The sequence below is a fragment of the Macrotis lagotis genome, chromosome 1, assembly GCF_037893015.1.
Source record: "Macrotis lagotis isolate mMagLag1 chromosome 1, bilby.v1.9.chrom.fasta, whole genome shotgun sequence".
Taxonomy (NCBI): domain Eukaryota; kingdom Metazoa; phylum Chordata; class Mammalia; order Peramelemorphia; family Peramelidae; genus Macrotis; species Macrotis lagotis.
The window spans coordinates 787,959,128-788,247,485 of record NC_133658.1 but is presented as its reverse complement, the minus strand read 5'-3'; the positions used below and the strand labels follow the sequence as shown (position 1 = coordinate 788,247,485).

Below are 288,358 nucleotides of genomic sequence, written 5' to 3'. Positions count from 1 at the left end.
TGGATCTGAGTTCAAATCTGGTCTCAGTCACATAATAATTATCTAGCTGTGTGACCTTGGGCAAGTCACTTAACCCCACTGCCTTGCAAAAAGAAAAGATCCTATTATCAGCTGGAGTGATACTCCTTACCTTCTCAGTCAGACTCTTAGTAAAATCTTTATACCTTAGATGCCTCCATTTCTTCTTCTTCCTTCTTGAGATAAAATGGAAAGGCCCATGGGTCCTTAAAATACAAGTTGAACAAATTCCATTGATACGGTAAATAAGCAAGCCCAGTTGAAGCAATATGGCACTTTGAGAGAGAAATAGGAGGTGACATGTGCCAGGCAGATCATCCCACTGCCATTGCCTCAACTATTGAGTCCTCTTAGAATCAGTTGAGATAGCCCAGATCCCTGAGTCCAAAGGAAATAGGAATAGTAATGCTTATCATACTACAGATACTACATCCAAGTCAGCCTCCTCAGTCATCATCAAGGGGAGTAGCACTTGTTAGAGAAGGGATTCATCATGCCTACCACCACTACTACTATCAACTGTCAACCAATTCCTATCAATAGATAAGTGCAAGAACCTGAGCATTAGCAGTTGCCTCTAGGACCCTGTCCCCAATCCTCCTTTCAGCTAGATATCTGATACTATAACCAAAAAAAACAAACTTTTTGCCCACATCTCCCCAATAACAACAGCCCCAGCTACTAAAAACTCAGATAAAAAAATTCTTACCAGCACTGTCAATCAAAAATGATTCAATATCAGAAACAGAAAAATTTCATCAATGGAAATAGCATGAGAAGATGCATTTATCATTTGCTTCGCCACTGCACCCTATAGAGCCTACTGCCTTTTCATCTGACTTCCATGTAGATTTTCTATTTTTGTGCTGTCTCCCTCATGAGAATAGGTGCTCCCCGAAAGTAGGGGCCAGTTTCCTTTTCTATTTGTATCCCCATGCTTTTCTCACAGTAAGTGCTTCATAAATGCCTTTTCGTTCATTTCTTTATTCTAAACCCTTCACAAACTGCTTCCAACCTCATTACTCAACTGAAATGACTCTAACCAGTTAACTAGTCAGATCTAAAAATATTTTCTCAGTTCCTAGCCTTCTTAACCTCTCTGTAGCACCTGACACGATTGATCATTCTCTCCTTCTGACCCACTCTCTCTTTTCTGTGATTTGGGAATACTACTTTTCCCCTGGCTCTCCTCTTACTTCTCTGACCATTCTTTCTCAATCTCTTTTGCTGGCCCATCCACATCAAGTCCCCTAACTAAAGGTGTGGCCCAAAGCTCTATCCTGGGTCCTCTTCTCTTTTCTCTCTACATTATCAGTATTCTCCAAGGTTTGTCTTCTTCCTCTATACAACTGTTTTTATTTACCCCATCAATTCCCATGGGTTAAATTATCAACTATATCCAGATGACTTAGATTTATTTATGCAGTCTCAGTCTTTCTCTCTCTCTCTCTCTCTCTCTCTCTCTCTCTCTCTCTCTCTCTCTCTCTCTCTCTCTCTCTTTCTCATTACCAACTATCTATTGAACACTTCAAAGTGGATGTCCCAAAGACATCTCAAATTCAACCTATCCAAAAGAGAACTCATTATCTTTCTCCAAAAGGCCACAACTCTTCGGAACTACCCTATTACTTTTGAGGACACCACCATTCTTCCAGTTTTCCAGATTTATAATTCCATCATTAATGTCAACATTTCATTCTCTCTCACCCTAAGTAGCCCCCAAATATTGCCATTTCTATCTCCATAGCTTCTCTCACCACTCCCCTTCTCTCTACTCCCACAGCTTCAGTTACTCTTCACCTCTATTATATAATAGGTAAACACATATGCAGATATGTATATATACATATATGGCATTATAATACAATGGACTAGTCTCTCTGATCCATCCTTAGTTCAACTGCCAAAATGATTTTCCTAAAAGGTTCATCACTTCTCTAATCAGCAGGGTGCTTGCCATATAGTAAGCACAACAAATAATTTCCAATCATTCAGTAAACTCCAGTGACTCCTTGTCTCTAGGATAAAATATTAACTCCCCTGTTTGGGTTTAAATACCCTTTACATTTCCAAACTATCTTTCCAGATATACCTGTTGACCTATTTTTCCTTGCATGCCTCCTTCTTACAACATCCCATCCTCCCAACTTTGTGCCTTTTAGTTGACTATCCTTGATGCCTACAATGTTCTCCCTTCTCACCTCCCTCTCCTGCTCAAATTCCATCTTATGCAGGAAACCTATCCAGCGCCCCCCCCAGTTGCTAGTGCCTTTCTTCTAAGATCTTCCTCCATTTTCAGAATATGTTTATCTTGTATAATTTAATGGGGGAGGATGCAGAAACAACTGGTACACCTGCAGACCACCTGGGTCGATGTCTCTCCATGTAGAAAAGTTGAGGATCCTGTTTCTCAAAGTCATGATGACAATAAGACAGAAGTGTCTTAGAAATAATTTGGAGCATTTATAAACATTCTGTATCTAGTTCTGATTCTGGATTACTGAATACATAGTTAGATAAGTCTTTTTTTAGCTGCATAACCAGAATTGGTAGTGTTTTCAAGAAATCAAAGTCAGCATCAGACTACTCTCTTTACCTCAACACTCTTCATAGAGCATTGGTGACTGTTCATACTGTCCATTGATAAAAAAAAAAATACCGCAAGGAAAGATTCATTGAAATCTTTTTCCACTTGCCTCTCAAGTCGAATAGCCTTGTGAAATCAGTTGCTGATCTCTGCGTTAGTTCATTTCCACTTTAAATGAAAGAGTTTCTGCTCTAGGAAATTTTAAAAGGACAAGATAGTACCCCAGCATCCTAGACTTTCAGAGATGAAATTTGCAATCAGCACAGCATCCATGTCCCAAGCAGCTATAAGTGACTTTTAGGAGTGCTTTTCTGGACCTGGACCAAGCAGTAGCTGAGATGAATATACATGCATCTGCTCATGAATTTGTCAGGACAAATTTTATGTAAGGAACTAAGCTAAGAGTATTTCCTTAACATGTTGAGAGGAAATGTTTGTGCATTTGTTCTTGCTATGACTTTGAAGTAAGTATTCTTTTATAAAAGCTAACTGATATTAAGTGGTTAAGTGAACTGTAGTCACAGGGTGTTCAAGAAGAGGGTTTTAGAGAAAGAAGATAATCCAAACCCCTCAGAGTATTATAGAACCAGACTAGAGACTTGATCTTGGAGAATAAGCCAGAGTATATACACTACATATGTAGTTATTCACATGTTGTCTCCTTTTATTGCAAAGTAAGTTTATTGAAGTCAGGACCCACGTTTTTGTCTTTCTTGATCTCTGCTGCTTGGTGTCTGGAATGTAGTAGTCCCTAATAACTACTTCTTGACTAACTTTTTAACATATATATATATATATATAATATACATACACACACACACACACACACACACACACACTTGCACACACATATGTTATAATGTAAGCTCATTGAAAGCAGGAGCTTTCATTTTTTAATCTTTGTATCCCCAGTGCCTAGAATAGAAATGCTTTTTGATTAATTGAATAGTGTGCCTTTTATGTCTTAACAAACTCATGAATCAAAACATTTAAGAGAAAAGGGCTGAGGACAGATTGTGAGTAACCCTAGAGCTGCTTTTCCCTTTAATTTGATAAATACTTTTTTGGATACCATGATTTAACAGACTACAAAACCAATTGGGTCATAATTGTGTCCAATCATCTTATCCACAATGGTATAAGAGACTTGTCAAGTAGAATAGGAATATACCACAGCATTCTTCTAGTGTAATAATTTAAGAAAGAAGCAAAGGATGGAAAGGAAAGCCAAATTTGTTAAACATCAGGCACTGAGCAAAGCACCTTACAAATATTAGCTCCTCTGATCCCTGTAACAGCTCTGAGAGACAGGTGGTGTTATTATCCCCAATTTACAGTTGAGGAAACTGAAACAGATAGGGCTTAAGTTACTCACCTAGGAAAGTATCTGAGGCTGGATATGAACTTAGGTATTCCTGACCCCAAGAGGAACTCTATTTGCTGCCTCACCTAAGCTAACCAAAAAGGACATAAATTCAGTTGAGTATGACTTGTAGATAATGTAAATAATTTTCTGGATATCACTGCTCTCTTTGTAAAAGCTTAAAAGCCTTCTGATTAATCACTCATTCTACAATTTTCTTGGGAATAGATGTCAAGCTTTCCATCTTGTGAGCAACTAGATGATGTGATGCTAGACATGGAGTCAAGAAAATGAGTTCAAATCCAGCCTCAGACATTGATAATGTGACCCTGAGTCTGTAAAAATCTGCAACATCAAAAGCAATTCTTTCAAATAGGCCCCTAATTTTATAAATATTTTTCCCCAGACATTACATGCAAGACTAAGTTTATGATACAGCATTATAAAGACACTGATCCCACATGTTTTTTAGTCACCATCTCTGTGAAGACTCCAGAAAAGACTTATACCTTATCCTGAGAAGGCAAAACCATTCTTTTAAAGGTAAGACTGATCTTTCATTCATTCTTAGTTTCATCTTGAGGACAACCTTTGAATTTCTTGTTCTCCTCCAGAGAAAGAGGAGCAAGATGAAGAGACAGATCACCCAAAGACAAAGAGCAGCATCAGCACCCAGAGCTATCATACAATACATGTCCACAAAGTTTCTATGTTATTTTAAGTAGATAATAATATACAACAATGGTTTCAGAAATGAATTTTGCTTCTTATCATTAATTTTTATTTGGAGGCTCATTTACACATTAGTCTAAGTTATGAATAATTAGCAAACTAAATGATTTGGAGAAGAATGGCAAGAAGGCCAACAAAGCCAACAGGATGAGATTTTTGAAGGGTCTCCTGTTTTAGATTGGTAGCAACAGCAAGCCTGAGGCCATGGGTTGAAAGGCCCTGGGTAATTCCTAATAGATGATTCTCCTTTCTTTCCCCTCAACCTTTTGATGCAGAGGAAATTGCAATGAGGTGAACATCAAGGTCAAACTTGAAGGGGGAAAGCATGACATCAATGTAGGTCTGAGAGTTAAAAGGCATTTTCTACCAATTATCTTACATGTTTCTCTCATTGATATAAGAAAACACAGACCTTTAGAACCAGAATAGAACTTAAAACTGACCTTTCACAATTCCCCATTTTGCAAATGACATAAGAATAATGAAAGCTGATCTTTATAATAGGTTTATAATAAGGTTTCCTAAGAACTTGAAATACATTATCTCATTTGAATTCACAATAACCTTGTTGTGAGGTTATTAGGCATTAATGATAAATAGTTTACAACTATTTCATTTGATTCTCAGAACAACTCTGGAATTGCTATTATTAACCCATTTGACAGTTGAGAAGGCAAAATGACTTGTTCAGAGTTAATAGAGCTAGTAAATATCTGAGACTGGATTTAAACTCATGTCTTCCTCACTTGTTCTTTAACTCTATTCATTACCCACTAGGTATTTTACATTTTACAGATGAGGATCCTAAGAGTCAGACAGTTCCTAAATATGAAAGGCAAAACTTGGACCCATATTCAGCACTCTACTACATCACATTGCCTCTTGGTGACAAAATTAATAGTTTAGAGGTTTGCCTAAGTCTCTAAGGTCCCACCCAAAGCAACTGGGAGTTAAGACTCCTGAGATCTCCTGACTAGTCCCATAACTTGATACTTACACTATACTGCCTATTGCTACGACCCTCAAAAAAAGTCCAGCTAAGGGGAGACTAGGTGGTGCAGTGGATAGAGCACCAGCTCTGGAGTCAGGAGGACCTGAGTTCAAATCCGACCTCAGACACTTAATAATTGCCTAACTGTGTGGCCTTGGGCAAGCCACTTAACCCCATTGCCTTGCAAACCCCCCCCCCAAAAAGTCCAGCTAAAGGGAGATTCTTGGAAGAATGCTGGAATAAGTAATGCCTTTGCTGGGTGAATGGTATGTATTGATTGTAAGTGTAATTGGGAACTTGTCACTACATATTAAGGAAATTGATTTCAAAAAGTAACGCAAAAAGCAGTCTCTTTACCCTATTAAAAAAACCTTTGCAGGTAGATGGCAGAGCCACCCTCCTCTCCCCTTCACAGGTTGTCCCACAAAGTCAGCTCTAATCAGTAGGAAATAAAGCCCCGCCTAGACTAGCTATCCCATTCTATTGATTTCTATTTGGTTTCTAAGAAGACCACTATTCTTCAACAACAGGATGGAAGGAAACAACTGTTTTGTGGGTTGCCCAGGAAAATATTTCTTCTCCCAATCCTTTTATTTTTTTGTATTAGAAAACATTATCTAGGGCAGCTAGGTGGCGCAGTACCTTTAGTCTGGAAGACCTGAGTTCAAATTCAGCCTCAGACACTTAATAATTACCTAGTTGTGTTACTTTGGGCAAGTCACTTAACCCCACTGCCTTGGGGGGGAAAAAACAACATTATTCTGAAAATAGGTCCAGAGGCTTTTGCACTGGACTGCCAAAAAGTTCAAAGACACCATAAAGGATAATAATCCCTTCTCTAGATAGGGGAGAGTATTAGAAGATAAAGAACTCACTTGATCAACCTTGATGGATACAGTTCCTCTCAGCAGTTCAGAGCTCTAAGATAACCCTGGGAGATCTGTTATAGACAATGCTATCCACATCCAGAGGAAGAAAAAAAATCAAAAACAAAACCAAAATTACAGAATTGGAATAAACACTTCATTCACTTTTTCAAAATTTTTCTTATGTTTTTCCTTCCTCTCTCATAGTTTTCTTTCTTTTCCCTTAGTCCTTCCTAATTCTTCATACAGAAAAGGACTAATCTGTAAATATATTAAACAGTAATATATGTGTACAATGTTCACCACTGAGGGGAGGGGATGGGAAAGGAAAGTAGAAGGAAATTATGTCACTTATAAAGATGTATAAGCATGTGGATGAATGCTGAAAAGCTTTCATAACATGTACTAGAAAAATAAAATAAAATATCAATTGGGGTAAAAAGAAGATAAAGCACTCACATAAAAGATCAAGACAGCCCCATTCTAATTTCTTCATCTTATTGATGAACTGAAGAATGAAGAAAATGAAATGGCCAATATGATACCAAAAGTCAGGGCTAAAGAATTAGGCTATAGAATCTTCCATGTTGTATGGGGCAGGAAGCCCTCAGGTCACAGAGGGTTGATTACTGTCTCTAAGCACAGGAACATATCAAGTTCCTAGAGAATTTCCCAGTGATGTGGTATGAACTTTTTATTTACCTGGTGAGTTAGTTACCAGAGATAACTAGATAGGGAGCTCTCTAGTGAGTAGCAAGTTGCTATTTGGACATTTGGCCCCTGCTAATGAAGGAGCCTTGTCTGAAAGGACTATTGCGTTATTGGAGTACTGTCTACCTGGGAACAGTGAAGGCATCAGGCAGGTGGGAAAGGGGAGGTTAGATATGCCCCAGAAACATAACCAGGGTCAAGAATGGACAGGAGACTCTGCAAGGGGATGGAATCATACATGGTTATCCCAGCACTCATTCATATGAAGAATTTTTTTCCCTAGAGGAGATCTCTGGGATTTTTAACCTCTTTAGTGGCATGTCTTTTGACAGTCTGAAGATGCATAAAATAAAATGCATAGGATTGCAAAAGAAATCAATTATATTAAAATTAAAATGCAATTTTTTATTATTCATATTACTCTTTTGGCTCAGTGTGATAACTATACATAACACTCAGTTCTTCTATGGATCCAATTAACATTTTTTTGATATTTTCTGTTTATTCCTCTAGGAGGAGGCTGCTCCAGATGATATCACTGATGAAGAAAAAAAGTATCTTATTCTGTGAAGAGAAAGTAACTGGCTATAGAAACAAGAAGCGTTTTAAGTCTTCATTATATCCACAATACTATCTGGCATGTGAAAAGGAAAGGAACACCTTAATTTTAAAGGCAAGGGATGAAAATGAGAAAGACTCTACAGTGTTTGTGGTCCAATATTTGTGAGGAAATTGGCTTGTAGAATAATAGAGATTTAGGCCTGACAAGAATGTTTACCCAATTGCACATATATAATCTGTATCTGACTTCTTACCATGTGAGGAGGGGGGTAGTGGGAGGAAAGGGAAGGAGGGATAGAATTTGGAACTCAAAACTTTAACTAAAAATGTTTAGCGGGGCAGCTAGGTGGCGTAGTGGATAAAGCACCGGCCTTGGAGTCAGGAGTACCTGGGTTCAAATCCGGTCTCAGACACTTAATAATTACCTAGCTGTGTGGCCTTGGGCAAGCCACTTAACCCCATTTGCCTTGCAAAAACCTAAAAAAAATGTTTAGCAAATTGGGATAATAAAATTATATAGTCAATACCTCTGGGAAAATTGGATAACAATATAGAGAAAAAATATATATTTAGATCTTTATATGTGACACTAGAAATGACAAATTTAGTTTCAACTCTATGGAAAGAGGAAAATTGAAGCTAAGGAACTTATCCATGCTCACAGAATTAGTAAATGTCAGAATAGGATAGTTCTGACTACAATTCCCAGTCTTCTTTCCTCTGAAATATCCTATTTCCTCCAAAGTTGACATTGTCCATCTTCTCTCTAGAACCCATAATTGTGCAAAGCCTGAAGAAACTGAGACCTCTAGCACTAAGAGAATGAGCCTGTCCCTCTCATCACTTCTGCCTTACTTCCCACAGGCACACAGCATTCATCTCCACCAATAAAAAAAAAAGTCCCACAGCCAATTTACTTTAGACTCATATTACATTCAAAAGTGTTTCTATGGTGGAAAAGTAATAGGCCACCAAGTTAGAAGGAAAGACATAATAGGTTCCAGAGAGAGATCACAAAGCTAGCATGAAACATATATTAAAGATGGGATTTAAGTAATCTAGTTAGCTTCTAGAGCTCTCCCTGAAAATCAATCACTAATAATTTTTTTATTTGACTTAATGATTATTTAGTTTTTTAAAAATTTGAGGAAGAAGCAAGAAGAGAGATGTTATTCTGGACAGAATTATAACTAATAATATGAACTAGTTGCAATGGTGGGAGTATGAGCAAGATTATAACCAATAGTAAAGAACCAATTGCCAAAGTAGAAATGATAGAAGTCTTGGAAAGGAGAGACCAGTATACTTCAGAATGTGTGACAGATAAGCTAAGGAACAAAATTGTTCCTTGACAAAACAACAACAAAACAGATTAAAATGTAAATGGGGAATGTTCAACAAAATAAATAAAAATACCCTAAGACATAATGTTAATTTGTATTTTCCTATTCAAAATATCAACTATAAAGATGTTTCTAATCAAGTTAGACACTACTAGTCTACCACACTTTTTGTTTCTTTTTTCTTTTCTCATATCCCAGCCCCAATTTCTGTCTACTGAATCTTCATAACAAAAAAGTATAGTCAAGCAAAGTAAATTTCCTCACTATGTCCAAAAATGTATGTCTCATACTGCATTTTGAGTCTATCACCTCTCTGTTGGGATGTGGGCAGGCAAAGAGCTTTATCTTCCATCTCTGGTACCTTAGTTTTGAATCCATCAAGAGGTCTCAAGTGTTTCAAAGTTATTTTCCTTCACAATATTGTTACTCTATAAATTGTCTATAAATTTGAGAGATAGCCTCAAATCTTATCCAAGGGGAAAATTCCCATCTAATATAGCAAGCTGAGGACAGAGACATGGCAGAGACTGTCAATTTCTTTCTAGAATTTTTCTTTTCCTCCCATGGAAAAACCCAGAGAGCAACACCCATCTTCTTTATCAAAGCTGGAAGTTAGAACCCAGCAACTCCCTCCCCTATTGCTCTCATCATTGCTCTCATCTCTACCCCTCATGCAAGTGTGGTCCTTGATTTCCAATACTGAAGAGAATATTCCATAACAAGGGGCTTTAGAGCCTGGGTTATATTCTATTATATTCAGTCTTTCATCCTAGTGTTCTGAAGAGTCTTTAAGATCCTGTCAATAGATGAATTGGAAATTCCAGGTTTGTGTCACCTATAAATTTAATAAGCATGCCATATATGACTTAATGCAGAGCACTGATAAAAATGCTGAACAGGGAAACAGAAGAGAATTCTATTGTACAGGAGTAGATACCGCTCTCCATGCTGATATCAATTCATTCATCAACTGGTTATTCAAACAATTCTGAATCTACCCAATTATACTATATAATTCAGCCTTCATTTCTCCATCTGATCCTAACCACACAAATATTTTTAGTAACTTTGCCTAATGGTTAGCTAAAATCCAAGTATGCTATATTTATGGAATTTCTCTGATCTATCAATCTTAAAATGTCAAAAAAAAAAAAGGAACCAAAGTCAGTCTATCAGAACTGACAGTTCTTGATGAACATATCTCATCTCTAAGCAATCACTGCTTTCCTTTCTAAGTGTTCACAAATCAATTTTTTAAAAATTTGTACTAGAATTTTGCCAGAGACTGAAGTCAACTTCATTGACCTAGATTTTTATGGATCTATAATACAGACCCCAAATTAGAAGAAGAAAATTGATGATGTAAGAGTGTCTCTTTGTAGAAAGTTTAGGGAATATTTGCATATTTTCAGTCCTAAAATACTTCTCATTTTCCTTGTGATTCCTTAAGGAATAATGTTATTCCTTAGTCATTCAGTAGTTTGCATGGCATTATGAATGCAGTACTGGACGTGGGTTCAAATCCTAACACTTCCTAATTGAATGTCTTTGGCCAGGTCATTTAATCTCATTTCCTCATCTAAAGAGTGAAGTGAATACCATCTGTCTAACCTACCTCATAGGATGGATCTGAGGCTCAATGAGATTATGCATAGAAAGTATTTACAAGCCTTAATATATTAAATAAATGTTAGTTATCATCATCATCCTTGTTATCCCTCCCTTTATTGATCTTTAGTCAAATGCTCTTTGTCATGCTTCCCTATTCTGAGTTCTTGGACTTCATCACATGAATATCTACTTTTAATATACAGTGTTACTCTTAATTTCTCTTGCTTATTTCCTTTTATTATAATTGCTATTAGACTACTACTATAATTAATTCTAACTTAAGAGCTTCTGTGCTCTGACTCACATATATTATTACTCAATTTTCTGTAGTTAAGATAAAAATACAATTACTTTCTCTCTTACTGTCCACTTCCTTTTTGACTTTTAAAAAATATCAATAGGGGTGGCTAGGTAGAGCAGTGGATAGAGCACTGGTCCTGGAGTCAGGAGTACCTGAGTTCAAATCTGACCTCAGACACTTAATAATTACCTAGCTATGTGGCCTTGGGCGAGCCATTTAACCCCATTGCCTTGCAAAATCCTAAAAAAAAAAATCAGTTTGATAGGTGCAGCTAAGTGGCACAGTGGATGATAGAGCTCTGGCCCTGGAATCAGGAGGACCTAAGTTCAAATCCAGCCTCAGACACTTAATAATTACCTAGCTATGTGGCCTTGGGCAAACCACTTAACCTTACAGCCTTGCAAAACAACAACAACAAATCAGTTTGATATGGAAATATGTTTTGTAAAATTTTACATGTGGAATTGCTGACATGTTGCTTGCTTTCTCAATGGGTAGAAGAGAAGTTAGAGAATTTCCAGAACTTGGAGCTCAATTTTATTTTTTCAAAGGAATGTCAAAAATAATATGGTTCTAAACAAGCAGACAAACAAAACCATGTTTAAGTACAGGCCAGAAGGACAATCAGAACTTAGAAAAATTGTGCTAGAGTCCCATGATTAAAAACTTGTTCAGCTGTTTTTCAGTTGTGTCTGACTCTTTGTGACCCCATTTGGGGTTTTCTTGGCAGAGATACTGGAATTATTTGCTGAAAACCATGTGATTAAAAATACCTCCTTTCAAACTAAAACTCACATGACTGACCCTTCAAAAAGTAATGCCAGGAGCCCAAATAAATGCCAGGTTGAGTAACCAGTGGGTGGGTAAGCGAATGTGGGTGGGAGGAAGATGGGGAAAGTAAAGGAAGTATGAAATAAATTGAAAACACCATTTTCATCTTGGAATTTCTAAAGACAGAGTAGAGTTGATGAGACTGCATATTTATATTAATAGAATGACCCAGGAATAATCAGGCACATCTTTGAATAAAAAGCATTATGACAGAAATGTCATATTTTCCCGAGGGGACAATGGGGAGTGATTGAAAAACATGAGTTCTCAACCCTCCCACATAAGGTTTCAGCTCTGGACTCGGGATCTGTTTTCTACCCATGGAGATAAATAAGAGCTTTTCCCTGCTCTGACCTGTATAATTACAATAAGCGCTGAAAAAAACAGATATGGAAAATGGGGTAGTTCCTAATTCCTATGTGTAGGACAGAGAGCACCAAAATTCAATTCAACTCAATCCAACAAACATTTATAAAATGCCTATTTTTTTGTGAGAGGGCAGTTGGGTCTGGAGTCAGGAAAAGTCATCTCTGAGTTCATCTAACCTCAGTCATTTCTTAGCTGTGTGGCTCTAGTAAATCACTTAACCAGTTTGCCTCAACTGCAAAATGAGCTGAAAATTGCCTAGAAAATTCCAAATAGGGTCATACAGTCAAATTGACTGAACAAATTATGCATGAGAGATAGACAGGGAAGAAGAAAAGAAGAGTTAATCTTGAAGTCAAGAATATTTAGGTTCAGGTTCAACTACTGCCACATCCTGTGGTGACTGAGCAACCACTTAACCATTAGTGTTTTAGGTAACCCTTAAATGCTAAATTGCACCAAAATTGCCAATATGCATTGATAGAGAATTTACTCCCCTGGGAATTTCCCAATGAAATCACAGTTCCCAACCCAATCCCTACAATACTATAGTCAAAGTATTGTGCTAGAGGCTGAAACTGATGCTGCGCTATTTTGTATAAGCTCTCTTGCATCTGTGTTCCTTCCCTATCCCATTCTTGTACTAGCTATATGTAAGAAGGGTAGAAGAAAGGCAGCCTCAGGACCAGCATGTAGTCATCCTCAGCAGATATAGCCAACATCCAGACAGCATACATTTGAATTATCTGAGAAAGGGGAGACAGTTTTTAGACAATTTTAAATCACATTGTCTCATTTGCATCTCTAATGCAGAAATAAACAAGAGATTATGGTATTATGAGTTCCAACTAATGAATAATATTATTCTTTGAGGAACAACTAGGAAGAATTCAAAGATAACTATGTGGAAAAACACATACTGAGATGCAGAATTAAAAAACACAGATCCCAAAGAAAAATGGACATTGAACTTATAAATACAATGAAAACGAACAATTATACACTGAATATAATTATACACAGAAATAATTTTTTTTAAAATCACAAAGTAGAAGATATCAGCACACAACAAGTGTGACTGAGTATGGGGAATTTTCTGCTCTACTGTTGTACCTATCCCCATTGTGAGGACCTAGAAGCCTTGGAAGAGGAGACATAAGTGGCTGAGCACGAAGACCCTGGAGTCCATCTGAACTCAAGCTGCCTAGCATCTTGGCTTTCTTCTAGTTGAACAATCCAGGGTTTAAAAGCTTCTATTTCCCACTGATTCTTTTTTTAAAGCATTTACTGAACCCCTACTATATGCCAGACACTGTGTTATTGATAACAGCTGACACAACATGCCAACTAATAGAAGTGAATGACAGCTCATAACAATGCAATTGCCACTTGAAGGAAAATCCACATCATCATCATCATCATCATCATCATCATCATCATCAATGCCTATGCTATCACTAAAAGGAACCCTGAAGAAGTCAAAGAAATATTCTATGAAGACCTGGAGACCCTTATCATTGATGTACCAATAAAGGACAAGCTTATAATTCTGGGCAACTTTAATCCTAGAGTCTATTCAGACTACCAAACAAGACAAGGAGTCCTAAGAAGGAATGGAGTTGTCAACAGCAATGATTACATACTACTGAAGATTTGTGTATCTCCTGACCTTCTCATCATAAATTCTTATTTACCTAAACACAATAAAACTTCCTAGATGCACCTTCTCAACTATCACTGACATCTAACAGACTATGTGATTATAATAAGTAGAGACAGACAGGATGTGAGAGTGAAAAGGGCAATGTGTGGTGCAGAGTGCTGGACTGACCACAGACTCATTTTCTCTAAGCTAAATATTCACATTCCACAAAAGCAGCAACCCCAAGGCAAGATGATTACTAGAATTGATGTCACCAGAATAAAGTGATTTCCTGAGTGTTTTTATGATGCACTGAAGGTGATTTGTGGGCCAAAGACATATATGATATATCTCAACTACTCGGTGCTGATAGTGCCACATTTATTAGTGACATGATCCTAGAGAGATGGGCTGAACACTACCATACCATCATCAACCAACAAAAAAAGCTATTAAATGCTAACCTCAAGTTGAGGACAATCTGTCCCTAGCTGAAGTTCCAACTGAAGAAGAGGTTTTGAACATCATTAGGTTCCTTTTAAGTGGCAAAGCACTGGTACTGATTCTATCTCAAATGAGATTTACAAGTTTGTATAAGTGCGGGGGCAGGGGGGAGAGTATTTCCACTGCTCATACAAAATCTGACTGAAATGATCAGGTTATATGGCATGAGGACATTATCCCCCAGGAATTCAAGGATGCCTCCATTGTCCATCTCTCTAACAGTAAAAGGAATAAATTGTGTCCTGAGATAATTACAGTGGTGCTTTTTTTTCTCTTAATCATTATTGGCAAGATTCTGCTACTAAGGCTAATTCTTCACCTGAAAAATGGTCACCCTCTGAGAGCTTGTATGGCTTCAGAAAGGGAGAAGGAACACTTGATATGGTGTTTACCATCCAACAACTTCAGGAAAAATTTGAGGAGTACAACAGAGGTTTATATACAATGTTTGTAGTCCTGACCAAGGGTTTTGATCAGTCATGGGAGCTTATGAAAAATTATGTCAAAATTTTGTTGCCTGGAGAAGTTCATCATTTTGTACTTCAATTTCATGTTGACTTGCTTCCTGGGCTCTAGATAGTGGACAATGCTCTCATGATTTCCTAGTCACCAATGGAACGTAACAAGGCTATGTGCTTTCTCCTGCTCTTTTAATATGATGTTTTCAGTCATGTGATCAAATGCCTTCACTGAGGATGAACATGGCATCAAAGTCAGCTACCACACTGTTAGTAAATTCTTTAATTTGAAAAGACTACAAATCAAGACCAAAGTGTGGGGGGGGGGAGTGTTGGTGCATGATTTTCTCTGCAGATGACCCTGTATTCAATGCAGCCTCTGAAGCTGAGATGCAACAAAGTACGAATCAGTTCTCTACTATTTGTGCTAATTTTGGCCTAACATCAACACCAAGAAAGCACAGGTGCTCCATCAGCCAGCACCACACCATCCATATGAACCATTGATTACAGCAAATGGAGAAACTTTGAGTTCTTTGGCCAAATTCATTTACTTTGGTACTATATTATTCAGGAAGGTACAAGCTGATAAAGAGGTTGGCACATGCACTGCCAGAGTTAACTCAGTGTTTGGGAGACTTGGAAAGAAAGTGTGGGAGAGAAGAGGTATTTGACTACCAAACTGAAGGTCTACAGAGCTGTTGTGCTGATTTCATTGTTGTATGCTTGTGAAACCTGGACTATCTACCAGCACCATGCCAGAAAATTGAATTGCCTCCATTTAAATTGTCTAAGGAAGTTTCTGAAGATCACCTAGCAGGATAAGATATCAGACAGTGAGGTCCTTTCGAGAACTAAACTGCCAAGCATTCAAACATTGCCACAGAGAGCACAACTACAATTGCTGGCCATGTTGTTCGAATGCCAATCATATGCCTGCCAAAAAGAATAGTTTATGGAGAACTGACAAAGGGCAAGTGCTCACAGGACTGGGTGGAAGGGGAGGAGGCAAAGTCAGAAGAAACGATACAGGGACCACCCTGAAGATCTCTCTCTGAAGAACTTTGGAGTTGATAGTGCAGCATGGAGGACACTGGCACAGGACCACTCAGCATGGCATGCCCTCATCAGAGAGGGTCCTGTGCTCTATGAGCAAGGCAGAATGGAAGCAGTCCAAAGGAAATATTAGATGAGCAAGTTTAGAGTTAACATCCCTGGTGTTTACATGGACTCTTTGTACCTGACCTGTGGTAGAGCATTCCAAGTTCATATTGGTCTGATGGTAAGGAAATTGAGTCAAACAGAGGTTAAGTGACTTACCCAGAGTCACACAGCTGAGGTCATATTTCAACTAAAGTATTTTTTCTGACTATAAGTCCAGGATTCTATTCATTGTACCATCTAGCATCTTATTCTTTCCCAAAATCAGTGACCTGAAAGGAAAATACATTGTTGACTAGAATATAATTATTAAATGAAATTGGAATTTAAAAGATAGTGTTCTGATGCTTGGTTATTCCAAATTCCATTAAAAATGTGAAAATTTACATTCTTGGGGCAGCACTGGCCCTAGAGTCAGGAAGACCTGAGTTCAAATTCAGCCTCAGACACTTACTAATTACCTGGCTGTGTGACCTTGGGCAAGTCACTTAACCCCATTGCCTTAGAAAGAAAGAAAGAAAGAAAGAAAGAAAGAAAGAAAGAAAGAAAGAAAGAAAAAATGTCTACTCTCCCTGTTTCCAATTTTCAACCAAGTATTCCCAGAACATTCAAGTGATCCTTCTGGAAAGCTTATTCTCATGTTCCACTGTCATGATCAGCAGGGAAAAGGAAAGAGTCTTACCAATATCAATGCAAGTTCCCAGTGGCATGGGAAGCAGTCCTTAGAGAATTCAGGGTTTGAAGCTATCTTGGTCTTCCAGGATTATTGCCTCCTGTGTTCCCCAGTTCAATTTCTGTTCAGCTCCCTAGCCTCCCAGTTCATCACCTTCCTAAGCCATCATGATAAGGGCAGCAGAGGGTGCAGTGAATAGAGCATTGGCCTTGGAGTCAGGAGGATGGGAGTTTGAATCCCACTTCAGGCACTTAACATTTACTAGCTGTGTGACTTTGGCCAAGTCACTTAGCCCTAATTGCCTCACATTCAAAGCCATCTCCAGACATCCTGATTCAAATTTGGTCACTGGATTCAGATGACTGGAGGAGAAAGTGAGGCTGGTCACTTAGCACATCCCTACCCCACCCCCACTCAAATCCAATTCATGTGCTTGTCATAGTATCACCTCTCTGATGTTGTAGTATTCTTTGAGAATGAAGGACAACTATTATTAAATCCTCATGACATCCATCTACCTTCCAACTCAACCACCACATAATACCCTTAAATTGATCTCCACTCATAACTGTTTCATCTCCATGATCTAGAACTCCAAAATTCCTCTCTGATCACAGCTTCCTATACTTCTCAGTGTCCTTTTGTTTCATTCTCCTTAAGGCTGTTTTTACTGACTATGCCCATTAGTCTTTCCATCTTTTCCTCTTTTTCCAGTTCACGACCCATGTTCTGACCTCATTCCCCTTTCTTTAGTGTTGAACCTATGGTTGATTTGTTCAACCAAACACTTATAACTTACCCTTGAATCTCTTACTGCCTTTTTCTATGTAAATTAGTAAATGGGCTCCCAGTGCATATAAATTAGTCTCTTTCCCTTGGAAGTGTCAGAAGAGTGTCATAAGTACGTCACTCTTGAAAGTTTCCTATATAATTTTAGCCCACAGAATCCTACTCATCCCTTCTTTGATTTTGATAGTCATTCTCCTAAAGTCTAGGGCATATTTCACATTCTGTTCAATTGTCCCCAGCATTATAAATTCTAAGGGAAAGTGGTTAGATCCCTCCAAGATTGTCATCATTTACACTTCAGCAACCAATTTCTCCTTGTTACTCAAAGTGAAGTGCAAAATAGCATTTCCCATTTTCACTTCCTCCATCTTTTGAAGAACTAAATAGTAATTTTAACAAGTCAAGAATTTAGCAAAGCTCTTTTTGCAGAAGAGTTGGAGATGCCTAGATAATTGAAGTCCTTCAATACTATTATATCATGAGTTAAACTAGGTTTATCATGTTTCTTCAATTCCTTATCTATTTTCTCCCCCTGCCCAAGTGGTCTGTACTTGGTCCTCATGGAAGTGCTATTTTTATTACTTACAGAATGATAGAAGGTGAGAGTTGGGAATTCAATGGCAATCTAGTTCAATCTTCATACAAAAGGAGTATTTTATACACCCCTTTATTGAATCTTACCCAAATATTTTCCACCATGCTTCACTCTTAACCAGGTTCTGGTTTCCTCACAGAAGTAAATCTTAATAAGTAATATTGTCACAAGTATCAACAGTTCATGGATACACCAGGCTAATATAATAAAAATGACATTTTTACCTAAATTAAATTAGTTATTTAGGGCCTACCAATCAAACTTACAAAAATTTTCTTTGGTGAGCTAGAAAAAAATGGTAACTAAATTCATTTTGAGGAACAAAAGGTCAAGAATGAATTAATGAAAAGAAAATATAAAATAAGGTAGCCTAGTCATAACAGATCTAAAACCATATTATCAAAAAATCATCAAAACTGTTTGGCTAGGAAATAGAGTGGCGGATCAGCGGAATATATTAGGTGCAAAAGAGATGGCAGTAAATAACTATAGTAATCTACTGTTTGGTAAACCCAAAGATTCCAGTTTCTGGGATAAAAACCCACTCCAATAAAAATCTCTGGGAAAATTGGAAGATGGTATGGCAGAAATTAGGGATAGACCAACATCTCACACCCTATACCAAGAAAAAGTGGAAATGGGTGCAGAATTTAGACATAAAAGGTGATATCATAAGCCAGTTAGGAGAACAAGGAATAGTTTACCTGTCAGGTCTATAGTTTATGACCAAAGAAGAAACATAGAACATTATATAAGTCAAATTGAATAATTTTGATTAGATTAAATTAAAAAGTTTTTGAACAAACAAAATCACTGCAACTAAGATTTAAAGGAATGTAGTAAGTTGGGAAACAATTTTTACAGTGTTTCTGACAAAGGACTCATTTCTAAAATATATAGTCAAATTTATTTTTTAAAAAGTCATTCCCCAATTGACAAAAGATATAAAGGCAATTCTCAGACAAAGAAATCAAAGCTATCTATAATCATATGAAAAATTGCTCTAAATCATTATTGAGAAATGCAAATTAAAACCTCTCTGAGGTACCACCTCACACCTCTCAGATTGGCCAATATAACTATAAAAGAAAGTTATCAATGTTGGAGGGAATGTGGAAAAATTGGAACACTAATGCATTGCTGGTGGAGTTGTGAACTAATCCAATCTTTCTGGAGAGCAATTTGGAATTATTCCCAAAGGGTATTAGAGATGTGTTTACCCTTTGAACCTTTGAACCAGCAATACCACTATTGGAACTACATCCTGAAGAGATCATGAAAAAAGGTAAAAAATCCCACATGTACAAAAATAGTTATGGCAAATCTTTTTCTAGGGACAAAGAATTAGAAATTGAGGGGATGCTCATCAATGAGGGGAATGGCTGAAGAAATTGTGGTATATGTATGTGATGGAAAACTATTGAACTTTAAGAAACAAGGAGGGACAGAATTTCCAAAAAACCTGGAAAGACTTGAATAAATTGATGCTGATGAAATAAGCAGAACCAGAAGACCATTATACATACTAACAACAAAGGGTATTGATCAACCATGATTGACTTGTTCATTTCAGTAGTACAATAATCAAAGATAATTTTAAAAGGCTTGTGATGGAGAATACTATTTATATCCAGAGAAGGAACTGTATAGTTTAAATGAAAACCAAAGTTTATTATCTTCAATTTTTAAAACTTTTCTTATGTATTGTATCATTTTTTCTGTTTTCTTCCATTTGGATCTGATTCTTCTCTTACAACACGTTCAATATCAATATATGTTTAGCATGGTTATAAATATAGAGCTTATATATCAGATTGCTTTCTGTCAGGGAGAAGGGGGGGCAAAGGAGGAAGAAAAATTGTAAAACTCAAAACCCTGCAAAAAAGTGATTGGTAAAAACAAAGAAATAAAATATTTAAATTTTTTTAAAATAAGTAATATTGTCCCTACCATACTATAGATAAAATTCTATTTTATTTCAACTAACTTAGGTACATCCTTATCGGGGGTCCATCCTACACCAAGTATCACTCACATCTATGAGATCAAATATGCTTCCTTGAATATCCTGTGTCCCTCCTTGAATATCCTGTCTCCCTCCCTCCCCCACACTAGAAAAAGACATTGACAGAGATCGCAATATGCAAAACTATGTATACTTTTATTTTTGTTCTTTCTGTGAAGTTGTATTACATCTTCCTTCAGAGGAACTTTATAGCTGATTTGAGTATATATTATACACAAAATAACTTAGTTGTTCATTGTTGTTCTAGAAATATTATTGTTACTAACTTCCACAGTCTCTTCCTTTTATTCTTCATTATTTCATGCAAGTCTTCACATGATTTTCTTAAAATCAACCACCTCATCATTTCTTACAGCACAATTGTATTCCATCACAATCATACCACCTCAACTTGTTGAGCCATTTCTCAATTGATGGGCATCCTCTCAATGTCCAGTTCTTGCCACCACAAAAAAGAGCTGCTATGAATAGTTTAGAGGATATAGATTCTTTTTCTTTTCCCCTGATCACCTTGAGAAACAGACCTAAAAGTAATATTACTGAGTCAAAGAGTATAATACAGTTTTATAACTCTTTGGGTATAATACCTGATTGCTCTCCAAAATGATTGAATCAGTTCACAGTTCCATCAACAATGTATTGGCTTCCCAATTTTCCCACATACCCTCCAATACTTGCCATTTTCACCTTGGATCATTTTTGCCAATTTGATAAGTGTGAGATGATAATTCGAAGTTACTTCAGTTTGTATTTCTATAATCAATAATTCTTTAGAACATTTTTATATGACCATATACAGTCTTGATTTCTTCATCAAAAGCCTATCTATTCAAATCCTTTAACTATTTGCCAATTGGGAAATGACTCATATTCTTATAAACTTGATAAAGTTCTCCATATATTTGAGATATGAGACCTTTATCCAAAAAATTATCTAGGGGCAGCTAGGTTGCACAGTGGATAGAGCACCAGACCTGGAGTCTGGAGTACCTGAATTCAAATCTGGCCTCAGACACTTAATAATTACCTAGCTGTGTGGCCTTGGGCAAGTCACTTGACCCCATTTGCCTTGCAAAAAAAAATTATCTATAAAATTTCCCCCAATTTTCTTTCCTTCCAATCTTAGCCTCATTTGTTTCATTTAGACAAAATCCTTTTAATATAATGTAAACAAAATTATCCATTTTACTTCTCACAATGCTATCTCTTGTTTAGTCATAAATTCTCTTTTCATAAATCTGATAGGTAAAAATACTTCATATTCTTTTAATTTTCTTATGACATCTCTATATCTATGGCACATATCCAATTTGACTTCATTTTGTTAAAAGTATAAGACATTGGCCTTAAATAAAAATTTTTTAAAAATAAAAAATAATGCCTTAAAAGGGGGCATCTAGGTAGCACAATGGATAGAGCACTGGCACTGGAGTCAGGAGGCCCTGAGTCCCAATCTGACCTCAGACACTTAATAATTGCCTAGCTGTGTGACCTTAGGCAGGTCACTTAAATCCATTGCCTTAAATAAAAATTTTAAAAAGTTTTAAAATAATAATAAAAGTATAAGACACTGGTCTATACTCAATTTCTGTCAGACTATTTTCCAGTTTTCCCAACAATTTTTACCAGATAGTAAATTCTTATTCAAAAAGCTTCAATCTTTATATTTTTCAGACGCTAAAATAATTTAGTAGTACATATATGCCTATTCTGTTCCATTGATCTTTCTTCTATTTCATAGCCAGTACCAGAGATTTTGATAATCTTGACCTTTTGTTCTTCCAAATGAATTTTGATATTTTTCCTAGTTCAATAAAAAACTGTTTTGGAAATTTTGTTAGGATAGCATTGAATAAGATTAATTTAGGGAGCAAACAATATTTCTCCAATTACCTAAATCTGGCTTTACTGTATAAATATATACATGTAGTTCCTGGATTTCTCTTGGCAGATATATGCTCAGGTACTTTATATAGTTCAGAGATATTTTAAATGAGGTATCTCTTACTATCTCTTCATTTAGGATTATGTTGGTGAGATAAAGAAATGCTGCTGATTTTTGTGGCTTTATTTTTATATCCTGCCACCTTGCTCAAATTGTTTCAATGAACTTTTAAGTTGATTCTCTAGGACTTTCCAAGTATGTCACCTACTTCAAAATTAATGTTTTATCTAATAGACAGTTTTTGACACCAAATGTTATGAATTCTTTATAATTTAGAAACCTAAAGAAAACTGTTTCTTCTGATCCAACCATTCTGGAAAGCAATTTGGAACTATGTCCAAAGGCAATAAAAGTGTACATACCCCGTTTGATCCAGCAATGCTACTACTACATCTAAATCCCAAAGAGGTCATTAAAAGATGGGGAAAGTCTCATATTTTCAAATATATTTGTAGCAACTCTTTTAATTGTGACAAAGAATTGGAAATTGAGGGGATGCCCATCTATTGGGGAATGACTGAACAAGTTATGAGTATTGTTGCTCTATAAGAAATCATGAGCAGCTAGACTCGAGAAGCATAAAAAGACTTTCATGAATTGAGGTTGAGTGAACAGAATCAAGAGAACATTGTTCACATTAACAACATTGTGTGATGATCAACTATTATGGATGAATCTTCTTTCAGCAGTTCATTGAATAAGGGCAATCCTGAGAGACCTGTTATGGAAAATGCCATTCATATCCAGAGAAAAAACTATGGAGTCTGAATGCAGACCAAAGCAAATTATGTTCACTTTTCAAAACTTCTTTTATATTTTTTCTTTCTCATTTGTATTTCCCCCTTAGTTCTTAATTCCCTTTTCATAACAAGACTAATAATAACTTTTGTCAGATTGTTTGCTGCCATGGGGAAGGGGGAGGGAAGGGAGGGTGATAGAAAACTATGGAACTCATAAATTTGCAAATGGATCAGTGTTGAAAATTACCTACCTTTGCATGTAATTGGAAAAAATTAAATAAAATTTTTAAAAAAGAAAATCTCAATTCTTGAATAAAAATTATGAAATAAATTTAAATTGTTTTTAAAGAAATATAACTTGTACCGAAGGTGGTGACATGCATTAGAAGAGAACCTCTGACTTCATAACACTTACGCGATGAAATCACTCATCTGGTTTAAATTTTCTGTAGTATATCACTTGGCAGAGATAGATAATTGCTAGATAGTGAGAGAGAGAGAGAGAGAGAGAGAGAGAGAGAGAGAGAGAGAGAGAGAGAGAAATGTCCTTTTCTCTCTACCTCCCATTTTAAGCGCCTTTTTTCCATATTCATGGGTGTCTTGCATCCCTGGCAAAGTATCTAGATTTTTAAACTGTGTTCCAGAAGAAATCTTGGTCTGAGAACCAAATCTTGTCCTCAGATGCCATCTCATAACCATTGACAGATGACTCCAGATAGCCTTCTTTTCACTCTGTGTCATAACTAACCCTGTAAGTTCTTAGCTTCAGTATACTAGTTAGATAAAATTCCCTGCTGCTGAATCTCTGCAATCTATTCCACAAATTGTTTGCATGTTGTCTCAACCTTGAGAGCAAGGTCTGATTTTTGCCCTTCTTTGTATCCCCAGAGCTTAGCACATATAGTAGAAGATTTAATAAGTTCTGTTGACTTAAATTCTATTTGTCAATATTTATCTGATATATTAATTTTTTGGAGACAGTCATTTTGGAACCAAAACAGTCCCCTCAGCTGAAACTTGCTTCAATTCTGTCATCTAAGTCACTGTATACTGAATCTTTTTTTACAAAATCTCTTCTGATGAGAGCTGAATAGGAATAGCTTCTCTTTCAAACATCTAGCAAGCAACAAGGCATCAACCAATAATGATAATATTGGTAGAGGGAAAAGAAAAACTTTTATTAAACAAGAGAACTAGAGAATCAGCTAATCTAAATACAATAGTATTTTGATATGACTAGTAGCATCAAAACAGTATGTGTATTGGTATGAAGTATCCCATTTACTTCTGGGAAAACTCATCTTCAAACACCAAGAATCAAAATAAAATCTGTTTTGAATAAGAGCCTACCCAGTGTTCACTGCAATACAAGATGGACATTTCCCCAAAAGATAACTGCTGAAAGAAACTGTTGCAACTCAAAGTACCAGCATACATTTCAATTAAGCAGAACATACCTCAGATTATTTGTTAAATAGAACACTCATTTTCCCAAAATGTTGAAGTTCTGCTTGACCCTTGATTATATCTCATTAGCTTCTCAATCTGCATTGCTATTCTGTTGCTGACTCATGTTTCTGGTCCAAATCCTACCTCCTTATAGTTCTTTTCTTTGTCAGTCTGTGCCAAAACTTACCTCTGGTACAATGATTCACTTGCCTTCTGGTCTTTGCCTAAGCAAAAATATGCAAACTATGGCCCTACCCTGTTCCTAGCTTAAGAAACCTCATCATCCTGGTTCTGTGAGGAATACTATATCCAATCCCAAAAACCCAGGTTAGAAATAAGAACTTTTTAGCTTTTAACAGTACTAGAATGTTCTGGAAATATAAAGAAGTAAATAAGAATTAGGTAAATATTTCTCTTTTAAAAAAGAAAATTTTATACATTATAATATTTTGTTAGTAAAACCTAATTTAGCTGGTCTCAGCTAAGATTTCAACTTCTGCAAGAAGCTTTTCCCAGTTCTTCTTAATGTTAGTGCCTTCCCTCTGAAATTATCTTCAATCTATCCTGCATTTATCTTGATTGCAAACAGTTGTTTACATGATGCTTCCAGATTAAATTGTAAACACCATAAGAGCAGGGACTGTTTTTGTTTTTCTTAGTATTCCCAGAGTTTGATACAATACCTGGCACAGAGAAGACAAATACTGATGACTTAAATTTTGTTTGCCAATTATCAGTTATAACAATTTATTCACTATGTCTACTTTAGTTGCATGTTTTTAACATCATAACTAAAATTTTAATGAAACATCATAACATCATAAACCAAAATTGGGTACTACTTTTTCTTAAAACTGTTCTGTCATTTTATAACTATGAAGTTACTAGTGTGGCAAAGTATTTAGTAAAACATCTCATGTGATACTGATTCAGAAAAGTTGGAAACATGTGGTAAATGATCGATAATTGAAATGACCAAAAATTTGGGGTAAATAAAAGTTATTTGAATGATTAAATATCATTAACAGTTTGGTATCAACTTGGAAGATATTTATCTGATATCCCTCCCAGTGGAGGGAAATCCTAAGTGGAGAGTTCCGGTTGACTGTATTTGAAAAATTACCTTGTTGTAGGACCTTGGGCAAGTCACTTAACCCACTGCCTTGCAAAAACAACAAAACACAAAACAAAACAATGTTTAAAATATTTTTCAGTTACTTGGATAATTATCTAGATCAGGGTTGTCCAAAATGCAGCTCGAAGGGCAATTTTATGTGGCCTGCCTGTGGGTTTACTAAATGCTTTAGTAAAAGGAAGCTAAGCTACCAGAGTTCTCACTAAAATGGCAATCAAAATATATTGTCTAGTGTTTCAATAAAAACCTTTAAAAGTAAGGTTGGACAGCCCTGGTCTAGTTGGTATGCTTATCAAATCTGCAAATGACACAAAGCTGAAAAGCTAACACTGGGTAGCAGTCAGAGTCGATCCTGACTGGCTAGAACATTAGTGCAAACTGAGGAAAAGAAAATTCAAAAGGGCAAATATTTAGTTTTAAAAATGGAGGCAGAATGATTAGATAAGAGTATGTTTGAAAAAGACCTGAGAGTTTCAATGCACTTAATATGAGTCAACAAAATGATATGACAGCCAAAGAAGCTAATTAGGTCTTGAGCTAAATTATGAGAATCATAACTTACAGTAATAAGAAGTTGATGTCACTATATTCTATCCTGATAGGACAACATATCAGTTCTGGATATCACACTTAGTGTGATAGCATAGGCCAGCAGAGAAGGGTCCCAATAACCAATGACAGACCTAGAGAAGCCATTAAATCAACAACTGCTTCTGAAGTTCTCAGTCTATAAGAGATAAGGGGGTTGAACAATTGATAAGGAGATTACAGGGGTCTCTCTGTTGGCACTAGGGACACTTCAGGAAGAGCATTGATAAGGTGAACTGTAACCTCCAGCCTATATCATATATAGATCAAATACAGGAACTGGTGGTGTTTGGCCAAAAGGAAAAAAAATGGTTAAATGGTACATGGTAGCTGTGTTGAAGTTTTTGGAAGGCTGTCATATGGAATATAAATTAGACTTGTTTTATTTGGCCTGAGAAGTCAAACAAGAGCAACTGAGGTAAAAACTGCAGAAAACAACTTGGGCTTGATGGCCAGAAACAATTCTTGACTATCCCAGCTGTACAGCATAAGATGGCCTGTTGCAGGAGGTCCTGAATTTCCAAACCTTTAAACTAAATGGCCACTTCTTGTGGATGTTATGAGATTTTTTTCAGGTATTGATTAGAGTAGATGGTCATTTAGGTCCTTTCTAACTCTAAAATTCTATGATTCTCAGGAAACTTTTTAAAAGGCATGGTAGAAAATAAAATTCTCCCAAAAAAGTACTGTTAGAGTGAATGTCCATCAATTGGGGAATGGCTGAACAAATTGCAGTATATATGTATGTTATGGAACACTATTATTCTATTAGAAACCAGAAGGGATGGGAGTTTAGGGAAGCCTGGAAGGATTTACATGAACTGATGCTGAGAGAGATAAGCAGAGCCACAAGAACATTGCACACCCTAACAGAAACATGGGGGTGATGATCAACCTTGATGGACTTACTCATTCCATCAGTGCAACAATCAGGCACAAATTTTGGGCTGTCTGTGATGGAGAATACCACCTATATCCAGAGAAAGAATTGTGGAGTTTGAACAAAGACCAAAAGCTATTACCTTTAATTTAAAAAAAAGTTATTATGTAATTTTGCTATCTCTTATACTGTTTTTTCCCCTTAAGGATATGATTTCTCTCTCATCACATTCAACTGAGATCAGTGTACACTAGGGAAACAATGTAAAGACTAACAGATGGCCTTCTGTGGGGGGGTGGGGGGAGGGAAGCAAGATTAGGGGGAAAGTTATAAAATTTAAAATAAATTAATTAAGTCAAAAAAGAGAAAAGTGGCATATGCTGTCAAATATATCTATGGTGATAGTTTGCTTAACTTTAAAAAAAGAAAAATTAAAAATTGTATAACAAATTAAAGTTTCAAAAATCAAGCAATGATGTTTATTAACAAATCTGAGCAAGGACTGAAGCAATGGGGCATATAATTACTTTTGTGCTCCATTGCTGGTAAAAATGGAAAATAGAAAAATTTATGCAGAATACAGAAAATTTATATGAAGCAATGTAAAAACAGAAAAAGCAGGTGTGCTATGCACATCTTGATTATAATTATGTAAAATATTATTGTCCAGTCATAAGGATCAGAAAGTTAGAACCTGTCATTTCTTTTCACTTCTCCTCCAGTATTTGTGCTTAGTTTTCATAATAAAGTGGATCAACTAATAGCATGTAATTACAAATGATAGGCAACAAATAATTTTTCTATAATCAGTCAGTACCTTTGAAAAATTTATGATAACTTTTTTGTGATCAAGCAAACAGAAAGATACACAAAGAAGGGGGAAATATCAAGCCATGAAAAGACTGAAAAAATGCATTGTCTCCAGAAGACTGCTTATTAAAATGAATATTGGGAGGCTGAGCTAAGATGACCAAAGAGACACAGATATTTACCTGAGTTCTCCCTGAAAACCCTCTAAATACCTTTAAATAATGCCATAAGGGGTGGCTAGGTTGCACAGTGGATAGAGCACCAGCCCTGGAGTCAGGAGTTCAAATCCAGCCTCAGACACTTAAGACACTAGCTGTGTGGCCTTGGGGAAGCCACTTAACCCCATTGCCTTGCAAAAACTAAAATAATAATAATAATAATAATAATAATAATAATAATAATAATAATAATAATGCCATAAAACAATTCCTGAAGCAACAGAACCCACAAAGGACAGGGTAAAATAAATTTTCCAACCAAAGGTAACTTAGAAAATCAGCAGGAGAGATCTGTTGTCCCTGAGAGAAAGCAGAGCATAGTCCAGCAGAGAAGGGCCCCAACAAACCCAAGACAGATCTTGGGAAACCACTAAATCTGCAACAACTGCTTCTGAAGTTCTCAGACTATAAGAGATAAGGGGGTTGAACAACTGATAAGGAGATTACAGGGAGTCTCTTTGCTGCCTCTAGGGGCAAGACTGTAATCTCAGACCCATAGTGAGGAGGAGCACCAGGACAAGAAGTGCAACCACAGTCGAACAGGGACCCTCATCACAGTTCAGAGCAGAAAAGAGTGCTTGTGGTCACTCATAGAGAACAAGCCAGGAGAAAATAAACACACCTCTCTTTAGATCATCCCCCCCTTAGAAGAACTGAAAACTTCGGTCCCTAGAAGTATCTCTGAAAACAGCTGCACAAAATTCCTGAAGCTTGGGACAGTGTGCTCTCTACTATGGAAGCAGAACTAAAAGTCAAAAAATAGACTGGAAAATGAGCAAACAACAGAAAAAATTATGACATAGAAAGTTACTATGTGACAAGAAAGATCAAAACACACATTCAGAAGAAGATAATGTTAAGTCAAAATTCCAACATCCAAAGCCTCCAACAAAAATATGACCTGGTCTCAGGCTATGGAAGAGCTCAAAAAGGATTTTAAAAATCAAGTAAGAAAGGTAGAGAAAAAATTGGAAGAGAGTAATGAAAGAAAATCATGAAAAATGATTCATGAAAGAAAATGTAGACCAAAAAAAAAAAACTCAAGAAAAAAAAGGAAAGTAAAAAAATTACACCTTAATCTGTATTCAGACATCATCAGTCCTTTGTTCACGGAGAGCACTTTTCATCATAAATCCTTCTGAGTTGCCTTGGATAATTGTATTGCTGGGAATAGTTAAGTGGTTCATAACTGATCATCTTACAATATTATTGTTACTTTGTATAAAATAGATTTCTCTTTACATCAGCTCTTGTAAATATTTCCAGGTTTTACTGAGAGCATCCCGTTCATCATTTCTTATAGGCACAATAGTGTTCCATCACAATCACATAGCACAATATGTTCATCCATTCCCCAATTTCCAACTTCCTGCCACCAAAGAGCCATTATAAATATTTCCATACATTCTCTTTTTGAATACAGACCCAGGAATTGCACTCACTGCTAGATCAAAGAGTAAGCAGGGTTTCATAGCCCTTTGGGCATAGTTCCAAATTGCTCTAAAGAATGGTTAAATCAGGTCACAACTGCACCAGTAGTATATCAGTATCCCAATTTTCCCACATCCCGTCAGTCTACTTTTCTGTCCTTTTAATCAATTTTATAGGTATGAGTGAGTACCTCAGAATTGTTTCAATTTGCATGCCTCCAATTAATAACAATTTAGAACACACTCTCATATGGCTATGGCTTTGATTACTTCATCTGAAAACCTTTTTCCATCATTTATCAATTAGGGAATGACTATTTTTAGAAATTTGATTCAGTCCTCTATATATTTGTGAAACAAGGTCTTTTTCAAAGAAACTTGCTTCAAATTTTTTTTCAGATAAGATTGCTAAAGGTATTTTCCGCAATCCTATTGCCCCACCCCCACTGTTTATTCTCTATCCTTTCATCTTGTCCCTCCTCAAAAAGCACTCTACTTCCTTACTACCTCCCCCTCCTTCCACTCCCTACCTTTCTTCATCCCCTTCCCCTCCTTTTTTTTTTTTTTGTTTTTGCAAGGCAATGGGGTTAAGTGGCTTGCCCAAGGCCACACGGCTAGGTAATTAGTAAGTGTCTGAGGTCACATTTGAACCCAGGTACTCCTGACTCCAAGGTCGGTGCTCTATTCACTGCTCCACCTAGCCGCCCCCTACCCCCTTCTACTTTCTGATAGATTATTTTAATTGACTGTGTATGTTGTTCCCTCTTTGATCCAATTCTGATGAAAGTAACACTCACTCAGTCCCCATCTCTTCTATCTTCTCCTCCATTGTAAAAAACTTTTTCTTGACTTATGAGAGAATTTGCCTCATTCTACCCTCCCTCTTTTTCCCAGTGCATTTTTTTCACCTTTTTAATTTTTTTAGATATTATCCCTTTATATTCAACTCACCCAGTGCCCTGTCTATATATATATTCTCCTAACTGCCCTAATGAGTTTTCATAAATTACATGTATCACTTTCCCATGTAGAAATGTAAACAGATTAATTTTATTAAACCCTTTATGATGTTGCTTTCCTGTTTATCTTTTTATACTTCTCTTAAGTCATGTACTTGAAAAGTCAAATTTTATATTCAGCTCTGGTCTTTTCAAAAAGAATGCTTGAAAGTTCACTATTTCATTGAATGTTTATCTTTTCCCCTAAAGGATTATATTCAGTTTTGCTGAGTACATGATTCTTGATTGTAATCCTAACTCCTTTGCTCTCCATAATATCATATTCCAAGCTCTCTTGTCATTTACTATAGAAGCTGCTAAATCTTGTGTTATCCTAACTGCAGTTCCACAATACTTGAATTGTTTCTTTCTGGCTGTTTGCAATATTTTCTCCTTGACCTGGAATTTGGCTATAATATTCCTGTGAGTTTTTCATTTGGGGAATCTCAGATGATTGAAGAATTCTTTCAATTTCTATTTTTATTTCCTGGTTCTAGAATATCAAGGCAGTTTTCCTTAATAATTTCTTGAATGATGATGTCTAGGCTCTTTTTTCTGAGCATACTTTGCAAGTAGTTCAATAATTTTTTTAAATTAACTCTCTTGGATCTCTTTTCCAGGTCAGTTGCTTTTCCAATGAGGTATTTCACATTGACTTCTGTTTTTTAATTCTTTTGGTTTTATTTTATTGTTTCTTGATTTCTCAGAAACTTATTGGCTTCCATTAGCTCAATTCTAATTTTTAAGGAATTATTTTCTTCAGTGAATTTTTGAACTTCCTTTTCCATTTGGCCAATTCTACTTTTTAAGGAGTTCTTTTCCTTCAGTGAAATTTTGTGCCTCTTTTTCTATTTGGTCAATTCTGCTTTTTTGAAGGCATTTTTCTCCTTATTGACTATTTTTACCCCTTTTACCATTTGGTCTATTCTATTTTGTAAGCTGTTATTTCCTTCAATTTTTTAATGTCTCCTTTAATAAGAGTACCTACCTCCTAGATTTGTTAATGGGAAACAGTTATAATATTTGAGGAGAATGGAAAAGGAACTGGCCAATTGGGGCGCAAGTTATGGGAGTTCATAGATGTTTGATGAGTCAGACACTTTTCTTTTAGCATTTGCCCAGCACTGTGACAAGGTTCTGAGCCTGCATACCAAAGTTCCAGTCCAACTGGTCTAGTTTGTCTCCCTCAAAAAGCCTTTTAAGCAGGGTTTGTTTGTTTTTGCCTTTTGCTTTAGGCAAGACTAGGGATGGAATAGATTAAGTAGAGAGCATCAATTATAAGATTTGTACCCAAGTTTTCTGATTTTAGAAACATTCTCTTTCCACAGTACCCTGCTACTTCCAAAGATTCAGTACCTATTATTGAACTCTTGCTGTCTAGTTTGTCTCCCTCAAAAAGCCTTTTAAGCAGGGTTTCTTTGTTTGTTTTTGCCTTTCTTTAAATCCCCAGCGCTTACCATAGGTCTGGGACATAAAATGATAAATGCTTATTGACTTGACTTCAAGTTCAATCCCCCTCTATGAAATTAACTCCTAAAATGTAGATCTCTGAATCTGATCACTCTCATTTTCAGCCCCACATTTCCATCTGCCTGCTAGTCTTTTCTATTTCACTTTTCCATTGTCATGTCTAACTCAGCATATCTAAAACTGAACTCACTTTTCAGAAAAGTTTACTCCTTTTCTTTTTCATTTTTTGTTTTTACAAGGCAATGTGGTTAAGTGATTGTCCAAGGTCACCCAGCTAGGTAATTATTAAGTGTCTTTGGCCTGATTTGAACTCAAGTCCTCCTGACTCCAGGGCTAATGTGCCACATAGCTGCTCCTGTTTTCTTATTTCTATTCACAATTTTATCAAATTTTTATCATATCATTACTCTACCCAAAATTTCCTCTGGCAAATTGAAGGAATGCCCATCAATTGGCAAATGGATGATCAAGTTGCAGTATATGAAGTAACGAAATATCATTCTATAAGAAACGATGAGCAGGTAGATTTCAGAAAAACTAAAATTTACATGAACTGATGCTGAATGAAGTGAGCAGAATCAGAACAGTGTATACAATAACAACAATGTGTGATGATCAACAAAGATAGATTCAGCTCTTCTCACCTGTAAAGTAGGGATAATAGAAGTCCCTGCCTCACAGGGTTGTTGTCAAGACCAAATGATATATTTTCAAAAAGTATTTGACCCATTGCCTGCCCAGGCCAGTTTTCATTACCCTCCTGAGCCTGGCTTCTTACTCCCAGGCTTCAAAAACATGCTTCTACTGAAATTTTCCTTAAAGCCTAGGGCCTCTTCACTCAGGAACATCCAACCACCCCTCAAGTCTTCTCAACCTGCAATACCCCTCCCAAAAGCCAGCTCCCCTTCTCCTACTGGTGAATTATTTCTGGAGCATCCAAACCTCTTCCCGGCTACTCACTTCCAAACTTCAAAAACATATCTCTGCACCAAGTACCTTTATCTTCCTACTCTTCCATCAACCAACTTTTTCAGTTCCCCTTTGGATGTCCCCCTTCCCATCAGAATGTAAGTTCCTTGATGGTGGGGTCTTTCTTTTTGTTTATATTTGAATCCCCAGAGTTTAACACAATATATGAAACATGGTATTTAATAAATGTTTGTTTCCTTCCTTCCTACTCAGGGAAGCTGCAGACAGTGAGGTGCAAGAGAGAAACTATACCACACTACTAGAACCACTACATTATCAAAAAGCCTTAATAATTCATCAGTTTAGTGAAATACTTCCAAATTTACTCCTCTGACTGCATCTCTCAATGACCTCTTGGGGCACTGTAAATTAAATGAACTCAACTTAAATACCCAGTTTATATCAACGAATAAACAGTGAATAACAAAAGCCTATGCAGCCAATGTCACCATTCAGACTGAAGTCTCGGAAGTCTACACAGCCCTTCCCACAACACCCTAGTCCTTGATGTACCCCTCCCACAAGCTGTTCCATACTGATGTGTGGAAAAGGCTCATCAGAGAGGAAACTGGAATAGGTTACTTACAGAAAAGCTTAATTTAAGATGAAGAATTCTTGAAGAATCATGCAACCTGTTACTTATACACTAGTCATAAAAACTTGGAACAGCTCCAAAACAATACCTATAGAAATAATGCTTAAACTAACAGGCATTATTTTTTAATAGGTTCAATTTCAACATTCCCTACATTCCAAGATACCAAAATCAGAAGGTTGATTCCCTCAAGATCAACCCATTCACCTAATGAGTCACTCAGTCTTAACTAGATCTATTAGTTCTGATATACCAGCAAAAGATTTTTTAAAATGCCTATATACAGTAGTCCACACTCTATGAAGGCATACTTGAAGGAGAGTCCATGTCTGATGAGTTCCTTTATACCTTTATTCTTGCCTGCATGTTTTTTTCAGTAAATTTTAATGAGAAATATCAAAACTTCATCATGATAGCCCAACAGCAGGTCCTTACAGGCCTATTCAAGACCTTTGTTTTGGACTACTGGTGGTACATCCAGGGATAATTATCTCATGAACAAGTAAGATTGCTGCAACCCCTACCACTTTGCAAGGCAAGAATCCTGCAATGACATAATTCCACCCTAAGTGACTAATATATATATATTTCTTCAAAGCCTTGGAAAAGCATGCTGAAAGTCATAAGAGTATGGGGCTCAGGGTTCTTTGGTTATCTCCTGCAGTTGAGTTCTTATAATTAATCATGTCTGAAAGTACAACTATAACTGTCTCACATTTGCTTCTGACACCTCTAAAATCTAAGTAGTCATCTGGAACAGTATTAGAACATCAGTGTAACAGTATATTGCCCATAGTTTAAGGAATAAAAACAAGGATATCTTCATAACCAGCTACCACCCTTTGAGTCTTACAGCTCTTGAAACAAAGTTCATGAATGTCTAAAAATCTGCAAGGATATTGTACAAACTCAAGACAAAGGACATATAAAGTCTAAGAGGTCATTTTCTATTCATCACCTTACATACAGAGCAAAATTATGCTTCTACATCAATGTCCAGAAGTCCAACATGGTGAAAATAAGTGTGCCAGAAGTTTGTCAAGTTGGTAAGCTATCAAGGGTAGGGTTACTGGTCTAGTTCATTATTGCATTAAAGGTTCTGTAATAATGACAGTTTTAACTTCCTACCCTTCTTCTCTGCAAACAGTTTCAAGTCTCTGGCAGAAGACATAGAGGACTAAATAAATTCCATCTACCATCCTTTTTCTAAAATTCTTTGAAAGCCAAAGTTTCTGGCATAGTCAATGAATAGATTTAGCTAGATGACATTGATGTTTCTTGACAATTATGTTGTTTGTATAGGAATATGTTAAAAATATGTTTCTTTCATTCTTTCTTTCTTCTGGACTCATCTATACTCAAGAGGCCAAAAGTATGGCACAGCAAACAGTTGTTAAGAAAATTTGGGTTCAAATCCAAAGTGATGTGCCAAGGATCACACAGCTTGTATCAGAACCAGAACTTAAACAAGTTCTCTTCCCACTATGAAAGATATCTCCAAAGATTGAATGAATTTCCTCAGAAGTATTAAATTTACTTTTCAAAAAGAAACTGGATAGTCAAACACATCAGGAATACTCTAGAGGAAATTGTATTACATGATCTCTAAGGTTCCTTCCATCTCTATAGACTATGATTTTATGAGAACTATTTCAGTAAAACACATTAACTTAAAAGTATCTTGCTAAGATGCATACTAACATGTCTTATGATTTTTCTTTTATTTTTTTCAATTTTGAGATTGTTTTTACATTTTTCCTCCAACTACATGCAAAAGCAAGTTTCAACATTTTCTTCCAAAACTTTGAGTTCTAAATTCTCTCCCTTCCTCCCATACCACTCCCCACCCACTGAGAAATCAAGTTATTTGGTGAAGGTTAAAAATGTGTGGCCATGAAAAACATTACTGCAATAGTTATGTTGTAAAAAATAGGGGTGGCTAGGTGGCACCATGGATAGAGTGCTGGTCTTGAAGTCAGGAGTAACTGAGTTCAAATCCAGCCTCGACATTTAATAATTACCTATCTGTGTGGCCTTGGGCAAGCCACTTAACCCCACTGCCTTATAAAAAAAAAATCAAAAAACAAAAAAAATCTAAAAATTAAACATACTCCCCCCTCACAAAAAAAAAGAGAAACTTAAAAGAAGAAACAAAATAAAAAAAAGTATGCTTCAATCTGTGTTCAGATAGCATCAGCTCTGTCTTTGGGATCGATAGCATTCTTTATCTTAAGTCCATCAGAGAAATTGCTTCAATATTTTTCCCACAGTTGCTATTGCTAGCTGTTTTTCCCTCCATCCTATTTCCCCTACCCCCATTTATTCTATTTTCTCTCTTCTTTTACCCTGTCCCTCCCCAAAAGTGTTGCATCTGACTACCCTCTCCCATGATCTTCCCTCTCTTCTATCACCTATACCCCCTCTCTCTATCCCTTGTCCCCTTTCTCCCATCCATTTCCTCTCCTTTTCTCTTAAGGTAAAAAAAGATTTCTATATCCAACTGAGTGTGTATGTTATTCCCTCTCTGAGTCACTTCCAATGAGAGTAAGGCCCACTCACTCCCCCTCACCTTCCCCCTCTTCTACTCCACTGCAAAAGTTTTTTCTTGCCTCTTTGATAATATGTCTTATGTTAATGAAAGCAAAGAATGATCATAAATAGCATATGGAACTCAATTTAATGTATGCTTTAGATCAACTTTCAAATCAAGTAGTGATACAAAAATGAACCATGAAACAATCCTTAAAACTGTCCCAAGAAAATTTTATATATATATATAAATCATATGATAATATAATATAATATATATATATATATAAACAACACTAATAGAATGAAATATTATGAGATCCACTTTCAAATTAGTTTGCGTTTATTGATTCTGGGAAGTTCTCTTTAAAAAGCTAGGAAAGTTTTAAGAAAACAGAAAATTACTCACATGTGATTAGGCTAACCAAATTTTATATTTATATGAAACATGTCAGTTATTAAAACTTCAAAAACTAATAACTAGCTTAAAAATTCTATGAAATCTAACAAAAATTCTTGAATATCCTTTTCTATAAATAAATTGTAAACATTTTCTATAACTACTAAATACAACAGAAAAATGTTATATTTTCAAAGCATATTAATTTAGTATTCTTTAAATACATAACAGAAATAGTACACAAAAACTTGGTATCTCATTTTTTGCATATATACTTCATTTTAACTTTGCAGAGTATTTGCAATCATTGTGAATCTTTGCTTCAGACTCTCTCTTTTTTGTTTCAGAAGGTTTTCTAAAGTACTGGCTTCTTTGAAGATTGCATCAAACTCTTCAATGTAAGAAGCATCCACTGCTGCTCTCTCACTATTAAGGAAAACAAACCTAAATTAAATTAAATTAAATTAAAATGTTGTAGAATTCAATCATAATCAAATTTGTTGGATAGTGTTTACTTTAATATGTTACTTATACATTTCTTTCAAATACCTTTTTGTGATAAAGCTAATAAAAGTTAAATTACTTTAATAAGATTTGAGATACTTCAATAAATAAATATTCTGTAACTATGACAATATTTTGTTTACACATTCACAGAGAGTTAAATGGGTTATCTGATATGACTGTTCTATACTTTGATACCAGGTTATTAAGTTATCCCTGAATTTTTCTGAATACATTTGCAAGGATTTAAAATTCAAAAGCTGTAAATGTTCCATCAAAATTAAGTATTTTCTTAAAAATCTATTTTTAAAAAACCAAAAAGAATTATATTTAGCACTAAACTAGGCCAAAATGGATCAAAATTCAAGTTCCACCAATATTAGCTACATTTATTTCTGAACTATGGTTCCTCGATTGTAAAATTATGGGGCCTGATCTAAAGCTCTATAATTACATGAATCAAAAGTCCATCTAGTTGAGTAGAATTGCTGACAATGGCACAGAATGATGAATGGTCCAAAGGCATTCAAATCTGAATCTACATGGAGTACTAGTTTCAGATTGGTAGTATTTTAAATACCATCAATTTTAGATGGCTCAATTACTACTATCCACAAGCCCAGTTTAGCTGAAAACCTCTGATCTGTAATCTAAATTCAATCTTTACTATAGCAATAGCCTAGACAAGAATATGTGAGTTTTTAAAGAACACATGGGTTTTAAAAACCATTCAATTGGCATTAAAACAATTAGTAAAAGAATAGAGAAAACAAAGTCAGTACACACACTTGGGGGAATTAGGACGTCATACCCAAATAAACAATGAAGAAAGCAATCTCCTCAACGTCATTCTCTGGCATGGTTGTACTAAGGGTTGAAAAAAATCTACTCATAAAGTAGCTGAATCTCAAAACATCAACAGCTCTCCACATTCCCAGATGTATCAAGGAATTCTCTTACTCATTAGTACTCTTCAACTTCATGGAAGTTAGTAAAGAAGTTGTACCCTAGTTGTTTGTTCCCCTTCCTGAACCAGTAAATAATGACAATTTCTTCCCAAAGAGACATGACTGCTGTCCTATTACAAGCCCCAGATACAGTCTTTTGGAAACTGAAGTCCTGGGAATTTATCAGGATATTACTTGAGTCCCAAAAGGTTCAATCAATCATTTATTAAGTGGTTATATGTGCTTCAGTGCTAGGCAGGGGTCATATTTTTGCCTTAGCAATTAACATAGTGACTGATATTGTTTACTAACTATACATACAAAAACAAAAAGGAGACAGATGCTGTCTTCAAGAACTTACATTCTGGGAGGCTAGATGGCACAGTGGATAGAGCACTGGCCCTGGGGTCAGGAGTACCTGAGTTCAAATCCAGCCTCAGACACTTAATAATTACCTAGCTGTGTGGCCTTGGGCAAGCCACTTAAACCCCATTGCCTTGTAAAAACTAAAAAAAAAAAAAAAAAAAAAAAAAAAAAAAAAAAAAAAAAGACATAGGCAGCTAGTGAATAGAGTACCAGCTCTAGTGTCAAGAGGAGCTGAGTTCAAATGTGACCTCAGACACTTCATAATGACCTAGCTGTGTGGCCCTTGGGCAAGCCACTTAACCCCATTTGCCTTGCAAAAAAAATTACATTCTAATAAATAAAAATAAATGTATAACAAATAAAATAAAAAGGCTATTGGATAGAAAGGCATTAGCTGAAGAGAACAGGACAATCCTCTTTATAAAGCACTGCACTTGAGCTAAATTTTGATGCAAGCCTGGGACTCCAAAGGACAAAGGAGAGGAGGGAAAGCATGCCAGATATGATGCACGTGAAGATAGAAAATGGAGAGGCAGCTAGGTGGTGCAGTGGATAGAGCACTGGCCCTGGGGTCAGGAGTACCTGAATTCAAATCTGGCCTCAGACACTTAATAATTACCTAGCTGTGTGGCCTTGGGCAAGCCACTTAACCCCATTGCCTTGCAAAAACCTAAAGAATAAAAATAAAACATAAAAAATAAAGGAGAGGAGGAGTAATGGGGAAGGAAAGATGAAGAAGTAGAAAGATGTCAAGTTGTGAAAAGTTTTAATGTTAAAAAAATATGTATTTGAAGCTAGAAGTAATAAGTCACTGAAGTTTACTGAATACAGTAGACACAAGACCTACAGGTTCTATAGATCTACAATTTAGGACAATCACTTTGACAGCTGTGAGGAAAATGGATTACAATAGAGAGAGGCTAGGAGTTCAATTAAGGGCTATTAAAACAGTGCAGACAAAAAGGGATGTGGGCCCAGCGGGGTGGGGGGGGGGAATGTGAGATGGGGATCTATGCAAAATATATCTGGATATAGAAGCAAGATTCAGCAACTTCCTGCTGTATATAGGGAAAGAGTGAGGAATCAAGGATGACACTAAGAATGTGAACCTGATTTACTGGAAAGACAGTGGAGCTCTCAACAATAACTGGAAAGTTTAGAAGACTTATAGATTTGGGGGGGAAAGAGGAGTTCTATTTTGGTCATGAGATCAAATGCCTATTGAATATCATTCAAAATGTCCAATAGGCATTAATCAATGCAAGACTGAAATTCAGGAGAGTAGCTAATACTGGATAGAAATCTAGGAGTTATCTGTATAGAGATTATAACGTAATCCATGGGAGCTGATAAGATCTACAAACAAGAAAGTATATAAAGGAAAGGGGGGCCCAGGAGAGGTTGGGATACAACCTCTAGGATATAATATGGATGATGAACCAGCAAAGGAATTTGAAAAGGAACAATAAGATAGAGAGGAGATTTATAATATGAAAACCCAGAAAGGAAAGACCATCCAGGAAGATAAAGATGGTCACCAGTGTCAAATGCTACAGAAAAGACAAAAAAGATGAGGAGGAGGAGGTTTGAGAAAAAGTCTTGTGAAATTTAATCCTTGCCCCTAAGATGTGTCTCTATCACTGCAATGATGTTGGAATTTTCCTACAACAGCCAAGATGGAACTTATGCAAGATAAGTTCTTCTTGCTCCTACACTGCATTTTTCATCCTAGTGCTCCCACAAATCAAACCAACACCCTGCACAAGGCTATTCAGATCACTAAGAAAAAAAGGGTGGTCATGTCAATTCACTAGCTGAAAAGGAGGTTTTCTTTCAGCAAGCATTTTACATTACCCACAATCCATCCATGCCCTAAAAACAATATAGTCTCTGAACTAACTTCTCCACAAAGAAATGCCAAGGTAGATCTAAAATTGCCAAATCTTTTTTTTTAGTTTGTTTTTTTTGCAAGGCAATGGGGTTAAGTGGCTTGCCAAAGGCCACACAGCTAGGCAATTAAGTGTCTGAGGCCAGATTTGAACTCAAGTACTCCTGACTCTAAGGTCGGTGCTCCATCCACTGTGCCACCTAGCCACCCCCGCCAAATCTTTATTGATGAAAATAAATCCCTAGTCAAAGTACCAAAGTTCTTTCTATTAATTTTCCAAAATAAAGCTTCAATTTAATTATTAAATCAATATCACTCTAAGATTTTTCCAATCTATGAATTAAGGAAATATTAAATGTACTTGCCTTAAAATCTGTGCATATTTGATCAACAGTAGATTAATCTCCTTGCTCATATCTGTTAATTAAAAAGGCAGAGTTTTGAAATGACATCTTTGTCCATTATAAAATAAATTATCTTCATTCTATTTTTGAGAAATATGCATATTTGTACATCACCATTTAAAACTTTCTCCAAGACTTCAATTTTATAAAATGATGACATTGCACCTTCAGATACAGTAGAATCTGATTTTGCAAGAGAAGGCAATTGTAGAGTCAACAAAGTTTCATTCTATTAAAAGAAATAAGAGAAAAATAGGGATATAATTAAGATTCCTACAACTACTACCTATACACATAAAACAAGCTATGGAAAAATAACTGAGGACAGTATTTTTTCCTGTACTTCAATACTACTCTATTAGATTCAGAGAATTAGAGCTGGAACAGACCTTAATCTAACCTTATTAATTCTAGTAGTAAGAAAATTCCCTAATTTACAACCAAGGAAAGGTTTAGACAACAGGAAGATTAAAGTTCTACATATTAATATTCATTTTAGTTTTGGTATCTGACAAGAATAGCTTTACTATACTTCCCAACTTTACAGTATCTGATTAAAAATCTATGGTTAGTCCATAGCATTGCAATTCCAATTGTCATTTGTAAACATTACTGTAATTCAAGATATCTATTGTAATAGATAGCCTATGATTTTTACAATGGCAGAAAGTTCCCTCAAAATCCTTTTGGATATTGATATTATTGTCAATATATTTTTAAATTACTATCCATATAACTATCCCATAATTCAAATCCTAAAAGGCCTTCAGACACTGACTGTGCTCTCAGTCTAGATCACAAATGTCATTAGGTTATTTAAATGTTTCAGACTTATTTGCAGATGAAATTGTTGAATGTGTCAACACCCAGATCATTACAGAGCCAAACAGAATAAATACAGAATCACTTTAAAGTGTTCAATCTAACAAAACCACCGAGAAAACAAATGAGAAAAGCCTTTGACTATGATGTAGTTTATTATAAATGTCCATCAGCACATATCTGGTACAGGAATTGCAAACAGGATGTGAGGCAAACCCAAAACTGATTAAGTGAAAGAATGAAGTTTGGATTGCATCAGTTAAATTCTGTGGTACTTAAAATGATGCTAAATTGCTCCTTGACACATAGAGTCAAATTTTTCGTATATTTTCCCATAGTTGTGTATAACTGTGAAATATGGAATACTACAATAAAAACTACAGACAATACAAAGGGCAATGAAAAGGTATATTTTGGATTTAAGTAGGCTGTATCAAATTACCAAAAATGATTTTTTTAGAAGAATATAATTAATGTAAGTAGAAAAGAATGTGGGCAAGTAATGTTGTAGAAGTGAGGGACATTATATCCTCTATGGCAAATTTATTGATTTATAATTATGGATGACAACATGGACAAAAATTGTAGAGGATACAGATGGGTTATAAATAGATTGGAGGAGTTCCCACAAAAATGAGCTCACTGCTCTACGAAAAAAAGTGAACTTTGGATCAGAAACATATTAGTGCTTAGGTAAAAGCAAAATTTACAAAAGAAATTAGTGTTCATGAGACTAAAGATTTAAGAGTTAAAAGGGACCTAAAAGGCCACAGGGTTTAACACTCTAATTTTACAGATGAGGAAACTATGGCTCAGAGATTTGGTTAAGTGGCTTAACTGAGGTAATATAGCTAGTGTCTGGAGCAGGATTTGAAACAAGGTCTTCCTGACTTCAAGTCCAGCTCTTTAACCACTAAAACATGCTGCCTATTTGAAAATGTAAAGTTATCAGGATCTAGCTATTGATTTAAATTTCTTTACAGAATGAAACCTAAATAAATGAAATGTGAAAAATAGTGCCCCTAAAAAACATCTGAGAGGCAAAGAACTCACCTCCATCTTTCTTGGTCGTTTACAATTTCTATTCTCTGCAGATTGCATTAGATGACTTGCCATAATATTCTCTTACACAATTTCTGTAAAGTCAAAAGTAATGTCTAATTTAGGTACAAATTATATCAAAGCTTAGGTTTTTGATATATGAAGATCTTTACTGAAAAAACATGAAAATAGAAAGAGTTTCAAGTCTTGGTATGTGTTAGTCTCAATTCACATGGAATTATACACTTTTTAAAAGCTATATCCCTATTTTCTCTTATTTCTTTTAATGGAAACTTTAGTGAATCTACAATTGTCTAAGAAATCTGTAATCACAATACTGATGTTTAAAAATATTTTTGTCTTGTTTCAACAGAGCCTTATACAAATTTCTTATCTTCTGAGAATCATAGAATCTTAAAAAAGTGAAAGGACTCAGAAATGATTTCAACCATCTACTTCAACCATGAAGAAACTAAAGTTAAACGATCTGGCCAAGGTTACAAAGCTCTTTAGTTCAGTGATATGGGTAAAATTAAAAAATAAGTCTTCTTAACTCCTAATCCAATTCTATTTCCACAACTAATTTCAAAAAGGTAGTTAAGTTTATTTTTAATTTAGTTTTTCAAATAAAAATGATTTTTCTCCTGTCATTCTGAAGGTTCTTCTGCATACAAAGGTGCTAATTTGTTTTTTTGGTAATTTATTTAAAATATAGTCAAGTCCTCAATTTATGTATTTACTTATTGGGAGATCAAAGGAATTTAGCCTTAGAGCGAAGAATAATCTTAGACAACAACTAATCTACCTTATGTTACCAGTGAGAAAACTGAAGTATAAAGATTAAATGAACTGCCCACGGGCACAAAAGAAAATAAGTAGTAAGAGTCAAGTTCTCATACTTCAGATCCTATGAACTGTATAGCATACCACATCTCAGATCTAAGACACCCTAAAAATCTATAGTTTCTCTATTGTTCTTCTTCTTAAACAGACTGAACAAAGCTGTTTATTTATATCTAATATTCTTAAATATAAAAATAGGTACAATTCTTAATACATTCAGCTATAGTCAATTACTGTTTGTACCTTAAGACTTATTTCCTTGCTCTAGAAATCCTAAAAGAAAAAGAAGCAGAGAGCTGGAAGGCAGACCAAGATGCAGGTGACATCTGTCTACAGGATAACAGTGGCATTTGGTGTCAGGAAACATTAAGTCACTGAGTCTAAAATAATTTGAGGTTTATTTTTTTCTTTCTTTAGACAATGTCTTCTCTCAGTTCCTGTATTTGTCCTCTCTTCCCCTTCCTAGATAGGAAAAGCAGTGCAATAGAAAGCTCACCGCCTTCAAAAATGGGAAAAGAAATGATTTATTTAAAAAAATACAGTTGCTACAGTTATAGTAGCAAGAAAAGCTCCAAACTCATATGGCTGAATAAATGATGATACTTTAGCACAATACTGTGGTACTCAAAAATATTAACTATTACACATACAAAGAAATAATAAAAAAAAAAATCTATGGTGTCCGCTGGGTGGCTCCATGGATGGATAGAGCCCGGTGCTTGGAGTCAGGAAGACCTGAGCGCGAATCTGGCCTCGGAAGCCGCTGACCTTGAGTGATCTTGGGCAAGTCACAACTTCTCTTTTGCACCCGGAGAGAAGTCGTGGTGATAATCGTCCGGTCTGTTGGCCCTGGCAAAGGGCCTGGGGTCACTAAGCGTTTGCGCACTGAAACAACTAACAAATGGCCTCAGGAAGCCCCGGGCTCGCAGCCCGCCGCGACAATGAAAACCTGCGTCCGACCAAGCCCGTCTACCCCGACGACCCCCGCCCCGGCGAGCGCCCCGGATTCGGCCCCACTTGGGCACGGAGGGCCGGCCTTGGGGGCGCTCACCTCCTGCCATGCCTCTCCGAACCTCCCCTTTACCTCTTCCTTGCCCCACCGGTCTGAAACATTTAACCCTTCAGGCTTGGCTTCGGACGGGGCCGGGGAGTGTCCCTGCCGCCCCGTTAGGCCTCTTCTCCGGCTCCCGCCCTCCAGGCTGCCTCTATTCTGGCGCCACGTTTAAAACTACCACAAACCGCTCCTCCTTCGCTCTCCGTGTGTCCCTCGTGCCCGCCCCATCGCCGGGTGGTCCCGGTCCCCGCTTCCCGCGCCCCCCTTTACCCTCGGGCTCCAGAGCCGCCGGACCTCGCCCTCCCCGCGGTTCCAGCTTTGCCCGGCACGTGGAAGGGCGGGGCCAGGCGGGGGGCGGGGCGCTGCCTTGACACGTGACGGGGCGCTGGGGCATCTGGGAGGTGGGCCTTAAGGGCCACAACACTAAGCCCCTTCGTGACCACGTGACCGGAAGACGCTCGCCGACCCGCTTCCTCTTACTCTTTCCCCCCGCCCCACCCTCAGCCCACCCCGGAGCTCAGGAGGTTAGATTTCCCAACACCACACCGAGTATTTTCGGTTGTTGTTGAGATATTTCAGCCCCCTCCCATTTGGGGTTTGGGGGTTTTCTTGGCAGAGTTCCTGGGGAGGGGGTTATCATTCCTCCTCCAACTCATTTTACAGATAGGGAAACTGAGGCAAACTGGGTGAAAACGACTTGCCCGGGGTCACAGTTTGGAATTCAGGTCTTGCTCTGTCCACCTCGACAATTAACTGCCTGCCCCACAGTGTGCTTTGTTTGGAAGAGGATCCTCGATGTCATGGGTGCTGCCTTGGCTCCCACCTGGCTTGTACTTAAATAAGACAGAGTTGTCCCAAGTCGTGGGAATAACTGCCTCTTCCAGAATCAGCAAAATCCGGGGGCAAGACAAAAGACAGGATGACTGCCCGGCCTCCAGGATGTCTGACCATGCTCTAAGCATCCCACCACAACTCCTGCTTCAGCCACCTTCCTGGCCGTTGGAACAAATTGTTCCCTTTCCCCCATTCCTCCTGGGGAAGCTTCCCCTGGTTGGGGTAGACATCCCCCTTGCTCACCAACAGATTTGAAGTCTATTAGTTACTCTCAACCTGGTTTGACCCATCTGCATAAACGGCTTCTTGGAGTCACAGGTGAAAGCTGGATCCACCAAAGGGGACAAATGACCCTGAAAAGGGCCTTGGCAGCCCTCACACCAGAGTTGTATTCATCCCTGCACAACCTGTACAACTAGTGTAATTTAAAATGCCATAATCATTCATTGAGATTGCCCCATCTGTAGTTTCAATAGCAAATGGATTTCTGGATGAGATTGCTCTCTTTAATAAGGAAGGTCTGCAATTAGTTCTGTACTTAAAGTAGGATTATAGAGCTTGGAAGGGAAGAAATCTCTACCAGTTTGCCCGATCCACTGGGCCATTAAGTAGTTAAATAATTTGCCCCTGACCCCTAAGGTGTAAGAGACAAGGCTTGAACCCAAGACCTTTCTGGCTCCCAGGCAAATCCTATTTATTATCCCACTTTGCCTCTTTAAACACTTCTAAATGCTTGCTAAAGGAACAATCGAATGAATGAAGGAATGATTCAAAATTCTGTAAATGGTCATTTCAGTATTTCAAAATGATGGAAGTATTATTTTTGAAAGAAGATCCCCATTTTAAGATTAATACACTCTAGTTAGTATTTTTAAAAATGCTTTTAACCCTCGAGGACTTTTTTAAAGTGCATTCTCAGCCTATGCTGCCTTATTGCTAAAAAGTTTTAGACTATTGGCAGAGTTTCCAACTTAGGTATTTAAAACAGTTTCTCTTTACACCATCAAAAAAAAATTTCTCCTTCAAACTTCCAAAGATGCATGAATATAGCAGCAAGCTATTCCATGAGAAGTGAGTCCTAGGGGTATATACAAATGAGAAATTCCAACAAAATTACCTAGTTAACTAACTGTACAAAAGAGTAGAGATTACAGTGCTGCAGAAGCATACAGCAAGTAAACAATCTTTCCTGCTCTAAAGAAAGTCAACATAATATATAGAGTAAGCTCTTCAGTTTAGCCCCCAAGGACTTTTGAGAGCTGTTGGATCTTCTCATTTAACAGATAAGGAATCTGAGAACCACAAATTCTTAAATTTTAATTAACATGTGTTTAACATATATACATATATATAAAATTTAAGAACTTGGGGTCACTGCCTGCCACAATGAGGCATCTGAGTAATAAAAAAATGGGATAATAATGTTTGGAGAAGACCATGGCATCAGGGGAGGTGATGTCATGACAAGCACATGAACTGAATTTTAGTGAGGGGGGTATGGTGCTAAGTCACCAGTCTCACTTTCTTCTCCAGAGTCATCTGGGTCCAGTGGCCGGATATGGATCAGGAAGACTGGAAATGGTCTTAGATGTAAGGCAATCAGGGTTAAGTGACTTGCCCAAGGTCACACAGCTAGTAAGAGTCAAGTGTCTGAGGTCAAATTTGAACTTCTGTCCTCCCAACTCCAAGACCACCGCACTTACCATCAGCTACCCTGATGGGATGCATGTTCAGGAAAAATTATACAAAAGGTATTTCAGCAAAGTTTAAGAACAAAAGCAGGAGTTCTTAACCTTTTGTATGTCATAGATCCCTTTAGGTCTGTTCACTCCTCAGAATTATGATCTAAATGAGTAAAATAAAACTACAAGAACTACAAAGGAATTCAATTACATTGAAATGTACTTATCAAAAAAAATTTAAATAAATTCATGGACCCTACTGGCTGCTTCCTTTACTACCTAAAAGTATGCCCATGTGTTCCCTAGCAGAGAAAAACCATTGCTTGATTTCTCTATTCCCACAATTGTCCTAGGACTTTCCTCCTTTTTTGGAGGTTAAACTCCTTGAGAAGGCTGTCTGCAGTACATGCCTCCACTTTCTTTCCTTCTTAAATTTTTGCAGTCTGTCTTCCAACCACCTCGTGCATTTGAAACTATCCAAATTACCAATGATATTTTAATAAACAAGTCTAATGATCTTACAATTGTCAACCTCCACCTCTTTGCAGCCTTTGATTCTATGATCCTCTTCTATTTGATATTCACTTCTTTCTAGATTTTTAAGACATGACAGTCTCTTTGGAGTTCTCCTGCCTATCTCCTTCTCAGGTTCCTTTGCTGGATCTTCATCCATATCACATCAGCTAACAGTGAAGGCCTCCATGGCTCCATCTGAGTCTTTCCTTTGACTGTAAACCATTTCATTTGTTGTTCTCATCAACAGGATTCAATTATCAGTTATTTTGCAGGTGACTTCGAGCTACTTTTCTTATATTCTCCAACTACATATTAGATATTTGGAACTAAATGTTCCATAAAAATCTTAAATTCAACCTGTTTAAAATCGAACTCATCTTTCTTCCCCAAACCTTCCCCTCTTCCTAAATTCTCTGTTATTATCAAGGGTAATACCATCCTCCCAGTTACTCTAACAATCTAGGTATTGTCTTCTAATACTCATTCTCTAACACTCCCCATGACTAATCAGTTTCTACCTTCACATCTCTCATTTGCCCCTCTTCTGATACATTGACACCAGCCTGGTGCAGGTCCTTATTCCCTCATGCTGAGACTATTGCAATAGTCTGCTGATGGATCTGCCTGTTACAAGTCTCTCCCCTCTTCAGTACATTCTCCATTCAGCTGTGATGTGTAGGGTATGTTCAGGAAAGATTAGTACCTTTGATGTGAGGGCTGCTTTCTACTTTTAGTGTCTACCTGATCCACCTAACTCTCACCTATGGCTCCAAGAAGCTATAGAACATACAGAGGCCACACCCTGGTAAAATATTTCAGCAAACAGGCCAAACCAGATTGAGAGTAACTGAGGGATCTCAAACTTGTTAGTGAGTTGGGGGGGGGGTTCCACCCCAAGCATGTGAAGACTTCCCTTGGTGGAATGGACAGAAGAGAACAATCTGTTCCAACAGCAATTCACCTCAAGCAGGTAATTTGGAGCACTTAGAGAGTGAAACATAGGAGACATGAAGATCCATCCACTGCATTCTGAGCCATCACCAGTCACCTTAACTCTGGTCCTTCCTAGAGCTATCACTGAACTGTGACAACTCTGGAAGATAGAATTCTTCTTTACTTAAATGCTAATTACATATGAATCAAAAGACATCCCCCCAAAATTTCTATTGTTGTTTCTGCAAGGCAATGGGATTAAATGACTTGCCCAAGGTCAATGTCAAGTGTCTGAAGCTAGATTTGAACTCAATTCCTCCTGACTCCAGGACTGGTGCTCTATCCACTTTGCCACCTAACTGCCCCCATAACATTTTATCCGTTTTATTTATCTCTATGCTGTGGCAACAGGCAAGTGATGAAGCTTCAGGTGAAAAAACACTGGAAACTGAAGTTATACCCCTCCACAAAGGCAGCCTAGACCACAGGGTTGTCTTTTCACTGGAAGCACCAGTAGTGTGAGGAAGGGGCTAGAAAAGGTACCCTTAAAACTGACTGCTTACCCAATCAAGACCTGTTTACTGAAGTAGGTGGAGATCCCACTCTAAGGTCAAGACACAAAAAAAGTGTACAAAAGTATACAAAAAGTGTGCAAAAACTTATGCAAAAATGATTCCACTCATCATCAATACATTGAATGTAAGCACACTTACAGACAGCACAACATCCAGTAGACCTAAAAGACACAGCTCTTGTTGAAAGAGAACTCAGTCCTGAGTATCCAAATAGCAGCCCTGAGTGTAACAAGGCTGGTAAATTAAGACCAGAAGTCAGAACTGGAGTGGCCACAATGAAGGAGATCACTGTGAAGCTGGTGTAGGTTTTGCAATCAAAACTAATCAAGTCAACAAACTTGTATGCCTACCAAAAAGAGTGAATGATAAGCTCAGACAATTCAATTGCCACTTGAAGGAAAATGCCACATCACCATCATCAGTGCCTATGCTCCCAGCATACAAACTCTGAGGACATAAAAGAAAAATGTTATGAAGACATGGAGACCCTTATCACCAATGTACTAAAAGAGGCCAAGTTTAAAATTCTGGGTGACTATATTACTAGAGTAGACTCAGACTACTAAATATGACAGAGTCCTTGGGAAGAATGGAATTGGAAACAACAACCACAATTGTCACTTACTACTGAAGATGTGTGCATCTCATGACCTCATCACCAACTATCTTCCCTTTATGCAATAAATGCAATAAAACACTCTTGCAACAAACATTGGCATTTAATAGACTATGTAATTGTAAGAAGAGGCAGGATGTGGCAGTGATGAAGGCAATGTGTGGTACAGAGTGCTGGACCAAGGATGGACTTGTGCTCTCTAAGCTAAATATTCATATTTGGCAAAAGCAGCAGCTCCAAGGCAAGATGACTACCAGAAGAATTAATGTCAACAGAGTAGAGTACTTCCTGAGCAGAAATAGTTCTTTGCTAACCTAGAAATTGAGCCAACACACAGTTGACAACAATGGCATAACAAAGAAATGGACAACTTTCAAAGATTTGGTATATAGCACTGTATTTGCTCATCTGGGTCAGAATACTCATAAACAACAAAACTGGTTTGATGCAAATGATGAGGAAATTCAGAAGTTACTGAATGAAAAATGAGAAATCCATAGGGTTTTCCAACAGGATAGTATATCCATCTCTAAGAAGGTAACATTTAACTTGAGCAAAAGTGAAGTATAGGGGCAGCTAGGTGGTGCAGTGGATACAGCACCAGCCTGGAGTCAAGAGGACCTGAGTTCAAATCCAGCCTCAGATACTTAATAATTGCTTAGGTGTATGACCTTGAGCAAGTCACTTAACCTCATTGCCTTGCCAAAATAAAAATGTAAAGTACAAGTTTAGAGAGATGCACTATTCTTGGTTCAATAAGAAGGCAGCTGAAATTCAGTTTTATGCTGATAGTAACAAGCCAAAGCACTTTTATGATGCCCTGAAGACTATTTTTGAGCCAAAGATATATGGTGCATCTCCACTACTCAGTGCTGATGGAGCCATCGTGTTTAGTGATAGGGACATGATCTTATCAACCAATGATGAAGTCAATGACCATTTTCCTCAGATGGAAGTCAATCCCTCACCAAATTCCCAACTGAAGAAGCTTTAAATGTCATGTGATTTTATTCCAGCTGAAATTTACAAGATTGGGGGGGGGCGGGAAAGAGGAAGGGTCCATTGCTCTTTAAAAGCTAAGTGAAATTTTCCAGATTATATGGCAAGAAAAGGTTATCCCCTAGGAATTCCAGGATTCCTCCATTGTCCATTTCTTTAAAGGTAAAGGAAATAGATGTCCTGTGACAATACAGGGGAGTTTTCTCTTAGGAAATGATGGAAAATTTTTTTCCAGAGTCATCTTTAATAAACTGAACCTTCACCCGGAAGATGGTTATCTACCTGAGAGCCAGTTTAGCTTCTGAAAGGGCTGAGGAATGGTTAACTGGTGTTTGGTGCTCAACAAATCCAGGAGAAATGCCAGGAGCAGAACTGTTGTCTGTATACAACGTTCATCAATCTGATCAAGCCAATATGAGCTTGGAATGCTCTACCACAGTTCAGGTCCCAGGCCATGTGAATATTTGGGGTGGATTCTCTAAATTTTCACATCTTTCATTTCTTTTGAGTTACTTCAATTCTGCTTTGCTCATAGAGCCTAGCACCTTCTCTAATGAGGGTATTCCATGCTAAGCTGTCCTATGCCAGAGTCTCTCATGTTTCACAAGCAATTCTAAAGTTCTTAAGAGAGACCTTGAGAGCATTCTTATATTGCTTCTTCTGACAACTGTGAGCACTTGTTCTGTGTGAGCTCTCCATAAACTTTTAAGTCTGTTTAGCATGTGTATATTAAGCATTCAAACAACATGGTCCTCCCATAAGAATTGCACTCTCTTTAGTCAAGTTTGAATGCTTGGTGGTTTAGCTCAAGAAAGGATCTCAGTGCTTGGTATCTTATCCTGCTAGATGATCTTCTGAATCTTCCTAAGTCAATTTAAGTGGAAGTGATTCAGTTTCCTGGCATGGCACTGGGAGACTGTCCAGGTTTCACAGGCAAACAGCAATGAGGTCAATACAACAGCTCTGTAGACTTCAGTTTGGTACCCCAGATTAAGAAACCTTTATTTAAATACTGACACAAAGCAGATGCTTAACAATATTTGTTAAATTGAAATTTATCTGTAACTGAAGACGTAACTGGCTTTTCCACTACTGGAAAACATGCAACTTGTAGAGTTTCAAGAAAATTCTTCTTTAAGTAATGTTTAAGAAAGCAAAAGAAAAAAAAATAAAGATGGCAGTGTGAAGGCAGGAATTCCCAGCTCTTTCCCCAAAAAACTCCAAAAGATGTAAAATTATGACTCCAAACAAAATCTAAGGGGCAGAATCCATACAATGACTAAGTGAAGCAATCTTCCAGCCTAAGGTGGGGACAACTTGGAGAGTCAACTAGAGAACTCTGCCATACCAGAGTAAGCTGGCCTCAGGGCAGCCACGAGAACTTATAGAGTCAGCCAGAAGCTGCTTCCTGAGCAGTCAGTCTACAGATAGTAAAGGGATTGGAAGAGACTACAGAGGTTTCTCTGCTATTCCTTAAGCAGGACCCTGCTGCTTCAATCTAAGTTGCAGTCTGGTCCCCATACCACATAGAGGAGCAGGGACTCTCCTCAAAACTCCAGGGCAGAGGGGAGTACTTATGGTCATCCACAGACCAGAACATGGGCCAGTAGAGCAGTCAGAGCCTCTCATGAGACTTTGAAGGAATTAAGGTCCCTGAAGGAGGGTGTCCCAAAAAAAACCTAAAGCTCTGGAAATGTGGTAAATCAGTCAATAGACTAAGGGAATGAGCAAACAACAGAAAAAGAAGAATCTGATCATAGAAAATTATTTTGGTCCCATGAAGGATCAAAATATGCACTCAGAAGATGACAAGATTAAAGCTTCTAAACCCAAGTCTCCAAGAAAAATAGGAAATGATCTCAGGCTATAAGAGAGCTCAGAAAAGACTTTGAAAAGCAAGTAAGGGAAGTAGAGGGGAAATTGGGAAGAGAAATGAGAGCAATGCAGGAAAATCATGAAAACAAAATCAGTAACTTGGTAAAGGAGATACAAAGAAACACTGAAGAAAATAGCATGTTAGAAACTAATTTGGGTCAAATGGAAAAAGCAGTTCAAAAGGTGAATGAGGAGAAAAATGCCTTAACAAGCAGAAGTAGCCAGTTGGAAAAGGAGATTAAAAAAAGTTCTCTGAAGAAAATAATTCCTTCAAATGTAGAATGGAACTAAAGGAATTTGTTGACTTTGAGAGAAATCAAGAAGCAATAACACAAAACCAAAAGGATGAAAAACCTAGAAGAAAATATGAAATATCTCATTGGAAAAACAATTGACCTGGAAAAATATATCTAGAAGAGAAAATTTTAAAATTATTGGGCTACCTGAAGTCTAGACTTCATTTTTCAAGAAATAATACAGCAAAATTGCCCTGAGATCCTAGAAGCAGAGAGTAAAATAGAAATTGAGGAAATTCACCAATCACCTTCTGAAAGAGATCCCTCCAAAAAATTTCCAGGAATATTATAGCCAAATTCCAGAACTCCCAAGTCAAAGAAAAAATACTATAAGCAGCCAGAAAGAAACAATTGAACTACCATGGCATACAGTCAAGATTACATAGGATTTAGCAGCATCTACATTAAGGGCTCATAGGGCTTGAAATATGATATTCTAAGAGGCAAAAGAACTTATATTACAACTGAGAATTAACTACCCAGCAAAACTGAATATTCTGTTTCAGGGGAAAAGATGAACATTCAGTGAAACAGGGGACTTTCCTGTTGAAAAGACCAGAAAGTTTGATCTTCAAGCACAGGACCCAGGTGAAGCATAGAGAGGGCGGATGGGAAGGATTAATTACGAGGGATTTAATGATGCTAAACTTCATGTATTCCTGAATGGGAAGAAGATACTGATTATTCATATGAACCTTCTCATTTATAGGAACAGTTAGAAGGAGTATATATAGACAAGGCACAAGGGGAGAGTTGAATATTATGATATAATATAGTATAAAGATGGAGTCAATAGATGAAAAAGGAATGTACTGCGAAAAAGGGAAAGGACAGATAGAATGGGATCAGATATTTTGCATAAAAGAGTCAAGAAAAAGCTTTTGCAATGGAGTGAAAAAGGGGGAAGGTAAGGGAGAATGAGTGAGTCATCAATCTAATCAGAAGTGGGGACGGAGCCAAGATGGCGACAAGAAGGGATCCAGTCTTAGGAGCTCTCTGATAAAAACTCATAAACTAAGGACTCTAACTAAACTTTCAAGAGACAGAACCCACAAAGGGACCCAATGAGGCAGTTCTCCTACTCAAGGTAACCTGGAAAAGAGCAGAAAGGTTCTGCTCCCCGGGATCGGAGAGGCAGCCTGCCAGAGGGGTGGCCCGCCAGAGCCAAAGAACTTCAGCCTCCCAGAGGCAGCTCCAGGGCGCTGGGAGCCGAGGCTCACAGCAGCAAGGGAGTCTCCAGAGCTACACCCCGAGGAGCACTGGCACAAAGTGGAGGAACAGTGGGGGACCTCCGCTAGAGTGAGCATGTGGAGCCCAGCCCTCGGGGCACACAGGGAGCAGCTTGGTCTTTCTGCAGGCCAGAGCAGGAAACAGAAGCAGGCGGAGCCAGTAAGCAGGAGCCCCCAGGGCATGAGCCCACTGAGCTGAGGGAGGGGAGTGAAGAGAAACTGCGAGCTCAGTCCTCTGCCCCTGGAACAGGACTCTGGGGCTCTGACCACATTCAGATCCTGATCACAGTCTAGGCCCCCCAATAGAACAGCAGGGCCCCCCCACCTCAGCCCCGTCCAGGAGAGAGGACAGAGCCTCACACACTGAGACCCTTGTGGGAGTGTCCCAAAAGCTCAGGAAACACCCCAAACCAGAACCAGGCTGGGAAAATGAGCAAGCAGAGAAACAAAAAGAAGAGTATTGAGAAATATTTTGCAAATGAGCACAAGAAGGATCAAAATACTTAGTCTGAAGATGAGGAAGCACAAGCTCCTGCATCTAAAGACTCCAAGAAAAACAGAAATTGGGCTCAGGCTATGACAGAGCTCAGAAAAGACTTTGAAAAATCAAATGAGGGAGTTGGAAGAAAAACTGAGAAAAGAAAGGAGAGAGATGCAGGAAAAACATGAAAATGAAGTCAGCAGCTTAGTCAAGGAAATCCAAAAAAATGCTGAAGAAAATAGCATGCTAAAAACCAGCTTAGGTCAAATGGATAAAACAGTTCAAAAAGTTATTGAGGAGAAGAATGCTTTAAAAAGCAAAATTGGCCAGATGGAAAAAGGGATAAGAAAACTCTCTGAGGAGAACAAATCCTTCAGACAAAGAATAGAATTCAGGGAGATTGATGAATTTACCAGAAATCAGGAATCAATACTTCAAAACAAAAAAAAATGAAAAATTAGAAGAAAATGTGAAATATCTCATTGAAAAAACAACTGATATGGAAAACAGACTTAGGAAAGATAATTTTAAAATTATTGGAACACCTAGAAGTCATGATCAGGAAAAGAGCCTTGACATCATTTTCAAAGAATTACTACAGGAAAATTGCCCTGATATTCTAGAAGCAGAGGGCAAAATAGAAATGGAGAGAATCCACCGATCCCCCAGAGAAAGAGATCCCAAAAAAACAACCCCTAGGAATATTATAGCCAAGTTCCAAAACTCCCAAGTCAAAGAGAAAATATTACAAGCAGCCAGAAGGACACAGTTCAAATATCATGGAGCTGCAGCCAGGATCACACAGGACTTAGCAGCAACTACATTGGAAGCTCGTAGGGCTTGGAATACAATATACCGGAAGGCAAAAGAGCTTAGAATGCAGCCAAGAATGAACTACCCAGCAAGGCTGAATGTCCTCTTCCAGGGAAAAAGATGGACTTTCAATGAACCAGGGGAATTTCAAATGTTCCTTTTGGAATGGCCAGAGCTGAACAGAAGGTTCGATCTTCAGATACAGGACTCAGGTGAAGCATGGAGATTGGAGGAGAGGGGGGGAAATATGAGGGACTTAATGAGGATGAACTGCATGCATTCCTGCATAGAAAAATGGCATTGATAATACTCATATGAACCTTCTTAGTTAATAGAGCAGGTAGAGAGAGCTTTTATAGTTGAAGCACAGGAGAAAGCTGAATTCGAAGATAAAATATGGTGTAAAAAATGGAGTCAATAGAAAAAAAGGGAAATGGAATGGGAGAAAGAAAAAGGAGAGGCGGGGGGAAATAGTCCAAGCTATTTCACATAATAAGATTTTTTTATTACAATGACCTATTGCAATGATATGGAAGGGGGGAGGCAAGGGGGAATGAGGGAACCTTTGCTCTCATCAGAGGTGGCTAGGAGAGGAAACAGCATATATACTCAATGGGGTATAGACATCTGGAGTAAGAAGGAGGGAGGAGCAAGGGGAAGGGGGGAGGATGTGAATAAAAGAGGAGAGGATGGACCATGGGGGGAGAGTGGTCACATATAACACATTTTCTTTCTTACTTCTTGCAAGGGGCTGGGATTGGAAGGCCTGTCCAGGACCATGGGGCCAGGTGGATTCTGGGCCTAAGGGGTGGTATGGGGGCTCAGGGCTTCTTGGCCCCAGGACCAGGGATCTGTCTGCTGCGCCACTCAGCTACCCTACAGCAGAGTCAGAGTGAAAGGAGAGAGAAAAATATAGTACATGGTAATGGAGAAATACAAAAGGAGGGAGTTGTGATCAGCAAAATATGGAAGTAACTTTTGTGATGGACTTATCATAAAGAATGTGATCCACTCGCGACAGAGTTGATGGTGTTGGAACAAAGACTGAAACACATTTTTTGTTATTATTATTTGGGGGGAGGGTGCAGGGCAAGTGGGGCTGGATGGCCTGCCTGGGGCCACGTAGCAGGATGATCTTTGGGTGTCTGGGGCCAGATTTGGACCCAGGTGCTCCTGGCTCAAGGGCCAATGCTCTGTCTGCCACCCAGTCACCCCTACTATTATTACTATTTTATTTTATTTTGGGTCTTTTTTTCTTTTTTTTTTTTTTTTGGTTTTTGCAGGGCAGTGGGGATCGGGTGGCTTGCATGTCACACGGCTGGGTGATTGTTGGGTTTTAAGAGGCTGGATGTGGGCTCGGGTGCTCATGGCTCCAGGGCTGGTGCTTCCTCCATTGTGCCACCTGGCCATACCTACATTTATTACTATTTTTTTTAATTTTAATTTTTTTCTCTCCCCTTTACTTTTTTCGCCCAAGCAAGTCTATCTATATTCATGGGGGAGGAAGGGTATTTTGTTTACTTGTAAACAAGAATATTTTATTAATGTAAAAAAATTTGTACAAAATGAGAATAAAAAATAAATTTAAAGTAAAAACAAAATCTAATCAGAAATGACTCAGGTAGGAAATAACACACACACTCAATAGGGTATAGAAATCAATCTTAATCTAGAGGATAAAGGAAAGGAAAGGGATGGGAGGAAGGGGGGATGGGGAGGGGAGGGGGGAGTGTAGGTGACAGAAGAGAGGGAAGGTCTGGGAGAGGGTATTCAGAAACAACATACTTCTGAGGAGGGACAAGGTGAAAAGAGAGAGAGAATAAAATAATTAGGAGTGGGGAGGAATAGAATGGAGGGAAATACAGTTAACAATAGCAAGTGTGGAAAAAAATACTGAAGCAATTTTTCCTGATGGATTTATGATAAAGAATGCAATCCATCCCAGAGATAGAACTGATAGTATCTGAACACAGACTGAAGTACAATTTTTCTTCTCTCACTTCATTTCTCTTGAGTTTCCCCAATCTTTTTTTTGGGGGGGTATGTCTAGTTTTCACAACAAGATTATTGTAGTAATATGAAAATAAATAAATCATTTTTAAAAAGAAAAGCAAAAATACATTCACAAAACCAGGGTAAACCCAAGTTTTTGACCATTCCTTTCTATCCTCTCTGACTAAATTAAAAACATCTCCAGAAAAAGAACCACTCAGGAAAACCAAGATTCCTGTCCACTTGTTGGACTGTAGGAAAGTCATTGAACTTCTTCATCCTGTAGGCAACTCTCATAAACTTCCATTGGCACACTGAAATGCTGATCTGACCTACCTTGCTTTGCCTGAAGTGTCTTTACCTAGAGTGTCATGTACCAGGTCCAGTACTTGTCCCCCATCCCTACTTCAAACAACCTAGATTTTATTTAGAAATTGTAGATAATTTTGTCAAAACCTTCACATCACAGTTTAGTTTGAAATAAGCTTTCTTTCATTGTAAGAATTCTAGCACAGTCTTTCCATTGCTTTTGGTCAGGTTAATACAGATGCCACATTGTATAAAGGGTGACATATGGACTAGATAAACTTCCTTATCGGCTGTGACTGTCATTCTTGTATTAATTATTTCAAGTTGTAATCTAGTATGTCCTTAAGCTGAATTCACATTGAAGAATCCATCTTTTTTTCCTCCTAACCTTCCTTCCTTGAGCTCACTGAGCATGAACTGATTTCCTGTCAGTATAAATCACCCTTTCTGCCTAGTAGTTATCCAAAAATGTTTTATAATAGATGGACTTTAATACCTGAGACTGGGCCTAGGTCAGGTTTTTAGTTTTAAATATTTTTGTCCTGATAGGTTATTTCAAGCTTAATTCAAGTAAGATAATAAAAATCACTAAAAATAGCAATATCATCTATATTTACCTTTGTAGTCTTGAGTAAGTCATTTTTCCTCAGTTTCTCCATTGGTTAATACAAATGTCAATTGTATACCTCAAAGATGCTCCTTGGTCCATTTAACTGGCACAATTCTTGCAATTTAAAGAGTATAAAACTCTACAAATACCTCATCTCCTACTTTCTTTGATTTTCATGAAGCCTCATGTTCATCTTTGATTGTAATATCTAATTAATTTAAATTGACTAGCATAGTAAATCTTCAGACACATATCATAAGATTATAGATTTAGAGTTGGAAGGGAACTCAAGAAGGTAATTTAGCCCAGTCTCTCTTTATAGATGAAGAAGCTGAGGCCCAAAAATGCTAAAAAGCACTCAACTTAGGTTGATTCTATCTCCACAATATCTCTTACATTCATTGCCACTCACAGGGCCATTATCGCTTCTCACCTAGATGATTTCAGTAACCTCCTGTTCACTCCTTTCCTTTCTCCATCCATTCCTTCTATAGCTGTCAAATCGACAATCCTCAACTATGAATCTTCTTTTGTCACAATCCTTCCCAAAAATGTTCAGTTCTTCCACAGGATATAATGCAAAATCTTCAGTTTGGTATTTAAAGTCTTCCACCACATAGTGCTCACCTATTCTAGCAGTCATATTTCATATTATTTTCCTTCAGGAACTCTCCATTCTAGGCAAATTGACCAATTTATTGTTTCTCATATAGGAGTTACATTCCAACCTCCACCCCTTTGGTGACTCCCTATTGAGAAATATACTAACTCCTTACCCTGACTAGGTGGCAGTGTGGATCAAATCCAGCCTCAGACACTTGGATTCCAATCTGGAAGGGAATTTAGAGATCAACTTTGTCAATTTTGATCTGGAGTCAGGAAGAACTGAGTGCAAATCCAACCTCAGATACTTAATGACTGTGTGATGCTCAGTTTCTTCGACTATATAATGGGGATAATAGCCTCCTCCTAGGGTTGCTGTGAGGATTAAATGAAGTATCATTTGTAAAGCACTTAGTATAAGTTTTTCTTAATAAATATTTGTTCAAAATTGTACAACTCTTCTAGACCCCATTTGAGTTTGTTTGTTTGGGGTTTTTTTGGCAAAGATACTGGAATGGTTTGCCATTTCCTTCTCCAGCTCATTTTCAGCAAAGGGAAGGATTAAGTGACTTCTCTAGCATCACACAGTTAATACATGTCTGAGGCAAATTTGAACTCTGGATTTTATGATATGATATGTAAAGCATCTAGTATAAGCTCCAGTTCCAGCTTTCTATCCACTTTGATACCTAACTACCCTAAATGCTTGTTTCCTTCATTCATTATTTAGAATTTCTAGCTTCCTCCATTAGCTCCATTAATCCTCTTGCTCTTGAAATTATTTGTACTATTTTGCATAATTGTGAAAATGCATATATTTAAAAATATCCTTTTTAGTTTCTCTAGATACATTAAGAAATGATATTTCTCTGAACTAAAAAAATATCTTTCTAGATTTCCTCATGTAAAGATGGATTAGATCAAGGACAAAAGGTCTTTTTTAGGAAACTAGATTAAAGATGGTAACTGAAATTTAGAATAATGGGTATATCCCTCCAGTTAAAAACAATTATCCTTGGGGGCAGCTAGGTGGCTCAGTGAATAGAGCACCAGTCCTAGAGTCTGGAGGACCTGAGTTCAAATTCCCCTCTCAGATACTTAATAATTACCTATCTGTGTGGCCTTGGGCAAGTCACTTACCCCATTGCCTTGCAAAAATAAAAAAAAAAGGTTACTCCTACTTTCAAACTTTTCTGTTGAAACAACCAGAGCTGAACAGAAAATTTGATCTTCAAGCACAGGACTCAAATGAAACAGAGGGTGGAAGGGAAGGGCAAGTTATGAGGGATTTAATGATGTCAATCTGCTTGTATTCCTGTATGGGAAGATGATACTGATAATTCAAATGAACCTTCTTATTTATTAGGGCAATTAGTAGGAGCATACATAGACAAGGCATAGGAGGGAACTGAAATATGAAAGTATATTATAAAGATTTAATCAATGGGCAAGAAAGAAATGTACTGGGAGAAAGGGAAAGGAGAAGTATAATGGGCTAAGATATTTCATGTAAAGAGGAAAGAAAAAGCTTTTGCAATGAAGTAGAAGAGGGAAAGTAAGGGGTAATGAATGAGGCTTTATTCTCATCAAAATGGTTAAGAAAGGAAATAACATACATACTCATTAGGGTATTGAAAACTAGCTTACTCTAGAGGAAAAAGGAGAGGAAAGGGATGGAAAACAGGGGAAGAGGAGGGAGGTGTGGGAGAGGATAGTCAGATACAATATACTCTTGAGGAGGGACAAGGTAAAAGGGGAGAGAAATAGAACAAAGGGGGAGGGGAGGAATAGGATGAAGTTAGTAACAGCAACTACTGGGAAAAAAAATATTGAGGCAACTCTTCTGATGGACTTATAAAGAATGTGATCCATCCCAAAGACAGAGCTGATATTATCTGAACACAGACTGAAATACACTTATTTTTTCTCTCTCACTTTTATTTTTTGAGGTTTCTTTATGGGGGGGAATGAGGGATTATGTTTACTTTTACAACAAGACTATTGTAGTAATGTGAAAATAAATAAATAAATAAATAAATAAATGTAAAGTTAAAAAAAAAAGAATAATTAACCCTCTCACATTGAGGAGAGGTTGAAGGGTTAGGAGCACAACACCCCACCCCCAGATTGGAAAATCTGAATAAAGTTGAAAAGATAAAATATGCTGATAATATAAGACTCTATATTTTATGCATTTTTGAGCTTCTTAACTTTTTCTGTGTTATCTGCTGGTCTTTGGATGTCATCTGCAGCTTCCACAAAACTCCCCCCAAAATTCCACATTTAATTTTTTATGCCAACTCTCAATATAGCTAAACAGTGATGGGAAAAGTTGAGATGTGGAAGGAATAACTGTATTGTCTTCCCCATTCTCTTAAGTACTTAAGACTATTGACCCACTTTAGAGTATTCATCTTCTCCACCCTGGAAATGCTACAAACTCACCATTCTCCTTTGAGAAGTGGTCCTTTTGTTTACTCTAAGAGAAAATTTTGGGGCAGAAAACACTTCGGGGGGGGGGGGGACTGAGTAGTGACCATTGTTTTGGAATATTAATCCTAAACTGTATTTTAACAGTATGACTTTCTCTAAGATTCCTATAAATTTTCCTCAATTCCTCAGATTGTCTTGGGGGTAAAGAGACAAGCCCAAGGAAGTTTTGAGTATTTATATAATCTGCACACTCATCCTCCTTGCTCCTCAGGAACCTTAACATATTTGCTTTTAGGTTCTAATCACAATATAGCTGGCTTCTTCTATACCTATTTTTTTTAAATCCTTGTGGAATAAATGAAGGATTTCATAGCTAATTCAAGAGCTAATTCTGTTCTGAATACAGATGAATTTCTAAGAATGTGTGAGATTTGAGGGAAAGAAACCTCTTGCCCAAGATGCCTTTAATTAAAATGACGGAAAAAGAAACTCACCAGATTCTTAGAAAGATATAATCCCTTTCAGAGTTTACTCTTACTGAACTCCCTTCGGAAAGCAAGACTGATTAAGGAGGTTATCTTGGGTCAAAGTCATTTCCTTAACTCTTAATTCTCCTCCCCTTTCTCTTTCCTCCCCGCCCTCCAATTCCGGAATTTTAGGAAAAGACTGGTAGGGTTAGTCATTTGAGAACCGATCTGTCTGGCGGAAGGTAGGAACCACTTCTTTCTCCAGGGCTCTTGGGGTGTGGGCCATCTATCTGGATTCAGAGCCACCGGGATTTGAGTTTCCTAGATCGTGGGCATTTCAAGGCTTCCTCCAAATCTGGGACTTTCTTGCTTCAACAGCTAGAGCACCTCAGCCCCAACCTGGGGTTTGCAAGGCCCCTGCTTCTTGCCAAGTTCCTCTCTCATCCTCTATGATCTGCCCATTCTCTCTGAACCTACCTAGCTACAGGAAGCCAAAAAACTGAGGTGTATGGATGGATGGATCAAAGAATGTCTGTATGTCTGTATTGTGCATCTGTGTGTGTGTTATCTCTGTATGTGTGTGCATGAATTCTGCATAAACAGTTGAGAAAGCTTGTATGAAAAAGGGTAGGCACTTGATCTACTTCACTGAGAGCCCTGGAGGGGATCAAAACTATAAAGTTTTACTGGAGAAAAAAGAAAAGTGCAAGATTCCATTGAGCAAAAATATTACAAAGCAGATTTTTGTTCGAGGACTGTCTTTCATTACTTTACAAGGAAACAAACCAATGTTGAAATCTTTGGGGATCTCCTGACAGCCAACAGCAGAATTAGCCCTTCAGAAGCAGGACTTTCTCTAATCTAACCAAGTTGTTATTAGAAGAATAAGCACAAAAATCTGTTTTTCACACTGGCTAAAGCCTTGAGTTCTCTAGAGTTCTACAAGTGATACTCTTGCTATGGCTACTGTAGTAAGAGCTTGAGAATTCAGTAGACCTTTTTTACAGCTGGGAACCTGGTGTCACTTGACTTTCCTCCATCCTCTTTAAAAATGGGAATAAGAAGAACACATAATTCTTAGGATTGTTGCGAGGTTCAAATGAGATGATGGGCAGGTAAGTGTTGCTGTGGAGAAAGCCCTAGGCCTGGGGTCAGTAAGTTCTAAGTTCAAATCCAGCCTCAGGAATTTACTACTATATGACCCAGGACAAGCTACTTTACTTCTGTTTCCTCATATGAGAAATAGGATAATAAAAGCAGCTACTTCTCATGTTTGCTGTGAGGATCAGATAAGATCATAATTATAAAGTATTTAGCACTGTGTCTGGTATATGGTTAGTGCTATGTAAATGTTAATTATTTTATTATTCATATATAAAGCCCTCTGAAAGCCTTAAGGGATCAGTACTAGTGTTACTACTTTTTAGTTAATGTAAAAAGGACAAAGAGTGCTTGCCTGATTTTGAGCTTTTACAATTGTTAAAAAAGATTACCCCACACCAAAGTCTTGGACAATTATCTTAGGCATTATTTCATTCAATATAAAGAATTCAATTCTATAAAATCCAATGAATAACTGAGTTTTTAATTTTCTTGCATCTTACTTTTCTTCAGATGTTTTCTACTACATGAGGAATTCTCCTTTCCCTTTGCATTTTAAATGGTTAATATTACTTTTATTCTTACCTATGAATTATTCAATATCTGTCCAGATGGTTTATTAATCAATCGAGAAGCATTTATAATATACTTATGATATGCCAGACACTTTGCTAAGTGATAAGGATAATAGGGAAAAAAAATTTTTTTAAGCCCCCAATCTTAAGCAGTTTACATTCTAATGGGTAGACATGCACATAAATGGAAACATCCACCATATATACAGAAAGGATCACTAGGGAAGAAGGTACTAGCCCTGAAAGGAGTGGTTTTAGCTGGGTTTTGAAGAAAGCTGGGGAAACTAAGTGGCACAGATGAGAGGGAGAGCATTGTAGACATGGGGAAAAGCCAGGGGAAAGATCCAAAAGTAGAAGACTGTGATGTATAGGAACAAGTAGGCCAATGTAAATGGATCATACAGTTCAAAGAGGGGGAGTAAAGTAGAAGAAAACTAGAAAGGTAAGAAAGATTCAACTTATAAAGAACTTGAAATGCCATCAAAAGCCTTTGGATTCAGATTTAAGACTAACAAAGGAGATGGTGAAGTTTAGGGTGACGTATCAGACTTGTGCTTTAAGAAAATCATTTTGACTTTGAAGTTGAAATTGGATTGGAGTCAGGAAGTTAGGAGGCTATTGCAGTAGTCCAGATAACAGAGATGATGATTAGATTTTTAATAGACCGTGTGTGTGTGTGTGTGTGTGTGTGTGTGTGTACAATATCTATACCTGATAATCTTTTACTAAAATCTAAAGTCCATGAGGTCAGAGGAATTTCACCCAATATTACATAATAGATGAGTAATAAATTATCTTTGTTGAATGTAATAGAATCATATTAAGGCCACGAAAATACTAGTTTACACAATTTGTCTGCCTAACCTCAGGTATTAAGTAACAAAAATAAAGTAACCAGGTAAACAAACTGCTTCTGGCAAGAAGCATAACCAATGTTAAGCAAAATTGTGACATAAATAAGATTTTCCCTAAGCACCTTAATACCTGTCTCCTTTCTCAGCCCCCATAGTCCCTTTCTTTCCTGGATAGCCAGTTTCCTCAAACTTGTTAGTCCTTTCTAAGGAAACTATCTGACAAATAAATTCTACCAAAGTATTGCTTTTTTCTATTAATAATATTTTTTTCTAAATACATGTAAAGATAGTTTTCAATGTTGATTTTTTTTAATTTTTTTTTAGGTTTTTGCAAGGCAGATGGGGTTAAGTGGCTTGCCCAAGGCCACACAGCTAGGTAATTATTAAGTATATGAGGCCAGATATGAACTCATGTACTTCTGACTCCAGGGCCGGTGCTTTATCCACTATGCCACCTAGCTGCCCCTAACATTAATTTTTTTGTAAGATTTTGAGTTTCACATTTTTCTGCCCTCTTCTTTTCCTCCCCCTCCCCATGATATAATATATATATATATATATTTGTAAGATTTTGAATTCCAAATTTTTCTCCCTCCTTCCTAATAGTTATCAATCTTATATAGATTATTTATGTACATATGTATTTATATACAAACATGTTTCCATATTAGTCATGTAACCAAAGTAATGTTAATGTATTTGAGACGAATGAAAGAGAAATCTGTGGGAGACTTAGTTTATTTAATTTGTTACCCCAGTTAGAAGCATTTATATTTCAAAATAAACATGATAAGGTAATGGTTAACCCAGAAGAAGAGCAAAATTTCAGTTATCACTAAGAAAAAATATTTTGGGACTGGAGAATAGAATAAATATGAAATAAATTCTACCCACCTTCTAGTGAAATGATAAAATTAGTTCTTCCTAATCTAGGAGTCATCTTTGACCTTTCACTTTTGTGTTCTGAATCCAAACCTGTAAATTCTTTCTCAACAAGCCTTTCTTAATCACCTTCTCTGTGCTGAAAACTATACTACCTGCTGGGGTACAGATAAAACTCAAACTGTCTCTACCCACAAGGAGGAGTCTATATCTACACATACAAGTGTATACCAAATAAATGCAAGGTGATTTCAGGTGCCTGGGAGAAGGAAGCATGAGTGCCTGGGTGGATCAGGTAAGGCCTCATGGAGGAAGCAGCATTTGATCTAAACTCTGAAGGAGTTTGAGATTCTGAGAACCAAAGATGAGATGAGAGTGCTTTACAGGCATAGAGGACTATGAGGGAGGAGGTGGGCTCTAGCGGGGAGAACAGCAGCAAAGGCATATTGACTGGAAATGGAAAGGCAGGCTGTAAGGAACAGTAGAAAGCCAGCTTGGTCAGAAAATAGAATTAGGATAGCACAAAGTAAGGAATATATAGAATATATCTGGAAAGATGGTAAGGACTTTAAATATGAAACAGAGGAGATTGTATTTGATTCTACATGTAACAGTCACTGGAATTCATTTAGCAGAGGAGTAATACATTCAAACCTTGATTTTAGGATGTGAATTAAGGAGATCAATTAAGAGGTTATTGCGATAGTCCAAATATAAATTGATGAGGACCTGAATTGGGATGAATATTAATGTGAACAGAGAAAAAAAGATGAACATGAGATATATAACAGGGAAGGGGAAGGGAGGGGAGGGAGGAGAAGGGAGGGGAGAAGAGGACAGGGGAGGGGAGAGGGGGAGGGAGAACCCAGGAATGAACCCTAGGATAAACCCATATTTAGGATTAAAGTGTACCTGAGATGATTCAGAGAAGAAAAAGGAGTCAGACAAACAGGAAAATAACTCAGAACAATAGCATGAAAACACAGGAGAGCATATCCAAGAGGAGAGGAGAGGTTAGTTAATAGTGTCAAGTGGTGAAAAGAGGTCAATAAGGATGTTTGAGAAAAGGCAACAGAGCAGTAGGGGACAATGTCAATTGAGGTGGGAGCTGAAGTGCAAGGGTTGGGAAGTATCTGAGAGGAGAAGTAGAAACAGTGAGAAAAGAGGGTTTTTTTAGGAGTTTTTCAATACACAAAAGAGGGTGATGGGAAAAAACTAGAAGGGATGGAAGGGTCAAGAAATTTTGTTTTAAGGACAGAAGAGTCTTGAGAGTGTTTTGTAGGTAGCAGAGAATGAGTCAGTTAAAAGAGAACATTAAAGATGAGGGAGAAAGAGAGAGAGAGACAATGGTGGAACAATCTGCCAAAGAAGATGGGAGGAATAGAATCAAGGATACTACTAGAGGATATGGCCTCATTGAATCACCTCTTCATCAGACATTGGAACAAAAAAAGGAGAGCATAAAGGATGATATCAACTATTTTTTGAGACAGTTTTAGCTAAATCTTATTTCTTTCCCCACAGCATCTCTTATGCACATTCCTTCCACTCCCTCCAAGTTCAGACCATCATCACATGGCAATGGTCTCCTAATTGGTCTCCTTGCCTTAAGTCTTTCTTAACTTCAACCTGTCTATCTGTTCAACTGCCAAAATGACCTTTCCTATAGCATAGATAACCATGTGACCCCCATTAGCCATCTCAAACTTTATGTCCCATAAATACATTCAGTCATTTTTTTCAGTCACATCTGACTCTTTCTTATCATTTGGGATTTTCTTGGCAAAGATACTGGGATCACTTGCCATTTCCTTCTCCAATCAATTCATTTTACAGAAGAAAAAACTGAAGTAAACAGGTTAAATGGCTTGCCCAGGATCACACAGTATCCAACACCAGATTTGAACTCAGGGAGATGAATCTTCTTACATTAGGTCCTGGTCTCTGTCCTCTATGCCACCTAGCTACCTGGTCCCATAGACAGAACTCAATTTCTTTCCATGTAGCCTCTCCCCAACCCCTCCCAAGAAAGGCTTAGATAGTGCCAATATAATATAATCTTATAGCTAAGAAGGAAAGGATTATATTCTATCTCCACTGTGTAAAAGAAAGAAAAGAAAGAAGAAATAAATAAATAATGGATTTGTAGTCAGGAGACCTGGGTTCAGATTTCAGCTCACACATCTACTAGCTATGCAATCACTGGCAACTCACTTGATTGATCTTCATTTTCTTTACTTTTAAATGGGAAAATAACATTGATATTGCCTCAAGAAGTTATTATAGAGAAAGTGGTTTGTACATATTAAAGCTCTGTGTAAATATGAATTATGGGTGACTTCTAGATAAGGGAAAAAACAATTTTTCAGCAAAAAATTCATTAGTTCTTCTGAATACTTAGTAAATATGGCCACTAATATCTCAGCAAAATAAAGTTTCTATTTAAGTGGGATATATTAAAGTTTTTATTCATGTTCCAATTGACCAAGAATCTTCTTTTAATTTTTGACCACAATTAAATTGACAATGTGCTGCTAGGCATTATGCCAAATGTAAAAAGTAAAAAATGAGAGGGTTCCTACCTACTGTTTCCAAATTTCTTTAGATCCTGATCCCTTAGAAATATTTTCGTATTATAAAAGAGTCAATCAAACCCTCACCATACTTTAAATGTTAGTAAATGAAACATTTACCATATTGTAATATATGACCAAATTACACTTGTGTTAGAGATTCACTCATGACCTGAGGTGAAATACCATCCATACTTCTCATTCTCTTGGCCTATATCCAAGAACTGGCTGTGTCAGGGTCAATCCTAACCCAATGCTTATTAAATTTTCATTGTGAGGGGCGGCTAGGTGGCGCAGTGGATAAAGCACTGGCCCTGGAGTCAGGAGACACTTAATAATTACCTAGTTGTGTGGCCTTGGGCGAGCCATTTAACCCCATTTGCCTTGCAAAAACCTAAAAAAAAAAATTTATTGTGAGTATTTACACCTCAGACACTTCATACTACAGATCAGAACTTGATATCCAGACACACAGACACACACACACACCATTTTAAGGCTAAAGTCCAATTATAGTATATCATTCACAAATTTAATAGAGATAAATATAAGTTCTTCACTTGGGTTCAAAATTCAACTTATACAATTATAGATTTAGAGAACTTCAAGGTTATAAAGTCTAAGTCTCATCTAGTAAAAGAAACTGAGGCCAAAAGAGGCTAATTTAATTTGTCCCAGGACTAGTACTTGAACCCATATTCTTTGACTCTAAACTCGGTCCTCTTTTTGCTATTTCACACAATTCTGTAAGGAAAGATCCAGAGAGTGCTCTTCCCACTTCCTACCATTCTTTCTTACAGAGAGACTTGTTTCTTTTGAGTCACATCTTGATTTTCTAGCTATACAGATTTCGAAGGCATATGAGACAAGGAAAGTTTCATGTTGCTTCTCCATAATCTGCTAACTTCCTGATTCATTGAACTCAGAGTTAGGTAAGGCAATTAGTTATCCATATTTGATTAATAGCATCCAATTTAGCATTTTGGTATCTCCTAAGATCAATTGACTTCACCTTTCAATAATAACTGACTTTGAATACCAATGCACCAAATTCCCAATAGGATAAAGGCACTCATTATCAATCACTTATCAGTTGGTAGATAAATAGGCTTCTGAAAGTCATTGCTTTTCTCTTACAAAATTTCAACTAGTCTATCCAGGCTAGAAACTATTGAGAGAGAGAGAGAGAGAGAGAGAGAGAGAGAGAGAGAGAGAGAGATGATTTCTATTAGCAAACTAATATTATTAGGTGTATGAGAAAGTTAATTGGGTGGTTTATCACTTTTAATCCAGCTTTCACCAAAGGGTCCCAAGAGATCAAGTTCAATCTAACCCTTTGTTTAGATTGCTATTTCTAAACCTACTCCACTGCTTGTGACTTTTTTCAAAAAAGATAGCTGGGGCAGCTAGGTGGTGCAGTGCACAGAGCACCAGCCCTGGAGTCAGGAGTACCTGAGTTCAAATGTGCCCTCAGACACTTAATAATGACCTAGCTGTGTGGCCTTGAGCAAGCCACTTAACCCCATTGCCTTGCAAAAACCTAAAAAAAAAAAAAAGATAGCCATTGGCAAATCTTTGACCTTTGCAGGGTTAACAAAGTTTTCCCCACCACTTTCTTATAACTGAGAAGCTGCATGATATATTAGATAGAAAATCAGAAAAACTTGGATTCAAGATCTACCTCTGATGGATTCAAGACCTGCCTATGACACATGGGCTGTTATTCTAGGCAAGACTATTTTTTGTTTTCTTTTTGTTTTTGCAAGGCAATGGGGTTAAATGTCTTGCCCAAGATCATAGACAGATGATTATAAAATGTCTGAGGCCAGATTTTAGTGCCTTTGCTCTATCCACTGTGCCCCTTAGGTGCCCCTAGGCAAGACTTTTAAACCTATCAGCAGACACTCTAAGACTATAAAATGCTCATCTGCATTGGCTATAGGATTCCTCACTATGAATTCCCTATGTCTATGAAAACATGGTTCTGAACCAAAAAAAAAAAAAAAAATGAACCACTAAAGGCTATTATTAATCCCCTCTCCTCTGAGTTTAAAAAAAGTTCCAGTTCTTTATGCTTTTTTATCATGGGAACTCACTGGGTTTTTTCTTCTTTTCTATTTTCTTCTTTTCTTTCAATTTTCTCAGTTCTTTCCAATCTCTTCTAAAATGCTGTTCTTGGGGGTGACTAGGTGGTGCAGTGGATAAAGCACCAGCCCTGGAGTCAGGAGCACCTGGGTTCAAATCCAGTCTCAGACACTTAATAATTACCTAGCTGTGTGGCCTTGGGCAAGCCACTTAACTCCATTTGCCTTGCAAAAAAAAAAAAACAACTAAAAACTAAAATGCTGTTCTTCCCACAAACCATTAATCAACGGTAATAGCTTATCAATTAACAATGTTAAGTCAAGGAACTTATTTGCCTGCCCATGGTGTTAGCCAGTGTACTCCTTGATGTACTCTCTAGCTTCTGATTAGGGAGGTAATACAAAATGTACAAGGAACTGCAATTATACTTCAACAATCTGTTCTATATTTTCAATAGGGAGAAAAAAACTGATGAAATGTACTTTGATGAGGATGACAATGCAATCAACCTTATAGAGATAGAGTTTCGAGATGGTGCACTTTACTTCAAAGGTAAATCTTACAGCTTAAGGTTCATCCATATGCTCATCCAAAAAAGGTGCTGTGAGGTATCCTACCGAATTAATTCCATTTTCTTTTTTACTTCCATTTTAATATTTGAGAATGTTTACTCCATTAAAAAAAGGAGACATCAGTTGGCATCTTTAGATTTGCTCTAAAATATATAGTATAAATATATATGATGTCAAGTTCCATTCAGGAAACTTTTACTGAGTACATACTATTTGAAGTGTACTCTCCAGATGCTAAAGAAGATATAAATAAAAAGAAGATAAAGGAATTTAATGATAGGTGCCAAGTAATTAAAATTAAAAATTATTTTCTGAACAGTAGAAGAGTTATCAGTGGAGCAGGTTGTTGAAAAGTGAGGGGAAATTTGGAAAAGGCTTCTTAGAGATAATAGCATCTAGGTTGGGTAAATTGGCAGACCTGTAGAACATCAAATTGATAAGTTTGCAGTATTGTTCCTTAAGGCAAAATTGCATGAATCCCTTAAGTTTTTAGTTTTAAATAATTTCAACAAAGGGAAATACATGTATAAGTGAAGAAGTGTTCTTAAAAGTATTATAAAAACAACATTTTTATTGCAGGCTCAATAAAATATCTTTACCTTAAAAGTAAACATGGGTAGGTTAAAGAACAGGAGAACAAAGTAGAATATAGAAGTAAAGCAGAGGAGTGAAGAGAGATAGGAATGGGGAAGGGCGATAGTGAAGAAAAATAGGAAGGAGAAAATATACAACAATTAATTATAGCTTAGAATGTGAATGGGATGAATTTGCACATAAAATGGCAACTAACAGAAGATTAAGAATATGAATTCAAGAATAAGTTACTTTCAGAAAAAGCTATGAAAATGAGAGATGCACTCAAACATAAAATAAAGATCATGAGGAGAATTTATTATATAGAAAATCAGGGATAGAAATCATGATCTCAGACAAAATTAAAGCTAAAATAGATTTAATCAAAAGAGAAAAATAGGGAAACTACACTATGTGTCAGTCATATTATTCAATATTGTTTTAGACTATTTAAAATAAGCAGACAGTATAATATGCCTGAGAGTACACCTGCCAAAACAGACACAGTAACTATATGAACATAAATATAAAACACTTTTTATATAAAGTCAGATCTAAATAACTGGATACTTATTGTTCATGAGGAGGTAAAGCCGATATAATGAAAAAAATGACAATTTTACTTAACTAATTTATTTATGTAAAGCTACCTCAACTAAATTACTAAAAAAATTATCTTAGAAAAAATAATAACAAAGCTCATTTGGAAGAACAAAAGATCAGGAATTTCAAAGTAACCAGGTCAAAAGACATATATATATATATATATATATATATATATATATATATATATATATATATATATATATGTATGTATATATGTATCCATATATATATATGTATATGCAGATTCAGTAGTATCTGACCTTATATTAAGATGAGAACATTATTGACATGTGAAATGGTTAAATTTTTATTATTTTAAATTAATATTTACCTGTATAAATAAAATCTATATAGTCAAGAATAGTATGAATACAGAAAACTGGAAAAAACTTTCAGAGGCAATCTCAGATAGAATGCAATTAGATGGAATATTGATATGTTATAGGAAATTAGCTGATTGATATAGAAAAACATGAAATGACTTAGACTTATGAAGGAAAAATGCTAACCACCTGAAAATAAGCATAGACTTACATTTGTGTCTATATGTGTATGTTTACAGATATCTATGTATATGTATATATAGTTAGGCATAGATATATCTCCACACTTAATTGTAGTCTTCCCGGGGGGGGGGGGGGGATAAAGTAAAGTACACATCAGAGAATAAAAGAAAACCTACAAGGAAGCAAAGAAAAACTGGATAGCTTTGAAAACAATGTATAACATTTATTATATTAATTTTCTTGAAATGGAAATTTATTGGGGCAGCTAAGTGATACAGTGGATAAAGCACCAGCCCTGGAATCAGGAGGATCTGAGTTCAAATCTGACCTCAGGCACTTAATAATTTCCCAGCTGTGTGACCTTCAGCAAGTCACTTAACCCCATTGCTTTGCAAAAACTAAAAAAAAAAAGTAAATGTATTGTTTTATATTGAATTCTCTTTTATGTTCTGCTGTATATGGCAATTTTTTCTCTTCTTAATTTATATTTATGTTTATAATAAATTTTAAAAGTTACCAAAAAAGAATAAGCATAATTATTTTATAGACATTTCCATTTGGCTGAAAGAAATTTGAGTTTTTGAACTTAAACTTATTTTTAAATTTTTGCACCTCGATTTTTAAAAAAATCTTAAAGATGCCAACCTAAAATTATTCATTTGACATGCTATTTTGGCTCTTTACAATTTGGAATGGGAATGGGAAGGGAGAGAAAAGAATAAGCAGACTAAATAAATTCTAGGTGAAAATAAAAATATTTTTCCTTTGAAGCAAAAATGTAATAATATATTCTTTTTTTTTCTTCCTCTTTTTCCTTAAGCTGAAGATGATGGTAATGTATGATTGTTTCTCTACTTTGGATCCTATCTACTGGGAGATGCTTGAGATTGCATAACTACATATGCCATCTTTACCAATATGTTCAGCATGGAAACAGACTGACCTGACATGGTTCAGATTTGGTTTGAGAAGCCAGAATTCTTTCTGAATGGATGTGGTAGGCTCCATAAAGTATAAAAGAGAGAGATTATCACTGTGTCCTCTGATGCTTTGAAAATTCTGTAACTCTTAAAAATAAAAAGACAACCATTTTATGCAAAGAGAATATATATACTACTAAGCAGTATTTAATCTAACTACTGAGCATATGCAAATGGAACAAGAAATAGTAAAGCCTCTCAAGAAAAAGAGCAAAGGGGGTGGCTAGGTGGCACAGTGGATAGAGCACTGGCCCTGGAGTCAAGAGTACCTGAGTTCAAATTCAGCCTCAGACACTTAATATTTACCTGTGTGGCCTTAGGCAAGCCATGCAACCCCATTGCCTTGCAAAAAATTAAAAAAAAAAAAGAGCAAAGCACCAAGGAAAAATGTAGGGACATCTAGAGCACAAAAAAAGATTCCCAGAGTTGCTGCTTCTATCCTCCCTCTCATGGGTCCCCAAAAGAAAGTGGGCCATAGGGAGGCAAAATTATCCCCACAAATAAGCAGTGTATAGAACATATGGCCCCTTTGTTTGAAGAGAAGGATCCTATCTAGCTCAAGTTCTTAACTAGACATTGATTTTTTTCAGACTTCTCTTTTTTAAAATAATTTAACAGGAGTGACCAGGAAAAAAATCCCCTAATTTCTGTCACTGCATGGCCTCTCATAGCATGAAGCAAAAGAGCTCTGACCCCTTTCTGTGAAATGTAGATGGTCCCTTGCTTTGGAATGATGAAACAACTCCTGGTTGGTCAACAATGATGCTGGTTGCAATAAATACTTTCAGCAACTGAATCAAATGGAGCTATCCACTCTGTGGTATATAAAAAAAGAAAAAAGAAAGAAAGAAACCATTTAGGGCTTCTTGTTTGGGATGGGTCCATTAATTCCTCCCCCTTGAACTATCAGTACATCACAGAAAGAAGCCAGAGTAAATGCCCAACTCCACAAGTGGCACCCCAGTCCAATAGATTGGAAATGTCTCATCACCTTCATTACAGAAGCAATGCCCTTCTTTCTTTCAATTATGTATCACCTACATACACACACTCTACACTGGATGCCAAAGAGAATCACAGACTATGGAAAAGCTTCCTCTTCTCTTGTATTTATCTTGTAGCCCTTTGCATTTCTCAAAGATTGCACTAATTTCTTTTTTTTATTAAAGATATTATTTGAGTTTTACAATTTTCCCCAAAATATCACTTCCCCCCCCCCACGGAAAGCAATCTGTCAGTCTTTACTTTGTTTCCATGTTGTACATTGATCCAAATTGAGAGAAGATTGCACTTCTTTCTACATCTTTAGGTCTCTTGTATAGAGCAATTAAAAGGAGTAGGTGGAGGCTGCTAGGTAGAACGATGAACAGAGTACCGACCCTAGAGTCAGGAGGTCCTGAGTTCAAATTTGACCTCAGACACTTAATAATTGTCTAGCTGTGTGACCTTAACCCCATTGCCTTAAATAAATTTTAGAAAAGCTTAAAAAAAAGCAATAGGTGACATCATCAATGATAATTGTTATGAGAGACTGTTAATTTTTCAAAAAGAAAAGCTCATATTTCTGTGGTCTTTATAGATAACTTGCAATCAGATAATTTCCAAAAGTTTGAAGATCCTAGAAATGCAATCTTAAGAAACTTGAATAATCAAGTTCTCATGAAGAGTAATGAAATGAACATACCTGTGCTCGAAGATATGACTGATCATGAGATTCAAGGTATTGTTTTATTTGAATTGTCACTGCTAAAATTACTGCCTTAGCTGTTCCTGCTCTATTTTACTACTTAAGTTTTTCTCTCTAAGACTAATATCTTCACTAAAAATAATGAAAGATAAATCATATGTATTAGCAACAAATTTCTCCAGAAATTCATGTTTTGGTGGTTGTCCAGTTTCATTGGATTGAACAAAGTATTGAATAATCATGTCAAAATCTAGTATGCCTAACTCAGACCTTACATTTTCTAACATAGAGGTTAGCTAGTAACTCTCAGCAAAATTTGTTCTTATTAGCCCTCTTTTTGTCATATTTCTCCTTTCTTTTTAATGCTTTTTACTGTAATAAGATTTTACCTGAGTGGTAAAATTTGATCTTTTATGCCTTCCCATGATATTTTCTACAGTGGCAGCAAAACAAAGTCAAAGAGAAGTACAGCAGCATTTCAGATAGTTAACCTTTAACTAGAACCTACTTGGCCTCAAAAAAACTAAACAAGCTTCCAATTTTTTCCATTCATCAAATCCCAAATCTGGGAATTTCTGGGAGAGCTGATGGATACTATCTATGAAGCAGTTTATCCCTCAAGGTTGCAGTACTAACACTTGAGTCTGCAGAATAGCTCTGGGTTTGGAAATGAAACCCAGGGCTACCTGAAAGCTACAGTCAGATTCTTCAAGTTAGGGACAGCCTTTCACAGAAGTTATTATTGCAGGTATATGGCAAAACACATTTTGTAACTCTGATCAACTACATACAGAATACTGGTTGCAGGAACAACACAGTATAAAATTCATAATGGATCTTTGTAGGAATTTCTCTTAATTTAAGTATTTGATTAAAACAATTTTTTCTAAATAAGATTCTAATTTATTTAAATATTTATCCTCAGCAAATGCACACCAAACTATACTGATGATGCAAGCCTATAAAGAGACTGTGCCCAAAAGTTTGGCTATGGCCATCTTGGTGAATGGTAAAAAGCAGATTTATAGTCTGTCTTGCCAGAACCATGAACTTCAATTTAAGGTAAGACTGAGCTTCCTATACTTGTCTTGTTGATAGAAAAAATATTTGTTCAAGAGTTTAAACCTAATGCCAAATGAAACAGAAGGAAGAAAGCCATAAAGGGGGGAATAAGGTTATTATGAGACTTAAATGGAATTATTAATATTGTTGTTATTACCATTTTTGGTCTACAGTTATCAGACCTTCAGTTTCCCAAAGACTTCATTTCCTGAGCTTAAGCAATACAGAGGAGTGTGGTTAAATGTTTAACAAACATCTCTGGGTGGAATGCATACACATACATTTAGGTTTAATATGCTTTATAAACATTTTCTTCATTTTAAAAATCTAGGCAATCAACAGAACAATAATTTAAGCCCTGATTTGAACTGTTTGCTGATTTCCAAAGTATAAATGCTTAAGTTGAAAATTTCATCATTGGAAGGCAGTAGAGCTGGCTCCAGTACACTTGAATGGAGAGTTGGTATGGTATAGAGAGAAAAAGAACTTAAGTTTGAGGCAATAACCTGTATTCATTTTCAGCTCTGCTACTATTCCCCATGTGACCTTGGACAAATCATTTGATTTCTCTGGGCTTCAGTTTCTTCCTCTATAAAGGAGAGAGTCAGACAAGGTCTACTCCAGGATCCCTTTCCAGATCTAAATCCCCAAGTCTAACAAGTGCATTGTGACTGCATCCAGTAAGACTTTATATATATGGTGTCAAAAGTCAAATAGAAATATGACCACTTACGCATACATAAAGATCTCTACAATCTGCAAATTGACTTAAAAATCCAGACATTAGCATTACCTATGTTCTGTTATTTTTTTTGTATTTTGTTAACTATTTCTGACTCAGGAAACACCCAAGAGTGTTGCAGGCTTCATTGTAGCCTAGTGCATGTCTGATAACCTCTACTATATAAAACATAAAGTATACAGGGAGCTACCATATCACTCTAAGGCTATAATATGGCTCTCCCAGGAAGTAAGTCTGTTCTGAATACAGTCAGTTCTCAATTATTTCTAGGGAAGCACTGGAGTCAGATTGAACCAGTTCCTGAGAACCAATTGTTATATTTTCAATGTGAGCCTTAACTCTTAGAAACCAGCAAATATTACAAATCAAAGTTTGATTTATTGTTTTATTGATTTCTAGACAATACAATAATGGAGAAAATGTTAAGTTAGGTTATTTTAAGTAGGTTATTTTAAAATTTGTTAGTGTGTACATTTTCTCCCTGGTTGTTAAATATTTATTAGTACATTTATTTGTACATTTCCTACTACCTTCCCATAGGAATGATCTACTCCAAATTATCTCATTAGTGGCACCAAGTTTAATTTTTAAGCAACCCTCCTGGATTTTAGATGGGGTATATTTATTAATTTTAAAATTATGTAAAATATGGTTAGCAAGAAAAATCTGTTTATATAACATTTCTTGGAATTGAGCTTAATTTTTTTTAATTATCTTCCCTACTTTCCTTCTTCCCTGGCTAAACAACAGCCAACTCTAGTTATAAACTAACCTTAAGAACATGCCTTCCCAAACTTCCCTGAGCTTTCAGATGAATGAATAGTGAATGAAACATATTTCTTACACTCTGCTTTATTTTGGGACTTATTATCTGTTCTGGCTAAGATTCTGGATCATAAAGATGGCAAGTGGAGTGGGAGAAAGGCAGTGAAGAGATACCTTCATGGTCAACCAACTACTGCCGAGAGGGACTGGCACTGCAATCCACAAGATAGTCAAGCACTCTACCAGCTCTTGCTGGAATTCTATCTCATCCTGAACAGATGTTAATTCAGTTGGATGTCAGAGGATTTGCAAATTTAGCTAAGAAGGAGGACATACCATTTATTCACTGACTATTCTAGGCAACCCTACCGAATGCTACTGATGCAAAGGCAAACAAGAAATAGTCCCTCCCCTCAAGGAACTTACATTCTAATGAAGAAAAAACACACATGAAAATGAAATATTAACTAAATGCTAGATTGACTAAATAACTAGATGCAAAATAACCTCCTTGGGGAAGAGTCTTAGCAACTGATGAGGGTGTGGAGTGCAGAGAGAGCTGGAGGACTCTATGGAGTTTAGGAAGGAGTGTTTTCCAGGAGAGGGGGAAATCCTTTGCATGGAGATATAAGATAAAATGTCACAAATAGGGAACAGCAAATTGACAAGTTTGTCTAGAAATAAGAATATTAGAAGGAGATTAATGTGAAATGAGCCTGGAAAGAAAGACTGAATCCATATTCTGAAGGGTCTTAAAAGCCAAGGAAGTTTACATGTGATCCTAAAGGAAAAGAAAGCCACTGGAATTTTTTGAGGAGGACAATGACGTGGTTGTTCCTCCTAGAAAAATATCAAAGAATAAATTGGTGAGGTAGCATCTCAGAGATAGCAGCATTTCTATATACAGAAATAGTTTTTCTCTATAGTAGATATTCTGCATTAGTTCCTGAATCAGGGTGGTATTTCTACACAAATTATACACTCTCAGGCTGAGGCTTAGTGTAGGATGTAACATTTTTTTTTTCCCTTTCTCCATAGGAGGGTCCTCCTCCAAATCATATTGCAGCTGAAACAAGTGAGTTTATATTCTACCAACATAAGGTTCCAGGCCATAAGAAGATGCAATTTGAATCTTCATTGTACCCCGGATATTTTCTGGCTTGTAAGAAGGAAGAAAAGGGAGATTTTAAACTCGTTTTAAAACAAGACTGTCAAGAAGTGGATACGTTTATGATGTTTACTGTTCAGTATTGTTAGGGGGGAAAAAGGCAATAAAACCACTTTGAAAAAATTTCTTGGAACAATAGAGAAAAAAAAGTATGAGTTTAAAATCCCAAACAAAAACAAATTCATAGTGATTTGAGAGTTCTAAAAAAAATTCATCCTCTTTATTAAAATGGTAAAATCAAGAAATAAAGGTCAAGTACCATGAACACAATGATATGAAAAAAAAAAATAAAGGCATACTTAACTGTTGTATCACAGTTAGTCTCACTGTGACTTTGGGCAAAACCAATTCAATTAATTTTTCTGTAATCTCAGCTTCCTTACTCTTACCTCTTCACAAATTCTGTGTTCCAAGCAAATAGAATAATTGTTTCCTGACATATCCTTTCTTACTTGTGTAAGCACACAAACCACCCCAATGTTTAAGAGGCACTCATCCCTATGCTCCACTCTGGTGCATCTTGACTTTTCTTCCTCTTGGCTCATTTCCAGGGCCAAGGTGAAGCCTTCCCTGAGCTCTCCACTGTAGTTATCTTTCTCGTCTCAGATATTCTTAGAGCACTTCACCTGATATCTCCTTTGCCTTTAGTCTCCTGGATCAACAGACTCAAGACCTTGATTGCATCTTCAACCTTCATTTATTCAACAATATTTATTATGTGGTCATTTTGTCTAAGGGCCCCACCTCCTTTATACCTGGGATATTCATTCACCAAGTCCTAACAATTTTCCTCCTTGTAACAACTCTTATAGTCTTTATTCCCTTTCCATTCCCATTCCCATTGTTCACATGCTGGTCCATGCCTTCATTACCTCACATTTAGGTGAGATGTGTTGCCAAATGTTTAACAACTTACTCTCTGAAAAAAATAAAAAGCATACATGACACTTAAGTTTAATCTGGATTATTAAGATTTTATCCATAACCTTCTTAAGTCAATAATTAACAAAACAATCAAGCAAGTCCTGATTTGTAGTATTTGCAGATTTCCAAGTTATAAGTATTCACCTAGTAAATTTAATAATTAGATTTCATAAGTTGTTTCAAGCTGCTTCTGGTACACCTTTAGTTTATGTCAATAATAATAAAATTTCTTCTTTGCCCAATCCATCCTGTCATTTTTATCAGATTAACTTTCTTAAAATTTATTCATAAGATTCTCAATTCATCACATTCCTAAACAAATATTACCAGCTGTATTCTGTCATGCACAGAAAACAACTCAAAAATTGCCACAACTATGGTCAAATGGTCTCCATGGAGTTGATGAAGAACTATTTGTCCATGCACAGAAAGGAGTCACTATGAAACCAAGATGTGTACCTGCTGCCATAGACACAAAACCCAGCACAGGGGTCTTTTCTATACTGGTTATTCTTTTTTTTTTTTAGATTTTTGGCAAGGCAAATGGGGTTAAGTGGCTTGCCCAAGGCCACACAGCTAGGTAATTATTATTAAGTGTCTGAGACCGGATTTGAACCCAGGTACTCCTGACTCCAGGGCTTGTGCTTTATCCACTGCGCCACCTAGCCACCCCTCTGCTGGTTATTCTTGACCTAGCTACTTTGGAAATGAGTTCACATGAAGCCCATCCTCCTGAGGAACTTTGGTCTTTCTTTATGGTTAACATTATTTTGTTAGTGCATTGTGTTAGTTTGGGTTTTTATCAGTAGACCAGTATCCAGATCCTTATCACTCTTTATGATTCCAGAAAGATATGAACCTCTACTACAAATCCTCTGATCTGCATGCTTCTGTGTAGGGACTAGAGGAATCCAGAAGCCAGATCCAGAAAATTTCCCAAAGATTCTGTTCTTAACACTTTTTCTCATCTGTCTTTGTATCCGATCCCTTGGTAACTCCATTCCTACATATTATCTCTTAACAAATATGGGCCCCAACTTAGCACATGGTTGTGACAATGGGAATGGTTAAGAAGGAATGGATAGATATGAAGATGTGAAAGAATGATAAATAACCAGAATCTCTAGCGCTGTTCTATCTACATGACTCCAAGCCTACATCAGCATCTGGATTTCCCACTAGCACTTCAAATCCAATATTTCTAAAATCAAGTGATCTTTTGCCCAAAACTCCTCTCTGATTTCTCTATTTATACACTCAAATGAGTATTTGGTGTTCTCTTTCTTCCCTCTCACTTTTCATATTCAATCAGTTATTTATCAGTTTGGTGGCAGCTAAGTGGCACAGTAGATAGAGGGCCAGGCATGGAGTAAGGAAGACTTGAGTTCAAATTTGACCTGAAATACTTCCTAGCTATATGACCCTTGGGAAGTCATTTAACCTCATTTGTCTCAATGAGCTGGAGAAGGAAATAGCAAAGCAATCTAGTATATTTGCTTAAAAAAACCAAATATGGTCACAAAAAGTCAGATAAAAAAATAACAACAACAATCAACTCAATGTTTCCTCTGCAGCATTTCTTGCCATTATTTTATCTTGCCACTGCTATCCTACTAGTCTGGGCTCTCCTAATGTATCACTATTGTGGGAGCCTCCACTCCTCATCCAATACTGTCTTTACACCACTGTCAGATTAATCTATGGCATGCATAATGTTACTCCCTTTCCCCAAATTCTTAAACATATCCCTATTCACTTCTGGTGTAAAATTCTCATCATTGACACTCTACAGATAACAAGGTTAAGAAGAACACTACAAGAAGACCTGAGTTCAAATCTTATCTCAGATATTTATTAGTTGTGAAATTCTGGGACAATCAATGAACCTCCTCATTTATTGATGAGTTTTCTCATCAAAAAGTAAGGATAATATAGCATCTACCTTACAAGATTGTTGTGAGGATCAAATAAGATAACATATATATAAACCTTTAAGAGTTATATAAATCTAACTGTTGTTATCACTATATGTTAAGTCAGTTCTTCCAGACATATCATCATTGCTGTTGTATCTTCAGTAGAATAAAATGCACAAGATATGTGTAGAGAACAGTGTGTAGTCCCAAAGCACCACTGTGCTAAACACACCCTGGCAGGGAAAGGACAAGGTAGATACAGACATAATATGAGACACCCAGGTGGCAGCCAAAGTCACATCAAATACCAAAGGAAAATGGGTGAAATGAACCAAAACAAAATCTAGATCACATCAGCTACTTAGCAGCTTATTTTGTTGAATCTCAATAATCCATTCATTTTCCCAAACCCTAATTTTATTATGAATCTTTTGAAAGACAGGACTACAGCAGCATTGAATGAAGCTCCAACATAGTCTAATACCTTGCCCAGTTTGTTTCAGGTATGAATGGAGCCTCTGAAGTTCACCCCCGGTATGGGACCCTGATTATGCTCTTCTGTCTCAGCATCCATTGCCAACACATTCCTTGTTATGGCTGTGGAGACCATTCCCCACTGTAGAGGACCACAGGTAAATGGAACTCTGACCATGATGGTTGAATAGACCCTCTCGGTGGAAGGAACCTGCTCTCTATGACTGGATTGGTTCCCCATCCCACAGGAAGCTTTAGTGGTTGCTTTCTAAGTATTCAATGTTCCAGGAAGATAAGTAGTTATGTGGTTATGATTCATCTGATATGCCAGAACATACAGCATGGTCTGGAATTAAGGGAAGTATTTAATGTTCTCAGGTGATCAGATAAAGAAGGGACCTTGTGGTTTTTTGTGACATATAAGCTTGTGCACAGCTTAATAAAGGAGACTCTCATTTCCATCACTTTGGAGTCCTGTCTCTCTAGACAATCTTCTCTCATGTAACTCTGTACCTCTTTCCTCACTCCACCATGGGTCAGTGGGGTCCTCAACACCCCACCAAACCACAGCCTGACTTTCCAGCCTCATCTCATTTGATTCCCCTATGCAATTCAATAAATATGCCCTACATGCAGCATGTTCTTTGCTCTGGTTAAATTAAACTGTTCACTATCCCCTGTATATATCCTTTTTCTGTACTTTTGCTGACATCATTCCCTATGCCTGGGATGTCCTTACTCTCTCTCCCATGTCTAACTTCTGAAATCCTGCCTAATGCCTAATTTGAACACCACTGTCTCTGCTATATATAGTCATGATGCTTCTTCTTTCTTAAACCTAAAAAAGTACTTTATGCTTCACATGCAAATTTGTTAACACATCATCAGTATTCATGTATGTGTCCTATTTCCCTAATAGAATGTAACTTCCCCACAGACAAGAGATCGTATTTTATTTATCTTTGTAAATCTCACACAGTCCTGTGTATAACACAGACTTAATAAAATTTTGATGAAGTTGGGGGATTGGAGGAAACTTCTGGGAAAGGAACCAACAGTGGGAAATTACCTCTTGGATCTGATTTTTACCAACAAGGAGGAACTGATTTCTGATGCAGAAATATGGGAACTTTGGGGGAGAAGTAGATACTATCTCTTTGTGAGTTTGTGATAGAGGAAGTGAAAGCCAGGGATGATCTTATATTTACCCTAAACTTGGGAAGAATGAATTTCATAGAGTTCAGAGGAAGAATAGTTGGGATTGCATAGACTAATTGTGTTAAATAAATAATATCATAGACTAAGATTTCATAAGGGAAACTAGCCTATGAAGAAAGAAAACTCTTAAGAATGAAACTCTGCAGGCACAAAGTGAAACAATTTTGATAAGGAGGAAAGAAACTGTCATTTTCACAAAGGACTCACCATGTAATTTAGTTTTGAAAAAATATATATATAAATGTAGATGGAAACAAAGACAGAGAAGAAAGGCTGCTTGCCAAAGAGTAACACAATCCAAAAAAAGATGGTGTTGGTAATGTTAATTCTCAAATAAGTTGATTGAAGAAAAAGAGCAAACAAGGGGATAAAAAGAAAAAAAAGACAAGACTGCTGTTTAGACTGGAGAGGACAATGATAATAGACAACAAAAAAAGTAGAGCTTCTCGGTTCTAAATTGCCATCTATTTTCACTACCAAGAAGGATGACCTTGATACCAGAAACAGGGAGTTGAAATATGCATATAAATAAGGAAATTCTAAGAGAGCACATTTCACATGGCTGTCCTTAATGGATTCAAGTCACCTTCTCTAGATAAACCTCATTCTCTTGTACTGAATGAACTGGTTGTTGTGATTACTGAAATTCAATCAAGGGTATTTGAAACAGTGGGAAATAAAAGAGGTACTAGAGACCTGAAGAAAGAGAAATGTAGATTTGCCTCTCAAAAAAGAGAAGGAAATAGAATGATGAGCCTGGTATGGTCAATTCTTGCTACAAGTTGCCAGAGAGGCTTTATCAAGAATTGGCCCTGGAGTCAGGAGTACCTGGGTTCAAATCTGGTCTCAGACACTTACTAATTACCTAGCTGTGTGGCCTTGGGCAAGCCACTTAACCCTGTTTGCCTTCCAAAAACAAAAAAAAAAAGAATTGGCCATGGGGTGAGGGGAGGGAAATGAGATTAGGGGAAAATTTGTAAAATTCAAAAAGAAATAAATACATTTAAAAAAAGAAAAGAATTGGCCATGGGAGTTCACCAACAGAGCAATAAACTAGGGTAAGGCTTTTCTCCAAAGGTCTGAAATGTATTGATAGCACTGTTCTACATTAGGGAGAAACACCAGAATTTAGCATTTAATTAGCAAAAATTAGCAAAAACTTAAAGCTATCATGTGGTGTCCCTTATCTTTCTCTTTGCCCTCTCCCACTGGAATACAACTTTATTGAGCTTTTTTTCACCAGGCTAGCTTTACCCTATACTTTCTGCAGTGGAAGATTCCAGAAGACTGGCCTAACATAGAGGTATTAAAGACTTAGCCCATTGGTCCATGCAGTCCACAACACTACAAAATGCTTGTCCACACTTAATTAAAATGTAATTGATGAATACTTAAAATGAATAAAATATAATTAAAAATAGATATTACATTTTAAAACTAAGTTAATATATGACCCACCAGGGATCCTTATGTATAGATTAGGAGGCCCCTTTTCTTTTGATTTTGACACTATTGGTCTAGGAGGACCCTGGGTATCTATTATATTGTTTTCATGTCAGTCCCCCTCCAACTGAATTTAGCTTTAAAATTCTATTTTGAGGACAACTTTTGCAATTTTTGATATGGTATTTCCTTTAGAATTAGAGCTCTTTGAAATCATGTTTTCAGTTTTTTTGGGAGTCCCCAGTACTTACTATGGAACTTGGCAGCTAGTAATCATTTAATAAATTATTATTATTGACCAAAACAATTGGTCATATTAGACTAATCTTTTTTTTGATAGGGCTGTTAAGACTGGAAAATCATAGTTTATTTAGACTTTAGAGAGGAATTTGGCAAAGTGTTGTAGAAAAGATGAAAGGATGTGTGCTAGGCTGTAGTGCAATTATATAAAATTGGAACTTTTCGAATGACTGATTAGAAGTAATCCAGAGTGATATATTGTGGTAATTAACATGTTTGTCAATAACTTGCATAAAACTATAAATGGCAAATTGATCAAGTTGACAGATGTTCAAACCGCTGACTTCACAAATACAAAATGTGGGAGGTAGGTGTGAAGTCAGAAAAAGATCCGGGAGTTTTTTATTGACTCAGCATGAGTCAATCGAAATGGCAATTCAGAGAGTTAATTGTGATCCTTGACTACATTAAGAGAGTCATTAAGAGAGATTCCAAAATAAAGAGGTCATAGTGCCTCTCTATCCTATGATGGTAACATCACATCTGAAGAATTAAGTTCAGTTCTGTGGATTCAAATCATCTTTTGGAAGGAATATTGATAAGCATTAGATCAACTAAAGAAGGTCAATCAGTAAAGGAAAAGCCAGCATTTATTAAATCCCTGCTATGTGCTAGTCACTGTACTCAGAACTTGGCAGATATGATCCCATTTGATTCATTCATACAAGGTAGGGTCTGTGCTATTAAGATCCTCATTTTACAGTTAAGGACATTGAGGCAGGCAGAGGTAAAGAGGTAAAGTTAGTATGTGTCTGATAGTGGATTTGGACTTAGGTCTCCCTGCCTTGAATCCAGTGGTCTATCCACTACATTACTAGCTGCCTGATCAGGATGGATGTTGAGTATGGGTCACATAAAGATGGACTGGAAGAACTGAGGAAGACTCAGAGGAGCTAGCACAAATATCAGCAAATATTTGAAAAGCCCTCTTCTGGAAGGACTACTCTTATTTTATTTAGTCCCAGAAGGAAAAACATGTAACAATGGATTAGAAGGCATAAAGAGGCAAATTCAGACTCTAGTCCAGGAAAGCTTCCAAACTATAGGAGCCATCCACAAGTGCAATATGCTAAAGGTAGGGAGGGGACCCCCTTCAATAGAGGCTTCCAAGAGGAGCTTGTAATAGGGATCCTTTTAGGAATTTGGCTTAGATCAGGTCAGATCGATATTACAACTCTAAATTCTATGAACTAGATTAAGGCTAATAGTGAGGTTTTGAGATTTCTGAAAAAATGACCTAATATCCTAAAACAAGAAAACAAAAATAGTCCTTGAAAGAATCCATTGTTAGAAAGAGATCTCAAAATAAGAACTACAAGGAATATGAAGTCAAATTTCAGAATTCTCAGCTAAGGGAGAAAATACTGCAAGCTATCAAAAAAAAAAAAAAAGCAACTTAAATACCAGGAAGCCACAGTTGATATTACACAGGACTTATTAGCTTCAACATTAAAGGATCAGAAGACATGGAATATTATATTCTGAAGGTCAAAGGAGTTTGGATTACAATCAAGAATCAACTACCCTGAAAAATTCAGCATATTCTTTTAAGGGAAAAGATGGATTTTCAATGGAATAGAGAACTTTCAAACTTACCTGATGAAAGAGCAGAACTGAACAGAAAATTTGATCTTCAAATACAAGACACAAGAAATACAAAAAAAGGTAAACAAAAATTTTAAAAATGTTAGTCAATAAGATTAAACGAGATGACAATGCCTGAGACTCCTGAGAATTGTATTTCTCTTAGGACAGTTGAAAAGCTTGCATAAGTATGAATGTTAAAAACTATTTTTGCATGTAACTGGATAAAAAAGAAAAATGATGGAAAGACAACATAAACTGGTGCAAAGTGAAATGAGAAAAACCAGAAGAATGTTGTATATGAGAACAGCAAAACCAAGAATAACTTGTTTTCCCAGTAATATAATGATCCAAGAAAATTCTGAAGGACTTATGATGAAAAGTGTTATCCATTTCCAGAGAAAGAACTAATAGCATCTGAATTCAGATACTTTTCTTTATTTTCTTAAGGAGTTTTTTGAGTTTTCTTTCTAAGCATTTACTTACATGGCAATATACTTTTTATGACTATACACATATAACCTATGTGGGACTCACCAGAGAAGGAAGAGATTACTAATTATAGAGATTTCATTCTTCAGCTTATATATGAAGGAAAGAAGGATGAGTGTTTTTATGTACACATACATACTTACATATATACACATATAACCTCATATATTGCATAATTTATATTATTAGGTAATAAAACATTTAAATTCACAGTTTTCAAGCTGGCAAAAGATCTGAAACCAAAAAAGATGTCTATTAATTAGAGAATTGCTAAATAATTTGTATTTGTGAATGGAATGGAATGGAATGGAATGTTATTGTGACATGAGAGATAATGAATATGAAGAATACAGAGACTATGAAAAGATATGCCAGAATCAAAATAGAGTAATATAAGCAGATCCAGGAAAACAATATACACAGAAGGTACTACAAGGTAGCTTCCACATTTACCACATTTACCACAAGGTAAATGAAAAGAACAAAATCAAACTTAATTCTGTGTAATGGTCAATTTTGCTAGAAAAAGGATGTGTAGGAGGGTATTGTGAGTGTAGAATATTGCCTGCATTGTCATATTTGATTGATGTGTTGCTTAACTGGACTTTTTCTCTTTGTTACAAGGGAAGGGTGTAGTATGTTTAGAAATGACAGCAATGTAAAGACCAAAGCTGTCAATTTAAAAAGAATTACAAGTAACACTCCAGCAATTGATGTGCTAAGAATCTTTCCTTTTTATTTTCAAAACTTTATAATTGGGAAGAGAGTTAGGCATTCCTAATCAATTGATTTTCCATGCAGACTACTTTATGAAATTAAAGAATATATACAGATATATTTGGAAACAAGTGTTATAAAAACAAAATATTCCAATAAAAATTAAAAATTAATGCAAAAAGGAAAGCAAGGATTTGTTTTTCAAAGGAATTTTGAAGGTTTTGCATGAATATTAAGGAATAACTCAATTTTTAGGATTCTACTTTTGCACCTTAGGGCTAGAAATCAAAACACTAACTGATCATTGCACAGTGTTACAGTGTAACTTTCAAAAAAAATCAAATCTATTATTTTGGCTCTTATACACTGAAATGTCAATTCATTGACCATGATTTCATGAATGAAGTGACCAAAGCAGGCCCTTCAAGTTTTACTGAAGAAGTAATTCCTCACTCAGTACTTTCTGCTGACAGATAAAATTAAGCAACAGGCAAGGTTTCACATCCTTCTCTCACTCCCCCTTAGGGAAAAACCATCTGTCCCATGAGTTCAATTTACTTCAACAGACCCAGTTGTTCATTGTGTCAAAGATGTTTCATTGTTCTTGCTGACCTACTTCTCTATTCCATCATCTTTGTTGCCCTTCAAAGACACTAATATTATTGAACCTAATTTCATATCCGGGTGATGCAGAATTCACAAGGTACAATATGAATGAGTTACATACCTAGACACTTACCTTCTTTGTTTGTACAACATACATAGGGAACTGTGATTTTTCAGCCTGACAAACCTTTTATAAATTATAGTTTTAGAGAGTTATTGGAGATTCAAAGAGAATAGGTGTCTTACCTATGATCTTGCAGAGGTGTCAAAGACTGAATCTGAACTCAGGTTGTCTTGACTCCAAGTCCAGGATTGTCTCTTGCCACATTTCCTCTTAGTACAATATAAATGATGGGAAAAGGAAATAATTTCTCTTATAACACCATGCCTTATTAATCTAATACTGACACTTATAAGGATGAGTTCAAAGTATGAGATTTTTTTTCTTGTCATATCTAGGTAATAAATAATCTTCAAATCTATTTGATAGTTTTGGAAAATTGAAAAGTTGATGTTGGTAAAAAGGACCCAGAAGCAATTGAACCTAAAAGCCTATGTTCACTAAACCAAAGGACGCTAATTTCTTGGATAAGGACATTCTGTTCCACAAAAATTACTGTTCCACAAAAATATGAAGGGTGTCAAAGCTAGAAGGAAAGATCCCATATATCCCATAACTGCACTTTTTGTAAATAACCAAAAAGTGAATTCCTAACAAATGGAGAATGACTAAACAAATTATGGTAAATAAATGTAAATATATCTTAATATGCCATAAAAAAACAATTACAAAGAATTTAAAGAAACAAAGGAAGACTTATAGGAACTGATGCAGAATGAATTAAGTAGAACAAAGAGAATAATTTATATGATCACCCCATTATATGGAAAAACAACTTTGAAAGAGTTCAGAGCTCTGATTGATGAAGCATTCAACTATGACTTCAGCAGTAGAATGAGGTATATGTTTCCATATAGTCAATATGTTCATTCGTTTTGTTTGAATATATTTATTTGTGAGGGTAGACTGATCAATTGAGCTCTAGCCTGCTCACCCCAATCTTTTTGATGAGATTACAGGACAGAAGAGTCAATCATATGTATACTTGTGGGAAAGTGTGCCCCAGATTTATTACTACTTTTTTCTACCCAATTTCATAGAATATTTTTGTTTTAAGATAATGGCGTCTTCTAGCTGACTAGAAAAATAGAAAGGCATTGGTCACTCATGAGCTATAGTTTCATATGGATACAAATTTACAAAGGGCCTTGATCATGAAAGTTTTTTCTGAGGTATCCATATGCAAATAGTCTAAGAGACCCACTGTATCTCACTGAAAACTGTACCTACCACATATGCCTATTGGTCTTTCATATTAAAACATTTTTTTTGGTTTCTTGTCCATAGAATCTACACAAGCAGTATGTTAGAATGGAAAACCAATGGATTTAAAGTCAAAGGATCTGGATTCAATCCTACTTCTGCCATTTACTACCTATGGTTTGACTTTGAGTATGTCATATAGCTCTCTGGGCCTTAATTTCTCCTTCTATAATCATTAGAGTCAACTAGATGGCTTTGAACTCAAAACACATGATACCATGATATAAATAATGTATTTCACAGAATTTAATTTCTAGATACCTAGAAAATGCTCTTAAATGTTCAATAATTATAAAATTTTAACTATGTCTAAAGAAATTTTTGTAAAATTGTTTCTGTTTCTCTGTCCTAGTAGACATATTTTAAGTTTTCTTTTTGAATAGGATTATTTTGAACATTGGTCGTGATAGTCAGTTGTCATAACAACAATAATAAGAATAAAGAATAGAAGACATTGGGGGCAGCTAGGTGGCACAGTGGATAAAGCACCAGCCCTAGAGTCAGGAGTACCTGGGTTCAAATCCGGTCTCAGTCACTTAATGATTACCTAGCTGTGTGGCCTTGGGCAAGCTGCTTAACCCCATTTGCCTTGCAAAAAAAAAACCATAAAAAAAAATAGAAGACATTTATAAAGCACTGTAGGATTGTAAATCAAAGGCTATTATTGGCCTGGAGTTAGAGGAAGTTAGTCTGTTGGCTTTTACATGATGCAACCACAAACTGCTACACTAGGAGTTTTATGGATCTAGCCTTACAGCATGTTTGCATCCCCTTTAGTCACCAGACTGCCAGCTGTCTTCGTTGTTGTTGTTGTCATTGTTGTTGTTTATGTCCGTTCTGCTTGCAAAATAGGAGTCAAAGTGCTCTTTAATGCAGAATGAAGTGAACCAAACCAAAAAAACACTGTAACATTGTGTAGTGATCAACTATGATTGACTTAGTTCTTCTCTATGAAACAATGATCCAAGACAATTCCAAAAAACTCATGACAGAAAATGCTATTCACATTCAGAGAAGGAACTCTGGATGCAGATTGAAACACAATATTTTCACTTTTTTGTTGTTTTTTGTGACTTTTTCCTTTTGTTTTGTTTCTTCTGAGAGAGGGAGGGAGGGAGAAAAATTTGAAACTCAAAATTTTATAAAAATAAATGCTGAAAATTATCATTACATGTAACTGGAAAAAATAAAATGCTATTTACCAAAAAAGTGCTGTTGAAAGTCTGAGGAAAGATCTTCTCCAGCTGGAGGAAGCAGGATGTCATGATGGAAGTGGCATTTGAGTCTTTGAAGTGAGGATTTTAACAGGTAAAGATAGTAGAGGGGTGCTGACACATGTGGGGCAGAGGAAGCAGCATGATCAAATTCTTACTAAAGCAGCCTTAGTGCTTGGTTTTTTGTTTTTTTGTTTTTTTTAGTTTTTGCTAGGCAATGGGATTAAGTGGCTTGCCCAAGGCCACACAGCTAGGTAATTATTAAGTGTCTGAGGCCGAATTTGAACTCAGGTACTCCTGACTCCAAGGGCAGTGCTCTATCCACGCTTGTTTTTCTTAATATGTAATCCCATCTGAACCTTTCCATCACAATTAATGCCCATATGTTTCCTATCAATCAATCAATAAATATTCATTAAGGACCTTCCATGTGCTATGGACACTATGTTAGGCACTAGAGAGATGAAGAAAAAGATGAAAAAAATCTTTGCCTTCAAGGAGCTTACATAAGACAGCTATATTATGAAATTGTGTATGTGTGTGCATATATATATATATATATATATATATATATAGAGAGAGAGAGAGAGAGAGAGAGAGAGAGAGAGAGAGAAATGCAAAATAAATATAAAATTATAAGAAAATGTTGATGGGGAAGACAGTATCTCCTGGGAAGAGAAAGGATAAAGATCGGCCTTGTGCAGAATATGAAGTCTTAACTGAGCTTGGAAGTTAATTAGGAATTCTAAGAACCAAAGATAAGAGGAACATGAATTTCAGACATGGTAGACAGAGACAAAGGCATAGAGATGGAAAGCAAAGTATCATTCATGAGGAACCTGCATAGAGTAGTGTACAAAGTCCTGAACTTAGAATCTAAAGGGCTTGGATTCAAAGTCTACCCTAGATACTTACTAGATGAGTGACCCTGGGCACTGTTCTTTGATTCAGTTTCCTCATTTCTGAAACCTCATCAATAGCAAGATCAAAGGTTAGGCCATAATTTGTAAGAAGTGTAGTAATAACTAAGGTTAGAAAGCTTGGCCTATTATAGAACATAATCAGTTCTTTTCCTTTGTTATTGAAGAAGATCAAAATGACATTGTTATGTTTGAGATATATTACAGTGTGTCTGACTATGATAAGACCAATATGAACTTGGAATGCTCTACCACAGGTTGGGCACAAATAGTCCATGTGAACCCCTGAGGTGGGTACTGTCAATGTATGTATGTCAGAATTCCTTAGAGCTGTTTCAATTCTGCCTTCCTTATAGAGTGCAGCACCCTCACTGATGAGGGTACACCATGTTGGGCAGTCCTGTGCCTGTGTCTCCCATGCTCCTAAGTGTCCTTGGGACAATCAGTTCTAAAGTTCTTCAATGAGACCTTCAGGGTGTTTCAGTATCTCTTCTTCTGACCTCCCTTGTGAGTTCTTGCCTTGTATGAGCTCTCCATAATTTTTTTTTTTTGGCAAGCATACTTCTGACATTCTAATGTGTCCAAGGCATCATAGTTGCACTTTCCATAGTAAGATTGGAAAGCTAGGTAGTTTAGCTCCAGAAAGGACTTCAGTATCTGGTATCTTCTCTTGCCAGATGATTCCCAGAATCTTCCTAAGACGATTTAAATGGAAGTGATTAAGTTTCCTGACACAGCACTGGTAGACTGTCCAGGTTTTATAGGCAATGAGGTCAGCACAACAGCTCTGTAGATCTTTGGTAGTCAGTCTAATAGCTCTTCTCTCTCACAGTTTCTTTCATAGCCTCCCAAATACTGAGCTAGCTCTGGCAATTTGAGTGTCAACTTCATTGTTAATGTGTACTTCCTTGGAATGGACATTGCCAAGATAAGTGAACCTGTCCACGTACTCAAAACTTCTCCATTTGCTATAATCAATGGTTCCACATACAGATGGTGTGGTGCTGGCTGATGGAGCACCTGTGTTTTCTTGCTGTTAATTGTTAGACCAAAATTATCACATGAAGCAAAGAATCAGTTCATATTTTGTTGCATCTTAACCTCAGAGGCTGCATTGAGTGCATAGTCATCTGCAAATAGAAGATCATGCACAAACACTCCCTCCACTTTGGTCTTGGTTTGCAGCCTTTTTAAGTTGAAGAATTTGCCATCAGTACAGTAGTTGACCTTGAGGTTATGTTCATCCTCAGTGAAGGCATTTGATAGCATGACTGAAAACATCATGTTAAAAAGTATGGGAACAAGGATACATTCTTGTTTTACTCCATTGGTGACTGAAAAATCTCGAGATCATCTTCCATTATCCAGAACCCAGGCATGCATACCATTATGAAATTGACTTACAATACTGATGAACTTCTCCAGGCAACCAATTTTTGACAGAAATTTCCATAAACCTCATGACTGATGGTATCAAAGACCTTGATCATATCCACAAATGATGTATACAGACCTCTATTCTGTACCTGGCATTTTTCCTGGAGTTGATGGGCAGCAAACACCATATCAACTTTTCCTCTACCCTTTCTGAAACCACACTGGTCCAGATAAGCAAATGCACCATATCTCTGAAAGCTGCCCACTCTTTTACTACTCCACTGTTGCCAACTGTGTGTTGGCTCAGTTTTCCCTCCATTCTAATCTCCTGATATTAATTCTTCTAGTATTCATTTTGCCTTGGGGCTGCCACTTCTGTTGAATGTGAATATTTAGCTTAGAGAGGATGAGACTGTAATCAGTCTAGCACTCTGCACACATATTGCCTTTGTTGTTCTCACAACCTGTCTGTCTCTTCTCCAATCATATAATCTAATGGATGCCAATGTTTGCTTCAAGGGTGTATTCAGGAAGTTTTATTAAAACAGAAGACAGTGTTTGTGATGAGAAGGTTATGAGATGTGCAAGTCTTCAGTAGTAGGTGACCACTACTGTTGCTGTTTCCAACTCCATTCCTCCCAAAGACTCCCTGACATGTCTGGTAATCTGAACCTACTCTAGCATTAAAGTTACCCAGAATTATAAACTTGTCCTCTTTTGGTTCATTGATGATAAGGGTCTGAGGTCATATTTGAACTCAGGTCCTCCTGATTCCAGGGTAGATGCTCTATCCACTGTCCCACCTAGCTGCCCCTATATTAGTTTTGATTGAAAAACCTATCCCAGCTTCACTGTGGCCACTCCAGGAAAAACATATATCCAGCTCCAACTTCTCAGTAAGCTGGCCTTCATTTGCCAGTCTTGTTTCACTTAGGGCTGCTATTTGGATATAATACCCACTGAGTTCTCTTGCAACAAGTTTGTCTTTCAAGTCTATTGGATCTTGTGTTGTCTATGAGTGTGAGCACTTCCCATATACTGATGGTAAGTGGAATCTTCTTTAAAGAAGTTCTTATTCAGTTTTTTGGTGTCTCATCCACACTGTGGGATCTCACCTACTGTGGTAATCAGACCAGGGTTGGGTAAGCAGATGATTTTTAGGGCACCTTTTCTAGCCACTTCCTCACATCAGTAGTATATTTTTTTAGGTTTTTCCAAGGTAAATGGGGTTAAGTGGCTTGCCCAAGGCCACACATCTAGGTAATTATTAAGTGTCTGAGGCTGGATTTGAACTCAGTTACTCCTGACTCCAACACCAGTACTCTATCCATTGTGCCACCTAGCCGCCCCCACTTCCTCACATCAGGAGATGAGTAGTGTGGTCTTTAAAAGGGCTGCTCAGTCACCCAGGGGGCTGCCAAATCTTACTGCTGCTTTCAGTGAGTAAATGACCCTATGACCTGGGCTGCGTGTGTGCAGGGTTATGACTACAGCTCCTTGTATATCTGTACCTGCTGCTTCATCACTTGCCTGTCACCAGAGAACTTTGAGGAATGACTATGAGAGGTGTCTTTTGTTGCATGGATAAATTGGATTTAATTGATGTAGAGCTGCAAGAAGTCATCAGCCTCACTATCACTTCCAAAGTCTTCATGATCCAACATAGCAAGACAGAGTCAAAACAACTGGTGATGGCTCTAGATGGAGTTGATGACCTTGGCATCTTCAATGTCTAACCAAGCTCTAAGCACTCCATAGCACCTGCTTCAGCTGACTTCATGGCCATTAGATGAAATTGTTCTCTTCCACCCATTCCACCAGTGGAAGACCTCAAGTGCTTAGGGTAGATACCCCCCACTACTCACTGATGAGCTTGAGACTCCCTCGGTTATGCTCCACCTGGTTTAGGCTGCCTGCCAAAACAGTTTACCCAGGGGAGTGGTTGCTGTGTTATAGCTTCTTGTAGCCACAGGTGAGAGTTAGGTGACTCAGGTGAACATCAAAGGTGGAAAGCAGCCCTGAAGAGAGCTGCCCTCACACTTTCTTAAACACATCCTACAGGGTAGAAAATGTACTGGAGTGAGAAGAGACAAAACAGAGAGACTCCTGCAATTATGAAATTATTTCAATAGTCGAAGCAAGATTTAATGAAGCCATAAACTAGGGTGGTAGCTTTGTGAGTAGAAAGAAGGTAATGGGTTTTTGGAAGGTAGAAATAGTAAGAACTGAAAAATTATATTAATGTAGAGTGTTAGGGAAGAGTTAAGAATGACACTAAGATCACAAATGTGATGACAAGATTCACAAAGGAAGATGCCCTTCACAGAAACAGGGAAGTTTGGAAGAAAGATGGGTTTAGGGAAAAAGTTGATTTTGAAATGACCAAATGATACCCATTGGAGCTCAGGAGAAAGATGAGTCATTCCCACAGAAAAAAATTATTCACTCTCTGTTTCATCCCTCAGAGAAAACCCCCTGTTTTTCATGGTGTAAATTATTAATAGATAAAAAGTAAACTAATTTACTATATAGTAATATATAATTTTTAACAATGGCCTTTTGGTGAATGTTGGGGATGGGGAGGGATCTCGATCCCTTGTGATTTTATTGGGATACTCCCAGGAACTTCCCCATCAATGTAGATCTGCAACTGTGCTTCTACCTTAAGAGGGTTATATGGGGGCATTGAGACATGATGTGACTTCTCCAGGGTCACACAGCTGGCAAGAACTCAGATCTTTCTGGCTTTGTGGACTACTCTTTTGGTTTTTTTGGGGGGGTTGCTGTTTTTTTTAAGGTTTTTTTGCAAGGCAAACAGGGTTAAGTGGCTTGCCCAAGGCCACACAGCCAGGTAATTACTAAGTGTCTGAGACCGGATTTGAACCCAGGTACTCCTGACTCCAGGGCTGGTGCTTTATCCACTGCGCCACCTAGTGGCCCCCTGTGGATTACTCTTTAAACAGTTACATGGTATAGTGGGTAGAGCACTGGGCCTCAAGTGAGAAAGACCCGAGTTCAAATTTGCCTTCAGAAATTTTCCATTTATGTGACACTAGACAAGTCACTTAATCTTTTTGCCTCACTTTCTTCAACAATGGTGATAACAACAGCTCCTAACTCCTAAAGTTGTTGTGAGAATCAAATAAGATAAAATTTGGTAATCACTATGATAATACACCTTGACCAAGAAGGATTTATCCCAGGAATGCAGGGTTGGTTCAATATTAGGAAAACTGTTATTATAATTAACTATATCAATAACAAACCTATCAAAAATCATATGATCATATGAATAGATACTAAAAAAGCCTTTGACAAAATATAGCACCCATTCCTACCAAAAACTCTAAAGAGCATAGGAATAAATTAATTGTTCCTTAGAATGATCAGCAGTATCTATCTGAAACAATCAACAAGCACTATATGCAATGGGGATAAGCTAGAGGCATTCCCAATAAGATCAGGGATGAAACAAGGGTGCCCATTATCACCACTACTATTCAATATTGTGTTAGAAATGTTAGCTTCAGCAATAAGAGAAGAAAAAGAAGTTGAAAGAATTAGAATTGGGAAGGAAGAAACAAAACTCCACTCTTTGCAGATGACATGATGGTATACCTAAGGAATCCTAAAAAGTCATCTAAAAAACTACTAGAAATAATTAGCAACTTTAGAAAAGTTGCAGGTTATAAAATAAACTCTCATAAATCCTCAGCATTTCTATATATTACTAGCAAGACACAGCAGCAAGAGCTAGAAAGAGAAATCCCATTCAAAGTAACTTCACACAATATAAAATACTTGGAAGTCTACCTGCCAAGGCAGACTTTGTGCCTCACTTTCTTCAACAATGGTGATAACAACAGCTCCTAATTCCCAAAGTTGTTGTGAGGATCAAATAATATAAAATTTGGTTATCACTAGGAAAATACACCATGACCAAGCAGAATTTATCCCAGAAATGCAGGGTTGGTTCAAAAATAGGAAAATTTTTAGTATAATTAACTATATAAATAACAAACCTATCAGAAATCATATGATTAAGCAACTACAAAACACTTCTCACACAAATAAAATCAGATTTAAACAAATGGGCAAACATCAACTGCTCATGGATAGATCAAGCTAATATAATAAAAATGACAATTCTACCTAAATTAAACTACTTATTTAGTACCTTACCAATCAAAATTCCAAAAAAAATTACTTTAATGAGTTGGAAAAAATTGGAAGTAAATGCATATGAGAAATAAAAAGTCAAGAATTTCCAGGTATTTAGTGAAAAAAAAATTGCAAAAGAAAGTGGCTTAGCCCTACCAGATCTAAAATTATATCATAAAGTATCAATCATCAAAACTGTCTGGTATTGGCTAAGAAATAGAGTGGTGGGTCAAAGGAATAGAAGAGGTACTAAAGAGAGAGGAGAAAATAATTATAGTAATCTGCTGTTTGATAAACCCAAAGAGTCCAGTTTCTGGGATAAAAACTCTCTCTCTTTGATAAAAACTGTTGGGAAAATTGAAAGTTGGTATGGCAGAAACTTGGATTAGATCAATACCTCATACCGTATACCAAGATAAGATCAAAATGGGTACAGGATTTAGACATAAAAGACAATATTATAATCAAACTAGGAGATCAAGGAATAGTTTACCTGTCACTTCTATGGAAAGGGAAGCAGTTTATGACCAAGGAAGAGATGGAGAACATCATTAAAAACAAACTAGATACCTTAAATTAAAAGGCTTTTGCACAAACAAAACTACTGTAACTAAGATCAAAAGAAATGTAGTAAATTGGGAAACAATTTTTACAACTAGTATTTCTGACAAAGGGTTCATTTCCAAAATATACAGAGAAATGAGTCAAATTTATATAAAAAAGCCATTCCTCAAATGACAAATGGTCAAAAGATATGCAGAGGCAATTTATAGATGAGGAAATCAAAGAGATCCATAGTCATATGAAAAATTGTTCTAAATCCTTACTGATTAAAGAAATTAGAGAAATTAAAGTATCTCTGAGGTACTACCTCACAGCTCTCAGACTGTTCAATATGACCAGAAAGGCAATGATCAGTGTTGGAAGGGATATGGGAAATCTGAGACACTAATACATTGTTGGTGGAGCTGTGAATTCATCCAACCTTTCTGGGGAGCAATTTAGAATTATGCCCAAAGGGCAATAAAAATGTGCATACCCTTTGAGTCAGCAATAACACTACTGGGTCTATACCCTAAAGATCAGGAAAAAGGATAAAAACAACACTTGTGGGGCAGCTAGGTAGTACAGTGGATAGAGCACTGGCCTTGGAGTCAGAAGTACCTGAGATCAAATCTAGCCTCAGACACTTAATAATTACCTACCTGTGTGGCCTTGGGCAAGCCACTTAACCCCATTGCCTTGCAAAAAAACCTAAAGGAAAAAAAGAAACCAGGAGGGATGGGAATTCAGAGAAGCCTGGAGAGACTTGCATGAGCTGATGCTGAGTGAGATGAACAGAACCAGAAGAACATTGTACACCCTAACAGCAACATGTGGGTGATGATCAATCTTAATGGACTTGCTCATTTCATCAGTGCAATAATCAAGGACAATTCTAGGGTATCTGTGATGAAGAATACCATCTGTATCCAAAGAAAGAACTGAGGAGTTTAAACAAAAACCAAAGACTAATGTTTTTAATTTTAAAAAAAAGTTTTTTATTATGTAATTTTTCTGTCTTTTATATTTTATTTTTTCCTTAAGGATATGATTTTTCTCTCATGGCATTCAATTTTGATCAATGTATAGCATGGAAACAATGTAAAGACTATCAGACTGCCTTCTGTGGGGAGGAGGAAGGAAGTCAGATTGGGGGAAATTGTAAAATTCAAAAAAAGTAAAATAAAAAAATAAAATAAAAAATAAAGTATCATAAAAACTAAGATAAAATTTGTAAAGGGCTTAGCCTAGGACCCATAGTAGGCTCTTAATAAATATGTTTTCTTCCTTCCTTCTATCCATCATACCAGGCTTTTATATTCCAAAGATCTTATAAACAAATAATTCCTTACACTTGTCAAACCTGTGATGTCATCTTAACTTTCTGGAAGATAATTTATATCTATGAGACAGGTGGAAATGCTGCCCCTCTCTTTACTGACTAACACTGAAGAGTGGATTTGATACTGAAGTGAGGAGGAGATAGTGATAGATAGAAGTGGGGATAAAAGAAGAAAAGAATGGGAAAACATCAATGAAATATTTTTTTTAAATATACAGAAGAAAGTTCAGAAGGGGACACAGAGAACCAGAGCATTTGTTTACATTCATATGGCCTCCCATAAGTTCACCAAAAGAGAGGACTTCCTCATTTTCCCCTGACATTAAGAAAACATCAGTGAAGTGCCCAGGTTGTCCCCTATTCTTACTGTATCTTTTTACAATCTAAGAAGGAAACAAAGAGCATAGATGCACATTTTTAAAGACAATGTAAAAAAACTGTATTGATGTTATGAAATAATATTGTGCATTTTGTTGCTAAGATTAGACTTTGAGGTTTTTTTTACTTCTGGGGCAGAGCCAAGATGACAGCACAACACTAACATGCTCCTGGAGCTCTCCCCTACCAAAGATAAATGAAGCCTCTACTCTGACATTCACGCTGTGCAGACTCAAACAGGACCTATCAGCCTCAACACTGAAGGATTGGAAGAACTGGAATAGTATATTTCAGAGAGCAAAGGACCTGGGATTACAACCCAGAATGTACTACCTTGCAAAATTCAGCATATACTGTCAAGGAAAAAAAGATGGATTCAGCGAATTAGAGGATTTCCAGAATTTCTTGACACAAAGACCAGAACTGAACAAAGAATACAATCACCAAATACATATCCATAAAAAAGGTAAATGGAAAGATGAAGGAAAAAACAAAACAAAAAAACAAAACAAATGGTAGTCAAGGTATCAAATTGTATACAACCCTAAAAAGGAAGATATTAACACCTCTAATTCTTTAGAACTTTACTTCTCTAAGGATAATTAGAGGGTAGAATATAATTGAAGAGAATGAACCTAAAGGATTTGGGTATAATAGGATCTTATCTCTCCATTGTAGAAGTCTAAGATCTCATCACTATGTTTGACCCAAAAAGCCCTGAAGAAAAGCAGGGGTGTTAACTTCAAACTTGTCTCATTATTCTTCGACTCATTTTAATCACATGGTGCTTAGCACCTTGTCTAGTGAGGGGATCATAGACTTTGAGGTCCTGAGTCAATGTCTCTATAATTTACAACCATTTGTAAAGGTCTCAGGTAAGACCTCCAGGACCTCCCAGTATTTAGAGCCCATTAAGCATGATGAACTGGGAGGAAATGAATCAGTGTCTCAATCATTTGTAAGGTGAGACCTCCAGAGCTTCCCAGTGCTTAGAGATTTTTATGATTCTCAGAATTAATTAGACCAGGGTTTGACTTAACAGGTGCTTCACTTAAAGAGGGGTTAAATACCCTGGGTGAGGAGTGGTGGAGGTAAAGTGTGAAAGAAAATTGGACTGGGGGAGGGGCACAAATAGTTCAAGAAATGATATGGCTTTGAATGACATTTTGGTTTGTGAGGAAGATTGTGTGTACTGGAAAGATACTTGAAAAGGGGAGAAGGTAAAAATGATTATAATTATAATTTAATGCAATTTGAGTCAATGCTGCTAATCAAACAATCAAGTAAACAATCTGTGATGATATCTTGATAACAATAGGAGCTTATCAAGCAATAAAATAATCAAACTGTGATTTATGTTATCTGATTAATAATATTAGAGTGATAACTAACACCAAGGGAAGAGGCACTAAGTTTTATAATTTTAAGAGGGAAAGAAGGGAGAATGTGAATGCTGAATAAATTCTATTCAAAAGATTTAGCCCAGTAAGGGAATAAGATACATTCCTACTTGGGTTTAAAAATCTAGCAATCTACAAGGAGGAGGGACTGGGAAAGTGAAAGATAAGGGAAGAAGGAACTGATGAAAGGGAAGGAAAGGTATAAGTGAAAATAAACTGAAAGCTAAGTTTTTAAAATAAAATCAAAGGGGAAAGGAGTAAAATTTTGGTGAAGAGGAATAAGGGAAAGGAAAGAGATAAATATAAATGGAGAAAGATAGCATGGAGGGAAATACAGAATTAGTCATCTTAACTGTAAATGTGAATAGGCTGAACTGTCCCATAAAATGGAAGTGGGATAACGGATTAAAATCAGAATCCTACAATATGTTGGTCACAAGAAACACATTTGAAACAGAGAGATACAAGGGTAAAAGGCTGGAGTAAAAAAATCTGGGGTGGCAATCCTAATTTCAGACAAAGTAAAAGCAAAAATCAATCTCATTAAAAGGGATAAGGAAGGAAACTACAACTTCTTAAAAGGCACCATTGGTAATGAAGCTATATCATTACTAAACATGTATGTACCTAGTGGTATAACATCCAGATTCCTAGAGGAAAAGTTGAGTGAATTACAAGGAGATATAGACAGCAAACGTTTAGTAATGAGAGACCTCAATCTCCCTCTCTCAGAACTAGATAAATCTAACAATAAAGTAGACAAGAAGGAAGTTAAGAAGGTGAATGAAATCTTAGAAAACTTAGATATTATAGACCTCTGGAGAAAACTTAATGGAGATAGAAAAGAATATACTTTTTTCGGTAGTACATGGCACCTTCACCAAATTTGACCATGTACTAGATCACAAAAACCCTATAGTCAAATGCAGAAAGTCAGAAATAATAAATACACACTTCTCAGACCATGATGCAATATAAATTATGTGTGACAAAGGGGAAAAATAAACCAAGAACTAATTGGAAATTAAATAACTTTATCTTAAACATGGGTGGATCAAACAGAAAAAATAGAAATAATCAATAATTATGTCCAAGAAAATGATAATAATGAGACATCATGCCAAAATTTATGGGAATTTAACCAAGGCAGTTGTAAGGGGAAACTTTATATCTCTAAATGCCTATATGAATAAAATATAGAAAGAGAAGAGCAACGAATTGGGTACGCAACTAAAAAAGCTAGAAAAAGAACAAATTAAACAGCCCCAGTTAAATACCAAATTAGAAATATTGAAAACCAAGGGATAGAATAGTAAAATGAAAAGCAAGAAAATCATTGATCTCATAAATAAAACTAAGAGTTTGTTTTATGAAAAAGCCAATAAAATAGACAGACCTCTGGTTAATCTGGTTTGAAAAAGGAAAGAAGAGAACCACATTACCAGTATCAAAAATGAAAAGGGTGAACTAACCACCAAGGAGGAGGAAATTAAAGAGATAATCAGAGCTATTTTGCTGAACTATATGCCAATAAATTGGATAATTTGAGTGAAAATTTGAGTACAAAAATACAATCTGTCTAGATTAAAAAAAGAGGAAATAAATTACTTAAATAACCCTATTTCAGAAAAAAAGAAATTAAAGAAGCTATCAATAAACTCCCTAAGAAAAAATCTCCAGGTCCAGATGGATTTACAAGTGAATTCTACCAAACATTTAAGGAACAATTCATTACTATTTTACAAAAAACTATTTTAAAAAATAGGAGAGAGGGGTGGCCAGGTGGCGCAGTGGATAGAGCACCGGCCCTGGAGTCAGGCGTACCTGAGTTTAAATCTGGCCTCAGACTCTCAATAATTATCTAGCTATGTGGCCTTGGGCAAGCCACTTAACCCCATTTGCCTTGCAAAAAAACTAAAAAAATAAAATAGGAGAGGAAGGAATTCTGCCAAACTCCTTTTATGACACCAACATGGTGCTGATACCTAAACCAGGAAGAACCAAAACAGACAAAGAAAATTTTAGACCAATCTCCCTAATGGATATTTTTTTAGGGGTTTTTTTGGCAAGGCAAATGGGGTTAAGTGCCTTGCCCAAGGCCACACAGCTAGGTAATTTTATTAAGTGGCTGAGGCCAGATTTGAACTCAAGTACTCCTGACTCCAGGGCCAGTGCTCTATCCATTGTGCCACCTAGCCATCCCCCTAATGAATATTGAAGCAAAAATCTTAAAAAAAATTTTAGGGGCAGCTAGGTGGCACAGTGGATAAAGCAATGGCCCTGGAGTCAGGAGTACCTGGGTTCAAATCCAGTCTCAGCCACTTAATAATTACCTAGCTGTGTGGCCTTGGACAAGTCACTTAACCCCATTTGCCTTGAAAAAATCTAAAAAAAAAATTAGCAATGAGACTACAGCAAGTTATTATCAGGATAATACACCATGATCAGGTCGGATTTACATCAGGCAGGCAAAGATGGTTCAACATTAGGAAAACACTCAATATAATTAAACATATCAATAGCAAAACCAACAGAAATCATAGGATTATCTCAATAGATGCTGGAAAAGCCTTTGATAAAATACAACATCCATTCCTTTTAAAAACCACTAGAAAGTTTAGGAATAAATGGAGTTTTCCTTAAAATAATGAATAGTATCTATCTAAAACCATCAACAAATATTATATTTAATAGGAATAAACTTGGAGTATTTCCAATAAAATCAGGCATGAAACAAGGATGCTCATTATCACCATTACTATTTAATATAGTATTAGAAATGCTAGCAGTAGCAATAGGAGAAGAAAAAGAAATTGAAGGAATCAGAATTAGCAACAAGGAAGCAAATTTTTCACTCTTTGCAGATGATATGATGGTATACCTAGAGACCCTGAAAAAATCATCTAAAAAACTCCTCAAAACAATTAGCAAATTCAGCAAAGTAGCAGGATATAAAATAAACCCACATAAATCATCAGCATGTCTATGCAAGAACAACAAAGCCCATGAGCAAGAAATAGGAAGAGAAATTCCATTTAAAATAACTGTAGAAAATATTAAATACCTGAGAATCTACCTCCCAAGACAAACCCAGAAACTGTATAAAGTACTCCTCACTCAAATAAAGTCAGATCTAAATAATTGGAAAAAATGTCAAATGCTCATGGTTAGGTCAAGCTAATATAATAAAAATGACAATTCTACCCAAATTAAATTGCTTATTCAGTGCCATACCAATCAAACTACCAAATAACTACTTTACCAAGCTAGAAAAAAATAGTAATAAAATTTATCTGGAGCAATAAATGGGCAAGAATAGCAAGGGAACTGAGGAAAAAAACTGTACCATAAGGTGGCCTAGTAGCTCTACCAGATCTAAAACTATACTATAAAGTAGCAGTCATCAAAACTGTCTGGTACTGGTTAAGAAATAAAGTAATGGATCAGTGGATAAGGATAGGTTTAAAAGAAACTGCATGAATGACTACAGCAATCCACTATTTGACAAACCCAAAGAAATCAGCCTCTAGGATAAGAACTCACTATTTGACAAAAATTGTTGGGAAAACTGGAAAATAGTATGGTAAAAACTAGGCATAGATCCACATCTCACACTCTATACCAAAATAAGATCAAAATGGGTACAGGAGTTAGACATAATGAGCGATACCATAGATTAATTAATAAAACAAAAAATATTCTATCTGTCTGATCTATGGAAAAGGGATAAATTTTTGACCAAATAAGAATTAGAACACATTATAAACTGCGAAATGAATGATTTTGACTGTATTAAATTAAAAAGGTTTTCACTAATAAAATCAATGTTGTCAAAATTAGAAGAAAAGCAGAAAGCTGGGAAACAACTTTCACAACCAGGAGTTCTGACAAAGGTCTCATTTCTAAAATATATAGAGAATTGCATCAAATTTATAAGATCACAAGTCATTCCTCAATTGATAAAGGATCCAACCTTTCTGGAGAGCAATATGGAACTATGCCCAAAGAGCAATAAAACTGTTCATACCCTTTGATCCAGCAATTCCAATTCTAGGTCTATATCCAGAAGAAATTATAAAAAAAATGGGAAAAAAACCTATATGTTCCAAAATATTCATAGTAGCTCTTTTTGTAGTAGCAAAGAATTGGAAATTGAGGGGATGACCATTAATTGGGGAATGGCTAAACAAGCGATGGAACATGAATACTATGGAACAGTATGGAGAGAAGCATGAAATGACTTAATGGGATCTGATGCTGAGCAAAGGGAGTAGAACCAAGACAACAATGTACAACATCAACAACAACATTATGAGAGAACCAACCTTGATGGAAGCAGCTCCTCTCCACAGTCCAGAGAGCTAGGACAACTGTATCTGACTGCTTATGGACTATATTATTCCCAACCAAAGGAAGAAAAACAAAACAAAACAAAACACACAGAAAAAAAACCCTTCCAAATCTGTTGAACACTTTATAAAAATTATCTTTTATGTATCTCTTTCCCTTACTCCTAATTCCTCATGCCAAAAATTACTAATTTGTAAACATGTTTAACAAAATATGTATGCAAATGTTTAACAAAATACATATGTAACCTGACTGTTCCTTGCTGAGGGGAGGGAGGTGGGAAGGCGGGGTGGAGGGAAACTTTGTAACTTGGAAATATGTATGTACATATGGATGAAAATAAATAAATTTTTAAAAAAAAAAAACAAGATTAGACTTTAAAGGAAATTCCCTGCCCAGTGTTTTTTTTAGTACTGACTGAATTGTATCCAACTACTACTAAGCCTAAAGCTTTTGAAACTTCCATTAGCTTCAAAAACTTTGTTCCTAAGATCCCAGAACAATAATCTGGATACTAATGCTAGTGATAATAGCTAGCATTTGTATATATATTTTTTAAGGTTTGTAGAGGACTTAACAAGGATTGTTTCATTTTAACCTCAAAATAGCCCTGGGAAGTAGGTGCCATTGTTATCTCCATTTTACAGATAACAAAACTGAGGCAGAAGAGGTTCACATACTTGCTCAGGGTCACAACAGGGAAGTATCTGAGGCTACATTTAAACTCAGATCTCCTTGTCTCCCCTAGTGATCTATCCATTGTGCCACCTAGCAGCAGAATATAGGAATAATGGACCTACAGTTTGAAGATGAGATGGTATTACCAGATTATTTTACTTGTCTCCTGAGGAATCTGTATATGGAGGCCAAGAAACAACCTAACCAAATATGGAACAACTGATTGGCTTGGAGAAGACTGTATGTTGTCACTTATTTAATTTATAGGCAAAGTTGTTGCCGTTGAGTTGTTTCAGTCATGTCCAAGAGACAATGTATACATTTCCTTCTCCAGTTCCTTTTACAGACTAGGAATTGAGGCAAACAGGATTAAGTGACTTGCTCAGGATCATACAGCTGGTAAATAGGATTTGAACTCAGGAAGATGAGTCTTGCTGACTCTGGGCTCCTTGCTCTATCCAATAAGCCCATCTAGCTGCTCCTATATACAGAGTACATCATGCAAAATACCAGATTAGATAAGTCAAAAAATGGAATTAAGGTTGCCAGGAGAAATATCAACAATCTCAGATATGCAAATGACACCATTCTGAGGGCAGAAAGTAAGGAGGAATTAAGAAGATGCTTGATGAGGAAAAAAAAGAGAGTCAACACTGGCTTGAAACTTAACATCAAACAAAGCAAACTAAGATCTTCACAACTGATCCCATCACTTCCTGATAAATAGAGGGAGAAGAAATGGAAGTAGTGTCAGATTTTGTATTCTTGGACTCAAAGATCACTGAAGATAATGACTGCAGTCACGAAATTAAAAGACTTTTGCTCCTTGGAAGGAAAGTTATGGCATATCAGGAGAGGCAGTCAGGGGTAAGTGACTTGCCCAAGGTCACACAACTAGTAAGAGTCAAGTGTCTGAAACCAGATTCAAACTCCTGTCCTCTTAATTCCAGGGCCAAAAATAGAGGCATCACCTTGATGACAAACATTCATATAGTCAAAGCTATGACTTTTTCAAGTAGTAATGTATGGTTATAAGAGTTAGACTCTAAGGAAAGCTTAATGCTACTTCCAAATTATGGTGTTGAAGAAGACAGAGTGTCCTTTGGACAGCAAGAAGATCAAATCAGTCAATACAATTAATTCAGGCTACTCTCTGGAGGATCAGATACTGAAAATGAAGCTTAAATACTTTGGCCACATACTGAGAAAATGAGACACATTGGGAAAAAACTTGTTGTTGGGAAAGATAAAGGAAAGATAATGGGAAAAGATAAAAAGGAAAAATAGTGTCATAGAAACAATGAACACAAACTTGGACAGACTGAGAGATAATGAAGAATAGAAGGGCTTGGTGTATTATAAGCTCCATGGGGTCACAAAAGTTCAACATGACTGAATGAGTAAACAACAACAAAATTTGAAGGGGTACAAATTTAATTTCTGTCAGTCTCAATCTCCCTTCTATAGAAAGGATAATAATATCAGCACCTCTCAGCATTGTTGTGAAGATCAAATGCAATAAAATATGTTAAAACTCAAGGTTGGAAATATAAAAAAGATTTCTTAGGATCTGTAAGATGAGCTAAAGATCATAGAATTTAGATCTGAAAGAGACCTCAAAAATATTCTGACCTTAGTCTCATTTCACAGATGGGGCATTTGAAACTCAGAGAGGCTAAATAATTGAAGGTCACAGGACATGCAAGCAGAAAGAAATGTCTGGCTTTAACCTCAGTCTTTTATCTTCAAATTTTGTGCTCTTTCCTCCACTCATCTTTATTATGAACTTTTATTTATTCTTTCGATCCACACCCAACTTATATATACACCTTGAAAGAGATCTTCAAAATTTTGAATGTTATAGAATCAGAGTCTGAGTTGAAAGAGACTTCAAAAGATATTTATTTGAGCAGGAGTTGCTGTTATTACAGTATCCAACCATTACTTGAAAAACTCCAATGAAGGGGAACTCAAGAACTTCTAAGAAAATTCATTTTGGGGCAGCTAGGTGGGTAGTGGATAAAGCACTGGCCTTGGAGTCAGGAATACCTGGGTTCAAATCCGGTCTCAGACACTTAATAATTACCTAGCTGTGTGGCCTTGGGCAAGCCACTTAACCTCATTTGCCTTGCAAAAGCCTAAAAAAAAAAATTCATTTCTGGACAGCTCTAATCATTAGAAGTCTTTTCTTACATAGAGCTAAAGTCTAACCCTCTATTTTCTATTCATTACTTCTGGTTCTTGATCTACATGAGAACTATTCAGATTCTTAAAGACAATTTTCATCTTCCTCCAGATTCCTCTTATCCAGGACAAATATGAATGAATTCATGTATGAAAAAAATCATTTACTATGTGCAAATCACTGTGCTAAGTGCTGGAGACACAAAGAGAAAAAAGCAAGAGTCAGAACTTGCTCTGAAGGAGTTCACATTCTAAGAGGAGACTTAAAGCTACAAGTCAGATGGAAAATGCCTTGGGGAAGTATAAAACTATGAAGGTAATGCTTATTCTTTAATGTCAGTTTTTTTCTTTTTGGTTAAAATTATAATCGAGGTTAGAGAAGTTGAGTTGTCATTTATAGATAGAGGCAGAGTTGTCAGGGGAGGACTGGGGAGGAGAAACGATTAAAATCAGAACTATGAAAGTCATGGAGCAAGGGTACAGACTACGGCTTTTCGCCTGATAACATGGAAAGGCACCTCTTTCAGGGGAGAACAATTAATTATAAAGTCAATTCAAATTTAATGGTAGTGGGAGAAGAGAGGAACAGTATAGACTATTATTTGTGTTTAATCCCCATAGAATCCCAACTTCCTGTCTTGGTATCTAAAGTTTAAGAAAGTCGCCCGTTCAGCAAAGAATAGGGATAAGGCAAAAAAAAATCTGCGTTTTTCTTGGGATTCTACCTTAGCTCCTCCAGCCTTACAGAAAACAAATATAACATTTTCTTTAATCTGTGATTCCTTTAGGCTATTCAGTCCCTTTTCCTTGGAAATTCTATTAAGATCTATATATCCAGTCCCTGGACTGGGCTGGGACTAGACAATACTAGCTGCCCCAAATGTCTAGGTGCCCATGGGTGTAACTGTTGTCTCTCATGGGGAGTTTTTTTTTTAATCCAACAGAGATCTTTGCTACTATACTTCAGATAGGGGTCTTAGAACACTTTATGTAATATTATCCACAGTCTGCTAGATGGGAAGGTAAGTGGGGCAACTAGGTGGCACAGTGGATAAAACACTGGTCCTGAGTTCAAATCCTGGCTCAGACACTTGACTCTTACTAGCTGTGTGACCTTAGGCAAGTCATTTAAGTCTGATAGCCTCTCTTCCTAGTTATCTTGAGTCATCCTGATTCATATCTGGCCAGCGGACTCGGATGGCTCCAGAGGAGAAAGTAAGGCTAGTGACTTAGCACAGCATCCTCTCACTCAAATCCAATGTATGTGCTTGCTATGGCATCACCTTCCTTATGTCACAGCCTTCTTCAAGAATGAAGGACAAATATCATCATCACCTTAGAAAGTTGGAATAGTTGTTGGAATAGTCTAGGGGAAGCCACAATCAACATGACACAGCAGGTAGTAGTCCTAACATTGGTATAGTTAGATGATTCCTGCAAGGATGCCATCTATTATGCCACCAACATCAAAGAGAGCAGATAGACCCAGTTTCACTGAGTGATAAATGAACCATATTACCAATATAGAGAGGCAACCGAAAATAAAGAAGTACAAATGATCAGTTTGGTGAACTCCACTAGAAACAGAATGCTAAATGCCCCTAGGAAACTAATGGCCCAAGGCTTTTTCTTTGACTCCTGGGAACATCCAGAACCTTTGTTTTATTCTCTCCCTCAGGAATATGCCAAATCACTGAATCCACAAATCCACAAAAGGGTCTTCAATAGGTCCATTATGGTGCGGAGGTGGGGCATGAACCTCATCTTTAGGGTACTCCACAAGAAAGAGGAAGCCCATGACACTAGATACCTGCAATAGGAAGCCTAGTATATTACTTACAGATGTGTGGAAGTTCCGGTTACCCATAATAAATCCATACTTTTACTTCCCAAACCAGTTACCAACACAGTTCATCACCGATGGCCATATAAATGAAAAAGGTGAGCAGCAGAATGAAGCCCTGGCACCAACTGTCCATGAAGAAGTTGCAGAAGAGTCAGATGCTGGGAGCCAGGGAAGAACGCCTATCAGCCACTACCCTAGATTGAAAGAAGTAGGAAATGCCAGAAATCTGGGAAAGTCACAGATCTCCTTTAATGTCATTTCAACTGATAACCCATATCTGCTCTGATTCTACATCATTTGGATGTTGGTAGTGAGAACTTTATTTTTTTTTTACTTGCTCTGTATCTGTGGCTGCTGAAGAGGTGGGGCTCAAGCATCTGAAGAAGTAGTTGCCTGGGCAAGCCACTTAACCCCATTTGCCTTGCAAAAAAACCAAAAAGACAAAAAACAAAAACAAAAAAAGTAGTTGCCAAACTATACCTCCATGGGGATTGGTTCCTGAGATGATGGCTGTGAGGGCTGGATAAGAAAGAGGATCAATAATTTGAGGGAAAGGGATGCTGCCATTCTTGATGTTCTTGGGCTTGGTAAGCAACTAGTAGTGGTGATACTGGTGATAGTGGAGATGAGAAAAATGGGACCTCTTCTCCATTGACTGCTCCCCTTAATGATAGTTATGGAATACAGACTGGAAAAAAGGTTGGTGGCCTTGGGGAACTGATATTCCCAAAGCTTTTGGACTGAGGATCTTGGATCCTGGATCCTCCATCAGAGATAGAGGGAATGATGGTCAAGAATTTTAGGGCCTACTATGTAGCCAGATGCTGTCTAGACAAGGAAGATACAAAGAAAAAAAAACACAAATCCTACTTCAAGGAGTTTTCATTCTATTCTATTGGATATACAAATAAAGTTAAATACAAAATACATCAGGATAACTTCTGAAGACAAGCACTAACTGGTACTCATACTAGTATTCCATATATATACATATATATAAAGTTTCTGTATTCCAGCAAATCTTTATATTTTATATTTATATTACATTTATTATAAATTATATATTTATTATATATATATTATATGTGTATATATTATATATAAATTATATTTATTATAAATATATTATATTTATATTTATATTTATATTACTTTATATTTCAGTCAAACTTGATTATTGGCTGTTCCCTGAATTTGAAATACCACCTCTACCACTTGAACAGCTACCCTACCTGCCTGTGATGTATTCTTTCCTCTCTTCCTGCTTTTCAGAATCTTTATCTTCCTTGGCAGTAGTCTCAGAAGCCATCCAACTCTGTGTGAAACTCCCTTTATTTCCATACATACTTCCACCATCCTAAGCTGAAAATGGATGAAAAGCAGACAAACAATTTTGGTGAAATTTGATGAGGTGGTACCTCTTTCCTCTTTGTTCTTATTACTCTCCACATTGTATGATAAGTAAATGAAATAAGGAAATAAAAAAATATTTACTAAGCACTTGTTATACATCAGTCTGAGCCTAGTTGGATGAGGCAGCAAACAAAATGCCAAACCTGAAGTCAGGAAAATCTGACAAATTTTGCTTCAGAGACAAGTTGTGGGGCCTGGGCAAGTCACTTAACCTCTTCAACTCAGTTTCCTCAACTGCAAAATGGGGTTAACAGCAGCACCACCACCTTTACTGTGCCTGGTATATAAAAGATATAAACAATTGGGGTAAAGGAGTCTTCTCATATCCATTCTTTAGAACCACATTTATTCTTTATAATTTTAAGAATTCACTTTTATTGTGGTCATTTAGAGATTATTTTCTTGGCTCTTCTCACTTCACTCTGCTTTAGTTCATATTTCTTCCCATAATTCTCTGTAATCATCATACTCATCATTTCTAGTTTAGCATACTTTCTTCTCAATGGCCTCAATGGAGTATAATCCTGAGACTGAAATCTCTGGGTCAAATGGTAGGGATAGTTTTGTTATTTTTATTAACATAATTCCAAACTGCTTTCCAGAATGGTTGTACTGATTCATAGCTTCAGAAAAAATACATAAGTATGCCTATCTTCATTCAACCCTTTCAAAATGACTATTTCAAAAATAATTTTTGCCAATTTGCAGGAGGTAAGGTGAAACCTTAGGGTTGTTTTGATTTGATTTTCTCTTATTTTTGATTTGGAACATTCGTTCATATGGTTAATAGCTTGAGATTCACATAAAGGGTAATACTATAAGCAAACTGAGAGAGTATGGAATAGTTTCTCAGATCTATAGAAACAAATTTAGCACTGAACAAATATAGAGAGCCTTACAAAATGTAAAATAGATCATTTGATTAAATAAGATTAAAGTTTTAACAAAACAAAACCAATGCACTCAAAATTATAAGTGGTGTAGTGGATCGAGTCAGGAGGACCTGAGTTCAAATGTGACCTCAGACATTTAATAATTACCTAGCTATGTGACTTTGGACATGTCACTAAACCACACTGAATTGCAAAGAAAAATTATAAGGAAAGCAGAAAACTGCTTCATCAAGAATCTCTGATAAAGGTCTCATTTCTCAAATGAAGAACTGAGTCAAACTTATAAAAATACAAGTCATTCCCCAATGTTCAAAGGATATGATTAAGTAATTTCCAGTTGAGGAAATCAAAGATATTTATAGTCATTTTAAAAAATGCTCAGGGGGTGACTAGGTGGCGCAGTGGATAAAGCACCGGCCCTGGAGTCAGGAGTACCTGGGTTCAAATCCAGTCTCAGACACTTAATAATTACCTAGCTGTGTGGCCTTGGGCAAGCCACTTAACCCCATTTGCCTTGCAAAAATCTAAAAAAAATAAAATAAAAAATAAAAAAAATGCTCAGTTTTCCCTAATAGAGTCCCTCTGAATTTTATAAATCAGATTCTTCAAAATGGGAGTGGAAAGTGCTGAAACTTCATTCCAGCAGTTGAATTATATACTATCTTTAAATATAATTCAATTCAATTCAACAAATATTTATTTAGCACATACTTTAAGAAAGTAAGAACTTACTGATTGTGGAACAGATACTTGAACAGGTAACCAAGAGGACAGCTAGGTTCCATAGTGGTTAAGAGTTGGGACTAGAGTCAGAAATGCTCATCTAAGTAAGTTCAAATCAGATATCATGTGACCCTGGACAAGTCCCAAGTCCCTTTACCTTTTTTGCCTCTCAGAGAAGAAAATGACAAACCACTTCAGTATCTTTGCTGAGAAAACCCCAAATGAAGTCACAAAGACTCAGACATGACTGAACAACAACAAAACCAAGAAAGACTGTGAGTTTTGTGAGAACAGCAGCATTCTCTCTCTGGGGTGCTGTCTCTTAAGAGACAGATGAATAACATGACCTCCAGAAGATCCTATAAAAATTCCTAAAAATTATTTGGTATTTTTTTTCCTTGATGGCAAAAGATTGCTATCTAAAGGAATGTCCATCATTTGAGAAATGACTGAATAAGTTTTGGTATATGAATGTGGAGTGCATAAAAACATAAGGAAACAGATGATTTCCAAAAGACATGGAAAGAATTTTAGGAACTGACACAGAGAGATGTGAGCAGTATCAGAAGAACAATTTAGACTATAATAACAATATCATAAAGTTGGAGCAATATGGAGGACTTATAAACTAATGAAGAATGAAATAAGTAAAATTAGTAGAAAATGTATATAATAACAATAGAGAAAAACAACTTTTATAATGTTACAAAACACAAAATATAACATAGCTATAATAATTATAAATTCAAATACATGGGACTACTTCATGGGAATCATTATTAGCATTAATTGTGACCTAGCAGTAAAGACTGCCTGTGGATTTCACATCTGGCTCCATACAAAACTTTATCAGTATTTCCTAAGCAATGGTAAACATCAAATCATATGATTGGCTCAAAGATTCATAGATTTGGATCTAGAAGACACCAGAGCAATCATTCAACCTAATCTTCTCTTTTTTCATATAAGGAAACTGAGTCACAAAAGAGAAGGAAACTACCTAAACCACACAAGTAAATGGTCAAGTTGAGATTAGACCAAGGTTCTCTCTGCACTGTACCAAGTCTAAGAAGATGAAGTCTGATAGCATTAAAGAGGTAGAGAAATATGGGGGAAACAGCACTAGACTTAGATTCAAAGCTTGATTGATATTTTACTACAGTAGCATCATGTTGGACTTTAGAAAAAAAATTTGATTTTTGGTTGTCTTTGTGTGTATGTAGCCCACCCAATAAATTTTGGAGATTTTTCAAGTTATGAAGAGAAAATTTTATTTGATTCTCATGGGAAACAGGCATCAACTCCACCATGCATATGGTAGAGTGAGGCACTGAGTACAAGCAGCAAAAGTAATATATACATTCCTAACTCAACCTCCCCACTGACCCATCCTCATTAGCTAAGAATGTAGTCTTAACAATCTAAGCACACAAGCTAATTTTTAAAGAAAAACACATAATTCAAACAAAAACATGTTTTTCCTCCTGCTGTGAGGAATGTATGGGCATCCAAACTGAATAGATATGGAGCAAAGTCAGTTTGCTCTTTACACTCTGGTCATTGTGAAATTCAGGAATTGTTTGTCAGGGAGGAGGGGCAGGAAAGATATAGCCCATACATAGCTCACCTCATTCTAATCTATAGTATTCTCCTAAAGAAATATCAGACTTTATTCCATTCATCTTAAGAAGATCTGAAGTCAATTCATGATAGCTGTGTGACTTTTATTCAAATATTTCTCCAATCTGAGTCCTGATCCTTCATTTTTAAGAAAGGGGCAATATATTCATGTAGTGTGGATATAGTAGAGGACAGGCTGAATTTGCAGTCAGAAAAACCTGGATTCATCTCCTGCCTCTGACATTTACTGGTTATTTCTCTTGCAAAGCTCCTAGAGTAGTTAAACCATTTCCTTCTCAATTCAGTTTACCTGTGAGAAAATGGAGGCACATAGAATTAAGTGACTTGCCTAGGATCACACAGGTAGGAAGAATCTGAGGCTGGATTTGGACTGGTTCTAGAGCTGGGGCTCTAATCCTGAACTACTTTCCAATTAGGATTAGACAGAAGCTACCTTTTTTTTCATGGAAGTGTTACACAGACTGTCCAGTGGGAGTCTTGGGTGTTCATCTCAAAATGCAGATTCTGGTCTCAGCTCTGTTGTCATCTGACCATGTGAACTTGGATAATTGTCAGCCTTCTTAAGTCTCAATTCTATCATTTCTAAAATGGGAATAAAAAAAATTCATTTAACTTTAAGGGTAACTATATTGCAGACACATTGAAAAGTTAAAAAAAAATTATGCTGGGGTGAGGGATGCTCGAATGCTCTCAGTATTCCTGCATTAGAGTCCTCCAATATTTCACTGTAGCATGAAGGTAGAGTTGATATCTCCAAGACTACAGAAATGAAACCCTAGTTTTGATTGGGCTTTGTTGAAGGTCTCTTTAGCTATCATCTAAGAAAGAACCCAATTAAGTTCTGAGAGGCTCGTGGGTCAGGTTGGTCAATAGGCATTAAATTTCTTTTGGACCTAAAATTTCACAAAGAATGTCAAATAATATAGGGGCAGCTAGATGTCGCAGTGGATAAAGCACTGGCCCTGGAGTCAGGAGTGCCTGAGGTCAAATCCGGTCTCAAACACTTAATAATTACCTAGCTGTGTGGCCTTGGGCAAGCCACTCAACCCCGTTTGCCTTATAAAAAAAAAAAAAACCTTAAAAAAAAAGAACGTCAACTAATAGAAGGACTGTGGAATCTTCACTGAAAAAAAAAATGAAGTATGTGCTAAGTAAATATTTGTTGAATTGAATTGAGTTATATTTAAAGAGAGTATATACACATCACTGGTGGATAGGTATGTCTGTGACATACTTTTAAATGTTTAACAACTGACTCTTTTGGGGGGAAGTATACATGACACACTTTTCCATTTAAAATGTATTATTAGGAGTAGCTAGGTGGTGCAGTGGATAAAGCACCGGTCCTGGAATCAGGAGTACCTGGGTTCAAATCCGGTCTCAGACACTTAATAATTACCTAGCTGTGTGGCCTTAGGCAAGCCACTTAACCCCATTGCCTTGCAGAAACCTAAAAAAAAAAATCTCAAAAGGAAATCAACCCCACTGCATCTTCGGAAATGGGATGCCGGTAAAAGAAGGTAGGTGAGGCAGGGGAGGGATTCTACTTTGAACCCTCAGATTCAAAAATCCATTCAGAGGCATTAAAAAGAAAACCTTGTTAAAGGAGCAGCTTCAACACAGAGTGGATGGAGCAGTAAGCTTGGAGTCAGGCAGGAAGATTTGAGTTCAAATGGCCCCTGGCATGACAACCTGGAAGGAAAAAAGGGATGAAAAGGGGGGCACTAGAGATCATGAGACAGAAAGACAAACAAGATGGCCTCCACAAGACCCCTTACTGCCTAAGAAAATCTAGGATTCCATAGGGAATATTATAAGAAATGACAAGCAGGATGAATTCAGACTCACCTGCTCTGATGCAAAGTGTAGGGAGTAGAACCAGTAGAATACTGTATACAGTAACAGCAATATTGCATGAGGAAGAACTGTGATTGAGTCATTCTCATCAATACAATAATCTAAGACAATCCCAAAGGACTCATGATGCAGCCCACTAATAATTTTGTCCCTTGTTCTCAATGATGACCATGACATCAGGGAGGTGAGGCCATGAGAAGTACATGAATTGGATGGGGAGGGGTGCTGTGCTAAGTCACCAGCCTCAATTTCTTTCACCCAGTCTCACTTCAGAGTCATCTGGGTCCAGTAGTCAGATGTGAATCAGGACTATTGATTTTTGCCAGATGGCCCTGGATATGAGGCAATCTGGGTTAAGTGACTTGCCCAAGTAACAGGCCACACTGCTGGTAAGTGGCAAGCATTTAAGGTTAGTTCAAACTCTCAATTCTTCTGATTCTAAGGTCAGTGTTCTCTGTCCACTGCACCATCTAGCTGCCTTCTGAAGCATGCCAACCTCCATCAAAAGAATTGATATTATTTGAATACAGACTGAAGCATACTGTTTTCACTTTTCATTTTTTATTCATTTCTTGAACAAAATGACTAATATGGAAACATTTTACATGATTGCACATGTATATTATCAGTATGAGGATTTTCAAAATTGCTCAATCTACAATAAAAAAGGAGAGGCTGAGCTCCAAGACAATGACACTTTATATTTGAGATTCTATTTTTTTTATTGTTTTTGCAAGGCAATGGGGTTAAGTGACACACCCAAGGTCACACAGCTAAATAATTATTAATTATTTGAGACTGAATTTGTACTCAGGTCCTCCTGACTCCAGGCCCAATGCTCTATCGGCTGCACCACCTAGCTACCCTGGCAATGGCGCTTTATTAAAGGGTTTACAACCCTCTCTTTTTTTTTTTTCTAGAGATGCTAAGGAAGACGTCTTTATTCTCCGCAATGATGGAATAGTAATACACTGTCTATAGGAAGTGGGTAAGATGGAGTTAGGAAAATGTGAGTAGTACCTACTAAGGTTCTCTGGATTACAACTGGGCTGGTTTTCTATACTGCCCACCAAATCAGGCCTGTGGTTCCAGAAGTCAGAACTGTAATATACTTTTTCCACTTTCAGTACAGTGACATCTTAGGCACAGTCTCTTAAGGTTATCAGTTCATTTCCAAAGCTAATCAGAATTCTAACTCTGGATGCGATTTATTTCAGTCACTATTAGTGGGATTTTGGGGAGAATAGTTTACCTGTTTCTACTTAGTTGTTTACAAGTTAGTAAAGAGTAGGTGTGATGTCAATTAGAAATAAGAATTTAAAAAAACTATGGATGTAGGAAACTATGATCCTTCCTGGTCAATCAGAAATAAAAAGTTTGGTTAACTGTGAAAGTAGGCACCTTTCTCCCTCTGCCCCAAGACAAATCTAGGCAATCTTTGTAGAGGGACAGAATGTGAAGACCTGGCTTCTACTTCTGGTTCTGCCACACACTCATCTTAAGCAAGTCAAAACTTCTCTGGACCTCATTTTCCCTATCTATAAAATGAGAGAGTTGGACTAGGTGACCACTAAGGTCTCTTTAAGCTATAATGATCTAGAATATCAATGAAGTTTGGTCCTTTCTCAACCAATTAGAAACTAAACCTCTAGAAAGTTTAGAGGAATAGAAAGACTCTTGAGTTATCCCATTAGTGATAATGACTGAGATTAGGAAGGAACAATGGGGGAGGGATCCTTTTTTTTCTTTTGCTGGCAACAGAGTGAGCAGTTAGGGATATATTGAGTATTGCCTCTTCTCCCAGAACCTCTCCCTTAGTGAATATACTTGCTAATCCTTCCTGTGAAAGGAGAAGTTATTGAGATCCCCTGTGGCAAAATCTTTTCTTACTCAAAGATGCTAAAGATCTTCCCTCTCCTAGTCTTCTCCAGTGTCAGGGGTTGGAGAAGGAGGTGACCCCCACATTGCCCCGGGTGGGGTTACCCCTACTTTCTAGAGACTCTACACCAGGGGTTTTAGGGGAATGGCAGCACTGTTGGGGCGGGCAGCAAGAATGTAGATGACATTCTCCTTCAGGAGGGTGGGCCAATCCACAGACCTGGGTTCCTCCTTTTCAGCTGTCCGCACAACTTTCTCTGGGCTCTTGGCACCGCTGTTGCTGGCTGGGCTTCTTTCTGATATGGGTCCCACATGGCTGATACTAACATTGCAAGATGGTGTCTCCAAGGGTCGTTTTCGGAAGCAAATGTGTTGGGCACGATGACATTCAGTCTCACTTGCTATAACCCCCAATGCCTTGGGCTAGGAAGACTGTCCGAGCTCGTTCCCGCTCCTTAATCGTGAGTAGCCTTAATAGAGAGTACTGTGGGCGAAGTTTCTGCAGTCATTGGAGGGACTCATGGGGCAAGAAGTCAGGCCACTCAACACGGACCGGTGCTCAGGGTCAAGGGCAGCAAACTGTTGAGCTGCCCTCTCTTCCTGCTCCTTCCTTAGTGCCCTTTCATGTTCCTCCTCGCCTTGCTGCCTGATGATGGTAGCGCAGGAACTCCTCTCGAGTCAAGGAGCAATCAGGAATAATTTTGCACTGTTGGAAGTTTTGCATGAGGCTGCACATCTCTTCTTCTGCGAGAAGCAGGTTGAGGTTGTTACAATAGTAACAACTCCAGCCTGTTTCAGTGTGTGCCGTCTCGGTCACTTCCATGGTGTTGTCTGCTTGTAGCTAGCCCATTCGGCGCAAGCAACCATCATGAAAAACCCTGGTGCGGATTCTGCATGGGAAGACTCTCGGCAGTCCAGACCTCACATATCTCACACATCTCATCATTAACAACAGGTTCTCTGTGTTCCAAACTAATGGCAAGCGGCTTGTCATCTTGCAGCTCCCGAACGGGTCGGATAAAGGCAGGTGGTGTAAAGCGGCTGGCACGGTCAAACTGCTCAGGTTCTACCCCACGGCCATCCCTTAGCCGTTCCCAGGCTGCTTTGTTGACACTATTCTCTTGCGGTGGGACAGCAGCCACCGTGTCAGGTTCCTCCTCCTCTTGTACCTCCTGAACACGGTGTTCTACAGTGCCCCTTCGAGATCCAGTCGATTCACCTGTGCCCCAGAGAGAAGGCCTATCCCGGAGCCCACCCTTGAAAGCTGGCACAGCCAGGCTCACTTGTGGAACCTGCTCCCACTGTCTGCCGTTTGGACATCAACGCTCCCATGATTCTGAAATAGCTCGATTTTCTTGGCCACACTAGGTTTGTATGTGCAGGAATACTCTGTTTGTCCAGGGATGCAACATTAGTTTATAGTCAGCATCTGGAGAACACAGACACCAAAGTTGTTCTCAAGTGGTATCTAAGTTCCCAGGGAATAGATCATGTAGTCAAAGGCTGGGGCCACTCAAAAGCATCAAGGATTAGCTAGCCATAAAGCACCGCGACCTCGGCTCCGGCTCCGGCTCCGGACTTAGGACGCGGCCCCCGCCCTGCCCGTGCCGCCCGCGGGGCTCCGGAGCGGGGGTCCTCCCCTCGGCTCCCCCGGCCGGAGAGCCCCCGCCCGCTCCGCCGCCCGCGCCGCGGCTGGGCTCGGCTCGCGGGGCCGTGGCGGGCGCCCCGGCTGCGGCCCCCCTCGGAACCCCCTCTTAATGAAGTAGAACTCAGATCTTCCTCACAATCTAGGATTCCCCCTTCCTCCAGGTCTTAGATTTATAGTACTTTTTACCCAAACAATATAGGCGGAGTAGACCAAAAATACAGATTCTTATTAGTAGTATTTTTTATCTTTTGGAATTATCTCTAGCCATAGTTTAAGAATGTATCTTCTACCTACAGCATCATAGGTCTATGATCTCCTAATTATTTTATGGTATGATCTTTAATGAAAGCCTTGTTTATTTATATTGTATTATGGATTATGATGTAAGGTATTGTTCTAAGTCTAATTTCTACCAAACTATTTTTCAGTTTTCCCATTAGTTTTTAGCAAATAGGAAGTTCTTTCCTATTTTTTTTGTCAATTGACTTTGATTTGATTCAGATTGTTTTTTGATTCTTCCTTGTCTAATCTGTTCCACTGATCTACCTTATTTTTTAAGCACCAGTTGGCTTTGATGGTTAATTTTATTTAGTTTGAGGTCTGTAAGTGCTGCTCCTCATTAATCCCTATATATTTTTTTTATTTTTAAGGGGTTTTTTTTTGCCCGGCAAATGGGGTTAAGTGGCTTGCCCAAGGCCTACCACAGCTAGGTAATTATCAAGTGTCTGAGACCAGATTTGAGCCCAGGTACTCCTGACTCCAGGGCCAGTGCCTTATCCACTTCACCACCTAGCCACCCCCCTATATCTTTTTATTATTTCCTTTTATGGTCTAGAGCTTTTCTTTCTCCAAATGGATGTTATTTTTAAAAGTTCTATAAAATATCCACTTAATTTGATTGTTATATCTCATTCCATATCTACTACAGTCCATCAGTTCTCTGTCAAGATTTGAAGGGTGGCTAGGTTGGGGCAGTGGATAGAACACCAACCCTGGAGTCAGGAGTACCTGGATTCAAATATGACCTCAGATATTTGATAATTACCTAGCTGTGTGGCCTTGGGCAAACCACTTAACCCTACTTTGTTTTTGCCTTGCAAAAAAAAAAAGATTTTGAAAACATGGTTCATCATCAGTCTTGAGTATGGTTAGTTATCATATTTAAAACGTTCTCAATCATGCAAAAGGGTAAAAATATCATTTGTACAAAAATAGTCATAGCAGCCCTGCTTGTGGTAGCAAAGAATTGGAAATCAAGTGAATGTCCATCAACTGGGGAATGACTGAACAAATTGTGGTATTTGTATTTTATGGAATACTGTTGTTCTACTAGAAACCAAGAGGGATGAGATTTCAGAGAAGCCTGGAAAGACTTGCATGAACTGATGGTGAGCAAGCTGAGCAGAACTAGAACATTGTACACCCTAACAACATGGGGGTGATGATCAACCTGAATGGACTTGCCCATTCTATCAATGAAATAATCAAGGACAATTTTAGAGTACCTGCAATGGAGAATACCATCTATATCCAGAGAAAGAATTATAGAGTTTAAACAAAGACCAAAGTCTATTACCTTCAATTTAAAAAAAAGGGGGGGGGTCTTATGCACTACATAATTTTGCTATTTCCAATATTTTATTTTCTCAAGGAGATGATTTCTCTCCCAACACATTCAGTTTCGATCAATGGATAGCATGGAAACAAGGTAAAGATTACCAGACTGCCTTCTGTGGGGGGACAGAGGGAGGAAAGAATGGGGGAAAAATTGAAAAATTCAAAACCTTACAGAAAATGATAGGTAGAAACTACTGTTGTATATAACTGAAAAAAAAATTGATAAAAGAAAAAAATAGTTTAAAATAAAAAAAAAAAGAAAGCTATCAGGTCTCAGTCCAGAACTTAAAAATACTACCTTTAAATAAGTAAATCACTAAAGGTCAAAAAAAAGTCAAATCTTTTAAAGCTCTTTTTCTTTCAATGCTTGAGTCATTTTATAAATTGTTTTGGCTCTGCACATGCCACTCTTTATCAGTTCATATAAGTCTCTCCATCCCTTTATTCCTTATAGAAAAATAATATTCCATTATATTCGTATACTATATTCAGCCTCTCCCCCAATTGTTGTCTACCCACTTTGCTTTTAGTTCTTTTGTACAGCAAAAAAATGCCCCTTGATATTTTTGTAGATTCCAGTCCTATCTCTGCCTCTAATCCCTTTAGAGATAATCCTATAGTTTCTATCACTGAGTCAAGTGGTAAATACAGTTTGGTAACTTTTGAAATGAGTATCAAATAATGTTCTAGAATGATCAGACGAACTCATAGTTTCACCATTAGATCATTAGTGTGCCTTCTTATGCCTTCAATTGTCATTTTCCTTTTGTGCCACTTTTACCAGCCTGAAAGGTGAGGAAGAACGAATTAGATCTAATTTGTATTTCTTGCTATTAAATTGGAGCACATTTTTGTGGTTGATAACTTTTCATTTCTTTTGAAAACAAGTTGTTCAAATACCTGGATTATCTTTTTACTGAGGAATGGCTCTTGTCCTTACATACAATTTCCTATCTTGAATATAATTAGCTGGGAAATTTACTGTCAAGATGCCAATTCAGTTTCAATTTACAAAACAACAAAAGGATTATTACTTCCAAAGGTATAATCACAAATATATTTACTTACCTCAAACGCATGATGAACTCTATGCTTGGACCTCATGTTTTGGGGATGGAAAACAGAGTAGGTTCAAGTTTAGCTTGGTAGTTTCGCTTTTTACTGCAATGCTTGTGTGCAAAACTTTCCTTTTTATGGAAGCAAAATTGTCCTTTTTTGTTTTACTCTTCAGTCAACAACTTTTTCCCCCTATACATATTGAAAAAGCTTCTCTTCACCTTCATATGACCTTTCAATTTATGTATCTTATTATCTCTTGTTACCGCACATGATTTGAATACTAATCTAATCCACGGTCCTTAACCATTTTTGTATCATGGAATCCTTGGAATATTTTTAAATGTATTGTAAAAAAAACATAAGCTTACAAAAGATATATTTAAATAATTGTATATACATTTTTTTAAAACAAGCTCAAGGACCCTAAATTAATCCCTAAGGAATCTAATTTCTGTCAAACTGCTTTCCAATTTTCCCAGTTTTTGTCAGATCACAAGTGGTTGTAAGATCACCAGTAGTTGGTGTCCTTGAATTTAATCATACTATGCTACTCCATTTATTCTGGGTTTTAAGTATCAAATCTGTATCATTAATCTTAAGTTTTAAACAATATCAAATAGTTCTGATTATTGATTTGCAATTCAAGATGTGTTAAGAATCTCTTTCTCATTTTATCATTTACTTTTGAGATTCTTGTTTCTTTCATTGAATCTTGCTTGGAAGTCAAAGCTGAGAGTACCAAGAAGTCTACACTGGTTGCTTTCACCAATGAATAAACCTGTAGATTAATCTAAGTAATATTGTCATTTTTGTTGACAACCATGAATCATTAATTTCTCCATTTGTCTTTGTCTGCAGTGTTAAATGTATGGCAGGAATTCTTCAAAGATAGGCTCCCAGGTAGTTTAGTTATTTTGAATAGAATCTATTTTTCTCTCTGTTGGGTTTTAATAGTATATAAAGGCTAATAATTTTAGTGGGTTTGTTTTCTATCCTGACAATTTATTGGTTATTAATGATTACTCTGTAAAACTTTACATGCTTCTCTGTATTCATTATATGTGTGTGATTTCTTACAACACAGTAACTAACATTAAATCATTAAGGGAACAGAATCTATTCTACCCTGATATGCCAATTATAGGATGGCATGCCCTCCATGAGACTATTGAGATGCCTAAGAGTCCATACCAGTTTAGTTATTAATAGATTTTATTAGTTAATGGAGAGAGTTTACTAAAAGAAGTCCCAGTTCTTGGCAGGATAGAATTCCCACACGCCTCCTCAGGTCAAGTATTATATAGAATCAGAACAGAGTGCCAGTATTATATAGAATCAGAACAAACAGAGTACCAAGGATGGCCCAGGGTCATGTGCAAGCTTTCAAAGGTATAATTATTGCTTATTTTCCTGATAAGATTTACTCAAGATAGTTTATATTCTCTGTGGAATCAAGGTCACATTCCAAGACTCTGGCTACCATCATACATCATTACATTCATATAACAATTTATTTGGTAATTCTCCAATTGATGATTATTTGTTTTTGTTATTTATTGTTACTATTGTGGTGATATGGAGATTTTCCCTTTACTCACTGACTTTCTTGGGGTATAGACCCAATAGTCACTTTCTTGGTATAATTACAAATTGCTTTCTGAAGCAACTCATACCCTCACAATTTTATTTTTAACTTTGGCCAGTCATAACTTTAGAAATTTTTTTCTTGCCAATCTGGGCTCCAGACACTCAGTGGTCTCCAACTCATAAAATCTGTTCTCATACCTTTCGCTGGCAAATTGTTGTTAAAGGTACACTTAACACCAGAAGTTTATTCATGCTAGACGTTGTGATAATAAAAAACATTCTTAAGTCACTCAACAGTTAGCAAAAGGAAGCTACTTTGTCCTTACTAAAGGAAGACTATGCAATTGAGAACAGTCAGTGTATGGTCAGCATGGCAGGATATGGTGACTTGCAGTCTTCAGAAATATATCAAGTTGGAGAAGTCCCCACTCCAAGTGAGTAGGCTTATTTTTGCCCTTCGGTGACCAGGAAATTACATCCAGAAAGGCAAGGGCCAACCCAGTCTAAGGGAGAGCTTTTATGCTTTTTAAGAAAAATCAATTCCTATTTTGGAAAATTTTGGAATCCTAGTCCTAGTACAATTAATGAGATTAACAATAAAAAGAACATGAGCATCAATAATCCCCTAACTTCAAGTTTTCCTTAAGTCATGAAACAGTGAAGACATTTGAACTATACAAAGAGATGAAAGGTACTCAAAATAAAACACACAATTTCCTTTCTTGCAAATTTTTTATTATATGAATTAACAAAATGTATTTTTTTTTGCCCAGTATTCTCCAAAACAAGAAGTACTATAAGAGGGGCCAGGGTCACTGGACAAATTCAGTTACAGCAGGATGATGAATAAATGAATTGTTAAGAGATCAGTAAATAAAATGTGTCAATTTATAAGGGATAAGCAAGATATAAACCTGGTGAGATCCTGAGACAATTTAGTGACTCATCAGGACTTAGAACACAAACTTAACTCACAACTTCCTTCATCTAATCCTTCTTAGATTATATTCCTCATAGAGATCAATTATTGAAATAACTGTACCTGACTGCAAAACAGGCTAAATCCCATCAGTGGAGTTTATTGCTACTTTCCTCTCATTTTCATTGGTTAATAATGTGATGGAGCAGAGGCATTGGGTGTACAATCATTTCTTTTCCCAGGGAAGTCAGAGACTCCACAGCATGGCAACAGCTTTGCAGATGCCCACATCATGATAGTTGAAATAGCAGAGTCCTGCAAAGGTCATGGCTGAGAGCATCAAGAGACTTGCATGGGCTCCTTTCACCAACTTGTCACCATGAACATAGTCAGTAATAACCTGTCCAAGACCCCTGAAGAGAAAGAGAACATTCTACCATAGTACAAGCTAAAAATGATAAAGTAAAATTAAGAGGGCATTTACATACTGACTTTGCTATTAACAACAATTAACCAAGTTTCAAATGCAGTATTTTATCATCTTCCTCAACTCTCACCACTAGATTAATCTTTTCCATCTCTTCAGGGACTTTTGAACATGGTTATTTTTATAATTAGATGGCACTACTGTTAGAATGCTTTGAGAAAAAGTTTAAAAAAACCCGATTTGTGCTAACAGGGTCCATAACAACTAAGGAAGAAGGAAACAAGTTCTAAATGAAACCAGATTGATATCTACAATCTCAGGATTGTAATTTCCCAGATAGACTTATATTGGAGAAAACGTCATAATAGCTGCCAATCTACTTGGATCAGCTAGCGTATGAAACAAAAAAAGTTCAAGAGGGACCATGTGGAAATCAGACAATCATTAAAATAACTCAGATCTATGGGAAGAATGCCATGCCTGGAGTGTGTATCCTTTAGGTAAGGGCTAAAAGAAGACTTGTTCTCCACTACTCTATCCTCTTTGGAGTAAAATATGATAAACAGGAGTCAGATTTCTTCATAGAACCATGGAGGCAGATATTAATTGGAGCATTTGAACAGAAACATCATTTCTGATAATTGTTCCATATTCTCTTCCTATTATTGGTTGATAATTTGAAAATAGTAAAGTTAAGTAAATCCAATAATTTTGAATTTATGACAATTCAGACAGCATTTGATTGGTTATGTGTCATTTATTTAGAAATGTTTGTATTGCAAAAAAAAAAACTAAAAAAAGTTTATAGAGAGGGCAGCTAGGTGGTACAGTGGATAGAGCACCAGCCCTGGAGTCAGGAGTACCTGAGTTCAAATTCGGCCTCAGACACTTAATAATTGCTAGCTGTGTGGCCTTGGGCAAGCCACTTAACCCCATTTGCCTTGCAAAAAAAAAAAACCCTAAAAAAAAGTTTATAGAAATGGTTGTATTAGGAGTAAACCAGAATGTAAATGAAAATATTTTAGCAACAAATTAATCAACATAACATTTACTAAGGGCCTACTCTTTGGAAAATACTAGCCTTTATTTATATATTCTTTCCATATATATATATATATATATATATAGAGAGAGAGAGAGAGAGAGAGAGATAGACATAGATATAGATAGATATAGATATAGATATAGATAGATGTAGATATATATATAGATATATGTATATGTATATATGTATATATCACTTAACATTTTGAGAAGAAAATCAAGAAAAACTGTTTTATCCTGAACAAATGATCACTGAAAAGTTGTAAGGTATATCAGAGAGATAGCAATCTCTCAGGCAGCAGGCAGAACAATCTGAGTTTAAGTTCTACCTCTTGCACATGTTGACTTAATGTTGGCAGATGACTCAAACTTCTCAGTGACCCAGACCATTCTCTGAAACTCTCAATTACAAAGTGGGTACAGATCTGCTCAAGTAGTAGGAGTTGCAGCATCCAGGCAATTCCTACACCAGTGAAATCACAGAAATAGTCCAAAAAAAGAAAAAAGAAAACAAACCCTGCCTCTTCCTATTTTTTACACTCTTATTTTGAGAAGCGGTTAGGCCATTAGTAGAGGCTTTACTAAGTGGAAGAAATTTCTTACCAAAATTTTAGTACATTGGTAGCTATTAGGGCTTTTTCTCCAAAATAAATCTCTCTGGGAAATTACAATGTTAAATTAAAGGAGTTATTTAACTTCAGATTCCTCATTTACTAAATAAAAGAATGGAATAAATTATTGGAATCAAAATTATGAGCTTTTACTATATTCTAAAATTTCAGTCAATAGTAGGAAACTAAATCCGTTGACACAATAGTATTTCTAACTATTTCAGTTAACATACTCCTTCGTGAGCCACAGGAAATGCAGACTATTTAATCAATAACATTTACTAAAGACCTCTTTTGTGTGCAAAATACTGAAGCAGGTTAGATTCTCACTGTATAGGAAAGTTATATAAAACATATAAATGTAGCTATAATACATGAACAAAGAAAATACAAAGAAAATACAAAGAAAATGTTAAAGATGTCAAGGCAAAACCAAAACATTGCTAACTGGGAAGGTCAAGGAAGTTTTCGCGAAAGAAATGGCAACAGGCAGAGAAAGGTATATAAGGTATAGGGAGTAATATAAAGAAAGATATGAAGGCAAGACATAGCCAGAGAACAGTGAGCGATCCAATATGGCTGGGGCATAAACAGAAAAAAGCAGGGTGGCACTATACTATATTTGTATTCCTGGCTAAGAAATCTAAACTTTATTCAGCAACAGAGAATCGATAAAAAGTTCAGAGCAGAGGAATGCTGTGACCAAAAGACTTCAGTGTAAAAGAATTCTATATCTAAAGATTCTCAATCCCAACATTATGAACTGCTTAGTCAACCATTTACAACCAGTTAATACAGGGAAGAAAAAATAAATGAACAATTTATTAAACAATTAAACAATACTCACTTCTCCCATTTCTACTACTTATTTTTTAAATTTAATCTTCCAACTTTTTATCCCTCTACCCAAACTAGAACTATAAAATTGTTGATTCTCTTAGTAAATCTCCAAACTAGGAAAGATAATAGCAGCATTAACTAGGAAGTAGAAGTGTCTGATAAAAGGAGGAAGGAGAGCTCACTCTTCCCCAGGAATAAAGGGTTTTTAAGCCCCAAACCTGAAATAAAAAACAAATACTCCAGTTTTCAATCATTTGTAAACTATTTTCTTCTGAGATGTAGAGAATTTCTCTCTGAAACATAGCTTTATAACTGATGCTTTAGTGGGCATTTTTCAGGAAGATAATGAACTGCTAACAAAAGAAATTTTAGCTCCCTTCTCATTAGGTTTGCCATTTATTAGCTTTGTCACTATTTTATAGGAAAAGAAGAAATATCTGTTAAGCACTTCAAAAGCACCCATTGACAAATGTTACATTCATTGCAATTTATTTCTATCCAATAATTAAAGCAAATTCCAATTCTTTGATGGCTATATTCTAATTAATCTATCTATTTCAAAGAATGCAGTTGCATTTCTTTAAATGTTTTATAGCTGACTTCATATTAATTTAAATGAGTCTTCCCCTGATTGGCATAACTATAATTTTTTCAAGTAAAATAAAAACTGACAAATATAGTACACTCAAAACATTTTGTATATATTTTCTCAGTTGAGCCCGACTGAGATTATTATTCTGATTTTATAGAAAAGTATGCAAAGACTCAAAGAAGTCAGATAATTTTGCCAAGGTGAAATAGTTAGTCCAAGTTAGAAATGGGATTTAAGTTTTCTTGACTACAAGGCCATCATTCTCAAAATTCAGGCAGGGAACATGAAACCTGAAAGCAGAAGGAAGTGAGAAGTAAAGTTTCCAATGACAAAGGAAGGAAGTGGTAGAGCTACCCCTTTTCTACAACTGACTTAGCCTCTGAATTTCTCCCCATTTTGTCATCAAAGGAACAATTCTACCACCTATATTTTAAGGGAGAGAGAGAGAGGAAAAAAAGGGAAGGTAAGTATACAAATGGGGAATTGCCCAAGTCTAGCTTTTGTAATTCCACTTTACTGGAATAGTTGAATCATTTCAAAGAGGGGGAAATCAGTCTACCCTCCAACTGAAACTCACTAGGTTCAGAGTATCCATAGTAGTACAGAAGGAATATGGTGCTTACCAATGACTATGAAGAGAGAGAACTGCAGCCAGTGAGTAATCCATCACAGAGCTCGGGCATAGATAGGCAGCTGGGATCAGACCCAGAAGCAAGACACTGACGGCTCTCTCACTAGTCCAATGCAGAGATGCAGCCTTAGAGTTAGCTACAAAAAGAACAAAACCATGTGACAAGAGGGAGTTTAGGACACATTCTCAATCAGAATATGTGTTAACATAAGTAATGTTTTGTTCTTTATTCTCAAAGACCATGACATCAGGGAGGTGATACCATGATAAGCACATGAATTGGATTTGAGTGAGGGGTAACTGTGCTAAGTCACCAATCTTACTTTCTCCTCCAGAGTCTTCTGGGTCCAATGACCAGATATGAATCGGGACTGGAGATGATTCTGGATGTGAGATAATCAGGGTTAAGTGACCTGCCCAGGGTCCCACAGCTTGTTAGTGTCAAGTGTTTGAGGCTGGATTCAAACTTTCATCCTCCTGACTCCAAAGTCAGTCCTCTATTCACTGTGCCTCCTAGGTGCCCATTAACATGAGTAGTCAATTTATGAAGCTAAAAAAAGAGCATGAGAAGAATGGGGATTTAGAAACAAATAACAGAAATTGGAGGTTGCTCTTTCATTTCTCACAGAACAAAATTCCCACATTTGGGGAACAGAACATTCTATGTATTTGCAAGGTTCACTGGAGAATCAATCAACTGTTGACCTTGTAAATAGGGGTGAATATTTGGCAAGCTTATTTTAAACATAGCTTTTTCTTTTCTATTGATATGAAATTTCTGCAGCCCAGAAAAGAAACCACCTGTATTATTCACACTTTCTGGACAAAGACCATTAAGAATTTATTTTTCAAAATCAACAAGCTGGGGACAGCTGAGTGGTGCAGTGGGTGGAGTACTGGCCCTGGAGGCAGAAGAACCTGAGTTCAAATCTAGTCTCAGACATTTAAAATAATTACCTAGCTGTGTGACCTTGGGCAAGTCACTTAAACCCATTACCTTTCAAAAAAGAACCCCAAAAGACTCAAAATCAACAAGCCCAAAGAAATTAAGGAAAGTCTACAAATCACTTGCAGCCTCTGTCATCTGCTTTATATTCTATTACTGATGAATAATTTTAAAACAACTAAAAATAATTTTGGCTATACTCAAGTATTTTTTTGAGAGGCACCATAACTAATCAGGTTTCATCTAGACTCAAATCAGAACTAAACTTCAATTTGGAGATTTTTTTAATACAGTAATTTACAAAGGACAGTTCTTAAAAACAAGTAAATGTTGCCCCTATTTTACATTTAGGAAACTGGATTCAAGGTTAAGTGACTTGCCAAAGTCATTGGAAAAGTATAATATACTAGGAACCAACTAAGGATTAGAGGAACTAAATGATTTGCTTAGTTTTAGTTATACAGTAAAGTGGTGAGTCAGGACTCAAACTCAGGATGCTTTACTCAAAATCAAACATCTTTTCTATGATACTACATCTATTCTCTCCTTCAGTAATTTCACAGAGGCTTAAAGCAATCCAGATTTAATTAATCACAATAATCTGGGGGGGCCTAGGTCCTGGAGTCAGGAGTACCTGAGTTCAAATCTGGCCTCAGACACTTAATAATTACCTAGCTATGTAGCCTTGGGCAAGTCGCTCAACCCCTTTGCCTTGCAAAAACTAAATCATCATCATCATCATCATCATCATCATCATCATCATCATCATCATCTAAGAGCAGGGACGGCTAGGTGGTATAGTGGATAAAGCACCTGCCCTGGAGTCAGGAGTACCTGGGTTCAAATCTGGTCTCAAATACTTAATAATTACCTAGCTGTGTGGCCTTGGGCAAGCCACTTAACCCTGTTTGCCTTGCAAAAACCTAAAAAAAATTAATAATAATAATCTAAGAGCAAGAAGCCTAAAAAGGTGGTAGAATAGAAGCAGCCCTGGATTTGAAAGAAAAAGATCTGAACTGAGTCCTGGCTCTGGCACTTAGTACTTGTGTGCACTTAGGCAAGTTCCACCCTCCCCTTCAGTGACATTAATAAAATGAGGTGGGTGGACAAAAGTTCCTTTCAGTTCTAAATCTATAATCTGAAACCTGAACTTTAAAGCTAATGATTTCTTCTCTGTCGATTAACTTTCCCTTATTCTGTATATAACTTGTTTGTACATAGTTGTATGCTGTGAGCACCTTTAAGAGCAGGAAGTGTATTTTGGGTATCCCAAGCATTTAGTAGTGTTTGGCCCACTTATTAATGTTTGCCAAGTGGCTGACTTGAACTTCTGGGGAAAAAAAGGAGACATTAAATCTTTCCAGATGTGGAGATGATAACATGAAAAAAGGCTCAATTCTCAATGCTGACTATGTAAAATGAGAATTTTTAAGTTGCTAGAAAATGCCAAGTGATTTTAATGTCAACTTAAATATACACAGTGCATCTAAAAGTTTTAAATTATCTGCTGTTTTGATTATTCTCACCGTTTTAATCTCTCTGTATTACCTAAATATTAAAGGATGACTCCTCTCCAAACAATGTGTCTGAAAAAAAGAAAGCCTGAGGCCTTGACACTTAATTTTTCTCTTTTTGCAAGGGAACGGGGTTAAGTGGCTTGCCCAAGGCCACACAGCTAGGTCATTATTAGTGTCTGAGGTCGCCTTTGAACCCAGGTCCTCCTGACTCCTGGGCCGGGGCTCTCTCCCAGCCGCCCCAGACATCTGCCAATGCTGACACGGGGTCCGCGGGCCGGGGTCTACCCCGGGCTGCACGGGCTGTTACTGGCCCAGTCTCCTCTGGCTGGGCGCCTGGCCCGGCACGGCGGGGGGCCCCCCGGGGCAGGACGTACAGCGGCGGCTGGCGGACAGGTGGATGGGCCGTCCTCCGGGCGCGGGTCGGTCCGGCGCTGCGGGCACGAAGGCGGGTCTGAGCACGCGGGCGCCCAGGAGCAGAGCTGGGGAGAGAGGCAGACGGTCAGTGCGGGGCAGCCGGGGCAGCCGGGGCAGCCGGGGCAGCCGAGGCCCCCGAGGCGCGGGGCAGGCCGAGGCCCCCGAGGCGCGGGGCAGCCGAGGCCCCCGAGCCGGCGGCTACGGGCCCGCCGCGCCGGGGCCTTCCTCGGGTCCTGGGCCCAGTGCCGCGGAGGACCCCTGGCGTGCTGACCCCTCCCCCCTCCGCCGGAGAGCCGAAGGTCGGGTCCCCTCACCTCGGCCCCCCCGGGCGCCGCTGAGAAGGTTCAGGCGCCCGAGAGCCGCGGCCGCCGCCAACGCCATGTCTGCCCGAGGCGCTCAAGGTCACTCGGTGACCCGGAGGCGCTTAAGACCACTTCCCCCGCCGAGCTTCCGGAAGCTGGCGTGAACCGGAACCAGGAGAACCGGAACCCAGGAGAACCGGGACGTGGGAGTCGGGAAGGAGAAGCCGGGGGGACCGGAAGCCGTCATCGCCATACTCTAGTCGTCCAGAAAGGGGCTCCCGGCGGACATGGCGGACTTGGCCGAGACCGACGAGGCCGAGCTGCAGCGCCTGGTGGCGGCAGAGCAGCAGAAGGCGCAGTTCACCGCACAGGTGCCGGGATTGGGCCTGGGGGGAGACAGGAGGACCCCGGCGGGGGGGGTGCGCGGGCGCTGCCGCGGCCCAGGCCCAGAGACTTGGGGGTCCCTGCAGGCGATGTAGAGGTGCCCAGAACGATCATGCCGGAAATAGAGGAGTTTAATTTAGAGTCTACTTTAGAGATTTTAAGAGAAAGCAAAGAGGCCTCCGCTTCGGGGGATCTTATAAAGAAGGGCTCGCCCAGCCGCCTGGCCTCGGGGGGAGGGCAGAGATCGGCCGTGGTCGCGGCCCACTCCGGACGGTGATACGTTTAGAGGGGCATTAACGTGGGCAGCATCTGCCGTTGGTGAAGGTTTGGGAATGATGGGAATACGCTGAATAGGTCTGGACTCAGCATCAATTTTAGAACTGGAAATGACCGAGTAGTGAGTGGCAAAGCTTGGAATCAAAACCAAGGCTCCCAAGATGCTCTATTTACGTCACATTTCCAATAGGTAATTTCCCTCAGTTACAAAAGGAAACAAGATTTTAAATATTCTTGAAGCAGCGTGCTAGATTGGAATAAGGGATATGAGACCATTTTCAGGCACAGGGGTGCAGCGCTTTGTGAGCAAGGCAGAATTGAAGTAGTTCAAAGGAACTGCGACATGAGGGAGTTTAGAGTAAGCACCCCATGTGATCACATGAATTATTTGCACCTGACCCAGCGTTGAGCATTCTGATCTCCATATTTATGGTCTGATCAGCCATAGTTGGACACACTGTAATTTGTCTCATAGTAATGTCACTTTGGTCTTCTTCGAAAACAAAGTACAAGAACCAACCAGCAAGGATCAGGACAAGAGAGGTAGCTATATAAATAAATGCATGCATGAGTCTGAGACATTTTGAAGGAATGATGGGATGGATATATAAAGTTATCAAAGATGGCAAGTTCAATCTGGTAAATGAAGGCAAATGATAGGAAAAGGGAAAACCACAAAAGTGAAAAAAGTACTCTGTGCCCCTATATCTCTCTATGATGACTGTCTTCCTCTTCAGGTACACCACTTCATGGATTTGTGCTGGGATAAATGTGTTGACAAACCAGGAAGCCGTCTAGATTCTAGAACTGAAAATTGCCTTGCAAGTTGTGTGGACCGGTTCATCGATACCACTCTTACCATCACTAGCCGATTTGCTCAGATCGTACAGAAAGGGAGCCAGTAGGCTAATCCTTTCCCCTACTCTGAAGTGGAGAAGTGAATAGAAGAACAAAAGATCTGCACCTGGACAGTTTATCCTGGACAGTTTATACCTGGCAGAAGTCTTTGTGAAAGGGTGAAGAAACTATGACCAGGTTGGCTGTGGCCAAACCTGTAGTATTTAAAAAATAATAACAAGAAATGTTCAAAAAGTGGAATTTCTTTATTTGGAATTTTGGATTTCCAGGTTGTATTACATCATTTATTTGATTTTATATATTATATATATATGTATATATGTATATACATATATACATATATATATTGACTCCCCAACCCTGGTCTCAATTACTTTATTTAAAAAAAAAATCCCACCTCAGGGTTTAGAGATCCCTGACTGGTTGAATATCCTAAAACATATATTAAAGAAAAAATTGGGCTCCACTGCTGGTAGTGCAAATGGGAGACACTGGATTTAAAAGCTACCCTGAGCCTTTCACTCAGGGACTGGAAGAACTTTAGAAGCCAAATTAGGCTTTGAACAGGAAAGGTTGGAGGTTAGAAGGCAGTAGAGAACAAAGACAGCCCTTTTGCTCCCATATGCCCACATACAAGTAATTAGAATTAAATGTGACCAAAAATAAAAACATAGCTGCTGGCATAAGAAAAGACTCTTGGCTCACATGACAGTACAAACTTCTGGAGACTCTAACCTGTCAAGTGCCTATGATAATCTTGGTGCAAAAAACAATGTTGAAAAATGCCTGAAAAACAATACCAGTTAGGATCCTATTTCCTAGAGGACCACAGGAAGTACTGTTTGCTTTAAATTAAGGGATTGTCATTTTAGTATCTCTCCTATCTCTAAAATCTCTTAATAGGCCTTCCCTTCAAAAAAATTCCTGATAAAAGCTGGCATTGGGTGGTAGTTAAGAATACATTTAACAAGCCAAGAGTTAGTTCTATAGATGTTCAAAAAAAGTAGCACCTACTGGTTAACCAGTGGATGGAGAGCTTTTGCCCAAAGATGTATTTGAAGATTGATTCTGCAGCCTACGGAATCCTACTTTGCACAGGCTTTTAGAAGTAATTTATACCTACAGAATCTTGGGTTTTATGTGGAAATGTTAATTATATTCTATTGTTTTAAGATATCTCAAAATTTGCGCTTTGTTTTCTATAATACTCCCAATAAGGTCAGTATTTTTCCCATTTTAGGGATGGGGAAAATGAGGCACAAGAGGTTAAATGACTTGTTTACAACCTCACAAATTAGTCAATAAAGGTAGAGCCAGGATTAGGCTTAGTTTTTAGTTGTCAGACCATCAGCTAACAGCCTATATGTAGCACTATAAGTCTGAAGTTACTCGTTCTCTTCTAAGTGAAGCAAAGCTTAGCTATATCCATTAAATCACAAAATTTTGGGGCTAGGAAGGATATTCTGTAATGCCCCTGCTCCTAACCATACCCTCCCCCCAAGCAAACCCTGGGGTCCTATTTGAAACCCCCCTTAGGTCCCAATTAAAGTGAAATTTCACTTTGTTTAGGGATAGGGTTGGTGTCAGGACATTTGAGTCCCATGGAAGGCTGGCAAGAGGCAAATACGTGTCCCTGAGAGACCAACATTTTGGAGCTGACCTGACTTTCTAGTTAAGAGGTGAAATCTGGGATTCATTTACAGACTTGGAGACAAAAAGAGGAAAGACAAACTATTTAAATGATAATCTGTAACCAGTGTCCTGAATCCTGTTCAGGGTACACAACTGGTCAGCATGGTCAGATCCCATTCAAACTAGGACCACCTTAAATAGCCAAAACAACTCCACATAAAATTAAACTCAGGTAATATTTAGCAGTACAGCTAGGAGACTTTCACTGCCTGATTTGGACTTAGGCTCAGAGGCTATAAAGAAGGCAAGATAATGGACCCTATCCAGCGGGGTAAATGTACCAAGAAACCCCCACTTCCTTCTGGTGACAGCTGCTGTAATTTTTTATTGCAAAGGAAAAAGGCTTATTCCTGTGCCCATTTTCTCAAAGTACACTGGGCCAGCCAGAATAGGACTAAAAGTTCAATAATAAAATCAAACTGAGGTCTAGATATACATATCTAAGGATCAAAGGCACCAAGGCTGAGAATGAAGAGCCAGGTATGACACCTGTTGTAGAAAGGTCAGAGGAAGATGATCTGGAGTGATTAAACAATAAGGCCCCACAGCAATTTCCTTGTTGAGTTCTTTTTTTGGGGGGGGGGGGTGTCATACCACCTGCACATGGGGCTAGTCAACAAAGGAAAGTCATTTCTCCACACTGTCCTCTTGGGCCTAACACCTGCTTTCCCCAACATGAGCACTTTAATAGGAGCTCTCAGATTACCAGCTTCTTTTTCCTCTGATTTGGGGAATAGTGTGCATGAGACTAAGTGTGGCTAATTGCAAAAAATAATCTCTTCAAGAAACCTTCATTACAAAAACTAACTTCCCCATTACCAATAAAAGGGGTTCAAGTTTAACAGGCTCAAATAGGAGAAAAATCCATCGATTAGGATTTAGATGGCACAAGTTAGCTCCCATCACTTGGGCCACTTGTTCTAATACGAGGGTCCCTGCCACACCTGTCAAGTCCAAGGGGTCACCTGGGAAACCTGGAGAGTGAAGCCTCCCTTCATTTAATCCTCCTCGGAGCTCTCATCTGTCTTTTCATCTGTGGCTACTTTCCAGTTCTTCCGCTTGCTTGTCCTCTCTTGTACCTCACTCTTCCTCTTTGTTGGGGTGATGTGATCTTTCTGATCCTTTTTCCTTTTGGTTTTCTTGGTATCTTTGTCCTCACTTTCCTCAGAAGAACTGGATGCTGAATCATCTGGGTGAGAAGAATCACTTTCTGACTCTGAGAAAGAAGCAGGTTTCTTAGGAGCCTTTTTCCTTGATTTTTTCTTTCGCTTATGTGATTGTTTCCCTTTCCTAGCACTGGAAACCTGAGTTTCTTCTGAGCATTCACTTGAAGAATCTCCATCTCTACCTGTGACTTCCTTTTTGCTTTTCTTTTGTTTTTTGTGTGACCGTTTTTTTTGCTTTTTTTTGTGGGATTTCTTTGACCTCTTACGTTTATGGGACTCATGAGTAGATGACTTTTCCTGGGGAGGTGTGTTTCTTCCATTGATACCATCCTGCTGATCACTATAAATGGAGCAAAAAAAAAAAAAAAAAGGATAAATGTGACAGAAATGGCATTTTATGGTTTAATATCTAGCATTGGATTTGAGAAATAACATTGGCTAAGAGGCCTAAGTGGAGAGTTGAGCCTTAGGCTTAAGTTTCAAATCCAATTTTGTCAAACAGTTGCTAAATGACAGTGATTTTATTTTCTCTTTGAGGCCTTTAGTTTTCTTACCTATAAAAAACAGGTAATAATAACTACCCTATTTCACTGGATATTACAAAGAATAAGTCACAATAACTGCAGAGCCATTTGAAAACACCAAAAAAGCAGCAGTCAGTAAAACACTGTCCTCCTCCTACTGTAGTAGTCCCCAGTGTCTCTGGTCTTATGGACATAAGGAAATGATTTCATTTGTCCTTCATTCAAAAAAACAAACACACTGTTGCAACACAGTTTATAAGTCAAAACAGGCTGATATGCTTTTTTTTTCTTAGTTAACCTATAGACCTTACCTGTCTGTGTCAAATTCCTCAGGATATAGTTCTTTATATCCACTGTGACCCCATCTGCAAAATAATAAAGTGGAATATTGTTAGAGAAATGTATTAAATGTTCAGAAATTTAATATGAAAAGATCACTGGGATTAAAAAAAATATTATGAGTGTCAATTCATGAAATCACAAAGAGATAGTAGAAATTTTATAGTCCAATGTTTGCATTTTTACAAAAATTCCAGAGTTGGGGAAGGACTTACTTGAAGTCTTTATGTCAAGTTAGTGGTAAAGCTGTGCTTAAACTTAGATCTTCTAATTCTCAATCTAGTGAGATTTCCACTCTCCCATGCTTATAAGTAAATTAAGTTGCATTTTTTTTGAAGCATAAGGAGAAAACATCTTTTGTTCCTCTGTTCCTGTAACATGCCAGACCTCAAACCATAAGGAACATTAAATTATTCTTTGATAGCACCAACTCAAGAAGGATGCTTTCAAAAATGGGAATTCTGTAGGATGAAAAGTAACATAATAGAAATTAAAAGACCTGGATTTGGGCCCTACCTCTTGCACTTAATGGCTGTGTGATGACCTCTGACAAAACTACATCACCTCTTATGGTCTGAAATTTCCTTCTCAATGAAAGGTCTGACCTAGATGACCTCCTATGGATCTATGACCCCAATATTGGCACAAAAGCATTTTAAGGGAAAAATCACTTATAAACTATTTTGGTCACAAACCTGTCTGGCATGTTGGCCTCATAATTATATAGCTTTCTATTCCAGGATCGAGTCCTAAGCAAATCATCTTCAAAAGTCCCAGGAACCTCCTGCTTTGATCTCCAGTAGACTCGATGGCTTTCTTCATCAAAACCATCACTTCGCATCCGGCTAGGATAGAAACCAGACCCATATTTAGATTTTTAAATTAATTTGTACAGCTCTTTTAGGGAACGTGAAACAAGGTTTACAGAACATAGAGAAGCATTCTCACCAACCAAGTATTTGTTAAAAATCATCTCTGTGAAAAATCTGTTTTATCTCTCTGGATTATTCTGCCACTGTGTATAGTAGAAATAATATAATATTTGTTCTACTCTATCCCCAGTGCATGGTAGAACACAGGAACAAGCACTTAGGTCATTTCTGGACTACCATCACCTAACCTTCTCTAACAACCAATCAGAACATAGACTTCTTCATTAGAGAGATGAACACATTTAAAAGATACATAGTATATTATGTTACTAGAAATGCCATTTTGAATTGAGTAATTGAATAAAATAGGGAAAAGAGCAGTATTATTAAATATGCAACTAGCAGATTGCCAAATTAAAACAGAATCTCTTTTAATGCATAAACAAGTCAAATAAATTTATTTTTTATATTTATTAAAGCCTGTTTCTAGTGTGGACTCCCTGTACATAATTCTGATAAGTGGATAACTGATATCTGAAGGATATATCACCATTCCCATGTAGCCAAACACTTATGGATTGGTATCCCCTGTACTCACACAACTCTACACAGTCATACTCAGAGATGAATATGGTTAAGATTATGTATGACTTGATTCAGGAACAGATGAAGATGAAAAATGGGGTCCAGAAGAATCAATTATAAGATGTTAGTGAAGAGCCAACTAAGGATATAAAGATGAAGACTTTAGAACCCTAAGATTTTCCCCATGTTTATGGAGATATTCTCAACTTTCCAAAATACATGGATCCAAAACATTCTGCAGGTGAAAGAAGTCACTAAATCACTAAATAGCTTCAAGTCACTAAATCTAGTATGTATCTGGATTCATAATATATAGAATGCTCAGTGACTAAAAAGAACTGACTGGAATTCTACCTTCTAGCCTGAGGAAACTAAGATGTTATTAAACATGAGTGGGTGATTTTGAAAACCCTCTTGAGCATTATTTTAGTTCTTGAAGTTGTAAATCCACCTTGAGCTCCTGGGTAATATGCTCCTTTGTGTCCCCCGATAAGCATCTTCCATCTGTTTCTCCAGTTCTCTTATTTTCCACATATCTGTCTCCTCCTGAATCTGAAAATGATCCAGAAAAGCAGCAAATAAAAATATTATTGAGAGAAATGACACCATAATAAGGGAACAGATCCACCATAAAAGATCTGTTATCTTATCTTCTTTATAATGATGTTAGTGTAATTAGTTATTACACTATGTTGTATGATCCTAGCTTATTTCCAAGGCATCTGGTCAAGAACAGTCAGAGAAAGACCAAAGGCCTGGTGAGACCCTTTGACCTTGCAACATAAAGGGTACCACTGAAACACAGAAGTGAGATAACTTGCCAGGATCACACAGCTAACAAGCTTCAGAGTTGTTGTCAGAGACAGGAACTGAACACAGGGAGTCATGGCTCTAAGTCCTGCACTTGGGACTTACTGCAGTGCTGCTTCTAGAAAATAAAAGTGGCTGCCAAAGGTAGTCTCCCACAAAAAAAAATGCAGAGAGAATAATTGAAGGGATAAGTTCCCAAAGAGAGGGGGCTACAGAGTACCATAAAATCAAGAGTACTATAAAAGTACTGGCCATGGTGAAAGGAGCCTTTCTTCATTCAAGATGAGAGTAAAGGAGAATGGGATAGAGAACAATACAGTGAAGTTTTGAGATGTGAAAAAGAAAAAAGTAAATTCACAATGGATGGCTTTAATTTTCTCAATTAAGTAGGAGGTAGGAGTCCCATTCTATAGAGGAAAGAAGGCAGGAGTAGTGTAAGAAGCTTCTAAGATTACACGAAAGAGAGATAACCAGGGAAGAATAAAAGTATCCTTTTGCAGAAATTATCAAACTTACATTTGGGTGACTTTCCACAGCAATGTTCAGCAGCTTAGAAACAGCAAAGGTAGAAGATGGAGATAACCCAGAGGGCCTGGCAAAATGGGAGCAGAAATCAGACAAAAATGCAAAAGATGCAAGGGGGAGGACAGTGCACAGTTAAACTACACATCAAGACAGTGACAGAAGAGTGATGGACTAAGAGACCAGGGAGGAATGAAAGGACTGGAGAATGCAGGTCATAGAAAGTAAGGAAACTGATGAACTAAGAGGCTATGGTGTTTGAGGATATATACATATATAGATATAGATATAGCTATATAGATATATAATATAGATATAGATAGATATAGATATACACATACATGTATATATGTATGTATATATGTATACATATATATGCGCACACACACACGTCCCTGAATATAAGGGTAGGGGTTGAAGTAGAGAACTAGATAGTCAAATAATGAATTTACATTGTATGTAATGTATGATCATGATAATGAATGATGATAGACTTAGTGCTATTAGGGACCTTAAGACCAATGAATCCAACTCCTTCATTTACAGATGAGTAAACTAGGACTCAGAGGTAAAGTGACTTGCCCAAGGTCACAAAGCTAGGCAGATCTTCTTGACTTCAAATCCAGTGTTGTTTCCACTGTACAGTGCTGCCTCACATTGTCCCATGTGTTATAAGTAGATAGTGACAGTTTGAAAAAAATAGAAGAAAATAACCAGAGACAAGCAGTAACTGCAACCAAGATTTGAAACAGATCTTCAGAGTTTAGGATAATAGCTTTAAAGTAAGAAGAGATCTTAATTAGGTCTTTATTAGAGAGCACAAGATCATAAATTTAGTGCTGTGTGAACCTCAGAGGGTTCTGAGGCTTGCCCCCCCACCTTGTTATTTTACAAATGAAAGGACCAAGAACAGAAATGAAGTTATTGTAAAGTATAGCAGTTAGGATTTGAATTCACACTTGCTTACTACAAATCTAATATTCATCCCATTGTGCTATGCTGTATTTTATCCTGTCATATAACATAGCGAGTGAAATTGAAAGGAGAACCTACTGAATGATGACGACAGAAAGACAAAATGCTCAAGGAGAGAGGAACAAGGGGTATGCCCACCCTCCTGGTGCACTAAGAGACAGAAGGAGCACCAGTCTTGGAGAGGGTTGCCAGAGCGGCAGTGTCTTCCAGAAGTCCAGTTTTTCTGAAGAGATGAGAAGGAAATGAAAGAAGTCTGGAATGCATGACAGTTGTCTAATAATTGTATAAAGGAGAAGAGCAGGGAAGTATAGGAATTGGGGAAGGACCAGGCTGAGCTGGATCATGATGAGAATGAAATGAGTGGTTTAAGACAAAAGGTTTCTTGGTAGAACTTGACAGAAATTTCAGCTATTAAGGAGGTTTGCTAGCCATTGGTTGGGGGGGACACAAATGACTAGGGCTCCCTTTTACTAGGGTCTACAATCATAGAAGATAACTCAAGGATTATTGTCTCAAAAATCACTGAAGAAAAGAGCTAAGCCAATTAGGAGATTGGGTAAATACCTTGTTGAAGGGGTCTGAAGGGGCCTGAGTGAATTCACAATCAGCACCAGTTCTTTTATCTCATTCCAACATTCCAAATGATACATATCCAGATGATACCCTGCATATAGAGCATGCACATGGCTCCTGGTCAGGCCTGATGTCTGTGTAAGGTTCTGGTTCTGGATATGAATCTTAATGGCAGAGCCCTGGAATTTGGGTTCTTGTTATACAAGGTTGAGGAGATGATGCTCTCCACATCTGGTGGTGGAGAAGGGAATGGTAAATTCTGGAGAAAAAGAGAGCCCTAGTGCTAGAAGGAGCTTCTGCCTTCAGAGATGGTGGACTCATGATAAGAAAAGCTCTGATGATTCAGAAGGGAGGAAAAGCCTGAGTATTACTGTTAAAGCAGTTTTTTGGCTAGTCACAAGTCATATTGCCTCTTTTAACAGCCCTCCAAATCATAAAAAATATGCCATAATTCTAAGAGTCCTAAAGGAAGCCCAGCTGGGGACTTCAACACTGTCCACCCACCTTATTGTGCGCATCTGTGTGCCGAATAACATTTCTCAGGAGAACTTTACCCAGAGGGATCCGAGACATTCTTTAACCTGAAATGTTATAGAAAAACCATCATGAGAACAGTATCTCCTACAATACTCGACTTTTTTCGAATCTATGCCATCGGCCGTTCCACCCGAGTCCCACAAGTCTCTGAGGGGACAACTTTCTGCCAGGTGAGCGACTCGGGCTGGATTCAACTTCGGCTCCCAGAACTCTGATCTGAAAGGAAACCTCCATGTGAGCCGATCCAATCCCCTCCCTTCAACAGCGACTTCACTTTCAGCGTTTCTAGGTCTGACAGAGTTCACGAGATGAGGCCGATGTTCTTAGTCCCATCTGTCACCCAAGAGCCCCAATTCCAGAGCCGATGGGTCGGGGCCGAGGCCAGGCCACAGCCCAGCCCTCCTCACCGGCGTCGGTGGGGTCCCGAGGCCACGCTCCGCGCCCCCCGGGGCCTCCCGCTCCGCCCTCCAACTTTCCTGCGCCTCGCGAACCGGGGCGCCCCGGGGCGCGGGCGGCGGCCGGCCGGCTCAGTGCCCGGCCCGGCCCGGCCCCGCCGCACCCAAGCCCTTAACGACTCCCCGGCTCCGGGCCGCACTTTCGGCGTCCGCACGGGGGGCCCAGGGGGCGCCTGCTCGCTCCTCCGTCCGCGGCCTGGGAGGGGGGAGGGGAGAGTGGGGGAGGGGAGCGGGGAGGGGAGGGTCGCGCCGCCCCCCACCCGAGCTCCGACCCTTCCCTCCCCCCAAGCTCCGCCGAGGTCCGTCGGGTGCCCGGAGGTCCCTCGTCCAACGGCGGCGGGGAGGCCGCGCCTCGGCGGCCCGAACCCGCGCCCCACAAGCGCCCCCATACCGTGAGCTCCGGCGTCCCGGGGCGGGCAGGGGCGGGGGGGAGCCTCGGGCCGCCTTCCAGTCCGGCCGGAAGCAGGAAGCGCTCCGAGCGCGCCGACCAAAGCGTCCCGTGCGGCGCCCCGACCCCTTCCCCGCTCCGCCCACTGCGCTGCGTCCGGTGCGGGTCCCAGGACGGCCCCGGGGCCGAGGGCGAGGAAGCGGCGGCCCGACGGCGCCGGGGAGAGTGGCTGGCCCGGAAGGGAAGGCCGGAGCGGGCCGGGGAGGCCGCCGACGCAGCGCCAACCCCGGCTGGCCCCGGAACCGCGTGCGCGGGGGTGCCGGGGGCCTCCGGGCCGCTTAGGCGAGGCACCGCGGCGGGTTGCCGTGGGAACGGCGGCCGCGAGGGCGGAAGTCGAGGCACCAGCGGGTCTGCGGCCCCGAGCTCCGGGACTGAGCCGAAGCCCCGAGCCGGGAGTCGCGGCCGGGAGCCCCGGCGTGAGAAGGCGCAGGGAAACCGAGGCACGAGCCGTGGGGTGAGTCCGGAGGGGCCGGGAGCGAGTGCCCCCCCGCTTGGGGCGGCGCCGGGAGCCCCAGCCCTGCAGTCAGGAGGACCTGGGTTCAAATCCGCCCTCAGACACTTGATAATTGCCTAGCTGTGTGGCCTCGGGCGAGCCACTTCACCCCACCGCCTTGCAAAAAAAAAAAAAAGTTGTTATTTTGAGGGAAGTCTGAGGTGGGATTTGAACGCAGGCCCCCTCGCCGCCCCTGGGGTGCGGCTTCCCACAGGTCATGGAGCCCTCACCCGGAGGTTTGCTGACTCAGGCCGCTCAGCTGTGGAACCTTCTAGACGACCTGGCGGAGAGCGACCCCCGTGGCTATCAGAAGTTCATCCAGCAGCAGCTGAAGGAAGGGGAGGCCCCGGAGCCGGGGCTCTGCCTGCAGACCCAGATCTTGGTTCGTATCGAGGGGCCCCCAGGATGGGGAGATCTCAGAGGAAATGGGCCCCGACTCTCAGGCTTTATTTCTCCCCAAAGCAGCATTTCAAGGTACCGTGGCTCCAGAACAAGGAAACAAATGTCCCTGACGAAGACGGTGATGGAGTTTCCTAGCCGATCGAATGGGAAAAAGCAGATGCATCTCCATCTAGGTCCCCTTTATCCAAGTAAAACCCTGTTAAATATTTGGGAGAACCGTAAGTTGGCTTGGTTCTTACATAAGGGGAAGAAACCAGATACCTTAATCTCACTTAGAAGGAGACTTGTTGGACTACAGATTTCCAGAAAACTAGACTTGGAAAGAACATAAGAGGTCACCTAATTTAATATAATACTTACTTGTACAACATCTAGTCTCTGAACATCTTCATTGGTCTTAAGGTCTAAAAATCAACCATACCCCTGATATCACCACTTTACAGAGAAGGAGATTGAAGCTCAGAGGGGCTATATAACTTTCCCAGCTCAAAAGAGCCAGAGGCAGGGTTTCAAGGCAACCTTAATGAATTCAAGTCCAATCTTCTTTCCACTATTACACCTAGAACTGTGCCTGTTCTGATGTTATCCACTGGAATTCTTTTTAGGCCACTCCATTCTGCTTTACATTCATAACCATCTCTGGCTCAGCTCTTCTCTGGCTGTTGATCTTTCTTTTTTTTTACACTTTGAAGATTTCATCTGTACCCAGATTTTAGAAATTAAAAGAAAAAGATCCTCCTCAAAGAATAGAAAAGGGTCTTTTTCCCGCTTGGTGCATATATGTTTAATATATGTCCTATGGTGCCTTTTAAGAAGATGCTGTTTCCTTCACTATCCCTTTTTGTTTTGTTTTGTTTTAGATTTTGGCAAGGCAAATGGGGTTAAGTGGCTTGCCTGAGGCCACACAGCTAGGTAATTATTAAAATTAAATGTCTGAGACCAGATTTGAACCCAGGTACTCCTGACTCCAGGGCCATTGCTTTATCTACTGCACCACCTAGCCACCCCCACTATCCCTTTTAATGAGATGTTTTTGCTTTTTTGCTTTTGCTTTGTCTGAGATGGGATTGCTACTCCTGATTTTTTTACTTCTGCTGAAGCATAATATCTTTTGCTCCAGCCTTTTACCTTTACCCTATGTGTATCTCTCTGATTCAAATGTGTTTCTTTCAAATAAAACATTGTAGAGGATTCTGATATTTTAATCCATTCTCCTATCTGCTGCCATTTTATGGGAGAATTTGTCCCTTACATTTACAGTTAAAATTACTAGTTCTATATTTTCCTCCATGCTATTTTTCCCCATTTATATTTTCTCTTTATTTCCTTCTTGTCCTTCCTCCCCAATGTTTTACTTTCTTTTCCCCTTTAACTTTTCTTTTAAATTTTAACTTTACTTTTACTTTGCCTTTTCTTTTATCAGTCCCTTCTTTTCTTTCCCTCCCCACCCCACTTCCATATTATAATAGATTTTTAAACCCAATTTGGAATGCATATTATTCCCTCTTTAGGCCAAATTTGTTGAATCTAGGATTTACTCAATGATCACACCCTCCCTTCTTTCCCTTTCCTATAAAAGGTTTCTGTGGCTCTTCACCTGGTATTATTTATCTACTAATGCCTAGCCTTCTCCTAGTATAGTCCTTCTTTTCATGACTATTGTTTTAACCCTGTCTTGTACCTACAACTCTTCTGTCAAAATATACTTGTTTTTATCTTTCCTGATCGAATACCTTTCTCAAAAGTTGATTAACTGATTCTACACAGCGTTACCTTATAGTCACTAAGTACATTCCCCTCTTCTGTCCTATTATACATTTCTCATCAAATCCAAATCACCAGCATGTCTGAAGAAGAATCTTCAATTGGATTCAATTTTTTTCAGCTCCAGTCATAAAATAATCAGGGATGTTCTTGTCTGTGGGGATCATATCATGTTGCTCTCTACCTTCCTCCATTCTTAGCCCAGTAAAGAAGCCTGCTTTCTTCTATCCATCTCATAACTGTTCTCAAGAGTCACATCATATTGTAATCAATTTATACAAAACCCTCTTTTTAAGTATCTTCCATGGACACACAATCCTCATGTGCCAAAGCATTGCACAAAGCCAAATCATTTGATGGACCATTTGTATCCCCACTCCCCTCTCACCAATTGTAGCCAAAGCATCAAACAAGCAAAATAGCTTCATGATCTTTTCATGCCTGGTTCTCTTTCTCTATAGTACTCTATAATATTCCAACCATAGCCCATCTCTACAGTACTCCAACCATAACTCTACAACCCTCCCCAACCAAAGTACTGAGTACTCTCTCTCCCTCTGTCCCTAAAGCTTTCCAACCATAGCACTGCAACCCTCAATTAAAATACTGAGCACACTCTCTCCCTCTGTCCCTTTAGTACTCCCAACTATAGCTATATAACCCTTGTTAACTAATGTGTGGAATATGGCACAATCACTTATCTATTTATGTCCAACTCTTCTTAACTAAAGTATCTAATAAAGTAAGGTCACTTCATGATTTAATTATGTATAGACCCTCTACTCTCCCTCTATATACCATTCTCATAATCAACATGCTTCACTTATACCCATGTCCTCTAAGTACAATCCCTTCAACTATATTTAGCCCTTTAACTCTCCTAAGAAAAATACAATTCTCAAGACTTACAAGTATTATCTTCCTTTGTAGGATGTATACATTTTTTTTTTTTTTAGGTTTTTGCAAGGCAAATGGGGTTAAGCTTGTCCAAGGCCACACAGCTAGGTCATTATTAAGTGTCTGAGGTCTAATTTGAAGTCAGGTGCTCTTGACTCCAGGGCCAGTGCTCTGTCCACTGCACCACCTAGCCGCCCCTGGGATGTATACATTTTAATGTTCTTGGCTAGCTGGGGTTTTTTCCCCCTTTTACTTCTTGAGTCTTGTATTTGAAGTTCTGGTCTTTTTATCAGAAAATTTTGAAAGTCCATCTTCCCCTTGACAGAATATGCAGAATTTTACAGAGTAGTTAATTCTTGTTTATAATCTAAGGTTCCTTGCCCTCCAGAATCATATTTCAGTCCCTGTGATCCTTTAATTTTGAAGCTAATAAATCCTGTGTAATTGCTTTTTATTTAAATTGCTTCTTTTTTGGTTGCTTTTAATACCTCCTCCTTTAGTTGAGAATTCTGGAATTTGACTCTAATATTCCTTGGAGTTTTTATCCTGGGGGGTCTTTTTCTGGAGGTGGAATATTGGGGCAGTTTTCCATGATAACTTCCTGAAAGATATCTTCCTGGTTCTTTTTTTGACCTAGGCATTTGGATAGAGCAATAATTCTTAAACTATCTCTTCTGGATCAATTTTCCAGGTTGTTTATTTTTCCTGAAAGGTACTTTATATTTTTATTTTTTTTTCAGTCTTTTGCCTTTTTGTTTGATGAACTCTTGGTGTCTCATAGAGTCGTTAGTTTCTGTTTGTCCAGTACTAATTTTTAGGGTTTTTTTTTTCTTCAGTTAGCTTTTGTATTTCCTTTTCTAATTGATTTTTATTTTTTAACGAGTTACATTTTTTTTTCCAGTTAGTCATTTTTTACTTATAAAGGAGTTGGTTTCTTTGGTCAGTTTTTCATAATTCTGCATGGCACCCATTTATTTTTTCCATTTTTCTTCTTCCTCTCTTCTTTGGCTTTTAAAATCTTTTTTAAGCTCTTCCATGAGGTTTTTGCATTTGAGTCCAATTTATAAATTCCTTTGAGACTTTCCATGTAGGTAATTTCTCACTGTTTTCTTCTTCTGAGATGGCATTTTTAGCACATTTTGGTTTTTTGCTCATTTTGGTAGTTGAGCTTGGAGTACATGGGAGTATAGCCCCAAACTTTTTGGTATTGAGGCTGGGGTTTGGTTCCTAGTTTGTCACTTGCCAAGGTATTGTTTATGCAGAGGTTTCTTTTCTCCTTTATGCCCAGACTTTGCCTATACAGTGATTTGTTCCCAACCCAGCCCTGTCTGTTGCCTCAGTGTTTCCAGGGCTCAGACTTTCTCTGGGGTTAGGATCCCTACCCACCCCCAACTGCTGACTTGCTGCATTGTGGCTAGAAGCCTCCCACTAGCTTTCCTGCTCTCCTGCCTTGCTGGGCTATACTTATCCCTTAACCCCAGAAGAGACTGGCCTTCACTAAAGTGCCTCCATGATATCCAGAGTTGAGAACTTATTTTGTTCTTTTCTTTGTGTAGAGGCTTCATTTAAAGTTGTATAGGAAAAAGCTCCAGGAGCATGCTAGCTTCACACTGCCTTCTTGGCTTATAAATAGAACTTTTCTCTTCTAATTTCCCCAATTTAGGGGAAAGAGTGAAAATATTCTGCCATGATTTAGAGATCCTTCACTTCCTTTTTGTAGCACTTCCAACCTCGAGGTAAAAATAAGATTTCCTTCCTTAGTGTATCACTCAAGTTTCCAAAGGATACTAAGGCAGATCAGTCTGTTCTCTCTTTTAGCAGCACATTATGCCAATCAGTGACATAAAATCAGCCCCAAGCATCAAGACAAATATGAATAACACTTAGGAAATGTTTGGTAAATACTAATTGCCTGGTGCCTCCTCTGCAGTGTGCAAAATAATAAGAGTAAGGAAATGTTTTGTTTCCTAGAAACCAGAAGAAAAAGTATTATTCATCAACCTATGTCAGTGGAAGAGGATCCCAGCACCCCACTCAAAGGCAGAGCCTATACCTTTGAGTATTGGCAAGCCAGAAGATGTAAATGAGTTATCAGGTAGTATCATGCCTGAAAATCTCCCCTTAGTGGAATATTTAAGACTCCCCCAAACCTAGGTTCCCAGTCTGATTCTGAAGAACTCATTTAATAATCAAAATAGGATACTCTCTTCAGAGCAGTCTAGGGCAGTAGCTAGACAACATTGGAATTCCCAAAAAGATCTCCCCAAACCTACATGCTAATTATAGAAATCGAAGGAAGGGGTTATAGAGTTTATTAGTGTGGATTGACTGATATTTTTAGGTTTTCTCTGCTCATCACTGGGCTAAGGTCCTGGACACCTGGGTTGTTTTGACTGGAGTCCTGGGCAGGTAAGGCCTGGAATGTTTGGTCATTGTTATCATGCCCCAGTCATGACATTAAACTTGGGTAACATTATTAATAGCTTGATTTACATTAAACTTGGTTAACATTATTAATAGCTTTCATTCATAGAGACTCTATATTATTCTTATTATGCCTTTCATTGATAGTTAGAATCATTTGTTAGGAAACCCACATCATGGCTTTCATTACTTAAGGGGTCTACATCATACCTTTCACCAAGTCAGGACCTCTCAGGTAGATAGATTATCAAAGTTAGACTTTTTATTGTTTTCTCAGTTAACACCCAATACATTTTAGAAGCAAAAGTATTAAAGTAAAATTTTTATATTTCTAATAATTATACTGGAGAGTTATCTCCAATGTTAACTGAATATATGTAAGGTGTTAGTCTAATTTTCTTAAATGCTCAGGCAGTTGTTGTAATGAAATAAATTCTACTGGGAATTTTTTTGTCCATTAGTACTTTGATGGAAATTATACTTTTGGGGGCACCTTAGCCTAATCCATGCTATTGTATTAATACTACTATTAGAGATAAATTTTTGTTAATTCAACACTATTTGAACTGCCTAGAATCATACACAGTCATCGATATTTTCTACAATCCTGATGTTCTCAAGGCAGCAAAAGATGATGAAAGGGAAATGCATCACCTGATTCAACTGACAATGAAATGCATTTCGAATCGATACCAATTTACTCTGTCCCAGTCCTATCACATTACAAAAAACAGGAAAAAAGGAAGCCTCCAAAGGATGAAAAAAAATTTGATGGGAATTCAAACTGATCAAACAGACTTAAGTGAAAAAATGAAGAAAGGTAAAGAAATTTTTCAGCAAAAAACAAACCTATGTAAATGGAGAAGTGAAAATTAGATTTAAATCTTATTTCTGATGATTTGTCCTTTGTTCTCAAAGACCACCATGTCATCAGGAGAGATGCAATGAAAAGTACATGAACTGGATGTGGGGGGGGGGGTGCTAAGTCACCAACATCACTTTCTCTTCCAGGGCCATCTGGATATGAATGACCAGATATGAATTAGGACAACGGGAGATGGCCCTGGATGAGAGACAGGGTGTTCAAGTGACTTGCCCAGGGTCATATAGCTTAGTAAATGTCAGGTATCTGAGGCTGGATTCAAACTCATCTTCCTGACTCCAAGACTAGTGTTCTATTCACTGCCCTACCTAGCTGTCCTGAATCTTATATCTAAAGCAAGAATAGATGAAAAAGATCAGGTTATTATAACCCAGAGGTGTCTAACTTGAAGCACACAAGCTGCAGGCAATGCTGCAAAACTCCTAGCACTGCCCAGATTAAAATATTGGAAAATGTCAAACAGAACAAATAAAAATGCAACATAAGATATTAATATGAAACCTGTATATAATTTTCTATTGCATTTTAGTCTTTAATATTATCTGATATATATCTTTTTTGCATCAAGAACTAATGCTTGAGCAGTTGAAAAACTATAGTGTGAATAACCAAGATGACATTCCACAACTTTTACTGCCAAAGGACCATATTCCAAACAAACAGGGGTGTCTAATTGAGGAAATTTCCAGTAATGAGCTCCAAGTTGAGCTGAAGACTCCAAATTACAAGCTCACAGTTATCAAGGATCAGTATGGGAGATCACTGAAAATTGAGATGAAAGTTGAACTTCCTGGTCTTAGATCTGTCTGTGACTGCGACCTTAGTGTTTCTAAGGTAAGAGATTAGATTAACTGTGTGAGACCAGAAATAGACTGTTTCTAGATAGAAAAAACAAGTTTGTTTAATTTGTGATTTTCTCTTAGGATGACTTGGTGATTGAGGTCTCTGAGAAGTACCAATTACAGGTAGCTCTTCCGGAATCAGTTGATATCAAGACAACTACAGCAAGATTTGTCACAGAAAAAGCTACATTAATCATCACCATGCCAGTACTGCAGTAAAAGAGCAGCAGGAGTGTTAGGCTTAGTTCTGTGAAGGCATTAAAGACTTTAGCATCATAGGCACGAAGTGGATGATATTAAAACAGTTTCAGCTTTTAAGTTTTTATAGCATTTACATCTGATTTCCTCTGTTCTGTTATCCTTTATCCACCTGGCCCTCATCAGATGCTACATGTTTCCTTTGATATGGAGAGCAATTACAAGTAACAACTAGTAATTGAATAAAAATAAAATGAATGTTTTCAAGTTGCTTTGTTATCATTTTACCAGAGATTTACTTTATCTTAATGGAAGATTTGCTCTTTTAAGGCATCAGTTAAATTTACTGCATAAATAAAATAGCTATTACTGCTGCTGAAGCCAAGTCAGTTGTGAGGTTGGAAAGGGTCATCACAGTGTGGGAGATAGTTCAGCCTATGTAGTTGCACTGGAAGAGGAAACAATCTGGCTCCAACCTCTTGCCCTATTCTTTTGAGTATGTTCAGGGAGAAGGTGGATCCTTTAGACCCCAGTCCTTTTAAATAACTTAGTTCAAAAAGGCCAGGGTCTCCCACTGTGTTTGGGGCCATCTCTAACCATCCTGATCCCTCTCTGGACTCAGATGACTCCAGAGGAGAAAACGAGACTGAAGGCTTTGTATAAGCCCTCCCTCACTTGGTATGTCATGGTCACATCCCTAATATCCTGTTTGAGAATGAGGGACAAATAATTCAATCATGTTTACTATTAACATGTGTTCTATTGTTTTAGCTTGCCAAAATACTGCCTATTACCCCTACTAATGAAGCAGAGATGTCCTAGATTCATGTATTGCTTTCTATTTCCTAATTAAACAAACATCTCATTTGACCTTGAAAGTAGGGTCTTCCTCTTCAATGCCTAGTACGAACTACACCAAGTGAATATTGCTAGTGTCTATTGGTCTAAGAGTTGGAAAATATTTTAAGGTGGGCATCAATCGGGAATTACACTTTTTTAGCGGAAAGTATTTTCTGTAAGCTTATCTAACACTGACTACTTTTCACATACTTTAGTAGTTTTCATGAAATCCAGCCTACCCTAAAGACCCTGACTCAGTTTTCAGAATTATCTAATATTCTCATCTCAGCCTTAAAAATGTCTAAGAATACATTCATTTCAACCATCTAAATGATATTTTCAATGAAATGTTTCTTAAGATGGCAGCTTCAAATTCCATAAAACTATTCCATCCTTGATCAATTTCTTTTAACTCAAATTTTTGGATAAAGAGGTTTAGAGAAATGGCTATTAAAGCTAATAAAAATATTAACATTATCAAAAATTAAGCCAGACACATTAAAAATGCATAATTTAATTTAATATTCATTTTAAATAAAGAACACTATCCCTAATTTTACTTTTTTTCAGTATGGGATAAGAAAATAGATCAATATCAAACATTCCAGATCAATTACCATAACTCAGAATAAAGTAATTTTTATTAATGCAACCTTCTGGGGTTTGTTCAATTTACAAGGGAAGAACAGAGCCTTAAGCAATAACAGAGAATAAAATATCTTTAAAGAATAGTTTGACAAACCTGTACCCAATCTGGCCCATTCTGACAATGGTCCCTTGTATTGAATTATTTCCTCCTTTATAATGATCAGTTCAAGCTAGAATCACTTATTACCAGGAAAGTCAGGTTAGTTTCCAGAGTTACATTTCCAAAAGTGAACATCAAGATAAATCATGAGGATATAATGGAGTGTCAGTTGTACATCTGTACCACATAACAATATGCTCAGACACATAAAAAAATGTTAAACAATGAGAAAGTGAACTTCTGTGGCTCAGAATACCTTGGGTTAGGTCCACATACTACACACACAAGGAAGAACTGGTCAGATTTATTTTAAGTTGTCATTAACAATTCCAAACAATTTATTAAAACACAATGATTCAACACAAAGCCTGGAATTGAGATGTTTTCCAATTATTTTCATTTATCCTATACATGACCCCAACCCCCCTCCAAAATAAAGTACACTATAAATAATCCAATGGAGTAAAATGGAACATTTCATCAATATTTAATTACTCACCATAAGACATACATCACCACAGAGGACTTCAGTTCAGTCTTATTTTACATAAGACAACTAAAAAGGTTACAAAAGAACATTTTTTAATACATTTAACATTTTTCTCTTCCAAGTAGAATCACTGACCATTTAATACATGATCCTTCTTTTGTCTCCCTTTTAAAAACCATTTCCAGTGGTTCACCACTGTCTTGCCCTCTTATTCTTTCAAGGTGGACATGACAATGAATGGATTTTGGCACATGCCCAACATATGTGACCAGCATTTTACATATGTACATTAAAAATATTTGGTGTGATTTTCCAAAGATGCATGAGTATGGAATCCATTCTAGAGTTTACTTACAAATAACTACTCTTGCAGTGGGAGGACTCTACTCCCACAGCTGTAACAGTCTGATGAATGCAAGTATCAATTGCAAGTGTGAAATTCTGACTTTACTTCAGTTCTACAAAGAAAAACGCTTACATTTCATGTCTTACATTTTGTGTCTTCATTACAAGATGGGAAACAATTGTTTACATCAAATTTCATAGAAAAGTGTAAAAGGAAACTGTCAACTTAGATGGTTGGAGTTTTTTAGAAAATTAAGTCACTATTTCAGGACTTTATTTCTGATGAGGCTTTAATCCCCTCTATATTGACAGAGTTGAGAAAACTAAATACAACTTAAATTCCAAAGAAATTGGAATTTTAATCCCCACCTCCCCCCAAACACACACACACACACACACACACACACACACACACACACACACATACAATAAGCTACTTTGCTGTATTTTTCAATGGAAATGCTAACTTTGAAGAGGGATGGAGGCCATGTGTCTTTTGTCTTGGGAGCACACAGAATCTGAATGGATTTTTTTTTAAAAGTTTGCACAATGGTTCATTGTAACTGGCATTTAAAGTTCATGAAACTCAATAATGCCCATTACAAATAACTGTACAAAATGGATAACAAAAATAATTGGCTAACTTAAAATAAAAAAAAGGAACCACCTTTGTTTAACTGAATCATATAAATATCTTACTAAGTATAACCAATGTCATTGGGAGACTGTAGAAACTGCTTAAGGTAGTTTAGTCTATAACAACATAGTGATAGGCTTTTCAAGGTATTTTTTGAACTCGGCAAGCCACTGAGCTCCAACTGCTCCATCCACAACCCTATGGTCACAGCTGAGAGTAACAGACATCATGCTGGCTACATCAAATCTAAGGAAAAAAAAGAAGCATTAAATAAGTTAATTTTTTTTTTAGGTTTTTTGCAAGACAAATGGGGTTAAGTGGCTTGCCCAAGGCCATACAGTTAGGTTAATTATTAAGTGTCTGAGACCATATAACCCAGCTAACTCCTGACTCCAGGACCAGTGCTTTATCCACTGGGCCACCTAGTCACCCCAATAAGTTAAAATGTTGCCCCAAAGCTGTAACATTTTAACTATGGCAATTCCCTCCCTCCCCTAATTTCACTGCTTGAAAAGACGGATCCAAAAGCTTAACTGTGGTCCTTTAATGTCCAAGAAAGATTTTCAATAGGGAATTAATAGATTGCTGCATCCAAAAAAATAGAGACATTCTGTCTTCAAAGAATTGAATTCTACACTTCTAATTTCATTTATCTTGTTCTGATACATAAATGCATCAAGATATGAACTGTAAAAGTTTTAGTAGAAGTCTAATATTTCAGCACTTACCCTTTTTCATTATCTGATGGAACCAGCCTCTTCTCTGAAGCACCAATTGCCAAAATACATGCTTGAGGTGGATTAATAATGGCAGAGAAATTCTTAATTCCAAACATACCTAAATTGGAGATGGTAAAAGTACCACCCTAAGAAAGAGAAAAAAGAATGTAATATTACAAAAGACTAATTTATTCCTTCAAATATGTAAGTTATTGGATTACATAAACGTAATAACATTACCTATACATTACATAAATAGGCAATGTTATAAAGTCTAAACTTTTGTTTTACAACTACTCAGGAATTTTTATTACATCAGAAAATGTATGTTCCATTTAAAGATGAACAGACTTCATCTTAGTTAAACTCAATTTTATTACATTCTATTTATTCATTCAATTTAGGCTAACAAGATTAAGTTGTTGTAAAAACTACCTAGGTACACAAGTTAGAAGGACGTTTAAAATCCAGAATCTCACTATTCTTTAAGCATGTCTATCATAATAGCAGGTGATAAGATCAATGGGCAAAAACAAATTATTTACCTGGAATTCATGTGGCTGAAGTTTTCCCTCTCGTGCTTTGGTTGCTAAGGAAACTACATCATTAGCGATGGTCTCCAGTCCTTTTATATGTGCATTAAAAACAATAGGAGTGATAAGTCCAGAAGGAGTACTGACTGCAACACTAACATCAACAACATGATTTCTGTTTGGAAAAGAAATAAAAAATAATAGAACCTGAATAATTGCCAAATCATTAAGCATTTCTTTTGAACAAAGGATGTTTTTTAAAATATATATTTAAGGCAATGGGATTAAGTGAGGCCACATTTGAACTCAAGACCAGTGCTCTAGCTGCATCACAAAGGAAGTTTAAAAAAAAAATTTATGAAGTAATCTTAGTCATAGCTGACATGTAATGTTTTATGACCAAAATGATGGCGATCCCAGAAGAGAGCTCATGTCTAGCTGAATTATGAAAAGATTCCTTGAAGAGATCCTAAGTATGAGAGGGGCACTCTTGAAAGGTGTGGTATCTTTTTTTCATGTGGAGATGGAATTGTTAAGTATACTGAAGTGAAGGATACCATTTATGGATGAATGGGACCAGATGGTCACTGAGGTTGTCCCTTCTGACCCTTAAATTCTATCACTCTGTAAAGCTGTATTATGTTATCTACCCTAGGACCTTATCACAGACTAGAATTTATCAGAGGGTGAATATTCTCAGCTTTGGAAGGGGGAGTGGGACAAATCTGGAGAAACACAAGATATATAAAATAAGATCAATTTGGCAGAAGGGAAGGCTCATGGTTCATGTAGGAAATATTCTATCTACAATAACAAACTGGGGCCAAAATGTAGAGTACCTCAAATGGTCAGTCTAAGGAGTTTGAACTTCATCCTAAAAATCAGGGAGTTCAACACCCAAAGGGTAACAAAAATGTGCAATACCCTTTGATCCAGCAATAGCATTACTGGGTCTGTACCCTGAAGAGATGATGAAAAAGGGTAAAAACATCACTTGCACAAAAATATTCATAGCAGCCCTGTTTGTGGTGGCAAAGAATTGGAAATCAAGTAAAATGTCCTTCAATTAGAGAATGGCTTAGCAGACTGTGGTATATGTATGTCATGGAACACTATTGTTCTATTAGAAACCGGGAGGGATGGAAATTCAGGGAAGCCTGGAGGGATTTGCATGAACTGATGCTGAGTGACTGATGCAGATCAAGAACATTGTACACCATAATAGCAACATGGGGGTGATGATCAACCTTGATGGATTTGCTCATTCTATCTGTGCAATAACCAGGGACAATTTTGGGCTATTTGCAATGGAGAATACCATCTATATCCAGAGAAAAAATTGTGGAGTTTGAACAAAGACCAAAGACTATTACCTTCAATTTAGGGAAAAACTCGTTATCTTATTATGTAATTTTGCTATCTTTTATACTTCAATTTTCTTCCTTAAGGATATTTCTCACTCATCACATTCAACTGAGATCAATGTATATCATGGAAACAATATAAAGACTAACAGAATGCCTTGTGCGGGGGATGGGGAGAGGGAAGTAAGATTAGGGGGAAAAATTGTTAAAACTCAAAAAATAAACTTTTTATATTTCAAAAAAAAATCAGGGAGTTCATCTGTGGCCTTTTTAAAAAAAAATTAGTATTTTGGGGGCAGCTAGGTGGGGTGCGGTGGATGGAGAACCGGCCCTGGAATCAGGAGGACCCGAGTTCAAATCCCACCTCAGACACTTAATAATAATTGCCTAGCTGTGTGACCTTAGGCAAGTCATTTAATCCCATTGCCTTGAATAATTTTATTTAAATTCTTCATTAAAAAATTTTTTTGAAAACATCAATAATTAATTTCTTTCATAATTCCTATGCCTTATATTCTTAAAAATATTATTCTGAGAACAGCAGCCTTCAGACTGCCAAAGATTCCTGACACAAAATAACAGACATTTGAAGATTTTGGAACTGGTTAACAATTTTAAAATTATACAAATACAAGTGCATATGTGCAATATATATGTTGCTGTCTATTAACTAAGCCAGCTATTTGGTGCAGGTTTAGATGAAAAGATAAAAAGTTGAGATTAGTGGTACCTTTTAGGAAAAACAAACAAAGATACAATCTACTTTCAGCTACAGTCACTAACTACAAAAGTTGTATTATTTGTAATTCAATCTGTTTTCCCAGTTGGTCCATAATCTTGGTTCAGGAAAACTTTGTTGGACATGAAGCTGGTGTGCAGGTTGCTCTAGTTTCCCAGGAGTCCACAACTATTTGAATTTAGCAATTTAACAACTGGTGAGGTAGATAATGCAAATATCCCCAGTTTTAGAAGAGGTAACTAAGGCTCACAATGGTTGTTACATGCTCAAGGTCACAGTCAGGTTTTTGAACCAATCTTTCCACAATGACACACCTCCTAAGACTACTAACCTAGTGATTCTCCAACTTAGTCATATTGGCTAAAAGTAAAGACAAAGACTCCACAGATTCCATATTGGCCTTTTCTCTTTGATTGTGGTATCAAACATGTGAGAAGTATCTTCAGTAGTCATTCAGGGACTATTTATCAAACAAAGAAAATATTTGGCCTCTGTCCCAGGACTCAGGGACCTAGTAAGAGGTGGGCAAGTAAAGAAAAGAAAACAGAGGCTTTATTAAGGTGTGCTAATTTGTACTACATTGGTGTTTCTTAAAACAGGGCTAAAAGATCAAAGGGACTTGCCCAACTTATTACAAAATGGTTTGTAAATGGGCCTTAAATCAAAGTTTTCTCATACTAACCTTTAGGGTATGGGAAGGGTAAGGAAGGCAATAAGCATTTCTATAGCACTGTGTTAAGCACTTATTATAAATATTATCTCATTTGAGCTTCCTAAGGCTGGGAGGTAGGAACTATTATCCCCATTTTCTTGGTCAGGAAAATAAGAAAAACAGAGGTTAAGTGACTTGTCCAAGCTTACAGGGCTAATTCATAAGGCCTGATTTGAACTCTCTTCCTGACTCCAAAAGCAGTTCTCTCTCCACTATGCCTATGTAAGCATTTATACAACGCTTTCTCTTTGTACTGAACACTAAGAGTTTATAACATAATTTAGCATTCAACCAAATACTATTTTTGTATTGTTTCGAATTGTTTCATATGTAGAAATTATTTTTACCACCAGAAGTTTATCTAGGAAAATAAACCTTTCTTTTCTATTTTTAACCTGGTTCTCCATCAACTATCACAATGCTGGAGACATATATATATATATGGCACTTAATACTTAGCAATAGCTTACCTCAATAAAGTATACTTACTGCCTTATAACTGTGTCCATCCAAGAAGAATTAGCTTCTGGTACTTTCAAACATGCCAAAGCAGAAGCTTTAATGATAAAGTCATTGACAGAAATTTTACTGGTTCCTGCTAATGTCTGTAAAGAAAAAAAGACAACCTGTTTGCCATTTCTTTGTTTTTGGGGGGATTTTTTTAGGTTTTTGCAAGGCAATGGGATTAAGTGGCTTGCCCAAGGCCACACAGCTAGGTTAATTATTAAGTGTCTGAGGCCGGATTTGAACTCAAGTACTCCTGACTCCAGGGCTGGTGCTCTATCCACTGCGCCACCTTAGTCACCCCCATTGCCATTGCTTTATTCCACAAAGCCTCAAATTACAAAATCTTAAAAGGAAAGAAATTAAATGATGCAAAATCTAATAATCTGAAAAGATTGATAGAAATGTTATTTTAAAATTTTAGTATAAAACAAGATATTAGACACATTAAATGTTTTAGTAAAATGTTTGATTTTTTTTGAGAAAAAATTTAGTATAAATTCTCCCAGTTAATGTAAGATTAGCAGATGAAGTTCAATTAATTAACATTTCTTTTTTGCATCTTCAATTCTGGAACATTAGTTCAGAGTTCTAATCCATATCCAGCAGGAAAATCTGAGATCTGTGATCCAAACTTAAATTTCACTTGCTTTTCTATGAAATAAAATTTTTTTTAGTTTTTGTTGTGAAATGAAATTTAAAAGTGAAAGATGCCATTATACAATCTGGGAAAAACTGCTAGACAAAAACAATTATAAACATTTGATTGGGAGCAGCTAGGTGGCACAGTGGATAAAGCCGGTACCAGCCCTGGAGTCAGGAGTACCTGGGTTCAAATCCGGTCTCAGACACTTAATAATTACCTAGCTGTGTGGCCTTGGGCAAGTCACTTAACCCCATTTGCCTTGCAAAAACCTAAAAAAAAATTTGATTGAGGGAAAAAAAATAAAGAAAAGACAACAGCACAGTAAAGAAGAAAAGCACTAGATGACGAGTTAAATGACCTGGTTTCAAATTCCCATCTCTTACAAGTCACGAGATATACTGGACAAGACATTTAGTTTCTCTAAGCCTCCAATGCCTTGTCTTTATAACAAAATAGTAACAATGCCACCTACCTCATTAGGTAGCTGTGAGAAAAATGCTCTGTGAACTATTAAATGCTAAATAAATACGAATGTTATAAAAGTGGCACTATTTTATGCAGAATTCAGAAGTGTGATTAAAGGAAAGATATATATATATATATATTACACACACACACACAAAACAATCTGAGTAATGACGAGCATGATTTGCAAGTTTTGTAGTTAAGGTTGAGTATTTAAATCAAAGCATGCTGCTAATCACTAAGTAGTAGTACATACTTCTATTAAGTACTGAAATTGGATTTCAGGTGAAAATCCTAGTATAGAACAAATACTATAATGGACACAATGAACAGGTATTGTACTGGATGTCAAATCACCAAAGAAACAGATCAAGTGGTAATAAAAACTCCCTCTCCTCAATTTCAATACTGTCTACCTCACCGAGACTGTCATTATTTCCAATATCTGTTGCTACCTCAATAGCCTAACTCAACCATATAAAATGTTGCTTCTCCAACATCTCCTTCCTCTTTATTCCATTCCAGTCCTCCTTAGACAGTCTATGATCATTCTGATGTCCACAGAACCCCAGTGTTAGAATTGCAATAAAACTTAGTACAAATCCAGTCTAATGATCTCATTTTATATACTGGGAAGGGGAGGAGGAGAAGGAAAATGGAGGACACTCAATAAAGCTCAAATAGACAAATGGCTTGCCCAAACGTTAGTGGCAGAGGTAAGACAAGAACCCAGTTCTTCTGATTCCCCTTCTCCTCAACCAAGATTCCTTCCAGTAAGGCAGATTTTTACTTTAGTCATTGTCCCAAAATGAAATATCCCCCAAATTCCATATTATCTCTCAAGGAACAACCTAAACTTTATCCCCTTTCCCAACCATTCTCAATGACTCCTCAAATTCTTACTGCAGGACATTTAGCACTGAACTATGTTGCAGTTACACTGCAGTTACATATTGTATTTGTCATTATAAGCTCTTGGAAAGTAGGAATTGTGTTTTATTGTTCTTCTACAAGGCTGATCTCCTATAAGGAACAGAATACTTAGAAGATGTAATCACAAAACATTAAGATATCTGTGCTAGATAAAATTTACTCAGTACTAATGGTACTTTATGAAAAATAAAAACAAATTCTCAGGTGATTTTGTTAAAATAAAGTCAATCAGGGATTGGTGACAATACACAATACATACCACTACACCTTCAAAGAGGACCACACCAACCAACAAATAATTGGAGGCATGAGTTGCACAGATCTAGTATAAAGACAAAACACATAGGGGAAAAAATTATTCCCAGATAAGAATTACCCAACATCTTACCATGTTGAGTTCTTTCCGTACTTCTAAAACTTCACCCATGTTTACATCAATAGAAAGATAATAATGAGGTATTGTTTGTTTGGACTGCATTAACCGCTGGGCAATAACCTAAAACAAAACAAAAAAAGAAAGACACTTGGGGCAGACTTGTAAATAATAACATATAAAAATTTCACTATTTAACCTCCCTCCTGCCAGACCCATCAAAATCTTTAAAATTATTAACTGTCAAACCAATTAGCAAGAAAACAAGTCAGTAGGATTAAGGAATGGATTTTGCATTCTATCTTAGTATTTTCTTATTCTATTAATTAAAGCACAACAAAGTTATTGATTAATCCCAAGTACCTCAACATCTTAAAGCCATCTCACCCCTCAATTAAGAAATCACTTGGTCACCTAGCAACTTAATAGTAAACCCAAGAGCTGTTTCTAGATTTATAAAAAGCACACTTACTCTACGAATATTGCTGATTGGGATATCTGTGAAAACACCAGTAGGAACAGCTGCCACTTCTGGAGCTGGTGGTGGCATGGCAGCTATTGGAGCAGGAGCCTGTGGACAAAGAGGTTAAAAGAACTCTTTAAAAATTAGGAACCAATCTTAGAATAACCTATTCTATGATTCTTAATGGGCAATTCAAAATTGACAAATGATCTATTTAGAGATACTGGAGTGAAAATTCAGTTTCTCAAAAAGAATGGTCATTTCTAAGATGGGACCTGTTTCTCAATTTTGAATCCATTTTTACTAAGCATTATTTCACCTAAATCACAATCTATACCATTGAATTTTTAGACTGAAATATTTTCTCCCTATATTTTTACAGAAATGAATAAACTTTTAAAATAAGGTTGTTCTACTTATGTAGAAAAAAGAGCAATCATCACCCCATTCCAGAGCTTGGTGGGAAAGTACGGTTTAAAAGGATAGTGAGTTGGGCTTAGAAGTTCAAAAGATACAAGTTAATAAATTTCTGCATCTGACATGAACTGGCTATGACCACAGACAAACTGAATAACCTCACAACAGGTAATTCTCTAAATTCACCAAGTGCAGAATAGCTGCTAATGTGCAAATGTAGAAGCTTCCTCACTGGAAGATCCCTACATGAAATAAAAGAACTGAATTTAAAAAAATACTGTTTAGTATTTATATTAAGGTTTATAGTAATTTAGTCAATTTAAATTAATTTATTAAATTAAATTTAATTAATTAATTTAAATTAATTAAGATTTATATTAATCTTAATAATTGCAATTATTAAGTGGTTTATGAGCATGAATCTCTAACCTAAACAGCCTAATGAAGGCAAAGGTAGGAATGTTGATGTGAATGAGTTATATCTGCTCTGTATACAGTCCCAGATTTAAACCAGTAACCAGGACCATTTATACTCTTTAACAACTGGGATTTGATAAAATTATGTGAAGATACTGCTGGCAAATCCTAGATGACTAATACTTGAAAATCTCAAAACAAATCTGAATAGTAATATATCTTTGAACATCAAGGATAGAACACTTAAATTTAAACAGAAACAAAAATTTGTATTTCTGGTATCAATTTCACATAACAGTACTGAATATAGTATTAGGAATGAAGAGTGTTGCAACAGAACTATTTACTCTTTATAGAGAATAAATAAAAAGGACCAAGTTTAACTCACAGGAGCAGCCTTTGAAGGCACAAAGGATTCAATGTCTTTCTTGATGATTCTGCCATCCGGCCCTGTTCCTGCAAAACATACGAGAATATAACTGGATTTCTTGTTGTTGTCATTGCTGTTATTGCTGCTGACTCAAGCAACCTAGCACTGACAAAGATTTCTCCTTGTTCCTCTAACTTACTAAAATATGAATTTGCCTAAGTCCAACTATCATTCTTCAATATGTGAAAGTAAACCATGTACAAAATTGTTTTTGGTGGTTTGGGGTTTTTTTTGCAAGGCAATGGAGTTAAGTGACTTGCCCAAGGTCACAAAGCTAAGTAATTAGTGTTTGAGGCTAGATTTGAACTCAGGTCTGCCTGACTCCAGGGCACTGCACCACCTAGCTGCCTCCTAGAATTTTTTGTAGTCTAGTTCTCCTATACCATACACAGTCAACCAGGATGCAGTGGATAGAGCCTTGGGTCTGGTATAATGAAGACATGTGTTCAAGTATGGCATCAGACCACCTACTAATTGTGTAACCCTGGGCAAATCACTTAACTTCTGCCTGCCTCAGTTTTGTCATCTATAAAGTGGGGATAAGTGGCTACCTTCCAGGTCTGTTGTGAGAATCAAATAAAATAATTTTCAAGTGCCTGGCACTTGTCATTATTAACAGAAGCAGAAAAGGGTGGCTCCTCCCCATAAAGATAGATATACTACTCATGTCCAAAGGAGAAAAATGATCACAAAACATGCCTTTAAAACTTCTGTTCACAGCCTGTTTCCACTGGATATGCAGTTAAGGGAGGGAAACAATTCCCATTTTGAAAAACAATTTGGAATTATGTTAAAAAAAAAGTAGTTAGTCCATTTCCCCTGACCCAGAGATCTCACTGCTAGATAAATATCCCAAGATAGAAAGACTTCCTGTGCAATAACATATTCAGAGTAATAACTTTTTTGTGATAGCAAAAAACTGAAACAAAGGTGCTGCTCACTGATTGGAGAATGGCTAAACAAACTGGTACATCAATGTGTTTGAATATCATTGTGGATTAAGAAATGATAAATGTGAAGAATACAGAAAAACACAAAATAAGGTAAAGTAAGATAAACAGAACCAAGAAAACAATCAATATACAGATAAAAACAACAATGTAAATGGAAACAAAAGTCTCAAAACTAAATACCACATAATATTCATAATAGTAATGACCAAGAAGACCAGAGGAATATGAGAATTTACCCTCTCCTTTGTGTGGGGACAGAAGGGAAAAGGCAAGAATGGAAATCTACTGAAGTAGAATATAGTATATACTGTTGACCTTTATTTGATGGATTAATCTTTTCTTTTTTATAAGGAAAAGAGAGAATCATATTGGGAAATGAAGGTAATTTTTTTTTAAATCAAACATTTAATATGGCTTTGAGAGAAAGTCTTACCTTTTACTTGTGTAAGATCAATCCCTTTCTCTGCTGCCAATTTCTTTGCAAGTGGACTCACAAATATCCTTCCTTTTGTACTAGCAGGAGTGGCTGGACGGGTAGCTGAAGGTGCACTGACTGTAGTTTGGGGAGTAGGAGGAACAGCAGCCACCTTACAAGAAAAGGAGTGATAGAATTAGTATCCCATTGGTAAGATTTATCTCCAAGTTCAAGAGGTGATATTTTCAGGGGCAGCAAGATGGTACAGTGGATAGAGCACTGATCCTGGATTCAGGAGGACCTGAGTTGAAATATGACCTCAGATACTTAAAAATTACCTAGCTGTGTGAACTTGGGCAAGTCATTTAACCCCATTACCTTGCAAAAACAAAAAAAAAATTCTAAGTCAGTGACTATTTTAATTACCTCATTTTTATTTTTCTGAGAGTTATATAGCTCCTTAATTTTCATAACATCCTAGTACACCAAAAGGTCAAGTATAAAGTCAGTTTTTACATGTACAAGAGGTGATCAAAAATACTATCTTGTTGGTAAATACACATGAGATTAATTTTTAAATTATCTTAGGTAACAATCAACATTATTTTAAGCTTAAGTACATGAATAAATCTAGAGCACAGAGCTACTTCAACTAGAATGCTATTTTTGGAGTCCATAGCATAGAAACATATTATAGCTGAAATAGTATGTGAAAAGTAACATGACAATGTGGATAGAACCTTGAAAATGGAGCCAGGAAGACTCAATTCAAATTCTACCTGGCTGCATGACCCTGGCCAAATCACTTAACCTGAGTTTTTTCTTCATCTTGATGACCTCTAATTTTATAATCTTCTAAAGCTCTGAAATAACCTTTTTTTAAAACACAGGAAATCTACACTGTTATTTTGTCATGCTAATGGAAAGGATTCCAGTGTATTACAAATATTTATATTTAGCTTTTGGTTGGTTTTTTAAAAAAGACATTTTTCTGGGTCAAATCCAGTTGTGATACATAAGCACCAGATACAAATACAAAGAGGACTGTTAGTGACAAATTCTGTCACATACTAGATGAATGACCTGACTTAAAAGCTTAGAACCTCGTGAATGTTAAAAAAAGAAAAAATGCCAATAATAAATAAACTTGTCAAAATATATGAGAGAAAAGGTATATTTTCTATGATATATTTTCTATAACCAGGTCAAGAGTCTTAGGTGTTTGGCTTTTTCCAAAAACACACTAGTACAAATTAATATTGATTTATATAGTTAAAACACTTTAGCATAGACTAGCAAAGTAAAATAAGAATATAGACAGGCAGGCTTAAATATTAGCCTAAGATAACCTTTCAGTTATTTACTAGATGAGACTTTTTCATATGATTTCTAAGAAAAGAAATATAACCAAATGGTGGTAGTTACAAAGAAAGTGAATTTTAACCCACTATGGAAGAATAAAAGTTGTCCAAATTTTTTTTTTCATGACACAATGAACTTCATCTCTAGAACTTTTCAACAAGAAGCTGGGCAGCTCTTTTCTCAGAGATACTATAGAGAGGTGATTCATCCACTACCTGGGAAATTAAACTACTGGCCTCTATAAAGTCCTTCCAATTCTTTGATTCTAAGATTCCAATAGAGTGAGAAATGAAATCTTACCTTTGAAAAGCATGAGATTCTAGATCTAAAGCAGGAAGACAACATGTCACACCAATACTTGGAACATTTCAGTATGTTTTGGTCTCAGCAATAGGTTCCAAAAGAGCAGGCAACATAGCTATAAGGGTCAAACTATTCACCATTAGGTGAATACCTTTGAGGGATCAAAGAATATTACCCTCTCCCATCTCCTCAAATTCAGAGACATATTTACCGGAGGTGGGGTAGGTGGTGGTGCTTGGGGTTTTATATCAGTGACTTCAGTTGGCCTATAGTCAGCAAATGCAGCAATATCTGCTTCTTTTTCTACAATGATACAGAGGGGTGTTCCTAGAGGGACATCTCTTGTGCCTTCAGGGATAAGAATTTTTGCCAGGTATCCCTCCTCTTGTACTTCAAAACCTTTAATAAAAAGAAAAAATTAATGTCAAAAAGGTTTCTATTATTCCACATCATTCAAAGCATGGAGCTCTTAAATGAAAATTCATTTTATATTATCAGAAACCACTATTGACAGATTTTAAAGGGAAACATCTATTGAATCATATAAGGTGAATAAAATTAAGTTCATGGTTTTGTGAAGATAATTTTTAAAATTTTTTTAAATTTATTTCAGGCAATGGGTTAATTGACTTGCCCGAGATCACACTGTGCCACCTAGCTGCCCTAATGCTTAGTTTTTAGTTTAGCATGAGAGAAAACTATAGCTTATTATAGTTCTGAATAGAAATTACTCCCCTATCATCCCAGAGCACAAGAAGTGTTAAGGGGACAAACATACCAAAGAATAATTTTATATATATGTAATTTTATAGTGTCTGAGACTGGATTTGAACTCAGGTCCACCTGACTCCAGGGCACTGTGCCACCTAGCTTCCTCCTAGAACTTTTCATAGTCTAGTTCTCCTATACCATACACAGTCAACCAGGATGCAGTGGATAGAGCTTTGGGTCTGGAATTAGGAAGATGTGTTCAAGTATATATATATATATATATATATATACACTTACATATATACATATATAATTATAAACCACAATATGATAATATAAAATAATATAATATTTATTGACTTTCAATGAGCCCAATGGTACTAGCACAGGTCTGAACATTACACTCTGGAAAAATAAAATAACAGACAATACGGGGGAATCCAATGATCAGTTCAGACAATTCATGTCTCTCTATGAATGCAAGTATACATAATATTTTTCTATTTGGAACTGGTTTGAGTCAAGTACCAATAACCATCTTCATAGATCTGAGAAAGTGAATACTTCATTTTCTGCCTAAATCAGAGGCAGGCTGTAAGCTTCTATATATCTAGTGCAGTAAAACTAAGAAATTCATACTATACTGAATAATGACCAAGAAATCAAAATAGAAATTGGAATAAGTGACTTCTTCCAACCCAGAACAGCACAAATAGTCATCTGGAACATCCTGTCAGCAAAGTCAGGGCCAGACCAGGAAACACTCCAAGTGCCACCAAAGACACACATGTAGCTTGCAATAGTCTGTGACCAGGAGCAGCAATGGTGAAGGACAGTTTTGAAAAAGCTGTAAAGGTGATTTAAAGACTATCTGAGGGGCAGCTAGGAGGCACAGAGGATAGAGCACTGGCTGTGTGACCTTGGGGCAAGCCACTTAACCCCGTTGCCTTAAATAAATTTTAAAAAATTAACAATAGAGCACTGGAGTCAGGAGGACTTGAATTCAAATCTGGTCTTAGACACTTAATAATTACCTAGCTGGTAACCTTGGGCAAGTCACTTCACCCCATTGCCTTGCAAAAAAACCAACAAAAAAACAAAGACTACCTGAACAGGAACCAAAGAGAAGTTCATGACTACATGAACAAAAATATTAAAACAAAGTCTAAAGACTGGGGGGGGTTTTGGAGAAATCAGCGAACTTCCCAAAAGCTATGATCAAAAAAAGAGCCAAGAAATCACAAAAACTGTCCAGATCTATTAGAACCAGAGAACACAACGAAACTAAAAGACTCATCACTTTCTGAAAGAAAATCCAAATAACAATTCCTAGAAATTTCAGTCAAAATCCTAAACTTCCAGGTTGAAGGAAAAAAAACCGTGAGCTGCCAAGTACCAAAGAATTACCATCAATATCACGACTTAAAGGGTGTATCACTATAAAGAAGTAAAGACCTTGATACACTATTATAAAAGATAGAAGAGTTATAGCATTACAACCAAGAATTATATCCAACAAAACTAAATATATTACAGGGGAAAAAAATGGAAGATTTTAAGTACTCCTGATTAAAAGAGCTAAATAGAAACTGAAATGCAATCACAGGAGTCAAGAGAATTTTAAAAAAGATAAATATGTATGAGTAATTTTAGAAGTGACTAGAGAAGAATAAAGAAGAAGAAGGGGAAAGAAAGAAAAGACAGGAGGTTACTGGTAAAGGAGAGAGGAGCTAAGATAGAGGGCAAACTAAGGGAAGGATTTTAGCCATAAATAAAACATACTCTTGACTTCAGAAGGTGGATTAGGAAGAGGGACTTAAGAGAAAAGAGTAAGAACCTGTGAGATAGAGGGGTATAATAAACAAGGGGAACAGAAAAGGGACAAAAGAGCAGGAGCCTGAATCGAGTATAGTTCACTAATGCTAAACACACTCCCCTCTCACCATTCTTTTTATTTAATAGAGCACAGAAAGTATAGGACATAGAGAAAAAAAAGTACAAGATAACAGGATGGAGAAAAATAGCCAATTACCAATATAAACTGTGGATGCTAAAGATGAACTCATTCATCAAAAACAGACTAACAGGGGCAGCTAGCTGGCGCAGTGGATAGAGCACAGGCCCTGGAGTCAGGAAGACCTGAGTTCAAATCCAGTCTCAGACACTTAATAATTACCTAGCTGTGTGAACCTGGCAAAGTCATTTAACCTCACTGCCTTGCAAAAAAAAAAAAAAAAATCAGGCATAGCACTCAAGATCTCAAAGTGTCAGTAAAAATAACTGATTAGAAGAAAAACAAAGGAACTCATCATGCTTAAAGGCACTCTAGACAACAAACTAATAATACCAATACTTAACTTATAGGATCAAATGGCATAGCATCCAAATACTTAAAAGGAAGATTAAACAAGGGAAAATAGACAGTAAAACTATATGAGGGAATCTCAAAGTACTCCTTTTAGACTTAAACAAGTCTAACAAACAAAACAAGGGAAAAAACCAAGAAAGAAATTAAGGTTCTGAATAGAATTTTATAAAAGTTAGAGGTAACAGGTTTCTGGCAAAGTTTTCTGGCAAATACTAAGAACAGGAGTCTACAAACTTCTCAACACAGTATGGTACCTTTACAAAAATTACCATGTATTAAATCATTAAAAAAAAAAACACCCCACAAATAAATGCAGAAAAGCAGAACTACTATACACATCCTTTACTGACCACAAGGCAATGAAAATCCAATTCAATAAAAAGCCATCCTAAATAATCAGTAGCTCAAAGAACAAATCACATAAACAATAGATAATTTTTAAAATAATAACAATGAGACAACATACCAAAATTTGGGGGATGGAGCCAAAGCAGTCCTTAGGGGAAAATTTATATCTCTAAGTACTTTTCATCAACAAAAAAAAAGAGAGAGAAAAGACCAATGAATTGGGCATGTAACTAAAAAAAACCCCAGCAAGCCAATGAACTTAAAAAATCCAAATAAATACCAAAATTAAAATCTGAAAACCAAATACCCCACCTTCACTCAATTATTAATAGTTTTAAATTTTTAATTTGGTTAAAAATAAAAGACAAATTGTAGTATGAAAAATGAAAATTCATATCAAATGAAATTTAAACTATTTGCCCAACAACATACCACTAAAACTAATCACTTGAGAAAATTTAAAAATATAAAATGCCCACATTAAATAATGCACCTTACTGAAAATCATAAGTGAACTCCAAAAGAGATTATGTAGCTTTGTTTTGTATTTGCTTCCTTTTCTTTCCTCCTTGTTTATAAGAATACCTCTCTAAAGTCTATCTTTCTTCCCAGAAATAGCTAAAGAATAGGATATGTCACAATCATTGCTTGTGAAACAAATTCTAGTCCAATTTCTAAACTGACATTGCACTGAGTAGATGAGAATTCCATATGTCACTGACAAATGAGCAAGCATACAGCCATTTTCATTCTTAAACTTGTCCTTAACAAGATAAATTCTACCAGTTAGAAAAATCTTCATGTTATCATACAAAATTTATCACACTATCTTTACAGGGTAGGGTAGCAATCTCCTACCATACAGCTAGGTACCTTTTTCAGTTTCTGAGGTAAAAAAACTCACCTATAGGGGTGGCTGGGTGGCGCAGTGGACAGAACACCGGCCCTGGAGTCAGGAATACCCGATTTCAAATCCAGCCTCAGACACTTAATAATTGCCTAGCTGTGTGGCCTTGGGCAAGCCACTTAACCCCAATGCCTTTCAAAAAAACCTAAAAATACAAAAAAAAAAAACCTCACCTATTGTGGCTTTGTCAGTTTCTATCTCAGCAAGCAAGTCTCCTTCATTCAATTTCTCCCCCACCTTCTTCTCCCACCTCTGAACTGTGCCCATAGTCATGGTGGGAGACAGGGCAGGTAGCACGACCTACAAAAAAAGGGAAAACACTTAAATACATATTGCTTTACAGCAAGAGGCAAGTTCAATGGGCACAAAAAGCTAGAAGGAAAGAACCAGGTAGGCACTCTGTCAAGTATCTGTAAATAATGAGATTTTCTTAAACCACATTCATTGAAATAACAATTTTATGGAATAGAAATGACTCATAATTAAATCTTGCAGTGCTCACGAGGAAAGCAGCTTAGTGTCAATAATTTCCCAATATCTTAATTGTATTTTACCTCCAACAGTATGATTTCCCTGAAATAGGAATCTAAATATTCATGAAAACTCATCTCTTCCTCCAAAGATGACTACGAAATCTGTTGAGATTTCCCTCTTAAGGTATCTCATAATATAGTGAACCCATTCCCTGGACAATTAGCATTAATTGCACAATAAAAAGATAAATATAGTTTCTTTTCTAGCTATGACAATATATTCTTATAATAAATTCAAGTTTCTATTTTTTATGGAATACCCATGGTCCCAACTTAAGTTTGCTGTATTCTGACAGATGAGAATTTTTTGGTCTTTTTTTTTATATTCAAAATAAGTATTCTTAAAGATTTTGAGTTTTACAATTTTTCCCCAACCTTACTTCCCTCACCCCCCCAGAAAGCAATCTGTCAGTCTTTACTTTGTTTCTATGTTGTACATTGATCCAAACTGAGTGTGATGAGAAAGAAATCATATCCTTAAGGAAGAAACAAAAAGTATACCAGATAACAAGATCAGACAATAAGATATGGTTTTCCCCCCTAAATTAAAGGGAATAGTCCTTGAATTTTGTTCAAACTCCACAGCTCTTTATCTGGATACAGATGGTACTCTCCATTGCAGACAGGCCCAAATTGTCCCCGGTTGTTGCACTGATGGAACAAGCAAGTCCATCAAGGTTGAACATCACCACCCCCCATGTTGCTGTTATGGTGTACAGTATTTTTCTGGTTCTGCTCATCTCACTCAGCATCAGTTCATGCAAATCCCTCCAGGCTTCCCTGAATTCCCATCCCTCCTGGTTTCTAATAGAACAATAGTGTTCCATGACACACATATACCACAGTTTGCTAAGCCATTCCCCAACTGAAGGACATTTACTTGATTTCCAATTCTTTGCCACCACAAACAGGGTTGCTATATTTTTGTACAAGTGATGTTTTTACCCTTTTTTCATCATCTCTTCAGGGTATAGACCCAGTAGTGGTATTGCTGGGTCAAAGGGCATGCTCATTTTTGTTGCCCTTTGGGCATAGTTCCAAATAGCTCTCCAGAAAGGTTGGATGAGTTCACAGCTCCACCAACAGTGTAATAATAGTGTCCCAGACTTCCCACAACTCTTCCAACAATGATCATTATCCTTTCTGGTCATATTGGCCAGTCTGAGAGGTGTGAGGTGGTACCTCAGAGAAGCTTTAATTTGCATTTCTCTAATTAATGATTTAGAGCAATTTTTCATATGACTATGGATTGCTTTTATCTCCTCATCTGTAAATTGCCTTTGCATATCCTTTGACCATTTGTCAATTGGGGAATGGCCTTTTGTTTTAAAAATATGACTCAGTTCTCTGTATATTTTAGAAATGAGTCCTTTGTCAGAATCATTAGTTGTAAAGATTGTTTCCCAATTTACTATATTTCTTTTGATCTTGGTTACAGTGATTTTTATCTGTGCAAAAGCTTTTTAATTTAATGTAATCGAAATCATCTAGTTTGTTTTTGGTGATGTTCTCCATCTCTTCTTTAGTCATAAACTGCTCCCCTTTCCATAGATCTGACAGGCAAACTAGTCCTTGATCTTCTAATTTGCTTATAGTGTTGTTTTTTTATGACTAAATCCTGTAACCATTTGGATCTTATCTTGGTAACGGGTGTGAGGTGTTGGTCTAATCTAAGTTTCTTCCATACTAACTTCCAATTTTCCCAACAGTTTTTAATCAAAGAGAGAGTTTTTATCCCAATAGCTGGACTCTTTGGATTTATCAAACAGCAGATTACTGGAGCAGCTAGGTGTCGAAGTGGATAGAGCACCAGCCCTGGAGTCAAAAGTACCTGAGTTCAAATCCCAGCTCAGACACATAGTAATTACCTAGCTAGGTGGCCTTGGGCAAGCCACTTAATCCCACTGCCTTGCAAAAACTAAAACAAAAGAACAAAAAAAAAAACCAAAACAGCAGATTACTATAATCATTTCCTGCTATTGCACCTAGTCTACTCCACTGGTCCACCACTCTATTTCTTAGCCAATACCAAACAGTTTTGATGACTGATGCTTTATAATATAATTTTAGATCAGGTAGGGCTAAGCCCCCTTCAAGAGAAGTATTCTTGACACAATTCAGGGTTATCTTTTCAAGATCTGTAATGTAAATCAAGACATGCATTTAACAGGAAATTTTAACTTTCCATAGCAGGCTCTGTAGCATTTTTTTTTCTAAAGACTATTTAGAAGCATATCAAAGAGTCACAATAATTTTTTTTAGGTTTTTTCCCCCCCAAGACAAATAGGGTTAAGTGGCTTGCCCAAGGCCACACAGCTAGGTCATTATTATCTGAGGCTGGATTTGAATTCAGGTATTCCTGACTCCAGGGCTGATGCTCTCTATACATTGTGCCACCTAGCAGCCCCCTACAATAATTCTTTAATCACCATGAAGATGGTCCATCACTTTTACTCAGATACCCCCCTAACAGCAAAAAAAGGTGATTCAGACCAAAATCAATATTCTTTCAAAGGTAGGTCATCATTTATTTGATTCTTAAAGTTAATTTGAAAATCTATGAATTATCTAAGATATATGATTAAAGCAGAGTCTGAGTATGACACACAACTGAGAAAATAACAAAAGAAAGAACACAACTAAACCTTAATCAATGGAACACACTGGCTCTTTGTAAAATGACCAATGATACAGAGTGAAGAAATATAAACTTAAACTGAATGTACCACCTTCTTATTGTTAAAAATAGCAAGTGGGTTTTAAGAGTATGAATGATACTGTACCCTGCCCCCCCCCAAAGAAACAGTTCCTCTTTGAAAACATCTACAAAATGCCACAAAGTGACAATTAGAGGGAGGCTGGTTTGAACCAAGTTTGGGGTTCCCATTCTTTAACTCTAAAACAAATAAATATATCTATCATGAATAGATACTAGATCTCTTTCAAACAACTTCTGATCTAACTCAATGTTTATCTTGCTAATTATGATTTAATAAAAAATATTTATAGTGAGAGGGTCCTATTTAATGGCTTATGTTTCTAAACATATAAGATGCTTATTTACACATATTAAAAACCATTTGGTTGTCATCAGTTTCCTAACTTAATAAACTCTTATTAATGTGGCTGTTTTATGTAGCAGAAAGCTATATCTAGGGTAAATGAAAAGAGAGGAACCAGGTCTATAATCATGTAGGAAAGGAATTTAACAAACACTTCTGTATTTAAATTGTAAGTTTACAAAGAAAAAACTGTAAATATTGATTATGAGTTTAATTTACTATACCTGCACTGTCCCTGTCATGTAAAGGAAGCTTTAAACACCTACCTCAGAAAGGTCAAAGGAGTCGTTCAAGGTCACAGGTGGTAATAAAATTTATTTCCTACCTTAAATTCTTATTAAATGTAAGGGACTGTGGTAAACAGTAGGAACAGACACAAAGACACAAACTTATTTTACATCCTAGCTCTTAAAAGGCTCATGTTTAACTGAGGAATTCAGGTACAGTATTAAGTAAACAGACAAGGAAAGAAGAGTAAAAACTAACAGAATCAAAGACTTTCCCTAGACCAGAGTTTTAAAGGAACTTAATAGGTCTCAGGTTAAGCCCACCTTGGTTATTCTTTTTTTTTTTTTTAAAGTTTTTGCAAGGCAATGGGGTTAATGGCTTGTCCAAGGCCACACACAGCTAGGTAATCATTGAGTGTCTGAGGCCAGATTTGAACTCAGGTACTCCTGACTCCAGGGCCAGTGCCCCATCCATTAAGCCACCTGGCCACCCCCACCTTGGTTATTCTTAAGGCACAGATAGGAGGAGTACTTGTAAATAGCAATTGTTTCTTTTTTGTTTTTTGTTTTGGCCAAAGGGGTCTGACCCCTCCCAGATAGATATTTTTCCTATGCAAAAGAGGTCACGGAGAAATTTTGAAGTCTTGTCTTCCCAGTTAGTTTGGGGTTTTTTTTTTTGACCAGGTAAAAATGGTCATTCTTTGCCTAATCTTTCACCAAATGGCCATTGTCTCAGTCAAACTGTGATTGCTCCAAAAGACCAAGGTCTCCCACTGCATCCTGGGCCTTCCTCAGTTATCCTGATCATATCTGACCACAGGACCCAGAGAACTGAAGAAAAAATGAGGTTGGTGACTATGAGTTCCCTTCACTTAAGTCCAATCTAATTACTTTGCAAATTCAATTACAAAGTATTTTTGAAAAGCATCCATTAAGGTGAAGTAAACCCTCGAGGCATGGGAACAGAGATTTCAAGTTAGTTATTTACTCCTAAATGGCAATTGTTTCATCTTAGTAATAGTTTGTCCTTCATTCTTAAAGAAGCAGAGAGAGAGAGAAGGTGGCAACAAGCCTTTGAACTGGATTGGGGAGATGCAGTGCTAAGTCATCAGTTTCACTTTCTCCAGAACCATCTGAGTCCACAGGCTAGACTGGAGACGGCCCAAGATGCAAGGCAATCAGGGTGAACTGGCTGGCTCAAAGTCACACAATTAGAAAGTGTTAAGTATCTAAGGTCTGATTTGAAGTCCAGATTCCAAGGCAGCTAAGATGAAGCAGTGAATAGATATTGGCTCCCTGTAAAATGACTGAACTATTTCAGATTTCAGTTTCTAAGCTTATCCAAGATAAATCTCTCTCTCTCTCTCTCTCTCTCTCTCTCTCTCTCTCTCTCTCTCTCACACACACACACACACACACACACACACACACACACACACACACACACGAATAATTAAGGGGAAATTCTTGAGAAAGTTCAACAGTTAGATTTTACCTGCATATGAGTAGGATATGAGCTACCTGGCGCCTGGGCAGAAGGTGATGAAGCCACAGAAGCAGGGGGAGGTGCAGTAGAAGCCTGTGGGGTGGCAACTGCTGTGGAATCCAGGGTATAATTTTTAAATGCATCTATATCCTCTGCCCTAAGATGTAAAGAAAACACAAAGACACTTCAGTTAACCTTGTGAGTCATACAGGGAAAGAAACTTCAGACCATCCTTCAATTCTAGGTTCAAACATACTAATTAACTCATGATAGAAATTTTCAAAGAGATGAAATCATTAAAGTACTTACTTTTCCTTTTTTTGGTAATTTTTAAAATTATACATTTAAATATAAAGTGAGAAAAAAAATTTCCATGTATAGAATAGACAAATACAAAATGTGGGAAAAAGTGCCATTTACCCAGCAGACCAGAAAGGATTCAATAAAAAACAATAAATTTCAACTTCAAGAAAACTCAAATAGATTTCAAAGCTTCCCATCTTTTCTTTGCTACCTTATTGGTTTTCTTTTGTTCTACTGCACACTTATGTTCCCCCCACTTCTGTACCAAAAGGAAGCTACAGCTACACATGGTGCTACATATATACACACACACACACACACACACACACACACATATATCTATATGTATATACACACACATATCCATACAGAGATCACTAGAAACATATAAACATATAGGTATATAACACACATATATATATGCAAGTCTTATTATGTTTATTTCCTATCACTCCTTTCTCTGAAGATGTTCAGCAACTCCCTCATAAGTTCAAGTCTTTCCATGCTTTTCTAAATCAACCAGCTCATCATTTCCTACACTACAGCAATATTCCTTTCAGAATCCAAATAACATTTTTCTTCATAGGAACTTTATAGGTATAAATCATAGGATTTGGATATTTATAATAAAATAACTTGATTGTCCAAAATTGTACTTAAAACAATACTGTTGTTACTACATAAAACTGTCTCATGATTCTGCTCATTTCACTCATTATTTCAAGGTTTCTCTTTGTTTTTCTAAAATCTTTGAGAGTACTCCTTTAAGCAGAGCAATATTTCATCATGAACATATACCAATTTGTTTAGCCATTCCTCAACTGATGAGCATCTCCACAATTTCCAGTTCTCTGCCATCACAAAGAGCTGAAATAAATATTTTAGAACAAGTTGGTTCTTTTCCACTTTCTCTAATCATCTTGGAAAACAGACCAAATAATGGTATTGCTGGATCAAAAAGTGCAGGCAATTTAATAAGTCTTTGGGTATAATTCCAAATCTCTCTCCAAAATGGCTGAATCACAGCTCAAGATCCACCAACAGTGACTGAAGGTCCCAAGTTTCCCACATGTCCAACATTTGTCATTTTCCCCTTCTATCATTTTAGCCAATCTGATAGATCTAAAATGCTATCTCAAGGTTGCTTTAATTTGCATTTCTCCAATCAATAATGATTGAGAACATTTTTTCATAGGACTATAAATTGTTTTGGTTTCTTCAGAAAGCTGACTATTCATATCCTTTAATTTTTTATCAACTGAGAATGACTCAATTTCTCACAGATTTGACAAAGTTCTTTATATATGAGGTGAGACATTTAAGTAACCGTCAACAAAATTTTTCCTCTAGTTTTCCGTTTTCCATCAGTATTTGGCAACATTTGTTTTGTTTGTACAAAACTTTAATTTTATGTAATCAAAATTATCCATTTTATATCTCACAGAACTTTCAGTGTTGTTGGTTCATGAATTACTGATCTATTCATAAGGTAATATGTTCCATGTTCTTCATATTTTCTTATAACATCTCACTTTTTATCCATGTCATTTTAACCTCATCTTGGTAAATGGTCTAAGATAATTAGTCTCTGGCCAACTGCTGCCAGTTTTACCACAAATTGTTTCCTACCAAATAATGAATCCTTACCCCAAAAACTTGTTATACTTGTCAAAAAAACCTGAATAACTATATTTGTTTGCTGTTGTAAATTGGGTCTACTCTATTCCACAGTTCCACTTTTCTATTTCTTAGCCAGTAACAAAGTTTTAATAATTGCTGCCTTATAATACAGCCTAAGACTGGTACTGCTAAAACCTCCTTCCAGTACATTTTTCAATTAGTTCTTTGATAATTTTGACCTTTTGTTCTTCCAAGTGAATTTTTTTAGCTCCAAAAATAATTTTTTGCATACTGCAGATTGTTGATAAAATTGTCGTTTTTATTATATTGGCCCTGCCTACCCAAGAACGATTAATATTTCTCTATTTAAATCTGATTTTGTTTTTTGTACAAAATTTTTTATGGTTTTATTCATATAGATCCTGGGTTTGTTTTTGTATTTTATACTGTCTAGAGTTATTTTAAATAGGTTATCTATAGTTAACTCCTCCTACAGAATCCTATTGATAATATATAGGAATGTTGATGATTTATGTGGATTTATTTAATATCCTGCTACTTTGCTGAAATTATTATGCTTTTAGTTTTCTTTAGAATTTTTCAAGTATATATCATCTGCAAAAAGAAATAGTTTCATTACTCCATTCCCTATTCTGATTCCTTTTACTACTTTTTCTTCTCTGACTGCTAGAATTTCCAATAAAATATTGAATAATATTGGTTGAGTACTTACTTTTCAACAGTGATACAGATGATTGCTCCAATTGGAACATCTCTAGTACCTTCTGGAACAATTATCTTAGCCAGGTAGCACTCTTCTAAACTCTCAAATCCAACAGTGGCTTTATCTGTTTCAACCTTTAAACAGAAGGCATGGGATATTTAAGTAGTTAGACTGAACAGTTTGTTAACATAATTTGGCATTTAAAAGTTCACAGATTAAGTAAAAAAAAAAGATCAATAGAAGCTATTAAAGACTTCTCAGATAAAAGTTACCTGAAAAACTTATCAAAGATATCTTGCAAAGTTTCAGATTACCCCAGGAAACTAAAAATTAGCTTATCGAAGCTAGTTATGAAGCACCTCGATCTGAAAGGTTTTAAAGTTTAGCATCTCTCCAAGCGAACTACTTACTTCTGCTATAAGGTCGCCCTCATTGATCTTTTCACCTTCTTTTTTCTCCCAGCGGGCAATGGTGCCCGCCTGCATCGTGGGGGAAAGAGAAGGCAAAGGGACCTGGAGAGAAAAGAGAGATACCTGCTTTCAAAGAAGAGCTCGGTACTGCTTCTCACCTCTTTACAGGCCCCTCACTGGCTCCCGGGCCCCCCTCTGCAGCCCGGTGGGATGCCCCGTTAATGCCTCCCTGGGCTGGGTGGATCTGGCAGGAAGAATGCTACCTTTCGGTTGACATTTCCAACCTGTCACTCGGCCGCAGTCCCAGAAGCGCCTCAAGTTCCCTCCGGGATTCCATGGGGGAGGGGAGGGGAGGGGGAGGGGGAGGGGCGGGATGGGAAGGAACTCCGGGGCAGAGGTCTCATCCGGGTCAGGCCTGGAAGGCCCCCGGCCTCCGGGCCAGGCAGGGGCCGGGCGGCCTCACCTTCTGGTGGGGGGGCAGGCTGTACCAGCGCCGGCCCGGCGTCCCTAAGCACCGCAGCAGGAGGAGGCGAGGCCGCGGCGTGGTGCCCGAGCCGGGGCCAGGGGCCCAGTCCTGCAGCGCCCGAGCCCCGCCGTGGGAAGAGCGCGCGAGCTTTGGGGTCGCACTGGGGACTGACGCCGGCCGGCCCGGGGTGTCCCTCGGGGCCGCGGCCGGGCTCCCCAACGCGGCCCGTGGGGCCGCACACCGGGCCCGCCGCGCGCACACCCGCCACATCGTGCCGCCGAGAGCCTGCGCCCGGGACCGGGAGCCGGAGCCGCCGCCGTCTCCTGAGTGACCTCCCCGGCGACAGCGCAGCACTGCCGTCAACCGCGCCGCGCCATACGGTCGCCCGGTGTCGTAAATGAGTGAGGGAAGCCCCGCCCCCGGGAGGCCCGCCCCGCCCCCGGGAGGCCCGCCCCCGGGAGGCCCGCCCCGCCCCCCGGGACTCCCTTTCAACTCAGCCGGCTCAGTTCCGGAGAAGGGATGGACGTGGGGCGGGGCGCCGGAGCGCGAGGGGCGGGGCGTCGGGGCGCGGGGCGGGGCGCCGGAGCGCGAGGGGCGGGGAGTCGGGGCGCGGGGGCGGGGCGTCGGAGCGCGGGGGCGGGGCGTCGGGGCGCGGGGGCGGGGCGTCGGAGCGCGTGAGGCGGGAGCGAGCAATGGGGAGGCCCCGGAGCTGGGCCGGGAAAGAGGAGAGAGGGAGGGGCGAGGAGGGAAGGGGAGGAGAGGGGGTCGTGCCCCGCGGTACCCCCGCCCCCCTTCCCTCCAATAGGAAGCCGGGAGGGCTTCGGAGAGATCAGATTCTCCCGTTATTTGAGGATGCCTTATTAATAGGAAAGTCAAAATTATAGAGCACCGGCCCTGGAGGCAGGAGGACCCGAGTTCAAATCCGCCCTCAGACGCTTCTAAATTGCCAGCTGTGTGACCTTGGGCAAGCCACTTAACCCCATTGCCTTGCAAAAGAAAAAAAAAAGATTACAGTGTTTGTTTAATCAGGAAAGAAGGTCGTAGATTTATAAATGGAAAACCCTTAAAGTTGTCTGGTCCATTTTACAGATGAGAACACGGAGGCCCCCTTGTTCACCAAGGTACACAAGGAATAAAGAGCAGAATCAGGGTTTGTCTTCAGTGCCTTACACTATGGCACCGCGGATGGCCGCCTGCCCACCCTCAAGTGTGACCCTGGAAAAGTCGCTTCCCTCTGTATGCCTTGGTTCCCTGGTCTCTAAGATGAGTAAATCACTATGTCTTTGCCAAGAAATCGGAGATGGGATCACTAAGAGTAGGCCTGGACTAAACAAGAACAGATTCCAGTGCTACACTTTGAGCTTTTATAGCCAGAGCTAGAGATATACAAGGACTTGCCCAAAATTGCTAGTCCCTTGGTTCAAAATGTGGTTCCTGTTCCACAAGAACACACTGGGACTTGTTCAAATGCAAAAGTTTGAGCTAATGATCCCCAGCATCCAAAAGGTGGGACTCCCAACTTCTGGGTTCCTGGCCTTAAATTTGAGGCTGGGAGAAATAGAGAAGGTGAATTCTCTTGCTAAAATTACCCAACGGAGGTGAGCCATTACATCAGACAAGTAGCCCCACCTGCCTGCCTAAGGTTACTATTGTGTAATCAAAAGATTTCTACCATAGCATAACTGATTCCATTCAAGTGTCAAGCTAGGAAGTTTGAAAAAGTCATAGGATATAGAGCCTGAAGGAACGTTAGAGACTTTTTTTACAAAATAAAAATGTTAAGTTTCCTACCACCCAGATGTAATACAAACTTAATCAATAATAGGTTGAATCATCATGCACTTTGGACTCACCTCTAAGCCATCTAGCAGTTCTAGAATGGGAGGTAATCAAGTTTGTGAAACAGCTGTGCTATGAGATTCCCCTTCAGCCTCCTCCTTGCTCCTTAGCCTAATCAGAAATGGTAGTGAAAAAAAGGTTGGAGTCATATCCTCTTTCTTGAACCTGAAGGGCAGAACAACATGGATCTCTCTTTTCTCCAACTCTCACCAACTTGGCCTATCCTGCCATCAGCAGGGCATTAAGTAATCTCTACTAATAGAAAGAGAATCCCATTTATAATTGGCCTTTTGAGCAAATATTACACTTAGCCATACATTTACTCTCCCTGAAGAAGACACCCTTTCCAGTAAGTGGAGTCTGTGGCCCAGCTGAGGAAGCAAAAATACAATTTTCATACATAAACAGCCCCCAAAGGAAAAAGCAACTTCTAGAAATGGAATCAGAGAGAAAAGAGCTCACCATGGACTGAAGAGAGCTAGCACTTGATATCAAGAATTGGCTCTCTTGAGGACTACATGAAGAAGCAAAGTCAAGTTGGGTGATTGGTCCATTCTATTTGAAAAACTCATGACCCTCTGACCCCAGAGTACAGATATAAAAAGGAAAACATTAAACAGTTGATACAAACACAAAATAGGCCATAGGCCATCAGATTGTCTTAAACCAGACAGGCTAGCAGCTGAATAGTCATATAGAAAAGATGTAAGAGGTCGAGCTCCACACCAGACTTCCTTTAAATGCCCCTCCAAGGTTGGCAGTAGTCAAAATCCAGGATTGGAGGAGCTTCTACCTGTTTTAAGGTGACTATTTTACTGCACCTGTGTAATTTTGCCTGATCCATAGATAAGCCTGTGGTCAAGGTCAAAATAAAAGCCAAAAAGAAAACATTTTAATACTACAGAAAACATTACAAAAAAAGTTCATATATATATATATTATATATACATATACATATATACACATATTTTATATATGCATATATTTATTTGTATGCATATATGTATGTTTGCAAGATTTAAACACTTTCACAGTACATAAAAAATAAAATTGTTTCCCTACATCAAAAGGACTTCACAGCCCTGCAGTTTTAGTGGACTCAATTTCAATCCCGTTTAGTGTTTTATCAGACTGAATAAAACCATCTGTTAGCCTGAACACTGACAGGTGAGCTGTGCTTTAGAGCACTCATTATTGATATGGAGAAGCAGTCAAGATAGACCCTAATGCCTATGTACCCAGTTACAGATATATCAATCATATTATATAGCAGTGCATTAAATAATCACATTCAGGTTGGGAAGGAGAAAAGAAGCCCTGAGTTAGACATGTGTGGCCATGGGCAAGTCAGTTTCTACTTTGGTTTCTTCATCTACAAAAAAGAGATATGAGTTTTCCTACAACCTTATAACTGGAGAGGTTCTTTAATCAACTTCAGAGAATTACAAAGACTTGACCATAAAGTTCACAACTCCCTACCAAAGAGTCTACTTTGTCTCCTCAGCCAGTCAGTCCAACAACTGTCCTGTCTGGTAGATCCCACTTTTCCCTAAACCTGTGAAATCTCCCTGAATCATGCATGATAAAAGTAAATAGATAAGTTCAAGTTGCTCTTGCACATCTCAGATCTCTAAAATATATATTCTTCCCCCATTTCATTTCTTTTTCTCTAGTGGTTTATCTCTCCTTTACTGTTACATCTCTATCTGGCAACAGCTATCTATTCCTTCTGCTCCTTCAAGAGGATCTCAGGAGCTTCTGCTGTCCTCTCCTTGGAAGAGAATTTTTCTTCTTCCTGCTCCTTCAGGGTAACCATCTGGAGTTAGTTTTTCAGTGTATTTGGTTCCTTGGAGAGGAAATATGAGTACATTGGCTTTTCTCCAGGAAACTAAGCCTATCTTTTGTCTGATTTCTTTCTAAACTTCTGTTGGACAGTGATCTCTAAGTCTGATTACTTCAAAGGTTGAAGTAATAGGTCTATAGAAGCTAAAAGACTAACAGGGAAAACCTTTAGTTACAAAATAGGCATTACCCATCCCAGAAAGAGTGGAAGGTTTGATTACTTAATTACTTAAGAAGGGGTAATTACTATGAAAATGAATGGTGTTTCCAGGGCATAAACTAGCCATTCATTTATGTAAGATTCCCAAAGGAGAATGGGAGGTTTAAAAAAAAAAAACTGAACTAAAACCAATCACTCCAAGGTCACAAGGTGTGACTAACATAAATTAAATATTCTTCAGTTAGTAAGCCAAGTCTCCTCCCATCTCAGGGAGGTGACAAATAACCTCAGACTCAACATTCTGAAAGAGTCAAAGAAGCTCTAGTAAGGTTAGGGTTATTACCTTTAAAAAGAGCTCTAATGTATTTCAGCTAAAAGGACCATGATACGCTTTCAACCAAAGATAGCTATTAGACCTTACTCTCAAGTACATAATGGGCTCCCATCCTTTGTTGATCATACAGCTCCTGAGTGATCTCTTTAATATGTCAATTCCTGTGTGAAAATTATTGTTGGAAATATGCTGTGCCCTATTTATAACCACCATATAGCTCTCTCTTGCCTTTTGGTAAGAATTTAAACCACAGCTGCCATATTAAAACTAAGGGGCACCAGGTTTGTTACAAGTACATTACTCTGGTTAATAATATAAGTAAAAACGGTCCTTAAGAAATTTTTGAAATTCTACATAATGCAGTTATAACTTTATAAATCTCGGGAAAATTAATTTGGCTAATAAGTATTAATGTCATATTTTAAATAGACCATATTTTTCTTTAAGGGTTTATACAGCTCATTTGTTATTCAAATAGAGCATTACAGAAAATACAACTGGTTTGGAAAATTTACCAACTTGTCAAATTTAATCAAACTGATTTTCTATTAAAAAAACCAAAGCAGTTCATTAAAACTGGATATGTAAAAGTACCTGCTTATCATTTTAGGGGACAATCTGGCAATTTTGTAATTTATCTCAAATAGCAGTTTTTGAATTTTTCTTGTAATTTATTTTGTACACATTGATTGCTTTGTAATATAATTTTGACTTTCAGGTTATTTGAGGTTTACATTTATTTATATATCAAGAGATATACTGAGCATCTAGGTCCTAAATGATAATAAAACTGAAATCTGCAGATTTATTTTTAATCTAGTAGAAAAGACATCAATTTCAGTCAAATATCCAAATATCCTTGAAACTTATTTTTCCCTCTTCAAGTAAACAGCAAACAGATGACAGAGGGAAGAAATTAATACTGATAAAATTAAAATTTTTATTTCAGTTGACAAACTAGAGGCAGAATTAATGGGTTTAGTTTGCAAATTCCATTTTATTTTATAGCTTGTTTCTGTTTCTTTTTCTTTTTCCAATGAGCACACAAATCTCTAGAACATATAGGCAGGTAAGACTGGTTATCAATTCACCAACAGACAAATTAGAAGCCTCTAGAATTAGCATAGGGAAAGTCTTGCCAAGAATGCTAGAAAACAATTAAGTATGTGCAATAATTCTTTTGAAAACAATGGTTGCAAATATCCATGTTTCTAAGAAAATAAAACTTTATGTAGGTATGCCTTAAGCATGCCACACCCATATTAGACAAACTCAGACAATAAGGTAGACTGACTGTGCAAAAATAATAAACATTTTGTGGGAAAAATGCAAAAAAATTTAATCAACTTAAGTGCTTTTTTTGAGTAATTAGATTTTGCCTGGATTTTATAGATACATGAAGGTAATTTTCCCCCATCCCACTATAATTCATCTTGAGAAGTTGTAAGGAATTGGAAAATGAACATGTAGGGTTGTCATGCAAAAAGACACTGAACCCAAGTTCATATTTATGCACTAAATATAGTGTTCCAATTGCAGCTAATTTAGGAAACAGAACAAGAAAAGGGTAGCCTTTGGTTTTAAGATTCAAAACTTTCTAATAGGGGCTTGAACTCATCCCTAAGTTAGTTTTTATCCAGAAGGCATTGAATTTTAAATAACTTTTAAATTTCAAGTATTTCTTTAACTAAAAGTCTGATCAGAATGTTGTTTTTTTTTTCCAAGCTTAACTGAAGCAATAGTATAGACTTCCCCTAGGTATTTCCCACCAATGATGAATCACATCACTGAGAACAAGATGTCATTAGAGAGGAATCCTGAAGAATCTTCACAATGAGCTGCAATAAGACTATTAAAAACAGAAGCAGATAATGACTCCTTTCTGAATGCTATGATCCCTTTCAGCATCATTTTTTTGTACCCGTGTTACTTAATAGTAATTGTGATAAATGATGACATCCTATGCTGCATAGAATCAACCAAAAAAAAGTGAACTGTTTAATTTTTATTCCCCTCTAAGAAACTTCATCTTTTCACTGGATTCAGTGCCATGTGGCTCTTTTCCAAAAGGGGAGGGGAACTGAGGCTAGAGAAAATGGAGAACCTTGCCTTGGATTTTGTCAGATTTCTTTGAAAATGAAAACATCCTACCTAACAGTATGACAACTGACTGAAGTAAAACCAACAAGTTAAAACTTGTAGTTGCGAGACATTCAAAAATAGATCACAAGAGAAATACACAAAGAATTTTGGCCTGATAACCATGCTGTCACAGCAAAATACTAAAATTCATGCAACAGAGAAATTGGTGATAAACCTTTTTCCTTCCAGATTTCCTGAAAAAATGGAGAATGCACTATTTTCTTCTCCTTGCTTTGAGTAGTGAAATTTCTCTTGTTCTTGGTTGACTTTCCCAATTTCTATTTGCTTGACAGTCATTTCTGATGAGAAAACATTTTCCATTTGTGAGAAAAGTACAATGAAGGGCATAAAATATTTTCTCAACTCCACTTGCTGAAGGAGTAATCAAATAACCTACACAAAACTACCTCCAGTGCTAAAAATGACAGGTAGCATTCAATGAACTGGAAATTAGTTGTCACCGGTACACCCATAATAAAATAAAGCTTGAGGGGTTTTTTTGTATATTTTTTTTAACCACAAGAGTGATAAGAAGAGCCTGTATAAAAGCTAGCTATCTGGGTTCTCTAGAAAACGAATGCCATACAGAATGTGAGACAATACAGAAGATACTCACATTCATATTATAAAAATAGACATGGTTCTCAATGAACAGCAAATGGGTACAAAAGAATTATTCAAACATGAACCATTTTAAAAAGGACATATCTGTATATAAAAACAACAAGATGTGATCTCAGAGCTGCAAAGGACAGTCTTCTGAAATGATCTGGGAATGGAACAAGAAAAATGAACTGGAGACAGGTCAAGAACCCAGAGCTGATCTGTCGGACCCTTCTAGTTTGGCAGTGTACATTGGCAGTTATGGTCAGCCCGCTTTTGTTAAGCATGGCTGATTGGTAGTAGGTGGCACTTGGCTGGTGGGTGAGAATACTCAGCTTCCCATGTGGTATCTGGGAATCTTGGTCTCCCCAGCCGCAACCCACCCCTTCCAGGAAGAGAAAAATCTTTTTCAGTACTACTCAAGTCCAACACAATAGAAGAGATCTGAGTGGTTCTCCCTGCCTTTCAGAACAAGTCACATACATGGTTTTCACCACACCAGCCAATGATAATACCTCATTAAAGTAACATCTGGCCTTGGGCTAAGACAATACAAAGGGTATACCAACTCCTCCAGCTCCATTAAGATACACTGGGCCAGCAAGACTGTCCCCTGAATGCCCGAAAAAAGAGACTGATGGCTGAGTAAAGTCAAGGAAAATCATAGGAAAAAGAAAGTCAAGAAGATATAGGTAGCAGCACCTTTCCATACCCGCCTGAATGTTTAAGGAGACTTTTTTGTCCCTTATTCCTTTTAAATGCAAAGTTCATCAGCTGGAAGAAATAAACAGTTTCTAAATTAAAAGTTCCCCAAGGAAACTAGCAACATATTAAACAAAACAGCCCAGAAAGCAGTTTGAAGGGCAAGTGTAGAACCAATTCTGCTAAGTTGGTCCAAGTTCTTGATACTGATTTGTGACACCATTCAGCAGAGGAGGGACAGCTCTTTACTGCCAGATGAAGAACTAAGCATCATCCGTACCCAGTCCAAAAGAATTTTTGAAGGAGGAACCTTCTTCTTTGGTACCACCTCAGGTGTATTCTTGGTTCACAAAAGTTTCAAAGGAGCAGAAAAATTGGTAGATTGCCTTGTCCTTGAGTGCAAATTCTGGGACTATAATTGCTATAACCATAGAGGCCAATTAAAATAATACTGTAACATGCAGGAGTGAAGCATCTGTTTCCCAGATTTAGAACAGTAGCAGCCAAGCCCCTCACTGGAAGGGATCATCCATCCACATTAGTTAAGGCCTTCGGTTTGTTGTTGTCATCAGGATAAAACAAAACAATGCATTCCCAACACCTGGGAGTCACCACTCCAAATTAACCCATGGTCCACATCTAGACATAAAATGTTGAGAACCAAGCAGGCCAGGCTATACATGAGGGACTGGCCTCTGGTCATCTCACTTAGAAAGGCTTCTCTTTTGGCAGCATGACTAGAAACCTCTCAGTGTGTTCTGGGTTAAGTCCTCATTCCTGAGTGAAGTAGCCAAAGAGTGACCAGTTCCATAAGCCCCAAGTCTGGGAGTCAATGTCAGTTCTCTCCATGATCTTCTTCTACCCAGGCCACAATTTTCCCTTCCCATCCAGGAATAACATCATCATCATGAAAGACCTAAAGATTGAAAGTAGGAAAAATGAGAAAGGCTGGGATCAAATATGAGAAAGGAGATGGAAAAAAATTTAGCATTTCAAGTTCTATAATCCTTGTTACACTGACTTGCTGTATAGTTTTTTATTCACTTCAAAATGGAAAATTCCACATAGAAATAAGAACCCTATTAAGAAATCTCAGATAGTACATACACAATTCAAATTGCTTTAAAAGTCACATTTAAAAATAAGAAAGACATCAAGACAAAATTATACAAATATAGACTTGTTGGTTTGATTGTAAAATCTAAAGGGTAAAATCTCTCAGGTGTACCATCTTCAATCTGGAAGGTATACCCATTAATAATAGATTCTGCTATATTGTTTCAATCTTCCTCTGTGGAGAAATACTTAACTAATCTTGAGAAAGTTGTTTTTCAGAGGCCTGAACTACTTCAGTTCTATTTAGTCCTTCACATTCTTCAGTTAAGAATCATAGCTTTTCAATTTTACTCAGTTTTTCATCTTATTGACAAAAATAATTCCTACTGTCTCCTCATTCACAGGAGACTATGAGGATTAAATTATTGTTCAGAAAATATAATCATAAAAACATAAAATAAAAGAGAGAGGTGATGAATAAAGATTTTGCCAGTCTGGTTATGTGATGAAATAAGGAATGAAGACCAATCTTAACAAGTTTCTTGTGCCTAGCCTTTTTTGTTTCATTATAAACTCTGTTAAGAGGAGGGATGAAAAAGTAAATTCAGAAGCACTGTAGTGGTTCTCTGCCTTTGGAAACTATGGTTTTTGATTTTTTTTTCCCAGCCTCTAACTGAGCTGAGGCCTTTTTGCAACGTACCCATGACCTAGAATTTGTTTCCAGAAAAGCAAAAAGGACTACAGTTCCATCTGCAGACTGAAAAAAGAGAGAGTTCTGTTTAATTGGGATGGCACTACTCAAGGAAGAACTAGTGTCTCTGTTCTTCAAGAACAATGTTCTCCAAGGACACTTCATAGAAGAGACTCAATACTCCCAAAACGTAAGAGTCAGGCTCAAAACCAGGTCTGTTTGCTTAAAGTATGATATGACTTTTATTTTGGCTTGGTTGGTCATTTAGATAGAGCCTGATAACCAGACATAGCTGAACTAATTACTAAGTTATTATGATTAAGTTGCTGCACTAGAAAAAGTTAACGATTCCCTGACCTATCCCATAGCCTTCCAATTCTGGGGATGCAAAATCATGGTCCAACTAGGTTCTGGGCAATTTATTTAATCAGAATCTGAGTTTTAGCCAAATCAGAACTTTAGTGAATTCCGATACTAGCTCTAAAGCATAAAAGGGACTGAAGGGAAGACCCCATTTCTTGATTCTGAATGACATTATATAGAAGCTTCTGTACCTCCTCTTTGACTGTGCCAAACTCAGGATCCAAGGCTTTGAAGTGGTACCGGTGATTCCCTTCTCGGTCGATAGCTGCTTTAAAATCCTTAAGAGTCACCTCCCCCAACCTGCAATACAGGAATTAAAGAGGACACTAAAATAACCTGTTATTCAAAGGAGTGGGAAGGGAGGATGTCAACTTTAAACAAAAGCTGCTGCCAAGGCCACTAAAAGAAGCAATAGCATGACCTTAATGGGTCACTAGCCTTGATAACCAGATGATTTGAAAACAGAATACATGGGGAAATCAGTTGACTGAATAGAATGATGTGAGCTCAGAATTATAAATGAGGGGCAGCTAAGTGGCACAGTGGATAGAGCACCAGCTCTGGAGTCAGAAGGATCTAAATTCAAATCTGGACTCAATAATTACCTAGCTGTGTGACCTTGGGCAAGTCACTTAACCCCATTGCCTTGTAAAAAAAAAACCCCAGAATTATAAATTAACTTTTTTTTGTTTCAGTGACAGTCAAATGATTATCTAGTGTTTTGCTCTGGGAATGATACTCAGGGCCTCTAGAATTCAGTGAGTGACCTCAGGAAGTAAGCACAAAATGATCTTTCTGCTACAGAATCCTAATTCCTTGGGTTTGTAGTATCTTTTAGCAACCAATCTCTCTAGCTTCATATCTCAAGGAAGATTGCTACTAGCAAAGTTCAGAAAGAACATTCTAGAGAAAAACAACTTCCTTGGTAGATGGTATAGGGTGTTTTTTGTTTTGTTTTGTATTTTGGTTTTGGATTGTTTAACTCTAAGAGACAGTGTGGCGTAATGGACAGATTGTTAGGCTTATTAATTAGGACATCGAGTTCAGTTCTGACTGACTCTTGGTAACTATGTGACTCTTGGCAGGTCACTCAAGCTTTGTGTGCTTCAAAGACTAAGTCAGGGAAAAGTTATGATCTGCACTGGTGGAATAGTGTAGAATAAATTAATTAACTGGGACGTTTGGAGGGTTTGGAAATAAATGCTTAAGGCTGACTAGTAGCAGCTACTAGAACAAATGGGCTGGTCACATGTACATAATTTACAACAAAGACTTTTTTCTAGGGAACTCACACAGGGCAAGCACTCACAGAACAGGTCAGAAAAAAAGATACAAGGACACTCTCAAGGTATGTCTTAAGAACTTTGAAACTAATTGTGCAGCATAGGAGCCACAGGACTGCCCAACATGCAGTGCCCTCATTAAAAGGGTGCTGTGGTCTATGAGCAAGGCAGAACTGTAATAGCTCAAAGGAAATGTGAGATGATTAAGTTTAGAGTACTCACCTCAAGTGTTCACATGGACTATTTCTGCCCTACTTGTGATATAGTAGTCTGGCTCATATTGGTCTAATCAACCACAGCCTAATATACTGCAAGACTAACAGAGTGATGTCATTTTGGTCCTCTTCAAAAACAAAGGACAACAAACACCCATTTGTTGCCAAACCTCCCATTCAAACTCTCTCAACACTATCTGGTCACTGGAAAGCCAAGACTAGAATTCACAAACCTAGCACTCTTTCCACAATATTTGATGTTGCCTCTCAGTTGTCTCAATAATTATCATTGCTCAATGTAGGTTTTTTTTTTTAAAAAACTAGCAACAATAACCAAAAAAAACTTACAGAAGATGATTTAAAACTGTCCAACAAATTTGTATATTTGAGCTGGGGTTAAGTAACATTGGTCTATCAAATCCTACCAGGAGGCTCCTGTTCTCAACCCACTCAAGCCAGTAGGGACCCATGATTCTTAAACATTCCAAAGTTTTCAGATGGGTCAAGATGGTAGTGATGGAAATATCTGGATGTCTTCCTTTCCTTTCTTATAAGGATTCAGTACCTCCAACATCTCACCTCTTTGGTATGTTGACCATGAAGGGAGTAAGTGAACGGTCAGTGAAATAAAGCACTTTAGTGCAAGCACTGTTGTTGATGGTTGGAGAACTCTGTGAATGAGGCAACTCTGCAAAAAGAGAGATAATCTTGTGGTCAGGACATCAGTTTTACCCTGGCACTGATCCTAACTTTATCATCCAAATGTCCAGGCATCTTCACAGCTCCCTTGCATCTATCATATATCATTATGCTTAGTGAGTGATCCATAGTAACTCAATAATTGGACTAGGTAGAAAAAAAATGTTTCAGACATGGACTATGCCCTACAAACTCCTAAATACATTCAGAGCAGTACTGCCAGGGGCCAAAGTTTTTGATAAGAAAAAAAATGTCAAATTTCAAATGAAAGTATAGCTATACAACAGGAGGTACGTACAGATTCTCAATTCAGAGATCAGCAGTAAAATATGATTTTGTTATCTTTGTATGATTCAGAAGAGGATACTCACTGGGGCCATAAAGACTTGTGGGAACCTGGTCCTTAAAAGACATGGAGTACCTCATCTGAAAGATATAAGACCTATTGTCCCCCAAACTGTAGGAATTCCAAAGCACCTGTCTTTGAGTTTCATGTCTTACTTTTCTCCCTGTCCAAAGATTATGAATGGTAGTTGGCAATATATCTAGCTATAATTTTCATAAAAAAGGTTACTCTCAGACCACGGAAATGTTATCCTAGGAAACCAAAATTAGTTACAGGGCTTTTTGTTAGAGATGAAAATTCTCCTGAAGCTCTCTTACAGAACACTTTCCTCTTCAGTTGCTCTGGACATTTAATCCTGAACAATTAGGGTAATTATTCTGAAAAGGAAGTAGGTCAGATAGACCACTGGGAGAAATAGGCAGGGAGGTGGAGGGCAGGTAAAATGTTTTATATGGAGATCAAAGAATCACAGAATTTCAGAGTGAAAGAAGTCTTATCAATACCTCAAACAGAGGTATTGATAACAATCCATCTTAGACTTTAAATAGAGGGAAGGAAAAACAACTACCTCCCAAGGTGGTCAATCCCACTTTGAAAATGGGCCATTCTCTTTTTTCATAATTATCACCTTAAATTAGCTGTCAGTTAATACTAAAAAAAGTTAATTGCTGAAATTGCCTCCAATGATATTCCTTTGTGAAATATTAATTATAAGTATTAAAGTACTATTGACTATTCTTCACTACTGTGACTAAAGACCTTTGTAATTTTAATAGAGAACTCAGTTTATAGAATTTTGGAAATTGCATATAATTTAAATTATAGATTATACATATCTGTACTTCTTATGGACATATGTACATATAAGTATGTAAAAATACATTAAATATGTACACAGCAAGATACAGCTATGTCATACAGCCCCTGTCTGTCTCTCTCAATTCCCTCACCCTCACCACCTACTCTTTTGCCTAGTCCTCTAAAGGTGACAAAATTTCTAAAGACTTAGTCCAATCTAGATCATCAAATCTTCACTAAACTGGGGAAAGTGCTAAAGATAAGCCAAGTGAAAGATCAATCCAAAGAAGGCTAAAAGAAATGTTTAGAAACAAATAGACAAAATTAATTTAGGCATTAAAACATACATATCTATTTACAAAGCAGTATGTTTTTTATTCTGTAAACCACTGGGACAAGTAATCAGTCTGAAGTTTTATGAAAATTCTTATTCAGAGGAATAAAGGGAGATGTTTGGGACCAAAGATTTTGGGAAATATTAATAGGTTTGTAAATCTGTTGACATATTTTGTTATGAATATTTTCTATTTGTATTGTGGAAACTTATTTCTTTATTTAAGCTTCTAATTATTTTGAAAACCTTGCATTTGACTCTTGATGACTTAATCACTAATGAATTTGTTAGTTACCAAATTTTATATACATCAAGGTTAGCATTCTAGCTTTGTAATATTCTATATTTTTATTGTTATTGGACCTCTAAGGGTTAAGAACCTCTGGTCTAGAGAGAACTAGAGAAAGTGCTAAGGGTGAGCAGGTGTGAAAACCAGGAAGCTAAATAGAAACCGAAATGGAAAACATCAGACAATAATCTGAGAATGCTTTCAGAAATCTCTAAAAGAACAAAGGAAAAAATTCAATAAATGACCTAGGACAAAGCAATTTACTGCCACTGACAGGAGAAATAAATATTTCAGAATCCTTGCCACTAGATGGTGCAGTCTTTTTGTAGCTTTGATTAAATGACCTTGATTGCTCTAAACTAATCCAGGGGATAAAGAAATCTTAGCTTCTAAGTAGTTATATCTATGCTGCTCAGTAAAGGATAATTTGTATGTCTGAGGTTTTGATTTCCTTATAAATTTGGAGTTTGCATGTTTCAAAAAGGCATTTTAAGTTCTGCTATTTCCTTCTTGGATAAGCTTACTGGTCATGGATTTTTCCTTCAAATTCTAGCTATGGTGAAGTTTTCAATAAGAGCAAAGTTCCATAAGTAAATAATATGGAACCTGTGTAGCTAGAAATTCCAAAATGCCAAAAATTATGAGTTCTGGGCCCAAGAGAATAGCAGAAACAAAAAGCAATTTAATCATTCTAGAGATTTTTGGAAAATGAACAATTAGGACTGATGACTACTCACTTGAATTAGGGGGCCAGGACTCCCGGTATTCACTACCTCTTGGTGATTTGCCCCGAACCTGAGGATCCAAACCAAGAGAACCAATATCGGTATAGTCCAATTTCCACTGAATATATGGGAGACTCACAAGGAAATTCATTTAATTAAAATGTATTTAAAATACATGCACCTTGCCCTCTCACCAGTTATCATATCACTACCTCAAGAACCAAAACAATTAAGCTAATATTTACAGTGAACTAGGCAAACCATCTGTGCTGAGTGATTCTTTGGGTTCAGGAAGACTGTCTCTAAAAGACCCACCCTGCATCCAAAAGGAATGTTACTATAAACTGCAGGCCTAAACAGTCATTTGTTATTTTAAAAAAAGCCCAACAAGAATCAAAGCTGAAGAACTGCAGTTCTCAGCAAGTCAACAATCAGATGATTGTTCACAGAAACATGCCTCTAGTGCCTTCTCCCTCTTCCCTATAACACCGGCTAGATGGACAAGGTTACCCGTTTGTCCTGTTTCTTTTGCATCTCCATGACATGCAGGCGCTCCATGAGGCTGGAAATGCCTTGCTCCAGGCTGTCGATGGTGTGGTGCTGAGGGTCATGTCCACTGAAGCTGTTACGCAGGCTCCGCAGAGCATCTCGGACAAGCTGCAGATCATTGGCCTAAGGGTGAAACAGTTCAACTGTTATCTCTGCAATAATCAAGCCGGTTTAGGAATTCAGGCCATGCCAGTTATTAGACTGAAGAGGATGGTCCCTGAGGCTTCTTCTCACTGTCCTTTTGTTTGCCTATAAGGGAGGGAGGGAAGAAGAGAGTTTGCAGAATAACCTCTTCTACATTAAGAACTTCCTTGTTCTTAATTTCAGACCATTAACTTCTGATTATCTTCAGAGTAGTTCTGGAAGGGGGCGAAGAGGGGGTATCTGGGACACTGAAGAGACTTGATTTAGCCAAAGCCCAGGACTGAGCACTGTTATGTGTGTTAGTGTGGGAGACCACTGCTCAAAAATCTAATTACCTACCCCTCTGTGGGCAGCTGAGGCAGCTCCTTTACCAGACATTGGGAGGAAAAATCCATTGCTTTGAGTACTGTGACTGTTGTAGTTGGTTACCTGAGATCAAGAAAAGGAAATGAAAACAGAAGAGATGCTTGTTAGGAGAATACAGGGCATGGTGACCAAAAAAATAAGTTCTCATCCGAATTTCTGTCCCAGCTATAGTAGGAAAAAGGGATAGGTTTACCCCTCCATCATCACCTGGATGGCATCTTAGTAGGAGGGGAAAAAAATGACCTACGGATATTTGTGCAATCATGAAGCAGAATTTAGTTCTTTCTCCTTATATTAGAAAATGTGGAATGAAGATACCAAGTCTGACCCACTCATATTACCTCATCAGCATCTCTCTTCATACAGTGTGCCAAGAGGACATCCTTATGTTCCAATTCCCGTTCTAAATCAAACTACAAGGCCAAGAAAGCAAATCAGAAAAGGGTTGCTTCAGGTCAACAGATAGTAAATCATTAGTAGGATGCATCCCCACCTGTTGGTAATTGGCCTCAGAAAGTTTCCTAAGTGCTTCCTCTAGTTTACCCTGGTGCTGCTGTATGAGACGATCCTTCTGGCCCAATTCTTTCTGCAATAGAAAGGAATGAAGGGCTTTCAAAATTACAACTTGATGGAGGTAGAACAGACATCTCATTCTTTCCTCATGCTTTTATTATCCAAGGAAAAGACCACCTATTGAAGAAAAGTCTCTTGTGGATCCTGTTTTCATGAGGACAAGATGAATCAAAAGATGAAAGTGTTCAGCAAATAGGTCTCCTAGGGAAAGGGGGCAAAGGGGGAAGCAATGTGAAGAAAAGCATAGGGAGGAAGCAATAATTTCTGTTCCCCTCTAGCTTTTTTAATCTTGAATTTCATATCTTTATCAGATCTGGCTCTACCAGGAAATTGGAACAGCTGCTATTACCCCCTATTTTTGACGTCTAGGGGCAATATGGTCTTCTATTTATCTTGGACTAAATGTGATTAAATCTCCTTTTTTCCTCAGATCAGCTTAGTTAAGGCTAAAATATTTTTTGAAAAGATCTTAAATAGTTAAGTAAAGGAAGAAAAGAAATTATAAAATCATAGGAAAAAATGAAATTACAATGGACATATTGTTGATCTTGTGTCTAGATTGACCTGACCAGCAGTTTACTGGCTCCAGGTCCTACTTCCTTTTCCTCACTTCAAATCTGTCTAATTGGATGCTAGAACAGGTTATTCTGGCTCCTAGCTCAAGGTATATTTGGACTAGTATTAATGTTGGACAGGATCTTAGCCTCCATTAGTTTCTGTTTCTACTGACTATAAAATGATGAGGTTGAGCTATATGACCTTTTTACCCTTCTCTGGATGTCAGTCATAGAAAATCTTCAAAGATTCCTCTGCAGAGCTTCAGACTATCTTACACTAACTTTGTAATCATATCCTTCTATATAACCAAGGTCTCTACAACCTTGATCCCTGAAAATCCTATCCTTTCCTTTGACTTGTTTCTCTCAGTTTTGATTCATTTGTTGAGACATATTCACTTGCTCATCTAACCACACAGAAAAGGTTTTTGAAGTCATCAATTTCTACCATTGCAAGTAGTTCAAACCATTATGAAACAAAAATTCCCCCTACAAAATCTCCAACATCTGATTAGCAAGTATCCCCTTGAGATCACTTAATTTTTGAGGAGCATACAGTTTGGGGATAGCTCTAATTATTAGAAGTCCCTTTTTCACAGATTCTAAGTATTGGAAGAAACATCAGAGGTCACCTCTAGACCTTATTGTACTCTTCCTTGGTCAGGCTCCATCAGGAGTACTGTATTCAGTTCCATTTAGGAAGGACAATGGCAAGTTGGAGAGTGGCCAAGTTGGAAGAAGCCACGTGACAAGAAGGTTTAGTGGAGACATGACCTTTGTCTTCAAATATTTGAAAAGTTGTCATGCAAGAGAAAGATGAGTCATTCCTCTTGGCTTCAGAATGCTGATAACAGTGTGACACTGGAGTCAGTGATGGATTTGTTGTCCGAGGGCTTAGGCTCCAATCCCAGCTCTCCTGCTTACAAACTGTGTAATCTTAGCTTGACATCTCTGGACTCAGCTTCTTGAGACTGGATTAGACTGGACTAGAAAAGCTTTCAACCTCGCCCTCCAGAGTAGCATAAGCTCAAGGTCCTTTTTAATCCTGATCACTCCAACTTATTATCAATGTCTCTCTAAAATGTAGTATTCAGAAATGAATTCAATATCCACTGTGGTCTGCCTAGGGGAGAGTACTGTAGAACTGTTACCTCGCGTTCTAGAGCTCAGGTCTTTGAGACAGTTTAAGATCCTATTTCTTTTTTGGGGCTGCCACATCATACTGAAAATTCATGGTGAGCTTGCAGTTTACAAAACTCTCCAAATCTTTTTCAGAGGGACTGCTTTGGAGTGATGCCTCCCCCATAGCATCCTTGTGAAGTTGGTTTTTTGAACCCAATCATAAGAATTAAAATTTAAATTTCATGTTATTAGATTCAACCCAAAGTTCAAGTCTGCTGAGAACTTTAAAGCCTACTATCTATGTCTTCACTCAAATTGTTGATTTAAGATGTAAAATTAGTACAAAGCCAAAAGCAAATCCCTGAGACCATCTGCTGGAAACATCCCTTTAAGTTAACTTTGATCCATTAATGACCTTTCTTTTGGGTCTTGTCTTCAACCAGTTAGTCTCTTTTTTTCTTTTTAATCCATTTGACTCTGCAAAGACTTTGGATAAGTTCTATCTAGAGACCACACTCTAGTAAACCTGTTATAAAAGGAAATGAGGGTAGGGTATTCTGAAACAAACTATTCTTCATGAAATCAAACTAAAACCAAAATCTACCTCCATTTAGCTTCTAATCAATGATCTTAAACTTCTGTCCTATAGCATCCTTATCTTCCCTGAATACTGTGTGCTCCAGTCAAATTGGACATTTCTACCCCAGGAAAAGGTACTGCACTCTCACTACACTTTTAAAATCAATGAAAGACTACTTTTTCAAGGAAACCTTTTTGGATCCCCAACTCATTTCTGGACCTATTTTGAGCTATTAAGTCTTTCCTTCCAGACCACATTTAACACTTGGTTTTGTAACATTCTAATGAATATATTATGTAATAGTATAGATTATAGTTATCTGTATTGGACTATTTTCTCCATGGAATTTTCTTGGCAAAGATACTGGAATGGATTGTCAGTTCCTTGTCCAGTAGATCACCTTTTGTCACAATGACCCTGTACAGAATAGTTCCTACTTTTGTTGAGTTATACAAGCCTCTCTTCTACAGCAAGACAGTGATCCAAGAAGGGCTTTTTTTTTAAGCAAATGGGTTGAGAGATTTACCCAGAGACAAACAGCTAGTGTCTGATGCTAGATTTGAATTCTGGTCTTCCTGTCTCCAGGACAGGCATTCTGAACTACCCACCTGCTCCACCTGCTCCAGCTAAACTATAAACTCTTGAAGAACAAGAAATTGTGCTTCATCTAAATTTTTTGTATCTAAAACCTCACATTCCAATCCAAGTGTTCTTTTCCACTGTGTTATATGGGAATCTGAAGCTAGTGGTCTTTGCTAGTTTTTGAATCTGTCTTTCACATAATTCTTCAAGTGTATGAACACAGAGGTCATGCCCTTTCCAAAGCCTTCTCTTCTTTTTTTTTTTTTAAGGTTTTTGCAAGGCAAATGGGGTTAAGTGGCTTGCCCAAGGCCACACAGCTAGGTAATTATTAAGTGTCTAAGACTGGATTTGAACCCAGGTAACTCCTGACTCCAAGGCCGGTGCTTTATCCACTACGCCACCTAGCCGCCCCAAGCCTTCTCTTCTTGTACTCTTCCTTCACTCAGTCTTTTCATGGTACTTCACCTCCTCTAGATACACCTTAACTTTTCAGTATTTATGGTGACTGGAAATAAACACAATTTACTAACTTGAATAAAGACAGAATAAAATGAAATTATTATTGTGCTCTGATAATAGAGTAGGAACTAGGCCCCCTTTCCTCAATTTGATTCTGTCCTTAGGGATAGTCAGCTTTTTTTGTTTTTTTTTTTTTAGTTTTTCAAGGCAATGGTGTTAAGTGACTTGCTGAAGGTCACACAGCTAGGTAATTATTAAGTGTCTGAGGTCGGATTTGAACTCAGGTCCCTCCTGACTGGTGTTCTATCTACTGCACCACCTAGCTGCCCCAGATAGTCAGCTTCTTTACTGTCCTAGGCAAGCATCTGGCCACTGGTAACCAGTGGCAACTATCCCCATCTCTGGAGCCCAACCAGAGCAATCTAACAGTCAGCATTCCCACTATTGGAATTCTCACTAATTTCCTATTTCTGATCTGAAAAGCAACTAGCTCTTTACTTATTTACACAAGAGTGATAACAAACAAGATCTGAACTCAATAAAGTAAACAGATGATGCCAACTTCCTTATTCGAAGATGACCCACTCAGGATCTTCCACAGTCCCAGATGAACGAATGGCTTTTCAAAATTCTTTCACTAGGGAGCAGCAGGTGGCACAGTGGATAGAACACCGGCTCTAGAGTGAGGAAGACCTGAGTTCAAATATGACCTCAAACATTTAATAATTACCTAGCTGTTACCTTGGGCAAGTCACTTAATCCATTGCCTTGCCAAAACAAAAAAGCAAAAACAAGATTCTTACACTATAGACTTAAAACAGAAATATATTCATTCTATAATTCAATAAGAAAATAATTTTCATCAACTGTAAGGAACAGCTATTTCCTCAGAGTACTTCAGAGCAATAAAAGAGAATACAAGAACTATTACTTATAAGGATCCTAATTCTAAATTCTAGTATGTCTATTCAAATAGGAACATATGGAAATTAGGAAAAATTAGAACATTAGGAAAACATCTAATACTTTATATTTCATAGTCTCTATAAAGTTAGACCTAAAAGAGACAATTTAATCCAAATCTTTTATTTGATACATATGGAAAGTGAATTTACCCTAATTGTTTCCATAATTCATTATCAATAGGAGAATACAAAGTAAGAATAGAACACTAGGGTGTTCTATTAAGCACCATAAATACTGAAAAGTTAAGGTGTATCTAGAGGAGGTGAAGTACCATGGAAAGACTGAGTGAGGGGCGGCTAAGTGGTGCAGTGGGGGGCGGCTAGGTGGTGCAGTGGGGGGCGGCTAGGTGGCGCAGTGGATAAAGCACAGGCCCTGGAGTCAGGAGTACCTGGGTTCAAATCCGGTCTCAGACACTTAATAATTACCTAGCTGTGTGGCCTTGGGCAAGCCACTTAATCCCATTTGCCTTACAAAAATAAATAAATAAATAAATAAATAAATAAAATAAAATTTAAAAAAAGACTGAGTGAAGGAAGCAGGATGGGGGGTGGGAGGAGAGACTCAGATCCTTTGACTTTCGATCCAAATGCTCTTTTTTTTAAGGGTTTTTTTTTTTGCAAGGCAAATGGGGTTAAGTGGTTTGTCCAAGGCCACACAGCTAGGTAATTATTAAGTGTCTGAGACCGGATTTGAACCCAGGTACTCCTGACTCCAGGGCCGGTGCTTTATCCACTGCGCCACCTAGCCACCCCTTGATCCAAATGCTCTTACAGTACACCATACTGTATATCAGAGTAATTTTTAGAGCACTTTAACATCTGTTATCTTGTTTGATCCTCCTAGAAATTTCATGAATTAAACAGGGGAATTTTGGATGAGGAAATTAAAGTTCACAAGATTATGTCAGCCCAATATGAGACAAGTTATCAGAAGAAATGTGTTTAGAACCCAGACTTTCTGATTCTAAGCAAAGCACTCCTTTTACCATACCATATTGCCTCCTGAAGGAAACCACCATCCTTCCAGTTACCTGGATTTGCAACTGTGGCATCATTCTTGATTCTTCATTTTCCCTCACTCTACCTAATCATTTGAGCATTAGAGAACTTGTGTGGGAGAGGGATTGAGAATCAAGTAGGTATGAGCAAGAAATACAAAGCATGAGAGAAAAGGATAACTTCAGTTCTTTATCACAGCAGCAGCAATGGGAAACAGCTCAATTGCAAAGATAGAGGAGAATTATTTGTCACCCTAGTGTTCTATTCTTACTTTGTATTCTCCTAAGAGGCGGCTCCTCTCATCCAGTTTCCTCTGAAGATCTACCTGTAAGAAGAACAAGAAAAAGGTTCATTGAAATGCTTGCCAACTCAACTCAGGATAACAGATAGCTGATTATGTGAAATAGTGTAAGGAAAAAAAGGAGAAGACCCTTCCATATCTCATCAGAGATATATTCTGGCTACAGATACTTTCAGCCAAGTGTCTCAGGGTCCCCAAAGTTGCTGAGGAACCCAAAGATCTCTCTGCCCAGTATGGTCTGGGATATATCTAGGAACAGAGATAAACTCAGTGTAACATAAGAACATACAGTAGTCTGGGGTCCCTTCATACCGTGTGCAACAAGGTCACCTGTCCTACCTTCAGTACAGAGACTCTTCATATAACTCACATTCTGGTTGTGTAGTTCATCCTTGTCCATGTTTGCTCTCAAAAGTTCTTGTTTAAGCTGAAGAACAGATGTGTCCTGTTGAGTCAATCTCTGCTGCAAAGCATCCTGGGGAGAAAATATATCTTAAGGTGGTTATGTTCCATTGCTAGGTTACTGTTAAGTGTCTTCTTTGTGCACCACCATTCCATTTGACATTGTGGTTATTGTGGTCTCTGTTCACAATAATCTTACACAATAATTGGGAAGGTAAAACTATCAGTAAGCAAGAAATCTGACCTTACCCCTCCCTAATCTTGCTACATTTCAAAATTCCTTTCCTCCAGTCTCTGATGAAGAAGTAGCCCTTCTTCCTGCCATGGCCAATGGCATGTACCCTTATTTATACAGTATCCTTCCATTTCCTTCCATAATCTCTAGCAAATTGTTCCCACTGTCATGCCCTTTCTAATTTTAAACATCTATCTATAAAATCTTTCCCTCTGCTGTCTACAAACACACTCAAGTCTCCCCATCCTTAAAAAAAAAAACTTCAGAAGATGCAAAGACATTTCTTTACATAGTTACTCCTAAGAAAAACTATCTATAGTCACTACCTTCATTTCTTTTTCCTCTCCTTCACTCCTCAACCTTTATAGTTTGGTTTCCAACCTCATCATTCTCTCACCTAAAACTGTCTTCTCTAAAATGATCAATAATCTAATTGCAAAGCATGATGGTCTTTTCTCAATCCTTCTCTTTGTCAATCTTGCTGCAGCATTTGCCATTATTAATCATTGTTCCCTTCTGGTTATTCTCTCCTTTCTGCTCTCTCAGCTTTCCTCCAATCTGACAACTCCTTCCCAGTCTCCTTTGATGGGTCATCATTAAAACCTCTATTCCATAACTGTGGGCTTTCTGATGCCATGGGTTGAATGATTATCTCTATATAATTGACTACTCAATCTTTATATTCAATCCTAGTCTCTCACCTGTGCTTCTGGAAGCTTGAGTCTTCTACTACCTATTGGACATTTCAAACTGGGTGGTCTAGGCATCTCAAATTCAACAGGTATAAAACAAAACTCAACTTGTCACAACTTTCATCTCCCCTCGTAAACTTCCCTATTTGTTGTGTACACTACCATCTTCCTAGGTACCCAGAATTGCAACCTTGGTATCATCCTTGATTACTCATTTTTCCTCACTCTATATATTTAGTCATTTGTCACATGTTTCTACCTCCACATCTCTCAGATCTGTCCCTTTCTGATCACGTAACTAACACAATGGTTTGGAACTTCATCATCTCCTGCCTGGATAATTGCAACCACTAGCTTCCTAATTGACTTCCCAGCTTCAAGTCTCTCCCTATTGGGTCTATCTTCCACAATGCAGCCAAAGAGACTTTTATTTATTTATTTAAGGCAATGGGGTTAAATGATTTGCCCAAGGTCACACAGCTAGGCAATTATTAAGTGTCTGACTTTTCTAAAGTGTAGGTCTGACCTTGCCATTCCCCTGATCAATAAATGTCTTTCCCAATTGTCTTTCATTTATTTTTTATTTAAGGTAATGGGGTTAAGTGACTTGCCCAAGGTCACACAGCTATCAATTATCTTTAAGATCAAATATAATCTCCTCTGTTTAGATTTTAAACCCCTTTAAATTCCAGCTTCTACCTACTTGGTTACCTTAACTCCCTTTCCCATATATACTCTGAAGTTCAGCTAGACTGACTTTTGCACCACTTCTCACACATATGGTACTCCAGACTGACAGACTCAAAATCAAGAAGACTCTGCCTCAGATATTACTAGCTGTATGACTCTGGATAAGTCACCTAATCTCTTTGGGACTCAAGTTTCTTCATCTATAACACGGTGGAGTTGAATTAACTGATCTTTCTAAGGAACTTCTTGATCTTTCTAAGGTTCCTTAGAGACAACTAAGTGTCAAAGTATATATAATGTGCTGGGCTTGGAGTTATGAAAAACTGAATTCAAAACTAGCTTCAGAATAATTATTGTGTGACTCTGAGCAAGTCACTTAGCTTCTCCTTGCTTCAGTTTCCTAAACTATAAAAAGGGGACAATTATAGTATCTATGTGCCAGGGTTGTTGTGAGACCAAATGAGATCATACTGCCATGTACTTAGCACAGTATCTGACACAAAGTAAATGCTTAATAGGTCCTTTTTCTCTTCCTTCCAGTTCTATATTTAGGATCTCATGATCTCCAGTCTCTGTGCCTTTGCACTGGCTAGTCTCTCTGACCAGAACGTTTCTTTCTACAGCTCTATATCCTAAAATCCTTGTTTCCTTCAAAATCCAGCTTAAGTACTTCTACATGGATCTTGTTCAGTTTTCCTTCCCACCACCACCACCTCCAGTTGCCATTGCTTACCCCCCCAAAAAAAATAGGTTTCATTTTATTTATACTCATATATGTTCATGTTCTACCTTTGAGAGCCCTTTCATTCTGTCTTAATCTCTCCAACACCCTGCACAGGGCCAGATACAAAGTAGGTATTATAAAAGTACATATTGACTGATTGACAGTAACGGGACCAGACCAGATTTCATTAACATAGGGAATTCTGTGGTAGAAGCAAGCTACCCTGATCCAGTTCCTCCCTTCTCTATGACTTGAAGTCATGTTGCTAAGGGCCCTGGCAGACTGTATGACCTGCGTAGCTGTACAGCTGGTACATGTTAGTGGTAGTTGTGCTGACTACTGCTTTGCCAGGCAGACAAAACTGTTCATATTGTGAGGTACATACAGAGAAAATAAGACAATAGAGAAGAATATGCTTATTTTATAATACAGACAAAAATGGCAGAACCTGGGAGAAGAGGTAGAAGGAGAGAGAGAGAAATTTTTAAAAAAGGTAGCTCTGAACTAGGTCTTGAAAGATTGAGATATAGATAAGCAAGAAAAGAAGCATTCCATAAGGATGAGACAGTCATTCTTTCTTACTTTACAAAAATGCAGGGCAAAAATAAAAGGCTTTTTAAACCATCTATGAGGATGGCTTCAGGGGATTTTACTGCAACCTCACATTCTACTTGTGTTCAAAGGTTTTGGGTAGTATCTCCCTGGTTTCAGGATATTCGCCTATCTTTTTTTCTATTTTCTCCACTCTGCACAATGCAGTGTTTATTTGGAGGGGGGAGGGGTAGGAGGAGTTGGGGTACAAAGAGAAATAGTATGACACATTTTTACCATGTGACAATAACTATGACAGTGCTAGTGAGAAGAATGCCAATTTGAGATGCCCTTGGCCTTCAATGTTCTAGAATTATTCACTGGCTTATGGATGAAAAAGGACAACAGCCTAGAAAGCCTTTTTTCCCTTCTTTCACAACATGATTAATAAGTATGTTTAGCAGGGTTATACAAGTAGGGCCATATTAGAGTGCTTTCTGTCAGAGGGAGGAGGGAGGAGAAAATGTAAAACTCAAAATCTATCAAAAAAAAATGATTGTTGAAAACTACTCTTGCATGTAGTTGGAAAAAATCCTGACCAAAAAAAAAAAAAAATCCTTTCTTCCATAGGGCTGGGAGGACAAGGTTTTATAAAACTATAGCCAAAGTGGTATAGAGAGACTGAGCACCAAAAGCAAGCCAGGAAAAAAGCCTCAGCTAAATAGAGATACTCCACTCCTCAGACCAAGTCAGGGCCTAACACAGAAGCCTCAGATTTCTGCCACTCCACAGAAGTCAACATTTTCTCTGAAGGAATGAGGTAAAAGAGTTAGCTCATATTTCTTTTTACCTTTATTCCCTGCAAATTTCTGACTTCTTGTTTGCATTTCAGCAACTCTTTCTGAAAAAACAAATACAGATTAGATGGCTTTTGCCTTATGCATTGTCTCAGAAGTATCATCTCCCCCTGTCTCACAGAGAGCAAAACAATGAGGACATTCCATGACAGAAAACAAAACCAAAGGCCTCATTCAGTCAGTGGCAAATGATAAATCACAGACTTGCTGACAGAGGGCCACAGAGTCATCTTCAGCCTCCCCTTGGCTGCCTGAAGAACTACACAGACCATTTTGGGACAGAAGGGAACTTCGACAGGGAAGATTCTAAACCTACTTCCGTGTTTAACAACCCTCACCCTTAGAAGTCTTCCATATATGGCCTGAAGTATCATAGCTCAAGTAACCTAAATCCCCCTTACTGAAACAAGATATCTTAATATGTGTTTTACCAGTATTTTTAGATTATCTTGGCTTAACCTAATATTGGGCAAAGGGCCAAAGAACTCCTAAAGACCAGTCAGTGCCTTCTGGGAAATTTATGTCTAGATGAAAACAAGCTTCCTCCACAAAATCCAACTTCCTTGCCTCTTCCTGTTGTGGAAAGGGCTGTGGGCTTTCAAAAACTGTGCCAGGAGAGTACAAGCTTGAAGCCGGGCTTCAAGGGCCACCTGGGGCTGGATTGTTTGATCAGAAGTGACTTAATTAAATTCTAAGAAACTGGTCACAAGAAAGGTAGCCACATGGTGGCGAGTTTTCTTAACATAGCAACCCCTTGAAATTGTTTAATGAAGTGTAGAAAGAATACAATTCCCACACCAAGGAAATCATATACACTTAAGATGTTGAAGTAAAATGATCTGGTCTAGAACATGGCATGGATTACCTAAAGAGCATGGGGAATATGAATGCCTGTGTATATCTTTGAGCCCATAACTATAGCAGATTTTTATAAAGAGGGGGAAAACCCTTGGTCCTCAAATTCTTTTCCCTCCTGCTTCACACCACAAGTTTTCCAGAAACTCTTTTGCATTAAGAAACCCTGAGAGGTATTTGGGAAAAGCAGTCCTCGTTGATCCTAAATCCTTTAAACATCTTTTTCCTCATAATTTATTATGCATATACATGGCAGTACCTTCAGGTCCTGATTTTCTTCCATGCTCTGGTCCAGACGACTTTGGATTATGATCTAAATATAAGAGAAAAAGAATAATTATAATTATATCCTGGAAGATTACTCTTCACATGAACCAGACATACAAAATCTCACAGGGAAAGAAGAAACTCACCAGTTGCTCTTCTGGGTTGGCTCCTGGTTCAAAGAGAGCCAACGGCCTCTCTTGTTCATCTTCAGGCAGGGACCCATTAAGTAGCAAGGCCTGAAAATAAAACAAAGGCAAAATAAAATGTGACTCCTCCAGTCAGGTGACTTATGCCAGATAACTCAGGACTGAGACCAGTGAGCTCAGTCCCTAAACTGGAATCACAACCCAACTTACTCTAGAAACCCTTCTATAGCTTTGGCTGCTCCTTTACTCTGTGCAGATGCATACTAATCTTGGGATAATCTGAAGTTCTGACACTGTCTGTGCCCCAAGCCTCTATCACTTCTCTGAATTCACCTGTATCTTCAGCCATAAAAGCCCCTCTCAGTCCCAGGAGGTAACTGGAGAACAAACCTTGCTTTCAGGAATGGTTGGAAGCATTTCAAATCAGAGCTACTCAAATTGGCTTTAACCAGCAATACAGAGAACCAAAAACAGAGGTTGTTTATGTTGGCTTTGAAAAGTACTTTTCAATGAATCGATTGGAATGTGTCCGGGAGTTGGGTGGGGAGAGAGATATAGATGAAAAAAAAAAAATTCTCATTCTAACTTCTCAAGGTTAATTTGAAGAGCTGCATAGGAAAAGTAGGCAATGTGTTTGTATGGAAATTATATGTCCTCATTCATTTCAACTCTCCACAATGGACCTTGCTTTTCTCAGAGGATCAGTTATATAGCTAGGACTGATTATCAACTGAGATAAAGATAATAATCAAGAGAGGCAGTTTGAAGAAGTAGAGTCTGTTTTATAACTAAATTGAGTCAAAATTTTGCCAAATGAGATAAAGGTTTATATAGGTCATATACAATATCAGCAAACATCTAGTATATTAAAAAGGTTAAGTCTGGTCATTTTCAGCATCTAGAAATAATCTGAATTCATGAAAAGAATATATTCTGAAGTTTTATGGTTACAACAAGTAGAAAGACAATGGGGCATCTAGAAAATGTTTCATTCTTTAATAATGAACTTATTAATAAGCTTTAACTAAAGATATACTAATGGGTGAGAAATCTATGCTATAGCTTTGCCACAATTTGGTCCTCACTGAAACTTTTAAGGAGTCCAGATGATGCTGAGCTATTCTATATCTTTCAATAGAATTCAATTCTTCTCAAAATTATGGTTTCAGAATTAACATGCCTCTCTGTTTGCAATGTTGACTTTCAGGCTGAGGCCTTCATTTTTCTTACTTTCTCATCAGTCACTGGCTCTCTCCTTATTGGAGAAACTTAAACCCTCTTAAGAGTCAAATAATGGCTATCTATATTCATAGAATGCAAATGATCCTGGAGAAAATCTGTGTTAAGTGTGTGTGTCCCAAAGTTCTTTAATGTTGTACTGCCATGTACTTATTGTATAACCTAAGGAAACATTTCATTAGTTATTCCTTGGAGCATGGGAGGAGAATCTGAATTACCTTTAAACTACCGAATCAAAAATGGAAAAATCAACAATTCCCCTCCATATTCTTAGGCAATACATTCTCCAGACTTCCTCAGTCCCAAACGCATACATTATGCAGATGAATTTGGCCACTATGCCAATCTCCTTTTTTCTTAGGGAACCTTTTGTGTCCCTTCTCTGTCATCGGCTGGCTGGGAGCACCCCATCCATCGCCTGCCTGCTGCTAGCGCCACATATACAATGCGGGCTTTGTTTACGTGTCCATAAATATTTGACAATTCAGAAACAGCACCGCTCCCAGCACAAATGAAAAAGATTATTCCTAGGCAATTTCAGGGTCGTCAACACACTACTCTAGGTCCCTCTCAAACCGGGGCAGACATAGAAAAACAATGAAGGGGGGAGGTCACTCAGTGTGGGAACTCTGTCAAGTGGGTCGGTCAGTTCCTTTGGAGAGATTTGCTTGAACTGGCCCTGCAGGTAGATTATGGGAAATATTCTGGTTTTTGTTTCTTTTAAGTTAAACTTACTCTACCTGGTCATTGTGATCTAGAATCCATGAAAATTTCAATGTACATGACTAAGCAACATTCCTGACATGGAATTAAACTGAGATTTGGGGAGCTGGTTCCAAAACTACTTTTAGGACAGTTTCTAAGAGAAACTGTGCAACTAATCACTATCTTTCACGAACAAAAATTGCAGCTATACCTCTTCAATAACCTATAAGAAAAAGAAATCTCTTCAGAGCATAAATCTTTGGAGGAGAGGAAGAGCTTCCCTAAAACTCTAGCAACTGAGCTATAAAAAATACTTCCAGACCTCTTAAGTCAGAAGCAAAAACATTTCCTTGCTTCTATTCCCCATTTGCTACCTATTTTCCTCTCTCTCTCTCACAACCTTACAATGAACTTTGACCTATAAAGTGAAAAGCAAGTTATTTTCAGCAGACATAGTCATGGGGCAGGAGGTGAAGTAAATTAGTGTGTTAAAAGGAGAAAATCCAAGCAAGCAAGCAAGCTACCTGTAGTCCAGATATCATTTTCTTTGCCTCCTCCATTTCTTTTTCTAGGTGTTCTTGTTGCTCCAACAGCTGGTCTTCCCATGAAGTCTCTAGATAGGTTCCTGGGCTCCCTGCTAGCCAGTCACGGGAAAATGGAGAATCTGTCTCTTCTACAAAATGAATACAGGGAGTATGGTTCATGTTGATGAACAACACAAACCTTCTGGGAGAAAGGGTTTTCAGAGTCCTTAGTCAGGGCTCTGGGCCTCCAGCAACTGTCTCACTGCACAAACTGGAATCTCTGCTAAGGTGTGTGAGGATTCCAGGGGTGGGGGGTGAGATCAGTTCTAAGCAAAGCACTTCCATGAACTCCAAGCTTAAATCTCTGGGGAGCAGCATATATACTCTCACAGAAAAGGGAATTGCTGCCCTGGGAATGGCCCACATTCCTTCTCTGGCACCACAAGAGGGATTTGAAATGGTACCTTTGTACAAGGCTGGTTTGGTTCTCAATTCCTGACATGTGTCTCCCAGCTCAGATTCCTAGAAACTGCTTAGAGGAGGTGTTGATGGAAGGGCTGCCAAATGTAATAATTTTTTTCTAGCTGCTTCAGAGCCTCAGCTAGGGGACAGTCATTTAATCCTCCTTTGTTCCAACAGTCATAAATACTGAACCCTGACTCCAAAAGAGAGCTATGGAGTTAAAGTATACAAGAAACAAATCAGAAAAATAACTTTCCTGCCCTCACAAGAATTTTTATGGTCCCAGAGCAGATACTGATAGTGCCCAGGTCAAACTCCTCATCTGAATTTTCCTAGTTTGCAATAGCATGACTGCAAGAGTTTACTTTGTAGTATTCATAAATAAGTTAGCAAAGTAGAAAGTGAGAACAGCTTGGAGTCAGGAAGAAGAGAATGTGTCCTTTCTGACACATCCAGCTTGTGTGGCCCTAGGTAAGTTCACTTAACGTCTCAGTGAGCAAGCTGGATCATTAAGATATCTCTGGAAGCTGCTCACACAATAGTGCAGTCACAGATTTGGTGCTCAAAAAATGCTTCAGAGATGACATGTAGATAGAATGTTAAAGTTTTAAAAACATTTTTAATTTCAACTCATTTGTTACTCAACAACCCTGTGAGGTCAGCCACTATAGATAGTATTATCTCCATTTTACAACAGAGGGAACTGGGGCTTAGAAAGTTTTAAGTGTCACTCATCAAGTAAGTGTTCAAGGCAGGTTTCAAATTGGGGTCTCCACTGATTGCAAGTGCAGTGTCCTTTTTATAATATCATGCATGTCTCCTCTCTTCACATAGAGACTCAAGTAGGGTAGAGTAAGACTCAGAGTGAGTTTTATTTCTGAAGGCTTTATTTCTATTTCTTCTGAATGAACGAAAATTACATGAAAGTATCATTTGCTTTCTGTATTTGTGAGAGCAAGGTGAATAGTCAAAAGGGGTATAAGGAAGAACCAAGGAAGGGAGGTCATCCCTTTTCTCCTGTCAACTTCAATCTGTGTGTTGTCTGGGACAACTTGGCTCTTACTCAGATCTCAATCTAAGATCAGGTTAGAATAGGTTATTTTTTCTTTTTAGGTTTTTTTTTTTGCAAGGCAATGGGGTTAAGTGACTTGCCCAAGGTCACAGCTAGGTAATTATTAAGTGTCTGAGGACGGATTTGGACCCGGGTTCAAATCCGTCCTCTTGACTCTCAGGTCAATGCTCTATTCACTATACCATCTAGCTGCCCCCTGGTTGTTTTCTTTTAAAAAATTAACTTTTAAAATAAATTTTAACTCAGACATTTATGGCATCATATGGCATCCTGGAGGAAGCCATGTGAGAAAAGATTTGTTCAGGACATTACAAGGTTTTTTGACAGCTTGAACATTAAAGGTGACACTAATCGAATGGATATAACTCTCCTAATTGGCCTCAAAAGCACTAAGTCAAACCCTGGAAATAGATATGGCCAGTAAAGTGGAAGAGGTGGATGATCACAAATGACTCTGGAAAACTCTTCAGAAGGACCCTGTCTAGATTAATAGGCAATGTCAGGAGAGATTGAGAAGCACTACCTGTTCTGTTCTCTTGTCCTTCTGAAGGGATAATCACAAAATCTGCCCTCTCCTCTGACTGGGATATAATAGATTCACTCTTTGCACTGTGGATCGGACTTGGTGATGTCAGACTATGGTAGAGGAAAAAAGAAGAGAAACAATTATTATGCATGATTATACAGGGACTACAATCAACCTCTATGCTCTACTCCAGAAACATATTCCCCTGTAAGGACCCAGTCCCATGGAGACATTCCCACATAAAGACCTGGGTCAACATGGTTCCTCTAAACCCAAATGATTGGATCAGTGATAAAATATTTATCATGGGGCTTGGCCAATTGTTTATTTAAAGAACCTAACATCATCAGAGCTCAGAAAATAATGCCCATCTGTACCTTGTAACTGATTAAGTAACTAGAATGAAAACAAAGTATTATACATTGATTTCTCATAGAAAGAAAAGACAAATGTGGTACGTTCAATGGTAAAAGTAGGGAAGACAAGGTGGCATCTGCATGGGCTAATTGCAAAGGAAAAGAGAAAGAGAGAGTATAGAGAGGAGAAAAAGGAAGGGTAAAGGTAGAGGGAAAGAGATAAATGATGGAGGTGGGTAGAGAGGCAGGAGAAAAGATTAAGTGGAAGGGCAAAAGTAGAATGTAGATTTGGAAGATGCCATTGGCATGCACAGGGATGCACATTTCATATTAAGCTGGAAAATGAGTAATGTACGATGGAGCTACGCAATGGCTAGACAACACAGGGGAGCCAGAAAGGCCGAGTACATTTGGCTCTCTGTTCCTTACACTGTGTCTTTCAGACCTAAGTTGCTATGTGCAGAGGAAGGAGCTGTCTAATTTGTTTTGGCTGGTTTTGCCCCACAAGCATAGTTCATTAGAACTCTGACAACTACATTTGCAAATTGCCACCAATAGATAATTGTCCTGGCAATTCAATATTACAATACTATTAGAATCACTTTAAGTTTTCAAAGAAAAGCACTTTTTAAACCTCCAAAAGCTAAGTGCACAAATAAGACAAGGTAACTATTACTTCATATTTCCTTCCATTTGATAAAGAAGAGACCCTGGAGGAACTTTTTAATTTGATCTGTACCTTGAGAACATGAGCACTGAAACAATCTCAGAGACTGTGGGGTCTTTGGTCCTAGGCCCCTTTCAGGAATTCTTTCCAAATCCGTCACCGGGACAACAAGCAAAAGTGTCTAGGGTTCATTGACCCATTTAATGTGCCCCTAAAGTCTCCCAGACTAATCCTCACAACCATGATCAGGAGTTAATGTTTCATTCTTTCTAAGAAGCCAGCAAAAACAAAAGTAAAACTGCGTGGAAGTTATCTGAAGGTATTTCTAAATCTCAAGTTCAGTCCGAGGGGCAGCGTCCCCATCCTCTCTCCTGGCCCGGCGGGCACGACCTCTGTTGGGGGCTTCTCCCGACCCTTTCCCACCTGGAAGGCAGAAGTCAGCGGGAAAGCCCTGTCATGCGGCGGCTAGCCCCTCACTGCGGGTCGGTCCGCTCCTTCGGAGGGGCCTGGTCCGGGCCTCCGGCTCGGGGCGCTGCAACGCCCGCTTCCCGGGGGCACAGGGAGGTGCAGGATCCGGGTCTGGCAGATGCCCAGCGGCTCGGCAGTACCCGGGCTCCCTATTTTTCCGTCTTTCTTTTGAAATGAGCCTCAACCCGAGCCCCTGATGCCAAGGCGTGGCGGGCACGGGGTCCGCAGCCGCGGTGCAGGGTGCGGGGCCCTGCGGGCTCGGCTCCGCCCTGGCCACGCCCAGGGGCGCCCCGTCCCCCGGAGGCCCGAGTCCTTGGGGCGCCCCTGGGCCCGGCCCGCACGGGCTCCAGGCGGGGGTCGCCCCCTCCTCCCGCGCCCCGCGCCCCGCGCCCCGGCTCACCACTTGACCTGCGTCCCCCCCATGGTCCCCTCGCTCCGGCTTCAGCGCGCCCGCTCGTCCAGGCGCAGGGGGGCGCAGCTTCGCGTCACGGCCCCCCGGCCCGCGGGCATGTCTCTGCCCCGGCCCGGGCCGAGGCTTCCCGACAGCTCCCGGCCCCGGGGCGCGCCGACTCCCCTCGCAGGCCGCCCGGCCCTAGCGCTGGCATCTCGGCCCCCGCGGGCGCGAGGCCGGGCGCGTGCCGCGGCTCCCGGGCATCTCAACCCATCGCCTCGGGGCCCGGGCGGAGGAAGGCGGCGGCCCCGCTCGGCCGAGCCCCGCAGCCCCTCCCGCCCTCCCGCCGAGGCGGCGTCGGCGGCGTTGGCGCGGGGCTCGCGGAGTCCCGGCAGCGCGGCCCCGGCAGCGCGGCCCCGGCAGCGCGGTTCCGGCAGCGCGGCGGGCAGACTGGCGCGGGGCTGGGGCGGAGCGCGAGGGAGAGGAGGAGGAGGAGGAGGGGCGGGGGAGGGGCGGGGCGGGGCGGGCGGGAGCGCGCGGCGCGAGCCCGGGCCTCGGGAGCCCCGCCGGCCGCTGCGCCGCTCCCCCGCCGCGCCGCCCCGGCCCCGACATCGCTGCTGTCTCTAACCTGAGTCCGGCCTTAGAGCGGGCGGGGGCCGGGCCGGGGCCGGGGCCGGGGGCCGGGGGCCGGGGCCGGGCCGGGGCCGGGGCCCGGCTCCGGCGCCCTGGTTCTGGTTTCTGATAAGACTTGATTTCTCTTTTACACGCACAGCCGACCCCGACCCCGGATTAGCGAGCCAAACACTGGACCCCCCGGGCGGGGGCGGGGGGCGCCCATCCCCTCGAACCCAGTATTCCCGAGGCGGGAGTGGGCAGCATTCCCGAGGCCTTGGCTCCGAGGGGCTCATTGAGGCAGAGGCCGAGGGGCTGCTTGCCCAGCGGGGGCCTGGGCAGTGGCCCGTGGCCCGCCCCCTACACACGCTCGGATGACCCTCCCATCCCTGCCCCCGGGCAGCGAGTCCCTGGCCCGGCCTCTGCCCCGCGGCCTGGCCCGGCCTCTGCCCCGCGGCCTGGCCGGGCCCCCAGGTGCTCCCAGGAGGAAACACGGGCTGCTCTGCGCCCAGGCTCGGGCCGGCTGGCCCAGCTCGGGCCTTGTAGGCAAGCAGGACAATAGACCTAACTGTAAGACCCAACAGCCTTTGAATTTGTCCCAAGTGATAGTCTCATTAAAACAAGAAAAGGCTCGAAAGAACCGTCAGGGACCAGCAATCTCTGACCGAGAGCCTGTTCTGGAAGTGTGGGAATTACATCAAGATGAACGGGGTTGCCATCATTTTGTAACATTCATTCTTTTGAAAAGAATTCAGAATGACTTCGATAAATCAGAAAAATGGAATTCAACATGAACAAAACAAATGAAAGAAACCAAAAACACAAAAACAAAAGGAGGAACAACTGACTTTAACAATAGCAATGGAGAAGAGAGCCACATGAATTGAGCCAACTCCCCTGCCTACAAATTTCACCATGCCGTAGGTACCCTGGTCAGCAGGGAATTAGATGGGTGGTTTTATTGATAGAGGGAGCTTTCAGAGGAAGAAACTCCCTCTATCTGTGCAAGCTGGCACCTTCTCTGCTCAGAGAGTTGCCTTGGGCAACTTGAAAGATTGAGTCACTCCTTCAAACTCAACCTAGGATGTGTCAGAGGCAGGATTTACACTCACTCATAATACTTTTTTAAAGCCCTGAGGGGTCATAGTAGAATACAAATTAAATATGACTCAGCATCAAGGTTTAATTATTAAATAAACTAATATACCAGAATGTGTTTACAGGAGCATGACTTTCAATAGTCCAGGAAGTAATCCTTCAACCATTACCCTGGGCATCAGTCAAGCTTTAGTAGAGAACTGTGACCCATTTTTGCCTCCAAATTTGGCTCTAAAGGATATTAGCTTTATAGCTAGATTCACATACTTATCAGCTCAGTCAAATTTTTACCAATCCATAATTCCTGTTCTATTAATAAACACTAAACACAATGTCCTCAACAGTTGGGCTTATTTCTTCCTACAATTTCAAGCCTGCCACCGCCTTCTCATTCTGCATCCACTACTTACAACAGTACTCTTGACTTTCAATTCATTGTTATAGAACTATGAAAGCTTAAAACCAAACTAAGAATTTTCAGATGTCCTGTACTCAAATTGTTTCCCTTAACTATTGGCTTTGTCCTGATTATACTCTGGTTGTGCCCCGATGTGGCCATGACAACACAATTGCTGCAAACTTTGATTGAAACAGCATTTTTGAGAGTGAGGGAACATTTATCACTTCACCTTTTTCCTCTCTCAGCCCTACCCTACCTTCAACAATGAAAATCACAGGAGTTTGCATTCCTTTATAATCAAATATTGACAATAAGAAAAGGATTAAGGTAATGAGGGTTACAGAGCTCTCTAAGTCAGTGCTTTGGGCCAAGGTCCCTGAAAGTCCCCTCAAATGTCACTTTTGGCTAAGATAGGGTGATAAGTTACCTGGAGGAACTGGTCTTGGATGAGGGTCCTTGATGCCCCTCATATTGCTGTACCAGTGCCCGGACACTCCAGTATGGATTTTCAATTTCCTCATCCATGCTGCTGTTTCTAAAGACATAACCAAGAAAGGAAATAGTGTCAATCCCTCAATCCTGCCATGACTTGGTCACTCCTTATCAGCCACACAGCCCCAATGATATGGTGATATTTCTCTAGCTTGGCTTATTTATACTTTGGGACTGATACTAAGGGGATATTGTAGGGTTCAGAGAAAAAGTAAATATCCTACCCATCTCCCAGACAAATGAATGACAAAATAAATACACAATACCATAATTTAATATTTGGAGTCCCAAATTTTTTTCAGAAAAAAATTTGCTCTTTGGTAACTCGCAAATTTAATTTCCAGAAGAGAAGTGTTTCCTCTTTTTTTTTGCAGGGTCCCACCAGGAAGGGACTGTCTGGTGGTGGTAATATCTGGGTATTTAAAGGAAAAGACCAGAGAGAGGAGGGCAGTTCCTCACAGCACACTCCTTCCCCTTACCTCTGTCTGTATCGAAAGACATCTCGTCCTGACAGTGACATGTCATGACATACATCTGCCAAAGCAGCAGCTGCACCCTGTGCCACAGCAGTGGCAGAGTGTGGTTGGTGACTCTGGACTGGAGCTCTGGAATCCCTTCTGTGGCTCACCATCCTATTGGAACCAGGTTTGAAATGTGCTGCCAAGGCAAGGACCAGTCTCATGATAGACTTCAGATTGCCTTCCACAATGTCTGTGAAATAGAAGAGATCCCAAAGAGATCTTAGGAGCATGATAAAGGGCACAAATACCTCACTGATCCCATAAGACAGGAAGAGAAGGGAATAGTCAGGAATATAATGGTCTGGATCTCTTAAGTCCATTTGCCATGGGGACCATATCAAGATAGTTATGTTTTGCCTTCCCACTCACACAATTTCTCTAGAAAAAGGGAGAATGTTGGAACAGAGAAGTATGACAGGTCTGAGAAGAGTCTAAACAAGGCAATGTTCATACTTGATCTTTTTCTACTTTGTATGGATGAAACAAGGTTAGTAGCTGCCAATTGTGGAGCATCATCCATGTTGAATGTGCCTCACCAGTTATACTACCTCTTTGATCATTCTGACACAGAGAAGAAATCCTGCTTGCCACAGACCCATCAAGTCTCCAAGAGCCAGCAAAATCTTTCAGTACTAGCAAGGGAAAACTGGAGCCAAGGGTCTCCTAGCCTCTGGCTTCACCTTTTAGGGGCCCCTCCACAGCAGTACCAGTTTAGGCTGCTCTGAGAAGTGTTACCGTCTCCTTACTAAGGTCCCATGTGACTAACATCCTGTTAGGCATTTATTAGAGGACATGCACAGGAAGCTGTGAAATCTCTCTTTTCACACCTGAAGTCTTCTGTAAGGTGAACAGTAAAAAAAACAAGCTGCCTCTAGACCAAATGCATGACTGCCAGTCAGTCAATACACATTAAGTGCATCTTATTTCTCAGGCACTGCACTGAGCTCCATGACAAAATTTAGAGCCTGATGTCCTAAAATAATTCTTAGGCAAAAGATCAAGAGAACTCAGAAATACACTTTTATTTTTCTAATTTCAATAAGCAATCTTTTTGTAAAAAAAAAAATTTTTAAGGCAATGGTGTTAAATGATCTGCCCAAGGTCATACAGCTAGGCAATTACTCCTGATTCAAGGGCCCATGCTCTATCCACTTTGCCACCTAGCTGTCCTCAATAAGCAATCTTAATACCAACTCCTCAGTTCTGTCACTTCTTTTCTAGTCATTAATTTCCCTTCACACTCACATCCTTGACAATCCAACACTGAACTATTATGAACAAAGAATTTCTGTCTTTTTTCCCTTTACCATTTGCTGAAACTGGTTTCTCAAAGTATACAAGATTTCAGGATTACTCTGTCCTCAAAATCACATAGAGAGCTATCTAGTTCTATTCTAACCCCACCCAGGACTCTATATTACCTAGGGAGTTCTGAAGAGGTCCATCAAGAGGGCATCCATCCTCTGAGTGAGAGAGAATGTGTCTGTGTGTGTGTGTGTGTGTGTGTGTGTGTGTGTGTGTGTGTGTGTGTGTGTGTGTGTGTGTGTTACTGACCTTTAGCAGAGGTCTGGTGCATTCGAATCTTTTTGGAGGCCACAAACTGTAGCACTTTTTCCACATTGTTCTTCATCTCCTGCTGGTTGCTGGGACTCAGCTGCATCCCATTCAACTTCTCTCCAGCTGCAAGAAAGAAAATACTATATTAATAGAGTTGTATCTGCCTGAAGTCCATTAAAAATGAGGACATCAGTAGGGGGGTTGATTTGGGAACTAAATGGTTTGACTAAATATAAAGAGAGTGAATTGTCTTGGTCTGCATGACTCTGATGGAGATAGAAAAAGAAGAGAAGAGAATGGGTTATGTTTTGGTGCTTTCATATTTTTATACTTATTTTTGATGCCTTTTGATATTACCCTGTCCACAAATACTTTAAATAGTCCCCTGACACTGGGTTAAAAAATGTGAAGGCACCACAAAAAGGTATGTTGAGATGGAAGAAGCTAAACAGTTGAATTCATGTATTATACCACAAGCTGCTTCATAAACAGACTGACTCTTGCAAGGAGTTTCCTCAAAGACCCCAGGCAAGGCCAGCTGATGATGAAATATCCATAGTGCTGTAAGGGCCTGCCACAGGTGCCAAATCTTCAAGAGCAAAGAAAGACCTTTTCTTAAAGCCCTAGGGTGTGGAGGAGACATCTATATTCCATTTGTGATATAAATATGGGCAAATCTCTTAAATGGTGCCTCAGTTTCCTTGTTTTATCTACCTCGAGGGAAGGCACTAAGGGTGAAGAAGTCATGAATTGGCCTGTTCTTCCTGAACTGTGGGAGCTGATGTCACCATACCCAGAACCTGAAGACTACTAACCAACAATCTCTATCAAGTATGCCAAGATGACGCCATCCCGAAGATCCTGCCGAAGATCTTGCACAGGTTTCACATCTGGTCTCTTCTTCAGCTGTGAATTCACCCAGGCCACATAGGTCTGTAACTGTTGCTGAAAAATAAAGAATGGGAATAAGGAAAAAGCCAAATTGGCTTTTCTCCTTCCTCCCTCTGCTTCCCTCTCCCCCATTTATATTAACAGATGAAGCCAAGTCATATAAATATCTTTGCAGAATATATAAGAATATAGAAATTCTAAGAGTAGGGAGAATTCTAGAATCCTGGAATTGGAATGGACATTAGAGGTTATCTAACCAAATCTCTGCCCAATGGATGAGTTTCTTGTTGCAGTATCCCTGAGAAGTGAGTATTGGTTTCTAAGAAAGGTTGATCAAAAAGCACAGAATGTGCCAAAAATCTCTGGTTGAGAGTGAATCCACAGGCTGCATCTCTGATTCCTGTGACCCTAATGGCTATACAGAGAGAAGCAGTTTATATTTCCAATGATTTAAATGTCCTTGAGCTTGCCCTTGGGTTGACTTAGTAGGACGCTGTTTTTAGTCAGCAATTACAGCTGTCATTTCAACTCCTGGATTGTTCTCCAGGTACCTCTGAACACTAGTTGCCAGTCTTCCTTTTCACAAATTCTCTCCCACACCCTGAACATAAAAGGAAGATCTGGTCCACAGTCTGATACCTAGGAGCTGATCTTGGACAAGTAAGGCAAATCAATTTAACCAGATCTGTACTCCTCTCATAATTGCTTCATTCAGAATTTGACTTAGCTTGAAATACTAACTTGATCCCTGATTGTTAGGATTTCTACAGTAAGGTTTAATCCCTGGTCTTGTATTCTCTAAGGGGACCTGATTTACCCATTGCCTACATAAAAATGAAATGTTCCCATGTCATTATTCCTTGGATTTCACTGCAACAGACACAAGCACTGAAGAGGTGATTTTCTTTCTTCTAGTCTGGTTTTGGGATCGGACAAAGAAAGCTTCCCAGAGAAACCTATCAGCCAGCTAAAAAAGGAAAGAGTCATGGGATATATAGTAGTACAAGAGTACAAGAGCTATGATTGTTTCCTCATGAAGTGGGAGAAAGTACAGAGTAAACTTTTACTGACCTCTCAAATAACTAAAGTTGTGGCCAGGGGACCTTGAAGGCTAATTTTTATCTTTGAACTTTTCCCTATTTGAAAAAGAAAATTTACCATACTGGCCAATCTCTGAGTCACCTCACTCTATGTTGTAAGAAATAAAGTAATATCATGATTTCAATAAGAAGAAAGCTAAAGATTTGGAAAAGATAGGGTGGCTAAGTGGCACAGTGGATAGAGCACTGGCCCTGGAGTCAGGAGTACCTGAGTTCAAATCCTCAAATCCGGTCTCAGACACTTAATAATTACCTAGCTGTGTGACCTTGGGCAAGCCACTTAACCCCATTTGCCTTGCAAAAAAGAGAAAAAAAAACTAAAAAAAAAAAGATTTGTAAAAGATCCATCCAAAATTCAGACTGAAAGATTGGGGCAAATCAACTCAGGTCAATACTCAAAAAACCCTTTACATAAATGCTCACAAGCAAGTTTACACACATCCTATTTTGTCTACCAGATAAATAGTACATGTTTTACTTGGAGTATCTGACCAGAATCCAAAGTATAACATAATTTAATTGTTCAATGGGGATTGGCTACTTTAAGAGTTATAGGTTCCTCTCACTAAAGATCTCCAAGTAAAGATTGGATGGAGATGTTGTAGAAGAAATTCTTGATCAGGTACAGTTTGGACTATTATTTATAATTTCATATATAATATATTTTATAATATAATTATATATTTATATTATAATTAATTATAATATAATTGCCTATTACCTTTACTTTAATGTTAGGATCACTAGATTAGGAAATCAATGTAGACATATCATAGCTAGATTTCTGCAAGTTATTTTTAGAACATTTCTTGTGTTATCTTTACAGACAAGATGGAAAATATCAGCTAGATGTAAAATAGTTACATGAATTCAAGCCTACTTTATTGCCCACATCCAAAGACATATTAATGTCTCATATTAATGAGTTGATGTTAACTTGTCTTAAGACCTATAGTGACCTAGTCCAGGGATCTTTCTGTGGTAATGTGTCTTTTAACATGTCTACAAGGAATCTGGCTAAAGGTATAGATAGACAGCTTGTTGACTAAATTTGCAGATTAAAGGTAGCTGGAAGGGATAACTAACACATGGGATAACAGATTCATCATCCAAAAAGAATCTCAACTGGCTAGAACAATGGGCTGAATTTAATAAGAGTAAATATCTAAAATGTGGGTTCAAATAGTTAATTTTACAAGTATGAGATGGCTGCATTAAAGATCTGGACATTTTAATGGATTGCAAAATCAACACCATGACTTTGCAGCCAAAAATTATAATGCAATCTCAAATTACATTAAGAAATGCATAATGCCTAGAATGAAGGAGGTGACAATCCCCCTATGCTACACTCTGGAGTATTATTTTCCATTCCAGACACACTTTAAGGCTGCTGTCAAGCTGGAGCATTTCCCAAAGACTGCAACAGGAACACAAAGGGGCTTGGAAACCGTGTAAGATGAGATCTGGATCAAGGAGTTAGGAACATTTAACCTGAGGAAGGGGAGACTTGGACAGCTATTCCTCAAGTCTTTGAAATTTGTTCATAAGGAAGAAGTAGATTAAATTTTTTTTTCACTAGGGTCCAAAGGACAACTAGAGGCAATGGAAATTGGAAATTGAAAAGAGGCAGGTTTCAGTTAAATATATGTAGATATAGATATATAGATATAGATATAGAGAGAGATACATATGTATACACATATAAATAAAACTTCCCAACAATTGGAGCTACCCCAAAGTGGAATGGTCTACCCTGGGAGGGAAAAGGTTCTCCTTAACTGGAGGTCCTTAAGTGAAGGCTCATGACCACTTTCAGGAATGCAGTAGAAGTGGTCCCTGAGGAGCTGGGCTACAAGGCCTCCTAAGTCCCTCCCAACTTGAAGATCCTGGGACTGTCTTTCCACTACACCACACTGCAATCCTGCATCTCCTTCCTTCCTCCATAAGGTCAGGTAACTTATTCACCAGGACTCAATGTCTGGCTATTATGCAAGTCCAAGATCCCGAACCTAGTAATGAAGTTCAAGTGCTAATTGCATCAGGGTATAATTTTGTTAAAATACTGCAGAGCTCCAAGCTTCTGACATTCCCTTAATTAGATGATCTTAGTAATTGCTCATCTGCTGCTTCCGAAGTTTAAATCTTTATTATGTTTTTCTTGTGGGAGTATTTGTGGGAGGAAGAAATATTCCTAAAATGATACTACCAGAGGATTAATATGCTGCCATCTATTGGACACTGTAGGGAGTACAGGCACTAGCAGGAGCCCACACAACTTGCTAAGATTCTCACTTTGAAATGGGGAAAGCTGTGGCATCTGCAAACTCAGTCCAGGGACCTCTCCATGATGATATAGCAATCCCAGCACTGATATCATTAAGCAGCAAAAATGTTGCCTAAGGCAGAGTAGCCAAAGGATACTCATAAGTGGGCCATTCTGGGGAAGCTAAAACCAAAGGAAATAGGTTCATAGGATCACAAATTTTAGTGCTGAGAGATCATGTAGTTTAACCTTGTCAATCGACAAATATAGAAACTGATACCTATAGCTATGTCCATGTTTAAGGTAACACATATTCTAAATATAAGAATCATAATTAAAATCCAAATATTCAGAACTTAGAGGTTCACATAGAGAAAGGTATAGGGATGAGGGCAACAGAGAATTAAGTGAACTCTGTTTCCTTGATTGGGAGTATCATTCTGGTTGTTGTAGGTCATGCACTAGTCCTGGAGTGAAGAGACCAGAGCTAAATCCCTGTAGAGTGGTCCTAAAGTCACTTAAATTTGAATCTCAATATATACATCTGTCAAATAAGGATAGTAATACTTGATTATCTGCCTTAGAGGATGATCATGGAGAAAATGCTTACTTAGTCAATTAAAAAGGAGTTATTATTAACAATTTTTATATTCACTTAAGACTTGAGTATATTGAACATTTGCATCAGAAAACTGGGGGGAAAGGCATATTATTAATTTAACATCAGGCCAAAGAATATTTCTACCCAAGACCCCAAATTCTCTGATTCATGATTAGATAGAGCTTTCTAATAGCAATGTCATGGACTATGCTACAACATAGTTAACTAGTGTGGGCCAATAGTTTCATCTATTTTTGATCACTACAGAGAAGCTTGAATGGGCCATATTTCAGACTTAACAGAAATGTTCAGTTGCTGAGTATGTTTAATTCCACCTAACTTGTTCTTTTTTTGTTGTTGCAGGAAATACTATTTTATTTATTTTTCCAACTACATACAATGGTAGTTTTCAACAATCATTTTTTTGTTAAGTTTTGAATTTTATATTTTTCTCTCTTTCTCCCTTCCTTTTCCCCTCCACCCTGTAGAAAGCAATGTAATATAGGCTATACAAGTATAACCATGCTAAACATACATCCATATTAGTCATCTTGTGAAAGAAGAGTCAAATCAAAACAGAAGAAACCAAACATAATGCCTAACTTTTAAAAATTGAAAATAGTAAGTTTTGGTTTGCATTTAAACTCTATAATTATTCTCTAGAAATGGATAGTATTTTCTATCACAAGTCTTTTAAAATTGTCTTTGATTATTAAACTGCTGAAATCAACAAGTCTATCATAGTTGATCATCGCCCTATGTTGTTGTTATGCTGTACAATGTTTTTCTGGTTCTGCTCACTTCACTGAGCATCAGTTCATGTAAGTCTTTCCAGGCTATACTGAAGTCCCATCCTCAGGACTTTTTAAACAATAGTGTTCTGTCACATTCATAAATCACAATTTGTTCAACTACCCCCCCAAATGATGGGTACCCCCTCAATTTCCAATTCTTTATCACTACAAAAAGAGGTGCTATAAATGTTTTGTACAATTGGATTTTTTACCCTTTCTCTCGATCTCTTTGGGATACATACCCAGGAGTGGTATTGCTGCATCAAAGGGTTTTATTGTTCTTTGGACATAATTCCAAATTGCTCTCCAGAAAGGTTGCATCAGTTCACAATTTCACCCAAATGCTTTATCATCCCAATTTTTCCACATCCCCTTCCAACACTTGTCATTTTCCTTTTTAGTCATATTCTGTTTAGCCTGTTCTTAAACATAAATCAAAAAGTCTTTGTGACTATATATTCCCTTCTCTTTAAGTCTAATCTGATGGATGATCCAGCAAGGTAAAGTTAATATTCACAGCCTCTATTCACTACTATGAAGCTCTTTGAATCTCCCACCACTAGGGCTCCCCAGTTATGGTTCTAATCATGAAAACACTTCCATCTAATAGGATAGGTAGAAATGGACAACCAGTAAGGCATTTGATCTAAATCACCCAGTACAATAAACATTTATTAAGTGTTTACTATTTGCTATATTCTGTGAGGTACTGAAGATATGAACAAAAGCAAAAAAAAACACTCAAAGGGATCCATGTACTAATGGGAGAGCCATGTCAATCACTATGTGAATATGATTTACAGAAAAGAAGGAAGGTAATCTTGGAGGACAGGCACTGGGTTAGAGATTAGGACCAGGAAGGCCTCCTGCAAAAAGTGGGGAGTTAAACTATGTCACTAGAGAAGGAAAAGGAGGCCAAGGGGAGGAAGAAGAACATTCTAGGTATGAGGACTAGTCAATGAAAAGGCTTGGAGATGGGAGATGGCATGTCATATGCCAGTATACCTAGATTGTACAATACATGCAGAGAAGTACAAGGTAAGAAACTAGAACAGTAACAATAGGCTGGATCATGAAGGGCTTTAAGTGCTTCACCAGGGAGAGACTTGCTAGTATGGAGAACATTAGAGATTATGGTGGGTGGAGAAACAAGATGGTTTACAAGGATGTTATAAAGGGAGAAATGATCAGATTCAAGCCCAGGCTGCCTTTGAGGAATAAGGGCAAGTGAGGAGTGGAGGATATTACCATGGGTCCAAGGAAAATTGACTGGGAAGAAGCAGCAAGGTGTTTCGTATAACATGAAGCAAAGCTTTCAGGACTATGGTTCAGGGCAGTTAATGAGGCTTGATAGGAGATAGATTTTGATTACTACTTCAAAGAAAGTAGGTGAAGAGGCAAAAAGACTGGTTTGATGGCTAAAAGGATGAAAGATAAAACCCATAATTAGTGAGCTTCTCCAGAGTCAATCTCAAGAAGACTGAATTTCTATGCGACTGTCCACTGGGCCTAAGTGAGCAAGTAGAGAGCTGCTAATGCAATTTCCCTCATGGACTAGGCTGAAGAGTAAAATGCTGTCTAACAGAAGTATCTTGAAGAGACTTTGGAGCATGTGTAGACATTCTGTAAGCAGTTCCACTCTGCTAACTATATGATGAATAGGAGCCTAATTGATTGTCGGTGGCTGCATAGACAGAAATAAGGGTACATTTAAAAGGTGACTGACCAGAACATCAACCCTATATGACTTCTTCCTGGCTCATGAGTAATACTGGAGACAACCACAACCATGTGAGCTCTGAGAAGTCAGGAGAGTAAGCCATCCAAGGTCCAGCAATCTGGGAGTAGAGTTTCAGGGATCAGTGGAAGGAGATAGATATTTAGTGCTTACTTATCTATTGCTCAGAGTTCCACCTCCAAATTAAAGTGCATAGGAACATATTGGTTTTCCCTTTAGGTAACCAGTGTTTTGGAGTAGGGTTCCTTTTACTTTTACTAGAGCTTTGATCTTGGGTCTCTTTACACCAGTTCCCACCCCCACTCAAACCAGCTGCCCAGTAGCCAAAATAGGATTGGGAAACAGGGCAGTTCCAGAAATTGGATCTCCTATGGAGTGTCCATTAGTAATGCCAAGTGGAGCATCCAAGCAGGAGAGACTCTCAGTAAGTAGGGCTCAGATAATTTCTGCTGAGGTTATGGTGTTGGTTGGGTCATGTCTGTATATTCTCACAAAAACAGCCCAGCAGGTTGTTCCTTTAGGATATCAGCCCCTATTGGTTGGTTAAAGACCAATTTGATTTGGGTTTTTTGGATCACTGAATCTGTATTGACCCCTCTATATAGGATAATAGGGTCAGTCTACTTGTTGAGGTCCCATTTGACTGCAACATAAGGTTGTACTCCCTGATATTTAAACATGACCTCATCGCTTCTCTGCCTTTTGGCTAAGATCAAGTGTAAATATGACCTCAAGTAGTTTGACCTGGCTTGTGCTGTTATCCCACAGATAGAAGAAGCCTTTCCTCTGACTGCTGTCAGAATTTGATCTGTAACTAACCAAATTTCTTGACAGTATCTTATACTTCTTTTGACACCCAGGTTAGCATCTGCCCCATCCCATGAACTGAGACAAACTTTTTTTCCATTAACTCTTTTTTTGTACAGCAGCTGGTTATTGGATAATTATAGCATAGTCAGACCCAATCTGCCAAATTTGGACTACTTTTTTTGTCATTTGATCAATTGTCCACTAAGTTCTATCTATCCACAGACAGTCCCCTATTTCTGCTCAATGATGCTAACTTCATAAGAAGTCAGCAGTCTGATCTGTTCACCAGCATGTAGCCCATGTACCTTCTCTGTATCTGCCTGCTGGCAGAGTTGATATACATGCTTCTCTGTTGCTATAAGGAACATCTTGTAGGGGTGATCTTGAGCTTAATGGGACATCCATGACATTATGAATTATGTTCCCAAACTCAATGGAACATTTTTCCCATCCCCATTAGAGGGATTTATCTTACAGGACCTACAAGTGTTGTTGAATTCTTGTGCAACTGAATATCCACCACCATATTGGACCATCCTGGTGTTTAGAAGCTCTCACCTTGCTTTTCACCCCCATTTCTATATTCTTATGCCATTGTGCCAGACCAGATCCACAGACTACTTCAGTAAATGGCATGGTTCAGATATGAGGCAATGGTGCTCTTTGAATCGAAGTATATGTAAGAAAGAGAATGTTTTACTGGAATAAAAAGAAGAAGGTTCTTAAGCAACTGAAAAGGGCTGCAAAATGAGAGAAGTTCCCCAGTCTTCCCACTGCTCTATAAAGAGATTTTTCATGACCACAGGTAGAGACAGCCATGTGGAGCTGGAGAGTCTGTCAGGTCTGAGAACCTGATGAGCAAATAAGGCAGGGCCTCCGTAGCAGATGCTTGAAAGCCCATGCATGCACCTTAGGTCATTCACCTGGAGGCAGTTCTTTATCCACTTGTACAAACTATGTGATGTTTGTTATCCAACTGTGCTATGACCTAACTTAGTACTTAGTGTACTGATCATGAAACCAAGAAAAATACCAAATGGCCTTCAGGCCTTTGCAGCCTCTTCTATTTCCACAGGGATGTTGGCAGAGGGATCAAAAAGGGGTAGAGGATGCCAAAAAGCCTGCAGTTTCTAGATTGTCTATAAATATTAACTAAACTCCTGGTATTCTAAATATGAGATCTTTATCCAGCAACCAATGGGTGGACATGGTGCTGTGGAAACTAAAGCATATTCATCTTGATATTCTTACTAAGTGAAATTAGAAGACAGGAGGAAGTTACAGAAAAACAAAAGGATATCAAAAGGATGGAAATGAAAATAAGAGAGTTGGGAGACTTAATTTTTATAGTACTTCCAAAATCAACAAGAAACACCATTTCATTAGACATTTAATTATCTTACCTTGCAGTGTGCAACATGAGCTTTTTTCAAAAAGACTGTCATGAAAATAATTATAACTTCTTCAATATATATAATAAAATGAAGAGGAAGCCTGGCATAATAGTACAAAGAAGGGTTCAATCTTGGAGAACCTGGGTTCAAATCCTATTTCTGACATATGCTGAGTGGCTTCAGGCAAATCCCTTAACCTCTCAGTGTCCCACTCCATCACCATTGCTATCTTTTGTTGTTACCTCACCTTCATTTCAAAATATATCCCTCTTCCTATCCCTATCTGCTGAGCCATCCCTTGTAACAAAAAATAAAAGAGGAAAAGAAAAAAGGTAGTTCAGCAAAACCAAACAACCCATCAGTTCAGTCTGCAACATTCTACACCTTGTTGCCTCTGTAAGTGGTGTGTGGTTTTAAGTGTATGATGACATTATTGCTGTTACTGGGTTTACTATTTTCCTGAACCTGCTTGTCACTACACTCTGTGTCAGTTCATATAAGCCTTTCCATGCTTCTCTGAAATTTTCATACTCTTAATTTCTTAGAGCACAATTGTATTCCACATCTATATATCACAATTTGTTTAGCCATTCCCCAATTAATGAACATTACAAATGGTACTTTGAATACTTTGAGATATACATATTGGACCTTACTTTGTTGTTTAAGGATATGTGCCAACAGTAGGACTTCTGGTGCAATCATTTATTAAGATGGAAATATTAAGACAAAAAGGAAAACTATCCCTTGGCAAGAGGGGAAGTGTGTTTGTGTGTGTGTGTGTGTGTGTGTGTGTGTGTGTGTGTGTGAGAGAGAGAGAGAGAGAGAGAGAGAGAGAATATAAAATATACATACAAAATGAATAAGAGGTAGCTTGGGGAGGGGACTCTAGGACAGGTTTCCCAGAGAAGGTCATAATACCAGAGAAGAATCCTGGAAGAAACCAGGGATCCCAAGACATGAAAAGTGAGGAGGCAGTGCCTTCTAACATGGTAAAAGCAGCAGAAGGGGAGAAAGGAATGTCTGCTAAGGTGGGTGCCAGGATATAAAGGACTTTAAACACTCTACAGAAGAGTTTATATTTTATCCTCAAGGCAAGAAAGAGCCACTGGAATTTACTGAGTTGAAGAACAACCTGGTAAGACTTGGGTTTTGAGGGAAATCATTTTGGAAGTTGTGTGTAGGACAGATGGGAGAGGTGAGAGACTAATGAGGAGGTTAGGATAATAAATAGTGCAGGTGAGAGGTGTTACCTCAACTAGGCTGATGTCCATGTGATTGGTGAGAGGGAGTTGGATAAAGATTCTACTGTGGATGCAAAATCAAAAGTATTTGGCAAAGAACTTGGAGGCAGGTAGAAAGATCACCAGATTTATCACAGTAATAATAACAATGATGATAATTAGCATTTATACAGCACTTATTACATGCTAGGCACTGTGATTTAGAGATAGCTATTTGATCCTCACAACAACCCTGAAAGGTAGGGGCTATTATTCGTCCCATTTTCAGATGAGGAAACTGAGGAAAACAGAAGTTAAAGGACTTGCTCAGGGTCTCTCAGCTAGGAAGTGTCTGAGGCCAGATTTGAACTTAGCTTTTCTTGCCCTCACACCCAGCTCTCTAACCACTGTAATATCTAACTGAAAAGTTCATGGGAAGTCTTAGAGGAAAAGTTATTGGTGACCAAGAAAGGCTTCCTGTAGTATTTCAGGTAAGGGGGGGGGGGGTAGGGAACATATCAGAGATATAGAGGAAAACATTAGAGGTACTGTGTGGCGGACAAAAATAGTCTAGACTGACAGGAAGGAAACATGTAGACAAAAGAATAGCAAGAAATAAGGCTAAAAAGAGTTGAGACTGGAGAAAGCCCCAGGTATAAGGAGGCTTTGGATAGCAGATGGTAGAATTTGAACTTTACTCAGTAATCAACAGGCAATCAGAGCCAGGAAAGTGTATTGAGTTCAGATCCTACCACAGACACAAACCATACCAAGGATAAATCTCTTAGTCTCACCCCTCTCAGCCTAAATGTTTTTATTTGTTAAATACTTCTAAGGACCCTTTCAGTTCTAAACTCTGTGATCCTCTGAGTATTCTTGACCAGAGACCTGATTGATTATTCTGACAGAGGCATGAGGATAGTTTGGAGAAGTGGAGGCAGGAAGAACTTGATGGTAGTTAATGGTAGAGTCTGGTCATTTGGTTATGGGATTCTATGATGCTGACTGTGTGTGTGGGACTAAGGAGAAATATATGAGAGATATCTATTAACTAATTATATATGAAAGGTGAGACAGAGAAAAGAATCAAAGATGATACCAAGCTCCCAAATGAAAGGAAGGCATAGCACCCCCTCCTCTACTTGAGGTACCACTAGCTGTCTGATGTCAGTCTCTGGCCCTGGGGCTCTCACTTCCAGAACCAGCCTAGGACCAAGATGCAGATGCATCATCTGAGGCAGCTGAGCATAGCATGGGGAGGCAGCACTGGCTCGAATTCAAATCTGACCTCTGATACAAGCTGTGGGACCCTGGGCAAGTCACTTAACTTTGTTTACCTCAGATTCCTCAATGATAGTACCTACTTCTCAAGGTTAAGGTGAAGATCCAATAGTGATGAGCACACTTCCTGATACTATAGTAGGAGCTATATAAATGCTTATTCCCTTGCTTTCCTTTATGTATGTTACTTCCATCAAACCCTACTCTTAAAACTTTAGAGAGTTAACTCTTGGGGGCGGCTAGGTGGCGCAGTGGATAAAGCACCAGTCCTGGAGTCAGGAGTACTTGAGTTCGAATCCAACCTCATACATTTAATAATTACCTAGCTGTGTGGCCTTGGGCAAGCCACTTAACCCCATTGCCTTGCAAAAAAAAAAAAGTCAACTCTTAAAAGAGAGTGATACATCCTCCACTCTTCACAGAGTTGACTGTGGAAGCCTCTGTAAAAAGGTTCTCCATTTCCTGTGGCTACCAACCTCCTGCCTCTAATGCTTCCAATCCCCATGGTACAGACCCCTCCCCACCTCTCTCTCTTCCCCTCTCCTCCACCCTCTACCCCATTCCAACTTTGTCTGTGTCTCTGGAATTCCCATTCTCTCATTAACACACCCTCCCTTTTATCTTGGGTTTCTCGTGTTTCCTCCATTCTCTGGCACTCACAGACTTGGCTCCTCATAAAAGACATCCTTGGCCATCCTTTCTGATGCTTCTCTCATACTCCCTAAAATACTGGTCAGGGAGTAAGGGCAGGCATGCTTTTTGCTCTCCACTTCTGTGCTACTGCTCCTTAGGAACTTCTCCTTTCAGGTTGACACTATCCAACTCTAATTCCCAATCTACATTCTGGTGACATTTGTCTCTCATTATCCCTCTTTTTCAAGGAGGTTGAAACTTGCCTCACCATCTTCCCCGCCCCCAGCACCTTTTCTCTTCCTGAAGTACTGCAGAGTTCCCTCAGGTTGGTGGCAAAGTTCCTTCAAATAGCTGAACTCTCCAGGTCCTTGGTCTCCAGTCTAAGGATTTATGTTTTTCTTTTATCAGGACCACACAGAGGAACAGCCATGCCCTTGATCTCACCCTCATCCACAAGCACTCCACAACCCTTTATCATGCCATTTTCCCCCCTCTGCCTCATTCTCTTAAACCTCAACACCAGTCCTTCCATTCCTCAGTACTCTCCAAGTGCATCAGCCTGCTCTGGTTTCACTTTCCTCCCATACTCATTTTGACCCTTCATTAACCAATTCAACATTGACTGCATTGTCCTCTAGGTTCTGCAGCACACCCCTAACCGAGCTAGATGCTGAAGGAAGTCACACAGCAGTGCTAACTGAGAATACTACAAAACGATGCTAATTCCTCTCACCATAAGGCAGTCCTTTTATTCCTTCCTAATTGATTCTACATCCTCTTCCCACAGTAGCTGTGCCCAATCTCTCCTTTTCTCAAGCTTCCCATACTATCCCTTCTATCCATTCTTTCATCAGAGGATCTTGCTTCATATCTGAATGAGAAAATAGAGGTAATTTGCCATGACCTCTCCCTTCTTTCCTTTTCTCAAATCAAAATCTCATTGGACAGCATCAACCTCTATCTTCTCCTTTACTTGAATTTCTGATGAAAAAGTGACCCCTTTTCTTGGCAAGACAACCCCTATACATACACCACTGATCCTACCCCCTCCTATCTTCCCCAGAAGATGGCCCTCACAGTCATTCCCTCTTTTTCTAATCCCCAGTTGATCCTAATCTCCTAGCTCTTTCTCTGTGATCTACAGAAAACAACAACAGCAACAAAGCAAATGTGTGTCCTCTTAAACTAAGGTCCTTCATCACTCCTCCCTTTCATAGACAATGTCTACAAAAGGCTGTTAACTCTTGGTGTTTGTAGCCATAGGGAAGGAGCCAGGAGATTGGAAGAAATTGAAATAAAAGAGAAGATGGGGAATGATGGGAATGGGTTTTAATTTGAGAGGAGGAAAGAAGGCATACACAGTTAAATACTTTCTCTTACTTGGTTCCCTCATCATGGGTTTAATTATTGTTTCTTTGTAGATGACCCCCAGAGCTATATATCCAATCCTAGTGTCTCTTCTAAGCTCCACTTCCTCATCACCAATTGATGATTGGATACTGCAAACTAAACATCCCCCAAACACCCTCACCCCACCCCAGGTATCTGGAACTTAACATGTTCAAAATAGAACCCATTATCTCTCCCCCAGAACTTACTTTTCTAATGTTCCTATTTCTCTTGAGGGTTTCCTTCTAGTTACACAACTTCACACACCTCATATCTCCTCAGGTCTTAATCTTGTCTATTCTAACTCCACAAACTCTCTTCAATCCTTGCCTTTCTCTCCATTCATATGCCCACAACTGTAGTAAAGTTCCTCATCAACTCACACCTAAATAACTGTAAAAGCCTTCTAATTTTCCCTCCCTTAAGTTTCTCCCTCACCCAATCTATAGTTGCCAAAATAATATTCCTAAAACAAAGATCTGACTATGTTGCTCCCCTACTCAAGAAATTCTTGTGACTTCATGTTACCTCTCAGACAAAATACAAAGTCCTCTATTTGGCATTTAAAATTCTTATTAAAACCTGACTCCAACCTACCTTTCCGGGTTTTTCATACATCACTCACTTTCCCTCACTCCTTGGTCTAAATAAAATTGATCTTCTTGTGTTCCTCATATTCCATCTCCAGACCCCTTCACCCAAGTGACAGTTGAAGTATGCTGCCTCCTCAAAGCTCCTATATGAGACCCTCCCTCATCCCTTAGCTACCAGGGTCTCTCCCCCAAGTTATTTCCTACTTATTTTGTATAGACTTGTTTACCACCAAGTTGTCTCCCCTAATATAAGCACCCAGGGCAAGGACTAGTTCATTTTGTCTTTTTCGCATGTTGAGTTTGAAGTGCTGGTGATACCCACAATGTGATATGGGATGGGGTGGGGGAACATTAAAGAAGTCAAGTTGGAGCACCACTTGTTCTGTCATCTTTTCAAGTCACTTGTAAGCCTCAGTATCCTTATCTGTAAAATGGAAGTGACCATTTATACTACCTGAGGGAGCTGTGAGTAAAATGCTTCTTAAATGAAAGTATTATATGTGATTTGTTATTAATAATAGTTTTATGACGGTGCTCAGCTCAGTGGTTAAAGGAGATACCTTGGGGCGGCTAGGTGGTGTAGTGGATAAAGCACCGGCCTTGGAGTCAGGAGTACCTGGATTCAAATCCGGTCTCAAACACTTAATAATTACCTAGCTGTGTGGCCTTGTGCAAGCCACTTAACCTCATTTGCCTTGCAAAAACCTAAAAAAAAATTAAAAGGAGATACCTTAACCATCACCAAACAAAAAGTGAGGCAATACTAAATATAGATGTTTTTGAAGTTCTACTGATGGCAAGCTCTCTTTGGTGTGAGTCACCAAAAATTCAGTGGTTATACAACTCTTCTCTTTGGCTTTAAGGCCCTCTACAGCCTATGAGTTTTCCTGTCCAGTCTCATTATACTGGATTCCCCTTCCTGCACACTGTGTTCTAACCAAAATGGCCTGGGATTCTGGGAAGATGGAGGAGTGTCAGAAAATTCCAAGTTCTCCAGATTTCCTCCACTAACAAGTAAAAATATCTGGGTGAAAGCAAAGCAGCAAAAACAAAAAAAGTTATGGCAGAACAGTGTTCCTTCTGGAATAACCAGAGAAGATCTGAAGAAAGATCCCAGGCTGTGAAGTGCCAATACCTCCAGGCTAGCTCTCTGAAACATCAAGAAGTGAGTCCTAGGGAGGTAGCCTCCACCTCTGCCACAAGAATTTTTACATCCCAGATAGTGAGGGCCCAGGATACTAAAGGGACCCAACTGTGGTTTGGAGGGGAAAAGGCATGCAGAATGGACCCAGGAAAAGCTCCTGAGGTCCCACACCACAGGACTAGAGGCAAATATAAGAATAAGATGATTAAAAACTTTTTTTAAATGAACAGCCAAGCACAGGCAGTTACTATGGGAATAGAGAAGATTGAGATTTATCTTCAGAAGAAGATGCTGAAGCAAAAAAAAAGCCTCTTCTACCCCCAAATGTAACATCAAATAGCTACATGCTCAAAAAACATTCATAGAGAAACTCAAATAAGAGAGACTGAAAAAAATGACTAAAAAAGAAAATAAGAACAATCCAAGAAAAAAAAGAAAATTATGAAAAGAAAGCAAAGCAACTGGAAAAGGTGATTCAAAATCTTATGAAAAAAATGACTCTTTGAAAATTAGAACTGGGCAAGAAGAAACCATGACACCAAGAAATATATAGAACATAATGAATGAAAAAATAGAAAAGTGAAACACCTCACAAGAAAAACAACAGATTTCGAGAATAAATCAAGAAGAAAAAACATAATAATCAAACTACCTGAAAGTTATGATCAAAAAAAGAATCTTAACATAATAATACAAGAAATAATTAAAGAAAAATTGTCCAGAAGTGTTAGAACAAGAGGGGATAGTAGAAATAGAAAAAATTCATCAGTCGCCACATGAAAGAGATCTTAGGAGGAAGACTGACAGGAATAACATAGCTAAATTCCAAAATCCCCAGGTTAAGGAGAAAATATTAAAAGCAACAAGAAAAAAACAATTCAAATATTGGCAGAACTACAATTAGAATTATTCAAGATCTAGTAGCAACTTCTTCAAAAGACAGCAGGTCTTGGAACACAACTTATCAAAAAAAGTAAAAGAACTGATATTGCAGCTAAAACATACCCAGCAAAATTAAACATGATTCTCAATGGGAAAAAAAGAACATTCAATGAATTGCAAGAGTTTCAGGATTTTGTTGCAAAAAAGACCTTAATAGAAAATTTGACCTACAAGAGAAATATAAGGTAAACATTAAAAACTAATTGCAGGAGGTTCAATAAGGCAAATTGTTTGTTCTCTATATGAGAAAATGGAAACCATATGCCAAAAGTATTATTAGTATTTGGGTAGTTAAAAGGAAAATGGGGGTAGAGCTGAGTAGGGTGGGATTCTTAAAAGTAAAATGGTTTCAAAAAAGATTTTTTTAAAAAAAAGAGTTACCATCTTAAACAAATGAGGTGGGAGAAGAAGAAATGATATAGTAATTAGAGGAGGAAGGAGAGCTGACAGGTCTGGAAGGGAAGGGGTTAAAGGGGGAACAACATACAAAAATAAAGTGTGTGTGTGTGTGTGTGTGTGTGTGTGTGTGTGTGTGTGCCTTCTAAATTCAGAATAAGAGGAGGGGAAAGGCAAAATAGAAGAGAAGGTAAAGGAATAGGATAAGAGTATAAAGAAGGGTATGTAGACTAATGGAGGGTATAGAAGGGTGTGTAGATCAATGGGGAGAGGTATAGAAGAGTGCACAATGGAAGGTTTCTTTGAAGGGTGATTGATTAAGGGATAGGAGGGCAAGGTAGCAAATAGAAGTAGAGGAATGAGGAAAGTTGTTTTCAGGAAATGTTATAAAAATGAGAGATATACACAAACCAAATTTATATCTATGAATATTTATATGTATATGGATCTATAAATCAAAAGTATATATGAGGGTGTGTGTGTATATATATACATTTTATATATAAATGTTGGGTGTATATGTGTATGTGAATATGTATATAACTGTATACATATATATATATGTTTATGTATATATCCATGCTTAATTATAGCTATCCTGGAATTTAAAAATTGAAATATAATAACCAAATGACCTGGGATACATTCCTCCTGACTTCTGCCTCATAGAATCCTTTACTTCCCTCGGGACTCAGTTCAAACACTGTCTTCTATAGCGGGGGCAGGGATCCTCAGGTATAAGACCCACTGTCAGGCACTGCCATAGCAACTTGAAATTCAATAAATCCAGGAGCTTTTTAGGGGTGAATTAATTAAATGTTTGAACAAATATAGCAGCTGAATAATGTTATAAATATCCAAATAGCCCTTGAGAGAAAATAGGTTCCCTACTCCTGTTGTACAAGATATTTTCCTGAACCTCCCAAACTACCCTTTGGTTCCCTTTCTCCCTCAACTACCATGTGTATATTTTGTATTCATTCTGAATATGTCTTGAATATGTACATATTATCTCCTCTGATCAAGCGTAAGCTTCTTGGGAACAGAAATAGTGGCATTATTGTCTTTGAACGCTTAGCACCTAGCATCATGCCTAGTGTGTAAACGTGCTCAATAAATGATTGTTGATTGGCCACTTAACAAGGACATAAGGGAGCCTTTTGCACTAGTTTGAATTATATCCTGTTACTCTCATGTCTCACAATAAGAAAGATGGAAATGTTGGCAAGATTCCAAGAGAGAGATTTCCAGCTCTGCATCAGTTTGAATCATTATGCTCTATTTAGAGCCCCCACTCCCGCTTTTACTCTGTTATTCTAACTGGTCCAGGGTCTCTTCCCCACTCTCCCTTGCAAACCACCTCTGGATGGTCGGGGGCCCAGCAGCCAGGACTGCCGGCTACAATCCCTGAAGCCTTACCCCTGTGTCTAAGCCCAGTGAAGAGGTGCTTGGAAAACAAGAGCTGCCTGTCACTGCTGTGCGGACCTGGATGCCCCATCACTTACAGAGAATGAAATAAAGCTGTTAAGTAGTTTCCTGCCAGGGAGCATCTGTTTTCCTGGCACCAGCCCCCTGCGGGAAGGGAGCCAGTAGGCCTGGGTGGGGAGAGGGCATGTCGGTGTGGCCAGAAGCAAGAAAGCTGGGGAAAGGGGTGTGTGCTACACCAAAGGCTAATCAGACCTTTCCATTTCTGCCACAGAGCATTAAGAGGACACACATTCTTTGTCTGAGTATCAGGTCTCTCTGGTGGGCCAGTGTTAGAGCCTCTCTACCTGGGAATACACATAAAGCACTTTAGGAAAGACGCCTCCTGTGACAGCTGCAGCCAGCAGGCCGTCACTCACACTCATTCTACTTCCCCTTTATGGGCTGAGCCCAGACTCAACTTCTCACCATGCTTTTAAGGGGCCCAGAGGCAGCTGGGACTCAGTCAGAGATGCATATTGCTTTCCTCCTTGGGGAGAAACCTGCTAAAGAAATTCTGCCAGCCCATATGTAAGAAGGAGGGAGTGCAGCCAATTGAGATCCACTTTACATTAGCATTTTTATAAATCAATGAGCAGACTCCCTGCCATTCAGGAGTACTCTTAACCCTAAGCAAGATCTCTAAACCACCATATCTTTCCCACACACCATCCCCCCAATTTTGTACTTTGAGGTATTTATTTTCTTTAGCAAGTGTTCAAGAGATACTTATTGACTTAGGGATGGGTATATCATATATGCCACACTAGAAGGTGGGTAGAGGGTTGGGAGAGGGTGCTGTCTATTAAAAAAAAAAAACCTAAAATGCAGTCCTATGTCTGTCTTGCAACACATATGCCAAAAAAAAAGCTTACTCTTGAGAATATCACTTGTGGAAAGCCATGTTAACAAATGAAACAAAGACTATATTCATAGAGACAAACACATAATTATATGACAGAAAAGGCAAAAAAAAAAAGAGTTACGGCAGAAGTCAAATAGGGGAAAATCTGGCCTGGTCAGGAGTACAGTAGTTAAGAGAATGGTCAAATCACCTAGATCTGTAGGGTTTGGCAACCCCCTACCAAAAGCTGTGAATAGTCTACAAAGCAAATTATCTGTATTGGTATAGAAAAAAAAATGGAAGGCAGGACTGGCAGGGATAATCCAAATCTGTAGGTCATCAGTCTATTGGAACTGGCGCCATAATTCTGTTCTCTAATGAAGGAAATGTGGCAGAATCTCACTTTGTAATAGGGAGTGGCCCTGGTGACTGCCAGGACAGCAGCTGGGTGGAGGAGAACCTTGCCTCTCAAGGCAGGTTTCTGTTGGAAATAGCAGCAGCAGTTTTCCATTCCACCTATATAATTAGGACTCTATAGCACTGCTTCAAGGGACAATTTCCCCTGTCACAGTCCAAATCTAAAGCTACTAGGTGGTAAAGGACAGCTTTAGATGTTCTTGGATCACCACCAGGAGTTGACCAAGTATGTATTAAATGGAGAAAAGCATAAACCAGGGTAACTGGTCCAAAGGACACATCCTGAGTATATGTTAGAAAAGGCCAAGCGTCTGGGGCTTCATTTTCAAAGCCAAAAGAACCAGAGGAAAGTTGTTAATTAACTCAAAAATCAAAAGCCTTTGCTGTTCTAAGTGGAACTGACCTTAAACAAACTTAGATAGGATTAATTTACATCTGTTTTTTTCCTAATGTGTCTGGCGAATATTGCCATAGTTACACAGTAGTTCCTCGATTTGAGTGTTCAAAGACTTGTGATAACCTTTCACATTATTTATTTATTTGTTTGCTTGTTTGTTTATTTATTTATTACACATTCTTCTTCTTGTTCTTAATTTTGAAGCTCCAAATCCTCACCCTCTCTTCAACCCCTTCCTTCTTCACCCATTGAGAAGACAAGCAGTTTTTAATAATCTTTTAAACTTTAGTGTCTCAGAGAAACTGAAGTGTGTTCTTGACACTAGAACCTTAATTATGCCCTTTCAGTAGGACTGTCTGGTAAAGAATGAGTAAGATTTCAGCAGTTTCACTCTAGTCAATGAATGAGTTAAAGAGAGGATTGTGACACGGTCGTGTAGTAGCAAATAGATGTTGTGAACTTGTCACTAAATGTGCTTAGGATCTGACAAAGTAGGGAGGCTGGTTTAGATCAAGGCAGAAATAAGACCACTATAGGAGGTATGAAAATACATAGCTGTGTCTCTATCACATCTATAAGGACTCCATCATCTACCAAAAAATGGATTCCTTTGCCCTTCTTTTTGCCTATGTGTTAACCTGGGAGAGAGAGGCTTTTGAAAGCAACATAAGGGCTCTAGAAATGTGGTTAAATCTATATGATGCCCTGGCCTTCTTATTGGAAGGTCTGGGAATAAAATGGTAGTAATTAAAAAAAATGAGATTTAGATAATTAAAGTAATAACTCATGTCTACTGTTGTTCAGATACAAAGAAATGGTCCAAAAAATTTAAGAACAACATTTTTTATAGATTCACCATAACAAATATCCCTAATCTCCAAAGCTATATGGAATGGAAAGCTATTAAAATACAGAGAAGAAATCAGAGCCATAGGAGAACAAGATGAAGCATACATCATTTCTGTCACCCTGTCTGCTGCTAGAATTATTCCCAGAAGGCTTTCAGGGACCTTCTAGAAGAATGATATGACAATAAAAATAATTGCTAAAATTTCTATAGTTCTTTAAAATTCACAAAGGATTTTACATACATTAACTCATTTGATCATACTCTTGAACATACAGTGGTTCCTTGTGTGGGTTCAATAGGTTAACAACAAGGTAAGCATAAGGCTTGCGTTAAGACTGACTCCACGCTCATTTGTTTCTTCTGAATGAACAATATGGCAGAGCTAGCTAGGGGCATTGACTGAGAGAGAGTTATTGTACATTAAAATCAGTAGGCACTTCAGAACACTGAGTCTTAGGCTGTAGGTTCAAGGGGGGAGAGGTTGGGGGGAGGGGTCAGAACTGAAAATGAGAAAAGTGCCGAGTTACACTGAAGGTATTTAAAACTGGTAGCTTTCTATCTCTTCTGTGTTTAAAAACCCATGCTGTAACTCATCAATAAGAATTCTTTCAGCAGGGCTAATGCAACGAATCTAAGATGTTAGGTTTGGAGTGGAGGGGCTCTGGACCAAGCCCCAATCTTCACTCATTAACAATATCAGAAACCCAGGAGGTTCTGTAAGTTAGGGGAGTCTTTCTGTCCCAAACAAGACAAGGAGGACAGGAAGGGGCCTAGGCTGGGGAAGGTTTCGAGGAAGGTCAGGCTGCAGAGATTCATAATTGGAAACAGGAATTAAGGAAGGAGGCCTGTAATGCAGCTGTGACAAGGGAATCCTGGGTCTCCCTGTGGGGGCCCCACTGAATAAGGCAGATGAGAGAGATCACACTCAGAAGTGTTGATGCATCCCTTAATGGAAAAGAGGAAAATGATAAGTCAGAACTTCCTGGTTCTGGAAGGAAGAAAGGGAACTACTGAGAATACCAAAAGAAAACAAACTCCAATTCCTCTTTGGGATAGAAAGCGTCCCTTAAAGTCTGTCATGTTCTCCATCCTACTGGTGGCTGGTTCTGGAAATTCTAATCATGGTCTGAAAGGGACCCTGTTTCTCTCTAGTAGATATATCATCATCATCATTATCATCATTATATACTCATCATCTTATTTTTCTCTTTTTTTGATGGAAAAACTGTGAGGCTAGGTGCCTATTCTACTATATTATTGTTTTATATTTAATGAACTGAAGACATTGAAGGATTAAAATGACTTTTTTTTATAATTGAACAACAATATTGAAATATTAGGCTCATCTTCTGTAGAAACATTCTTATATTTTTAAATTTATTTTCACACAAAGATGAGAATGAAACACTAATAACTAACAAATAAATGCTTTAAAGTTTGCATAGTGCCAGCCCCCAGGCTTACAACTTCCTTAGAGCTCGCCTTTGGAAACCATATTTTCCAGCCTGTGAAGAAATCACTAAATCCAAAGCAAGCACAGGAACCTCTTAAAATTCTCAGCTGCTCTTTTTCAATCTTTCTACTCTAGATGAAACACTAATATCTTAACATGCCGCCCCTGAGTCTGCCTCCCCCTCCCCATCCCCCAAGTCACCTCAGCGTCCTCTGCCCAGCTTGACTGACCCTGAGATTTACAGATTCCTTGCAAAAATTCGGAGGTACCCCCAAGTGAGTTTAGGGAAAACCCCCTGACAAAGTGAAAAGCTTCCACTTTGGAGAGGTAACTTCTTAAAACGTTGCCCTTCTGAATCCTGACAAGTGATGAGAAAAGAAGCCAGAAGATCCTTTGGATTTGTCTCTTGGATCACTTCTCAGCAGCCTGTCCCTGCCTGGGAGTGCAGGCTGCAGCGCTGGCTTGGCCGAGGATGGAGGCTGAGGGCCAGCGAGCCCAGAGGATAGGTAAGAAAAGGAAAGGCCAGAGGTGTAGGAAGAGGGCATTTACCTCAGTGAAGCCCTCCTGCAGGATGTCCAGGAAATTCCCCCTGCTGAGGCAGGCCAGCATTGTTCCCGCCTTGCTTTTTCCAGGACCTAATCCTCAAGACCAGGCCTCCTCTGCCTCCTTCTCCTCCTCCTTCTCCTCCTCCTCCTCCTCTTCCTTCTCCTCCTCCACCTCCTCCACCTCCTTTGAACACAAAGGACTATCCACTCAGTTCTTAGGGATCTCTCTGGAGTCCCAGATATGCCTCTTACTACAGAGACAGGAGCTAAAGTGAAGCCTTTCACTGGGCATGCTCCTTTGGGGGGCCTCTGGTGGAGAAGCGGGCAAGCAGTTCCTATAGAAACAACTTCAGGATGGAGGGGCCAGGGCAGGAGGAGAGCCCGGCCAGTAGATACACTGGGACACACACACACACACACACACACACACACACACACACACACACACACACACACACACACCGCAAGCACGCACGCGTGCGTTTTTTTTTTTTCTCTCTCTCTCTAAATGTCAAAAGCAAAGCCACCAGAACCTCAGATCAGGGATAAGGGCAGGGGAAAGAAGTGAATCCACAGATCTTTTTAAATTTTTTTGCACACTAAAGATAACCTTTTTTGTTTTAATTTTTCCCCACAAATGGAATTGGAGCTTTGTTAGGCTAAGACACAGAGAGAAAGACAGAGGCACAGAGACACAGAATAAGATTTTTTTTTTTAAATAGATCAACATTGGGGCGGCTAGGTGGCTTAGTGGATAAAGCACCGGCCTTGGAGTCAGGAGTACCTGGGTTCAAATCTGATCTCAGACACTTAATAATTACCTAGCTGTCTGGCCTTGGGCAAGCCACTTAACCCCATTTGCCTTGCAAAAAAAAATAGATCAACATGATATTAGGAGGAAAGAAAAGATGACAAAGAAGAGAATGGAAATCGAGGACAATAGATATGGTTCCTGATGTCTTTGGTAGTTTTGAAAAAATTAGATGGGATCTCTGCCTTAGGACTCAGAGACCCACGGGATTTAAAAAGGGAACCTGAAAGAATATCAAGTCCTACTCCCTCATTTTACATATGTGGGAGCTAAGGCTAAAGATGTCATTTCACTGAGGTCTTTGGGCACTGTCCAGCACCCTCTCCACTGTATCACACTGCCTCCTCTGGAGCAATATGCCATAGTCAGGATGATTCAAACATTGAAAATGAGGGTTTATATTTTTTTTTGTTGTTTTTGCAGGGCAATAGGGTTAAGTGACTTGCCCAAAATCACACAGCTACGTAACCATTAAATGTCTGAGGTTGTATTTGAACTCAGATCCTCCTAACCCAGGGCTGGTGCTCTATCCACTGTGCCACCCAGCTGCCCAGTTTATATTTTAAATGTAGAAAAATGGAGTGTTGAGTATGGACTCAAGGAAAGCATTTAAGGTCCATGGAATTTTTAAAAAATTTCCTCAAGTACAGAATGAAATATTGCTTCACCCAACACTTAGCACATTGGGTAGACTACTGGGTTCAAAGTCAGGAAGACACTAGTTCAAAGTTGACCACTGACACTTTTTAGCTGTAGGATGCTGGGCAAGTCACTTTACCACTTTCTGCCTCAGTTTCCCCAACTGTAAAATGAGAATAATAACAGCACCTACCTTTCAGGGTTATTGTGAGGATATCTATAAAAAGTGCTTAGCATATTGCGCAGCACTTTATAAATGGCACTATAGAGGTAGTATATAATAAATGCTTATTCCCTTCCCTCTCCATTCCCTTCCTTAAAACCCCAGCCCATTAGTCACAGTGCCTGGAATGTTGTGTTGTTGTTCATTATGTTGTTCAGTCATGTCCAAATCTTCCTGATCCCATTTGGGGTTTTCTTGGCTAAGATCTGGGAGTGATTTCTTCTACAGTTCATTTTACAGTGAGAAATTTAGGCAAGCAGGATGAAGTGACTTACCCAGAGTCTCACAGTTGGATTTGAACTCAGGGAGAGGGTTCTCCCTGGCTCCAGGCTGCCCTGCCTGGAACATAGCAAACACTTAATGCTTGATTAATCGCTCCTGTATATTGATCATTCTGCCCCCAAAGAAAGGAAATGTCAGGAACTGAACGAATAATATTATGTCATTTGCTCTGAGTCTCATAGATGTGAGAATTTTACAAAGGATCATCCCTAAATAGCTAGCTAATTATAATTAGATAAACCGTACCTAGGTCTGGTGAATCTCCATCCCCAACCCTTAGTAAATAAGTTTATAAATAGCCAGTATGAAGTCATAATATTGGACACAAACCGAAGGGGCATAATTTGTAAACTGTATAATTTATTTACCCAAACCCCCATCCTGAGACCAGGTGCTACATCTGGAGAAGCCAATGAGGACTTCAGTCAAAGTCTTTTGGTCCAAAGATATGTAAATCTCAGATAAGCTCCAGGTATCCTCAGTAAGCCTAAAAACACCAAATGTCACTGATAACTTTGAGATGACATAGATATGTTAACTTTAAAATTTTACGATAACTTTGAGAGGATTTGGGTATGTTGATGAATTAACCCTAAGGTGACAGAGATAAGAGTTAGTCTGTTTCTACCCAAATAAACCCTATAAATTAAGAGCCCCAACTCCTGCCCCCCAGTACTCCTCCTACTCTGTGGGGTCTATGCTCCCCAGTGCTCCCAGCTCTAATTCATGGCTGTGTGAGTGCCTCTGCCCCCCCCCCCCCATCATCTGCCTCTGGGCTCCTTTTTCTTCTTGCCTCTATACTTTCATTGCTCTTTTCCCCTAAATTTTCTCTGCCTTATTAAAGTGTGATTGCAGTTTCACTTCCCTCTGCTGTTATGCTATCTTCCAAAGAGCATCCAAAGGACCTGGGCATGCCTGTCCCATTTTATAATTTCTTAAATTAATTAGCAATTCAAGCTTTTATTAAATATTTCATTGTTTCAAACACTGTGCAAGAGATAAGGGGCACTGGAGATAGACAAGCAAAAGATTAGAGTCCCAGACTTCAAAGAAGGCCTTTCCATTCTAATGAGAGGAGCTGTCAGAACTAGGCTCCAAACCCAGGTCTCTGGAGTCCAGGCTGAATACTCCACTGTACCCCATTATCTCATATGGTGCCATAGAAGAGCCAGGACCAGAGGTCAAATCTTTTGTCAAAATGCCAGTACTTCATTGCTATATGGAGCTCTTACCACTAGGATTTAGTGAGAATTAACTACAGCAGCACCCAAGTAAATGAATCTTTCCTGAAGACATCTAATCACAGAGAGATTTCTGGAAAACCGAAAACCAGAAATAGTCAGATTGACAGGTATCTTGTATGAACTATACTGTTAAATAGTTTCTGCCTTAATGATCGAGGGCTGGACCTGGAGTTAGAAAGACCTAAGTTTAAATCTAACCTCAGACACTAGCTATATGACCCTGGGCAAGTCGCTTAATTCTGTTTGCCTCAAGTTCCTTATCTGTAATATGAGCTGGAGAAGGAACTACTCCAGTATCTTTGCCAAGAAAACATCAAACAGGATCAGAAAGGGTCAGACACTACTAAAACAACTGAACAATAATAATGTTTCTAAAATCTATTTCAACTCTAAAAACTATATTCCCACCACAAAGTGTGGCAGATCTAGATTTTGGTCTGTAATGTAAACTCCTCAAGTTGGGTTAAAAAAATCAACTGCACCAGTGTTGCATGGGATGGCAAGACCAGACAATAGTTTCATGTCATTAAAGACCAGAAAGTTTAAGTGAACTTCAAGCTCAATATTGTCAACACTTCCCACTTTGCATAACCAGAGCCCGCTAAAGAGGTGATATTCAGGTATTCTGTCCTGTTAGACCACATTTGGAGTACTATATTCCTTTCTGTGTGCCATATTTAGGAAGGAAGAACATGAACGAAGTGCAACAAATCAAGAGAAATGGACTAACATCATTCCTTAACAGGGACTGACTGGAGGAACTGGGGGGGAGGGGTTAGCAGGGAAAAAAGAAAATTTAGGGAATAGGTGTTAAAGACTGCCATGTAAAAGAAGAATTAATAGCAATGTGACAATACACATTTACAACAGAGGTTTTGTTTTTCTTGGTATCTTAGTAGAGAGGTAGAGGTGAGAGGGAGAGAGAGAGAGAGAGAGAATTTGGACCTGAAAATAAAATCGAATTTAAAAAATAACAATGGGAAAAAATTGAAAAAATCTGAAATGGGATGTCAAATGAGATCAAGGACTTGTTTTCACTTTGTGTTTGTATTCCCAGAGTCTTGTATAATATCTTATACCTAGATTTTTTTTTCACCTAGTAGAATAAATAAATCCAAGATATCCAAGATTAAAATGAGTTTCATATAATTGTAGAATTCAAGCAAAGTTTGGATAACCATTTGGGGGGGCGGGGTTTGGATTCTGGTTAAGTATTGGTTGACCTAATTTTCAACTTTAGATACTTTCCAGTTCCAAAATATTATGATTCTAATAATTCTAGTGTTACTGATAGGTAGAAAACATTCATGACTAAGGAGGAGCTTCAGTCTCTCAACTAAATAATTCCTACCATTATGGAGATATCAAAACATCTGAGAAATCTAGAGTTAGAAGGAATTTTAAAAATCATCCAGTCTAAACTATACCTAGAACAGGAATTTCCTCAATAGCATCTCCCTCCAATAGTCATCTGGATTCAGCCTACTATGTTGGGGAATTCAATGGGGAATTCAATCCCCATTGTGGGAAAAGTACTAATTGGGATAGTGACATTAAGTCAAAATCAGCTTCTTTGCAATTTCTACCCAAATTTGTAGTAAAGACAAAGTCAAGACATAGATCCATTATTGTTTTTTCCCAGCGATGGCCCTTTGATCTTGAGTCTGGAACACAATGATACAACATTAGGCAGAAAACAATCAGGCAACAGAGGAAGCCATTGCTGCCACAACTGCAATTACTTACTTGTGATTGAGGTCACTGTCCTTGAAACAACAGGACATTCATCAAGCTAGAACCTGTCACTAAATTCACAAAGTCTGAGAAAAAGATAAACAGCAGAATCAGACAGAATAAGATTCAGGTTGTTCAAAGGGTTCTCTACAGCCCAAGGTGAACTATTAGAGTACAAGATTAGGTCATCCCTATGAGCACTCAGGATGCCTACTGTAGTTCACCCTAAAAGGTAGTCTTTCTGAGGTCTTGCAAGTTGAGCTTTGACTCTGGTCACATGTCTAACCCTTAAGAGTAAAAGTACCCTTGAATTTCTCCTGTGATATCATAACCAGATATAAGGGATTCCTCCAAATTGCCCAAAACAAGAAGAAATATGGAGGACTATGACCAACTTTGCACAATGATTTGGAGATGGCAAAGCCATATGGTACAGAAATAGCTGGGATTTAACCCAAGTGAAGCCTGCATATAATTTCTACCAGCTGCTAAGCCTGGGGAAGGAATCAGAGAAACATGGAAAGGATGGTTTTGCCACTATTGTTGTCATATTTCCATATTCTTGCAACAAAGCATCCTAAGGCCCCACATACATCTCTGTCTATGTATGACTAATAGAGATTGATATCAATATGCCAAATAGGTCATGCTCATTCCTGTCTCTATACCTTCAAGCGTGTTGTTCTGCCATCTAAAATAATGTATTCTCTCCACTCTGCTGATGCAAAACCTGCATTCCTTCAGAGGTTTTGTTTTTCTTGGTATCTTAGTAGGGAGGTAGAGGTGAGAGGGAGAGAGAGAGAGAGAGAGAATTTGGACTTGAAAATAAAATCGAATTTAAAAAATAACAATGGGCAAAAATTGAAAAAATTCAAACATCCCTGCTCTCTACAGTCTTCTCTCATGACCTAAACCTTCATTTTCACTCTCCTCTGAACTTCTGCCACACTTGTACAATTTAACATGTAATAGTCAGCTGTGTGATTCTATGTGAATTGAATATACCTTTCATATAACTACCTACTTATAGTGGATATAGTCACATTCAATGTGCGTACTATGAATATATAAATATATGTGCCAATATATATGTCTGTCTCTTTGTGTTGTTGAATTAAATATAGTCTCCTAGTTTGGATGATTCAATAATGGAGAATTGACTACATACAAAAATACACACACACACACACACACACACACACACACACACACCCCAAAAAGAGATAAGAGTAGTAAAATGAGAATACATATGGAAATGGGATATGGTGACAAAGTACAGAGTGGTGAGTGAGATATAATAAGCAGGTAGGTAGGAAATAAAAAGAAAGAGTTGTAGAAAGCCAATAAAGGATCTACCACATGCTAATGCTTTTTGTAAAATGTACCAAAGCTGATATATAAACATACTTAATACTGATTTTTAAAAAATGAGCTCCCAGCTATGTGCTCAGAACAGTCAGTTTAATAAAAATTAGATAAGGGCAGCGACATCTTGTGGATAATCTGTGTGTGATATCTGAACAAATTAAAGTATCAATTTAACCTTCAGCTCTTCCCACCTCTAGTTTGCCTGAGAATATGAGATATGATTCTACAATGTTGATAATGCAATTAAAATAAAATAAATGTAAAGCTCTTTCTTTGGAGACTGGGTCATCCTTGAAACTAATGACTGGATTACTTCCAGGTCTCTTTTTACCTCATCAGTTCAACACCCCTCTGAACTTTGATTACTAAATCTAAAATATACATGTATTTTCTTTCACTTTTAAAAAAGTTTTGAGAATGATGAAAAAAATATAATTTCCCACTCTCACTGACTTAATGGATTCTAAGTAGTGCAGATAGAGGTACCACAGTCAACAACCCAGTGAGTTGGAGAAGAGAAAGAATTCCAATATTAATGTAGAACATTAGTAGAAGGGAACTGTGCGCTTACTCCATTCAAGGACCTAAAATCTAGTACAGAATGTCTCAGACAGAACTGTCCAGAAGCCCTGAATCTCATGATATCATCACACTTATCAGCAACTTACCAATGGCTCTCCCGCCTGCAGAGGGTTACAGTACCCCATGATCACTGGGGTCCCCATATTCTGTGACCCTGGGGCAGCTGGGCCAAAACCACCCTCAGGAATCAAAGACAAGGAAGAGGGAGAGAGAGAGATCTGTAAAGATATGGGAAGAGAAGAGTTCAGACCTGTTGGAAGCTGAAATTAACTGCAGCTACCTTTCCCAAAGAAGCTTCCCTTTCCCTAAACTGAAGGTTTTTTCCAGTTTTTAAAGGCAATCAGCAAGAAGTTCAACCTAAAGTGATCAAAACGGACCTGCTCCATTTAGATTTGAACATCCCTGGCATTGTCAATACCTTATAAATCAAGGCTGTAATAATAATAATAATAATAATAATAATAATAATAATAATAATAATAAAAGAAGGTGCGTTTCCCTGTCTGCTCTTTGCCAAAAAAAAATATTCTCCCATATATCCTTCGGTTATAAAAACTACATGTGATGATCCATCTAAAAGATAGATATTTGAAAGCAGAACTGTAATTCAGGCATGGGGACCACAATGCAATGAGAACAGTATCTTGAAGTCCTTAGCCACATTAGAGTGAGCTTTTCCTTAGTAGCTGCCTCAAGTCAGTGTCTCAGAGTCTCTATTTCTCCACTGTAGGGGTCCCTGTTCCCCTCCCCCAAATAAGGGAGCCTTTCATGCCAGCTGTAATTTGTAATTCTTAATCTAAGTACAAAAATTCCTAATTATAGCTTTGTACAAGTCTTTCTAGATACAGCTTTGTACAATCCTCCAGAAAGTCTGAGTTATATAAATATTATCAACTTCATTTCTCTCTACCCTTCCTTCTCAGTTCCAAGTTTTAATCCACAGAAGCAATATTTCTATTGAGAATCATCTGATTCAACTGATCACCATCAATGAAACATGAAATTTTAGAAAAAAAAAAGTATTTCCCCCCTACAAACCCTGAAGTCTGGCAGGGGAAACAACTCTAGAGCTATCTGTTTTGTGCCTGGGCCCTGTTTTGACAGCTTGCCCACTGCTTAAGGCAATATTATACTCCCAGTGACTAGATAGGAATGAAAGAGGGGAAAAAAGTAATACCAGGAAGACTGGTCAGGACTCCAAAGTTCTTGTTTAAGTGCTGTGCTCTGCTAAATCTAGGGCCTGGAGAAAGTTTTAGAGAAGGGCCCTCCCACCTCCCATGGGTATGCCCCGTCCTGGCTCTTTTTCCTCCCTTTCTTCCATTAGAACTTAAGCTCTTTGAAAGTAGAAACTGCCCTGCTCTTCTGTTTGCATCACCAGGCTCAGCCCAGGCTTTGCACAGAGTAGGCACTTAAACATCATTCATTCATTCAATGTCATTCGTTCATTCATTCATCCATGGATGGCCAGGCCGGCTCTTCATTCATTCATTCATTCGTTCGTTCGTTCGTTCGTTCATTCATCGATGGCCAGGCCGGCTCTTCATTCATTCATTCATTCATTCGTTCATTCATCGATGGCCAGGCCGGCTCTCCCTTGTCTTTTCCTGACCCGGGCACTGGGGATAAGCTGCCGTGCCAGCCCGAGGCTGCAGGCTCGCCACCTGGTCCCTACCGCTTTGTTACGCCTTGCCCCTAACTTTAATTTACTAAAAATAATAATATCAACCACTCACACTTCCGGAGTGCTTTAAGATTCACAAAGCAACACTGTGTAAAGCAGCATCCCTATGTACCGACGAGGGGTTCTGGGCCTAGCATTTCTCCCGGCCCAGGGTCCGGCCCTACCTGAGCCCGGCGGGGCCAGGGCCTGCTGCAGATCCGCTCCGGCCCAGGCTGAGGCTCCGGGAGGCGCGGCGCGTTCCCGCTGCCATGGCGACGCGCGGACCGCCCCGCCCCTGAGGCTCCGCCCCCACCCCTCGGCCCTCCCGTTCACGGGCCCCGCCCCTCCGGCCCCGCCCCACGCCTCCAGCCTCCCTCGGCCCGGGCCCGCCCGGCCCCGCCCAGCCCCGCCCAGCCCCGCCCCACGCCTCCAGCCTCCCTCGGCCCGGGCCCGCCCCTCAGGCCCCGCCCCATGTCTCCAGCCTCCCTCGGCCCGGGCCCGCCCCTCAGGCCCCGCCCCACGTCTCCAGCCTCCCTCGGCCCAGGCCCCGCCCCTCAGGCCCCGCCCCTCAGGCCCCGCCCCACGCCTCCAGCCTCCCTCGGCCCGGGCCCGCCCAGGCCCCGCCCAGCCCCGCCCCACGTCTCCAGCCTCCCTCGGCCCGGGCCCGCCCAGGCCCCGCCCAGCCCCGCCCCACGTCTCCAGCCTCCCTCGGCCCAGGCCCCGCCCCATGTCTCCAGCCTCCCTCGGCCCGGGCCCCGCCCCTCAGGCCCCGCCCCACGCCTCCAGCCTCCCTCGGCCCGGGCCCGCCCAGGCCCCGCCCAGCCCCGCCCCCCGCGGCTCTGTCCCTGGGCCTGGGGCCGAGGCCGCCCGGGCCCAGGGCTGATTCCTGGCCCCTCAGAGAAGGCACCGAGCCCCCACGCGGCGGGTTCCTCGTCCTTTATTCGCTCCGCTGTGCCCCGTCAGGGCCGGCCTGCGGCACTCGGAGCCGCGCACACAGAGGCCCCGGCCCAGGGCGCCCCCGCCCCCGCCCTCCCCCTTCTCGGGGGGCTCCCCTTCCCCCCAGGGACCCCCTCGGAGTAGGAAGAGCTGCGGTCCAAGGGGAGGGGCTCGGGCGTCCACCTTCAGCCCGCGCCCCACGAGTTCACTCTCGAGCCTCGGCTTCTCTCGCTCCAAGCCCGCGGGGGGCCCGCTCTGGGGAGGGGCGTCGGGCCGGGCCCGCCCTCCGGCCTGCGCGTGCGATGCCGGGGGGCTCCGGGAGGCGGGCGGGGGCGCGGGCCCCCTACACCAGGGTGCCGTTCCTGCTGTCGTAGCGGCGCGCGGCCTGCGGGAACCTAACGGTGGCGTACTCGGTGGCGCCCTCCGCCTGCAGGGGCCCGGGCCGGCCCGGGGCGCCCGGCGCGGGACGGCCGCACACCTGGAGCTCGGCGTAGTGCAGGCCGCTGTCCTCTCCGGGGCCCGGCGGCGCCCGCACCAGCTCGTAGGCGTGCGCCGCCGCCTCCCGGCCCTGCGGGGAAGGGGATGCGTTAGGGCCGGGGCGCGGCAGCAGCGCCCCCCGAGCCTGCCCCCCGCGGGCAGCTTGTCCTGGCTTCCCAGGCCCGGTGGGGGCCGAGGCGGGAGGGCCGCTTACCTGGGCGCCCCTGGGCGGCTCCGCCGGCCTTCCTGGGGTGCGGCTCCCTGAAGCGAAGGGACCCAGACGGTCAACAGTCAGATTCCTGATCGCGCCGGAGCCCCCCGCGTCCCTCCCCGGCAGGAGGGACGGGGCAGGGGCTTGCGGCAGTGAGGGTGACTTCAGCTCCGCAGATCTTCTTTAAGCTATTGCCCCGTGTTGTTTCCATTGCTCTACTTAAGCCCATGCCCTCTCCAAATATACTTTCTTCGTTTTCTTTCTTTCTTTCTTTCTTTCTTTCTTTCTTTCTTTCTTTCTTTCTTTCTTTCTTTCTTTCTTTCTTTCTTTCTTTCTTTTCTTTCTTTCTTTTTCTTTCTTTCTCTCCTTTCTTTCTTTCTTTTCTTTCTTTTCTTTTTTCTTTCTCTCTCTTTTTCTTTCTCTTTCTTTCTCTTTCTCTCTTTCTCTTTCTTTTTCTTTCTTTCCCTCTTTCTTTCTTTCTCTTTTTCTTTCTCTTTCTCTCTCTCTCTTTTTCTTTCTTTCTCTCCTTTCTTTCTTTCTTTTCTTTCTTTCTTTCTCTTTCTCTCTTTCTTTTTCTTTCTTTCTTTCTCTCCTTTCTTTCTTTCTTTCTTTTCTTTTTTCTTTCTCTCTCTTTTTCTTTCTCTTTCTTTCTCTCTCTCTTTCTCTTTCTTTTTCTTTCTTTCCCTCTCTCTTTCTTTCTCTTTTTCTTTCTCTTTCTCTCTCTTTTTCTTTCTTTCTCTCTTTCTTTCTTTCTCTCTTTCTTTCTTTCTTTCTTTCTTTCTTTCTTTCTTTCTTTCTTTCTTTCTCCCAATATTTTTTATTGTCATTTTGTTTTCCAATTATATACAATAGTAGTATCTACCTATCATTTTCTGTAAGGTTTTGAATTTTACAGTTTCCCCCCCTCCCTTCCCTCCCCCCCCCACAGAAAGCTGTCTGATACTTTCTTCTTTCTGTCCTAATTTCTTCCTCTCCATCTCCCCACTCCTCTGACCTCCTGAGAGCCCCCTTTCCCAATCCCCATGTTACCTCTTTTCTTTTTCTTGTGGAAACATGATGGGCAGCTCCTGTGATAGAAGACAAGCATCATCTAATTAAGCACCATTCCTTTTCTTTATAACTACTCCCATACTCTTCTTCCACCTCCCCAGCCCTTTACACATAAGGCAAAGCAGAAGTGCAGAGCGTAAGGATAAAGGCTAGACTGATTTTTTTTTTTTGGTATGGGGAACTCTGGGTAAGAGAACTTCTTTAAGGTGACACCTTGCCCATAGAACTGAAAAGTGATTTTCTCAGGTCATAAAGACAGTATTTGTCTCAGAGGCAGAACTTGAACCCAGATCTTCCTGACTTTGATACTAACTTTGTTTTTTTAAGATATAATTTAGAGTTTTACAATCCTTCCCCCAATTTTCCTTCCCCCCCCCACAGAAGGCAGCTCACCAGTCCCTACAACATCTCCATGGTATACACCCATCCAAGCTGAATGTGATGAGAAACCATACCCTTCTATTCGCTTATGTTTTAAGGGAACCTTCATCCCATTCATATTCAAAGTTGTAATTACTAACTCTTTATTGCCCTCCAGACTATCTTCTCTCTACTTTCCCCCATTTTTTCCCTTTACCCATATTCCCCAGTATTTTGCTTCTGGATACCACCACCTTCAGTGTATTTGCCCTCCTATGTCAACCCCCCTCCCCTTTCTTTCCCCTTTCCCTTTTCAGCTTCTTCCCTCCTTTCTGTTAGTTCCCCTTTTTCTCCCCCTCCCCATCCCTTCCTAATACTAGCTTTCTATCCACTCCCTGGCTGATGATAAACATTCATCATCATCATCATCATCATCATCATCATTCTCTTTCAGTACATTGAAAGATACATTGCTTCTCTGACATGTTCACAGAACAAATTGCAACTTTTCCTCTCCCTCTTCACACCCCACCTTGGTAAATGCTAATAATGAATTGCTCTGGACAAAAAAAAAAAATCACCTGGCAGCCAACTTCTATTGAGAATTTTCAAGGAATACCACCTATTATTGAATAGATCCTTACTGGAAGCCTTTCCTGCTTGGTAGAACTGCCTGCCAGAATTTGTCTTCCTGTGGCTTTGCTTTTGAGAATACTGGGCCACCTCACACAATGAAGTGACAAAGATTTTTGAATAATGACAATAACAACATCTACTACAAGAAGGCTACTGCTTCTACATGCAGGGTAGCTAGGTGATGCAGTGGTTAGAGCACTGACCTTGGAGTCTGGAGGACAGGAGTTCGAATCTAACTTCAGACACTTGACTCTTACTAGCTGTGTGACCTTGGGCAAGTCACTTCACCCTGATTGCCTCTCATTCCAGAGCCATCTCCAGTTGTCCTGATTCATATCTGGCTACTGGACCCAGATGGCTCTGGAGGAGAAAGTAGGGCTGGTGACACTGCATTAGTACCCCTCACTCAAATCAAATTCATATGCATGTCATGACATCACCTCTCTGGAAAATGAAGGACAAACATTATTATGCTTCTACATGTACCTTAAATCCCATCCCTTTTTATTTTCTCCAGCAGACTGCCCCCCCATTAGAATTTCATTCTTCCTCTAATCTCTTCTTATCTTTTTATTCTTTGTTCCTTTACTGCTTCCAAATAGATTCAGTTGACCTTCATCTTTAAAAAAAAATACCCTCTTTCAGGGCAGCTAGGTGGCGCAGTGAATAGAGCACTGGCCCTAGAGGACCTAAGTTCAAATATGACCTCAGACACTTAATAATTACCTCACTGTGTGGCCTTGGGCACACCTTAAAAAGAAAAATAACCTTTTTCTTGACCCTACTATCATCCTCTCTAGCCATCAATCTATATCTTTTTCCCCCCTTCTCAGCTAAACTCCCTGAAAAAGCTATCTGTCCTAAGTCCCTCTATTTCTTCTTTCTCAAACTCTTCTATCCCTTTGTGTTCTGGCTTCCAACCTCATCATTCAGGTGAAATACCCTCTCCAGAGTTACAGGTAATTGCCAGATGGAGAGCCCTTTCCCCAATCCTCATCCTTCTTGACCTCTCCCAGCTTTTGACACTGTTGACTACCCTTCTCTTCTTGAAAAGTACCCTTCCTATAGGAGGCTTCTCCTAGTGCTTTCCCCCTACCCCAGTTGCAAATATCTTTTCTGCCAGTCCTACTTTCCCTCTACTCTGTGTTTAACTTGTATGTACTAATTTATGTATATCTTTTCTGACCTATGAAATTGTAAGGCAGGGAGGGTTTTGTTTTTTGTTTTTGCTTTTTTTCCTTGTATCCTCAATGGTTAGCTTAATAAATATTCATTGATTAATTGTATCTTAATTATATTAATAATGATAACAATATCTAGCAAATATGAGGGCTTACTGTTTGCCAGAAATTTGTTGAGTGCTTTACAAATATTGATTCATTTGATCTTCACAATAAACTAGAATGAAATGACTTGCCCAAGGTCAAACAGCTAGTAAATGTTTGAGACTAGATTCAATCTCTGGTCTTTCTGACTCCAGGTCCAGATCTCCAACTACTATACCATCTAGTTGCCTATCAACTTACCCTCTATCTCTACAATCTTGTGTAATCTACAGATTTGGTATGCACATCTACCTTAGTCTTCATCTAGATTGTAAGAATGTTGAAAATAATTGGAATAGATTTCAGAACTATGGAAAAGGCCACTAGAGGCATCTCTGCAGTTGTTATAAATCTATACATCAATAATCTGAATTTGGTCATTCAACCTGTTTTGAATCCATCTTATCAATCAGTCCAGGATATCTTCAATCAACTGCCTTGTTGACATACAAATATATTGTCTATGTATTCCTTTAATCTCTGAATCCCTCAGGCTCATGTTCCTTTGCCAGAAAGATTAAATGTCCTCCTGGCTCTTCATTTACCTGCATGATATCTCTTGTCCCAGGCAGGCTTAGAGTTGGTTTTGTCTTTGGAGGGGGAACAAGTCAGAACTGTTGTACACTGAGTGGATATTGTACCCTGTACATTGTATGTTGTAGACTGGGTCTGGTGCTATTTCTACCAGCTAATTCTTTTCTTCCTGAGATAGACTTGGATGTTCTGTTTCCTGAGTTCTCAGCCTGTTGCTCAGAATCTAGCAACTGTCTCCAGAGCCAGCCTGAAAAGGGAGGAATCTCTAGCACCCTCTAAACAAACAGATCTTTCACACAAAAATGAAGGGGTGTTTCCAGAGTTTCTAGCCAATTCTATGGCCAGAGACAAAGCTCTCGTGTTCAATTCTCAGATGCCCTGGTCTTAGCATTCAGGAGACTCATTTTTTCCTCCCCTTAGTATTCCACTTCCCAACAGGGACAGGCTGTCTCAAAGGCATGCAAGTTAGTATTGTGAAGTGCAGGATACACCCCAAACAGATTTTTCTGGAAGGTTGTCTGGCACAACTGACATAATTGAGCCCAAAATACAATCTGGGGTAATGAGTCCACTCACTACCTGCCAGGAATGCAGACCAACTCAGAGCTATTCTGGGATGGGCTGGCTGACTAATCCCAGGAGTCAGAAAGGGAGAGCTGCCATCCTGAGTAGAATGTCTCTGAATTCAGGGACCCCTGTTCTTTTGTTTGGGGGACCTTTATTCTTGGGATTACGAATGTCAGTATTCATTTGAGACATCACACGCAGGACTGCCCGAGTTGAAGTCACCTTCAGCCTGTTCCCTAAAAAGTGATTTCCTCCCCTCTTCCCTGTCCTTGTTTTTAACAGAGAAAACCTTCAGAACTATTTAACCTTTACCACTCTCTCAAGAGGCAACTCTGTTCATGGAGCTGGAGGATCAGATTTGACTTCTTAACTCAGCTGCTCTGCCCACATTGGACAACAGACCTTCATAAAAGTCCTTCTGGATCCCTGGGGTCCCTGTTGGAGCCCTTCTGTCTAGTTGACCCCAAGTACCACTGAATCCAGGAAAGCCAGTTTAAGTTCTTCAGAGTTTATAATAGATATTTATTCTTGAAACTGAAATCTGAATCCTAAAGTCACCCACATCTGGTTGACTTAGCAGCCCCCCCCAGAGATCTTTAGTTCCTTCTTTAAAAAAAGAAATGAAAAAAGTTCTAAATCAGGCTTCCAAGTCATGCTTTTCCTGCTTTAAAAGTTAAGGTATTTTTCAATACATTTCACAATTGTTAAATTGAAAGGATCCTAAGTCTTTATTCCCTAACCAATAGAAACTCAAAGCTATGTCTCCAGTCTCCTATTTTTCCCTTCTGCCCCATCCCTCCTATTCCCAACCTCCACCCCACCCCCATCCCCACCTATGTGAAGAGGTTCCCAACCATATCCATCTCTGTTCTGTCACACACAACCTCATCCTACCACAATGCATGAAATAATATATCCCAGAATTTTAATGTTCAAAGTGACCTCCTCCCTTCCAACTGATCTACTTGTGGAGAGAAGGTGAATCATTCATAGATTATGAAGGTCCAGACCATGTGATATCAGCAGTCCAAGTGATGACATCAAGTGGACATTGTACAGGGATTCCCAGATCACAGAGATATGCCACACCCCAATCAGAGTATTTGACTAAATTCACAAATGAAAAAGAAAATACAACCTGAAAGTATCTTTCACATTATTTTCAAATATCTGAAGGATTTTTTTTTTAACAGAGATCAGTGAGTAACTTATACTAAAGATAAAAGACATTGAAATTAGGTTAAACCAAAGGAAACACTGTCTCATTTAATAATGTAAGAAAATGGAAAGAGGAAGTAAAGAAGACTAGTTTCTCTTTTTGTGGAAGCTTTTATTAGACAGATCTAAGTTTGAACTGGGTAGAGACTGAGCAGCCAGGGTAGGGCCATAAAAAAAGATGATCCTTGGATAGAGAGAACTATATTTAAAAACCTTATTTAAAGTATACTTTTTTTCTAAGAATCATGACCATCCTAGAAAATGTGAAACAAATGGTCACCATATGCTAACAGGGTCTTGCCATGACCATTCATTTGATATTGCATGTATGTACATGTGTGTAAAGATTTTATGTATACATAAAATGATACAATAATAATATAATTGATATTTACATAGTGATTTAAGATTTCCAAAACCAGTTCTCATTTTCCCTTAGAAAATCCTGTGAGATACATTCTACAGAAATATTACTATAGTTTTACAGATGATGAAATAGTTTGAGAGAGGTGAAAGGACTTGACAGTGGTATGATTTGAACCCAGATCTCTCCTGACTAAATCTAAATGAGTCTATATGTGTATTCTATGAATATCCAAATAGCCTTTTTGCTTATCATTTTTGACATTTCCCAAAACTTGATTACCTTAATATAAAGAAACGTGAAAGAAAATGAGGAAGGGGAAGAAGAAAGTGAATAGGAATAAGAAAAAGCAAGAACAAACAAAAGGAGGATTTAATTTTCTTTCCTAGGACAGAACAGGGAGCAACCGATTGAAATGCACAGCTTCAGTTTCTGCTTGTTATGGAGACAGATCAGGCCCAGAACACCAACTCACTGTTTTCTCTGGACTCTCCCAGGAAGTCAGCCCAGCAGCAGGTGCTGGCACAGGAGTGAGCCCAGGAGCTGGGAGGTGCCAGGCAGAGGGAGGCAGCAAAAGCCCATCTCTGTGCTGGCTTTCTCTTGTAAGATACTTGGTTAAAGTTGCTGGTGCCTGTCACCCCAGCTGAGGTGACCCTCTCCACCCACAGTGATTTATCAACAGAATGATAATCTCCTTCCCACTACTCACCAGCTTCTCCCACAGCAGAGCTGGTTTCCCATGGTGCTCTGTCCCCAAGGGTGTTTTTCCACATAAAAAGCGAGTGCATTTCCTGGTTTTCTGTCCAGCCACAAGTGGCAGCAACCAGAGAGCAGTTTGTCAGTATCGGATTTCTCCCCTTACACAGGGAGCAGGATGGCTTTCCTATGCCACCTGCTGGAAGGATTGTCAGGTGGGCCCATTCCCAGACAGGAGAGGAGGGGTTAGGGTCATCCACACCCTTGGCTGGCCTCAGGTGGGATTTATTCTCCAGAGTATGGCGATCCTTGGATTACAACTTCCAATGCAAAAAAATCTGAGATGGAATAAGGTGTGTCTGAATCATCTACAGTGTCCTGTAGATGATGCCTCTGAGATCTAGTCTTAACTTTTCCTACCACTACCCAGACTTGTTTAGCTGACTCCCTTTGTGAGGCAAGTGGTACCTTGTTTCTTAAGGCGAGGTGCAAGCACAGAATTCATGTGCCCTGAGGTCTAGAGTTTAAAGACCAGGATTGATTGGGACATTTAATCGGAAGACTATGACTCTGGAGTACCAAGGTTTTGTTTTTGAATGCTAGCTCCTGTGTCACCATCTCTGAGACTGGCAAATCACTTAATCTCTCTGAGCCTCAGTTTAATAATTATAACTCACATTTATATATTGTTTTAAGGTTTGTAAAGAGTTACATACTCAGAAAAACTCTGTGACATAGGTGCTGTTATTATTCCCATATTACAGCCTGTGACTAAGGCAGAATTTGAATTCAGTTCTACTAAGTTCACAATCTTATTTCTCTTCTGTAAAGACAAGAAAATCATACCTGTTCTACTCTATGACTACTATACAGGGTTGAATGAGGTGCAAAAGACATGAGAGCACTTTGTAAATTGTACAGTTGTACAAATATGGTACTTTAGTTATATCTTATACTTCTTGGTATTCTCTGCAATGTTTTTCATGATATTTTATTTAGTGTTCATTATTTTCAAGTGAAGGAATAACTGGGGGGGAAAGGCCATTAATGATTACTTCTAGTCAAGGAACACCATAAGCTCTGATAATTGAAGTTGAGAATCACCCAGACAGTAATGGAAAGGCCCAGGACTCCAACCAACATTTTCCAGGTTGATTTGTTATTACTCTCCCTCAGATACTTTCTATTCCAGTCAAACTAGTCTATCTGCTATTCCCTATGTATGTCATTCTATCTTTCCTTCATATATGAATAGAGATTGTTCTCTATGCCTAACAATCTTTCTTTCCTTCTTTCTCACTCTTGGAACCTTAGCTCCCTTCAAAACTCAGATAAAGCCAGTACTACCCCCTAGTTTTTAGTTCTCTCTCTCTCTCTCTCTCTCTCTCTCTCTCTCTCTCTCTCTCTCTCTCTCTCTCTCTCTCTCTCTCTCTCTCTCTCTCTTTCTCTCTCTCTCTCCTCTCTCTCTCCTCTCTCTCTCTCCCCTCTCTCTCTCTCTCTCTCTTCTCTCTCTCTCTCTCTCTCTCTCTCTCTCTCTCTCTCTCTCTCCCTCTCCCCTTCTCCCCTACAAATTACATTATATTTTGTATTTAATTATATGTAGAATGTAAGTCTTTTGATAATAGGAAGTATCTAGGAAAATATCTTGCATATAATAATGATGATGATGTTTGTCCTTCATTCAAAAAGACAACCATGACATCAGAGAAAGTGATGTCATGACAAGCACATGAATTGGACTTGAGTGAGAGGGTCCTGTGCTAAGTCACCAGCCTCACCTTCTAATGGCCAGATATCAATCAGGAAGACTGGAGATGGCCCTGGATGCTAGACAATCAGGGTTAAGTGACTTGCCCAAGGTCACACAACTAGTACATGTCAAGTGTCTGAGACTGAATTAGAACTCCTATCCTCCTGACTCCAAGATCAGTACTTTAACCACTGCTCCACTTAGCTGCACTTGCTCATATCAGGTGCTTAACAAATGAATATTGAAATGAAGAGCTGAGGAAAAGGAGGGTAAAGATGTCAGCAGAGAAACGTGTGACCAGAAGAACAGATGAACTGGCCAATAATAAGAGCAAGGGATGACTGTTGGACAACCCTTATGCTTGATTGGTATCAATGCCAAGTGATCTAGGGGAAGACTGTCAACCCACTATATGGAACCCCTATTAAAGATTTAAAGGACAAGGACAAGAGTTGCATAGGATGGTGAAGTACTGGGGGAGTACTCAGCACTGATGAGATCACAGATCCAGTTACTGAATAATCAAACACAATTAAGGTACCTATTATATTATAGTACTATGCTAATCCTATTGGAGAAAATAAATTAGTTAATTTCTCATGGAAAATTTTCAGCTCTCCATGACAAGCTGGTGGTAGAAATAATTTGGGGGAAGTTGTTGGGTGTGTGCTGCCTATTCAAGTACTGAATGAAGAATGACTAGGGGCCCAGTTTTCCAAAACCATCCTGTATACTCAACAGTTTCCCTTTCCCTGAACTTAGGGCCTCTTTCAGCACTGCTTCCCCAAACAAGCAATATCCAATCTTTTTCTTTTTTTAGGTTTTTTTGCAAGGCAATGGGGTTAAGTGACTTGCCCAAGGCCACACAGCTTGGTAATTATTAAGTGTCTGAAGTCGGATTTGAACTCAGATACTCCCGACTCCAGGGCTGGTACTCTATCCACTGCACCACCTAGCTGCCCCAATATCCACTCTTTTGAACACACAAATTCTGAAATCTGAGCCTGAATACCTCTTCCTCCCAGTATGTTTGGTCCCTTCCTTAAAGTAGTAGAAATGGTACTAAAACCTGATGGAGCGGTTTGATTCCTACTATGGAATATTATATGAATTAGGGTCAAATACTTTTTCCCTGGCCTGAAAGAGAGGGTGGAATGGCCAACTATGGGTCCAGAGGAGCCATAATGAAGCATGCTATTTATCTCCTGACAGTGGTGATGGACTAAAAATGAAAACTGCCATTTTTAGACAAGGCAAATATGAAACTTGCTTTGCTTAACCATGCATATTTGTTACAAAGCAGGGAACATGTGAGGAAGATAAGATAAATTATTAGTTAAAATTTTTTTAAGCTTTTGAAAATGGATTAGAAGCAAACTACCCCCCCCCCCCGCCCCAGATTTTAGTCTCAGCTCTGCCTCTACCTACTTGAATGACCTGGAGCAAGTCACTTTCCCTTTATAGGCTTCAGTTTCTTCATCTGTAAAATGAAGGTGTTGGTCTACATGACTTTTAAGGTCTTGTCCATCTCCAAATGTAGGATCTTAAGTCTCTGGATTTCAATTTCCTCATATATAGAATGAAAGATTGAGTCAGATGATTTCTAAAAACCCTTCTAGAATCAAGGTATATGACTGCTAGGGACATTTTGGGGCACAAGGGAGATATGGAGGAAAATTCCTTAATATTCATTCATTCATACATACATACATACTTTCATTCATTCAGTCCATTCCAGTATTCATGTTTCCTGGACATATTCAGTCCCTTGAATGTGAGAACTCTATATGATAGAAATAGGTGCCCATGAACTGAAGGACATTGCTTTAGGCAAAACTGCCTAGACAAAAACATGTTTCTTTTTCCCAGACCCCTCCTAAATTCTATCTTGAAAAGTCCAGACTGTCTGGAGACCCTTGTTTTTGTATTTCTAATCACCAGCCCAGACAATGCCCTCTGGCTTGTTTGGATGGCACAGTCCTCATCCCCTACCAGGATCACTCTGGCTTTTGTGGTATTGTGAGAAAATCAGAGCTAGGAATCTGATTAGGAGTCAGTGCCAATAACCTGCTGTAATCACAAAATCCAGTTGTGAGCTTAGTTTGGCGTTGAGCTCAGCATATCCAAATTATGAGCACTCTGTCCAGCCAGGAGTTCTGTAGTCCTTGTCTAGGACTTCTTTCCTCACATATAGTCTTATTCTCCAGGCTATAGAATAGGGAGAAACACAAACAGGGCCCTGGGATTTGGATTTATTCATTGTTACCCACAGTTGAATGATAACACATGTTCCAAGGACTAAACCAGATAAACATTCCATTCTGGATCACTACTGTCCCTCCCCATCCCCTTTCCCCTTTTCTTTGACCTCTTCCCCATTCTCTTTCCAATTTTCCTTCCTTTTCCCCATGAGATGCGATTGCATCTAGGTTGGTAGGCAGCTGCTCTCATCCCTATACAGCAATAGCCTTGATGCCATCTTTGAGTTAATTAGAGTCCCATCCAGTCTCCCTCCCCTTCTTCCTCCTGGTCAGGAGGTCTAGGTAACAGAGAAACATGGACCTCATTGACCTCTGTGTCCAAATGTCTTCCTCCCCGTGGAGCCTCCAGTTGGAGAATACCATCATGGGAAAGTGCAGCCCGAATTCTCCAGGGATCCACATCAGCAGGGAGGACATAGGTACGGCAGAACTCACGAGACACAAAACCATGCCGATCCAGGCGTTGAGGATGCCTGGCAGACACCTCCAGCAGGTTGTCCACGGTCCTCACTGTAACCTCATCTGGGGTAAAATGACTCACATCCAGGAAGACCTGGAACTTGCCTTCACTAAGGCGGAGCTCAGAGGCCCCTGCTCCACCACTCTCCCCAGCTCGAGCTGCCCGTGGTCGGACATAGTAGCCATGGTACAGGGTGGGAGTCAGGATCTCCTCTGGGAGCAGGCCTAAGGGGTAGATGAATGGAAAGAAAAGGTGAAGTGAGGAAGGAAAGATGTGTAAAAAAATGGAAAGTGAGAAGAGAAAAGGTATAAGACAGGACAGAAAGGGAAGAGCAAAAGGAAAGAGAGGGAAAGGTATACAGGGAGAAGATTGGAGGGAAAGAGAAGGGACTACATAGTTGGAACTGGATAGGGATCATAGAGGCCATTGTTCAGACAGGAAATTGAGGCCTAGAGAATGATATCTAAAATTACAATTATAGCAACCTTTTCATTTTTGCAAACAAGGAAGCTGAGGCATAAAACAGGTAAGTGACTAGACCAAAATCATATACTTATCAAGTGACAAGATCAGATTTGCATCTTCATTACGGTGAATTGGAGAGGCAGAGGGAAGATATAAAAATTATAACAAATAGGATGGGGGAATTGGAGACAAGGGAAAGAAGAAAAGTTGAAGCCAAGTTGTGGAAAGAGAGAAGGTACAAGTTAAGGATAATGACAGCTGTCAGTCCAGTGGGATCCCCCTGGGTCAGATGACTTTAGTGGGGGGTCAGTAAGGGAATGAGGCAATAACCCAGATGGGAAAAGTCAGTCTCAGATGAGAGAGGATCAGTCCCAGGAGGTCAATTTAGTTCAAGTTGGGGAGGGGGAGGGTTAGTGAGGGCTGGGAGGTCAGCCCCCCAAATCAATGGAGGTGGGGGGAGGGGATGGCAATCCTGTACCTTCCCCAAATCGTTGTTCCCCTAAACGGCTCGGATTAGCGAACTCGTACTCGGTGGTGGCCGGGTGGGCATGTGGAACTGAGCGACCCGACATGGCCCCAGATGGACCTTCAGCCTCTGCGGACACAGTGGGCCCCTCCTGCCAGGATGAATAGCCAGGACTCTGGAAAGGACCCCGGGAAGGCTGGGGCTGGGGCGGGGTCGGCACAGCCCAAAAATAGTGCAGAGCCTTGGTGGGAGAGGGGGAGGGAAGCTTTGTGGATTCTGCCCCCCTCCAGGCCCCTGGCGGATCCGGTTGCTCAGCTGTTCAGCTGCTCAGCTGGGCTGAGTGAACTGGATTTGGGTCCAAGCAGGGCAGGAAACTCATCCTTAGCGGGAGTCTTCCCGGACTGTCTCCTTCCCAGATGACAGAGCCCTAAATCCTCTTGCATCTTCCTAAACCTAATCTGCTAGTCATATGAGAGCTCAAGTCTTAAGTAACATCAGTTCAATTTAGAAGGAATCTCAAAAGGACATCCTATCCAACTTCATTCTACAGATGAGGAAACTGAGGCCCAAAGAAGTGAAGAAATTCATTTGCTCAAGTTCACAGAGCTAGTAAGTGTGTGAGGCAGGATTCAAACTCAGGTATTTTCACTACAAGACCATTTGCCATACCAGACTGCCTCTCCTGAAGATAAGACTGGGATGTTATGGTGGTCTCATTCCTTTTCAAAACCCTGCTCTGGCCATTCCTTGTGTCCAAAATTCTGTCATTCTATAAGCATGTTCCCCCCACAATCACCCCTTACCCCGTGTCCCCATCACTGATAAGGCAGGAGCCTTTTCTAGCCAGAATGATGTCAAGGACTTCCCTTCATTCTTCCCTTCTACACACACAATGTCTGGACAATGACATAGCTGTGACCACTGGCCTTCTTCCTCCAAGGAATCACAAAGAGTTAATGTCCTTGGGACCCAGCCCAGGCAGATTCCTTCCCTGCCAGTCTCTGCCTGGGCCCAAGATAGTTGCTGGCTTGATCCCCCTGGCATGTGAGAATATAATGGTAGGGGGAGGGGCAAGCTGCTTGGGATTCCTGGCTCTGCCTTAGCAGAAGGGGAGGGAGAACCAGAATGTTGAGGGGTAGCTGGTGGGGGAGGAGGGTGGTGGAACAAGGGGCGGGGAAGGCACCCATATTTGGAGGCCAGGACTAGTCACTCGCCAGCTCAGACATGTTTGTGTTTCTCTTTTCTTAGCTTGGTGAGTACTGGGTGTGTGTCACAGCCAAATCCCCGATCACCAGTCCCCCATGAACTAGGATAATAAAACTCCTGACATCACCATTCCAGAAACTTCACCGGAGTTGAATATATAAGAGCCTAGCTGGAGCCTGGGCTGAAGGAGCTGCCTAGCCAGCCATACCCCAGAAACTCCTCTAGCCACCATGGACATCGCCATCCACCATCCTTGGATCCGACGCCCCTTCTTTCCTTTCCATTCACCCAGCCGTATCTTTGACCAGTTCTTCGGAGAGCATCTTCTGGAGTCTGACCTCTTCCCTACCTCCACTGCCCTGAGTCCTTTGTATTTTCGACCCTCTTTTCTTCGGACACCTAGCTTTCTTGAGACCGGGCTCTCAGAGGTAAGTCTTTGGGTCTTTGGGACATCAATTTTTGGAAGCAGACTACTTCTCTGAGTCCCTAGCTGCAACTTTCCCACAGACTATCTCATACTCCTCCACAACGCAGATGTCTAAAGCATCTGTGTCTGATAGTGTAGAAGGATGAGGTCACTACCAGTTTCTTAGCAAGATTGATCCAATTTATTTTAGACTCTCTGTGAAGGGCAGAGTCAAAATAGCCTATTAATAAAATCCCTCTGGACTCACTGAGGTCAGTCCATTTGTCTGGGAGGTCTGACTTTACTAGACAGAAGTTACTTTTTTTTTACTTTAAAGTATCTGGAAAGAAGTAACCCTAGCATTCCTTGATTACCTTTTCTGGTCCCTTCCAGCCCTCCTCTGACAATTTTTTTTTATTGGTTTTTAGTCTTTGGCTTTCATTCAGGGGCCCCTGACCTTACTCTTCACTTCCCTGGTTAAGACCATAAAAAGCAATCTTGTTTCCCTCTTGCATGTCAACCTGCTAGCAGTGATTGGGTTTCTTTGGATTAGAAAAAAGTATTAGTCTGAATTAAAATATAAGGAAAGGGGTAAGGTCAACTTTTTTAAATTTCAAGCTCAAAATTTAGGACCTCTTTCCAAAAATCAGACTCTGCTTTGGAAGCAGAAAGAAGAGAGATAAGAGTTGTGTTATGAACAACACCCTCCTTTAAAAATACTGAAGGATGAGTAAAAAGGAGCCCAGTGAGTGAGTGGGCAAGGGCAACCAAAGGGCAAGCTGGGTGGTTTCTAGATTAAGTGGGTGGGAAATTTGGCAGTCCAGAGGAGCAGGCAGAAGAGGCCTTTGTTTTTACAGATAAATATCCATCAGCTTGTAGGCTTGTATCTGGCAAACTGAGAGGGGTGGGGTGGTTTGTGAATTTGAGAATTCTAGCCCAGCCCATCTTTTGTTTAGTGTAGATACACTGTGGGCATCCTGGCTCACACTTTGGGCATCTTTGAGAATTTCCTGGCTTCTCCCCAGGCCTATAAGCTCAGTTAGAACCAAGGCTCCCAGGAGCCAGGGAGCATATTTTTAAGGAAAGCTATTTTTCTGGGGGTACAGCAGAAGATAGAGAAGGGAAGGGAAGGATAAGGAAGGATTCCTGGATAGAATAGGTTTTATCTCATGGGGGTGGGGGGAGAGAAATCTTAACTTCCCTGTCCTCCCCTCTCCTGAACTTTCTTTGATATTTCTAGATGAGACTGGAGAAGGACAAATTCTCAGTAAACCTGGATGTGAAGCATTTCTCCCCAGAGGAACTCAAGGTCAAAGTGCTGGGTGATGTGATCGAAGTTCATGGAAAGCATGAGGAGCGTCAGGTATCTGGGTCATCCTTTATTGGCAGCCCTTCTTTGCCCCCTTGCTCTGAATAGTCACTCTTCTGCTGTGTCAGGTTGGGGGGGAGGCAGGGGGGAGGCAGAGAGGGAAGAGAGAAGAATTTCTGAAACTCTCAGATCTGGGGGAGTGAGTATTTCTCAGTTAGAAACCATGAGGTCATTCAAGGAACCCATTGTTCTGCCTGGAATCCATTTTTACTCTGAGCCTCTGGTTCTAAGTTTCAGAACTGTATTTAACTCCCCGAACCCTAAGATCATCTGAGAATCACCAGAGAGAGAGACCATTTCTTACAGAAGTTCTGGAGGATCAGACCATATGAGGGGTTAACTTGAGGCTCTTTCCTTTGGATCTTGAAGATAGTTTGGTTTTTCCTTATCAAGAAATAAACATAGGTGGTACAGTAGGTAGAGCACTGGCTTTGGAGTCAGGAGGACGGGAGTTCAAATTCGATCTCAGACACTAAATAATTACCTAGCTGTGTGACCTTGGGCAAGCCACTTAACCCCATTGCCTTGCAAAAAAACAAACAAAAAAAAAAAAGAATTGGGATCAACACTGATGGATAGAGCTTCTATCTTTGACACATAGAGAACTTTATGATTTTCAAGTATTCTTCCTATTCTTTGTGTCAAGAAATAAATATCAATTCCTGGGGAGGATTTTTGCTGCACCTTCTCTCTCTCTCCGTTACTTGGTAACTAATTCCAACCTGTAGGCATTGTGGCAACAAACCCCAGTGGAGATCATTTCTGACCAAATATTTTCAGTTGGAATCAGATTAATGATCAGAAAATTAGCTGGTAACAATGTGCTCTCCAGGGAAAAAACATTGTATGTAGGTTGCACTTTTAAATTTAATCTGCATCATTAACATTTTTTCTATCACTTTCTTAAGTCTAGACAAGCAAAAAAAGAAAAAGATATCAAACCCTTATTTGTAGATGTAAAGACTCACACTGAAAAGTTTACATTAGCTCTTAGGAGCTGGTTCAAGCTGGCTGCAGAATATCCCTGAGTTAGAATGATACAGGATCAAACTGAAGATACACAGGTGGAACTTGTTGTTCCTACTTGCTCTCTGTCACTTTCCACACAAGCTGACTGAATGAGTTGCAGATTTTGTCTGTGGTTCAACACACCAAGGTTAGCCCTGGGTATCCTAAATTCAACTAGGCTTTTGGGTGTGATGATCTAAACCACTAAAGTAGATCTCAGAAACACCCCATTTGGCAATTGGGGAATTTGGGTTGGTCCAGACTTCGAAGCACTTCTGCTGAAGGAGTAAAAACCCAAGGAATCCTTGCCTGACTCCAGTCTGAATACCAAATCTTCAAAAGTGATTCATATACCTATCCCAAGACTCAGGGAGTAGTGAGGAAGGAGGAGGGGTGAAAATGTTATGGATAAGAGGTGCTGATGTTCTAATGGTTTCTTTTCTTGTCCCTACCTCTCTTTTCCCTTTCCCTTTCTACTTTTGTCCCTCTTTACCTTGGACCAGGATGAGCATGGCTTCATCTCCCGGGAATTCCATAGGAAGTACCGGATCCCAGCTGATGTGGACCCGCTCTCCATCACCTCATCTCTGTCATCTGATGGGGTCCTTACTGTGAATGGACCAAGGAAACAGGCCATTGGCCCTGAGCGTACCATTCCTATCACTCGTGAGGAGAAACCTGCTGTCACTGCAGCCCCACGGAAGTAGAGGCCCCACTCCCCTAAATTGTGTTTTGTATGGCAGTACACCAGTAGGGGTACAATCCCTTATGACTGGTGCCAATGTTAATTTATTTGTGCTGAGGGCAGAGCCCAAATGACTAGGCCAATAAAATGATTCAGCAACAAGCAATGGTCTAATCTTTGAATGTCCGTGGTATTTTAGAATCCTTAATAGAGGCTCATCTAGTTATTACCTAGAAAGAATTGGTATAATTGTTACTGTGACATTCAGGGACTTAGATTTTATTTGAAGCTAAGATTTTTTAGTAGATACAACAAATCTACCTCCACCTATATATACCATTCAATAAATTCCATAAGCACCTTAGTAAGCACACATTTAATGAGCAGAGCAATCTAGTAGTTAAGTGCTAGAGGTGATGCAAAGATGAAGAGGATATAGTCCTCATCCTTGTGAAACTTATTGTATGGTAGGAAGGAGATAATATATACTCCTATAACTAGAATACAAGCTCGAACATGATATTGACTATATCAGGCCCAAGGAAAAGGTTATAGAAGGTCTGGGGCAGGAAAGTCTTCTAGCTAAGTTTGTTCTAAGAAAGTTTCAAGGAAAAAAATGGAGGTTGGATGGGTAGAAATTTAAATAGGCAGAGACGGTATTGTTGGGCATAAGCACCAAAGTGGGAAATCACAGAAGTGCGTGGAGTTTTGTGGTGAGTAGACATAAGATCTTAGCTTAAAGGGACCTCAAGAAGCCTTCTCCAGCATTTTTGTAGTCAAGGAAACTGAGACCCCAATTTGCCTGAACCATACATGAGGAGGAGGAGGAGGATAATTGACACGTCTTTTACTTTAAAACTTGCAAAACACAATCTATATTTATTTTCTTCTTTGATCCTTAAGACAATTCTGTCAAAAAAGTGCTACAGAGATGCATACCCAGATGCATTCATATATGCCTACATACACACAACATAGAGATATGCTTATATAAATATATACATACACCATATAAATAGATAGATAGATAGATAGATAGACAGACAGACATATATAGATAGATATAAATCCCTTTTTTTCAGAGGAAGAAACAAGTTCAGTAGGGTGGACTTTCCCAAGTTACATAATTGGTAAATCTCAGAGGCAAGGTTTAAAACCAACTTAAGGCAACTGCAAGTCCAACATTCTTTCCATTGTTCTATGGTCAGACAAAAATGAATGGGAGAATACAGGTAAGAGTACTATGTTTATCAGATGGTGCCAAATTGTCTTTCTAGTTTTCTTTTAAGTGATAAAAAGGACCTAGAAAATTATCACCTGATCTCTCCTGAATATAACCTCCAAGTAACTGTTGTTGTTGCTGCTATTGTTGATCCTTTGTTTTCAAAAAGGACCAATGACACAGGCTTGACTCCCATATGAACTGGATTGAAGTAAGGCAGAGTTGTAAAACGTCATCAGTCTCACTCTCTCCTCCAGAGTCATCAAAGTCCAGTGTTAGGTCAAAAGTTGGGGACAACTGGCAATGACCCAGGATGCAGTGGATGACCTTGGAGTCTCCTATGTCTGTCCAAATTCTAAACACTCCACAGCTCCTGCTGGAGCCACCTTCATGACTGTTGGAACAAACTGTTCTCATCTGGCCATTCCGCCAGGAGAAGTCTTCACATGCTTGGGATAGACATCCCTCTAACTCATCAACTTTTTTTTGAGACCTGTCAGTTATCCTCAACTTAGTTTGGCCCATCTGCAAAAACTGTTTTACCAGGGTGTGGCTGCAGTTTCTTGGAGCCAAAAGTGAGAACTGGGTGACAGGTACACACCAAAGGTGAATGTGCAGCCCTGAAAAGGCTTGGGCAGCCCTCACACCAGAGGTGCTAGTCCTCCTTGAACACCCCATGAACCCCTAAATCATTCTAACTTGCTAATTACTAAAGACACATTGAATAAGAAGGAAGATTGAAGTATCTTGAGCTTTCTTTTCCATCCTGAGATTGCAGATCATAAACTATCCATGACTAACTTGAAATCAGTCAATAATCCTTCTTCAGATCTTCCCCAAAAAGTATCTATGGTGATTCCATTTGATGGGGGACAGGAGAGAAGAGAAAGGCAAACTTTCTCTCCATCCCTTAACTGAGTTCCCTTATTCTCCTATGTGACTTGCTAACACCTATCTGATTCTCTCTCTCTCTCTCTCTCTCTCTCTCTCTCTCTCTCAGGCAATGGAGTAAAGTGACCAGCCAAAGTTACACAGCTAGCATCTGAGATCACATTTGAACTCAGTTCCTCTTGACTCCAAAACCAGTGCTCTTTCCTAGCTGCCTCCCCTGGTTGTCTTATCTCTCTGATGATATCTTCTATGACATTTTTCTGCTCAATTCTGGCAATATTTTGCAGCCTCCTCATGCTCATTATATACAACTTTTCCCCTGCCCTTTGTTATTCTCAACTTTCATTCTTCAGAGATCAGAATAATCTGAGATTGAAATTTATTCAACTTGACTAGAATTATGAGTTTAAAACATAGTTTTTGTTTCAAGAAGAAGCTTGAAGACATTAAAAGCAGTAGTAGTGCATGTACAAGATATATGTTCTGATGGATCTGTTCTTTAGATTGTCCTATTCAACTCTAAAATATGATTTGGACCAGAAGTTCTCAAAGTGTGGTCTGGGGACTCCTGAAGTCCCCAAGACCCTTTCAGGGGATCTGCAAGTCAAAACTATTTTCATACTAATATTAAAATGTTTTAATTTTTAATATGGTAGATATTGATATATATAATCTATACAGAGTTCTTTAAGTTCAATAAAAATAAATTGAAAGTTCAATTTTTAAAAGTTCAATAATTGTAAGAGTGAAGAATAGCCCTGAGGCCAAAAATTTTGAGAACTATTGATCTAGACAATTCATTATCTTTCATCCACTTGGCTTTTCACATGTGAAAGGTAGTTCAAAATCTTTTGAGTGAACTATGAATCTCATTTAGGAGGCTCTTCAATGTTCCTTTTACTTCACAATTTCATCCACAAATCCACAAAGATCATCTAGGGAATCCCTCTTCATTTTGGAATTTGAACTGGACAAACACCTTTGGTAAATGTAATATCTCCATTTTATGCTTTAACTGTGATTAATAATAAAATTACTGAACAATTTATTTCCACTGTTACATCTTTCAAGGGATAATTCAGCATGATTTTATATATACATACATATATACATATATATATATGTTTGAAGAGAACATTTAAGGAAACATCTTCCTCTGTCAAATCAATCTTTTTTATAGTTAAACAATATGTAAGATAGTTTTTTAAATTTTCTTTTCACCTTTTTAATCAACTGAGTGACTATACAATGTGATTGACTGTAAAATATCATTTGTCAAAGTCTGCCTTGTCTCTTCTCATGTCTTCATTAGGTATGCCTTCAATATATGTGTACATTATTTTCACAATTGGCTGATAGTTATTGATATTCTCTCATCATTTTTTTCAGTAATAATAAGGTTTGTGTATTTATGTTTTTACAAGCCTTTGATATCCAACTATCTTTTAGATATAACAATGATGGATAGATATATTGAGCAGGGGTGTTCAGTGTTTGTCCTCTATTTGTCCCTTCTTCCCCATTATTAACTTGTTTAATTGGGTTTACCAGTTTAAATATCTCTTTTATGTTCTGAGTTGTTTTAGAAGTTCTGTTATTCTCCTCTTTTTTTTTTTTTTTTAGCTTCAAGTCCCCAGCCAGAGGCAATATTTTGACCAAAACATCTGTGCTAAGTCTCTTTCTTTTCTTTGAGTATACTTTTCCTTCACTGCCTTTCCACATTGCATTTCTAAAAGGTAACTCAAGATTAGCAAGGACCTGTGGATGATCCTATTTAAAAATACTAAATAACCTTTGAAAACAAGGAAAGGTGAATACCCTTTCCTGTACACAGAAAAAACAATTTCGGGTTTTCATGAGAAAACTCAAGGGGAGAAAGGAGATACAGGTTTTCTCTTTTGAGGTCTTTATTGAGTTCAGTAACACAACTCTCCTGAGACTGTTTATATCCAATAAGCCCAAACAGACTCAATCTAGAGACCTGGCATTGTTCTTTGTGGCATCTGCCTTTGTCCATACTTCCATTCTCCCAAGTCTATGTGTACTTCCTCAAGCTATTCCATATTTCAATTTCAGTTGTCTTTGAGATCCTTTCCTATCCATTTAGTGATGAGCTTGGTTCATTTTCTCTTCCAACAACTGCCATAACAACTTTTAAATGTCCCCCTAAAAGCAGTGCTATCCTTGTTTGTCCTATGAGTTGTTCTTTTTGTAATTCATTTAAGGGATTACACCTTATAAAAGGAACATCTACTGTGGCCAAACTTTTATAGTTAGTTTAACACTTTGCTATTGACCACTTTTCTATGATTAGATCCTAGACTTTTAAGAACCAACTCCTTTACAAATGTATTTTGAGTTTTCATTGTCTTCATATTGATCCTTCAATATCAACATGGCCTTTTATGAGTCCTTAGTCTAGGTCATCTGTTCTTCTTTAATTTCTATAGTGACACTACTACTTCCCCAGGCAGCATTTGAGAACTATGATATAAAAGTCCAAATACAGTGGCTACACTTTCATAAATAGAAAAATATTTCCTATAGATTAAAAGATCCAAGAAATTGTGAGACAAAAACCCAATCTTCTCTGACCAAGGGATGTAAAAGTTTCATAATCAGTTGCTCTTTGTCGCCAAGAGGCAGGCTTACTATATCTGCCCCTCATGATCTAGGGGACCTTGAACTATTTATGTTTTTCTGCTACCACTTACTTGAATTTCCACTAATTGTGTTTTCTCCTACTATTAGGTACCAGTGAGGAGTACCCTAGTTCCAATTAGCCACAGCATTAATTAAATTTAACAAAGAGATATTTGTTTCAAAAATATAGTAAGAATAAACAAACAAATAAACTACAAGTCTACAAACTACAAACATTTCTTCCAGTATCTCTGGGGTATATACACTCTTAGCTCAGTTCCTATATAATCAAATTTACATCCAGATGCTGAATGAGTATCAAAGTCCTTTTCTCATGTGCCACTGATCTGGGCCATGGTCCTGAAGGTCACTCCTAAAGGTCACTACTTGTTCCACTGAGAAAGGACTGCAAATACAAAGTCTGGAATGTAGGATGACACTTACTTGATCTTTTGGAACTTTTAAGATTAGAGATTCTAATTTCTTTTTTGTTTGTTTGTTTGTTTGTTTGTTTTTCAAGGCAATGGGATTAAGTGATTTGTCCAAGGTCACACAGCTAGGTAATTATTAGTGTCCGAGGCTGAATTTGAATTCAGGTACTTCTGACTCCAGGGCAGGTGCTCTATCCACTGTGCCACCTAGCTTGCTGGAGATTCCATTGTATTTCCCCATGTATAAGACACAACCTTTTTCAAAAAATTCGGGGTCTAAAAACTGAGAGCATCTTATATAGTGGTTGTAGATTTTTTTTATTTGCATTTCCCACTTTTTCCACACTTGTCTTCGCTTTCATTGTTGTAGATTTTTTTTACTTGCATTTCCCGCTTTTTCATGCTTGTCATCTTTGCTCATTATTTTACATTTGTTACCTGTATATTAGGTTACATTTTGCCACATTCTGCCCAGAAATGGCCCAGAAGAGATTTTCATCTCTTGCTGAATTCAAGTTCAAAGTGATCTAGTTTGCAAACATGAATGGAAATCATGCTGCTGAATGTCAGTCTGGTCCTCCTCCAACTGAGAAAACAATCTCAGATTGACTGCAGGAGTAAGAAACCCGATTGAAGACACAGTGGCAGAAGGCTATGAGAAGCCAGTTAGCCAAATGGCCTGACATAGAGAGGGAATTAAAGAGATGGATTGAAGAGCAAAGGACCATTGGAATTCCTGTGTCCACAAAGATGGTTCAGCAGGAGGCAAGAATTGCTGATGGAAAAGTGACTGATTTCAGAGGGTCACACGATTGTTGCTTCAGGTCCAGAAAACAGAATGGAGCAAGCATGCATCCACACACCAGACTTGACCAAAAGATTTAAGCAATGAGCAGAAGGTCCTGGAATTTCATGATGAATAAAACTTGAGTTCAATAACTTTATGTAATACATTTTTTTCAAATTTTAATGTCTTATACATGGGGAAATATGACAATTTCTTTATTAGAACAGAAAAGAACAAAAGTAGAAAACAACGACCAGGCCTATTTCTCTGGAGCACATAGACTTAATAATTGCTTATCAGACTCCATGAAGAACAGAGTCCAGGGAGGGAACAGACTGAGCAGAAAGGCAACTGCAGGCACTGTGGGAGTCATAGCACGGTAGGTTTTTAGAAAGCTTCTTCACCTCCTTGACTGAGTTTTGGTGGAAAGGAGTGCTGCTGAGATTGTTACCAAAGGAGGCCTCATGTTTCCCGAGAAGTCTCAAGGAAAAGGATTACAAGCAACAGTAGTTGCCTGTTGGATCAGGATCCAAAGGAAAGAGTGGAGAGATTCAGCCAGTTAGTATCAAAGTTGGAGACAAAGTTCTTCTTCTAGAATATGGTGGCACCAAAGTAGTTATAGAAGACACGAACTATTTCTTTTTTTAATTAAATATTTTATTTATTTTGAGTTTTATAATTTTTCTCCCAATCTCACTTCCCTTCCCTACTCCCACAGAAAGCAATTTGTCAGACTTTACATTGTTTCCATGTTGTACATTGATCCAAATTGAGTGTGATGAGAGAGAAATCATATCCTTAAAGAAGAAACATAAAGTATGAGATAGCAATATCAAACAATAAGATAGCAGGTTTTTTCCCCCCTAAATTAAAGGTAATAGTCCGACAAGGACTATTTCTTATTAGAGATAGTGACATTCTGGGAAATATGTGGACTGAAATCACCAATGAAGTGGCACCTGAAAGCTGCCCATTCCACTGAAGTTCTGAAATCTTTTGTTTCATCATGTAAATAATTTCCAAATCTCTTGTTTTATAATAAATGGATATCTTGTCTCTAAAATCCAATTTCTCTGCATCGATATGAACATTTCCAAATAAAAAAGTATAAATAAAAAAAAGAGAGTTCAATCACAGAGCAGTTAGAAGGGCAAAGGCAAGAAAGCCATGGTGGAGGTGAATAAAGCCTTTTGATTACCTCCCCAGAAAATTAGGCAGTCAGTCAATATTATGTGTGAGGCTAAACACTGGAGATACAAATTTTAAAAATAAAAACAGTCCTTGTCCTCAAAGAGCTTATAGTCCAAGGGGGACACATGAAAGAAAGGTGAAAAAGTTTGGAGAAAGGGAGAAGCATGATACAGGAGCCTGGCAAAAAGATCTCTGAAGTCAAAAAGAGGGTAGATGGATGAGAAACAAGGAAATGGATATGCTAGATTTATTAATTCCTCTCTCTAATCTCCAATCAGAGGGGCAGAGAATCCTGATGAGATGCAAGGGACAAGGTTGATTATACCTTTTAGAATGGTAATCCTTCCCAAAGATGAAGTTCCTGGGGATATAATGAAGGCAATCTGAATAATCTAATCCCTTTTCCACAAGACATTAAAATATTTGAGGATAGAGATAGCTATTATACTATACCTAAGTTGTCTCCCAATTAAAAGAAATATCCCCTGTTCTTTTTATAGCATGGTGTTATGGTCTCTTACCTTCCAGCTTTTATTCCTCTAAACATATTCCAATTTATCGATTCTTTTCTAAATTGCAGTACCTGGATTAGAAAAGTGCTCTGAATTGAGCAAAGCAAAGTAGGACTGTTATGTTCTTTGTACTAAATATAAATATAAAACACAATGGCATTAAAATTTTTGACTCCTACTGAGTTTCCAGTCTGCAAAGATCCCTAAATCTTTTCCTCATTAATAATATGTTGTCTAGGCAAGTTTCATCATCATCCTGTAACTGTTCAGCTGAATTTTTCCACCAAATGTAGAATTTTATACTTATTCCTATTAAATTTCATCTTATTTGATTTAGCACATTGCTCTAGTCTGTTGAAATCTTTTTGGATACTAATTGCCATCCAAAGTTATCTATACTCTTAGTTTTATATGATATGCAAATATGATAAATGAGCCTAACCAAGTATACTCTAGCCCACATCAATGACTGAAGAGAATGAGGCTGACAAACCTTGAGCAGTTCAGCCTCACTTAAATCTAATTCACGCTCAACTTGAAACACAACCCTTGTGATGTCATTCGTCCTCTTCAAGGCCTAAGGATGAACAATAGTGGTATTTTAGGGATGATAAATTAGACCATCTTTTGCCCCATTTCTTACTTTCTCATTCTTACTTAGTCCTTAGATATTGAATAGGTGTTAGCAACAAACTGAGAACTGGGAAAGATTTTAATTTAGAAAGACAAAGGTCACCCACTACATCCTGGGCCAGTCATCTTGGTTTTTGTCTTGCCACTGAACACTGAACTCTGGAGGAGAGACTGAGACTGATGACTTTGTGCAGCTCTGCCTCACTTAAATATAATTCATGTTCAAGTTAAGACAATCACCCTCATATTGTCATTGATCCTCCTGAAGAACAAAAAATAAACAAAAACTCTAGCTCACAGCTCTCCATTTTACCCACAAGGATATGATGAGTCCTTACAGAATAGGGGCAGCTAGGTGACACAGTAGATTGAGCATTGGCCCTTGAGTCAGGAGGAGCTGAGTGCAAATCTGACCTCAGGTATTTAATAATTGCCTAGTTGTGTGACTGTGGGTAAGTCACACTTTTTTTTAATTTAAATTTTTTATTTTTATTTAAGGCAATGGGTTTAAGTGACTTGCCCAAGGTCACACAGCTAGGCAATTATTAAGTGTCTGAGGCTGGATTTGAACTCAGGTACTTCTGACTCCAGGGCTGGTGCTCTATCCACTACACCACCTAGCAGTCAAGTCACTCTTAATCTCATTGCCTCAAATAGATAAAAAAAATGTTTTTTAAATCCTTGCAGAATTCTAGTAAAGTATGTCTATACTAGTCCCCTGATTTATCATTCAATAACCCAGTAACCTTATAAAAACAATCTATTCCTGATTAAAACTATGTTGATTCTTAATGATTACTATTTTCATGAAACTGTATTGACTGGATCCATTACAGATTTATGATCTCAAAGGGGCCTTCACTGACTCTGGCATGACCTATTCCTGATAAACCTATATTGATTCTTTTTTTTTTTTTTTTTTTTTTTTTAGTTTTTGCAAGGCAATGGGGTTAAGTGACTTGCTGAAGGTTACACAGCTAGGTAATTGTTAAGTGTCTGAGGTCAAATTTGAACTCAGGGTCCTCCTGACTCAGGGTCAATGCTCTAGCCACTGCTCCGCCTAGCTAGCTGCCCCTGTGTTGATTCTTTTTTTTTAAGTTTGTTTGTTTTTTTGCTTTTTTTTTTTTTGCAAGGCCAAATTTGCACTTAGGTACCCCTGACTCCAGGGCCATTGATCTGTCTATTGTGCCACATAGCCACCCCTCCCTATGTTGATTCTTAATGATCACTTTTTTCATGATACTGTGCTGATGGGATCCATTACAAATTTGTTTTACAATCTCAAAGGGGACTTCACTGATTCTGGCAAGACCTATTCTTGATAAACCTATGTTGAGACAGTTATTGTTCCCTAATCAGTTCACTATCTCACTAACAGCTTTTCTAAATCTTTTCATCACTTCTCAGTCCTCCCATTGGACCCTTCTCTCTTAGGTGAGAACCTCCACTGAAAACGATTGATACCCATTTGCCAAGAACTTCTCCTTTCTTCCTATCCACTTCATATTACTCTTATGTCTTCCCCTCATTTCTTCCTTCACCTCTGTCTCACATGAAGAGGCAGCTCTTCTCCCTACCAAGGCTAATTCCTTTTTATTGCCCTTGATTATATGTACCCATTTCTTCTCTAGCAGTTTTCCCTCTATTATATCCCAATCTTTCATTAATTTTCAATGTTTCCCTATCTACTGGCTGCTTCCCTACTGACCTCAAACAATCCTATGTCTCTATCCTTTTTTATTTTATTTTATTTTATTTTATTTTATTTTTGCAAGGCAATGGGGTTAAGTGGCTTGTCCAAGGCCACATAGCTAGGTAATTATTAAGTGTCTGAGGCCAGATTTGAACTCAGATACTCCTGACTCCAGGGCCAGTGCTCTATCCATTGCACCACCTAGCCACCCCTCTATCCTTTTTAAAAAATTTTTATTTATTTTAAGGCAATGGGGTTAAGTGACTTGTCCAAAGTCATACAGCTAGGTGATTATTAAAGTGTCTGAGGCAGGTGTGTGCATGCATGTGCACACACACACACACACACCCCACTACTGTCCAGAGATTGGAGACCTGCCTATGAATCCTGCTCCCCATGCCTGCATTCCTAAATCAATTCTACCACTACCCTCCTGCTAGATTTCTATGATACTGCATGTCTGCCTTGGCTCTTGACCACTGCCTAAAATCAGTGCTCCACCCACTGAGCCACCTAGCTGCCCTACACTTTCATTTTACATGTAACATAGTGTAGTTAGAAATTAGTATGACCAGAAAAGAAGGTAATCAGTCAAGTAGAAAGAGGGAGGGAGAATCAAAGAAATGGAATATTCATTTGAAAAAATCATAAATATTCAATCATATTCCCTCCCCTCCCCCTACATATAGGAGATATGATCCCTTTTCCCTCTTTACCACCCCAAGCTCTGAAAAGGGGAAGTAGAATATGTTCATAACTTATCTTGATTTCCATAGAGTTCTAGTTCCAAATGCTGGAGTTCCAGGGTATGTTTGCTCTCTCATTTGAGATGATTAGTTGCAGTACCTCTGCCTACAATCCTAGTTCACAAGTAAATTTGATGAGGATCACTTTTAGCATTTGAATGTAAAGACAAATTACAAAAAAAAAAGAAACAAACACCTCCAGGTTCATTTCTTGAAGCCCATTTTGTTCTTCTGAAAAGATAACAAATGTTCAACCTCACCTATCATTCTGGTTAGTTTTAAAGATCAACTAGTCAATCAAAGGAGGCTACCCCATTCATGGGGAAGGGGCACAGTGGACTCTACCTTAAACAAAGTACACATGCTCAAAAGTTGGGTTACATACACATGAAGAAACTGAAGTCCAAGAACCCATCACAGACATAGTACCTGATTAATTTTAAATGGAATGTGAACTTAAATCTTCTGATTCATTTGTTACCTCTCATTCTGTTCAGGTCCATGGCCTCCCATACATTCACCACAGGCTATCTACCCAGAATGCTTGAACATTCCTCTAAAATCTCTTAAAATTGCATGGATACCAGTGTGACATGAGGGTTATTCTTTGATTCTCCTTTTCTCTTTCTACTTGACTGATTATCTTCTTTTCTGATCATTACTGATTTCAAACTACATCCTTTATGCCACTTCTATGAAGTTATTTATTGGTAATATAGTGCAACATGTTTGTGTCCACCATGTTACTTCTCTATTGTCTTTTAGGTAATGTTCAACTGTAATTTTTCAGGGACTGTATTACTCTGTGTCTCACAAACTTACAGTGTCTGCCTTTGGTCTGAGATACCTTTTTTTCCTTTTAGGAGAATTGGGACATTTGTTTTTTGTATTACTGCTCATTTTCCTAGGTTCACAGAATTTTTCTGTAAAACCAATAAGAGACTTAATCAGATTATTCCTACCCATTTGAATTCCTATCCTTCTTGGCAAATGCCTCTTCAAATGAATGATTTTGCAGAAACTCAAACATTTAAGCCAGGGAAGTAAAGGCAGAAAAAAGATCATACCCCAAATCTTTGCATATAAATGAATTTTAATTTTAAAAAATTTGACGGCAGTTTTAGAAAGTAAGAAAGCGGAGTGTTGCAAATCTCCAAAGCAATGCAATTTGTCCAAGTGGTGGTGGTAGTAACGATAAAGAAACTCTGAAACTGGCTTCCTAACTTCCTCCTTTTAAAGAGAAAAGGACCCATTTCTGACATCTCCCCATGAACTTTAAGGCTTGACTCACAACACCTTCCTCAGCCTCCTTCCCTCTGACTGGAGGGCTGGAAGATACAGTACCAAATTCCTCCAAATGCCTTCCTTTATAGAGGGCAGAAGCCAGACTTTTTGGATCACTTCCTCATATGTGAACTTCAGAGAAACTTTCCAGGTTTGAGGCATTCTGTGGGATTTAAAACTATCACTCCCAATCCTCAATTGATAAAAGTTTACTTTTACCAGACAACCAAAGGACAAATAAATTCAAAATAAAATAAATTTGAACAAAAAGCATAGCAGATAAAGTGACAGAAAAGACTGTTACCATGCATAAAGTACAGTTTCCCATAGGTTATCTACCACACATTAGTGAGGAGAGGGAATACACAAAGACATCTAAGATATCACATATGGAAGACATACATGTAAAGAATATGTGTAGCCACAGAATATAGGTAAAAAAGACCACACCACAAGCTTGTGTGGTTGGAGAGCACATATGGCAAACATATACTTTTGATAAAACATACCTTCTTATTTCCTCTGGTGCTGTCATTGAGATGCTACTTTACACTTGGCTTTTATGTGCTACCTTCTCCTGTATACCATGTTGTCTCTACTTTGCATCTTCACTGCTGGGCATTTTCACTGATTCTATGGTTCCTAAATTGCTCTCTGATACCATCTGCTGGACTTTAGCTTCACAGGACCATCCTGCTGCCCCTTGTTTCAATGAGCTGAGGTTCAATAGCAATAAAGAGCCTCCTTCAGAGGGATTGGCTGGTGCTCTTTTAGTGCAAGATTAAAGCTCTGAGCTGCAACATCCAGGAAGAGATGTGACAAAACCTAATTGTCTTGGCTACTCTTTTTTTTTTTCAGGTGTAAAATTACTTTAATCAGAGAGGGTTTTGGCTACTCTTTTGACTGCTTTTGTCTGGTATTGACTTGGGAAGTCCAAGGTCCCAGACAATTAATTGGTTTAAGGTTGGAAAATTACTTCTAATCTTCATTTAATCCTGGATTTTGAATCTCTTTGAAACTAAAACCCATTTTAAGACCTCTGTCTTACTTCATGGAAGTTACATGGAGCTAGGGATGCACCTTGTTCCCAAGATCTGATTTGCTTGTAACTGAAGCTAGATAAAGCTAGCAGGATTGATATTCCTACCTTTATTATGCTGCATAGTAACAATTTCCTCCCCACTACCACCTCACAACCTTCAGTTTTGTACCAGATGTTGGTTGTCATGAACTCTCATTTATATTCTTATAAAAACAGAGTTTTCTGTTTTTTTCCCTTATCCATTGTTATTGTTCCATCCAACCTAGTAGTCCTATCCCTTCTGTGAGCTTCCTCTTGACTCTAACAATGTCTTAAAATTCCTCTTTTGGAAGAGCTTTAGGCATTAATGCCTAACCTCAGTTCATTCTTAGATTTGGTGCCTCTGATACTATGATCATAGAACTGTACCATTTTTTTCAGATTCATTCCAAGTTACTTACCTTATTTCTATTTTCTGTACAGCTTTTAAAAATCTAATTTGCTTGATGTGTCCCTGTGCAATTATATATGTCTTTTTTGGATGGCTCTGCCTTTTCTTTCTCATTGGGATTGCTTCTTTTTATATTAGAATTTCAACCTTGAGAGGAACCCTAGACCAGCTCCCACTTAGAATCTTATTAATAAATTTATTTTTCTAACTATATGCAAAGATGATTTTCAACATTCATTTTTGATAGGCACTTAGAATCTTAAGCCAAGAAATAATTTAAATCTGTTCTCTAAACTTTTTGAAATAATTCCCAAATACAGGGTACTCGTGCAATTATTGTCTGGTTTACCATCCCTTAGCTAATCAAGAACTCTAAAATTGTGTGTCTACTCTCACCAAAAGTTTTTATCATTTCTACTCGAGGAACATGAGGAAGTTTCTTATTGTTGACAGAAATTAAGTTGTAGAGTAATAGTATTGGGTACTTATTTTCCTCTATTTTTTTTAAGAATGGAAATATCCTTAAGACAGATAATTTTGCTTTCAGTAGAAAAAGATTTCAATATAATTGAAGTCTCTATCACTACTATATCATGTCTTTGTACAAGTGTGTGATAAGGGGCGGCTAGGTGTCTTAGTGGATAAGGCACCAGCCTTGGAGTTAGGAGTACCTAGGTTCAAATACGGTCTCAGACACTTAATAATTACTTAGCTGTGTGGCCTTGGGCAAGCCACTTAACTCCATTTGCCTTGCCAAAAAAACCTAAAAAAAAAAGTGTGATAAACTCCTTGTGAATGAGTTACATTATCATCACCACCATATAACTTCTATTTCTCTCATCAAGGATCATTTCACTCAAATGATCTAACATGTTTCCTCTTTTCAATTAATGGATTTCCTTACATATATGAAAAATTATACATTATATAGTTGAGTTATACAATTCCAGTTGTATTTTGGTTATGACTCACATTTTACTAATTCTCACTGATACCTATGAAATCACATTTACTCTTCTGAATTAAGATTTCAGATTTATTTGATTCAAATTTATGAGTCATTCCTCAACTGATATATGATTAAAGAATAGGAATAGGTAGTTTTCAATGGAAGAAATCTAAGTTATCAATACTTTTTGATTTAGCAATATCACTATTAGGTTTATAATCCAATAATCTAAATCCTGCAAAGAGTTTGAAGAAAGAAAAAAAAGACATATTTGAAGAAAATATTATTTTGTGGTAGCAAAGAATTGGAAACAAAGATGGTGCCCATCAATTGGGGAACAACTAAACAAGTTTTATGTATGTGATAGAATGCTATTGTTCTATAAAAAATAAAGGGGATGGTTTTAGAAAAATCTGAGAAGATTTATATAAAATGAGCAGAAAAAGAACAATTGGTGCAATAATAATATTGTAAAGACAACTTTGAAAAATATAGAATCTTTGGTCAATGCAATGGAACTAAACATAGTTCCAGAGGAACTGTGGTTAAATACCCTATCTTCCTTCAGAAAAAGAGATGTTAGAATCAGACACACACATACACACACACACACACACACACACACACACACACACACACACACACACACACTTTTTTGAATATGGCTAATGTAGGAATTTATTTTGCTTGACTATACATATTTATAACAGGTTTTTTTTTTGCTTTCTCAATAGATGAGAGGTAGGGAGAAGAATGGAAAGAGAATTAGGGGCTGAAAAGAAAATTGCATTCGAAATAAATTTATAATAATTTTTAAAAGTTTTCATGTTTACCTTAATTATTAATGTAATGGGGCAGCTAGGTGGCGTAGTAGATAAAGCACCGGCCTTGGAGTCAGGAGTACCTGGGTTCAAATCCGGTCTCAGATACTTAATAATTAACTAGTTATGTGGCCTTAACCCCATTTGCCTTGCAAAAACCTAAAAAAAAATTATTAATGTAATAGAGGTCTGGTGCAAATATTGAATGCTTGGGGTGGAAACTCTTAGAAACCTCTCCCAGAACATTATTGTTCTCTGAGAAACCAGGAAGGATGGGAATTCAGGGAAGCCTGGAAAGATTTGCATGAACTGATGCCAAGTGAGATGAGCAGAACCAGAAGAACATTGTTCACCCTAACAGCAACATGGGGGTGATGTTCAACCTTGATGGACTTGCTCATTCCATCAGTGCAACAATCAGGCACAATTTGGGGGTATTTGCGATGGAGAACATCATCTGTATCCAAAGAAAGAATTGTGGAATTTGAACAAAGACCAAAGACTATTACCTTTAATTTAAAAAAAAAAATAACAGTTATCTTATAATGTAATTTTGCTATTTCTTATACTTTATTTTTCTTCCTTAGGGATATGATTTCTCTCTCATCACATTCAACTTAGATCAATGTATACCATGGAAACAATGTAAAGACTAACCAGAATGCCTTCTGTGGGGGGTGGGGGGAGGGAAGCAAGAATAGGGGGAACATTTTATTAAAAAAAAAGGGGATGGCTAGGTGGTGCAGTGGATAGAGCACTAGCCCTGGAGTCAGGAGTACCTGAGTTCAAATTCGGCCTCAGATACTTAATAATTACCTAGTTGTGTGGCCTTGGGCAAGCCACTTAACCCCATTGCCTTGCAAAAACTAAAAAAAAAAAAAATCTCTCCCAGGAGAGTAATGTGATGTGGAGAGGAAGTACCTTGGAAGTATTGTGGCCTAGGCATGAACATCTTGCAACTGGTTCTAGCCTAGATATTACAGAGCTTTGCAAAAATATGTAAAACAATATATTCTTTCAACTAATTTTTGTTTTGAAAATGAGTTATTTCTCATAAAATGTTACTTTATAATGGACGTATTATTTTAAATGAATATATATTTTAAAATATTAATTTTAATTTCTTATATGGTAAGTAGTAATAGATACAGCCTACATAAATAAAAATTCTTTGTAGTTCTCAGTAATACTAAAGTATAAATTCCAAGATTAAAAGGTTTGAGAACCTCTATTATGAGAGATGACTTTCTAGGAAGCGACCAGGGAATAATAAAGTGCAGGGGAGGTGCAGGTGGTAAAAACCCTAAAGATATCAATAAAATTTCATTAAAAAGAAAATCAATTTGACAGTGGCATGAATTATAGATTCGAAAAGATTGACTTGAATCAGGAAAGTGCTTCTGTAGTCTAGGCAAAAAGGTGATGAAGGTTGGACTATATTGGTGGCCAGGTAAGTGAAGAGAAGAGGACTGAAAGGAGAGATTTGGCATCTGATTGGATGTGGGAAATGACAATGAAAAACTGAGGATGATGGTATTTGGGAACTTGAGTGAAGGGAAGAACTGATTTAGTTAGCTGAAGTAGATACATTAGAAGGGTCAGGGTTTGAGATGGATATGGAATATTCAGGGAGCTATATCCAGCAAGTAATTGTCAAAGGTTATTGCATTTAGCAATTAATAATCTATTGGTAACTTTAGAAAAAGCAGTTTCGAGTGGTAGATTCAGAAACAGATTGTAGTGGGGTAGAAAAGTGAGTGGGAGGTGATGAAGTAACAACAGGAAATGAAGCTTAATTTTTTTAAAAATAATTTTTCAAGGAGTTTCCACATTTCTTTGGTGTGGGGCCTCAAAGAATGGAAACTCCTACCAATTCAGATCAGTAACTCATCTGCAATTTATTATCTTTATCTGGAACAAAAGGCAGTCAAGTGACTTTATTCAAAGTCACACAGTCAGCAAATGTAGTTTGAGTTAGGGGAGGTACTTGAATTTATATAATTCTGTCTCTATGGCCAGCCTTTATTATACTATACTGTCTCTACTATTTTATTTAAAGCTTGTGCATTACATATATTATCTCATTCAATAGTTATTTTAAGATAGTTTTTGCAACTATGATCTCCATTTAACATATATCTTCTGATTCCAAGAACAGAAGTTTTTTTCATTACATAATTCTAATTCTCTATTCTCCATCTCCCATACAAAGCTTTTTTCTTTTTCTTTTTAAAGATTTTATTTATTTTGAATTTTACAATTTTTCCCCTAATCTTGCTTCTTTCCTCCCACCCCCACAGAAGGCAGTCTGTAAGTCTTTACATTGTTTCAATGGTATACATTGATCTAAGTTGAATGTGATGAGAGAGAACATATATCATTAAGGAAGAAACATAAAGTATAAGAGATAGCAAAATTACATAATAACCTTTTTTTAATTAAAGTTAGTAGTCTTTGTTTTTTGTTCAAACTCCACAATTCTTTCTCTGGATATAGATGGTATTTTCCATCACAGATACCCCAAGACTGTGCCTGATGGAATGAGCAAGTCCATTAAGGTTGACCATCACCCCCATGTTGCTGTTAGGGTCCCATGCAACATCTTAAGCATTTTCACTCCCATGCCTTTATTCCTGATTCCATTCCTTACCTTAGAATCTTACTCATACTTTCAAACATGTGTTAGCGCTTACTATATCTTTATGAATAAGTCTTTGTTCAAATGCTCAGACTTATTGACTATATTTAGTACAAATTACCAAATTTTGGGACTTGTTCTTTTGGCAGGGTCCTTAGAAAAGCGGAGCTAAACTATTTTAGAAACATTGCTAATTCCATATATACTCAATTTTAAATGTTACATGGATATATCCCAAAGAAAATTTTTTTGAAGTTTAAAAAGACCCATACATACAAAAATATTTATATAATATCTTTTTGTTGTGACAAAGAATTGGACATTAAAGAGGTGTCTTTTGGTGGGAGAATGGAAGAACAGATTATGATATATTATAGGATATTATTGTGCCAGAAGAAATAATGAAGATTGTTTCAGAGAAAATTGGGAAGACTTGTATGAATTTAGCCAGAATGAAGTGAAGAGAACCAGAATAATTTCTACTTTAACAACATTGAAAATAGAAAATAAAAGAAACTTTGAAAGATTTAAGAATGCAATAAAATAAATATTAGTGCAATGACTATGATTCCAAAGGGTTGATAATGAAGAATACTATCCTTTTCCTTACAAAGAAGCAATGGATTAAATATGAAGAATTAGATATACATTTTTGAACATAGTCAGTTTAGGGATTTGTATTGTAAGATTTTTCATATGTTACAAGTTTTGTTTTTCTTCAGCAGAGAAGTAAAAGATAAATGCTTGTAAATTAAAAAAAGAATTTACATGAATTAACAAGTGAAAGAGCTTTTATTTTTTAAATTTAAATATTTTATTTCTTCCTAATTACATGTAATAACAACCTCTCACCTCCCTCTTCCCTGAGCTAGTAAGCAATTCGATAAAGGTTATACATGTGAAATCATGCAAATCTTATATTCATATTAGTCATGCTGTGAAAGACACAGACCCAAAGGAAAAACATGAAAAAAAATTATAAAGGTTAAAAAATGGTATACTTCAATCTGCATTCAAACTTCATCAGTTCCACAGATGTGGATAACATTTTTCCATTATCATGAATCTTTTGGAATTGTCTTGGATCACTATGTTGCTGAGAATAGTAGTCATATCCAGTTGGAGTTCATAAAATATTGCTGTTATTGTGTATAATGTTCTCCTTGTTCTGTTCATTTTTCATCAGTTTGTGTAAGCCTTTCCAGGTTTGAAAGAGCATATATTAAGCATTTATTCTATGGATCAAGCACAGTTTTGTTGGGAATACAAAACTAGGTTACTTAGACAATCCCTGCTCTCAAAGAACATTCTAATAGGGGAAGATTAACATGTATAGAGGAATGAAGGACAGCAAAATCAAAGGGATTGTTATTAGACATTTTCATGCTTACATTTTAACTGTCTCAACCTCTATAATCTTTGTGTTGAATGTTTTACAGTAGCCTTTGACTAAACAGATTAAAGTTCTGATGAGATCAGGAAAATTGTTCTAATAGCTAATAAGGGAAGGCATTTGTGGAATTAGAATAAGACAAGTACACACACAGACAGACAATTCTCTCATTTCATCAGATTACCATATAAAATACTCCTTGACTCTCTGATTTTAAATCCTTGGGTGGAGGGAGAGCTTCCAGGAGGGGCATGGTATGGGTTATATCTATAACTCCCATCTGCATCATCAAAGAATATATTTTTCAAAATGTGTTCCTCATAGTTTTGTGCTAAATATTTATTTGTAAACAGAAATAATTCAAACATCTTTATTCCATCACTGACTCCAATTCTCAAACCTAGATACATATCAAGTTTATAACTTTTCTTCATCCCATTTTCTGCCCAGAGAATATAATGCCTCTCAGTCTTCAAGGCACAAAGCCCTGAGGAGAGAAAAAATGTAAATGGGAAGAAATTTGTATCAAGGACAAGAGACAAAGCTCAAAAAAAAAAAAAAAGAAATGAAGAGATTTGGTTAAAATAGGGTGGAGATTTACAGATTTGTTACTTTTCTCCTATAGAAAAGTCCTGCTGATATAAAGCACTACGGGAGAGAGAATATTTTGCTCTTAACAGGACAACCAACATTCCTTATCCCATTACCATTAAAAGTTTCATCCACTGCCTTGGTGCTGTATAGGGGATACTCAGGGAGGCAATACCAGACATCATATGTCTTTCATCTTTTGTTTGTTTGTTTGTTTGTTTTTGCAAGGCAACGGGGTTAAGTGGCTTGCCCAAGACCACACAGTTAGGTAATTATTAAGTGTCTGAGGCAGGATTTGAACTCAGGTACTCCTGACTCCAGGGCCAGTGCTCTATCCACTGCGCCATCTAGCTACCCCTCATCTTACTTCTTAAAAAAAAGTTGTTATGCCCAAAGGGCAACAAAAATATGCATACCCTTTGATCCAGCAATACCACTAATGGGTCTATACCCTGAAGAGATCATGAAAAAGGGTAAAAACATCACTTGTACAAAAATATTTATAGCAGCCCTATTTGTGGTGCCAAAGAATTAGAAATTAAGTAAATGTCCTTCAATTGGGGAATGGCTTAGCAAACTGTGGTATATGTACGTGATGGAACACTATTGTTCTATTAGAAACCAGGAGGGATGGGAATTCAGGGAAGCCTGGAGGGATTTGCATGAACTGATGCTGAGTGAGATGAGCAGAACCAGAAAAACACTGTACACCCTAATAGCAACATGGGGGCAATGAGCAACCTTGATGGACTGGTTCATTCCATCATTGCAACAATCAGGGACAATTTTGGGCTATTGGCAATGGAAAATACCATTGTATCCAGAGAAAGAATTGTGGAGTTTGAACAAAGTTCAAGGACTATTCCCTTTAATTTAGAGGGGGGAAAAAAAGATATCTTATTGTCTGATCTTGCTATCTCTTATACTTTATTTTTCTTCCTTAAGGATATGATTTCTCTCTCATCACACTCAATTTGGATCAATGTATACCATGGAAACAATGTAAAGACTGACAAATTGCCTTCTGGGGGGGGGGAGTAAGATTAGGGGAAAAATTGTAAAACTCAAAATAAATAAAATCTTTAAAAAAATGTGTTGAGGAAGATCAATGGGCTTAAATCATTTGTGAATATGATTTTCAAAGAA

The 288,358-nt window shown here is 38.5% G+C and overlaps 10 protein-coding genes and 2 pseudogenes across 20 annotated transcripts; 5 read left to right on the top strand and 7 right to left on the bottom strand.

Annotated features, from left to right (window-relative positions):
• The window catches only part of LOC141507033 (uncharacterized), a 16,759-nt pseudogene extending 2,761 nt beyond the window's left edge, over window positions 1-13,998 (top strand).
• Window positions 13,999-36,211: 22,213 nt separating this feature from the next.
• On the bottom strand, window positions 36,212-44,520 carry TEX12 (testis expressed 12). The gene is made up of 5 exons (XM_074188443.1): window positions 44,425-44,520; window positions 42,270-42,352; window positions 40,509-40,623; window positions 40,352-40,407; window positions 36,212-36,707 (listed from the first exon to the last, which is right to left on the bottom strand). The coding sequence occupies exons 2-5, from the start codon at window positions 42,330-42,332 to the stop codon at window positions 36,567-36,569; spliced, it is 375 nt and encodes a 124-aa protein (XP_074044544.1). The 5' UTR covers window positions 42,333-42,352; window positions 44,425-44,520; the 3' UTR covers window positions 36,212-36,566.
• Window positions 44,521-61,614: 17,094 nt separating this feature from the next.
• On the top strand, window positions 61,615-79,307 carry IL18 (interleukin 18). Of its 2 annotated transcripts, XM_074216683.1 has the most exons (6): window positions 61,615-61,659; window positions 69,945-70,039; window positions 72,565-72,576; window positions 74,304-74,444; window positions 75,337-75,473; window positions 78,019-79,307. In XM_074216683.1, exons 2-6 carry the CDS (start codon window positions 69,964-69,966, stop codon window positions 78,235-78,237), a joined length of 585 nt encoding a protein of 194 aa, XP_074072784.1. In that variant the 5' UTR covers window positions 61,615-61,659; window positions 69,945-69,963; the 3' UTR covers window positions 78,238-79,307. The 2 variants fall into 2 exon arrangements, with proteins under 2 accessions (XP_074072784.1, XP_074072785.1); XM_074216684.1 differs by lacking the exons at window positions 61,615-61,659; window positions 69,945-70,039; window positions 72,565-72,576 and adding an exon at window positions 72,590-72,741.
• A 38,763-nt stretch (window positions 79,308-118,070) lies between these two features.
• LOC141488398 (PHD finger protein 24 pseudogene) lies at window positions 118,071-119,409 on the bottom strand (annotated as a pseudogene).
• A 5,201-nt stretch (window positions 119,410-124,610) lies between these two features.
• Window positions 124,611-132,274, bottom strand: SDHD (succinate dehydrogenase complex subunit D). Its single transcript, XM_074216681.1, has 4 exons — window positions 132,171-132,274; window positions 131,817-131,921; window positions 128,972-129,116; window positions 124,611-125,247 (listed from the first exon to the last, which is right to left on the bottom strand). Exons 1-4 carry the CDS (start codon window positions 132,235-132,237, stop codon window positions 125,082-125,084), a joined length of 483 nt encoding a protein of 160 aa, XP_074072782.1. The 5' UTR covers window positions 132,238-132,274; the 3' UTR covers window positions 124,611-125,081.
• Window positions 132,066-133,910, top strand: TIMM8B (translocase of inner mitochondrial membrane 8 homolog B). The gene is made up of 2 exons (XM_074216682.1): window positions 132,066-132,529; window positions 133,556-133,910. Exons 1-2 carry the CDS (start codon window positions 132,446-132,448, stop codon window positions 133,721-133,723), a joined length of 252 nt encoding a protein of 83 aa, XP_074072783.1. The 5' UTR covers window positions 132,066-132,445; the 3' UTR covers window positions 133,724-133,910.
• Window positions 133,911-133,917: 7 nt separating this feature from the next.
• On the bottom strand, window positions 133,918-143,219 carry NKAPD1 (NKAP domain containing 1). Of its 5 annotated transcripts, none has more exons than XM_074216678.1 (7): window positions 143,118-143,130; window positions 142,239-142,315; window positions 140,181-140,256; window positions 139,306-139,406; window positions 138,093-138,242; window positions 137,370-137,423; window positions 133,918-136,874 (listed from the first exon to the last, which is right to left on the bottom strand). In XM_074216678.1, exons 2-7 carry the CDS (start codon window positions 142,268-142,270, stop codon window positions 136,367-136,369), a joined length of 921 nt encoding a protein of 306 aa, XP_074072779.1. In that variant the 5' UTR covers window positions 142,271-142,315; window positions 143,118-143,130; the 3' UTR covers window positions 133,918-136,366. The 5 variants fall into 5 exon arrangements, with proteins under 5 accessions (XP_074072779.1, XP_074072776.1, XP_074072780.1 ...); XM_074216675.1 differs by lacking the exon at window positions 143,118-143,130 and adding an exon at window positions 141,726-141,825 and having other exon boundaries at window positions 142,239-142,327; XM_074216679.1 differs by lacking the exon at window positions 140,181-140,256 and having other exon boundaries at window positions 143,118-143,219.
• Window positions 143,043-151,344, top strand: PIH1D2 (PIH1 domain containing 2). Its single transcript, XM_074216674.1, has 6 exons — window positions 143,043-143,628; window positions 143,882-144,049; window positions 148,702-148,825; window positions 149,729-149,974; window positions 150,606-150,871; window positions 150,961-151,344. The coding sequence occupies exons 2-6, from the start codon at window positions 143,885-143,887 to the stop codon at window positions 151,096-151,098; spliced, it is 939 nt and encodes a 312-aa protein (XP_074072775.1). The 5' UTR covers window positions 143,043-143,628; window positions 143,882-143,884; the 3' UTR covers window positions 151,099-151,344.
• A 1,613-nt stretch (window positions 151,345-152,957) lies between these two features.
• On the bottom strand, window positions 152,958-179,371 carry DLAT (dihydrolipoamide S-acetyltransferase). Its single transcript, XM_074216673.1, has 14 exons — window positions 179,048-179,371; window positions 178,585-178,686; window positions 178,184-178,308; window positions 175,537-175,684; window positions 170,393-170,519; window positions 166,097-166,284; window positions 164,239-164,392; window positions 162,811-162,878; window positions 161,598-161,696; window positions 161,141-161,248; window positions 158,694-158,809; window positions 155,402-155,564; window positions 154,866-155,002; window positions 152,958-154,383 (listed from the first exon to the last, which is right to left on the bottom strand). Exons 1-14 carry the CDS (start codon window positions 179,318-179,320, stop codon window positions 154,254-154,256), a joined length of 1,938 nt encoding a protein of 645 aa, XP_074072774.1. The 5' UTR covers window positions 179,321-179,371; the 3' UTR covers window positions 152,958-154,253.
• Window positions 179,372-184,202: 4,831 nt separating this feature from the next.
• On the bottom strand, window positions 184,203-258,589 carry DIXDC1 (DIX domain containing 1). 5 transcript variants are annotated; one of them, XM_074216667.1, is made up of 24 exons: window positions 257,253-258,589; window positions 251,519-251,556; window positions 250,493-250,539; window positions 249,985-250,369; window positions 247,292-247,423; window positions 217,973-218,102; window positions 217,155-217,280; window positions 215,559-215,790; window positions 215,015-215,122; window positions 210,593-210,705; window positions 208,536-208,684; window positions 206,068-206,157; window positions 205,914-205,967; window positions 204,793-204,843; window positions 201,039-201,143; window positions 200,639-200,692; window positions 195,024-195,116; window positions 194,872-194,943; window positions 194,504-194,593; window positions 193,982-194,143; window positions 193,484-193,541; window positions 190,860-190,968; window positions 188,974-189,082; window positions 184,203-187,588 (listed from the first exon to the last, which is right to left on the bottom strand). In XM_074216667.1, the coding sequence occupies exons 1-24, from the start codon at window positions 257,329-257,331 to the stop codon at window positions 187,508-187,510; spliced, it is 2,667 nt and encodes an 888-aa protein (XP_074072768.1). In that variant the 5' UTR covers window positions 257,332-258,589; the 3' UTR covers window positions 184,203-187,507. The 5 variants fall into 5 exon arrangements, with proteins under 5 accessions (XP_074072768.1, XP_074072769.1, XP_074072771.1 ...); XM_074216668.1 differs by lacking the exon at window positions 257,253-258,589 and adding an exon at window positions 257,019-257,234; XM_074216670.1 differs by lacking the exons at window positions 249,985-250,369; window positions 250,493-250,539; window positions 251,519-251,556; window positions 257,253-258,589 and adding an exon at window positions 249,051-249,092.
• On the bottom strand, window positions 250,494-262,903 carry HSPB2 (heat shock protein family B (small) member 2). Of its 2 annotated transcripts, XR_012474373.1 has the most exons (4): window positions 262,654-262,903; window positions 260,418-261,934; window positions 251,519-251,556; window positions 250,494-250,539 (listed from the first exon to the last, which is right to left on the bottom strand). XR_012474373.1 is itself a non-coding variant. In XM_074216672.1 (2 exons), the coding sequence occupies exons 1-2, from the start codon at window positions 262,745-262,747 to the stop codon at window positions 261,480-261,482; spliced, it is 549 nt and encodes a 182-aa protein (XP_074072773.1). In that variant the 5' UTR covers window positions 262,748-262,903; the 3' UTR covers window positions 260,401-261,479. The 2 variants fall into 2 exon arrangements, 1 of the variants encoding a protein (XP_074072773.1); XM_074216672.1 differs by lacking the exons at window positions 250,494-250,539; window positions 251,519-251,556 and having other exon boundaries at window positions 260,401-261,934.
• A 977-nt stretch (window positions 262,904-263,880) lies between these two features.
• Window positions 263,881-267,499, top strand: CRYAB (crystallin alpha B). Its single transcript, XM_074216666.1, has 3 exons — window positions 263,881-264,275; window positions 265,494-265,616; window positions 267,134-267,499. Exons 1-3 carry the CDS (start codon window positions 264,078-264,080, stop codon window positions 267,335-267,337), a joined length of 525 nt encoding a protein of 174 aa, XP_074072767.1. The 5' UTR covers window positions 263,881-264,077; the 3' UTR covers window positions 267,338-267,499.
• The last annotated feature ends 20,859 nt before the right edge of the window (window positions 267,500-288,358 follow it).

Excerpts from the sequence above, each read along its gene's own strand:
- DLAT (XM_074216673.1), bottom strand. The coding sequence starts at position 179,320 with ATGTGGCGGGTGTGCGCGCGGCGGGCCCGGTGTGCGGCCCCACGGGCC. Across the intron at positions 170,520-175,536 it reads CATATCCTACTCATATGCAG|GTCGTGCTACCTGCCCTGTC; the intron begins GTAAAATCTAAC and ends CTTTTTTTGTAG. Across the intron at positions 155,003-155,401 it reads TTCAGCCACATGAATTCCAG|GGTGGTACTTTTACCATCTC; the intron begins GTAAATAATTTG and ends TCTCTTTCTTAG.
- TIMM8B (XM_074216682.1), top strand. The coding sequence starts at position 132,446 with ATGGCGGACTTGGCCGAGACCGACGAGGCCGAGCTGCAGCGCCTGGTG. Across the intron at positions 132,530-133,555 it reads AGGCGCAGTTCACCGCACAG|GTACACCACTTCATGGATTT; the intron begins GTGCCGGGATTG and ends CTTCCTCTTCAG.
- CRYAB (XM_074216666.1), top strand. The coding sequence starts at position 264,078 with ATGGACATCGCCATCCACCATCCTTGGATCCGACGCCCCTTCTTTCCT. Across the intron at positions 264,276-265,493 it reads TTGAGACCGGGCTCTCAGAG|ATGAGACTGGAGAAGGACAA; the intron begins GTAAGTCTTTGG and ends TGATATTTCTAG. Across the intron at positions 265,617-267,133 it reads GAAAGCATGAGGAGCGTCAG|GATGAGCATGGCTTCATCTC; the intron begins GTATCTGGGTCA and ends ACCTTGGACCAG.
- IL18 (XM_074216683.1), top strand. The coding sequence starts at position 69,964 with ATGTACTTTGATGAGGATGACAATGCAATCAACCTTATAGAGATAGAG. Across the intron at positions 74,445-75,336 it reads GACTGATCATGAGATTCAAG|CAAATGCACACCAAACTATA; the intron begins GTATTGTTTTAT and ends ATTTATCCTCAG. Across the intron at positions 75,474-78,018 it reads ACCATGAACTTCAATTTAAG|GAGGGTCCTCCTCCAAATCA; the intron begins GTAAGACTGAGC and ends CTTTCTCCATAG.
- PIH1D2 (XM_074216674.1), top strand. The coding sequence starts at position 143,885 with ATGGAGCCCTCACCCGGAGGTTTGCTGACTCAGGCCGCTCAGCTGTGG. Across the intron at positions 144,050-148,701 it reads GCCTGCAGACCCAGATCTTG|AAACCAGAAGAAAAAGTATT; the intron begins GTTCGTATCGAG and ends TTTGTTTCCTAG. Across the intron at positions 148,826-149,728 it reads AGATGTAAATGAGTTATCAG|AATCATACACAGTCATCGAT; the intron begins GTAGTATCATGC and ends TGAACTGCCTAG.
- NKAPD1 (XM_074216675.1), bottom strand. The coding sequence starts at position 141,811 with ATGTATCATTTGGAATGTTGGAATGAGATAAAAGAACTGGTGCTGATT. Across the intron at positions 139,407-140,180 it reads CTGTGGAAAGTCACCCAAAT|ATTCAGGAGGAGACAGATAT; the intron begins GTAAGTTTGATA and ends GATCATTTTCAG. Across the intron at positions 138,243-139,305 it reads ATATTACCCAGGAGCTCAAG|CCGGATGCGAAGTGATGGTT; the intron begins GTGGATTTACAA and ends TTTCTATCCTAG.
- SDHD (XM_074216681.1), bottom strand. The coding sequence starts at position 132,237 with ATGGCGTTGGCGGCGGCCGCGGCTCTCGGGCGCCTGAACCTTCTCAGC. Across the intron at positions 129,117-131,816 it reads CCTGTCCGCCAGCCGCCGCT|CTAACTCTAAGGCTGCATCT; the intron begins GTACGTCCTGCC and ends TTCTTTTTGTAG. Across the intron at positions 125,248-128,971 it reads CTCTCTCTTCATAGTCATTG|GGGTCTTGGACAGGTTATTA; the intron begins GTAAGCACCATA and ends CTTTCTCTTCAG.
- HSPB2 (XM_074216672.1), bottom strand. The coding sequence starts at position 262,747 with ATGTCGGGTCGCTCAGTTCCACATGCCCACCCGGCCACCACCGAGTAC. Across the intron at positions 261,935-262,653 it reads GGAACAACGATTTGGGGAAG|GCCTGCTCCCAGAGGAGATC; the intron begins GTACAGGATTGC and ends TCTACCCCTTAG.
- TEX12 (XM_074188443.1), bottom strand. The coding sequence starts at position 42,332 with ATGGCAAGTCATCTAATGCAATCTGCAGAGAATAGAAATTGTAAACGA. Across the intron at positions 40,408-40,508 it reads CTTGGAGAAAGTTTTAAATG|ATATGAGCAAGGAGATTAAT; the intron begins GTGATGTACAAA and ends TTTAATTAACAG. Across the intron at positions 36,708-40,351 it reads ATGCACAGATTTTAAGGCAA|AGAGCAGCAGTGGATGCTTC; the intron begins GTACATTTAATA and ends CTTAATAGTGAG.
- DIXDC1 (XM_074216667.1), bottom strand. The coding sequence starts at position 257,331 with ATGCACTCGCTTTTTATGTGGAAAAACACCCTTGGGGACAGAGCACCA. Across the intron at positions 208,685-210,592 it reads AGGACAAGAGAACAGAACAG|AAGAGACAGATTCTCCATTT; the intron begins GTAGTGCTTCTC and ends TTCATTTTGTAG. Across the intron at positions 194,594-194,871 it reads TGAAGAGAGATGCTGATGAG|GTAACCAACTACAACAGTCA; the intron begins GTAATATGAGTG and ends TCTTGATCTCAG.